Source organism: Melanotaenia boesemani, chromosome 5 (assembly GCF_017639745.1).
Source record: "Melanotaenia boesemani isolate fMelBoe1 chromosome 5, fMelBoe1.pri, whole genome shotgun sequence".
Taxonomy (NCBI): Eukaryota; Metazoa; Chordata; class Actinopteri; order Atheriniformes; family Melanotaeniidae; genus Melanotaenia; species Melanotaenia boesemani.
Genome location: NC_055686.1, coordinates 36194051 through 36398879, shown reverse-complemented (window position 1 = coordinate 36398879; position 204829 = coordinate 36194051). Strand labels below are relative to the sequence as shown.

The 204829-nt window shown below is 39.6% G+C and overlaps 1 protein-coding gene and 1 long non-coding RNA gene across 9 annotated transcripts; both read left to right on the top strand.

The window, feature by feature from the left end:
* Positions 1-595: 595 nt before the first annotated feature.
* col4a6 (collagen, type IV, alpha 6) lies at positions 596-202751 on the top strand. 8 transcript variants are annotated; one of them, XR_006010578.1, is made up of 51 exons: positions 596-715; positions 863-975; positions 1150-1198; positions 96930-97007; positions 139054-139188; positions 140967-141011; positions 142343-142462; positions 142993-143055; positions 145829-145855; positions 146040-146102; positions 147279-147314; positions 147514-147555; positions 151871-151960; positions 154886-154939; positions 155045-155107; positions 155217-155261; positions 155527-155580; positions 156975-157044; positions 158921-159031; positions 159160-159309; positions 159667-159720; positions 160619-160714; positions 164572-164729; positions 164876-165058; positions 165216-165399; positions 167678-167722; positions 173379-173450; positions 173913-174020; positions 174652-174870; positions 179228-179383; positions 179815-179823; positions 182598-182768; positions 182860-183003; positions 183133-183255; positions 186292-186473; positions 186563-186626; positions 186731-186805; positions 186998-187105; positions 187193-187303; positions 187410-187481; positions 192900-193019; positions 193113-193229; positions 194009-194170; positions 194275-194373; positions 194555-194707; positions 195036-195152; positions 197636-197827; positions 198094-198265; positions 198371-198485; positions 200423-200744; positions 200827-202751. XR_006010578.1 is itself a non-coding variant. In XM_041986704.1 (51 exons), exons 2-50 carry the CDS (start codon positions 965-967, stop codon positions 200681-200683), a joined length of 5148 nt encoding a protein of 1715 aa, XP_041842638.1. In that variant the 5' UTR covers positions 596-715; positions 863-964; the 3' UTR covers positions 200684-200724; positions 200827-202751. The 8 variants fall into 8 exon arrangements, 7 of the variants coding, with proteins under 7 accessions (XP_041842638.1, XP_041842636.1, XP_041842641.1 ...); XM_041986704.1 differs by having other exon boundaries at positions 200423-200724; XM_041986702.1 differs by having other exon boundaries at positions 200423-202751.
* Positions 31667-45779, top strand: LOC121640823. Its single transcript, XR_006010579.1, has 3 exons — positions 31667-31757; positions 44982-44987; positions 45768-45779. It is a non-coding gene; the product is annotated as an uncharacterized LOC121640823 (long non-coding RNA).
* Positions 202752-204829: the final 2078 nt, after the last annotated feature.

Below are 204829 nucleotides of genomic sequence, written 5' to 3'. Positions count from 1 at the left end.
GGAAGCAGACTACAAAACAAAGTACAATGTGGGTTCAGTGCATGCCATGCGGATAAATCCAACCAAAACCTACGCATGTGTGGGACGAAAGGCGGCTCTGGACGGGACAAATGGCTCATGGTCAAACATGGAAAAATTTGGGAAAAGGTTTGATAGAAATATGATCAACCAAGACCATTAAGATCTGATGCAGCTCCATGTTTCACTGTTATATACTAGAAAAACCCTTGTTAAGCTTTGTTATAGAAACTAGAAAGACATCATGGTAAAAAGATTTTTTAAAAAAAGTTTTGTGAAATGTGAAAAACTAAAACAACAAAGGCCTCAGGTATCTGCCCGGTGTGCAGCTTAAGGATTCTATCAGAGATGTTTTATAATTCATACTGAATCATGATGATTTATAAAAAGATTAATTAAAATACTTTAACACACACAAACAACACTGTGTTTTCTCATTCAAAGTTGAACAAAGACAAAAATATTCTTCTTTCTTTGTGACTTTTTCTACTATTTCTCGAATAAAACTTGGAGTGGAGTGTTAGACTTTTCTGGCCCAGACAGTTTGAGAAACTGCGGATAAAAAAAGCCCGGCGCAGCCACCAGGGTCTGGAGGTATGAATGACATGTGCTGGCTCCTCCTCCGCTGGCTGGGGAGCGCTGCTGGGTTGAGACGCAGAAACTCGAGCGCAGCAACGACGGCACCGCGGTGGCTTTGGTGAGTTGGATGAGTTCCCTTTTTTAATGAAAGGAAGCAGGAGTTATAAAAGGTTTCAGTGCTCGTTGTGTGTAAATGCCTAAAGCTGAAGGAAGTCTGTCTTGCATTTTAGCGGTGGAACTACTTTACGTGTCTTTCTCCGGGCAGATTGACAGGAGTTCGGTGAGCGTACCTTGCTGGTGCTGGTGAAGACGAGGGGATCTTCTAGAATCGACCTGCGGTTCGTCCCCCTCCACCAGTTGGATAAAAATGGAGTTCCCGTAAGTACTTTTGCTGTTTTTTTTAACCATCACTTTCCTATTTTAGTTTTCGGCGTTGCGGGTTGGCGCGGGTTGCGCAGCTCCAGCTCAGCTCTACCTGCTAAAAAGTTGTAGCTGAAAGCAAAAAACAAAACAAAAAAAACATACTAACTAAACTGTATGCTTATCTGGCAGGTTTGTAGCAGTTGCAGTCGCCCTTGCCTTGACCAGACTTACGCACGCAGTGAGTCATATTTGTTTACTATTCCTTTCCTGCAGGTGGTTCACCACTTGGTTTATTTATCACCGATGCAACACATGAAAGATAATATAAACATGTTTTTTTTTGTTTGTTTGTTTGTTTGTTTTTTGCTCGAGGCAACTAGTTTAAATGAGACGTTGCTCATGTATGAAAGAGTAGCTGAGTTATTTGTGGCCAAATGAGGATTCCATGTGTCCCAAACCTTTCTTAGAAGCAACAGTTCAATGTGGCTCTCAGGGTGTGTGAGCTGATGTACGAGTTCTCATTGTGGAAGGGTTGACTTAACAGCATCTTTTGCAAAACCTGAAATAAACACTAAAGTTAGCGGTATTTTGGACTGTTTTACGATAAATTGCATCTACATATGATCATGGTTGCAGATTCTCTACTACATGCGCGCTGGACTTAGTTTGTATTTAAAATAGCCTGAGGGGACGAGGAAGCGGGGGATATTTGACTGGGCCCGCTCACAGTTATTTGCAATTCAAACCCCGCCCTGCTGATGAATATTTAAGATGAGGAGATTATTAGACCGCGTCATGCCTTTCCAAGCCGCACTTTTTTTTTTTTTTAGCTGTTCAGGTTCACCTCTGCAGTCTGAGTGAAAGATTGTTTTTCTTCAGACCTCACTTCAAAGTGTCCAAAGAAAAACATAAATCTGAAAACTCCCCCTTTAGTGCAGTGAAAAGTAAGAATTTGCTGTTGTGTTTCAGAAATTATAAAGGCTCCAAAAACAAGACATAGACATGCCTCGTTTTTGCTTAGCAAATCTGAGGAAGTTCATGTTTTGAATAACCTAAAACTGGCTTAGGTGTACAAAAATGCTCACATCTAGGATTGTCATGCAAGAAAACCAGATTATTTAAAAAAAATTGATTATTTTTCCACTTTTTTGGTTGTTTAAGGTAAAAACACTTGCTAATGGAAACAGGTTTGCATCATGTTTCCTGAACGCTTCCTAATGCAAAACAACAGGCCAGTTGTGGTATACTGACCACATGGCACATGCTGGGTTAATGGACATGAGTAGGACAGAAAATCACAAAACTGCGCATGTGCCGAACTTATCCAACCACATCATACTGCGGGAAGCGGTTTGGTCATTAGGTGCATCCTGTACACTGTTTTACTGCCTGTGTTTTCTTTATTAACTGAGTGTGCAAAAAACTTGGCACAAAAAGTAAAAGAAATTTGTGTTTAGTTGATTATTTCTCTCTTTTTATAGTACCAGCTGGTGTTATATTATACAGTATATGAACGAAGTAAAAAACTTGTAAAGAATCTACTACTGTGAAATGAGCCAACATGCAGATTGATTGATTTTGATGTGTCTGCCTATTAATTAATTATTAATTAGGTGCCAGTTATGTCCCAGTCATACATCCATGACTGGTACACATCTGGCAGGACTTAAATCTCAGAACAAGAGTGAATACCAACAGGAAAATATTGCAGGGGATTTTGGCACATTTTTGGTTCATTACCACCATGTTTAGCGGTGTTGAACTTTCCACAAAGACACCGTCCTTACATGTTATACCTTGTTGTAAAGGTAAGTAACTAGGCTTTCCAATTATGTATAACACAGCACCAGTTGGTATCATTAAAGTGGAAAAATAGACCAAACACAAATTTGCTTACTTGTACTAAATTGATATGCAAAATAAAGTTAGCTTTTTTCCACTTATGGGTGAATGTATATACACAGGACTTTTCAGAATACTATTTTAAATAGTTTTACATTAAATATCTATATATTTTTCCTGTAATATTTCCACCCCTTAGACAAGACAGCAACTTAAGCGAAACCTTTCTGTGAGCAGAATGATATAGTATAATGTCTGATGAAGAAATTTGACATGTTTTCATTTATACAAACTTTAGATATATCTACTACTCCATGCCGCTGTACACACAACTTACCTTACAGGTATACTGTATAAATAGGATAAAATGACAGATGTTTTTATATTTTACTACTTTTATTATATTTTATTATATTTTATTAATTGAAATTGTTTTATGTTATTGTTGTTTTTATGCTTTTACTTTACTAATCCTGGTTGTTCAGCACTTTGTTCAGCTTTGGCTGGTGTTAAAGCGTTTTATAAATAAATGGATGATTATTTTCCGTGTGCTACCCTGACAGGGAGTGTCAAGTTGTCAGATAACCGATGCTTAGGGGCCACTGTCCTGCAGGTTTCAGATGTTTCTCATATTTAACACATCTGATTCAGATGGAATGGGTCATTACCAGACATGAGCAGAACTTCACAACAATCTGTTGGTGTGATCCGTTTAATTTGATTTAAGTTTGCTGGAGAAGGGACGCTGTTGCCTTCCAGGACTGGAATGGGCAATGAAAAACAAAAAGTTGAAGTTATAAAAAATTCTGCAACTATTTACTATGATTTCTATCATGTTTGCTTCTAAAACTGTCATAAAAAGATTTAAAAAAGAGCTTTAAGGTAAATGCATGCATCACATATTAGCAGTTTGTTGAAATGTGTTTATCCACCCGCCTCGTTGTTTAGGTGCTCTCTACATTAGTGTGAGACATCATCATTGCAGCATTTCATTATTTTTTCATTATCTCACAATTCATTTTTTTACCTTCTCATTTGCCTGCTCTATATTACACATAGGGACCTTCCTGTGTTTGAAGTATAGGAAGCAAATCATGATGAGAAGTAGGACTCACATCTTCTCTCTAACAGCGCATATAGCAGAAAATGAATAAAGCATTATTAAAAGCCATTTGGGGGGTTCATTTACCTCTATGATGACTTATTGATTAGCTTATAGAAATAACCTAAAATTATTCAGATTGATAGTATAACTGAATCTTATTGTACTGAATGAAGCTGCTGCATGCCGTTTACCGGAGGCTTCACAGACGCAAAGACGACCTAAAACATAGCAAAGTGGTCATTGAGCTGTATGTTCTATATTGAATCCATAGTCCATATGTTTGCTGATCTTGCTTTAAAGAAAAAGAAAAGAACATAGGGCCTTGACTTTAATCATTAACTTCTACATGAGAGCTGTTTTTCACACCCATGTTTTGGCATTGCTTATGCACTGTAACTTACAGGTGTGACTTGTGAAAACTACAGTTATTGGTCTTTAATTTGAGAGGGACATTGACTATTCACTCTTAAGCCATAATATCTAAGCATTGTGTAGGTAACTTAAGGCAAAAGTCTAAATTGAGGTAAGGTTATCAAAAGATTTATTTAGCTGATAAATCAATTCAGGCTTGATAGTTACACATCGTTTTGTGAAACATCCTTGCTTTCATTTGCTAGCCAATAAACAGGAAATACAAGTGAGGATGCCACTAATTAACATTAAAGCACCTCAGTGGCAGAAAGCTTCCTGTGTCTCAATAGAAACGAGCTGGTGGAGCTGCGCTGACTTTGAATTGACTCCTCCACCCACCTCCCTCCTCCCACCTCTGTTGTTTTGTGTTGCATGTGTGAGTGTGTGTGTGATCAGCGAACCGATTGGATGGATGGCTGTGTGAATCACTGACAAATGCATTCGATGGGTGGTCTTTGATAACAGCACTGTGGTCCAGAACAAAGTTCATATTTTTGGCATAAGTGAAAATGTAAGGCCTCATTCAGAGCTGCTGTGAGCTTTGGGTAGAGGAAACATCTTTATCAGTGTATCACAGTTAGGAGATAAGCACATACATACACTCGTGTTTATCTTGCACTGAGAATCCAAAATGTTCCAGATGACAGAGCAATCACCTTGTGACAAACATAAGATAAAGTGGTTAAGGTGCAGGTGTATCTTGAACCATAACCACACTGGTAGTTAGAAGTGCTCATTCATCTTGATACTGTATGTGCTCTTAAAATGTCTCTTTGAATGAATAAACCAAGTAATAATGAGTGGTCTATGCTTTCCCATATTTTCTGTCATTTATGGTTTAAGCCTCTGGGGTCAATGGACGCACTGTTGTGTCCAGCTTGCAAATCCGATTTAAGATGCAGCAACACTCCATTCCAGCCTTAGTCGACAGTGCAGACTTCAAACCGTGAGGCCATGTTCCTTTTCCTTTGCACATTACCGTGCATTTGGTGCAGGAAGAAGCTGTAAAAAAGTAGGTGATTCTAAGGAAAGTACTAACAAGCAAGAAAAAAAAGTAAATAAAAACTAGCAACCATGTTCTAATGGTGGAAAAAGCAACGGCTTCAACCAATCAAAAAAATATATGACAACATGACATATTTGGTTGGAAGAGGGGAAGTTGTGGGAGTGACCAAAGTCAGTTTGGAGTGCTGCCTCCTGCTGGACTGGAGGTTTAACACACCCTGGAAATGTCCAACCTGAAATGTTTTTCCTTGTCTTGTTTTTGTGGAGAAACTGTTTTTTTTTTTTAAGGGTAACAAAGAATGTATGCAGCATGTTATAGTTATGACTGTTTGTATATAGCTGTACAAAAACAGCCTTAGATGTTGCTGCATTTTGATGTAAATAGTTTTTAATTTTGTTGTTAGCTAATTTTTTTCTTCTTAGGTTTAATGTTTTGTCAAAATGGAAAAAAAAGAAGAAAAAAAAGTAAAAACAAAAGTAGTAAACAAAAAAGTCAATTCTACCCCAGAAGATTAAAAATGTTACATATTTCCATTAAACATGGCCAAGAACTTGATGAATAAAGTAAATCACAAACATGTTAAATATATTTATTTTTTTAAGTATTGTGAAAGTAAATAAAGCAAAAGAAATTACAGAAAGAAGATGAAAGAAAACCAAAAAGGTGTAGGCAAACGCTAGTAGCTTATGAAATGCCAACCCATTACCAAAACAATGTCACCAAATTACCATTACCAACAGAATTAACATTGGATAAAAGATTTACATCACCACAACTGATAGTAAGAGCAAGGTGTAAAAATATTACTTCATCATTTATGTACTTCATTTGAAATTATTTCAAAGTAAAACTCATTTTTAAGTCATCAGAACAACTGTTCCAGTTTGACACCAGTGAGAGATACACAATGAATCTTAATATTTGTCCGTACCTTGAGTTTGCTAAATATTTAATTTCCTCTAAGTTCATAACATTTCTCCCTCTTTTTAAACAGCCTCTGGATACAGAATGACAATTGATTATTAACTTTATACATAATTTGAATTGTGCCATAATCTTCTAGCTCTCTAAATTTCAGTGTGTGTAATAGTGGATTTGTTGGTTCACAATACATTTTCTTTACAAATTATACATGAGGCCTTCTTTTGCAGTAAGAAAACTGAAGTGTTTTTCCACATCCCTACACAATAGGTCATATATGGAACAATCAATGAGTTCTATCAAATAAAAAGTCATTTCTGACACAGATGGTCCATTACTTCGTACAGAGTTGCAATAGATTGACATAATTTATGCGCGATTTCCAGTTTAGATTAAGGTCTAGAATAATCCCTAAAAACCTCATTTCTGTAACTATGTCAATTTCATGATTATTTTAAATTATTTTAACTATTTGTTGTACGTTTTGCAAATAATTTTTTTTCCAGAAGCTGTTTTAAGACGTCTCCGCTACAAAACAATGTTGTATCATCAGCAAATAAAATGCACTTCCTACAGCAGCATCACCCAAACTAAACACATGTTGATAAAATAGATCATTGGCTGTTTTACAAAATTTTCTTCACTTTTTTACATTAGATGATCATTATGGTTCAATATTTAGTAAAATTCAGACCTTTAAAATATGTCTCATTTGGTACCAGAGATAGGAAGAATGGTCTTACGTCTGGGAAGAAAACGGTGGAGTTGGCAGATGAGCAGGAAACCTGGAGCCAGGCTGGGGAAGAGGATTAGTCCATGTAGGTGCATAGGTTAAGGTCTGACAGGGAAAGTGGGTGGTGTTGGAGAATATAAGGACGGGTGATGAGATTGGAGACAGTGAATGAGTCCGGAGAGTGACTGGCTGCAGCAGGTGTGGAGTATCAGCAATCTGAGGAGAAATTGCTATGGAGTAGGGTTGAACCTGGTGAGGGTATGACACCTGGTCAGTGCCCCTGCCTGGCCCCCCATCAAAACTTTTCTAGATCTGCCCCTGCATTGCTGAAATATACACCTACCACCTGACAACTATTCTGTTTGTAAAGTGGAACTGAAATGATACATAGTTTTAAATTTTAAGCAAATAAAAATCAGAAAAATATGGTGTGCATTTGCATTCAGCTCCCCTGCGTCACTACTTTGTGGAGCCACTTTTGCTGCAATTACAGCTGCAAGTCTTTTGGGGTATGTTTCCAGCAGCTTTGCACATCTTGATACTGCCCCTGCATTGCCCATTTTTTGCCCATTTTTCTTTGCAAAATAGCTCAAGCTCAGGCAGATTGGATGAAGAGCATCTGTGAACAGCAATTTTCAAGTCTTGCCACAGATGCTCAATGGGTTTTAGGTCTGGACTTTGACTTGGCCATCCTAACACATGGATATTCTTAGATCTAAACCATTCCGTCGTAGCTCGGGTTTTGTGTTTAGGGTCATTGTCTTGCTGGAAGACTAATCTCCTTCACAGTCTCAAGTCTTTTTGCAGCCTTCTACAGGTTGTCTTCTAGGATTGCCCTGTATTTAGCCACATCCATTTCCCATCAACTATGACCAGCTGCCCTTTCCCTGCTGAAGAAAAGAATCCCCACAGCATGATGCTGCCACCACCATGTTTCACAGTGGGGATGGTGTGTTTCCGCCACACATTGTACTTTGCGCTTAGGCCAGAAAGTTCAATTTTGGTCTCATCTGACCAAAGCACCTTCTTCCACATGTTTGGAGTGTCCCCTTCATGGCTTGTGGCAAACTGCAAACAAGAACTCGTATGCCTTTCTTTCAACAATGGTTTTCTTCTGGCCACTCTTCCATAAAGGCCAGATTTGTGGAGTGCACAACTTATAGTTGTCCTGTGGACATGTTCTCCCATCTAAGCTGTGGATTTCTGCAGCTCCTCCAGAGTGACCATGGGCATCTTAAATGGTAATGGTCTGTATTTACCAGAACAGTGCTCTCCTTGCTTGCTCTGTCAGTTTAGGTGGATGTCCATGTCTTGGTAGGTTTGCAGTTGTGCCATACGTTTTCTATTTTTGAATGATGGATCAATCTGTGCTTCTTGAGATGTTCAAAACTTGGGATATTTTTTTATAACCTAACCCTGCTTTAAACTTCTCCAAAAAACTGATCTGTCTGGTGAGTTCCTTCATCTTCACGATGCTGTTATTCTCTAACAAACCACCAAGGCCTTTACTGAACAGGTGTATTTATACTGTGGGTAAATTACACTCAGGTGGACTCAATTAACTAATTAGGTGACCTCTGAAGGCAGTTGATTTCACAGCCTTGTATTCAGGGATATTTGAATACAAGTGGTTGAATACAAATGCACATCACATTTTTCAGATTTATATTCGTTTAAATTTTTGAAAACTATACATCATTTTCATTCCACTTCACAATCCTGTGCTACTTTGTGTTGGTCTGTCACATAAAATCTCAACAAAATATATTCAAGTTTGTGATTGTGAGGTCACAAAATGTGAAAAAGTTCACGGGGCATGAATGCTTTTTCAAGGCACTGAAAATGAACAAACACAGTGTTTGCAGCATAATTGTTATAGCAAACCATAACATTTACTTACTTTTTGGCCAGTTTACTATATTCTGTTTTAGCCTAACTAGCTTGACTAGCAGTAAGATCTGTACGATAACCGGAAAGCCCTTTTTCTTAAGCAAAATGTTTAAGCGAACACAGACACATCATCTGTAAAGCATTCTGTTGGGGTTATAGGGCCTAACACAGCTGTTGGTGCAGGAAAAACATCACACACAGGTGAGGAAGAATGGTGAGGAGAGGAAGTCATCATGATGGGAAGGAGGAGGAAGCCAAATGTTGGCTAAATTCAATGATGCAAGGACAATCCAGAAATAATCCTCACTGAGCTCTTTACTTTGGATTTGATGCAGCTGGATGTATTCGTAGATGCTAATCTGGTAACAAATCGGAATTATTCCTGTGTATTGTATAGTCCTAATTCTGTGCCATTTATTACCTTAAAGCAGTGTTTTTCTATTTTTTTTTCCAACATTGTGGCCACTGTAGAATAATTTTTCAGCCCAGTACCCTCCAAACCAGCTGTTTTAATTCAGAAGCCATAAACGGCACCATTTGATCTCTATTGGGCCATAAAATAACTAAAATTGTAATTAATTAGGTACATTTTTTAAATTATGTATATATATATATATATATAAATAACAATTTTTGCCCCAAAAAACAACATTTTCTTTATTTGAATGGATTTTAGAGGACAACTGAATCAAATAATAGACATTATTATTATAAACTCAAGCTCTAGAAATCTCTGGGAAAATGTATTTAATTGCATTTCAATTCAAAATTGTAGAAAAAGAAATCAAAAATATCCCTGGCCCAAAACAAACGGACCTAAAGTTAAAGTGCCATTTTAAGTACTTTAACTAGCAGCTCCAGCTGTTCTCTGATTTAGAGTCTACAACATGTTACAGTACTTTTAACTTTTTAAATGTTTTCGTCCACACTCTTCACTAATAGGCATTAATATCTGACGGTAAGCCAGGGCGGAAGTTCTTAATTGTCCTGAATTCAAATGTATTGAAATCCATTTTTCCAGACATTGCTAGAGCTTGAGTTTACAATATTAATGCCTGTGTCTATTATTTGATTCAGTCATCCACTAAAATCCATTTAAATAAAAAAATGTTGCTTTTTGTTTTCTTTTTTTGTTTTAAATTAATTAGCAGATGCCCTAAAAACATATTTATGTCTAATCTTATATCTCAAGTTGTATTTGAATCCCCATGTACTAAACAACTAGAAAAATATTGTTTACATTTAAAGAAAAAAAAGTTTTTTATCTTAGCCAATATTCCCCAAACTTTCTGAAATTGAGCATTCATTGTAACAAAAGTAAATCCAAAATAAAAATGCCTGAAATTTAGTGCTAAGAAAATCATGCAAAGACGATGACTGATATATTCATGACCTACAACTACAGGGTGTGCAGAATTATTAGGCAAGTTGTATTTTTGAGGATTAATTTTATTATAGAACAACAACTATGTTCGCAATGAACACAAAAGACTCATAAATATCAAAGCTGAATATTTTTGGAAGTTGGAGTGGGGCTTTTTTTAGTTTTAGTATCTTAGGAGGATATCTGTGTGTGCAGGTGACTATTACTGTGCATAATTATTAGGCAACTTAACAAAAACCAAATATATACCCATTTCACTTATTTATTTTCACCAAGGAAACCAATATAACAACTCAAAATTTACAAATATACATTTCTGGCATTCAAAAACAAAACAAAAACAAATCAGTGACTAATATAACCACCTTTATTTGCGAGGACACTCAAAAGCCTGCCATCCATAGATTCTGTCAGTGTCTTGATCTGTTGACGATCAACATTGCGTGCAGCAGCAACCACAGCCTCCCAGACCCTGTTCAGAGAGGTGGACTGTTTTCCCTCCCTGTAGATCTCACATTTGATGAGGGACCACAGGTTCTCTATGGGGTTAAGATCAGGTGAACAAGGAGGCCATGTCATTATTTTTTCTTCTTTTAGGCCTTTTCTGGCCAGCCACGCAGTGGAGTACTTGGATGCGTGTGATGGAGCATTGTCCTGCATGAAAATCATGTTTTTCTTGAACGATGCTGACTTCTTCCTGTACCACTGCTTGAAGAAGGTGTCTTCCAGAAACTGGCAGTAGGACTGGGAGTTGAGCTTGACTCCATCCTCAACCCGAAAAGGTCCCACAAGCTCATCTTTGATGATACCAGCCCATACCAGTATCCCACCTCCACCTTGCTGGCGTCTGAGTCGGAGTGGAGCTCTCTGCCCTGTACTGATCCAGCCACGGGCCCATCCATCTGGCCCATCAAGACTCACTCGCATTTCATCAGTCCATAAAACCTTAGAAAAATCAGTCTTATGATATTTCTTGGCCCAGTCTTGACGTTTTATCTTGTGTGTCTTGTTCAGTGGTGGTCGTTTTTCAGCCTTCCTTACCTTGGCCATGTCCCTGAGTATTGCACACCTTGTGCTTCTTGGCACTCCAGTGATGTTGCAGCTCTGAAATATGGCAAAACTGGTGGCCAATGGCATCTTGGCAGCTTCACGCTTGATTTTCCTCAGTTCATGGGCAGTTATTTTGCGCCTTGTTTTTTTCAACACGCTTCTTGCGACCCTGTTGACTATTTTGAATGAAACACTTGATTGTTCGATGATCACGCCTCAAAAGCTTGGCAATTTTAAGAGTGCTGCATCCCTCTGCAAGACATCTCACTATTTTTTACTTTTCAGAGTCCGTCAAATCTCTCTTCTGACCCATTTTGCCAAAGGAATGGAAGTTGCCTAATAATTATGCACACCTGACATAGGGTGTTGATGTCATTAGACCACACCCCTTCTCATTACAGAGATGCACATCACCTGATATGCTTAATTGGTAGTAGGCTTTCAAGCCTGTACCGGTTGGAGTAGAACAACATGCATAAAGAGGATGGTGTGATCAAAATACTCATTTGCCTAATAATTCTGCACACACTGTATTTGACATTTTTGGTCCCCAAATGAAGACAAAAATTTGCCTGTAATCTGCTCATACATGCAGGACCCCAAAACCACCTTTACAGCCATTTAAGTTATGTGAAAAAATGTCTGTATATTGAGCATATTTAGTTATTTTCTTGAGTTGTTTCTTTCTTTGTTCAATATCTTTAAACAGATATCTATATGCATAAAAGTGTGTCACCATACATTTTATTGTGATTATGTACAATACCAGTTAGAAGGCATCCACCCGTGTCCTTTCGAAGCCCTGTGTCCACACCTTTGACTGGTGTATGTGACATTGCATGACTCTAGATTGCAGAGACATTGCCTTGTACAGAAACTGACACAGACAGCTTGATGTTTCACTGTTTTTACAGCTTTAATAAACAAATGATGCAAGTAAAGCTACTTTCCTCTCCCTCTGGATTCCTCCAGAGCTTGGCAGGACATGTCCCCTCCCAGCTTCCTGCAGGTGCTTGGCTAGAACATTCCACAGGGTGAGGCGACTGATCAGGGCTTGATTTGTAGTTGGTTGGTTGACCCTCTCCCACACAACCCCCCACCCCCTCCTCCTCTTCTGTCAGTATGAGATTAGTCATGTTTTTGACCAAGTTCTGACATTGTTTTGAAATGTAATAGAGAGCTGACTGGAACATGCTGACTGAGACAGAAAGAGAGAGAGTATGTTTGATGTAGCTGGGTCATGCTGCTCTGTTTTGGTTTGCTGTCTGGAGGAGTCTGCTTCTTCCATCTCATCCCTCCTTATTCCATCTTATATCTCCTCATTTCCTTTTATTCCCCGTAATGCCACTTTGTGCACTACAATTTCTTTTTATGCTTTCAAAGCTGGAATAATCCTTTTCTTTCTTGCCTTTAGTTTTACTGTAGTTTTCTTTCTGTAACTTCCTCAGAGGAAGGATAAAATACCTTGTCTGTAAGTGCATTAAGTAACCTATAAACCACATATAGCGGCTTTAAAAAAACCCCTGCTGTTCCTCTCCCACGGCCACAGTGAAGACTTTGCTACCTGAGTGGTGCTTGCAAGCTTTGGCGCTTCCCCATAAAATCCTATATGTCTGTATTTGTCAGTGCAGGTGGGATGAAAGACGTCTTGAGCTTGGTTTTCCATTTGGGAAATACCCTTACTATGAAGTTATTTAAGACTGCACACTTGCTTTTAAGCTTTTAATACAACAGAAGTGTATACAGACTTAGCTACTCTGAGGTGTGTGAAGCCAAAATAATCTATTAAATTAAATAATAACAATAATTTAATAAACTGTGGTCTTAGTTGTGGGCTTATTTATATGCATAATGCATGTTTTACAGTGCTCTACATGACCCTAAAAATTTTGCTTTATTTTGGATAAATGCTACTTTTTCACATAAAATTACCATCAGTATTTTAATTAAGTATATTAATATGTATAATCAAGAACCGAGTGTAAAAACATTAGAAATTAAATTAACAAAAAACACTTTAAAACAGTTATCTCACTCAGTATAGGTGGAATTAGAAAATTGAATGAAATGGAAACAATCTTTGTTAACAATCATGACATACATGAGAGCTTCGATTTTAAAGTCCATCAAACCACAGAGGACATGAAAAGGCCGTTTTTCTAAGGTTGATCTAAGGTTTGCCTTCCTCTTAAAGCACCATCTGCTCCTGTAGTGGTTAATAATGCCAAATTGGAATAGTTCAGAATATTTGAATGGAAAGTTGACTAGTAAGTATTATCCCACACATTAGAAAGAGTAGTATGAGGTGCCAGTTTGTCACCCCATTTTTTTAAAGATAAAACCTTTGAGATAAACCATATTTGAAAGAATATATCAGGAATTTAATGAATAAGATAGAATTTAGACAAAATAAAGTTGAAATACTAAAGTTCAACACATGGTTAGCACATAGTGGAACTGAAGTTAAATCAAAGTAGACTTTGTATGTACATGTTTTGTATTGGAGGCTCATCATGCAGCCCTTTAAAAAAAAAGGCGGATGGACATAAGCTTCACTGTGTCATAACAACATGAGGTGGAGACAATCATTATGATCTCTTGGACATTTGCTCCAGAATATTTTTTTCTAAACGGAACCTCTTTAAATTTTAGTTGAATACATCTGTCCTATAGGGTTACAGCCAATATGCAGATTCCCTTAATTTTTTTTACTTGAGTTGTCTGAAGATTTCAACTTTTTTCTTTAAATAATATTTAAACTTTTTCCTCAATATTTCAACGTTATTTTGTTACTTTCATTCTCAGCATGTTGACATTATCATTTTGTTTCTAGAATTTGAAATAACATCCTAAAAACAACTCCATGTGACTGCTGTGATGCCCTCCACTCCTCATCCATGTCTGACTTTGTAACTACTTGTATCATGCTGCCCTACCAAGGGGGAAAAAACCTCTTCACCACCCTTATGCATTCATTCATCATTCGTTTCATCCCTGGACATAAACATTTCATTGCTGTCTTTTCTCAACATCTTTACAGCCATATCTAAAAGGCATAAAGAGTCTTTAATGTAGTGCAGATGTACAACATCTTGTTTGAGACAACTCAAAGGATGAAGATGAAGATGATAATTAAGGATTTGTAAAATGATTGACTGGTCTGTGTTGTGTACAGTCCTATTACAAGCTGTAATTTATACTGTTGCTCCATGCTGAATATCGATTTATCAGCCAAATTTAAGGTCGGGACAGGAAATAGCTAGAAGACACTCCATCAAATCCCTAGGCTGAGGCTTTGCCAGCTACCTTTACATATCAGGCCTTCTCGTACAACTCTGCATTAGGCAGGAGGGGGAGAAGGAGGGGGGAGAGGGAGGTGTGCAGTCCGCCTGATACAACACATGCACAATAACCCATACAAACAGCTGTAATAACTTATACGTGCAATAGTGAACTGGGAATCTACCACCTCTACTGTGTGCAAAGCTTGTTTATACTGTTTTATTTAACTTATCTTATTGTTATTTATTGCATTCTATTTGTGCTTTTCTTGCACCTTGTTGCCTCTATTTTGCTTTGTACTTGTATATATTGTGTCTTGTGCTTGTCCTGCTTTACTGTTGGTGTTGTATTGGTGGTACCCAAATTTCCCTGAGGACTCTCCAAAGGGATTAATAAAGTATTTCTATTCTATTCTATTCTATTCTATTCTATTCTATTCTATTCTATTCTATTCTCCTCCTGTTTAGATGAAACACGCTGTCAGTTTTTCCGCTGATTGGTCACAGTGAACCCAAAGGTCAGAGATCATCTGAGCACAAAGTGGGGGGAGTTTTTCTTTTTATTGCACTTTGTCTAATGCTTTTATGTCTTTGATGAAAGGAAAGGGAGCCATAATGCAATAGGGCTAAGATAGAGGGGTTGTGAAGAGCAAAAGGAGAAGGGTGGGGGTTATTCTGTCTGCATTGAGAGAGGCAAGCTGACATGGGGAAACATTTGGCTGCCTGGATGCTCAGTGAGAGTGCTGTCTTAGCTTGTTCATTCCATCACCCTCCCTCAGGGCTGTTTGCACTGCAGAGGGATTACACTTCAAATCTGTTTTGTTTGTTTGGTTTTTTCTTATATCCGTCTTTCAGTCTTCCTTTACATCTTTGATTCTGTTAATCTTATCCTGTTCAAACTTTCCACTTCTTTCTTCTTACTTTGCTCCCCAGTACACTTCTGTTTACTCACAGCTGTTAGTGTTTGAGCGTTTATAACTTTTATCTGTAACATAATGTGAGACTCCTCCTGTCAGCTAACAGCTAATTATTTAATAAAAAAAAACAACTAACAGTTAATTACCATGGGGCGACAATAAAAGTAATTTCACCATCTAAAACAACTCAAACCTACAAAATTTCATTGTGGTTTGAGCAAAGAATACGTTTTTTCCACATCACTTTTAATTTTTACTTTACTATTTTCTCACGTGAAGAACATGTTGGTTCATGCCGACACATGTATGGTGCAGCGCAGTGAATCTCAAAAGTGTCTCAGAACTGTGTTAGTGTAAGCCTACCAACTATCAGACTGTAAAGATGGTAAATAACAAAAACACAAATCCTTGCAGGTTTTAAAATATGTAAAAAAACATTATGTAACATGGGGATTCAAATACAACTTGAGATATAAGATTAGATATAAATATGTTTTTAGGGAATCTGCTAATCAATTAAAAAAAAAAAAAACAAAAAGCAACATTTTTTTTAATTTAAATGGATTTTAGTGGATGACTAACTCAGACATTATTTATGATGGTTATGCAAAGCAGTGAACTATTGAAGTAGTCTGACAACTCCTGATTAACTCATCCACCTGTCAGCTAGCTACCCAGCATCACTGCATGCTGGTTAGCTAGAAGCAGCGACATGGTATAAAGTTCTTTTTATATAGCATTCCCTCAAACTGTTTCATCAGATTGGTTGAAGTTTGCTTGTTACTTCAAAAGAAAGCATTGTTCAAACTGCTATTAAATTAGTCAGGTTTGAGATATTTCATTTTGTGAAAATTTGCTCTTCTGGGATCCTGTTGTGATTATCTACTAGCTTAGCATCTTTAGCATCCTTACCTGAGTTCCTTTTTGATTCTCTCAGACAAAAAGTGCGTTGATTGTTGTCTTCTGTAGATATGACTCTCTCTGCTCACAAACAATCTATGCTATCCCAAGCACAAAATTCAACATTAAGCTGTAGTAACAGTAAAACTTGCGCTGTCTGCGTACGGTACGAAGCTCCAGAAATCTGGAAACATGTAATCACAAACTGACCAGTCACAAGGGAGCACTTCATGTAACTGCGCTGCAAGCAGAGGTGGATGTCAGGTCTGGTAGAGGTGCGTGTCAAGCGTCCGTGGACCTGCCTGGAGCATGCCGTTGACAGTGAATGTGTCTCAAACCGCGCACTTACATGAGTACACTGGAAGGTAGTGTGTAGTTTGCACTAAGCTCAACCTTCTGTAGTGACACTATCGTGGGTAAGTGCTGATCCAAATTGAGCACTAACGTTTTGAACTTACCGGTAGTGACGTACCAGCTTAGCAGCGCCGCTCCGTTAATATAATTTAATAATATAAAATCCAAAATCACTTTAACATACGTGTTTACATGTCATCATACTTTTATGCTATTAAACGCCATTTAAAAGGCCTCATTAGTGAAACAAAGAAACGTGGCCTCCACTGTATTAGTCTATCTTAGTAGATAACAATAGAAACCATCAGCACACGTTCATGTGTCTTTGCATGTCTCCCCCATACCTGTTAGTATAAAGTGCAATTTAAAACACTAATAAAACAGCTTTTAAATATGCAAAGATATCTTCACTGAATTAAAGTACGTTACATTATACATGTGTTTTCATTGGTGTTTCCACTGATACCTTCACGTCTGCAACAGGAAACCGATTCTACTAGAAACCATCATTTAAAATATGAAACGCAGTAATGAAGACGCTAAAACTTGGATGCAGAAAACATTTTATTTAAAATTTTTATTAAAACATTTCTGTCTTGCCGCCTCTTCTTCTCCACAGCAGCGTCCTAGCCTGCAGGTGGTAAATGCTTCAGTGCCACTGCTGGCTCGGGGGTTTGATTTCACAGTGACCTACGGTAAACACACAATGGCAGGTTATATTAAAGCAAACATTATTATATATATATATATATATATATATGGGTACTTTGCAGACGCTTATCTAAAGTGATGTACAATCAGCTACGGCTTAGTCAGCGGTACAATGGAAACGGGCCGGTTCTCTAACCAGCGGTGTTTCCAGATCAGTTTTCAGATCAAGGACCATTTCGTTTACGCCAGAGACCCCGCAGTGCTTCATCTGGAGGTTCAACAATCATGAATAAACATACGGAACCTATAGCATTAATCATTTTTAACACTTATAGCCCATCTACATCCACGAAATCGGCTATAAAACTGCTAACATTTACGTTGCTAACTCTACTGCAGCCTCCAACAAATGATCAGATCCATAACTGTCATCGGGGATAGAAGAGATAAGAAGCATGCTGCAGTTTATATTAGAATTACGATCAAATAACTTCATACTTACAACAGTAGAAAACAGCCTCCACCTGCATCAGTACCGCTGAGTCGGTGGCTGCCATTATTCAGCTCTGAAAAACTGGTTGAAAGTCCCTCCCCTTCCGTTACGTCAGCAAGATGGCGTCCGTTTAGTGCGTGTAGTGTCCATCGTTTCGTACTAGATTTTTGGCCGAGTTTACGGCAGCATCCGGGTACTTTCAGTGCACTGAGATTTTACTGAAATTTCTGTGTCAGCGCACTAAGCACTTAAATGTAGTGTTCGAAGTATAGAAGTGCGCGGTTTGAGACACACCCACTGTAACCAACCTTGCTCAGACGCCACGTGACTATAAGTAAAAATTTAAGATGTAAGACTATGAAGAATAAAACAGGAAATTAAACTGAAAAATTCTTTTGATTGATGACTAATCAGACGTTCGACTCTTTAAACAATATTATTGTGTGTATTACAAGCTTTGTTACCTCATTCATTTGTGATAAAATATCTGTAGCTGCAGCTGTTTTTGTTTTGTCAGCGAGACCTTATGCTAATTCAAAAAAGGCATCATGGAAACTTATCGTTCCACACTTGATGAAATCCAGCTTCTTTGTAAGAAAGGAAGCATGACAGGTTTATTTCCAGCTTTGATTTGATGCCTGCAGTCATTACAGTTGCATTAAACCATCAAACACCAACGTTATCAGTGTGAAACATTTTTTTTTCTTTTGCAGTTATCAAATGCAGGGCAATATATCTGGCTCATTTTCTTTTGGTTTGTTTTGTTTTTCTAATTGACACAATTATCACACACCCTAGTAAGAAATACTGTTTAGTTACAGGTTTAGATATGTTCCCATTTTGCAACAGCCCATAATGTTTCTGGCCAGAAGCTACTGCAAACCACACCAAAACAAATGTGTGCACAGCTCTTCTGTGCTGTTTAACTTTACCTTTAGCATGTCAGCGTTACTTAAACTCAGCTCATTTAAAGGGGAGAAGCTTAACTTTGGCTCTCATGGTCTGTTCTTACACAAATACTGAGATGTTTGTGGCCTTTTTTCTATTTTCTTCTTTTTCATTGCAGATTTAAGCTTTGACAGATGGCCAAGGATAAAAAGATCAGGATTTATATTAAGCTATACTAATACTTTTAATGTGGCTTCTTTGTATAATTACAAATAGACAGATATGATGTTTTTTATGTTTTTAAGGTGTTAAACCAGTTTTCCATGTCTTACATGCCTCCCTTCCTGAGACTTGCATCCATGGTTACTATATCTGTTGCAAGGAAAACCCAAGCATGCTGTGACGGAAACACTATCATTGGCACATCAGATGTGTCAGTTATTGTGTACTATTATCGCCTCAGCCTGTCCCTTTAATTAAAACACTTCCGCTCGGTTTTTCCACCACAGTGTCTAACACTTATCACGCCCCCCTTCCCTCTTTTCCAGTCAGGTAATCCAGGCAACCTCCTTATTCACTTCTTCTGCTGGCTTCTAGCCTTCCTGAACATGCCACAAATCTGGTCTAACCAGGCTTTCTTTATTAGACTTTTTCGCTATGATTCTTGGTCAAAAAATTGTTTCTCTTTCTCTCTTTTTATTATTATTATTATTATTTCATTTTCTTCTTGTCCTGGATTGCTAACTTTCTCTCTGCCAAATAAGGGACTTCAAAAAACCCTAATAAACACACCATTGAAAGGGTATAATCTTAGATTTTTAATCGAAATATGCAGCTTGCATGGACACATTGATACAGTATACTGGTGAGACAGTTTCAAATATTCAAAATCATGTCTGCATTTTAAAACGTAGAGGGTTAGTATTCCCTAAAATGTGTTTTTTGAGTTGTAAACAATATAGTTTTACTTAATTGTGATGAAAACCACCAATACTGTTGATAAAATTAGTAATTTTTAAATTTCTTTAAAAAGTAGGATGTTGTGGGTCTAAAAGTAAAAGTAACACCGGACGTTATTCTTTACCTGCTGATCCTCATCTGGAAACAGACAGCAGCTCAAACCGTAGCAGCAGCAACTACCTGCAGCTGTCACAACCTGCCACGAGTTTCCACAGCTTTCCAGAGCCCAGACGGATACAGTTCAGGACCACCTCGTTCTTATCAGAGGACTCTGGAGGGTCTCAAAGACCACTCTGTGGCAAAGGTTTTTTGTGAATCTCGTTTTCAATCTTACTAGTGGCCGCTGGGCTGCTGCCTGTCAATTATTTCTACCTGTGCATCCTGACCTGCCCATTCACCTGATCGCCTCACACTTCCCGCCCCAACCCTTGTAGCTTCTGGCATTTTTCAAAATTGGGCAGTGGGTGGAGTTATGAAAAAAGTAGAGGGTGTAGTTACACTTTAATTGTAGGTAGTAAGTTTTTTTTTTCTTCAACTTGTCCTTTCCAAACGGCAACCTCCGCCTGTAAAATGTGAAGCCTATGCGGAAGTGCAAAAAAAATGCAGTTCCCCCCTCGTCCACTAGGGGCTCCAAAACAGAGCAAATCCCCATAGACTCCCATGTTAAAAAGACCAACTTCACAGCAGAAATAAACCTGTTTAAAGCCTGGTACAAAAATACATTTTAGGATTAATAGGTCAAGTTTACCTTCATGACAACTGTGAGGGGGTGAATTTTTTTTTTAACTCATCCATTTGGATGTTATTTAATCTTGAAATTCGGCATAATTAGTGGCATGTCCTTTTGATTGACAGGTATCCAATATCCGCGGAAAGAAGGGAGAGTGCAGTGCAACCGCGGTTTTTAGCCGTTTTTAACAGTGCGCCTTAGCTTTAGCCCGCCTACCTCTGTTAGCTGGTTAGCTACAGTTTCTCAGGGTTAGCTTGGTTAGCGCTTAGCTACAGGCAGCTCGGAGTTTGATGGCTGTCAATCATCCACCCCCACCCTCACAGTCCCCCTCTCAGCTCGAGGGGACAGAAAAAAAAAGAGAAAAATGAAAGAGGTAGTATGTTGTTATGTACCCTTACACACATGTAGCTTCATATGTATGAATAAACGTCAAAATAAAATATCAAAGTTGGATATTTATAGCAGTTAACAGGCAGATTGCAAATGCAAAAGAGGCATTAGATACTACGACTCATCATGTCTACTTTTTCCATGGATACTTTTTGGATACACCTCCGTGGCTGATAGAGAATTCCCGTCAACATAAAGTGCAGAAAGTTTTAGTCGCACCATCGCTAACAGGCTGTACCTACGTCTTCTTTACACCCCACTGTTTATTATAGCTGCACAGAATTTCCTTTATCCATGTTCCCATTCCCAAAGCAATCACAAATTCACTCCACAAACCGATTTTACTCAAATTGTTGATGACTAGCTGATGTGATTGGATTGACACCTGTCAGTCACATGACACATAAAATCTGTAATCCGTGCAGTCTGACTGCCATCTAGTGGTAGAAGTATAACAGCAGCGTAACATCCTTACGCCAGAGGCCACACATGATAAACAGCACTCAAAACAGGGGACAAGATACATCCCGTATGGGAGAATCCAATTTAGATAAATAAATGGGATGTCCCAGCTAATACGGGACTGTTGGCAACCCTATCTTGTCCTATCCAGCATCATAGCAAACACAATGGCTGCTGTGCTGAAATACTTTGCTATGCCAAAGGGACCTTAGCAAATATGATGGAAATAAAGTGTTGTGCATTTCAAGCACAAAGCCAAAGGAAACAAAGGAAGGGGGAGAGTGAGTAAAGAAGAGGAGACAGTGCAGAGAAAAAAGGAGACAAAGATACACCAGGGCAAACAAAGCAACAATCTCACAACTGAAACAGAGAAGACAAACCAGTTGCTATACCTGTAAAAAAAAAATAAACAGAAAACATACTACAGCCCCAGTAAGAACACAAAGCAGACCAGGAGCACCAATAAAAAGACAAGCTGAGAAAAACATTAATCCCAACAACAGCCACAACACCAGCAACACATAAACAAAGACATAACTGTAGCTATTCCTCATTGACCCTTCGGTATTCCAGCGGGTCACAGTCGGGACGCAGGTGACGAAAAACGACTGCAGAGCACAAAATCCAGCCAGCCCATCACAGGGACAACCATGTACCTGCTTAGAAGACACCAGCAGAGACCCAGGCCCGAGCTGTTTTTGTAATAACTTCACTAAACTCACTACCAATTGTGAAGTCAGTTGTTTGATGAAAAAAAACTGTGCCTATTTGAAATGTGCCACAGCTGTTTTCTGTATAAACAGAAACCACTGGATATCATTTTGAGAGATCACTGATAGATTTTCCTTTGAATACACCTTATAAATACTAGATTTACTAGACATAGTTCAAGCTAGATTAAATATTTGTGCTTCATTAATATGGATTGCCCTGTGATATAGAGTTGAATTACACAACTAACTTCATAAAATTTCATTTATAATTTATCCAGTCCTGTCATGATGGTCACTGAAAACACAGGCTGTTTGTCATTGCTTAGCAACACTGAGTAACCTTTGCCAATCAGAGTTATTTTGAAACAGCCATAATCAGAGAGACCTCCCAGTATGTCTTGCAGGGGAAAATACCACATCAGTCATGTGTAGTTTACTGTGCTTTGTAGCCGCGTGTAAAGTTCATGCAGCTGAACCCCAACTAAAGATAATTTGTCTTGGTATGATAGGACTGACTGGCAGCGATCCATCTTTGCTTTTTAATTCTGCTATTTCATTAACTTCTCTACTGCTCAAGCAATCAAATCCTCAACCTGCTCCCCTCAACCAAGTGTGAAATAATCTCAAGACCCCGGCGAACCTTTGCATCCCCTCCAAAACTGTTCAGGTATTTTGTGAGCAGATCTCCTTGAGCATGAAGTATCTTGTTTACATGAGAGTAGTAGCTGCTGTTTAAAATCCCAGAAGGGGATATTTTCCGGGATTGGGTCACTCCGTCCTCTGGCACAGATCCATAAAACTGCCTCAGCTTACTAGCTGGACCTGCTGCTGCTAGCAGGACTCTGTCTTAACACGCTAACCCTGGCCCAGCTTTTCCCAGCTAACCATGCCTGGCTGTGTGGCTGTAAGCAAATGCAAGTCACCTTTTTGCAGTTGTAACAAAGGGCTCTTGCTATCTGATTGTGAATATCAGAAGAGAACAGAAATGCCAAAACAGAAATAAAATGGCCTCTTTAATATCTCTTAACATTAAATAAATTGTTTTGCAACATAAAAATCATCTGCTTAACTATGCACCAAGAGTTTTTCTCGTTGGTCAGCCCCCCTTACTGTAGTGCCTTGCAGCTTAGCACCACCTGGCACCGTTCCCTTCAACTTTGACCTCAACCTCGTGCTCTTAGTATTAACTCCATTCATTATGGAGTGAAGGGCCCCAGCCTGTCCTCTGGCTTTGTTCCCTGCTGCCCACCGAGGCCCCAAATAGCCACTAATGAGGGAGCACAGATAATAATTGTGCCAGGCTATAATGCAAAACACAGTAGCTTCTGGAGGTGATGTAATCTTGCATTTATCATCTTTATTTACATCAGAACACCTTCAAATCTCTTTTGTAACCAGGAGTGGAGTCTCAGTGTTGTGTGATGGTTCCAAGTGTCCAGTAACTGTGGCCAGTGTGTTTGTCAACACGGTGCAGTTGCCCCACATATTTATTCACTGAAGCTGACTCTTCATTTTCTATAAATAGCACACTTGCTGGCTGACCAGAGAGCGTTTAACTGTCTGACTGCATGTGCTTGACAGAGAAAAAACAAATGTGCCATGAATTAATACAATATTTCTGAATTGACTCGGATGTGGAGGAATCTTTAGGTGAATTTATGTAACTTTAGCTCATTTAATGTATCTGCCACCTTTGTCTGCATCAAGTTAGCAATAATGAGTATTTATTTAAAGATAAAAAAAATAAAAACAACTAAAACCGCCTGCTTGCCCCTGTTCAACTGAAATTTCATTAATTAATTTTTTTTTTTAAATTTTGATTTAACATCTCAACTAAAACAGCAGCATTTATTAAAACTGCTTATTTTGTCCAAGCTCTATTTCAAAAGCATAAGATACTTATAACTGTTCTTGTCTTAAATTATAAAACATAATATATGTCACTGTGCCATCAAACGAGTTTTAAGGTTGGAAAGTTACATCATGCGTCTTTAAAATCTAACAATAAATATGTGTTTTGATACTAACACTTTATAAACCTCTTATATGGGCTGAAAAAATATAACCTGTTACATAATGCTAATTACAGCTGGGGACCGTAATGTAAACTCATACCAAAGTATAGTTACATAACAGCTGCATATCCAAATAGCCACTTATCTTCTGAATGAATTTGATTTAATTTTGGTTGACAGTGATCTTTGTGACTAAAGGGAACTGTGTGAACATTCACACTGCGAACAATAAGAATATTAAATAACAATAAAGTAATAGAAAGCACATTTATTGTTGTTCAGTATGCACCCTGTTGGGCAACCCTGACATCAGCTCCTGCAGTACAGTAGGTGTGTGCAGATCCTGTCCATGTGACTGACAGCATGCCAAAAGGCTAACATTTCTCTTTGCTTTTTTTTTTAAATAGTTATGCTGACATTTACTACCTTGACATTTTCTTTACAAATCTGTGCAAGCTGACAGTATGCAAAATATACACCATGCAGTCTTTGTAAATCTTCTTTACTTCATCCATATTCTTAGTCATCATCTGATATATGACAGAAGCTCTCACCAAACTCAGCTATACTTTTGCAAATGTTTTGAACCCGTTGACTTGTTTGAAATTGCTGCAAGACTCATGACTCGGGGGCGCCTGCTTTTGAACATAAAATACTGGATGACACAGAGGACTGATTATTGAAACCTGCAGGTGCAAACAAACTGAAAGAGACTGCTATTAACTGTTACTGCAGGGAAGATGATAAAGTGATACTGAGACTGAGTGGCAGGTGTGTTTGAATCATTTTAGGTCAGCGAAGAATCAAGTGTAAGGAAGTCACATTCATCCAGCCCAGACTAAAGATTACCTTATCAACAGTAAAGTTCACTCCTTTTATAGACTGCAGGTGAAGGAGAGGTTTACATATTCCTGCATTTGCCCACCTCTTTGTCTTCGTATTTGTCTTTTTTTGTGATAGGAACTCTTTAAAAAGTGACATCAGTAACAGGCGATAACTATACTACAGTACATTTACACTTTCAGGAGGAAGAGGTATTTATAATATTTTGTATATATTGTAAGCTTATTAAGTGCATATTTCAAAACAACATTGACTCCTACGTACTGAAGGAAATCTCCTCAATGCCATGTCGTCCTTTTAACAGTGTCTGCAGATCTTTTTTCTTTTTTTTTTTTTAGTAGTTAAAGCAACATAATCACACACACATGAAAAAAATCTGTTTTAGCTTCTCAAACTGGATGTTTTAGGGGTTGTAAATGAAATGGTTTTAGGTTTTAGACACCTGTAGTTTCTGAAATTTGATTCACATATGATTCTTTATAGATTGAACAGAGAGAAGAATTATCAGCGTAACTAATTTCTGCAGCACAAGAGTTCAGGAGTTTGCCTTCAGCAACCGTTTATCCGATGTCACCTGCAGGTAAATGTTTAGGCCTTTCCTTCAGGAATGTTAATGCATTCCTGATCCCAGAGGATGACATTTAGGATGGTGGAATCTGTGTCAGACAGTGTAGGACAGGTCTGGGCTTACAACCTATTAGCCTGTTAGGGGTAATAGTTAATGAACCGTTGCCAGGGGCGACATGCACATTCCATGTCATTGCCATAGTTACTACCCACCCTTCCCTCCTCCCTCCCTCTTGACTGTAGCCTCTTACTCCAACTGCCCTATAGCTCCTGGAAGAGGTCACACACCTGTCTTCTATCCTTTCCTTCAGCCTTTCCTCATCTCTCGTTTCACTTCATATTGTTCTCATTTCAACTCTGACCCCATGCTGATTTGCTTCAAAAGACTAATCAGCATTTATTTAATCACTAATAATGGATAACCTTGTTTATTTGGCAAGCTGCAAAGAACCCTGTCTGTAATGCTAAATTGATAGATTTACTGAAGCACTGTGTACATCTGCAGTCACATTATAGTGATATAAAAAAGTTACGTGAAACAGGTACAAAACACAGCAAAATGACAATGGTTGGAAAGGAATTGACTTTGAAGATGTTTTGTTAAAAAAGAAGAAGAATTAAACCTGAGCTAATAAGTCACTTATTGGATCTAGTTGGCTGTCACCAGGGCATCGATGTTGTATTAATACTAACTGTGTCCCAATTCAGGGTCTGCACCATAGACGGTATATTAAAGATGGACGGAGCCTCCTTGACGTCACCTGTAGGTTTCTGAAGAGCAAAAGGGAGGCACGTTGGGTGGTTCCTACCATCGCCATGTTTTCAGCGTCACGCCTGCTGTTGCTCCCAGAATATACAAAAATGGGCAAAGTGGCGGAGCTGAGAGGGAGGCTGTGAGCGTGGGAATGGATGATTGATGTCTATCAAACTGTAGCTGAGCCAACTCGGATCTAATGTGAGCTAACTGGCTATTGAAGGTAGGCGGGCTAAAGCTAAGGCACACTGTTAGCCAGCTAAAAACTGCGTTTGTGCTACACTCTCCCTTCTTGCTGCGAATATTGGATACATGTCAATCAAAAAGACACGCCCCTAATTATGCCGAATTTCAAGATTATATAACATCCAAACGGATGAGTTAGAAAAAAAAATTCACTCCCATAACTTAACTTCATTGTCATGAAGTTAAACTTGACCTATTAATCCTAAAATGTTTTTTTGTACCAGGCTTTAACCCGTTAAGGCCCGAGCCATGAAAAAGTGGTAAGAAAAGTCCAACTTTTTAAATATGAGGTCTTTATTTGGCCCTTTAACAAAATGTAACAAAAAAAAAAAAAAGCAGGAAAGAGGGTTATTTTGTCTAAAAGTCCTGTATTTCATGTAAAAAGGTATGGATGTATCTACAAACCAATTCAGTTGTAAAGAAGACTGCAGATGACCCAGTTTCTGTGCCGTATGTTCTCTGAGATATGTAATTCTTGTTACATCATTTATACAAACCAAAGTACAAAAAGTCAGCAGGAGAACCTTCTGTTTGGATTTCCATCAAGAACCAACCTTCAGATGATCATAGCAAATGTTCAACATATGAGTCTGTGCAACAAAAGCAAATCCGTTAATGCCAGTTTTTGGTCAGAAAAAGGAAAGAAAATTAAGTAAATTTACAGATGACTCAAACGCGACGCTATCTCAGTAGGAAATCCTGGAATCTCTTTTTTGTATGTTTGTGCACTCCCTGTTCATCTCAACATACCTTAATTAGATCTGCTTCACACATGGAGGGAGTATTCCTAGAGGCTAGAGAAAGCACAATATTGAGGAAGATCTTTTTGGGATTAGTGATTTCTGTTTTCTGTCTATTGCCTCCAGGTGAGGCATTTAGGGACCATCAATAAATTGTAACTATAAATTAACAAAGGTCACCATGGATGACCTGAATGAGCGTTGAACTAGTAAATCTAATATTGTGCATCACAAGAGCCCCTGGTAGAGATTCCCTTTATTCCACCTCTGCATCTGTCTCAGACCAGATGGTCACAAGTTTTACAAGAAAATCCCCCAAAACATTTTTTTTAGATGCATTCAAAACCTGTGTGGACCTTATTTTCAGGGCCACTGAGTAAAGCTGTTTTGCAAGGTGTGTAATGGCCAATATAAACATACAGGACTACACACTTTACATGTTACCCTTAGTAATTTGTAAGTAAGGCAAGAGCGTCCAGAACAGACATACTATTTTGATTTGACGTTGTACACACACAGCATGTCATAAAAGTAAACAGCTTGCTGTGGCCCACTGTGACTGGAAAGTTTTATGTTTACAGACGCAGAAGTGTGTTTTGTTTTGAGTGTCGCTGATAAGAGCAGAGATGACTAATAGACATGCAGCTGCAAGATTCACCTCTGAGTTTATTAGAGAACAATTGAACATGGAGTCACTTTTGACCGCACAGATAAGACACAGCATGTCTTCAGTGACTGATGCTAAATGAGGAATTTCTATTATGTATTTACTGGATTCCATGTTGAGCTGAGAGTTGAATGTATTCTTGACAGAGTCAAACTTTCTTTCTGTTTTCAGAACTACTATTATTTGGTTTAAAGTTGTGATTTTTATGGAGCTACAACAGGAACACTGGCTTGGCATTTAGCCCAGCATAGCCAGACAAATGCACAAATACTTATTAGTCTGAAGCAGTTAGATGTGTTCACAACCAGGGAGAGCAATAAAACATGTGAAATGGTGCTGAGTGATATGTCTCAGCCGTACTCTTCTGTACAGTCTTATTGCATCAAACGCCTATAAATCAAATTATCAGTAGGTAGCGTCATTTCTACATTAGACAGTCATCAGAATGTTCAGGTTTTTTATGCAGGAAAGAATTTTGATTGTGAAGCCAAGCTAGTAGTTTTACACAACAGGAACGCCTTTTTTTCCATCTAAAATACCTAAAAAATTACATAATATAATGTTGGGTTTTGGTAGGAGCTCGTCTACTTATTAGCCATTGTTAAAAAGTTTCTATGGACAATTATTAATATTTAATACTTTTTAATGTAAACATTAACTACAGGGCTTCTCTGGAGAAATTCCAAAGCTAATAACTATACCTTAATATCAGTCTCAAGGATCTGTCTCTGTATGTGTCGATCTTAAACAGATATGGTATGCACAGAGCAGATAATGAAGGCTGTGAAGCACTAACCTTTGCAACCAGCTGCCATCACAATAACAGAAACACAACGGTCACTCAATAACTCCTCCCTTAAAAATATAACCATACATTATTACAGTAAAGAACTGGGAATAATAACATTTTATATTTTAGCTAATAAATACTAATGTTGAAACCTACCACACTAAAAACAAATGGGTGTGTGTGTGTGTGTGTGGGTGGGTGGGTGTAAATGCAAACTGAAGAAATAAACAATGGGGGCAGAATGGGGACTTCACCATGTGGCTGGTGAAGACACAAGATGGCCACTGTTGCTATGGAAACAATCCATCCGTCCATCCATCCATCCATCCATCCATCCATCCATCCAATCATCCATCCATCCATCCATCTGCTGCTGTCGTCATGGAGTGTTATGGAATTTTCTTTAAAACACTGATGAGAAGTGGACTAAAGGTAACATTCAGTAAAAGTTGCACTGCAGTGTTCGAAAGATAACAATGAGAAGTTGCATTTTATGTGGCATATTATTGTAATCGTAGCAGAAGACCTACCTGCCCTGTAGATCAGGTGTCTACACTGCAAATCAGGCCACTGAAACACCCGGACTGAGGAGCCAAACATTGTGTCCTTAAAGTCAAGATAACCTATCAAAAATCAAAAGTCCTCCACAGGAGACATTGTTCTTTATTTATAGGCAGCTTTGCTAGCATTTGTAAGTTACAACACGTGTGATACAGTAGAACAGTGGAATTATGCTTGAGGTTCCTTCTTCTGTCTAGATTACTTAAAGACAAATAAAAATGGCTGTGACTGTTGGAATTGCAAATGTGCCATGTTAGACGAAGGAGATGTTAGTTTAGCATGCAAGAGCAACTGTTTAACATAACATAAACTGTCTAAAATAAATCCATTTGTGTCTAGTAGGGTCTCAGTTACGTTGAGCTGGATTTTCCTTAGAAGGGGAGACTGGTCGCTTCTTTCTTAAGACTGTTACATACTTGAGAAGCGAGAACTTTTTTTCTTCCTTTCGAGGCCAGGAGAACAACATGACATAATTTTGCTCTCACGGACGTGAATGGCGACGGCTTGTGGCTTGTTCTCGACATCAGCTAAGCAGAACACCACTGCATAGTCTGTTCTACTTAAACTCAATCTGTGTAACAGTCTGATGTGATGTAGTGTAAAACTTTGCATATAGCACTGCATGACTTTTTGTTTGAGATGTTGTAGAAGATGGAAAGTTAATGTGGCTTTCTTCTGAGCAGCAATTAGCTTAGCCTTAGCTTTGCAGTGAGTTCAGTAGAAAACTCTGTCAGGTCTTTTACTGCAAGTAAGACAAAAGTAGTGTGACAAAAATGTAGTGTATAAATAGATTGTATTGCTAACTTAAACTGCAATGAATTATTTTAGGTTTGAGATATTGTAGAAGGTCAAAAATTTGCCCTTCTGCCTTAGTGGTTAGTTCAGTATCTTTCCAGTAATAAAAAGCTCTGATAGCTTTTTTTCACGGCCGGTAAGACACAGCATGGTGTCATGAAAGTGATGTGTCAAAATTCCCATTAGCTTGTAGTGCAAACTTGAACTGGTGTGATTTTTTTTTTTTTTTTTTTTTCGGTTTGAGATATTGTCATAGGTGTGTGCTTGTCTGATGGCCCTTTTCTTAGCAGTTAGCTCTGTTTTTCTAGCAGTAGAAAGCTCTGGCAGGTTTAACTACGTATGAAAAATGGTAAAAAAAGAATCTCACTTTGAAACAAACAACAAACAAAATCGCCTTTATGACAGGCCAGTTTCCGTAGGATCTAATTATCATAATGTAGAAAGACCTTTTTTGAGCTGCCTGATATCACAGCCTCAGTTAACTGCTCAAACTCAACTGCTCAGTTTTTAACACTGTATTCCTTTAATGTTTACTTTTAAAGCAGGTTACATTACCAAAGTGTTTGATTTATTCCTTTCTGTGTTTTTTTTTACTAGGAATTTAAACTTTGCTCTGATTTTACCTCAAGCTATAGATTAATAAGATTAACACCATCACAGATATGAAAACAAAGCTAGCTTAAGGTAATAAATGCCTCTGATGGTTAAAGTAACAATAGATGACCCCAATAAAGAGAGGTACAAGTGAAGCCAGGGCATGTCCCTACACAGAGGGACTGTTTAACGCCTAGAGGGAACCTGATGTCTCCTCCATCTTTTAGACATGGTGACCGACTGACCCTTAGATGGAGGTCCAGAGAATGCGTCAGTTCATGACTTCAGGATTAGTTAGGCCCTATGCTGAACCAGTGTCAAACAAAATATTCCTGTGAAGTCTGCACACCTGTGATGGTTTGAGGATGTCATTTTAGTATGTGGTCATTTCAGGTCTCTAATTCAGACATGTGCAAGGTGTGCTGAGGCCAAGATGAAGGCAGGAGAAGTTTGTACAACAGAAAGGGTCAATGCTCCAAAAGCTATCTCAGTCATTTATTACATCCCTAGAATGAAGACTAGAAGCAAGATAAAAGGGACGTGGGCCTCTTTCTTATAAAACAACCCTTTTTTTATAGCCAAACTCAACCATTTCTCTGTCTTCTTCCACCATGCCACCATCAACTTGTCAGTTGATTACAGCAAGCAAAGCCCTGTTATGCTGCACTTGAACTGTTTTACAGAAGTCATGATGAGCGGTACACTCATCCTTTTCTGGAGCAGCTAGACGTGCATCAGCGAGCCACAATTGGACATTTAGTTGCCCAGTTGACCATTGAACATTCCATTCCTTCCACTTATTTCAGCCTCTCCATGGATAAGGTCAAAGGCCAAGCAGAAGTAGAGGAGCAAAGGGGGTGGGGAGGTGTTGGTGGTTTATTAACCCTGTGTGTTGCAGCTTTTTTGATTTTCTTTTTTTCTTTTCCTCACTTTTCTTCGCTTCTTTACATTAGATCAGGGGTGTCAAACTGAAATACACAGTGGGCCAAAATGAAAAAAATTGGACTAAGTTGAGGGCCGGACTGCTTCAGTGTTTATTAAAACTTATTAAAATGATCTTATTGTTCATATTGAACCTGGAACTTAAGAACCTATTAATTATTGCCTGTAAAACAACATTAATCATTAAATAAATAAAAAAAGAGTAATTGCAATTTATATATATATATATATATATATATATATATATATATATATATATATATATATATATATATATATATATATATATATATATATATATATATATATATATATATATATATATATATATTTGTATTGGCTCCTTGTCCAACTTCCTGTCTACCACTCAGGACAGGACATTGACTCCTGTCTCTGTATTTCCATTACATCCTACTTACTCTTCAAACCAGCTGTTTGCATACAAACTATTAAACTGATTGTAAATCTCTGAAGGTACACACTGTCACATTCTACATCTGTGATTCTAGAAATGCTTTAAACTTAGAGGTTCCATAAACTCTGCTGCCCTGTATACATGCACATGCTTATTAAACAGCTGTAATGCATTACAGATGCATTTAAGACACTCTAAGATGTCTGTGGGGGGTCTGAGGGACCTGACTGTCTGATTCTGTCATACTTAACTTGCAGATAAGCTTATCTGCAAGTTAAATATGATAGAATCAGACAGTCCTGCATATGATTTATCTCACCATTTATCTGATGAAGACCGTGACTTTCTTTTATATAAACGGCTGTAGTCCAGGAGGAAGAGCAGCTGTTTGTCAATGTAAGGTTGGTAGTTTGATCCCCGGCTTCCACCAACCAATCATATCCTTCTGCACTGTTGTTTTTCCTTGCTGATATCACACCGCATCGCATTTTCTTTAAGTGTTCATAATGTAGCAAAAGATGTAAAGTTTAGTTCTAGTATGTCTTACCAGGAAAATGAAGAAAAGTGCAGAAATGTATCTTAAGTATAAACACAGATACAGTTTAAAAGGCTAATGTAGACTTTGTACAATTCTAGAGTTTGAAAGTCAACATTTGGTCTCAGCATCTCTATTCTTCAACACAGTCCGAACCCACTTAGAAAAGATAAGATAAGATAACTTTATTAATCCGGAGGGGGGAAACATTACCAAGTTTTCTTGTCATTTCTTCAAGTTGTCTTGGAATAGTTCTCCAGGCTTTTTGAAGGACTTATATGGTGATAATTATGGTGAGGTTTGTCCTCTGATTGTCAAGTTTCCTCAAATATCTTAGGACACACTGCTGAGAAATGACAAGATCTCCAGTGACAGCTGTTTTTAATCACCTTCTGATTCAATCCAAATACTATTTATGACTGTCAGACTATGTAGGATTGCAACTAAAAATGCCTAAAAATGCTATTTAAAGGCAGACATCTTAAAAAAGCAGGTAATGTACAGTTAAAAACTCTACCTATTTTGAAGTGATGACCTTTATCACAACATTCCTTTTAAGTGACATTGGAATTATTTCTAACATAGAATAAGTTAGTTTTAAAAGTTATAGATTGGGCTGATTAAAGTTTAACTATGGCTACAGCTGGACAACTACAGTGGTGAACCATTAATGATCAATAGACATGAGTCTCACAGCAGGTTTCTTATTCACCACTTCTGCCCTAATGGAAAGAATCAGCTTCCTCCTGCTCACAAGACACGTTTAAAATTGTCCACAATCTTGAGTTTTTTGTGCAAGTAAAAGTTCTAGGATGTTTCTGGGATTTTAGAAGCTTTTCAGGTAGTTTTCAGCAGCATGTTTTCACTGGTGATGAAGTTGCCACAACCAGAAGTGATAAACAGCTGTTGCACCAGGCCATGTCTCAGACATGCTAGCCTTGTTTCCTTTATGGCTTTATATCTTTAACATATCGAGTATAACTACTTCTTTTTTTGTTTCATGATATAGTGGCGTCTGATGCTCCAGCAGCTTCGAAGTATCATAAATTACACAGTGGTTTGTGTTAAATTCACTGAGACCAACAATAAATATCTTTATTGTTCCATGTAGGTGGATTAGATGGATCACAGCACAGGGCACCGCATTACTGTTCTGCTGTTCTGTGTGTGTGTGTGTGTGTGTGTGTGTGTGTGTGTGTGTGTGTGTGTGTGTGTGTGTGTGTGTGTGTGTGTGTGGCAGAAACTGATTCATTGTGTGAGTTTCTACCTTCTGCTGTTTTAATACCCCCCCCCCCCCCCCCCCCCTCCTGGAATACAGCCGACTTCACATACCTACCTGATAGTCTTGCCATTGTGTGTGTCAGTGTGTGAACATCTGAAATCTAAAAATGGACTATATATATCATGTGTGTTGGAAAAATTTTTAATAAAAAGGAATTTGTTTGTTGATTAAAGATAGAAAAAGTATTTTTTGAAAATTGCACAAATGTCTTCATCAGTCTCAGCTCTGATGAAGACAAATGCTTTGTCTTGGCACAAAGAGTGAGCAAAATGTCACAATGACTGAGTAAAGGCTGAGATCCTGTTGGCCAAACATCCTTGGCTCTATGTACATGGTTGCCATGCCAACCCCTGTGCATCACAACTTGAGCGAGCAGAGCTGACGTTTAAGATTCCCACTACTCGCCTGACATGCATGCACAGAAGCATGCCCTGCGGCATGCATACATTGAGTGTAACACACCTAGTGGCTCTGGCTCTCACACTCCGTCCATGTCTCTGTCACTCGGCTGTCCTCTTCCTTGACAAGTTGCTGTGACATTGCTGTGGCGTTTCATATCCAGCCTTCACACCCCCCAGCCAACTTCCACAGCACACTGCTCAGTCACTGTGTACGTGTGTGTATGTGTGCCACATAGTTAGATGGCTAAACATTTGTGTCCATTTGTGTAGCTCAGGCAGGGTGAAGAATAATGGGAATTCATCCATTGAGAATGCTATGAAAATAAATTGACTGTTGTCATCTAACAAACTGATGATGTATAATCCCTGGGTGATCACATCACATTATGCATACAGAACCCTGTTGCACTAGAGTTGTTCTGATACTGATACTAGTTTCGGAAATACTCGCCAATGCTGCCAAAAGTAAGGGGATCAGTATTGACAAATATTTCTGTCTAAACACCATCCAATACCACGGAAACTGAATCATAATTCTTTGTTTCCTCCCCAACACAACCACACACAGACACAGGACGTTACACAACCCTGCGTGACGAAGTTTTGAGTTGGTAGGTGGAGAATCAGCTGTACAGGAGTCATTGTTGTGCTAACAATAGCATTAGCAATATGTTAGCAAGTGTGCATCATTACCTGTTAGAAAATTCCATGAGCAAAACAGCAACATGCCTCATTTGCAGGGCTGAAGTTTCCTGAGGAGGCATGAATGCTGCCAAATTTAACACCAGCAACTTTAAAGCATTTGGGTTGTCATCACGTTAAAAAGTACGAGGAGTGTGTTGCCTTAAAGGAAAAGCACAACAAACCCCAACAAAGTCTTTTGTGTAAATTAAACTTTCAATCAAATGAAATTACAAATGCTGGCATTTGCAGAAGAAAGCCAGACAGCCAAAACTTGAATTATATAAATAAATATTAAGGGTGTCAAAAACGATGATAACTAGTTTATGTTTATATTTATTAATTGCATTCTGTTTTTAAACAGCCTCATCCCTCACACTTCCTGATGAGACGGTGCAACACTTGCTGTACTTTATTTAAAGAAAATAACTTTTCCCGCAGTTCTGTACTAAGATGTCTTCTCCTCCTCCGTTTCTATTCCTTCTCCCTCTCCTGTTGATCCGTGGCCGGCTGTCTGTAATCAGCTGATCAGCTTTTTGTTTGCTAGCACTGTCTTTCTTGTTGCTATTGTTTATCGTTCATCTGAGAAGGAGGAACCTAGCGGTTAATGTTTCATCTCATATTTACCTTAAAGTATTGTTATTGGATATACTAGCAATAGCAAACATCTATCAGTCCCAGGTCAGTCAGGACCATGTCACTGTTCCGTTGATACAATACAGTAAAAATGGGCATATTTCAGGCATAGTCACGAAAAGTGATTAATCATGATTAAATAATTTCTAAGCTGTGATTAATCTGACATATAAATTTCATGTTTGAAAGTTTAGCCTATGCTAGGCCAATGAATGACAGTAACAATATTGTACATTGAAGTCAATAATAAATAAAGTTTATTTAAATTATACAGTTATTAGATCTCTTAATAAAATAACGCAAGTATCAGATCGGTACTCCGCATTGGCAGATACCCGAGGTATTGAAATCGGTATCAGGCAGAAGAAAATGGTATCTGAACATCCGTAGTTTCCACTAAGGGCACTGACTCGGAACAGGATGAGACCGTGCACATTTTTTTTGCGTTCCCACAAGCAAAAACTGGGAAAGGTGCCAAAAATATCTGACTTGAGCCATCCTATTTTTTTGGGACCTAATCTTATCAAACCAACTGTAAAGGGTGGAGCTTGACATGCTGCTGTTAATTGGTTGAAAAAATTATAACTTCTTGTGCAACTCGACAACAATAAAGCAGAAACAGTGAAATGTTTAAATATACTGTGGATTTTTTTGTTTTTTAAAGTCACATGCCAAGAGGAAAGAACACAAGCTGCTGGGTGTCCACCATTCTCCTTAGTTTCTGTGTCACATCCTTCTTTGTTATATTTCAAAGAAGGTATTTCTCCCTAATGACGTCATAATGTCACGTAGCTGAGGCATGTATTGCAGTCCATTAGTTTGGCTGATGTTTTTAATTGGGAGTGGTGCTCACTGAATCTATTTATCAGTATAGATGAGTTTACTTATATTGTGATAATAGTAGCATTGTGACAAAAATGTGTTTTAGCCCAAAACCATAAGAGTTTTCTGACCCCAACCAAGTAATGTTATTGCCATAACCCAACCGGGAAATGACCAATGTTTTAGTAAAGTGTTGTGTAATTCCAGGGCAAGGGCCATCCCTAGTATCTGACTTTGTAAAAGTCATAATACCATATTAACCCTGAATATAAGATGACGCCCTCTTTCCAAGTCCAGAAAGGCTCTTCAGACAAAAAATTACTTATCCTCTTAAACCCCAGGGTTTGTGGAGGTGTGGTTCACCTGAACAGACCTACCCAAATTAAATTAACAATAACTCTTTAATTATCGGGTCAATATGCATAATTATGGTCTCAATGTATAGCTAAGACCCCACAGAATATAATCCCAGTGTCAGAAAAATTGTGAATATTCATATGTCTGAGCAAATTGTGATAAACCAACTTTGCCCAACTTTTGTTTAATTTACACAGTGGAAAACATCATGATAGAAATGATTCTATGAATAATGATGTCTATGCATGTATTCAGTAACATCTTGACTACTACTGTACCAAGTTAGATGAGAAAAGTACAAAGATCATTGATTTTATGAAGGGTTTAGGGTGGATAGTACCAGATAGACTCTGTATTTGGCCAATTTCATACCCAAACTGTGCCAAACCGGTATTTTACTTATTGGAAGAAAATCTGGCTACAAAATACCTTGTGCCACACATGTATTTCATGTCTTGGAAGGGAATCTGGCTACAAAATACTGTGTGGGTATACAATTCACAAACTGACCCTGGCATTTAGCCAACTATCATCATTTTTTACCACTGCATGTCTGTTGATTTTGCTTGTATTTGCTGATGTTGGTGGTCCCATATTTATGTTTCTGTGGAGCTTGTCCAGCTGCTAGGGATAGCTTGTTAAAGATCAGACAGATGCTATAAGTTTATCTGAAATTGGCAGTGTTTTGAAGCTTTATGTCTGAGGAGTGACATTAAATATGTAGTGATGGTTGGCTCTGTAAACAAAGCTATACAAACACAGTTGGACTGAAACCAGCTGGAGGGCAGAGGGAGGCTGTAGGATCATTTCTCTTCAACCAGGTGTTTTGCTGCAGTGTTGATTTCACACACAAAGCATTTGAAAGAATTTCCATGGTGTCAGTTTCTGAACACGTTCTTAAACAACACATGAAGAGATTTGATCCTTAAGAATGTAAATAAGTTCTGTAGAAACGGCTGTGTTTGCATTTCTGTCACATTTCATGTGAGATATCTGTCGGTTACATTGTTGTGTGTTTTTGAAGAACTTTCTAAAGAGTCCGATTAGTTAGATTAACTCAGGTGTTGAAAAAAAAAACCCAAAGAGCCATTATTGGGTTATTGCAGTCATTTTCTTAAAGAATTGAAGGCTATCAGATCCCTTACTATGTTAGAATGTTGGTTACGTATTGTAACCCCAGCTTCTATGAGTATCTGCGCAGCCCTTTAACCTTATGAACCCTAGGGTTTTTGGAGGTGTAGTTTGCCTGAACAGACCTACCCAAATTAAATCTACAATAATTGTAATTTTCAGGTCAATATACAAAACCTTGGTCTCAATGGATAGGTAAGACCCTATGGAATATAAATCCAATGTCAGAAACATTGTGAATGTTAATACTCCTGTGCAAATTGTGATAAACCATAGGTAAAAAAAAAAAAAAAGATCCTCACCTAATTGTTTTTTTTTTTTACACAGATGAAAACTTCATGATAGAAATCATTCTGTGCATACAGATACCACTGCATGCATTCAGCAACTCCTTGACTGCAACTGTGCAAAGTTTCATGAGAATAGAACAAAGCTCATAGCTTTTATGCAGGTTTTAGTGTGGATAGAACCAGGCGGACTCTCCATTTGGCCACTTGGATACGCAAACTGTGCCAAATTATGCTGTGTCTATATTTCCTCCAGAGCTTCTAACACAGTGTATTTGGTTTTTTGTATTTTCTTGGACATGTTTATGGCTTTTATCCTTCGTTCTAAATGGATAAAAAGTCCAAATAAAGCAAAGAAATGAATGCTGTTCGATATTCGCTCTTTCCGGTGCGCCCACTTGCGTAACTGCAGCAAAATGGCAATGATGCTTCTTTGTTTACGCACAAGCATTTATACCTGACAGATAAAGTGTCGTTCAAGTGTAAGATATTGTTGGAAAGCTTGTAAGATGTAGAATTTGACCAACCTTTATTTACACTGCCAAGGCCCACAACAAGACAACAAAATGGCTGTGAATGGGAGCATATGACATGTTAGTGCATGACACAGTTTCACCATTATGGATTACTACGCTGTGCGTTTTGGTGTGGACAGACTAAAAAAATGACCACAAAAAGGTAAGGAAATAAAAAATATCGCTGTTTGTGAGAATAGCTTTGGGATTTGGTGCTGTATTTGGCGATAAACATGCTATCTGATAAGGCTAGCTGTGATATGCAAAGCTTAGCTTTGTGTTTGTTTTGAGACTGACGTGAGGTGTTTGGTGAATATCTTTTTATGCTTGGTAGCATATGAAGGTTCAACTTTTCTAGTTTCATTTGATACCCAATATGTTGCACCCCAACATATATGAGTGAACGGATCACGCGTTGTGTTGCATTTTGTTTCGGGTGTTACACGTTATGGTGGCGCTGTTGTTTGTCCATCCATCCATCCATCCATCCATTATCTTGACCGCTTATTCCATTTCGGGTCGCGGGTGAGCTGGAGCCTATCCCAGCATTTTAACAGGTGAGAGTGTTTGTGGCATATGTATTTTAAAGTTGTTATTAAACAAATACTTTGTTGACTAAATGCACTTGGAGAGTTGATTTAGTGGTATTAGGTATTCTTCTTTAAGACACATTATAAATAAAATATCCTTACATCACTAAAGTAACTTTTTTTACACACATGAACTTGTGTTTACACCTGTTGGACCCACCGGTGGGTCCGTTGGGCTTAAGAGGTTAAGACTATGGCTATTGGGTCCATCCCTCACGCGCACGCGCAGCACTGAAAACTTTAGTCCACGCCCACCAGCTGGGTGGTCCCCTCCTCTGCCTTGAGTATAAATTAGGATGAGACAGGACAATCGGCTCCCAAAAAACAGTTTTTTCTTCAGCTGTTCTATGAGCCAGTGTCCAGCATCTAGGAGCCACCACCTCTGGGGAGAGCCTAAACCCTTCTAAGCGCCTAAGCCCAGAGACGCTGGCCTATTACCGGGTAAGTCCTGATTGCTCCCCGCGTCTGAGAAAGTGTGTCCGTACACCACGGAGCAATCAAGATGGCTGACAGCTGCTCCTCCTGGATCCGATCCAGTAGAGGAGATAACAGGAACAGAGGGCAAATGCGACACCGGGGATGTACACCACTCTGATGGAGAGCAGGTGTGTGTGAGCCCAGAGCAGCAGCTGTCTGGCCACGTTCAGCAGCTGTGTGGAGCACACTCCCCTCTGACGGTCGATATACACTGCTGTCACCTTGTCTGTGTGGATCAGAACATGCTGATCCCGCAGCAGCGGAGCAAAATGCTGGACCACCTTCTACACTGTGAGAAGTTCCAGCACGTTTATCAGGAGAGACATGTGAGCTGGCCACTGTCCTCCCAGCACCTGGGACAGACAGGTCCCCCCCCAGCCCGACAGACGCGTCTGTGAGCAATGAGATGCGTTGCTCTGCTCAGATAAAACACGAGGGTCTCTCCAGTGGGCCAAGTCAGCTGCCACGGAAGGAGGAACCACGATCAAGTTTATGGAGAAGCCAAAGCTCAACATATGCATCACAAGTCTCCATGTCTGCACCGCTGCTTCGTCTCTGGATCAGGCCAGAAGAAGCAGGTCGTCCAGATAAAACAGAACTCATCCCTGCAGAACGTAAAGGCTGTAGCACCGTCTCCACGCACTTGGAGAGCGGCGTGGGGTAACAGAGTAACTGAATGGCAGACGGTTGTGCTGGTACTGGGTCCCGAAAAGAGAAACACAGGAATTTCCTGTGTTTCTGGATGATCGGGAGATTAAAATATGCATCTCTCAGGTCGATGGAGGTGAACCAATCGCCCCTGAGAACACAGCCCAACAACTGCTGATCGTCAACATGTGAAACAATCTCGTGGTGATCGATTTGTTGAACAGTGACAGATCGAGGATGGGTCTCATCCCTCCCTTCTTCTTGGGAACCAGGAAGTAACTGGAGTAAAAGCCCAGATTTTCTTCTCCTTGAGGAACTCTGGAGATCGCATCCTTCACTTGATGTTCCTGCAGTTCTGTCCGGAGAGCAATACACTGTTCGTGGGATGACACTGTTTCCAGGATTCCGCTGAACCGCGGGGGTCGATGCAACTGCAGCGTGTACCCCCTGCTGATCAGTCTGTCCATCAATCTGTCAAGGGAACATAAGTGCCACCATTCTGAGTAACACTCTGACGTGCTTGTGTTGTTTATGCTGACATCACCATGGAGACGAGCTGGGGTGGAGCCCCTACAGTCGTTGCTGGAACCGGAGTGAGCTCCGGGATGATCAGTAGTCTCCCGAGAGCGCTCCACGCATGGACTCACAGCTGGACACTGCTGGAGAGACGATGCTTCAGAACGCCAGCTTGGACGCGAGGCCATTTAGGAGGCAGCGCGGGAAACTGACAGAACCAAGCGTCTAAACTCATGCTCACAGAAATGTGAGGAGAAGAGACGCTGCCTGTAAACTGAGGGCCGGTCCCGTTGTCATGTCATCAGTGGCACTCGTGGGGTTAAGATAACCAGGGGCGTCTCCAGCTTTTGAGGACACCCTGGGCTTAGCGCGGGAAGCTTGAGATATATATACATATATATATATATATATATATATATATATATGTGTGTATATGTATATGTCCAGGAGAATTACAAAAGTGCTTTAATAGCAGCAGTACTGTGTTTTTTTCTTAAAACCTGATTGCAAATTTAAAAGAAGCTCATTTGAATATACAAATTCTTTAAGTTGATCACACACAAGAGATTCAATAATTTCTGACAAAATGCCCAAATTTGATATTGACCTGCAGTTGGTTAAAACTTCCGGATCACCATTTTAAAGAGGAAAAACAAACGCTGACTTCCAAACTGATGGAATTTCTTTACTTTCAATCGAAAGATTAAAAAGTATCTTAAGAGGCTGTGCCACAAAATTAGCAGCCATTTTCAAAAAATAAGGCTCTATGAAGTCTGGTCCTGGAGTATTCTGTGAGTTAAACATTTGAGGGCCTTATGCCCTTGCTGCACAGTAAAAGGTACAAAATGAAAACAATCTCCAGAAAACATTTGAGGGTTTATACAGGGAGTCGTTGAGACAGCTCCTACAGAGTCAAACAAAGAACCAGATGCCACAAAATGCTTGTAAAGTTATCTTTCTTTGGCTGACCTAAATAACTATTTCCAATGTCCATGTCTGATTTAGATACTGGCTCCTCCTTTGTCTGTAGCTCATCTTTGCTACCCTCTACATGAGCGCGTGTAACATAATCTAGTGTCTTGTGTAGCGACCCCCGAAGGCGATCTGCTTGTGTCAAACAAAAACATACACATATTTGGGACAATACTGTATATCTTTCCCTTTACTTTTCTTCTAAAAAAGCTAAGGGGCAACCCTGTGTGTGTCACAGAGGGCGTGCATTTGTTTACAGGTGAGATCACAGTGCCTGACAAGTTAGCGGGCAGTTCAGTCAGTGTGGGTAGCGGATTTGGAACAGCTGCGTCGTCAAGGACGTGGCTCTCAAGGTGAAGAGGTTTCGTTTTATAGACAAACACAGAACATCCTCATCACAAACATCCCCCATTGTATTCTGGGCCTCCTCTGCGCCTCCTGAGGTGGATTGGTCCAGGAGCAGGCGAGCTGTCAAAAGGGTTGTTAAGTCGCTTTAATACAAAATCTCTGTCTCCTACCAGTTTGAAGAAATTTTTCAGAATCACCACATTCCCATTATCAGAATGCAACATTGTCAAAAATATAGGAATAGATTAAGGCCACAAAATAATAAGAACAAAAAGAAAAACATGGGCAGACAGCCTTCCCGAATCTGGTTCTGATGGACACGATTTCTTCCCATTAAAAGGGAGTTTTCCTTTCCACTGGTGCCTGCTACCCTCTGCTGAGGATTGAACTGAAGAGAAGATAATCTGATGGGTTTTTTTTTTGTTTGCTTTTTTTAGCTAGGCTAGCGAATGTTTAAGTGATCACTGATCATGATCACTCAAGATTTATTTTTGTCCATATTTCTTAGTCTAGGATGATAGTTCCCTGCTGTCCTTCCAGTTTATAATAATGCGTTGGACAGTTTGTATTCCAGTTTCAGTAGTTTCAGCAATCTCCTTAGAATGGAATCAGGAATCAGAAAGGGTTAAATAACTTGTTAATCAGAAAGGGTTAAATAACTTGTTTCCAGCTAAAACATACTCATCCATGCAGTAATTATCCTATGGGAGGCTTTTACCTATTTTCTTAGTTCAAGTGGACTTTTTTTTTTTTTTTTTTTTACAGGTAACATCCAATTACATAAACTGATCAGTTAATTTGGTGCATTCATCTGAAAAAAAAAGAAAGTCACTGAAGTTTGTTTCTCTTGATGAGACTATTCATTATAAAACGAGCACATTTGAGATCATAAAATGCACATTTAGTGGTTTATTCTAAAACTTTCCCTGACCTTTAGGGTTATTTGGAAAACTCATTGCAACTCCCAGTGTCAACCCTCCTTCATGTCCTCTCCTTGTTCTCTGTCATACCCTTCATCTCTTCGGTCACCGCAGTACAGAGGTGGATGTACATGCTGTGGTGATGGATAAGGATAAGGATTAGGGAGGGTTTCCATTCATGTCCTGACCTGGGGCTGCAAATTGACAACTGTCCTGACTTGTAATGGGAGGAATGTAAGAGTGACAAAAGTAGAGAGGGAAAAGATCAGGAAAGAGATTGGATGTTGGGAATTTAGGTGGAGAAATGAGGGGCCTCCTTGATTCTTGTCGCCACTCCATTTGCTGCCCCTCTCTTATCCATCCCAGCCTGTCATGTCAAACTGCAAAGTTGTGGATTGATGTGCCTCCTAGATGGCAAACACACTGCTTGCATTCCTTGGCTTTTCAAACACAGACATGCCTGTTCCTCCATGCCCTAACCTGGTGATTGTCCTGCGGCATAGCCATGCCTTTTTACCGTCAACAAAAGATGTTTAATGAATTTCGCCCCTTCTTTTTAGAGGTAAACATGCTGCTTTTACAGTTCCTTGTAACCACAGTCAAAAGCTGCCATTGACCCGGGACAGGAATTCCTAAAGGAGGGAAGCATGAGGGAGGAGGAGCTTTGGAAAAGGAGAAAAGAATATAATGAAGATGTTAAAATGTTTTAAAGAATTAAGCTTTATACTATCACTTTCAAGACTTTTTTTTTAGCTTTTTCTCTTCTGAGTCCTTGTTGCCTCCCCTTAGCACTGCTAATGTTATGAAAGGCTGTTGCCATAATATTAGTCTGAAGCTATGAAACAGTGTAATCTAGTTCTTCAGCAGCACTAGATCGGTTTTAAGATAACTGGGGAAAACATGTCGTATTTTGTTTTCAATTATTTTATTAAGGGACTACACATAAACTCAGTTAATCAAGATTTTCCCATTGGAGCTGGAAATAAACTATAATGAATGTTGAAAGAAAACCTCAGTATGAATGTTACCTAGCACTAGCTAGAGCTACATGAAGCTAATTTAAGAAGAAAGAAGTTGATATAAGACAATATAAGAATGAAGAAAACTGAGATCTTTCTAACTTTTTGTAGAGGAAGAACACAAATCAGGACGAGACAGACCACAGCTTCCATGTCAGCAGACCCAACATCTCCTAACACAATGACTTGTGTAGCTAGCCCCATTGCCTTTTGGCCGGGAAGCAGCGGCCGGAAAGCAGTGTTGGCTTCTGGGTAGTGTAGTTTTTTTTTTGTAGTTTTTTTTTACTTGGTTGCTGTGTAGGTTTATTGAGCAAAAACTACAAAATGGCAGCGCCTGTCTTTTTTTTTCATTTGGTTTCCGCTCCAGTCTGCTCCTGTTAACTTTTTATCCTGTACCGTCCTAATCACGTGATTAATAGTAACATTGACTCCCATCCCGTGGGAATCCCGCGGGAATCCCGTGACCCATGGGATTCCTGAAAGAATGTCAGCCTCAAACACCAACTGAGCTGCCTGTGAGGGGCCAGACAGTAGTGAGCACTTGTTGACCCTTAGCTGATTTTAGATTACATTATAGTCATTTAGCCGACGCTTTTATCCAGTTTTTTCTGTCAACTGAGCTAACCAGCCGGTGTTTGTGTGCAGCGAGATCTCCCCTCTGCACACAAACAGACCTCTGGAGCTGCAGCACCTACCACTAGCTGCTTCCTAACCATCCCTTAGGTAGAAATGCACAATTCTGGCGTGATTCAGAATAGTTATAGCACTCCATTTCTGCATTTTACATTCATTCAAACATATTTTTACAATCTTGTTAAAGCAGGATTTTGGAAGGAGTAGGCTCTTGTCTTTGCTGAGATTTTAGCTCGAAAAGAAAAAAGTGATCATTTGTTTTGACATCTCTGTGACTCGTCACAGAGAGGAATGCTACCAAATATATTCTTCAAAAGTATATTTTGAGCCCCTAATCCCACCTCCTCCATGCCCCTTTCCTCTGGATGGCTCAGATAGGCAGAGAATCCGACACTCCTCTCTCCCTGGAGCCAGCCATTCCCCCCATCTTGGTTATTTTAAACCCAGCAAAATGGGTCATCACCACCATTAAAATAGGGCATCCTTGAGTATATCTTTACCAGATTTATATAATTGGCACCCCTGAGTAAATCAGCGACTGTCACTTCATGTCCCCTCCTCCGACCCCCATGTGTGTGTCTGCCACTCAGGAGTAGATGTTTTAGAGTGCAGGAGCGAGGCTTCGGCAGCTTTGTTGTGGACAAGCAGAAACCTGCAGTGGCTTCTCAAATGGTCACTGAAGTTGGTGTGTCCTCAGGGAATCAAAATGTTAAAATGTACCAAAATTAAATAAGAAAGAAACATGTTTGCAGTTTTTTTCTCAAAACGTTCCGGAGGTTGATTTTTTTTTCTGTATAATTAGCTTGAACTGTATTCCCAGGAAAATGGAAAACAGATGCAACAAGTTATTTTCAAATATGTAAACATCGATGGAATAAGTGTATATTGACAGGGATAATTTTCTCTATGTTTCAGTTCCTTTAAATTGGCTTTTTGACAGTTACCCTGCATGGAGACCATTTCTGATGAGATTTCAGTGAACAGAATAGATCAGTTGAAGAAATGAGCATATTTAAGCAATCACAAGGTCTGTTTGAACACATTTGGAATCTTAGCAAATGGACGTGTGAGATTTGTTCAGGTGTGTAAATATCAGTGTATCTGTTACTGGTGAAGAATAAATGAACATAGCCTCATAGCATGAATGAAAAAAGTTTCAGGTTGGACAAAAAAAAATCCAAACACAAACAATATTGCAATTCATGTTATACTGAACAGTTTTTTTAACGTTTTTGATCTGAATTTTCTTACCACAAGTAGCTTTTTACCAAGATCGTCCATATAAAGTTTTATAAAGCATAATGTATTATTTATATATTCATTAAATGATGCAATCAGGATTCCTCTGAAATGCAGGAATATAAACTCAGTCCATGAATGCTGAAAATAGGATGTGCATACCAGGTCAAAGCTAGTAAGGTTGTCATTGCAAAATTTAATAAAAACAGACCAAGATGCACATACATGCAGGTGACATGTTCTCATGGAATGCAGCGGATGTCTAAAGCAGCCTCAAGACTATTAAAATACTATTAAAAAAATTACTATGCATCAGGTCGGTGGTGGAAAACAACTTTTTTATTGCCACCAACACCACCAGCTTATAGCGAGGAATCTCCATGGCGGCGCCAACCTGAGTGGCGGAGGAAGAGATGGTCACACGCTGGAGTCCTGGTCCAGCTGACGAGTCGGGGAATCGGCCTCCTCTACTGAGTATTATTCTGGCAAATGTTCAGTCATTGGACAACAAGCTGGATGAACTTCGGAGCAGGATGGCGTTTCAACGGGAGATCGACATCTGTAACGTTTTTGCTTTAACAGATACTTGGCTCGACCCCGGACTACGCCATTGTGCCCGAGGGACTCTCCGTTTATCAGCTGGACCGGACTCTACATTCAGGAAAGAGGAAGGGAGGTGGTGTCTGTTTCATGGTGAACAACAAGTGGTGCTCAGATGTGGGAATTATTTCTACGAGCTGTACTCCGGACCCGGAGCACCTCATGATCAGATGCAGGCCTTCTTATCTTCCGTGTGAGTTCACATCAGTTGTCATGACAGCAGTGTATGTTCCATCACACGCTGATACCGACGAGGCCATGGAAGAACTGTTTGAAGTTATCGACAGGGCAGAGACTTCATGGCCGGAGGCTGCGTTTATTGAAGCCGGGGATTTTAAAAAACGCCAACCTGAGGAAAGTCCTGCTGAGATACCACCAACACATCAGCTGTTCTATGCTGGCAAGAACACACTAGATCTTTACACCCCTTACGCAAACATGTATAAGGCCCTCCCTCAATCTCCTTTTTAGAAATCTGATCACGCCTCAGTTCGGCTCCTATAGACAGAAATTTAAGTGTTACGGACCAGTGACGCGGACCATTCAACAGTGGTCCGTCCAATCGAGTTGCAGCGTTCAAGCTCGTACCACCAGGCTCAGGGACAGCTTCATACCACAGGCCATAAGACTTCTAAATGCTGTCAGCAGCAACACCACCTTTAAATAACAGCATCTTCTTATTGCTTATTATATGTTTTACTGTATAACGTATTTGTAGTGTTCTTGCTTTTTGCGTTTGACTATTTTTATTGTAGTTTATATTCTTTTTAGCTTTGTTAGGAGAGCCTGGGATCTAAGAATTTCACTGCCAATGATTGCTGATGTAATTGTGCAATGACAATAAATTCATTCATTCATTCAATATTGAAACGATAATATGATATGATATTATATTATAATATATTATATGTCTTCCACTCTGTCCCATGGGCTCTGGCTGACACTTTGCTCTTTTGTGTCCTTTTTAGGACCTGAAAAGGACATTTAAATTAGGCAGAAGGATAAAGATGGAGAAGTATTCATTACTCCTCCATGGGGGTGCATATGAAGAATGACTTGCTAACATGCCAGTAATAACATTTAGAAAAGCACACACACACTTTGAGAATTCATATGCTTTATATAAGTAGGTGTATGACGGGATAATTTCCTACAACATACTGTATGTGGATCTCAATTGGTTTCGTACAGACACAGTAGTTTTTTCACTCAGTTCTCTAAAAAAGATAATAAGGATTAATGGAATGAAGGAATTACTTAAAGTCATAAACCTTTTTAGATGATTAAGGATGATTGTTGACAGGAGAAATGGATGTTCCAGCATGTGCACACCTCTGAACCGTGAAAAAGATGCCCACGGGTTATTATGAAACTTTTCCAAGCATAACGAGATCTCTGGCTTGAGAATAAAATGGCGTTTCTAAACATTTCAGCAGAATTTTTTACTTTTACTGAGCTGGAACGTAAAAACAGTTCTGCTTAGGCACAAGTTCTTCCATCCATCTTTTAGCCTCTGTTTATTTTTCTTTTGATTTTAAAATAACTCAATCACAAATACAGTTCTCATTACCTTACCATATATATATATATATATATATATATATATATATATATGTGTGATATTGCTGACACCACCTCATATGGGCCTGTCAGTACTGACAGTTAAAGGAAGTCATGGCAGTCAGTCGCTTTTTAGCATTAGCAGAGAATTTTTAAAATGGTTTTTCATGGTTGCAACTCTACTGGTTGTCCCACAAACACATTTTCTTTACAAATGTGGCTCCATTTAAAAGAGAAATAAACAGAATTTATTACCAAAAAGCATTGTTACAGCAGAGAAATAATCCACCAAACACAAATTACCTTACTGTGTGTAGCTTAGTCTATCATTAAGTTATACCTTTTGAAGCAATTGCTCTTCAAAATATTTTGGTAAAAATGACCATATAGTTTCTTACAATCTTTCAAGTAAAACCACTAATTACATGGAAAGAATCATCTTTTAACTACGGGGAGACAGACAGCTCAGTCATCACAGAACAATACAAGCAATACATTTATCATTTCTCCTTTTCTACTTCATCCTCTGCTTTGTGTCTCCCCACTCCCTCCTTCTTTCTTTCCTCTTTCCTCTTCTTACAACCTTCATTTACTCGATTTGCAATCATCAGCCCCCTATAGCTCTTTTCTGAGGAGGATTAGCCAGCAGGTAGAGAAAAGCCAGCCTTGACATGCATTTTTGCACATTCTGTATCTTCTATGTACGCTTTGACATGTGTAATACACACTCACACGTTACATGTGGGGTCAGTACATCTCTCTCACCACGGCACCCACACTGTCACCTGCAGGCTTACACATGTCCCACAAAGACGAGTAAAGAAAGTTTAAAATCACATAGCTTCAAGTTTCCCTTTCTTTCCTCTTTACATCTCCCCCCAACATTTTCTGCCATGTTCTTGTACATTATTAAGCTTGTTCCAAGCTGATAATGTTTCCTCAGATGTTTTATAGCTATTTTTAACTGCCAAGTATTTAATTTTCACTCAAGTTGACAATAGAGCGAGCAAAGCTTTGTTAGGTATGATCGGTGTGATTTAGGAACACATGACAGGATAAGTTGAGGTAGCATGCTGCAGCAGGCCTGAGGTCTCTTATGTTCTAATGCAGTTTATATTACATATGAATGGGTGTGTGAATTCCTGCCTGAAGAGTGCTGTCAAGTGCACAAGCAAACATTAATTTATGATGCACTTTCAGTACCAATTTTTACATTTTGTCATCATCTCATGGCTGAGTAGATTGGGCAGCTTAATTCGCTACTTGGCAGGCAATCTATTCTACATAATGTACAAATCTGTCACCGGCTAGATTGTGACATCTGTGCCTGATTTATAACTCTGCTAGGAGACGACATCGTTTCACTGCAGTATTAAGGAGAGTTTTTTGGCTTACCCCTCTTGTGTGGGTGGCAGTTCTCACACACTGTTGAGGAAACCTTTGGGAAAACAGCAATGTGTTGTTTTGGACTCACATTGCACCACGTTATATGTATTTATCTCCAAACAGTCACAAATATACATTTCCAAGCCTGACTTTTTGGGATCTAAAGTGTTAAGCCACTTGCTGATAGGACAGGTTAATGTTTCCTTACAACTACTACAGAACTGACATATCTTCTACTGTCCTGGATGTATTTATCTGGTGTTGGGAACCAACTTGGGACAGTAAAACAACACATCACTTTACATTTACCATACAGACTTATGATGCCATTTCCATCCACTAATGAGCAGTACAGAGTTTAAAGTTCACCTCAGAGTTTCAACAGCAAACATGGCATTGGTGACAATCATGATATTGAACAATGTAAGAACAGAAAAAGGCAATGCAGTAGACAACTGTGGTCTGTGCAGCCATTAAATACATTGTGGATTCTTCTTTGTTCCTATCACTAATCACATGGGAACTATGCAGTTCAACAATGCCCCCACGATTTCCAGTGGTACCACTTTGTTTGCTCCAATGAGCTACACATCCACCAGTTCTCTGAAAACGGACGAAAATACACATGAAGTGAATGCAGAGGGGTAGACCAAAGGCTCTGTTTGCACATTTAACACAGAACATAAATATTTTCTGATGGCCCATTTATGATGTGTTAAAGATGGATACAGAGCTCCATCTGTCTTTTGCGTCCTTTGTGTGTGTCATTTGTTGTGTTTTCAGGGTTCTTGTGGAATTGCCCACAATGCAGCAGAGTAGTAACACCAGAAACCACGGTGACCGAGTTGAACGCTATAGCTGACATGCAACCAACAAAAGGAACAAAGCAAAGGAAGAAGGAAGTTAAATCATCAAATACTCATGAATTCACACACCCTCACTGTCACCCTGCTTTGTAAATCATGTATATTATTGTATCAGTAAGTTGTCTGCATGTACATTGTGTTCTTTAGCTTCTCTAAACATCATATAAATCAACTGATAACAAAAAAAGTTATATCAGCAGCATGAGCAGTCATTTTAATTCATGTAAAGCTTGTTTTAATAAGTAAAGGTGCTAAATAGTTTGGCGCCTTTGGGTTTATATAGAAATGAGATCTGGTGACCTATTTAAGAGTCTGTTAAATCTTCTGAGTTTAGGGTTTCAGATTTATGAAACTGGCCTCACAAAGCTATTTGGGGGGAGTGTGGATTAAAAAAAATCCAACGATTAAGGCAACCTGACACCTAATGGGTCAGAGGTACCAGGTTTTAAGAGAAAAGAAGATCAGTTAACTTGTTTCTGTCTCATTAATTAAGGTCTACACAATTCCTCAAGTCTCCTTTATGTCCACAATACCACCATTTGCACAGACAGCGACATGAAGTTAAGCTGATGTGCACCTGATATCCAACCTGTCCCGCTAATGCTAAAGCCTGCTCGGCTAGCAATCTGCTAAGTTAATGCTAGAGCTAAAAGAAGGAAACCTAATAGTTGTTGGAAATTTGATCTCTTACAGTCTGACTACAGGGAATATTATTTAACAGAAAAGAGTAAAAACAAAAAGAAAATTGTAGCTCAAAATTAGATATACAGTTCATTACAAACCAGTGTGGTTCAGTTTAATTTCATGAAGACTGACAGTTTCTGTGTTCTTGTCAGACAGGTTTTACATAGATTAATTTTGAGGAACAATTGTTTTCAGCACCTACTCAAGGGTTTCTTAAAAAGAGCATTGCCTGCTTACAGAGGATGAAACAACAGTGGAAGTTTTCATTTCTTTCAGTCTGTTTAAAGTAGAATGGTTTCACTTCTTTCCACAAAGTTGTGTCTCTCTCTATGTTGGGTTTGGAATAAATACCAAATTACCTTGTTATGTTTAAGAGGAGTTTAGTTTAATACAGCCATTCACAACATTAACTTTATGTTAGAAACAAGCAATAACCTCCAATCAGGAAAAGGAAGCCAATCAGTACCAGGTCTTTGAATGAATATGGCCCCAAAAGCAAGACAGTCCAGATGCTTCACAGCAGATTTAAACATGTTAACTGATGAGTACAAAGAATGGCTTTTGTCCCTTAAGCAAATAAATCTTTTAACAACTGTACAGGAATATTTTTTTTTTTATTTTAATTCACCCTATTGAATCATTTTAATTATAATTTTGGATTATTATGTCTTAGTTTCAGTGGTTATGTTCAACCTTTATGTACAGTACAGTTTATGGATTCTGTTCTTAGTAGGCCTGGGATATACTTGCTGTTAGCGTCGTGTCCGCGTATGTTTCATGGCTGCCACACGTTCGTAGCTTTCGTAGCTTTCGTAGCTTTCGTTTCGCACTCAGGCCGCTCATGTTGGCGCGAGATAACATGACGTGTGCCTGAGTTGCATCATTAACTTGAACGCTAGTGGAGCTGATCCAAACTAAAGCATGAACACGACAGGGGCCAAGGCAAACACAATGGCGGACAGTTTTGAAGACTATTATAATCTCTGATATAAAAGTTCCTGTCCAATCTTGCACGTAACTACCTGCATCTGTATGATTTTTTCCTCCCTGCTTCTTAGTGATAAACACCCGTGCCTTAACAGTTGGTAACAAATTTAAAGCGTTTTGGGGGTTGATGACAAAGAAATACAATGTGACTGTTGGACTTTGAAATAGTGAAAAGGTGTGTACGCCGCCTTGCAGTGACCTCCAGTATTGAGCGTTTTTTCTGTGCTGTGCTTCCATCGTTTGTAGGAAGTATAAAAACAAACGTAGCGTAACGTTGACATGTATGCTTGCATTCACAGCAAGTATATCTCAGCCCGTGTGCTTGTACTCTGTCCTGTACAAATATTACCTTGCTGTTTTTCCTCCCTTTTCTCCTTTTTTTTAGTGTGTGTTCTTCTTCTCTGAGACTTAAAATTAGCTTTAGAGCCCAAGTGGCATGGCGACTTTGAAAACCATTGCAATATAAGGAAAACACTTCATGTGCATATTCCACCTGCTGGTGTTAAAGCTGACATCTGACACACCACCTTTAGCTTTGCTTAGACATCCTTTAAATCGTTTTCAGAGAACAATATTGTTGAGTAGGGCTGCAACTAATGGCTATTCTGATAGTTGATTAGTCATCGACTATTAAAATGACTAGTCAACTAATCGGATTATCTCATGATTATTAAATGGATCTTATTTCACTTCCAGCTTTTAAATCTTGCATGAGGTTGTTATGTGAGTCCGACCTGCCTCGTTGTTAAATGTTCGAGCATTGCAGACGTACTTCCATGGTACGCAAGGCCTGCTTTACAAATCTCACATGTATTTAATATATTTAGTCATTTTAATGTGAAGTGGTCCCTGACTTCTGTCGCCATTTTGGTCCCTGGCAGACTTTATTGTTCATGTGCAACTCTCAGCAGAAATAGGAAAGAAGACGATGTCTCACTCTGTAGGTTTGTTTTTGTTTTTTTTTTTTGTTGACAATAGTCAACGGTTAAATTCGTTGTCAACTATTTTTATTGTTGACTAATTGTCGCAGCACTATTGTTGAGCTTTACCTTGACATTTGCCGTCATGTGAATGGCAAAGAGCACATACAACTAGCAAACAGAAGACGGGAACATTTTAGTACAGTGATGCAAAAACAATTAAAACTTTACCTCAGGGTCTTACTGGGGTCTCAAACTTGTTTAAGACCCTTAAACACTTTTTGCATTTCATCCCTAAAATAATGAAAAATCATTGGGTTGACTATGTCTGCTCTCTTTCCTTGTTCTGCTCCTCCTCTTATCTTACAGCAGCATTGCTATCATTACTTTCTCAATGTGCTGTGAAGAAGCGTGAAGATGTATATCATGTTTTCTTGCCACTATCCAATCAAAAAATATTGATTTTGTCAGGAAGCCGTGGACGTGAGGACCCAAGTGCAGGCAGGCCGACGGAGTTGGAGGCAGACCGGTGCAGTTAAAGAGTTTTAAAAACAACACTAAATTTACAAAACTAAAAGGCTATGGTGGCAAAATGTGGCATATCATGGACTAAACTTCCAACTAAAAACCAACAGAAATCAAGAAAAAAGCAAGCACAGGTGAGGTGAATGAACTCATTACGCCAGGTGAACTAATGAGCAGAAACCAAAAACACAACACAGAACTGAACATGACCCCAAATACAAGAAACCAAGAACATAAACCATGAACATAACAAAAACCAAACACATGTAACAGGAACATAAACCATGAACACAACAAAAACCAAACACATGTAACAGGAACATAAACCGTGAACATAACAAAAACCAAACACATGTAACAGGAACATAAACCATGAACAGGAACATAAACCAAACTCATGTAACAGGAACATAAACCGTGAACATAACAAAAACCAAACACATGTAACAGGAACATAAACCATGAACACAACAAAAACCAAACACATGTAACAGGAACATAAACCATGAACATAACAAAAACCAAACACATGTAACAGGAACATAAACCATGAACATAACAAAAACCAAACACATGTAACAGGAACATAAACCGTGAACATAACAAAAACCAAACACATGTAACAGGAACATAAACCATGAACATAACAAAAACCAAACACATGTAACAGGAACATAAACTGTGAACATAACAAAAACCAAATACATGTAACAGGAACATAAACCATGAACATAACAAAAACCAAACACATGTAACAGGAACATAAACCATGAACATAACAAAAACCAAACACATGTAACAGGAACATAAACCATGAACATAACAAAAACCAAACACATGTAACAGGAACATAAACCATGAACATAACAAAAACCAAACACATGTAACAGGAACATAAACCATGAACATAACAAAAACCAAACACATGTAACAGGAACATAAACCATGAACGTAACAAAAACCAAACACATGTAACAGGAACATAAACCGTGAACATAACAAAAACCAAATACATGTAACAGGAACATAAACCATGAACATAACAAAAACCAAACACATGTAACAGGAACATAAACCATGAACATAACAAAAACCAAACACATGTAACAGGAACATAAACCATGAACACAACAAAAACCAAACACATGTAACAGGAACATAAACCATGAACATAACAAAAACCAAACACATGTAACAGGAACATAAACCATGAACATAACAAAAACCAAACACATGTAACAGGAACATAAACCATGAACATAACAAAAACCAAACACATGTAACAGGAAAATAAACCATGAACGTAACAAAAACCAAACACATGTAACAGGAACATAAACCATGAACATAACAAAAACCAAACACATGTAACAGGAACATAAACCATGAACATAACAAAAACCAAACACATGTAACAGGAACATAAACCATGAACATAACAAAAACCAAACACATGTAACAGGAACATAAACCATGAACACAACAAAAACCAAGCACATGTAACAGGAACATAAACCATGAACATAACAAAAACCAAGCACATGTAACAGGAAAATAAACCATGAACGTAACAAAAACCAAATACATGTAACAGGAACATAAACCATGAACACAACAAAAACCGAACACATGTAACAGGAACATAAACCGTGAACATAACAAAAACCAAACACATGTAACAGGAACATAAACCATGAACATAACAAAAACCAAACACATGTAACAGGAACATAAACTGTGAACATAACAAAAACCAAATACATGTAACAGGAACATAAACCATGAACATAACAAAAACCAAGCACATGTAACAGGAACATAAACCATGAACATAACAAAAACCAAGCACATGTAACAGGAAAATAAACCATGAACGTAACAAAAACCAAATACATGTAACAGGAACATAAACCATGAACACAACAAAAACCGAACACATGTAACAGGAACATAAACCATGAACATAACAAAAACCAAATACATGTAACAGGAACATAAACCATGAACATAACAAAAACCAAACACATGTAACAGGAACATAAACCATGAACATAACAAAAACCAAACACATGTAACAGGAACATAAACCGTGAATACTGACAGATTTTACTTACCTTTGCCTTACTATTTATACCATGCTTATACTTGTGCTTTGTTTTATAATGTTTACCTTTAAAAATAAATAAATAAATAAAAAAGAGGGATTTGTTCTTGCGCTAACTTTCAAGCCACCAGCAGCTCTCTGACCTACAAAGTCACCAGTTCTGAATTGATCCCCAGGGGCCCCTTAAGCCTCCCACATGAAGCCAAGTAATGTCTGGAGACTGGTCTGTTTTAAAACCTCAAAGGGTTCCACCGTCACAGTGTGTGTGTGTGTGTGTGTGTGTGTGTGTGTGTGTAAGTGTGTGTGTGTGGCCCCGCTATCCTGTAAAAATCTCTTAACAGGTTACGATCTATCTCACTTTGTTTGCGACAACATGCCGCCATTTCTTTAGCTGGAGACTAATCTGTCCTTTTTCTGATTGTGTGTGTGCGTGAGAGACCGCCTGTAGGGTGGACCATGGTGAAGAAGATGAGCAGTGCATTGTGATGTAGTGTTCTTACTATAGCTACAGAGAGAATAGCATTACCATTCGAAAGCACTGAAGTTGGAGGGGGTTTAAAAGGTTTTCCTGCTCCTCAAGAAAGTATCTGGTGCTGACTGAATGTCCTTTACACACAGGAGACCAAATTCATGCATTTCAGTCAGCTATGTGAAAATGACAATATATGACTTAACCCTTAAAACTCCGCTAGATTGCCAACACCCAAATGCTTTCGCTTATATTGTCAATTTCTCAGGAATGGTAGTATGTAACTCTTTGAGGTAAATAGTAATTGCAAGCTTACCCTTCAGATGATCCACAGTGGTTTTCCAGGTGTGTATATTCTTTCCAGTAGATTTACAATCAGCCACAAAGTGTAGTGTTTATTGTGAAACTCTATATGACCAATCCATGAGGGATAATAACATGGTTATTTATCACATTTTTGTAAAAAAAAATAAATAAATAAAAGATTGCTTTCACTACTATGATGCCAATAAACCTCTATTTTGAGGCAGAAAAGACACTTTCTGTGAGACTTCTGATCAATCAGATATCTTAAACTGATGTTAATGTCCAATCAGGAGCAGCCCAAGTTCAATAAGTGAACAGGTGTCTATGCCTGTCTGAAAAGAACAAAAATAATGCTCCTCTATTGCTGGAATAAAGAGAAGAAGACATTTTCTAAGCACAAGGGCACCAAAAACGAGCTGAGTTGGAGTGGTTTCATAGCATAAATAACTGTAAATAAAACTGTAAATAAAGCAAAAACACTTTGAGGGAAAAGTGAAAATTTGTAAATAGTTCCTGCTTTTTTTTCAGTGCCAGTATGTTGAATTATATGCCTCTCTTGTTTCAACTTTAATTTAACACTCTTGTAGTTCCTCTCGCTTGTGTTTTTCTTCCTTCTTATTTAACATTTATACTCCAAAGTCACTTGGTTAGGATTAGACATACCATAAAATGGGATTAGAGAACATACGACCACTTTGGGACTCTTACATCAGAATTTCCATATGATCCATGATTTCGTAAACATAGCATAGCTACTTACTTCTTGGGAATTTAGCTGAAAGAGAAGTACAGAGGTATTTGTGGGACTGTGTGTTGGGTAAAAAAGCTCCAAACCACAGCTGCCCTCTGAGGTCAAAGGTCACGTGCAGCTCTGGCAAGGCCTTCATGCAGTGACCAGGCTTTGTCCAGCCCTTTCACATTCATTGACACACTGAAATCTTCGAAAGTCATTACTCTACTCAGATTGATTGACAATTATGTCTTAACTAGAGATTAGACTGAGGTGATAGAAGTAGAGACATTGCAAGGAAAAAACTAAGAGAAACAAGAAGAAAATGATGAAGTCAAGCAAAGAAAGAAGAAGACTGAAACAAAAGCAGATTGAGGAATAAAAAGAGAGACAGGAGGACAGTTATTGTGGGTACGGAGACATGGGAAGATAAAAGGAGATGGTTGTATATCTGTCAGTGTCGACTCAAGGGCTGCTCAGTGTTTTGTCCTGCAAAGGTCATAGACTGTCTCTCTCTCTCTCTCTCTTTCTCTCTCTCTCTCACACTCGCACACATAAACACACACATGCACAGAAGTCTGTTGCTGTTGTGCAGCTGCTTTTCTTCTTAGTTTGCTGCAAATCAGAAGTTTTCTACTTTATGTTCCTATGAGTGTAGCTACGATTTACTGTATGTGTGTGTTTTCATGGCGAGCAGGTCAATAGCTGCACATCAACTCAATTTATTGACTCTTTTCATCACTATGAAAAGCCGTAAATTACGGGGCAATGCTTTCCTCTTTCCGTCCTACCTCCCAGCCCCCCTATATGTCTGCCTTTTTCTTTTCCTTTCTCCAGCTCTCTGTCTCTCCCTCCCTATTTCTTTTCTTGGTGTTTTTGTGGTCAGGCTCATTTGAAGGGCACTGGGGCAGAGGGCTTTGACAGGAGAATGAAAGGGGCGAAATTAAAGTGACAAACAAGCGATGGGAGGAAGGAGAGAAATGAGGCTGCAGAGGAATTTTTCATCAGAGAGAAAGTGATTGAAGAGAGCATATTTGGGCGAGTTATTAGTCTTTGTAAATAAATATTGATTCTGCTTTATTTGTTTGTTGGTAAGTCTGAACTAAACAACTTAAAATAGTCACCATGGCTTGTGTTGAAGTTATGATTGACGTTTTTCTTTTTTTGTGTGTGTGTGAGTGAAGCTTCTGCAATAAAAATAATTAATTAAAAAATCCAAATGAGAGAGGTTTCCTAATTTTTGGCTGATCATCTGGGGGTTATTTCGAGGAAATGCACATGAAACAGGAAGTTCCCACCACACAGGCCATTATTGACCAGTGGTCGCCATCAGTGTGGCGTTGGTAGTGTGTAGTGCATTACCCACGGATGTCCTTAACTTATGAAAAGAGGGCTAATGAAGATAATTAACTGATGCAAAAGTAAAGCGGTCTAAAGCACTTTTTAGTAGGGATGGCCATATCGAGTCGATACTATGGAGTCGATACTTTGATATCAGCCAGTCAAAACGATACTTTATTGAGTATTGAGATACCGCTCTGCTGATACAAAACATGCCATTTGTTTTCATTTCTGTGAGTTTTAGACAATAAAACTGCCTGCAAAGCCCAGCAATCGTATTTTCCTTCTGTGTCACATGACTGTTGTAGCCAGATGTCATGATGTTGTGATGATGCTGCTACTGCTAGTGATGATGAGGTTTTGTTTGATATTTTACTGGTTAAAACCGGATATTCTCCATTGTTTTTATTACATTTATCAAATTATTTTAACATGTTAAATTTTTCTATTTTCCATTTAAAAAATATGAATAATCTTATATATGTAGTTTAATTGTTTTGTTTTATAATTTTAAAAAGATTTATTCTATCTTATTTTGTTGAATGTACTCATTAGTATAATTATTATTGTATTTAAGTATTGTTGTTCTTCAGTTTTATTTATATTCTATTCTTGCCCTTGCAATAAAGATATTAATGTGCACTGTACAATCATCATTTTCCTTCAAGGGGCAAGAAGTATTGATATCAGTACTGATGAAAAAGTACCATTAACTAATGGTATCGTATTAACTGGAGAAATTTGCTATCGCCCATCCCTTTCTTAAGAGATCAGTTTTGTCCCAATGATTTTCTCTCTAAGCCTCTGTTGCCATTTCAGAAATTAACCAACAAGGCACCCTTTTCCCTTCTGTTCTTTCATATACGGCATTATTACGACGTCACACAATCAAAAGAAATGTGACGTGAAATTGTGGCATTGGTGTGCAGTGTGACATATAAAATATTCCCATATCCAACTTTAGCCATAAGTAGCATACATATTAAACACAATGTTATAGTTTATACATTACACTATGTTTAAGTCAGCACTGAATGTTTACACCTTTAAATCAAATAGCAAGCTAGACCGATACATTGTGTTATGATACTAAGTGAAAACATTGAAGTAAACACAAGATGAGTCAGTTCCAATTCTGTTACTACCTCCTATGTCTGCTCAGTGGTGGATTAGTTTTAGGTCTTTCTGCCCCTGTCCTTTCATAAATTACAGCAATCTGCAACAAAGGTGCATCATTCTCAATTTAAAAAGGTATGTGAAAGGAGTTTTGAGCTTCACAATCTAAAGTTCACTCATATTATTATGAGTTGATGAGGTTTATATTTGTTTTAATTAGCGAAACTTACCCTTTTAGCATCCCTGCTTTTGGTAGCTGTTAGCTTAGCTGTTAGCCCCCAGCCGGAATCCCTCCCCCATTCTCCAAACTGAGTGTACTGGCTTCTGTTTACTGCATATAAGACACAAGGTACTACTGAGTACTTTTCACAAACCAGCACGATTTGTGAAGTACTAATCAAATAATCAAATCTGATTTGATTTGACAAGTTTTATGTCTACTTGTTTTGTATTAGCGCGGCCAGTAAGATTTTTTTTTTTTATGTTATGTCAACTGCCAAAAAAAAGTGAATTGTAAACATTGAAGTTTCTGAATTTATTTTTCAAGTATTTATCACTAATACAGTGAAAATGAGAGGAAATGTGCAAGGCATTTTCAGTGTGTGCCCCTAAATTTTCTACTTGTGCTCCTAAAAATTTAAGTTAGACACCACTGTGCTCCTCATAAAAATGTTAGTCTGGAGCCCTGGTGTGTGTGTGTGTGTTCATGTCCACTCGCAGACCTGCACATCATCTATCACTTGTTAGGTGAATAAGATCATTACAACAGATGCCCCTGCCCTTTGGACAGAAAGTGTAATTATAGAGGGAAAGAGTGTGTGTGTTTGTGTGCACCGGAGGGAACGCCAGACTGTTGTCCAGGTTACAGTACTGTACATGCCCTAATACACTGCAGCATACAACCCTAGGTTAGCTTTAGGTGAAAATTGTTCTTACTTCTATAGTCTACTTTCTGTTTTTTGTTTGTATTTATTTATTTATTTATTTATAATTGATGTAGTTTACTATTCCCTTTTAAATCCCTTTTTTTTTCTTACAAAGTGAACACTGAGGTTAAAATGGCTCTTTTGCTTATGATTCCAGTTAGTTTTTTTTTTTACTTTCTATTAGTGTTTTCTAGAAAAACAAATAACTGCAGGAACTTGTGGATTTTAAAATGCTGCCAAAGCATGAAACTGATCATGATCACCCCTGTTTTACTCAGCCTCTGATGCACAAATGAACTGATAAGGCCTTTCATCAAGATCAAACTTAAAGACCCGTGAGATGTGGGTACATATGTTTTGCAATATTTAAATAAATAGATCATAGTCACGCTAACAGGTAAATAAGAACATACAGGAGAAGCTCAGGAGTCTGTGTGACTGATGATTGAACTGCTACAACTCATGGCTGGCATACATTACAGGATTCTTCAAACATTCACAAATTTAAGGCCCATTTATGCTCCCTTACCTGCGTAAATAATGACGTCCGTTTCAAACGTTGTCATTCGTCTTGTCCTCATACTTCCATGTGTCTGTGCACATACATGTTCAGAGAACCATGTCACATTCAGACAATAAGCTGACAAGAACGAGCTCATACATTTCCAGCACATCACACATTTTTGTGTGAAGCCCTCATTCTTGCACACACATGTGACATTAGTGAATTGCAGTGGTCCAGAACTGTAAATAGGGTGATGCATTCAAATCTGACAGCTACTTGGCATGACCTTGTGTAGCCGGTCCTGCCTCCCTGACCTGCCACCAGCCCTCTGCGTTGTGTGAATTATCCACGGAAACCAGGGAATTTCAGCCCAAACACTTGGCGTATTTATTCTGTACAGAATAACAGGATGCAGCATATGAGAAACCGTGTAAATGCAGCCGACCTGAGACTCCTTCCTCCACAGCAGCCGGAAGCAGACTGAGGGAGGAAGTGCTGCACCCACAATGACATCCCGAACGTAAATTAAAACAACGAAACCCCAAATTAGTTTTTTTTCTTTCCAAAAGAAAATAGAAAGGTAATGCTTCCAAACAGTAAACCAAATAAAAACAATAATAACAAAAATCTTAAAACGAATGAAGGATTTTCGGTGGAATGTTTTACATTTCTTTTTCCTTCACGTTACATTCACCCCTCCAAACTGACACCAAAATCCTGATTCTTAACCACACAGGGTAAACAACGCTGTAGGACGTCCATTTATGACAAGCATGGGTAATCACAAAGAAAATCATCTTTACATTCGGCTGAACAAGCCACCTGGACACCAGGTCTAGAAAAATAAGAGGGTGATCAAACCTCAATCTCTCATGGAACGGATGGTGCCTTTTACACCAAACCACCCAGCTTACTCACGCCCTCTGTCACACATGTAAATTCACATATACATCATATGGTGCCATATTCAACTAATCAAAATGGGCGATGTGTACTTCATTAAAACAGTGTGAGAAGAGACTGGGATTTCTTACTAAGTGAACCGGTAAACCCCCTGATGCTAAATGACTTCTGAGTCATGGCCTCTACTAAACGGTCCACCTTTTTGACAACCCTCCCAACGCGGGTCCGTACTACACCCGGCGCATCTGTTTGTGAGCAGTGCCGACTGACTTGCCCCTGATCTCCATCACCCAAAGGTACTGAAGCTGCGACAACCACTGAATCATGGTCTGCTTCAGCTGCAGGTGACACAACTAAACAGCTGGAGTCTGCCGAACCATCAGCCTCAGCACCTGGCGCATGTATGCTCATCAGTTCATTATTCATGTCGACTGATCCACTACTGTCGCTTTCAGTTTCATCCGCTGATGAACAGGTGAGATCTCCAATATGAGACTGATCCTCCAGACTGTCAGAGCCGCACAAAGTCTCATTCATGTCTTTGTTGCCAGATTCAACAGGTAGGAAACTGATATCCAAGATGAGGTTACGATGCACAACTTTTGTGTTTCCCCTGGCATCCTCCAACTTGTATATGTGTGTCTGAGGTTGTTTGTCAATCACTGTGTACATTGTCGACTCCCATCTGTCAGCAAGTTTCCTTTTGCCCCTTTCACCCTTGTTGGCAAGGAGAACCCTGTCTCCTTCGTTCAGCTCGAATCCTTTGACTTTCCTATTGTAGCACCTAGCGTGTTTGTTTTGCTCTTTCGTTGCATGTTCTTGAGCAATGCTTGCTGCCACTTTAAGGTGCGACACGAGTTCTTTGCTGTAGTTGCCATAATCAACCACCACTGGATCATGCAGCACCTGCTGAAACATGACATCAACAGGTAGTCTCGGGACACGGCCAAACATAAGGTGAAAAGGAGCATAGCCAGTTGTCTCATGCACTGTTGCATTATATGCAAATGTCAAAGTTTGTATTTGTTGAGGCCATTTGGCTTTTTCTCTGAGTGGCAGTGAACGGAGCATATTCCCCAGGGTCCTGTTAAATCTTTCAGTCCCCCCGTTCCCCATAGGATGGTACGCAGTGGTGTGCGATTTGGAGACTCCAGACAGTTTAAGCAGCTCAGATATCAGTTCACTCTCAAAGTTGGCTCCTTGATCCGTGTGAATGCGCTGTGGAAACCCATACACACAGAAGACATGATCCCACAACTTTCTGGCGACCTGCTTCGCGGTTTGGTTTGCACATGGGAAGGCGTGGGCCAGCTTTGTAAAGTGGTCCGTCAGGACAAGGACATCCACTGAACGCTGCCTGCGGTCTTCCGCACTCCAAAAATCCAGACACACCAGCTCCATGGGCGCAGATGTTTTAATGCTCTCAAGCGGGGCCCTGGCGGAAGGTTCTGGGGTCTTGGCCACTATACATCTTTGGCAACACTTAACATAACTTTTGATCTGTCATTCCATTTTTGGCCAAAAGAACCGTTGCCTTGCTAAGTGTGTTGTTCTTTCCTGCCCTTGATGCCCTGCTAGGTCATGCACACCCTGCAGAGCCTTCTCCACCAAACCACATGGCACAACAAGCTGATGCCTCTTTTGTTTGTTTAAAGTGTCTTTACTCAACCTGTAAAGGACCCCATCAAGGACCTTGAACCTTTCCCAGTGCTTTATGAGGGCAAGAGCCCCCAAATCCATCCCGTCCCTTTCTCTCCTGGAAGGTTTTCTTTTCCGAGCCAGAAAGGTCAGCACTTGAGAAATGCTCAGATCTTGTTCTTGGTGTCGTCTAAGTTCATCTAAGGGGATGATGGGCCCTGAGTCCAGTTTGGTTATCCCGATTTGTTGGACTATCTGGACTAACTGAGTTGCCCTCGACTCCACAGCTGTACTCCACTGATTGTGCACATCACAGAGAGCTTTTGTTACTGCATGGTCTGGGAGATTGGTCGGGCGAGTTTGAGTCAGCTCTTCCACACCATGACACTGAACTTTCAAACGGAACAGATCCTGGACTCCATTCTCACCAACCCCTTCAGACTCAGCTAGCAAACGTTCGTAACACTCCGTGATGAGTCTGTGCCCCACTGTTTTAGCAAAGGGGTCTCTGCTCAGGGTGTCTGCCACAATGTTCTTGCTACCTGCGATGTGCTTTAGGTCGAAAGTGTAAGGAGCAAGCTTGGCAACCCAACGTTGTTCACAGGCGTCAAGCTTGGGCTTGGTCATGATGTACGTTAGTGGATTGTTATCCGTCCATACTGTGAAGGGGTTGCCCTTCAACCAATGGCTGAACTTCTCGCACACGCTCCATTTTAGCGCCAAAAACTCGAGCCTGTGAGCGGGATATCTCTTCTGAGAGCCACTCAGGGTCTTACTTGCGAAGGCTATGGGTCGTGCTTTGCTCTCACCAGCTGGTATCTGTGATAACACAGCGCCAAGACCATCCAAAGAAGCGTCGATCGATAAAATGAGTGGGCGTGTGAAATCAGGGTGAGCAAGGACCACACAGTTCAGCAAGCCCTCTTTTAGCTTGTCCAAAGCAACACCACATTCCTCAGTCCAATCATCAGGCCTTAACTTCCTGTAAGTTCCTGCTTTAGTTTTCATTTTCCCTTTTCTTTTCTGTCCAGCAGTAAGAGCGAAGAGCGGCTTAGCGACGGACGAGCAATTTGGGAGGAAGTGTTGGTAATAAAAGACCATTCCCAAAAAAGATTTAATACGTCGCACTGAGGGTGTGCACCCGTCGTCCTCCATGAGGTCAGACTTTGACATTTTGGAGATGACTTCCACCTTCGACTGGTCAACAGCTACTCCATCACCGTTAATGACATGACCCAAGAACTTTACAGACACCTGCATGAGGTGGCACTTTTTGGGACTCAGCTTGAGGTTATGTTCCCGCAGCCGCTGGAAAACAACCCTCAACCTCTCCAAAGCTTCCTCTTCAGTAGGCGCAAAGACAAGTAGGTCATCCAAATAGCACAGGAGACTGCTGAAGTTGAGGTCTCCAAATATGCTCAACATCATGCGCATGAAAGAGGCTGGGCTGTTGCAGAGTCCTTGTGGCATCCTGTTGTATTCATGCAGCCCTAATGGTGTGGTAAAGGCTGTGTACTTTTTGTCCTCTTCAGCCATGGGGATGTTGTAGAAACCGGATGTTAGGTCCATTGTGCTGAAGTAGGTGTTCCCTCCCAGAGCAGCTAGACAGTCAGACTGGTGTGGAAGTGGGTGGGCGTCCTTGAGTGTTCTGGCATTCAACCACCGAAAATCGGTGCAAATCCTCAGACTGCCATCTCTCTTCCACACCATTACCAGCGGAGACGCGTACTCACTCACAGACTTGCGTATTATCCCCTGCTCCTCCATCTCTGTCAACACCTGCCGTAACTTATGGTAATGAGCAGGGGCTACTCTTCGATAAGGAAGACGGAAGGGGCGGTCGTCGGTAAGTCGAATACGGTGGACAAAGCCCTTCACCTCTCCGCAGTCCAGCGCATGCTTGGAGAAAATGTCATTGTACTGCTCAAGAAGCTGGACCAGTTTTTCCTTCCCTTCAGGCCCAGCACGGCAAGAGTGAATATCGAGGTCACAAAGACCGACATCCTGCAGTCTCTGTTCAAGATCCGACAGGCTGGAACGCTCAGTGTTTTCCTCTGCAGCCATTCCATCCGTCTTTGCGGTGCCCTGGAAGATCTCCACATCTTCCATGGCCACGCAGGGTGAAACATCAGCTAATTTGCAGTTCTTTTTCAATGTGATGGGTTTGTCAGACAGATTGGTAATCTTCATGGGCACCCACCTGTCACCCCACAGAGGTGTAACTACACGACCAACCAGGATGTTTCGTGGCATGGACTTAGATGAGGTAGGTTCAACAATAACCGCACTCCCAGGTGACATGGGGGAGTTACTGGGCAGCCTTCCCCAAACGAGGTGTTCTTGTCTGGCGAGAAGAGTGACTGCTTGTCTAAGCTTTACTGTCCCGATCTTGTTTGGCATTTCCTCACCCCTCCAACGCGATGTGTTTGCCATGAGATCCAAAAACTGCTCACACTCGGGGGATGCCACAGAGCTGCAAGAGGAGATGAGACGCCAGTAATCCTCGCTACCTTTTAGCTGATGCATGAGGAACTTTATCACATTCGTACCAATTATGAGGTCATCCCTCTGTCCTGCCACAACAAGCACTGGAACAATGCAGCTCTGTCCGTAAACCTTAAGCTCCACCTCATACATGCATTTGGGCTTTGTGAGTTTTCCACCACATCCCACAAGAACAATGTCCTGCTCTAAAGGCTTGGGCTTAGGTAATGCGTGTTCCTTGAGCATCTTTTTCTCCGCTTCCTCACTGAAAGTACATGCCATAGAGCCTGAGTCTAACATTCCACGCATTTGAAACTTTTGATTTACACAAACAGGGGCATAAAACAGGTCATCATAAGGCTCTAACCTTTGTGTATTCTGCAGGACTACCCTAGCGCCAGGTGGTGCTGCCCCACATGCACTTGCATAACATTGTTCAGGCTCGCTATCCATATTGAGGGTTTGCACATCACCCACACATCCCCTCCCCAAATGTGGGTTACTTAGTTTAAATGTTGCTGCTCTGCGGGACGGGATGTGGCTTGTGGGGTGTGTCTCGAATCCTTGCTATTGCAGTTTCTTTTGATGTGGCCAGGTTCGAAACAGGACAAGCACAAACGTTCCTGTCTACAGTGTGCGAGGGTCGAATGCTCTACAGACTGACAAACCTTACAAAGCTTTCTCTGGGGTTGGTTGGGAAAAGGTTTCCTGAATGTTGCTTGATTGTTCTGGGTGAGTGTACGGTCAAGCAAGTTAATGAGGGTTTTCATGCAGTTATCATCTGGCTGGGAGATGGAGTGAACACTGGCCTCAGCTTGGGCAGGAGGTTCGACCGGACAGTGGAGCGGGACAGATTCCTCTGAAGCGGGTATTTGGACATGAGATGTCATGCGCCTTACTAAATTGGGAGGATTTGGTTTGTTGGACTGGCGCTCCCTCATCTCGAGCTGGTAGCGATCGACATGCCTTTGTATTTCACCAGCCGTCCACTGATCCGGTGCCTTAAAGCGCAATACTGCGGCGAGGGCGGGATCCGGGCAGTGCTTAACAAACATCATCGTTACTTCCCTTCCAGGGTCGTCTATATGTCGCCCTTGTCTACTCAGACCCTCCTCAGCCGCATCGATTGCCTTGTTGAGACGAAACCAGTATTCCACAGGATTCTCCCCACCCAAAGGCACAGTGCCATAAAAGTCTGCGAGAGGCATAGTGGAGCAAGTTGTCTCACTGAAGTGTTGCTTTAGTATGTCTGTGATGACCTTTGGGTTCTCATGAGGCTTCAATGTTGGGTTGCTACGAAGCGTCACCTTCACAATATCTCTAGCTTTACCCATTAGTTTGGTTAACATTTCCTGGTGTTGCTCTCCAAGCAGTACACCTCTCTTCCTCAGATATGTGTCCATAAGCTCCTCCCACTCGTACACTGAGAGCTTGTCTGACCCATCTCCTCTAAAACTAGGAGGTTCTTTCACATCAGTTTGCATGACCAGTCGTATGCCAGTTAAGTTAGGTAAGCTATCAGTGAGTGGCTGGCCGGCACCCGAGTCCTGGATCTGTGCACCTTTACTCGCCTCTGATTTGCTCTCCTCTTTTAACTGAGCTGATATCACTTGGCCCACTTGTTGAGCTATGTGTGTGATAAGGTGATTTAAAGCTGGGTCACTAACATCTGGGATGGCTGATAATTTGTCAGCGGGGTTGTGAGAAAGGGATGTTTGGTTTGGTAACCGAGTTGAACTAAAGGCTGGTGAGCCCACATTCTCAGAACCCCTAACAGGTGTATCACAGAGCCTCTTCAAAAACCTACCCCTGCCTATACCAAGAACATAATCTGTAGGTGGGACACCATCATCATCATCAACTTTTGTTACATTATAAGTTGCCATTTTTCCTCTTTTATGCACAAATATCAGAAAATGAAAATCCACTTATAGAAAAAACAATAAATTATGACTGAATTATCTCTTCAACAGTCCATTAAAGTAAGCCACAGGAGAGAAAGAAAATAATTTTTTTTTTTTTATAGGCCAAAGTAGTCTTTGTTCTTTCTCTCTCTCTTTTTTTTTTGAAAAATCAAGTACAAAAAAAACAAATCACTGTCCTTTAAAACGTAACTTAAATACCACTTGTCAAAGTGAGCTTTGAGTTGTTGGGCAGCAATCCCCGGTGATCAAACAGGCGTTGATTCGCGATGGATCCGGGTCACGGCACCAATGTAGCCGGTCCTGCCTCCCTGACCTGCCACCAGCCCTCTGCGTTGTGTGAATTATCCACGGAAACCAGGGAATTTCAGCCCAAACACTTGGCGTATTTATTCTGTACAGAATAACAGGATGCAGCATATGAGAAACCGTGTAAATGCAGCCGACCTGAGACTCCTTCCTCCACAGCAGCCGGAAGCAGACTGAGGGAGGAAGTGCTGCACCCACAATGACATCCCGAACGTAAATTAAAACAACGAAACCCCAAATTAGTTTTTTTTCTTTCCAAAAGAAAATAGAAAGGTAATGCTTCCAAACAGTAAACCAAATAAAAACAATAATAACAAAAATCTTAAAACGAATGAAGGATTTTCGGTGGAATGTTTTACATTTCTTTTTCCTTCACGTTACACTTGCAACTCTCCATGTGAGATGTTTTGGGATGAACTACACTGAGGTCAAAAAGCTGAGGAGGATTTGCAAATATCACTTGTGTTCCTTTTAACCTGGCATGAAGTTTCAGGTATGATTACAGATAATGCTTCATTGTGAGACATCAATAACGCAAGAGTTCACCAAAGCAACTTCTAGGCATTCTTGGATTTAGAGGTACAGATAAAATGCACACACACACACACAAACGAGGTATTTACAGATGCTGTTTGACCCAGGTTAGGGAAGCTTGCGTGTAAGCTGTCACGACAAGATGCTTATGCACTCAATAATCTACAAGAAGACATACAGAACAAGACATATGAAAGGCTTTAGTAGACAGGAAATTTTAAACATAAATGTACTGAATTCCAACTTTATAAGACAAATTTTGAAGCACACAAACAGGAAATTTACTGTGGATGTCCTAAATTCCCATTTTTATAGGTGAAATGCTAAAACAAACACAAAGCACACCTGCATAGAGAAAAGTGCAGGTAAGCATCCAGACAAGATATGATCCTTCAGCGTTCTTGTCCTGGCTTCATATTGGTGTGCGACTGTTGGCATTTGCAAGAAAATCTAAAATAGTGACAAATGCTGAAAAACTTTCCCCACTAATAATAATATCCTTTTGTCTTTGTTTTCACTCACTTTGTGCCTTAAAGGCACAGGGAGCATCTACTTGAGTGAAAGTCAAAGGAAAACAAGCTGAGAGAAGACAAAACAACTAAGAGGTCATATGAGCAGGCGACTCAATATTGTTTGTGGTTAAAATTTAAAAAAAAAATGCAATGATTAGTATTTTCCATTATGAAAACAGAATGTGGTACAGAATAAATTAAATTAAATTAAATAATTAAAAAACATCCAAGAGGGAAATTGCAATGTTTTGATATAGGTTTTTTGAGTAACACCTGTTATTTAGCAATTTTGGAGCCTTTGCACACTTCTACCTGACTGTGATGTGATGTCTGAATGAGTCATTTGTCCTAATACAGCTGCTAAATATTTAAAAACCTACAGTGTTTACATCAGCAGTTACAAGTCTTATTCTTTGCAGCTTTTGTACATACAGTATAAGGCTTTGTACCTCGGAGATTCTCTGATACTGGTTTGCATGCCCACATTGCTCTTTAGAAATTACATTAGTGATGCTAATTTTATTTTTTTTTATGCCATGCCTACAATTATTTATTTTTGATGGCATAATATATTGTTTAAAAATCTTGTTTTCATGTGAAAAGATTCAAAGTAAATTTTTCTCATTATCTGGAGAAACCAGCCTTTTGTTTTCACGAGATAATCATATGTGACTATTGCTTTCTTTGAGATCATGAGATGATCAAGGTAACCTGAAAAAACAACGCACCGGCTAGATCATCGCTTGCTAGCCAGTTTTTCTGTTCATACCATTGCTGCGAAAATACTCGACTATAAGACTTCCCACATTTTATGAAAACTTGCTTGATGGTCAGATATGGTCGTGGTGGTCCTAATTGTTTTGTTGCCAATTCATTTTTGTTAGTCTGGCAACTCCAGGGATATTCTTTCAAAGACACGATGGAATTGCTCTGACAAAATTTGGTGCCTAAACCCAACCACACTAAGACTAACTCCTTTCTTTAAAGAAAGCCAGTTTTTGTATTCCTTCACTCAAACCTCTAAATGAGCACTTTGTTGGTTTTTAAACCTTCCAAAACCAGAAAGATGGCAATGTACCTCCCTATTCAACATGCCAATAAATAAGAAAAGATGGTTAAGGTTGGTTTGATGTTGTTTCAAACAGTTAAACAGCTCCACAAGTTGTAGGTGTTTTGTGGTCAAGACTGCACAATATGTCTGCACGATTTGACAGGCATTGACTGTCTCTATCACAAGCTCACACAGTAGGAATGAAAGTCCTGTGACCATTCAACTGCATGAATGAGATGGAGATGAAATTTAAAGCCCCAGTGTGTAAGAATTACTCCCATCTAGTGGTGCACTAATGTAGTGCAAGCAACCGAGTCGTGCTCTACTGGAACGTTTAAGAGTGTTATCACAAATACGGAAGCCGTGGAGAGTCAGAAGTTTGAGTGTCCCGTCAGGTGATGAGGTACAGAACGATACATAAGTCTGTTTTTTTTTTTTTTTTTTATGCCAGTAAGTTACAAGCATACCCTCCATGTATTTGGTACCAAGCTAATGCTAATAGCTTTATCTTGTGAAATTGTTTTTCGTGACTTGCAAACTCAGAGATCATCTGATGAAGGGAGAGGAAGAGGGAGTCAAAACAGGGGCAGTGGACCTGTCGGCACTTCAAGGAAGATCCCGTGCTGTAACATTACTCTGTGTTTAATGACGTGTTTCAGCTGATTTAACAAGGGAGGCGGGCAATGTATTAAATCGAAATAATCATTATCTGAGATATTTTTACATTAGAATGCTTGCGGTTCTAGTGATTAAATCACAACAAGAAACTAGTATTACTTTGATCTGTTTTGTCTGACTAGAAGAACAACTACCCTCACCCCCATTGACAAATCAGCTTAAATAGATTATGAAACATGAGGGAAAGCTCTCAGAAAATACGTCTGAAAGAAACGTGCGGTCTCCTACTGGTATGACTTCTGTGGCTAACTAACAAATTAGCCGTTTCTGTCATTTTATATCGCAAGTATCAGTAAATAATCCGACTTAAACGGGAGGATAAAGTAGTTGCTGGACCACCCTGCCCTGTTTCTAACAAAATGTCAAAATAAACTTCACTGTTAGACTGAATTAAATTAAGCAGAAAGCCTGCAACCTCCGTATCAGCTTTAAAGTCCCTCTCCTTCCTCAGTTGACTCCACCTGGTAAATGCTCCACCGATGTACACGCTCCTTTGCTCCGGGTTATTATTTCTTTTTCTTTTCTTGGCTAATTTTTCCTCCGTCTCGCGAGGCAAAGAGTATGGATGGTCCTCTATTTCAATGTAAACTGGCAAGCTGAGTAATCCACGGTCACCTTGGCTTGTTTACACCAACCCCGCCCCTCCCCCGTGAAACAGCGGGAGTCACAGGTAAAACACGTAAGGCTAACAAGTTTGTCCCCTTTTGGCTGCTGTATTCAACATGGCAGCCTCCGGTTGGGTGCACCGCCACTTATCATTTATAAACAACCCATTCTAAGATATGAGAACGCTTTCATTTGGATGCTATTGTGATAAGACTTTGGTAGCAAACGTATTTATGAAAGCGATACTGGATTTTTGCTAACAAAAAGGCAGATAACTTACACACTGTTCCTTTAAGAGTCAACTGGCACTCGTTTTTGGATGCATGCCATTAGTGAAAGTAGATAGGATATCATATCACAAAGCAGATGAAGAGATTCCTAAAATAAATATGGGTTTCATATCTTCTTAGAAGACATATAAACAACAACAAAAACAGTGTTTAAGCTAGACTGTTGTCAAGACTTTGCAGTTAATAAGACTTTTAAACAACTTTTGGAGAATTAATGCAATTAATGTGGAGGATTTATGTGACAATGCTCAAAGGTGAGGAACCGATCTATGTCATGAAAGACCTTAACTAGAGCATCTCAGTGCTGTGGTGAGGCCGAAAAACCTGAGCGGTAGACATCAGAACAGGTATTTAGTGTCAGGAAGTTGTAAAGCTGTTGAAAGACAGCTTTTTCTATAATCTTACTAAGAAAGGGGAGGTTTGACATCGCCCTGTAGCTGCTCATGAGTGACGAGTCTAGGTTTTTCTTTTTCAGTAGTGGCTTGATGACGGCTGTTTTTAGGGTCTGAGGGAAGACGCCTGAAAGCAGAGACGTGTTTACAACCTGGAAGATATCCAAGGCCATGCATCCTGAAACATCCTGAAAAGAACCTGGTTAGCAGGATGTCGAGACAGCAAGTGGTGGATTTCAGATGGCCAAAGGTCACGTCCAGGTTTTTAGGACTGTTTGGAGAAAAGTGTGTCATGGTGTTCATGTCTCTGAGTGGACACAGGGACGTATGTCCTGCTCCTGGCATGGAAACACCGACTGACTGATTTGCTGAATTTTGTCAGTAAAGAAAGAAGCAAAGTCATTACAGGCTCAGTTGGATAGAAGTTCTGGTGTTACTGACCCAGGAGGATTATTGAGCCTGTCATCAGTAACAAACATTATTGCTGTTCTTAGCAATGATGTCAGAAAAGAAAGATGGTCTTGCATTTCACAGCTCCAGATTATAAATCCTCAGTCTTAATGCATCTCAAAAATGATCAAAATAATATATTTGGAAAATAATATTAATAGATGTGGGGTTTTACTTTTTAGCTTGACACTTGACTATGAATCTTTGTATTTATAAAACTTTTTAATGTCATGCATACATTTTCTTTTATCATCAAACCATGAATTAATGCAACGATATTTTTTTCCATAAAGCGATATGCATTAAATATATCAATGCTTTCCTATAATAAAATACAATATATCTTGTAAACAAAAACAAAATATACTGATTTGCTAAATAATCAGGTTACTACACAGACAAATGCAACACCACAGGCATGTGATTAATAGATTTTTGACTAGTTTACATCAACCTGTTTATTAAAAATTGGATAATCTTTCATGTGAAAGACATCAAATAGAAAATGTGGCTTTGAATAAGTGGCAACATCCTAAAACTATACAGAGCTCATTTACAAGTATGGCGACTTTAGGTCTGGCATCTAACTCCATCTTAAATCCACACCATCTCAAAATTCGTTGCAAGTAGATGGAACAAAAATGTGTGATACCCAAAAGTAGTTGGGGTTATCCCAGAAGATGTGTCTCCATTTTAAAATTAGATTTACTAGTCAAGTTTACCCTGATGTCATGCTAGATGTATGTGTTGTTTGTCTGGTTGCCTCGGGGTAGCATGTGGCCAATCCCCTGTTGTATCATGAAGCGCCTCTTCTCTCATCTTATGTTCCAGATCTTTCTAGACCCAGTTAAATCAACCATGGCTTATTTGTGGAATATGATTGCAGGAGAAGTTATGTTAATGACGCACACAAGCACAGACATAAACACATGCAAACATGAGGATATTCTTAGTTCTTATGAGCACAAATGCAGTCCTGGCTAATAGAAAAGCAAAACACATCACCTGTATATAATTAATTGATGACAATGCTAATATTAAAAACTAAGAGCAAATAATATTACCCAGTGGTATTTTATCCCTAACGTCTAAAACTGGCACCCATCGTACTTCTAAGTTTGTAACTGAGTCTCGTTGCTATTATGCTGTTTTTAATACTGTAAGATATCAGATAAACAGGAATATTGTTGTTGGCTGAGATGAATTAACTTCTTCCTCTGATTTTGATTAGCCTTGTTTTATCATGGAGCAGGAAGAAAACAAAATTCCATCCTGCTGTTTAAGGAGGTTGAAAAAAACCATTGTTTTTTTTTTTTCTCTCAGAATGGTGTTGATGTTTCTTTTGGCAGGGCTTCTAACATGTGGTTCAGCTTGTGAAAGGGTCGGTTTTATTCCCAACCTGAGATCCAATCAGCTCCAGTAAAACAGCAATGCACAGGGGGAAACTGCCAATATTTCTGGGCTTTCAGTAAAGCTGGTGTTGCTCAGTGTTTTTTGCATTTTAAAGGAGCTAGAAGTTAGCTAGCTACCTAAAGTGAGATTTGTCAATGCTACTTAGACCGCAAGTAAACTAAAAATAAAAACCAGACTGAATCTTTTATCATAAATCTATTGCTTATATCTTTTTGGTTGATTTTTTTAAGAACTGCATTCCTTTTTCAACCAAGGTCCTCAGTCGTCTTTTGTCTTCTGGACTCATTAGACCTCTTTCAACAAGTTTTTTAACCATAACTTATTTAGCGAGCAACTTCTTGTTGCTTAAACAGCCATGTCAGAGGACATGTCCTGTGGTTGTGGAAGTGCTACTCAGTGTCAGACAGATCAAATTACTGGGCTGCAGAATGTATGAGTGAGAGAGGGGAAAGAATGAAAGGATGAGGTAAGATGAGTGAGGACGGGAAGGGTAGGCTGGGGTTGAACAAGCTCCCACCTCCACTGATCCACCGCCTCAAGGAAAGTAGGATGGCCAGTGCCTGGTGGGGTCTGCGCCTGCCAAGGCCTGTACCCTGTGACCCCGGGGGGGCTATGGGGCCTTCCTCTGCCACCCTCTGTGTGGGTCCTGGGTCGTGTTTGTGGTGGGGTGGCTTGGGTTCGTGCTCCGGGATTGCTGCTGGTCACCAAGGTCTCTGGGCCGCCCTAGTCTGCTTCTAGCCTCCGTAGATGTATGGTCGCATTTGCACGATCACGCTCTTCTCTGATCACTCCTTATTTCTCATATTCTGCACACAGTCACTGAGTTGTCCAGTGGGTTTATACAGTAAGAGTTGCTTTTGTTTAGGTTTTTTGTGTGTTTCTGATACTTTGGTTGTTGTTATGATACATGTTTGTGTATTTAAACAGCAAATTTGTTTGGCAAAACACAGCAGCCAGACCATCATTATGCTTACTACAATGCTGGACAGGACGAGTTAAAAAAAAAAAAAAAAAAAAAAAATTTTTTTTTACTGTTTTGAATGACAAATACAAGAAAAAAAAAAAAAAAAAAAAACTCTCACAGGCCTGAGCTTAAGAAGGTAAATTGTTCTTCTCGCGATTTATTTTTCTTTCATGCTATCTTTCATCTGAAATCAGAGTGAGACACCCATTGCCGCAATTATCATAATTACATTCTCAGATCTGTTAACAACATCTAATTACATCTGCAGGAAGCATGCGTGTTTTTGTAAAAGCCTTTGGTGGTTCTCTTGTGTGCATACTTCTCCACATGGCTTGATTCATGAAAGTGTTGCCACTTTAATCAACTTCATGCACCTCCATAATTGTTTGGTACCCTGGAGTAGCGCAATGTGCCCAGACTTTTTGTATCCCAGCTATCGGAGGACATGCCTGCATGCCCGCTTGCATAGATACTACAATCAGAGAGATGCGGTACATGGTAGGATGTTTGCTGCAATATATGGCCTTTGCTGGCTCTGTAACATGTGTAAAAGAAATGCTTAAATGTTGTCTTCATTTCAGTGCACCAAGATACAAAAAGAGGGGTGATGATAAATCCTGGTGGTATAAAAGAAGAGCAGACAGCTGAAAATAACCCCGCTGAAGCACTTTTATTTGTCACAGTCGGTGTACAGTAGTAACCTTTATTTATAGCCAGCTAAGTCAATTGAGAACCTGTTCTCATACGATGACCTGGCCAAAAGAAAGCTGAAAAAGGCAGGGTAGAAACAAGACAGTACAGGAGAGTACAGGAGAACACAAGCAAAACAAAACTGCATCACAAACAATACTAAAAGAAAATAGCAGGCATTGTTTTGTAGAATGTATAAAAAAAGAATAAACCTATTCAGGATTTGACCTCACTGCATTTACGTGAGTTTAAATGGAGAATTGTTGTCAAGCGAGATTCCCAAGATACTTATGGCATGGGACAAAATCAATTTCACAGCCATCCAGAGACAGAATTTTAGGGGTACAATCAACTTGTGGCAGATTTCTATTGAAAATCATGCTCTTAGTTTAATTAGTATTTAAAACTATGTGGAGACTAGAGAAAGCATGTTGAGTGTTGTTGAAGCTGGGCGTTACTGAATGCAGTGCAGCTGTCAAAGAGAAACTCGATGTGAAAATAATGGCGTCATCAGCGTATAGATGCATGTGAAAATCGCCAGCAGCAGTTTTAATGTTACTTATGTTGTAATGTGGGAACTGGCACGGTTTGCATTTATTCTTCTCCTATATGTCAGAAACTGTGCGTTCAGGAATCTGCTTTGGTGGTAGTGGATTATGCAACCCTCAGCATGGACTTGCAGGCTTAAAGAATCTTCATTTGTTGGAAGCATAAAAAATTCACAGAGCAAAGATTCCTATTCTTCAGTTCTTCTTCTTGAGTGGAAGCAGCCATTGTTTTCTTCTACTTTTTTGAGTAGATATAGACAGAAATATAGCCTGCTAATGTGAACCTTACTGCAGGTGAGATATCTACAGTGATTCTTTTTATTAATAATAAAAGTATGTCCACATATTCATACCTAAAAGGGAACTGGGACATTTCCATGCCGTGTCCTTCTTGCTTCTCTCAGAGAGACAACAGGTGCTGTAGCGTGTAAAATATGTAGGCAGATAGCTGTATGGATAACTTTGAAAACATTTAATGCTACAGTAAGTCGTCCTGGCGTCACAAATATGTGACATGAAGGCTCTTTTGTATGAAAAATTAAACATTTTTTGTTGTAAAGTATTTGCTGAAAACCTGGCATAGCTTACCATGTTGTGAAATTTATCCATTGAATATTTAATGAAACTTCGATGATGAGCAGATGAAAGTGATGTCTAGCAAAGAAGAGACACAGGACCTGAGAGATAGATCTAGACCTTCAGTTGATCCGTCTACTGTAAGCTTAATCTGAATTGATCTCCATGGAAGGGTAACCGTCAAGAAGTATTTCTTAAGGAAACAGGGAGAAAAGCCGGAGATATGCCAATTAAACTAAAACTCAGTGGCAACAGGTCTAATGAAGTGATGAATCCTCCCCAGTTAGGGCCTCTAATGAAAATTAATCTTTATAGAACAAAAGGCAGCCAACATTCAAAGAAGAGATTTGGAAATTCTTTGAAGCCTGGAGACAAAAACACCTACTGAGTCTAACTTAGAAGAGGGTTCAGACTGTGCTGAAGAACAAAGCTGCAAAGACCAAATACTGACTTTCAAGCTCTTTAAAATTGCATAAACTCCTTTTTTGCCTTTTATACCGCACTTTTATTTATGTTAACATATTTAACACATTTACTATTTTCTTGACTATATGAGTGTTGCTAAAGACCTTTGCTATAAGATTAGCCTAAAAGTTTTGTTTGTAACTTGCACATTCAGTATTGATTTTGATAAATCCAGCGAAAGTCCTCCAGTCAGAATGAAAGTTTTCTTATGAGATATATTTCAAAAGTACAGTGTGCTGAAGTCTCAGGAGCTCTCAGTATCACAAGTGACTGCATCAGAGGTATTTCAAATGCTCACAGTACTTCATTCATTCAGCTTTAAACCCAGTGGTGACAGATGTTTGTTTAAGGTGGTCTTTCTTTGTGTAATTTGATTAATCTTTAACTTCCTTTCCCATTCTCAGCATCTTTAAGTGTAATTCTGTGAGACACAGCAAAGATCTTTTTTAAACCACCTTAAACAACATCACCTACAGTGCTTTACTTTCATCGTCGTTAACCACAACTGCGACTTCCGCTAAGATTTACTTCATGAGCTGCCTCTTCTGGTGTATAAATAAATATACATGTTGCCTGAGGACCCCCAACATCCAAGAGTGGAATTTCAGGCTTTTTGTGTGTGTGGGTGGGTGTGCAGGGAGATTCTCAGGTGGGAGGTGACAGCTTGTGATTTAGTAAAGTGATTCAGTGGGATAGAAGAAAAGAAAACAGTTTCCATCCCTTGCTTTAAACCTCCTTTCCTTTTCACACTATCCATCATGTCAAATGATCACAAGGTGTTTTTATGAACTAATTTTGTTGTCTCACATATATGTTTCATAGTTATGTATTTCTGATTTTCATTTACTTATCATTTGTCTTTACTGGTTAAGTGTTAAATTTGGGACTCTGGGTGTAAAAATGTAGTTGTATTGACAATAATAATGATATTAAAAGGAATTAAATATGGGTATCTTGTTGATAACACATGTGTAATACTATTATTTAATTAATCACAGTTAATAAGATCAAAATGTTGTTGAATTTAGTGCAATGGTATTATTGCAATAATATATTGTTATGGTGATAAGACAATTTTTCAGTCTTGTGGTAGCCTACAAACCCACAAGACATAATGGACTCAAATCACACATGGTAAACATCTCATGACTTCATGATTTAAAATCAAGAAAGCCTCAAAACTCAATTAAAATTCTAAAATCAGGGACTTGAGCCTTTAACAGTTTACCACAAACCATATAATCTCCAGCAGTTTGATGTTTAATTCGCCACCATTTCAGATCTATGACAGAATCCTGTCAAGTTGTTACCTAATAGCACAAAAGGAATAAAAAGAGATAGAACATAGACGACAGAGACAAATTTCCCAAATCATATCGTATCAAATTGCATTGCATCGCATTTTACCACATCATATTGAATCTTATCATTTTGCATTGCATTGCATCATTTTGTCGCATTGCAAGTACTAACATATCATATTACATTGTATTGTGTTGCATCGTATCATATTACATCACCATGCAGTGCACAGCATTAGAACATACTGCTTTGTATCTTGTACTGAATTGTATCAAATTGCATTGTATTGAATTTTATCGTGTTGTCTTGCATCACATCGCATCACATATTCTAATGTATTGCATTTTATCACATCGTATTCTAACATAACACGTTGCATCGTGTTGTATTATATCGTATGGCATCATATCATATTGTTAAAAAAAAACAAATTAATAACAAATTTACAATATGAATGAAAAACAAATGACCACTGGTGGAAATTCTACAGTTATGAAGGCATACTTGTAAATATTATAATTTATATCTTTCCTTACGGAAATTTCACTCTAACTGTTAATACAGGCATTTTAAGTTAATTAAAGCCTCTATTGCTTTAAGAGTCTGCAAGCGCCACCACCCACTCGTCATGAAAAGTATCATCATCAGAAGTTCCCTTAGAGCAGTGGGTAAAAGGAAATTTAGCTGTGTTTTAGTTTGCAAATAATCATATTTAACTAATTTACTTGCCAGTGTTTTTCTTGGGTCTAAAACTGAAACTGTGGCTGGTAACATTTAAAAACATTTATAAGGTATAACCATCTTGAAATAATTGAGTTCCTTTCTGGTTTGTCCTTGAGCGTCAGTGACAGAAACATTCCTCTTGCCACTCCTTTTTGTCCGTCCCATTCACAGCTTCAGGGTGTATTTTACTGCTTCCCATCAAAAGTCTAATGGTCTGTAGGTACCTCTGTTGTTCTCGCGCCAGCCCTGGCCTCTCTTCTGTCCCCGTCTCTCTCAGACATGCAGTTTCACTCAAACACTTTCACATACACTTATATAAAAACACAGCCGGCTGTGTCTTTGGGAGGAAAAGAAAGAGGTGGATCACTTCACAAAAGAAGGAACGTCAGGGTGATATTTTAACCTTCCCATCCTGCTCTGAGAGCAGCTCAGGGTAGAGGAGGTGAAGGGGGGGAGTGTCCATGCCATACTAGGGATTTAATTTGGCCTACAGACAACTTCTATGTAGCCCTACAAAGACCTTCTTTACAGTTAGTATTTATGTGTATCTATCCCAACAGACTTTTCCCTGTTTTTCTAAGAGATTCCCACACGTTGTTGAACTGCCTCATCTTTTCTTCAGTGAATATTAATTAATTTACCTGATTATCAGAATAGACAACCATAAAAAAATAATTTTATTAAAATGAAAACATCATTGAAATTAATAATAATAATAAAAAAACAGTTACCAAAAACAAACCCAATACAAGGGCTCATTTTGGAGAACGCATTAATAACTGCAGCCAGTTTGCAGAAGAATAAGCAGCTTTGATCCACCAAAAAGAAATAACACCAACTCATCCAGTAAACATAGGTATACATAGGTAAATCCTGCTGTTTAGTTTGTGAAGAATGTCAAGGACTCTCTCCAGGTTCCTGAGAGTGCTAGCTGTCCAACTTGAAGGGTTGAATGGAAACAGTTTGTTTTACAGCTCATTTCAAGCCCGACCCTGAACCCGTTACCATGTAGGGGCATGTGAAAATGCCCGGCTGAGAAAAAGTCACCACTTTCTGTGGGAGTTGCTATTTTAACGTGTTTAATCTGTTTTATATAATTGTAAAGGAGTGATTTGTGCAAACTGGTTCAGAAAGTTCTGAAAGAATGAACAGACGTGTCCCAGTTGCTTCACATGTCTTTCCCATTTAAGGATATTCCACCTCGCTCCTGCTCTGTTAACTCTACAGCGCTCATCATGTCAGAGGATTCACTGGGGCCTTCACAGGAGAGTTTGTGGGACTGAATTGTTACTCTTAACAACTTAAATTTACTTTAAAACTTTAATAAATTCATAGATCCCAAAATGAGCCATATTGTGTCACATGTTGATGTATATACAGTATCTCACAGAAGTGAGTACACCCCTCACATTTTTGAAAATATTTTAGAATTTCTTTTCCTGGGACAAAACTCTGAAAATGAAACTTTGACATACAGAATGTCAAACTATAGAAACTAAACTTTGATATTCTGTATGTTAAGTTTAATTTCTATAGTGTTGTTCCATGAAAAGATATACTAAAATATTTGCAAAAATCTGTGAGATACTGTAGACCAGGGCTACTCAATCGGTCCTACGAGGGCTGCAATCCAGCAGGTTTTCCATGTATCCCTGCACCAACAGTCAAATTAGGTGGCTCTAACAGCCAATCAGGTTCTACACAATAACTCATTAATTTGACTCAGGTGTGTTGGTACAGGAATACATGGAAAACCTGCTGGATTGCGGCCCTCGTAGGACCGAATTGAGTAGCCCTGCTGTAGGCTAAACTTAAGCAACAATGCAAAATACAAAGTGTAACATTGTGTTTGTTTTTAATGTAACTTAAACAGTTATTATTTTACACATTTTAGTATAAACAGAAGGTTTTTAATAGTTTTGTTGTATCTTTATTTTCCAGTCAGGCAGTAAAACTGAACTGACTCAAGAACTGATGAGCAGTTCAGAAGAATCGGTGTGACACTGGAGGTTGTCCTCAGTCCAGCATCCCCAGTTAGCGAAGAGGATTTGGCTTAATGTTGCTCTCATGTGCAGTTTTCTTTGGCTCATGAAATTCTGATGGATGCTTTTCGTCTTGTTGAAAAGCGGTTTTTCCTTTTCATTGTTGCCTCGTGTCTCGTGCACAGGATGGGATTCTGAATCAAAGCGATTTGATGCAATCCCTTGGTTTTCTTAGCGAGGCAATTATTTTCCTATGAATTTGTTTATATGAACACAGTTAATGTTGGAGTAATGTGGATCACATATTTGTTTAAACTTGATTATAATTGGACTACAATGAATTGGATTCAACTGGACTGCACATTCAAAAGTGCCTTGACGTGATTCTGACGTGAATGGGTGCTGTAGAAATCAGCTGATTTGAACTGAATTGAGGGATGTCTTTGAGTGAGTGTGGGTGCCTGGACTTTGCTTCATGTCCACCAGTCATCCCCTAAATCTGTAACCAAATCTAGTCTAAAATGTTTGGGGTCATGCTGTAAATTGCCAAAAGTAGCCTACATTAGGGCCAAAGGTGTTTTCTATTTGTGATGGTATTGGGAAAGATTTGTATCTTATCTCCTGTGATTTGTTCAGACAGTATTGATGGTCAACTTACATGACACAATAATTAGTTTTAATAATTAACAATGTTTATTAAGTACAGTCAGATAATGTTGTATAGATCTCCTCATCTTTTGACACCTATTGAAATCTGTGAACTTAGTTGTGCTTTGCAAATCACATTTGTGAAACAGGCCAGAGCATTTGAGAGCCTTTCATTTAGATTCTTCCTCTGCATGTGTCTAAAGAAGAAACTGAATCCCAGCTAGCTCCAGAGCGCTACCCTGACGCTGACCCTGACCTCTTACTGTCGCCGGGCAGGGGTGACCGACAAAATAAGGGGACACGCTCCATGTTGAGGTCACATATCATTACCGTCATCAGTCAGATTTTTCTTCCATCGAAGTGGTTTGTGCTGTCACCACCTGTCTGGTCCATATGCATGTAAAAACAAACACAAGCTGTTAACAGACTTTTCCTCAAGCCAGTTACTAAGATCAGTGAGATTTAATAGAGTTAACTGCTGCAGTTACTCAAGGGGGTAAAAGTGAGTTTTTAATGGACTGAACAATTCCTGTGGTCTTCTTACACAGCTGCAGGCTCTCCCAGGTGTGTGTATGTGTTTGGGGTCAGGGAGTGGAATTTCCCTCAGTTTGTGATAAGATGATGAGGCGACATGGAGATGGCTGCCACCATCTCCATGTCGCCTCTGGTAGCCAAAATAGGAACTGACAGGTTGAGGTCAGCTGGCAAAGATTCAATATTTTACCCCAATGAAGCTCAGTTTAATCAGCGAAAGCCAGATGACACGAGGAGCAGACACAGCCGATGGGATGAGGAGGAATGACTCAGCAGGAGGGAAGTTTTCTCATTGTCGGATCAGTGTCTTGATTCACAGACTGAACAGGCTGAACGAGCACAGAGAACGTTTTTAATGATGGCTGGGGAAGATTTCAGCCAAAGATTAGGTTAATCAGACTTGTGTTTGGCTGTTTAGCGAACAGGACCTGACTCACTGAAGAATTTAAGAAGGTGAGTTCAGGGGAAATTGAGGGTTAACTGGAGGGGTGAAATTAAAATGATGGAGACCAAAAGCCTCAACATCTGACTCATTTAATAGCTTAAATTTTTAGTTTGACATTTTGCTTTGAACATCTTCGGCTAAATTATGGTTCTCCTTGCAGAAGATTAGTTAAATGATACTTCAGCTAAATTCAGTCACCATGCGTTAACATTTTTTCATTGACAATAATTCTCTCTCTTTGGTATCTGTCTTTTTCTTAGTTCATGGTCATTATATGTGGTCAGTTTAGATCTTTTTAACTTGTCCTGTCCAGCATGGTAGCAGCAGAATGATGATCTGGCTAAACAATTTTTTTCCCCAAGGGGATTTTTTTTTTTTTATCTTATTTATTTATTTAGATTTATGGAATTTTCATAATCTTGCTGGACGTGAACAGAGGGGACAGAAAAAGAGAATAGTGTACAGAAGTAAAAAGGAAAGTAGTAAAAAGAAAGAGGAGACAAAGATACAGTAGATAAAAGCAACAACCCTTCAGTTCAGCCGAACATCAGACAAGCAACTACAACACCTGAACAGAAACACGACAGAGAACCTGCTGCAGTTTTTACAGGAAAACTAAGCTGACAGTCATCAGCTGTACCTAAAAATATAACTAAAACAACAACAACAAAACAAACAAACAAAAAAACAAAAACACCACAACAACCAAAGTACCAGAAATGCTCACACACACACACACACACACACACACACACACACACACAAAACTAAACAGAAGTAGCTCTTAGTGTGTGTGTGTGTAAACCTACTGGACACGTTCTGATTTTTAATTTAAACTGCTTTTTAACAACTCAACTTAAACACTTGAAAGTTATATGTTTATTTCACAACACTTCACAAAGATTTATGCGGTAAAATACATATTTAAAAGAGACCTGTGGTGCTTATAGTGCGTCTTATTTTAGCAAATAGAGGTTTTGAATTAAAAGTTTTAAAAACAATTTAAAGCAAACAAACAAACGGCTCAGAGTGTCTAATCTGCCCCATGAGTAAAACTTGTTATGCATTTTCAAATAACTTCTAGCTCTTGAGAACTTACCATAATTTTAATGTAAAATACTATATGCTGCAGTCCCAGACACCTGTAATTAAATATTTAGTAATTTTGTAGATCCATTGTGATCTGTAATATTTAAGTAAACGAAGGCAAAATATTGTTGAGAGAGAGAAAAAAGACAAAACATGGAAATATGATTAATGACTTCAGCCAATAAAAGACACAGAGGACATGTGTCTGTGGCTGGTGCTACAGTTATGTTTGTTTTCAGCCTGCACATGTGGAATTCAACAGTATGCACAAATGGGAGGCTGCATGCACACACCCAAGCAACACACCGAGGTATGGATCAGCAGGAGTATAGATACCGGTTAGATATGTAAATTTACATACAAGCCTATCCATGGACATGTACCTGCTACCTGTCATGTTTTTGGATTGCACAAACACAGACTCCCACTCCAGTGAAATCTGTGCCTGGATTACAAGCAGCTCCCTGTTCACACCACCTTGACAAGAAGGGCAGAAGAGAGAAGTGGTGTAACTTCCGTTACTTAAAATAAACCGGGGGGTGAGGGGGTATGGTGAGGTAACCTGAGGTGCATCTTTGGAGAAGTTTTTCCCAACATGATGCAGTAAGACGGATGAGAAAAAATCAAGGTGGGAAATGACACATATCAATATTTTTTAACATGTTTCAGCCAATGACTTGGTACTGGATAAGGATTACACTATGTGTTTAAGAATCTTTATGTCTTGACTGGTGATGAGTTGTGATGACTGTATATAAGCATCCCTGTAAAATCGTACTGTACTATAAAAAAAAAGCTTGGGTGACTGACATGAGTTTGTAGAGCTTAAATGAACTTGATATATTTAGTTTGCTGTAAGTACGTGAAGTTGTGGTAGAAACGTAATATGTTAAATTCACACAATTGAGAAGAAAATACTTCATAAAATCTTGTTTTTGCTTTCAACACACATGATGATTTCATGCCACCTGACTTAAAGTAATTGATGAAGACAAAGTAGTTTTTGCTTTGCAGCAGGAACTTGATGTGGACGTGGCTTTTGCTAAAATTAATGTCGGTCCATCAGTGTCTCTGTCTGTAATAGTGCTAGCAGTTTATTTCTGAGGTTTCATGTTTGCCAAACGGAGAACTCATAACATGCAGAAAATTCCCAGCTTCCAGATTTTAGTCCAGTACCTGTTTTAGTTTGTTGTTGTGGGTATTAATGTTGTTCTAATACATTTTGTGTCCACTGAGTGTAAATAGTACTGGAACATGTTCTTACCAATAATTACGTTGGTACAATCCCTCCGGATGAGCTGGTGGCCGGGCAGAGGGAAGTCTGGGTTTACCGGCTCAGGTAGCTGCCCCCGCGACCCGACTCTGGATAAGCAGCTGAAAATGGATGGATGGACGGACAATGTAATTGTTTGTGAAATGTTCCTTCAGCATTATCGGCAAAATTGGCTGGTGTTCTTATGGTGCACATTTTTATAACTGGTTTGTGATTTTGGAGTTTTATATGGTGTAATTGTAGCTACTCACAAACTGGCTGCGTTGGAGGTGCAGCAGGAATCTCACTTGTGACAATAAAATTTCACACCAAAATGCCTTTTATCAGTTTGAAGGTCAGTTAAGCTGCCCGATGGACCTAAACTGATGCCATTACTATCTGACGATGAATTCAAGGATTATCCTAAATAGTTTTTAGCAGTCACTGCCAAAGCCTACATTGACATCCACTCTCACACACTTTCTTTTATGTTTGTCCTTTCACATTGACCCAAAGAGCACACTGATTAGTTTACACTTGTTGTTGGGAGGAAACTTTAAACTGCACTGGTGGAGCGCTTTGATATTTGCAGGGCTCTCCTGAGGCACATTAGGCGTATCTCAGATTTCTGTCCTCTAAGATAACAGTAATTGCAGCAGAGTTGGAATGTATACACACACACACACACACACAGACATTGTACATGTATATGTTTGCTTTCTCTCCTCATTCCTTTATGTGCATATTGCCCAAAGGTTCAAAACAAAGATGGCTCCAGTTAAAAATGGATCTTGTTTCAAGGCATTCCTTCCACCTTTCACTGAATTATTTTCTACAGAACGACCACTTTACCCACCGAGCCATGCCGCCCCATGTGAACGTAATGACTAAAGTTTATCCAACTATAATAAATCATTGTATAACACTTTTTTAAACATATTTTACAGCTTTAAAGTATGTAACTTTTTTAACCCTTAAAGCTCAAAGTAGAGGTAGGATGCAAGATGGATGCCGAATTAGTTGTTAGGGGGCACCTAAGTGAGAAAATCTAGCAAAGTTCTGTAGTGTAGCTTTAAATGAGAAAATAAGCAGATTATAGTTCTTTAAACTGCTTTACCTTGCCTGTTTCATGTAAATAATAAAAAGAAAGGGGAAAAAACATCCTGTTAATAATCAGCTGATTGTCGGTTTTATGACAGCCTGTCTGCTGTTGAACTTTTTGTACTCAGTATTAACATCCCACTATCCTCCATATACCAGTCTGGATGTATCTTGTAAATATCTTTAACATTGTGCGTCTTGTGTGCTTTATTTCCTGGTCTTGTTTTGATAACTTTTGACACTTTTTTGCCATCTTTTGGTCTTGATCTGAAGCTGTCATGTGGGGTAATGTTACATGTCTTTGACTAATCTGTCTGTAAACGTTATGCAGTCAGATGTTAATCCTCTAGCCTAAATACTTAAGAAAGTAGATGAGTATCAGAATAATAAATTCCCACAATGGAAGGAGTGTAGAGCTCAGATTCACCTGCTTTGAATCATTTCAGGTCCAGCAGTCGAATGTCAATGGCTGATCGGATGTGCTTCTAATAGTAAGACAAAGGAAAATTTCTTTTTTTAAAACAAGATACTTTATTCATCCCCACCAGGGGAAATTCAGGTGTCCAGCAGCATACACTGTTTGCCATAATCAAGCACTCAAAACCACACCATGAAAACAGTAAAAAAAAAATTGTTAAAAAGACTATCAATAGTAATAAAGTGCACATAATTTAGATTTATTGTGGAGTCTTATATCGGCTGGGATCTCCTGAATGATGGCCTCCCGAGCATTCGGTCCTGCAGCGTATGGAGAAGAGTCGTCACTGCAGCTTCTTCTTTGGTCAACCACAGTGTCATGTAGGGCGTGACTTCTGTTCCTGAGGATGGCGTGCATCCGTCATGCAGTTCCCCAGCACACGGCAACAACTGACTGATAGAAGAGGTTCAGCATTTCGTTCTTTCTCGGCTTCCTGAGCTGTCAGAGCAGACTCTTCTGCTGAAGATGTTTCTGGTCTATAGCCAGTGTTTTAAATCAAGAACTGCCAATCATATATTTATGTCCTATGTTTTTGTTTGGTGGTGAGACATTTATGACTGATTTACACCTAAACACACTGTTCATCTGCTCCACTGATCACACTGCGTTCTTTCTCCTCCTTGTCTGTGCTCCTGTCCAGACAGCAGTTGATTTTGGCTCCAGAGTTCATCAACTTTGTTTTTGTGTGCATTGCATGCAGGTTTTATGCAGCTCACAATGTCTGAAAGCTTGTTTTATTGCCATCAGATGACATAAAGGTGGTAAACAGCAGCAAGCGCGTGTGTGTTGGTGCCAGATTTGCCATCGGGCAGCCAACTCTTTTTTATTGAGACACAAAAATTATGGTTTGGGGTCTTTTGATTGACGTAGATATATCAACATGACTGGTTATAAAACTGATGATAAATGGGTTTTGCTGGCTAAGAACCATGGCAGTGAAACAATGGAAAAAGGCTTTGTAGACTGATGAAGTCCCGAGTTTCTGTTGTAAGCTGATGATGGAAAGCAGTCAGCAGGAGTGCTGCATGAGTAAAATTTCTAATTTTCAGTCAGTGTCAGGGGAGATGTGAGAAGGAGATCAGCTCCCATCATATTAGTTTATACAGTTTATACAGCCTGTGCTGTTTTACACTAAATGTTCAGTTAAACTGCATATTTAATACAGACCTCAGCTAACTTAGCATTAGCTTTATGTCCTTAGTTACAATGACAGCAAACTTTCCTTTTAATTCTCCTCCATCAGTGCTTTCACTTAATCTGTTTGGGTTTGTGTTCATGAACATTTTCTGAAGTCAATGTCTGCTTGAATATTTGCTTGGGTAACATTTTCAACAATATGTTTACAAAGAAGCTATCCTTCCAAATCTTTGCCTTTTCAAAGAGTTTTGGAATTTGGAAAGGTTTAATTTGGCCTTTTACATGAGTGTACTTAAAGACCGTCTTTAAGACGTGAACATTGTGTAAAATAAAACTTTCTTCTATGCATTTGAGGCACACCAGTTTACTTGCTGCCATCAGCCATGTCAGCTGGCTTTTAGTGTTGTTCTGTTTGGATCCAATTTAGCTACACAAACTTCCACTGTCTGGCCAAGCTATGGATGACCTGACTCCAGCTGGGTGGCCCAGTACAGAGGAACACACACAAAGCATGCATGTGGACTCGGATGAAACTGCATGCATAAATCTGAAATTGTCCTTGCAGGTATACATTCGTTCTCATTTGTCGCTTGTACACAGAAAGTAATCCAGTGCATATGGGCTTTTATATACAGTCTGTAGTGCTCTCAAGTAACACGGATACACAACTCATGACACGTACACACAGTGTAGAATAACAGACGAGAGACGCTGGGGCTCCAAACACAGCTGGTTACTCTCCTGTGGTGAATGTCAGGGTCACTGACGATGAAAGAAGTAGATGAAAAATATTGAGAGAGAGAGAGAGAGAGAGAGAGAGGGCAGGGTAGAGAGAGTTTGAGTGAAAGACAGACTAAATGCATTTTATTTGTTGCCCTTTGCCTTTGTAGTGTAAGAAATAACTTCCATGCAACTAACATGAGCTAGTTGATGCACAACTCAAGGGTCAGGGTCATCTCATAATATCTTTCTATCACTCAATTCATTTCATGCTGGTTTTGTTATGGAAAATAAGGACAGCTTCTCCTTTATGTATTCACTGAAATCACAACATGATTGACAAATGTGATCTTCCACTGCACTGTGCTGTGTGATGACATGCGGATTGACAGGGTGGATTAAACACATTCCTGCATTTCACTTAGATCAGTTGAAGGAAGAAAAACCTCACATTCTTCTAATTTCTCTTTCTAAAATCACCACATTGTTGACATTTTGCTTAGGTGACATTTTCCATCCAAAATGGCTCCTCTACCTGAATGCATTGGGAAAAGTCATTTATTTATAACACCCGCTTCATTGTCTTTGTGTTGCCTCACAGTCTGCAGCTCTGCCTTTCAACTTTTAAATGACTAACAAAAGCAAAACTGACTATTTGTGAGTCAAAACTTTCACCATCACATAACGGTGGTCCTGGTAGATGGCAGAGTTACAGATTGTGGCTCCAGGGACCAGAGAGTTTTTGTTTGTGACGTTGTTTAGGGAATAAAAACACTTTGATCATTGAAGAACATAGAGTTCAATCTTGAAAATAACTGAAGTGTGTACTGCAATGCCAGATTGTTTGCAAACAGATGTTCAAACAGACTATTTGCAGCTCCTTTGTGTTAATAATTTGCTGTTGTACAAACAAAAACAACATAAATACAAAACCAGAAACATGTTTTCTTCAGCTTGAAGTTAGCTGAAGTATCCATTCTGCTTCTGCTATGAGTTCAAACAAATGTTATTTTACATAATATTACCATTTTTTACATAATATTCACTGACAATTGTTGTCCTTCGGATAGAAAGTGACCCATTTCAGTGGGCCCACTCCCAGCAAAATGACCAAACCAGTGAACCAAACCATCTCTAGCAGCAGTTTCTTCTGCTGCTGCTGTTTAGTTTAAAACAGGAAGTGTGCAAAGTTATCGCTTCGTGTTTGGCAAGAGAACTAACATATCAAAAAGAGCGTTTTAAAACACATAAACTAAATCATTTACAGAGCACAGGAAGTTATGCAAACTGATGTACAGCAGTTTCTGGAAACCAGCTGAGGTTAAATCCTAGGTAAACAAACCAAATACAGAAAAACTGAGGAGTAAAAGGGAGAAAAATGTACGCATGCACAAATGGCAAAAATGCACAAACATTAATATTTTGCACACAAATATTTTTACCTTCAAACTCATAAATGTAATAATTTGACAACACCTTAAATACTCAAATACTTAAATTGCCTGGTAACAAAACTGATTCACACACTTTCAAAGTGAGAAAGACACGGTCAATAGATAACGCTGAGTATACAAATGTTCACAAGTCTGTATCAGCTTTGTTAAGACTTGCTAGGCTCCAGACAACTCCTTTACCTGTAAAATTATCTGTAATTACATGAAAATAATTGACTAATTAGACAAGCTTTGATCAGCTCAGATCATCTTAGAAGGAGGAAACTGTGTAGACGCTGAGTAATCTCAACATGTCTCAGCCAGGCAGTAGAAGTAGTTAATATATTTATATTCATTTATATTTTTATATTTTTAATATAAATAATTTTCTCCTCATTTGTCCTTGTTTTTTTTTCTTTTTTTTTTAAGGTTTTAGATTTTGGTATTTGGGAATAAGTAAAAAATGGCTGTGCGAATGTAAGACTTCTTTGTGTCCTCAAGCAGTGTTATGCCACATTTCTTCTCTATCCACATATTTCTATTTACTTTCAATCCCTCCTTACTTCATTCATGTGTTTATGTATTTCCTCTGTGCTAAACACCGACTTCCAGCAGGGTGAAATGTTTTCCCTTGGGCGCTGGTTGAGCATGCATTTCGACACTGGGCTGGCTATAATCCACCAGTTTTAACTCTGGGTGTGGACAGGAGTCGGTTCAGTGAGCATCCCTGCTTGAGCACATCTCCACCCTGTTTAGGTGAAAACTAGATTATATCAGAGAACAATGGATCTCGAGGGCTAAAGGAATCTGCTTCAGCTCACTGATTATTGATTTGATAATATGAGTACAGATTCATGCTTTAATTAAGATTCCTTTAACAAGTAATTAGAATGAGCTTTTCACTTTTCTTTATTCATCTGTTTGCTTGAATTTGTTAAGCTGCCAAATTGACCATTTTTTTTCATCTTTTCCCCTGTATCTGTTCCCTTAAAGACTTAATTTTACCCTTAATTTACCAAAATTACTTTTCTTCCATGTTTAGCTTATTGTCTTTTTCCCTAAAACATGTTTAATGTGGGCTTCCTGGTGCCACCCTTTTGGTCTCCCTCCCTTGCTATCACATTTGTTTTATTCCCACTCTTTCTCCTTGTCTTGTCCCCTTGTTTCTCTGCTCACTGTTGCCCTCCTTCTGTCACTGTGATCACTGATGTTAAGAAGATCAGTGGGAAGAAAGCTGGACCAACACCACTGACCTTTCCCCTCCTCTTGTCCTGATAATAGTTTTATTAGCAATAATTAGCCAACAATTGTCTTCATAGAAATTGTGTGAGATTGAGAAGGACAAAAAGTCAGCCAATGGAAAAGTTTGTCATGTATCCTGGGATGAAATTGAAACCTTTTTGTCTGCACAGTTATAATCACTACTCATTTATGATATGATTAAGGCAAATGTTCAAGTCTAACCTCACGTTTATGCGAAGTTTTTAACAAAGCTTCACATCCAGATTTAATAAATGAAAAGACAAAAACATTTTACAGTACCCCAGTCATCCAGCCTAGAAAAGTTTTTAGTAGCAAAGAAGAGGCTTGAGTCTTCATTTGTAAATAACCCGTCGCTAAGTTGTAAGTTGTAGTTTATTAGGTACACCTGTTTATTTGCTTGGTAAGACAAAGAGCTAATCATCCAGTCAAAGGGCAGCAACTCAACCCATTTAGTTATCTAGACATGGTCAAGACAATTTGCTGAAGTTTAAGCTCAGAATGAGGAGGAAAGGGGATTTCAGGGGATGTTTGGTTCATCCCGCAGAATTAACTCCTGTCTGTTCAAGGCAACATCCCAAAAGGTTCAACAAACCTTTTTCTGTGCATTTTTAATTTTAACTAGACAAAAATGTGTCATTATACAGACTTCATATGTAAACATGTAAAAAACAAGAAAATCTGTTTCAGTATTAGTGATTTTGAGGAAACTGTTTACTTTTAAAACCTCTAATTTTTGGAAGTCACTGTGTGAAATTTTGATACATCTAAATATTTCCAATAAGGTCAAAACAAACTTATAAATATAATATTCTAATATAATAGTCTAATCTTTAGAAACACAAAGGTTTATAGGTTAAATCCAGATTATTTTCTCAGACTTCACATGGAATGCCAGACTTTCCCATACCCTTATTATACTGTGTCAAGACCAAGGATAGACTAGGTGATGATTTTTAACAAGAGCTATGTGACCTCTGTTATCTTGTAAATGAACGCTCACACTATGGTCATTGTGAGAGATCGAGCTGTTGAAGCATGAGGAACACAATTGGCTTCAAAAAGAGGGTGTTTTATTCATAAGGTATGCTTATGTATTGGTCTGTTAGGTGGTGAGATTAAAAATTGAGGAACAGAATCTGTAAATTCACTAATGTGTAGAAAATGAATAAAAATACAAATATTTCTCCTCACCATGTGATCCTTCCACCTCTTACCCAGACATCCAGCATGTGAGTAGATGTATGTGTTTTTTTTTTTTTTTTTTAAGTTTTAAGAGCCTCATCTATGTGAGGTTATGCCACTCACATGCCAGCTTATGAAAACTCTTTCTATGCTACTTAAAAACAGAAACCTTTGCGTGATGTGTCAAAGATGTCTGAGGAATGCCACCCATTGAACTAAAGGTTGATCTGCTATCCAGTTGGAGTTTATAGACTACAAAGGGGTTTCTTTACTGTGCATAGGATGAGGTCAGGTGGCTTTTGATAAGGATCAGAGTGAAAGATATAGTGACATCTAGTGGAGTCACATCCTAGATATGAATCAATGAAATATTCTTATTAAACACTTTGTTCTTTACATAGTTGAATGTGCTGACAACAAAATCACACAAAAATTAATTAACCCATGGAGGTCTGGATTTGGACTCACACTCCATATTAAAGTGGAAAAACACACTACAGGCTGATCCAGCTTTGATGTAATGTCCTTAAAACAAGTCAATATGAGGCTCAGTAGTGTGTGTGGCCTCCACATGCCTGTATGACCTCCCTACAACTGGGCATGCTCCTGATAAGGTGGCGGATGGTCTCCTGAGGGATCTCCTCCCAGACCTGGACTAAAGCATCCGCCAACTCCTGGACAGTCTGTGGTGGATGGAGCGAGACATGATGTCCCAGATGTGCTCAGTTGGATTCAGGTCTGGGGAACGGGCGGCCAGTCCATAGCATCAATGCCTTCGTCTTGCAGGAACTGCTGACACACTCCAGCCACATGAGGTCTAGCATGGTCTTGTATTGGGAGACCCAGGGCCAACCACACCAGCATATGGTCTCACAAAGGGTCTGAGGATCTTATCTCGGTACCTAATGGCAGTCAGGCTACCTCTGGCGAGCACATGGAGGGCTGTGCGGCCCCCCAAAGAAATGCCACCCCCCACCATTACTAACCCACTGCCAAACCGGTCATGCTGGAGGATGTTGCAGGCAGCAGAACGTTATCCACGGCGTCTCCAGACTCTGGACACTACGCTGACAGACACAGCAAACCTTCTTGCCACAGCTCGCATTGATGTGCCATCCTGGATGAGCTGCACTACCTGAGCCACAGTGAAAGCACCGCCAGCATTCAAAAGTGACCAAAACGTAAGCCAGAAAGCAGGAACTGAGAAGTGGTCTGTGGTCACCACCTGCAGAACCCTTCTTTATTGGGGGTGTCTTTATAATTGCCTATAATTTCCACCTGTTGTCTGTTCCACTTACACAACAACATGTGGAACTGATTGTCAATCAGTGTTACTTCCTAAGTGGACAGTTTGATTTCACAGAAGTGTGACTGACTTGGAGTTACATTGTGTTGTTTAAGTGTACACTGGGCAGTGTCACTACAGGGCAGAGTTCACAGTTCTGACAGCCTGAGGGAAGAAGCTCCTTCTGAGTCCCTCTCTGTTCACCTTAATGAGCCTTAGGAGCCGGCCAGAGTGCTGCCACTTGAAAAGACTGTTGTTAGGGTGATGAGGGTCTCTCATGATCCTCTGGATGTTGTCCTTCTCATGAAGATGTCCTGGAGGGTGGGGAGTGTTGACCCATTGTATGCTCCGCTGACCTCTTTACCATTTGCAGGGCCCTCTGGTCATGACCTGTACCTGTACCACCTGGTGATGTTACCACTCAGAACACTCTCCTCTACTTCAGTGTGGAACATCCTCATGATTTTCAGAGACTCTGAACTTCTTCAGTTGTCTCACCTTCTTCACCTGGCTGTCTATGTGCAGAGTCCAGGATAGATCCTCGGTGTACACCCAGGTACTTGAAACTACATACCCTCTCCACCAGAGTCCCATCAATGCTCAGAGGGGTGTAGTTCCTCTGTTGTCTCTTCCCATAGTCAACAATCATCTCCTTAGTTTTGTCTGCATTTAGCAGGAGGTTGTTAGCATGGCACCACTCTGCCAGTTTCTCCTCCTCCCCTGTATATGCCCACTCATCATCGTTGTTGATGCAGCCACCACAGTGTCATCCTCGAATCTCACTATGGTTTTGGAGCTGTCCAAAGCTACACAGTCATGAGTGTACAGGAAGAAGAGCAGAGGGCTAAGGACACAGCCCTGTGGAGATCCAGTGTTGAGGGTTTGGGGGCTGGAGGTGTGCCAGCCCACCCGCACCATTTTAGGGTGGAGTCCAGCCCCAGGCTGAGCAGCTTGGAGTGGAGCATGGTGGGGACTATAGTGTTGAAAGCTGAACTAAAGTCAATAAACAGCATCCTTACACAGCCTGTGTGCTTTTCCAAATGAGTGAGGGTGGTGTGCAGTACCTGGGAGATGGTGTCGTCTGTGGATCTGTTGGGTTGGTAAGCGGACTGAAGTGGGTCCAGAGACTCAGGGAGGGAGGCACAGATGTGTCCCCTGACCAGTCTCTCGAAGCACTTCGAAGTTCATAGGTGAGGGCCACGGGGCGGTAGTCATTAAGGCTGGCTGGAGAGGCATTCTTTAGAACAAGGATGATGATGGCTTTTTTTAAAGCAGGCAGGGACCATAGACTGAACACCCTGGTGAAGACAGGACCTAGTAGGTCAGCACAAGACATAAGGACCAGCAATGCCATCTGGTCCTGTTGCCTTCCTACAGTCCACTCTCCTCAGTGTCTTCCTCGTGTCATGTTCTGTCAGGGTGAGTGCATGTAACACTCCGGCAGGAGTCATGATGGCTGCAGCAGTTAGCATGCTAATGCCAGCAGCACCAGCCTCAAACCGTGCATAATAACCATTCACAGTGGCGTGCACAGACATTTTGATGGGCAGGTGCTCAGTTTTTAAAAAAAAGGGGGAATTTTGCAGAGCGCGTGGAAGCGCCACCTATGTTTAATTATAGTGTGAAAAAGAAAACATTGCAGGTTTTTATGTAGTTGTAAATTCATTGAAATATGTTACTGTACATGAACCGGGTACTGATCTGACACTGCTCTCCCTATCTTCCATGCTGGTAGATGGTCTACTGTGGCACTTTAGAGAAAATAGAGTGATGCATCATTGAGTAAGACTGCTTAGTGACAAGAGTCAATGCATTACACCACTAAGACTAACACCAGTCTGCAACCGCCATAGTCTGACATCAATGCCTCATCACTAGCTGTGTTCTGCAGACAAATTCTAATTGGGTATTTATGATGGTCAACATTTCATTATTAGCGTACAACGGTAAATACAAGATAACTGTGAATTCTCTAAGGCCTAACACAGAAAGAACTTATAATTGTGGGCAGGGTCCGAAATTAACAGTCGCCAGGCGCCAAATGCAAGTAAATTTTTCATTTGGAGAGTAAATCTCAAAGTAGAGTTTTCTTCAGAAATATGAGCTAATAAAGGAGCAAAGTGAGCTAGCTTATATGAACAAAGTTTAGAAGAGACAACAAGTTTCCATCAGACGGACTAATTGACCACCTCACCTCTGAAAGAACTGGGTGACGTACTGTCCACCCCTCTGTTCTCTCTCCAGTCTCAGCTTTTTTTCTTTTCTTTTTAAACTTCCCGATTTTTGAGGCATCCTGCTGTCTTACCATCCACTCGCTGTCTGTCTGTTGCAGGTGGACTAAACCATTTAAGGGAAATATTGAGGGGGGTGGGTGTTCAGAAATGTTTCTAAAACAAAGAAACTTAGGAAAAGAAACTAACTAATTAAGAAACTTAATGCATTGTATTTGCATGATTGTAAGTTTATCATTGAGTAGCAGATAATTTTGTTAGTATTACAATTGCATTGGGGGCCCTTCTGGGCCCCTGTCAATCATGGGCCCTTTGAATCCTTCCTTGGATCCACTTTTGAAGTGTAAAAAAATTTTTTTTTTTTTTTTTGTCATCATAGACGATGAGACGTTTATCCTGTAATTTTATGATCTCGCCGTGGACTGCATTTGTGGGTGCTCCACATCTGACACGCTCCCGGTATAAAATTTCGCGCCACGCAGGTCGGAACAAAACCGTGGCGCAGCTGTAACTTGACGCACACGCGTCAAGTTAAGGTTTCCTGATGTGACTCATTGGGCTGTGAAGCTTACATAGTTTTCAAATTTCAAAGATTGTCAAATGCTTGCTCAAAATAAGATCAATTTGCTTTTTAACAACCCCCAAAATGCTCATGCATCTCATTTTCTGATGTCTCTTTTTTTTTTTTCTTGCAGGGAGATAAGAATGATGAGCCATGTGGAGGCCAAGACTGCAGCGCAGGGCGCAAGTGCATCCCAGAGAAAGGTGGCAGGGTAAGTCATGTTTGTGTCTGGATCATTTTCTTTAAAAAAAAGTCTAATTCTAGCTTCCAAACACCTAAAAAGCACAGAATTTAATCTTTTCCGTGTGCAGTTTTCTCTTTTCCACTTCTCAGTATCAGGAAAATTAATTTCTATCCAATTCCAGAAGATCAATATTTACATTATTGCCCACAAACATGAAAGTGCGGTTTGTATAGTGTGTGTGGTGCATGTTTCAGCAGTTGTTCTCCATCGACTAAATTTGACTTTTTCCTGGAAAAGAATCAGACAAACACAAAACGGTGCATAGCTGTAGGCGAGGAACTAATTACCTTGTCATTGCAATCATAAAACTAAGATCAACTATTAAAAATAATGTCCAAACAAACGCTGCCACAAAGAAAGGTAATCTTATTGATGAGTGATGGAGGGTTTTTTTTGGAACATACCCTACTGGATTTATAGATAACAAACGTACTTTACATCTATTTTGTTGGTGCTTTAGTTGCAACAAAGACAGCTTACTCATTAGATTTGTGGCTGTAGCTCACAGTGACAGTCAAAAGGAAATGTTTTTTGTATCAATATAAACCTGCTGTCTTCATATAAATTCTTACACGCTGACAAAAAACACAGTCTCAGCTTCGCCATCAGGTCAGAGAGTTGAAGGCTGTAAATCAAAACAGCTTCACATGCACATACAACAGTGGGGGAGCTTCGTTTTTATGTGTGAGAGACAGAAGTTCTTTGACAGTAAACAGATTTTAAAAGCTTTGTCTCAGAGTTTGAATTGTCCCACAAACCCCTCAGAGCTGCTTGCCATATTTAAAGTGAGCAGGTTCTGTTAATTCTAAAAGTTCAAGTAAATTTTGCAAGTACAAAAAATACAAGCAGATTGTACAAGTCAGGAAACAAGTAAGTTTTACAAATACGAATGTGGAACAAGTGTTTTGTACTTGTAAAACTGACTTGTATTTTCAGACTTACAGAATTAATCTGTACTTCTGTTAAAAAATCAAACAAAAATATTTGGACCATTTCTCTTTAAGAAACTTCAGTTCAGTCTCTAAACTGTTTCTTTTATCTAAGGTTTTGGAGAAATGTCTTTGCTGTACAGCTCTTTATGCTCTTTATATTTTAACAGTCTAGTTTTGGCGCAATAGTAGAAACAGCTCTAGTTAAAGTGACCAAAGACCTACTATTGAGTTCAGTTCAAAGAAACTGCTGGATTTTATTTATTTATTTATTTTCTTGTTACATCCTGCTGAAAAGATCCGAGGGTTCGAGTTAAGGATGACTTGACTGACTGTCAGAAGTTCATGTTTTATATGCAGTCTGTGAATACAGACAGTCAAAAATCCATTAATCTTGGTATTAAATAGTTGGCTTCTTGACCTGATTATACGTTCTAGAAATGATTGATAGAAACAGTTCTCGCTCAGGACATGGAGGGTTGTAAACATTTTATAGTGTACCATAATCCAACACAGTATAACAGTTTGTTGGCCCTGAGTTTTGCCCTTCTGGGTGGTTTTATTTGCCCAAAAGACAGTACTTAATACTTTCACTGTATATAGTGCCAATATCCTCCAATCAATTATCTTACAGCAATTGAAAATCCATTACAAGGAATTACAGTGTAGATAATAGTCTGAAAGATTACTGAAAGTTGGTCCTTGGTTACAGAAATTCCTCAGGATTGTCTCATTTGTATGAAACAGTAAATGCAGCTTTTAAAATTTGAGAAGAGACATTGTGAGACCATTAGAAATCTATAACCCAAGCTGAGACATCTGTGTGTTTACCTTACAAAAAAGCAGACCAACTGTTAGGTTGCTACTGTTGCTCACCCTCTTTCAGCCCATATCCAAACATCAATTACTGTCTGACACAGAAGCCTACACTTACAGCCTGCCTACTGTACAGCGCTTTAGCTAAATAACACAGTGACGAGCGCCCCATTACCCCTAGGTACCTGTAGTTAAATGATATGGCTCAGGTAATGTTACCTACCTCTGCAGAAGCCTCCTGTTGGGCCTAAATGACACAGCTGCAGCTATATTACCTTCTTTAACTGTAAGTGCTGGGAGTCCATTAAGTGGTAAGGTGCTTATTTGTCTCTTTTCAGTTTTACTTTTGTAGTTAGAGGTTGGCAACGAGAGGTGTTCTCAATCATAGCTGTTAAACACTGAAGTTCATTGTTGGAAAGTAATTCTAGTCTAACTGTTGAAAGAAGAAACAGGACTATATGTATATATGTATATATATGTATATATATATATATATATATATAAATACATATATATATATTAGGGCTGGGCACGTTAACGCTTTAATCGCGCGTTAACTCAACGATTAATTAATGGTGTTAATTTTTTTATTATACATATATATATATTAGTGCTGGGCAATGCTTAAAATTTTTAATCACGATTAATTGCATGACATGCTGCGATTAATCGTGATTAATTGCTTTGTTACACGTAAAATGTCTCTTTCCTTTAAAAAAAGGCCTACAGTTATATAAAGAAAATACAGTAAATTTTGGTTTACTAACACTACATCAGGGTTGTCTACCCTGCGACTCTGGAGCTGCAAGTGGCTCTCTGGAACTTCCACAATGTCTCTAAATATGTGGCTAAAATGTTTTTTTTAAATCTATCTTTCTTGTCATTAGGTTGGAAACCAGGGACTTTTTTTTTCTTTTACATCATCAATATCTACATCCCTTAGAAGAAAGTCTGTTTATCCACTTTTTATAAAGGTTTTATGATTTTCTTTAATTTAAAAACCTTAGAAGTGGAAATAAAAATGTGGTTCTCCAAAAATAACAAATACCCCGTGGTGGTTCTTCAATAAAATATATATTAACTTACCTTTTTGAAAAATGTGGTAACATTTGCATCTCTAAAGGAGTTTTATTTAGCTGTCTGAGGGAAAAATGGCTCTTTGGATTGAAAAGGTTGCAGACCCCTGCACTAAACACATAAACAGGTTTAGCAGCAGTTTTCTTTTTAAACAGCAACAGATAAAATATTTCTTCATATATATTTATGAAAACCACGTATTTATGAGAAAGAAGGATGAAATGTTCAGAATTTACTAACTAAAAGGTAAAAAGTCAGCAGGATGAATTAAAAGCTGTGAAGCTGCTTCCTTCTAAACACAGAAGGAACAATATGTGATTAATATCAGCATCAGATGAACAGACAAAGCAGGATTAGAATCTCACAGCTTCTAGATGGTGAGGAGAGAGAAATATTCACAATATGCACAATAACTTCCATCCATGCACCTTCAGTGCTTCATTATCCAGATTTCTGGCCTATAAATTCTCTAAACTATCATTTTTAGCTTGACTGCACCTGCAGCCTCCGCTACCAGGAGTTAAGGCGTTAACATCTCGTTTCCGGGTGTAACGTCAGGTCTGTAGATGTAAATATAAACATGTGTAGTATCAACAGAAAGTCCAGAACGTCAGCTACCAGATCAGCAAAACCATTTCTATCACCAACAAACACAGTTAAGACAACAAACAATTCAAAGACCAGGTACACAAAGTCAGAAAAAAATGTAAACACAGATGATGTCTCCCCATGAACACGAACAAACGACTCCTCTACTGAAAGCTTTCATCTCACAGATTCCAAAGCTGGAAGTTTCATCTCGCTATGACCAAGATTCACTGAACCAGAGGAAGGAGAAGGCCGATTTATGCTTCACACTTGTAAAAGTCAGAAAGCATGTCTTACCTTTGCTGTCTTGCATAAATTAAAACCGCATTTATTAAAAAATAAATAAATAAAAAGTTTCCCGTCCAAAAATCACGATGTTCTGTCCATCTGCATGGAATTTGACAAAGAGAAAGTCGGTTCTTCTTCTTCTTTCTTAAGTTTCAAACAGAAAACGTCTCTTCATTTTAATAAACCCACTCTCTCCTGATTACATCAGATGCACCGCTGCAGCAGGGAGGGGATATGTTTCTGTCATCAAAGCCAAAAAAAAAAAAAAACCTTAACGCGGAATTAAAAAAAAAATTAACAGCCTTAATTAAGCATGCATTAACGCGCGATTAACTAATATAAATATATTTAAATGGCGTGCCAGGAACACCCCACCTAGGAGGTGTCCAGGAGGCTTCCTGACCAGATGCCCGATCCACCTCTAAAGGAGAGCCCGGCCCCCCTGCAGAGAAAACTCGGCCACTTGTATTCCGATCTTGTTTTTTCGGTCACTACCCACAGCTCGTGACAATAGGTGAGGGTAGGAACTTAGATTGAGCGGTAAATCGAGAGCCTTGCCTTTTGGATCAGCTCCCTCTTCACCACGGCAGACCGATGCAGTGTCCGCATCACTGCAGACGCTGCACTGATCTGCCTGTCAATCTCCCGCTCCATCCTTACCTCACTCGTGAACAAGACCCCGAGATACATGAACTCCTCCTCTTGGGGCAGGACCTCATTCCCGACCCGTGGAAGGCGCTCCACCCTTTGTTGGCTGAGGACCATGGTCTCTGATTTGGAGGTGCTGATCCTCAGCCCAGCCGCTTCACACTCGGCTGCGAATAGCTCCAGTGAGAGCTGATGATCACAGTCCGATGAAGCCAACAGAACCACATCATCCGCAAAGAGCAGAGACCCAATCCTGAGGCCATCACACCGGATCCCATCAACAACTTGGCTGTGCCTAGAAATTCTGTCCGTGAAAGTTATGAACAGAATCGGTGACAAAGGGCAGCCTTGGCGGAGTCCAACCCCCACAGGAAACGGCTCTGATTTACTGCCAGCGATGCGGACCAAACTCTGACACCAATCGTACAGGGACCGGACAGCTCGTACAAGGGGGTCCGGCACTCCATACTCCCAGAGAGCCCCCCAAACGAGTCCCCAGGGGACATGGTCGAATGCCTTGTCCAAGTCCACAAAGCACATGTAGACTGAGTCAGCGAACTCCCATGCCCCCTCCAAGACCCTGAAGAGAGTGTAGAGCTGGTCCACTGTTCCACGACCGGGATGAAAACCACACTGCTCCTCCTCAATCCGAGGTTCGACTATCCGACGGACCCTCCTCTCCAGCACCCCTGAATAGACCTTACCAGGGAGGCTGAGGAGTGTGATCCCCCTGTAGTTGGAGCACACCCTCCGGTCCCCCTTTTGAAGAGGGGGACCACCACCCCAGTCTGCCAGCCCAGGGTAACTGTTGCGATGCTGCAGAGGCGTGTCAGCAAAGACAGCCGTACAGCATCCAGAGCCTTAAGGAACTCTGGGTGGACCTCAGCCATCGGGGGCCTGCCACCGAGGAGCTTTTTAACCACCTCAGCGACCTCAGCCCCAGAAATGGGAGAGCCAACACCAGGGTCCCCAGACTCTGCTTCCTCATCGAAAGACGTGTTGGTGGGATTGAGAAGGTCTTCGAAGTATTCCTTCCACTGCCTCACAACGTCCCTAGTCAAGGTCAGCAACTCCCATCCCCACTGTACACAGTTTTGATGGAGCACTGCTTTCCCCTCCTTAGACGCCGGATGGTGGACCAGAATCTCCTCAAAGCCATCCGGAAGTCATTCTCCATGGCCCCTCCAAACTCCTCCCATGCCCGAGTTTTTGCCTTAGCGACTGCCAAAGCTGCATTCTGCTTAGCCTTTGATAAGACTTCAAAGTCAATCATCAAACTGCGGCCTCATAGTGTCCTGGTGCCAAGTGCACATGTGGACACTCTTATGCCTGAACAAGGTGTTTGTTATGGACAATCCATGACGAGCAATCCATGATAAGCAGTCAGGACCCATCCCCCCACCTGAAGGCGGAGGGAGGCTAACCTTTCATCCACTGGGGTAAACCCCAATGCACAGGAGCCAAGTCGGGGGGCAATGAGCATGCCCACACCTGCTTGGCGTCTCTCACTGGAGCAATTCCAGAATGGAAGAGGGTCCAGCCCTTCTCAAGGATAGTGGTTCCAAAGCCCAAGCCATGTGTCGAGGTGAGTCTAACCATATCTAGCCAGAACCGCTCAACCTCGCGGACCAGCTCAGACTCCTGCCCCGCCCGAGAGGTGACATTCCACGTCCCTAGACCTAGCTTCTACAGCCGAGGATCAGACCTCCAGGGTCCTCGCCTCCGCCAGCCATTAAGCTCAAAATGCACCCGACCCCTATGGCCCGTCCTGCAGGTGGTGAGCCCACGGGAGGGGGGCGTATGTCACCCTTTTGGGCTGAGCCTGACCAAGCCCCATGGGCAAAGACCCGGCCACCAAGCGCTCGCCTCCCTGCCCCACCTCCAGGCCTGGCTACAGAGGGGGGGCACCGGTCACCCACGTCACGTCACCAGGGAAACCTGGGTCCATGATTTGGGAGGTCATGCGATTAATCGCGATTAAAAATTTTAATAGTTGCCCAGCTCTGATATATATATATTTATATATACTACCTTAACTGGACTTTCTCTAAACATTTGAATGCACATGTACATCTGTTCAGAGTGGAAGTATTAATTACACATCCTTTTCACCCTTTAACTTAGTGTATATAGTGCTTTTCAAGGCACCCAAAGCATTAACATTGTATCTATTATTCATTCACTCCTCATTCATACCTGGTGATGGTAAGCTACATGTGTAGCCACAGCTGCCCTGGGGCAGCCAATCCACGCCAACAGCCTCTCTGACCACAACCGAACATTCATCCACATTCAGACACCAGCGATGCCAACACTGGAGGCAAGAATGGTGAAATGTCTTGGTACGATTTTTACTGTCTCAGTATTTACTTAGGTAAATATTCTTGTGTATATCCCTTTAAACAGGTTCACTCCAGACCAGAGTTAACCTCCCCGATCTCATTCTTTGATCTGATCTTAACAGAAAGAACCATATTATCATTCAGATGAAATGCATGTGTTGCATTATGCTTAAACCCTGTCTGCAAGAAAATTGGGCACCTTAAAATAAACATAAGCATGAAATATATTTGGACTTGACAAGGGAACTGACAGAATATAAATGATGTCGCTCATGATTGTGAATGGACTGTTGATCCCTATTCTGTGTTTTTGCTTCAGACTGCCAACACAGACTGTCAGCAATGAACCAGAGGAAATGTACTTTATACAGTTTCTTTTTAAAAAAAATGTACATTTGGATCCTGTTAGAAAACAAAAGACTAGAGTTCTCAAGGTGGTGTTTGAAGAGAGGGCACGTCTAGTTAAGCAGCAATTTTTGCTTTGTTAATTCGTCTTTATACCCTGCTTAATATCAGACCCAGGCATGTTTGGTTATTCCACAATTAGTAATGGGTTTTACTAATTGAGAAAAGTGGAACATATGTCAGAGAGAAGGAATGCCAAAACAAAAAGCAGGAGGAGCAGAGTCAACACACTTGCGAAGCAGCCAGTATTGAAGCTAGCATTCTTGATCCAGCTTTGCAAGAAGTGGTTGCAAAGAATAACATCATAGTAGGCCTCCGTCAGTCTCGAGGGACTATGGAGCTGCGCTCTGGCTGGTGTCTCATCTGGTGGTACAACTTCGGGTGTGGCTGGTCAGCCTGATCCGGGAGTGGCAGTCCCTTCCGCATTTGGTGCAGAGGAAGACTGTAGAGGGTCTACTGGTCTGGTTTGCAGCCTTCCGTCTCTGCCTCTTGGTCACGGACTGTTCTGCAAGCGCGGCGTCGAAATTGGCGAGACCTGCTCTGACTGTTGCCCTCCAAGCCGACCGGTCTAAGGCGGTGGCTTCCCAGGTGTTGAGGTTTGCTCCCAGGACCTTCAGGTCTCGCCTGCAGACGCCTTTGTAGCGCAGATGGGGTCTGCCTGTTGGGCGGTGCCCTTGGGACAGTTCTCCATACAGGAGATCTTTTGGGATCCACCCATCTTCCATCCACACCACGTGACCAAGCCAGCGCAAGCGTCGCTGCTTCAGCAGGGTGAACATGCTGGGGATTCCCGCTCTCTCAAGGACAGCTGTGTTTGTCACCTTGTCTTGCCAGGTAATGCCCAGGATGCGTCAGAGGCAGCGCATGTGGAAGGCATTAAGTTTCTGCTCCTGACGAGTGTGCAGCGCCCAGGACTCGCTGCCGTACAGGAGTGTGGTCACGACGCAGGCGCTGTAGACCTGGATCTTGATGTGCTCCGTCAGTTGGTTGTTGGACCACACTCTCTTGGTCAGTCTGGACATGGTGGTGGATGCCTTGCCCATGCGCTTGTTCAGCTTGGAGTCGAGAGAGAGGGAGTCGGAGATGGTCGAGCCGAGGCAGACAAATTCCTGGATGACCTCCAGCTCATGGTCTGAGATCGTAATCTGTGGCGGGTGGTCCACGTTCTGTATCAGGACTTGCGTCTTCTTCAGACTGATGGTAAGTCCAAAGTCCTGGCATGCCTTGCTGAAGCAGTCCATGAGCCGCTGGAGATCTTCCGCAGAGTGGGTTGTGACGGCAGCGTCATCTGCGAAGAGGAAGTCGCGCAGGCACTTCAGCTGGACTTTGGTCCTGGCTCTTACTCTGGACAGGTTGAACAGCTTTCCATCCGGCCTGGTTCTGAGGTAGATGCCTTCTGTGGCATTTCTGAAAGCGTGCTTCAGCAGGATGACGAAGAAGATGCCAAACGAAGTCTGCACTAGCCCGCAGCCCTGCTTCACTCTGCTTCTGATGTTGAAGGCCTCTGACGTGGAGCCATTGAAGACCACAGTGCCCTTCATGTCTTTGTGGAAGGACCGGATCATGCTGAGGAGTCTAGGTGGGCATCCGATTCTGGGGAGGATCTTGAAAAGGCCGTCCCTGCTCACCAGGTCGAAGGCCTTCATGAGGTCGATGAAGGCGATGAACAGTGGCTGCGGGTGCTCACTGCATTTCTCCTACAGCTGCCTGAGAGAGAGGACGATGTCTATAGGGGACCTGTTGGCTCAGAATCCACACTGTGATCCTGGGTAGACTCGCTCAGCAAGAATTTGCAGTCTCTTCAGGGCGACTTGAGCGAAGAGCTAGCAGACGATGCTGAGAAGCGAGATGCCGCGGTAGTTGTTGCAGTTACTCCTATCACCCTTGTTCTTGTACAGATTGAAGATGTTGGCATCCAGCATGTCCTGTGGTACCTCGCCCTCTCTCCAGTACAGGCAGAGGATGTCGTGCAGTTCTGAGATGAGAATGTCCTTGCAGAACTTTACCACCTTGGAAGGAATGCCGTCCCTCCCTGGGGCTTTGCCAGTGGCGAGGGAATCCTGGGCCTGGCTGAGCTCCTGGATGGTTGGCTCTTCATTGAGTTCTTTGAGTACTGACAGGCACTCCATCGCATTCAGGGCATCTTCTGTGACCACGTTCTTTCTGGCGTAGAGCTCAGAGTAGTGCTCCACCCATCGCTCCATCTGCTGTGCCCGGTCTTGGATGACGTCACCGGTGGCCTGGAGGGTGTGTTCACTGGGGCAGGCCTTAAAGGCTGCTAGTGCGCACCTCTTCTCTTCGAGGACCGGTGTCAGCTCTGCAGAGTGGGCCTCGAACCAGTCTGCTGACTTGCTGGTCTTCTTGCCATAGATAGTCGTGGCAGCATTGTGGACAGCCTCTCTGAGGCATTTCCATCTTTCTTGGGTGCAGGTTGTGGATGGACCTGGGAGGGATTTTTCGATATCTCACAAATTCTTTTACCCTCTCCTGATCCTGTATTCTGCTGGTGTCGATTCTGGGTCTGCCCTCCTTCTTGCTGCGATGCATTTTCTTCGTTCGCAGTTTCACCCTGCAGCATACAAGGGAGTGGTCGATGTCGCAAACAGCACTCTGGTGGGTGCTTGTGAGCATGACGTTGGAGAGGGTGGAGCGCCTGGTAAGGACCAGGTTGAGCTGGTGCCAGTGCCTGGATCTGGGATGCCTCCAGGATACTCTGTGCTGGGGCTTGGTGTTGAAGAACGTGTTGCTGATGCACAGGCCATGGTGGCCGCACAGCTCAAGCAGGTGTTGCCCATTCTCATTCATCTTCCCTGTGCTGAACTGACCAAGGCAGGTTGGCCAGGAGTTGTGATCAGCACCCACCCTGGCGTTGAAGTCGCCAAGAATGAACAGCGATTCTTTTTCAGGGACTCTGCTGATGGCATTGCTGAGATCGTCGTAAAACTTGTCCTTGGCTTCCGCAGAGGAAGTCAGTGTAGGAGCATACACGCTGATCAGGGTGACCAGACCGCGTGATGGCCTCTAGCAGACTGTTTGTGACTGCGAATCCTACGCCGTGTGCTCTGACCTCCCCCGGTGCTTTCCCCCGCCAGAAGAAAGAAAAGTCTCTTTCTCTCACGGACCCAGATCCGGAGAGCCTGGTCTCTTGGAGGGTGACGATGTCTATCTGCAGCCTGCTCAGTTCTCTGTCGATGACTGCCGTCTTGCATGTGTCATCCACCTCCTGCAGGTCTTCGCTAAATCCGGGTGTCATTGTTCAGATGTTCCAAGTGCCCAATTTGAGGGCAGGTGTTTTCTTCAATTTGTTGCCTGGTGCGGAATTTGACGATCCACTTGTCAGTTTGACCCTAAACCTCACGCACCCAGTGAGGTTAGCAGACCATGGCGAGGCAGCACTTAACTATCTGGGGATTGCCCAGCTTGAGGTGGGCAGTAGCTGCCCAGTGAGACGCGAAGGCCTCTCTCACCAACAGAAGCAGCCCCTGGTGTCCAGCTCTACACCAATCGAGCGGGAGACTTTTAACTGGTAGACTGCTGCGTCCTGTGTTGTGTCGACACTGTGAAGTGAAGCTGGAGTGTCCTCTCCAGTGTGCAGAGCCTGGGTAGGAAGTATAGAGGACAGGCTGCTACCCAGGCAGCAAGTCTATCATAGATCCTTATAGATACAGTTACTCAATGGTAAAATTATATATTTAAGTTCTTCCACCAGAATCTGTACAAATCAGTGTTTTCCTGTATCTCCCCCATTTAGTCTCCTTTGCTTTTTACTGAGAGAAAAACATTTACCAAATAAAACCTAGCTGTATTAAGTGGAGTAAACACATGAATGATTCTTTAGTACGTGTATTAAATCTTACTATACCAAAAATAGTCTAATTGACTCACATTCCAGTATATCATTTTTTCTTATCATCATGTAATTGATTTGTCATGCAGATGTGTTGGCAGTTAATTATGCCAAAATCTCTCCAAGGCATTTATTTCACAGACTGAATCGTTGTTGAGGGCAGCCTCAGCATGCCAAGACATAAACTTCAAGTATTTCCTCTAGCCAAATTTTTTTATGAAATGTTTTGGAGGAACACACCTTTTCTAGCAAACTTTGTAAAAAAAAATAGCTTTTGATAGTCATATCAGATACACAAGTTCCTATTCAGAAAAAGATCCATTTCTTTTAATCCACCACTATTATGCACACATAAATGACTCACTTCTTCTTTGCATGATAGAGCTTTAACCATTATTTTTAGATTTCTCAGTGAAATGTGTTCCCAGACTGATTTCTGGAATCCTCCAGAGTTTATATAGGTATTGCACTACATAATTAAGCCTGTTTTTTAAATGGTGTGCTACCTGAAGGCCTTTTAAGTAATGACTCTCCAGGTATGACCTTTAGCCTTTTCCCATGCACACAGAGATTCCTTCTGCTTCTCCCTTTGATGATATTTTACACTGTAGATTGTGGGATTTTCAAAGTCTTAACAATTTTATGTTCAGAGACATTTTTCGGAAATGTCCCTCAAAGTTTAGGTGCAGTTTTTCACAGATTGGTGAACCTCTGAGAAACACTACCTCCTTTTATACCCAGTCACCTGTCACTGACCAACAGAGGGAAGGAAATAAGATAACCATGATGACATGTATACTTGCAGGACCAGAGCATGGGAAGACAAACAGTATAGCAGACATAGCAGACTAGTGGTGAACAACTGGAATGCAATGGGTTTATCACAGGGAAAGCAAAAGGTATACAAACCAAGACTAATACAGAGAAGGAGCAGAGAGTGAAAGCAATGACTGGTTATTTCAAGCCCTTAAAATCATCTTCTACCCATGTGTTTCCCCTTAACTCATTTTCAGGTAAAGGAAATCGTTTTATTCCTCACAAACAGTGGCTTTACTAAGTCTACATATTAATACGCTGACCTCAATTTTTAATTCACCCAAGTTGAGACACCTCTCATGAGAATGGGCAACAGAGAAAAGCAAGACACACTCGCATTCAACCAGACAACAAAAGAATAGCTGAAATTAAGGATGAATAGGCAGGAAAAAAGACTGCCTGCTCCTCTAAAATAAGTTCAAGGTAAAGTGATAGTGGATGTGTGTCTCAGTGGGCTGGAACATAAGAAACAAAGGATGAAAATCCCTCTTGGGGCCTCTCGATGAAAGACTACATCACTCTATCTCTGAATTCTATTACTTTAATCTCAAAACAGGTAGAGAGGAAAAAAGAAGAAAAAGAAGACGAAACAGTTGCATTGAGAGAAAAACAAAGGAGGGGACAGACTGACAGCACCGCCTTGTGTGTCAAACCAGATGAGATAAGGTGGTGTTGGGCAAAATGTTTATGTTTAATTCCAAACCAAAAATGCAGAAATACTGAGAAAAACAAAAATCAAAACAGCATAAAAAGTTACTTCTTTTGTGGTCCCACAGAGAAACGTGCGGCACAGGACAGTGATGTCAGTGGCCAGTCTTCTTCTTCTTCTTCTTCTTCTTCTACTTCCTCAGTCTGACCGAGCTACGCATCTAATATGGTAGAGGGCGGTGTGCATATCAGACACTGTAACATGAGAGAAGAGTAAAGCTTGAAAGTTGTGTTGGTACCACAGACTGTTAGAAACAGCGAGAAGAGGAAGAAGAAGAGCGGCCACTGACGTCACTGTCCTGCTACTCCTGCACTGTAAGAAAAGAAAAGTTGACTGAACTTAAAAAAGTAAGGCAACCAGCTGCAAAGCGTTTTTGAGTAAACTCAACTAAGGACTTTTGCATTGTGTGAACCTAAATTAAGAAGGTAAATCAATGCATAATATTAAGTTCAATAAACTTAAGATGGCAAGTCCAGTCTACTCATATCTTTGAGCTGAAACAACTCAAGTTGTTCAGTTGAAAATACACTTAAAAAAGTTGAGCCAACTTGTGTTCACAAGTTGGCTCAACTTCACATTGTGAATATGTTTGAAGAGAAGTTTTGAGTTTGCCCAACTTATTTTTCAACTTACATTTACCCTCTTGATGTAGGTTGATTCAACACACGCCTGTTTGTTGAGTTTACTCAAAAACGCTTTGCAGCTGGTTGCCTTACTTTTTTAAGTTGGCGGAACTTCTCATTCTTTAGCTGTGAAGTCTATAATTAAGAATCCAAATACCCCTTCAAAATAATAATTTATTTAGAGAAATTGAACAGAAGTTTACATGAAATGTCCCAAGTTAAAGTGGTAACATGAACATATGAAGATGAACAAATGCCACCTTTTAAAACAGAATAAAAACTAATCGAGTTGTCAAATAATTTGATTTCTTGTTACAAATAACAGCAATAATCAAACTAATGACAAACTAAATAAATTACAGAAAACAAACTTGTTTCAATGACTATAAATGAATAAAAAAAATAGTCAACTATTAAGTGAATGAAAGGTGCATTATGGGATTGTTAAACCCCTTACCCCACCCCCCAAAAAACTGTAATTTTTTTTCTACACTCAGTAGCATTTATCCTGTGGAGGACCAAGGGGGTCTTTGGAAAAACAATACAGCATTTTCATAAGGTGTAATATATTTGTGAAATAAAAATATAGACTGCTTAATATAATTTCAAATAATTCATACAATAAAAATATAAATTTGCAAAGTGACCTTCTCAAACTTTAGAGAAATTCATATTCTGTATGCTGGATAGATTCTTTAAAGTTTTGATTTGTCTGCAACAGTCTCCTGCATATCGACATCGGTACCGCCAATGTAGTTAGTGAGCTGTTAGCAAGCTGGTACTTCACCAAATCGGAGATGCAAGACAGAGGCACAAGTGTGGCGTCTAACCGTTAAGAGAGCTGGTTACAGCTGAGGAGCAGCTGTGGTTTAACTTGGTTTTCACTGCTCAAGGCCCCAAAGATAAATGAAGGGAAAACCATCAAGGAAATGCAACTGCAAAAAGGATTTGAAAATGCAGAGAATAGAAAACAGAAATGGAAAAAGCAATCACTAATGTTTTATTTACAAAACACTTTGCAAAAGAATGTTTTTATTGTATGATTTAATTATTGAATTTGAAATTAGATTCAGCAATTTATATTTCTATTAGGGCTGGGCGATTAATCGAATTTTAATCGCAATTACGATCTGGGTTTTCAACGATCATAAAAATGAAATGGTCCGATTATTTTTGTCCTTCACAGTTTCCTCCAGTGCTGTTTTCAGTTGCAAATCGAGCGCAGCAGGCATTGCAGCGCTGTGCTGCAGACTCCTCCCACAGCCCCGACTGCTTTAGTTTTATTCAGCGCGAGTTGCAAACACCTCGCCAGTTATAGGCTGGACACACGGGAGGCGATGTCGCTCCTTCTCCATCATTTTCTATCGAACTTGCGCGATGAGGCGGAAATCGCTGCCCTCCTCCAGCCAAGCGACAGTGAAATGTTGCGCTCGTGGACACGGAAACGACGACACAAGAAAATAGAACAATGTTCTATTTTTGTAAGTCGCGACTAAATAATCCACCAGCTCCCAGAGTCACAGAGAGACAAACGTTATAAACAAACAGAATGTTTTTCTCGTTTAACACAGCAAACAATCCGGGATTTAAGAAACTCATCAACACTTTGGACAAATGGCATCACTGCCATCTCCTGTATGATGAGTGTGGTGAGGGTGTTGTGAAAGAGTCCGATGTTTCGCCACCACTATGGAACTGCGGTCAAGCAGTATAGAAATGTCTCGCTACCTTTTATTGACGCGGATTTCAACGTGATAACGAAATGTCTTCAGACTATTTTTTCCCCAGATCACACCGGGCAGAACATAGTTGCTGGTCTGGGAGAAACAATAGCTACGGGGACCTAGTAGAAAGAAACTAGTCTGTATTACCACAGTAAACACTTAAAATGTCACAATGACCCCCCCCCCCCCCCAACTCTCTTTTTCTCTAATCATGTTAAGAATCAAAATAATCATGATTATCATTTTTCCCATAATCGAGCAGCCCTAATTTCTATTTCATCATTTATTGCTTCTTATGAAAATGCTGTACTGCTTTTCCAAAGACCCTCCTATTATCCCAGCTTGCACCTTTTATGAAATATAAATATAACCTTTTAAGAAAACAGCTGCCAACATCAACTTTGAATAAAGAAAAAGAGCATTTTTGTTATCCTTTCATCAGCATTCATCAATAACATTTTTTGATTATTGCATTTAGAACAAACAAGTGTCAAACAATAACTTCAATTATGCTATCTCAGCATTGTATAACAACTTAGTAAAGTTTTTAAAAGTAAGCTAGTGAACAATCTGGTCAGCACTTACCAGTGCAGCACATCACTGGTATCATCAAAATGGGCTACTTCAGCAAATTGTTCTTTAGGGCCTGAACCCTGGCTGAGCAGTGGGTACCCAAGTTCATGAACACCTTCTGAACTGCCTCAAAAGTGTACTTCAGCTCCTTAGGATAGTCCAAGTTCAGAGCATATGTAAGGCCAAAGAGAAGGGCAAATGCTGTAGGCAAGTGGCCGATGTCATCTACAACAATCTGCTCCTGGATAACCAAGGCAATGCTTCTTGTAGTTGGAGCAGAGTTGACGGTTCCAACATAATCTTCGACCACTTCAGTGAGTATATCTAGTTTCAAGCCTTTAACCGACAATTCCTCCAGGTCAGTGTCCTGCAGAGAAGAATAAGAATTTCAAAATATGCAAAATACAGTTTTATTAGACCAACACTTCCAAAAGCAAATAAATATGCACACTAACATACTGCTTACTTCATATTTAAAAAGGTTTAAATTTGTCAATGTGTGCTGTTTGGTATCATAGGTCCAGTTGTTCAAAAGATTTAATCTGGATCAAAATTATCCACATTTGGGAATCCCATTTTTTGCTATCCAGGATCTGGTAATCTGTCTTACTCTTATGCCGGATTTTTAAAGCAACATTGGACTGGATCACCCTGATCCAGATTTCTGGTTTCTCTGGTTTTTCATCTCTGCGACGATGCTAGTTATGCACCTGAGCCCCGTGTGGAGGAACTGGACCATCATCCAGCTTTCTGTCAGAATAAGGGACTGCCTGGACATGTTGACGGGTTCTTCTCTGATCATGCAGTGAATGGCAGGGAAATAGATTATTTTTTTGTGTTTGTTATTGAAATTTCTTTGTTAGGTTTATTTCATGGGGACAAGATCATGTTATGTTTAAATTTTTGCTTTACTGCGCTGAAGGCCTTAATAGGTCTACATTATCTACATTGTCACTGCAACAGGTGAACAAGTCAAGAGCAAAATAAAAGAATAAGAATATGCACAGAATAAAAAAAAAAGTATTATTTGACAAAATTTAATGTTTTACCACATTTTCTTCCTGAAATCCACCTTGAAATCCAACCCCCACTTGGGATCAGGATAATCCTGTTTTCTTAGATAAAAGTTATTTAAATCCGTCTAAAAGGTTTTGAACAACACAAACTGAAGCCTTTATCCAGATCATAACTAGGACTGAATTACATATTCCAATCCAATTTCAGAATCCTTCTTTCCCTTTTGAACAAACCATTTTTAAGATTTGATCCAATACAATAAACAACATCTGATCAGATTACATTTGAACAACTGGCCCATAGTGTGTTTTACACTCAACATGGAAGACAGAAAGAATGAGGTCACAGATCCTCCAGCAGGATAGTTACCTAAACCACAGCTGAAAACAGCCAAGAATGGATCAGAACTAAACATTGGGCTATTCTAAGGTGGCCTTCACTGAACCTGGACCCAAAATTTGCATGCAGTTTGGAGAAGAAGCCCTTCAAACTTGAGACAACTGGAGCAGTTTGAGTATGGGCCAAAGAATTTTTCTGTTGAAGCACAATTTCAAAGTAACGTCACCTTTTAATCAACAATTTTTCTTTTGAAGTTTTGTCAGTGACCATTTTGGGTTTTCTGTCATGAACAGAAGGGGTACAAGTGTTTTGTTGGCAAGTGTGGCATCTTTTCAGAGGCATATACAGAGAGGTTTAGAGGCCAAAACTGAGAAACCTGTTTCACTCGAAGGCCAGTTCCTAATATTCCAAAGCACTGAAATCACAGGCACAAAAAATGAAGAAATATAAGAAGTATTAAGGAGGCTACACAAAGCAGCTTCCATGAGAACAGTAGTAGGCTTCACAGAGGTATTCCCTCAGTACAGAATATTCATAATGTAAAGATCGGTGACTGTATTCTATGAAGGTAAAAATGTGCCAAAATGAACAAACTTGTAGATTTGATGTGAAAACTTGTAGAATAAAATGTGAGAAGTTGTGCATCAAAAATCTGAACTTGTATGTCAAAATGTTCTGCTGTAAAGAAAACTCACACACACGTGAACTGAATTTGAAGTTACAGAGAAAAAATAGTCCATCTGACAAATTATCTTCCATAGTTTACTTGTAATTAAATTTTTTTTCAAGTGTTCATTTTGCTTTACAACTTCAACCCAGCGATTACAACTTCCTGAATCTGCTGCTGCAAGTCACAAATGTGCTCTCGCGAGTCACAGCGTGATAAAACTGTGGCCTGACTTTTGGCTCATTCCTTGCGAGATATTTGTGCCAAAACTAACTTGTGTCTGAAGATGTGAGAGCAGGGGGGTCGGGGTTTAACCAATCAGAGTGAACGGTCGTGAGACCAACGTCTCCAGAGTTTCTCTTGTCGGACCTCTTGGCAGGTATCGCTATGGTGCACCAACCTGCGGTAAGTTACTTCATTAACCATCGTTTTGACTACCCCACTGTGTGTTTTAGGAGTAAACGAACATATGCTCTAACAAAATGTATAAAGAATTACATTAAGATCATGTGAATACGCTCTTTGGTGTGTATGAAAGGTGACTGCTGGCTAGCTGAACAAATCTGAACAGTTCTAACTTATAAATGACTGAAAACTAGCCCTGCATGGTACCCGTGTATAAAATCTACGTTCTGTACCATTTGCGTTTGCGTTTAGTCATAATTTGACTAGTATACCATGTAAATATTGTATTGCTGTAACACTTGAATTTGAACAAAAGATATCATTACATATGATTATTCTTATTGTTTTGGAGTGCCTGCTGTGGTCTTTTTCACCAGTATAAAGTAATCACAGCAGGCTGCAGTTGTTTTACTGTTCATATTTTCAAAAACTGTCTAAAAAAAAAGATCTACTTATGGATGCATTAATGTTCACTTGTGTTCCTCTAACAAGCTCACTTGCCACGACCACTTTAGCAGACGCACTGACATAAAAAACAGAAAAGCTGCGTAGCACCACCTCTGGGAACGGGTAAACATCATTTAAAAGGTTCATGTAAAAGTGGACTCGACCGGCTGAATGTTGTAACCTCCCTCCCGCCTTAACGGACCTGAGTGCCATTTCGAATGTGGTCTATTAAATCAGTTTGGGTACCATGCAGGGCTAGTTTTTGGTCATTTATAAGTTAGAACTGTTATTTGTTCAGCTAGCCAGCAGTCACCTTTCATACACACCAAAGAGCATATTCACTTGATCTTAATGTAATTCTTTATACATTTTGTTAGAGCATATGTTCGTTTTCTCCTAAAACACACAATGGGTTAGTCAAAACGATGGTTAATGAAGTAACTTACCGCAGGTTGGTGAGCCATAGCGATAGCTGCCAAGAGGTCCAACAAGAGAAACTCTGGATACGTTGTTCTCACGACCGTTCACTCTGATTGGCTCAACTATTGATGACCCACGTTGGGCTCACGACCATTCACTCTGATTGGTTAAGCCCTGAACCCCCCCCCTGCTCTCACATCTTCAGACACAAGTTAGTTTTGGCACAAATATCTCGCAAGGAATGAGCCAAGAGTCAGGCCACAGTTTTATCAAGCTGTGACTCGCGAGAGCACATTTGTGACTTGCAGCAGCAGATTCAGGAAGTTGTAATCGCTGAGTTGAGGTTGTAAAGCAAAATGAACACTTGAAAAAAAATGTATTAAAAGTAAACTTTGGAAGATAATTTGTCAGATGGACTATTTTTTCTCTGTAACTTCAAATTCAGTTCACGTGTGTGTGAGTTTTCTTTACAGCAGAACATTTTGACATACAAGTTCAGATTTTTGATGCACAACTTCTCACATTTTATTCTACAAGTTTTCACATTAAATCTACAAGTTTGTTCATTTTGGCACATTTTTACCTTCATAGTATTCCTTTGACAGTATTAAAAAAACAGTAACAACATGATCAGGTTCTGTAACCATTATGATACTCTATGAAACCATAGTCAGTTTGGTGGCAATAGCAATAGATCTTACCAGACATGTCTTCAGCCTTCAGCCTTCTCCTTTGGGTGAAAGTAGGTCTCCAAGAGCTGTGGCCTTCCTGTAGGCAAGTACATCAGTTGTCTAAAATAAATAGAAAAAAATATTCAAATCAAATAATATTTCATTTAAAAAGCGCTTTACGTGCCACAAAGCAATATGAAGTGCTTTACATAGTAAAAAAGCAGTTTATGCATATAAAAAAACAAGGCATTTAAAAATATTTTTGATTCTCTTTCAAACACTTTACACATGCCTACACACGCAAAAAGAAAGCAGAGGTCAGTAATTACTAAAAATAGTTGAGTCTAAATTACTCTTATTCAGAAGGGGCCTCAATGCTTCTGTTTTAAAGACAGATGGGGGAAACACCCATCTGAAGAGAGCAATTTACTATGTTTAAATGCTCATGCTCATAGAAACCATAAAATGTGGGAGTGGGCTCTAAAAGACAGGTTGTTTGGTTTTAATTGGGAGAAAACTTGACCAAGCATCTTTGCATCAACCAGGGCAAATTAGTTATGACACGGTAAAAAAAAAAAATCCCTATTTTCTCACACGATTTCTTGTTCAATGTTCTTAAAACTCAAAAAAAAATATATATATATAATTAAAAAAAATGCAAACACACAATGCAATTTTATCAATTCAATGCCCAACACACCAGACTGAATACAGTCATTCTGAAAAATGTGGTGTAAGTGCCCCCCATAGTCTCTGTTCCATTACAATAATACAAAATAAGGGTTAACCCTAACCCAATAAATTAAAACTTTTTTAACATCTCACTAACAGAACTTATCTGAATCATGTCCCAGAAGTCTTCAGCATGTGATTTACATGGAGCTGCTAATCAAGGCAGACGTATGGCCAAGACAACTCATTGAAATTGTACATTCATGTGTCTATTAACACTGATAGAAAAACTGATATGCTAGAAGCCACGCAATGGTGTGAAAAATTAAGATCTAGTTCCTTAGTGATACTTACTAATTATTTCAACGCGGTACTTTTCCTGCTACTGCTAAACACTGTAAGGAGGGGGGATTTTCGAACTCTGTAACCTAGTTTTAGGACATGTAAATTCATCTTAACTCTACAACATTTTATGTAAACTGTAAAATGAACATTAGAGGTTAGTGAGCGTGTATAAAAATATTAGTACGCTAATTCAAACACGTAAAATTAACCCTATGTAGCTTGGTCAACACCTGAAGTTCAAATGAAGCGAACGTTAAACATTTGGTGGGTTTTACAAAACTGACAACAAATTATTAATGTTTACAGAGGAATTTAAAAAGCAACCACTAAAACACACATATTTTTATATGTACAGACTTACCTGCAAACGGCTCTTCAGGCACAGACAGAGGAAACGTTGCTGTACGTTAGTGTTGCGTTTCTTCGCGCCTGTGAAGATCTGCACATGCGCGTCGTGTGCTAGGCGCTTGGTGGAAGTGACGTCAGTCCTTAGTTGAATGTTCGGATACATAACTCATTATCTGAAGTTTTCTCAACCTAAGAATTTGATTTCATTGCACGAACGATTTATAAACTTTGCATTTTGAGTCAGCTCAGCTCTTTTTAAAACAATTTGCTCTCCTAACTCAGAAAGACATGTTAAAGTAACAAATTAGTAGTTGGGGTTTTAACAGTGTGGGATTGCAAATTCAAATTGAATTTTGCAACATGTTTTGCGGGGCAGACATGAAAACGAAAAAGCAATGTGCTTTACTTTTTCTCTTTAGTTGTGTCATAAAAAGAGCAGTTTTGAAGTCTGGGCTCCAGACTGCGACCAAATGGTCGCATTTTGCGACTAAAATGTGAGACAGTGAGAGTGAATTTTTCATCTACTCTACAATGGCGACCAATATATTTGCCGGTCTTTTTCTTGTAGTAATTATAATTGAATTTATTTTGTCGCTAACAAACTTCTGCTCCCCTCTTCAGCCCAGTAGTTCACAGTAACGTGCAAATTAGCTGCTGGTTTGCAGACTTAAAATAACTTCAATACGAGAAAAGAAGACGAACACCAACGAAGAAGACAACAGCCAGTTGGAGCAGGAGGAGGTGGGGGGGACAAACAATCACTGTGATTGATTGGTTTATGTGTGAAAAGAGGCGGGTCTTGGGGGAATTTATTATTCCTCAGTGTTGCCAACTTAGCGACTTTGTCGCTATATTTAGCGAGTTTTCAGGCCCTCTAGCGGCTTTTTTTTTGTTTTGTTTTTTTGTTGTATTTTTAAAAGCAATCTAGCGACTTTTTCTGTTATTATTGGAGACTGACGTGAATGAAGGTAGTTTACTCTTCTCAGTGAGGAGCGGTGCTGTGCAGACCCTCTCATACGTGGCTTGGTCTTCTCTCAGCAGCTCCCAGCTGTACTCAGAACAGACGACATTCACCTCTGTTTCATGACCAGGCTGAAAATGAAAGGTACAAAGCTGCTGCTGGATGATCCTGCGCTGGCTTACCATCATTATAATAATCACTATTAATGAAGAGTGTGGACAAAAATATTTAAAGAGTTAAGTGTTGTGACATGCTCCAGACTCCTAATTAAAAATCAAAATACACTTAAAAGAAACAGTACTAAAAAATAAAGAAAATATTAACAGAATTATTATTTTATTATTTTATTCTTTATTATTTATTTATTTATTTATCTTTTTTTGCTGTTCTAAACATTTTTAGGTTGTCTTTTATAAAGTTTTGCCTTTCCCACAACATCCCTCTTTATGGCGACATCCATTACAACTATGTGTATCAGGCTGATTATGCTAATTAGCGACTTCTAGTGACTTTTAGGACAGCCAATAGCTACTTTTCTTACTGAGGAATTGGGAACAGTGACTGGAGAGGAGCAGAGCCATCGATATACTCAGACTTGCGACATCCGTTGACTTCGCTGTAAGTGGTAAGTGAGTGGTCACGTGGATCATGGGGCCTCCAATAGATCCAAACAAACCCCGCGCTGCTAGACTCTACTACGGAACAGACAGCAGCGATCGGATTACTGAGGGTGGAAACTAAATTAAAAATTTTTGCTGCACATACACATTTGTCACTGAATGCATTATTATGTTAATGTTGATTTAAGTGGTGATCAAGTCATGTTTGAGAATAGATTAAATAAGTGTAACCAGCACAATAATTTCAGACATTTTTGGAGGTAAATATTCATCTCAACCCACAAGCTAGCATTTATTCAAGACCAGAAATGATGGTCCTCATTAGCCTCTATATTTCTTACTGCTAACCATCCTTATAATTTACTTTGTAAGGTTAAATGATTAGGTTGTTAGGGCTTACTTTCATCTATTAAAGCCAGCTGTGTGGTAGCATTTACTATCCCAGAAGTATGGACAGTACTTAAAAACACAATGCAGACAACACCGAAGATCCCCTTCAGGGAGGACTGTGTCTCTCAGCTGCATTTCAATGTTTTTTATTTAAAAGTCCAAATCTGCACTGTCTCTCTAACTGATGGATGTCAGTTTTCCTGCCTGCTGCTCCTGAATAAAGAATTTTTTACATGACAGTAATGGCTAAATTAGGTACAGAACATAAATGTAGAACAGCTGTTACATGAGCTAATATCAATGAGTATTACCAAATAAGTGAACAAGTATATGTGAAAAAGTAATGCAAGAGTAAAGAGGGAAGATAAAAGAGTGATAGTGAGTAACAGGTCAACCACTCTATGATTTTCTATTATATGTTATATATATAACATTTTACAGACAAGAAAACAGTCAATCATGGTGAACTGTGCAGCATTTAGATGCTCCAACCAGTCTGAGAGGCTTCCCAGTGTATGGATTTCCAAGGGACCCATAACAGAGGAAGAGGTGGCTTGTAACGGTCAGCAGGAATTTTAATATAGCTGCACGAATAAGCAACAATAAGAAACTGTGTAAGGTATGTTATGTCTACAGAGGTGACAGAACAATACCTTTTTATTAAGTTTTAATACATTTCCACTAACCTAAGTCATATTGAACAACAAATTCTATGAATCTATGAATAACAATGCACTTGATCAGTACACTGAAATAAATATGTGACCACACTTATTCAAACTAAACAAAAAAGCTGGGAGGTAATGGGGTAAAAGATCATAACATACAAAGGCAAGTTCCCGTCTGGTTTTAGGTCTTCTCACAGCACTGAAACTGAAACCTTCTTTGGGTGCAATGATGTATTTTTAGCTGCTGATTCTGGAGCCTCTGCTGTTTTAATTCTCCTCGATCTCACTGCTGCTTTTGACACGGTGGATCATGACATTTTATTAATGCGTCTGCAACAGTCTGTAGGAATTGACAGCATGGTAATCAAATGGTTTGAGTCCTATTTAAGAAATAGGAGTTTTTCAGTCCACCTTGGTCATTTCTCTTCTTCTGAGGCCCTTAACTATGGGGGTACCTCAAGGCTCCATCCCGGGCCCTATTATGGTCTCATTATATTTATTTCCTCTGGGGTCCATCTTTAAAAATATAATGTGTCATTTCACTGTTATGCAGATGACATCCAAATCTATCTGTCTTCTAAATCAGCAGAAGATTTTTGGGAAATGTGACCTGCTGACAGGATGCAGCAGTGTTATTGGCTCCCTGGACTCATTTACTAGTCCTTTTATTAAAAATCTTGGAATTTTGTTTGATTTTAACCTCAAATTTGACAGGCAGGTCAGTGCAGTAGTCCAGTCTGGTTTTTATCACTTGAGGCTTATCAGTAGAATCAAGCCTTACCTTCCCCGTGATGCCCTAGAAAGGGTCATTCACACTTTTATTTTCTATAGACTGAACTACTGCAACTCTCTTTATTCTGGGATTGACCAGTCTCTCCTCCGCTGTCTGCAGCGGATTCAGAACTCAGCTGCCCACTGATTTTTTTTTTTTTTTAACTTGTCCTGTCCAGCATCATAGCAAGCAAAATGATAATCTGGTTGCTGTATCGTGCTGAACAAATTTGCTCTGCCAAGGGGAGGCCTATGGGTAAGGCTCCTCTTGATAATGTGATTCATTAATTTATTTATTTACTTTGAATCAAGGAATCTATGTAATCTTGCTGGACCTGACCGGAGGGGACAGAAAAAGAAAATAGCAAAAAGAGCAAAAGGGAAAGAAGAAAGGAGACAAAAAGATCACAGACAGAAGGAAACGACCCTTCAATCCACACCATCACCAGACAACAAACTGTTACACCTGTACATGAACACACCAGAAAATTTCCTACAGCTTTTACAAAAGCAGAAACACACACACAGAATAAAAAACAAACAAAAAAAAAAAAAAAAAAAAAAAGCTGCCCACTTATTAACGGGGACCGAACGGTGGGAGCACATTACACCAGTACTCCGATCTCTTTACTGGCTGCCTGTGGCTTTTAGAATTTCTGCTATATAAGTGCTATATAAATAAAGATTGATTGATTGATTGATTGATTGATTGAAAGGCAAAATACATTTAAACAAAAACTTATCACATGGAACAGACATAATTAATTTATTGCAGGACGTCCGACAGAATGTACATGCATTTTCGTGACTTATAAGACTGATATTGCATCGACTTACCTCTGAAAACGAATGGAATGCATTGGCGATGGCCGCAGTCTGATCCAGTGTTTGGAACTATTGAACGTCTACAGTAACATGGAAGTGCGGCGCCATTTTTTGTACACGGGAGTCGATGAGAGTGTTGCGACTCTGAGTATATTGAGGGCTCTGGAGAGGAGTATCAGTCCCTGAAGCTGTCATACCATGCCCTATGGGGGATGGTGGTGACAAAGATGCCCTTCCGCTTCGACTACAAAGTGAATGTCAAATCAAATCAGCAAATCTGATTTGATTTGACAAGTTCTATGTCTACTTGTTTTGTATTAGTGCGGCCAGTAAGATGGGTTTTTTTTTGTCAACTGCAAAAAAAGAAAGTGATTATCACTAATACAGTGAAAATGAGAGGAAATGTGAATATTTGCTATAATAAGGTGCTATAATAAGGTGATTTCAGTGTGCGCCCCTAAATTTTCTACTTGCGCTCCTAAAAATTTAAATTAGGGTTCACTGTGCTCCTGGTAAAAAAAAAAGTTAGTCTGGAGCCCTGGAAGTTGAAAATAAAACACAGTTTGGATACTCTATTTTTAATTTTATTTACAAGTCAAATTATGCACCTATGACCTTGAAATGAAAAAGCCTTTCTGCTAATGCATTTTAATATTCAAATTTGACAATTCAAATTGAATTTTGGTACCTGTTTGCTGGGGCATGGTTGGAAAATTTAATCTTAAATGTCCTTTTCTTAATGATTTTAATTCAGTTACAAAATGAGCAGTCTAGGAGAAGAAATGAAAATGCAGTTTGTATTATTTATTATTCATTTTATTTATGAGTCAAAAAATGCAGCTATATTCTGAAAAAGAAAAAGCATTTCTGTTAATCCATTTTAATTTTAATCGCTTCCATAACGAATTAAATTATGTTTTGAAGCTTTAGTTGCTTTTTTGTGATTTGACATTAAATAAATTGTCTTAAATCAGCTTAAATCTCATATCAATCGATGGCTTGTTAATGAAATCAAATAAATTTCTAAGCGGACTTTATGTCACCAAACATTGAATTGTTATAAACTTCACAATATGATATCGTATCATGATCACACTGATATAGTATTCAGCTTGTAAAACAGCCACGCTGTTTACATGGATAAACATCACTCAAAAAGCAGGAGAAAAATCAATTTCATCATTTATATGTTGTTGATCTCAGTTGTACAATCCAAAAAGATTGAAATAAGATGGAAATAATTTAAATCATTTTAAGCAAATGCGATCTGAACTAGAATGATGGGCACTACAAAATGATACGAAAACCAACCATGATGCTTGTTAAAATATTCAACACACATAAAATTGCTTTCCCATTTATGAAAGGCTGGTCGTGCCTGCCAGGGTCTAGTTTGCCTCCAACACTGGTCCAGTCCATTGCTCCAGTTTGGATTAAAGTGGTTCTAGTGCTGGTTCAGGGCTGGTGCGAGAGTCAGCTGTAAGTTGATTCAAACTAAGAACTGGTTCGGTTTTCCATGCACGGAATCACTTTAAACATCACTTCCAATTCATTTTTGACAACCCCCGCTCTAACCTGATTTTCTGAACAGATTATAGTGTCTCTCTTGTTAAAGAGATTCTGAATCTCAAAGGGACTTCCTGGTTAAATAAAGGTATAAATAAAGTGTTTGACTTATTTTCCCAACAAACTATTGTCTTAATGTCTCCAGTCCAATTTCAAAAAACTGTTTTAGACAATTGGAAAACCAGGACTTTGGAAGAAATAACGTGCTGAAGAGAATGTAAATTTAGATGATGCCCATTGATCTGTCTAACTCGGGTGGGTAGAAGTTCATAACTATCCTTATAAAGCTGTTAAATTCTCACACAGTTATTAGGATCAGAATAACAAGAGAATGCAGATGAGACACTTACACAAGCATCCAGATTTTTGGCTTTTTATGCATCAATTTTGTTCATAACAGCCTTTGAGTTTTAAGCATATCCATTCATAAAATGCTTTATTCTATCACTTACTGAATACTTTCAAGTGGTCACTTCATATATTGGCATACATATGTACATATGTCCAATATGTCTTTTTTTCTATGAAGAACAGTCTTTTAATGACCCTTTAATTTCATCACAAAACAGCAGAGTGAGCAGGAAGCTAATGAAGAATACACCATGATAAATTTTTTTAACATACACCCTTACACTCACACACACAGGTATAGATTTTCACAGATAGTGCAAGAAGTAAAATGACCCTCAGATAAGCATGAATGACGACTTTGATCCTTGTCTCTCTGTCTTCTGTGTCCTAATCTTTCAGTACATCTCCAGCCTATCGGTTCCTTTTCCTTTCATGTGATTGTGAAGCTTATCTGGGCTTCGTTGAGTGAGTTTCATGAATATTTTTGTGAATTCTGAATGTACATGTTTGGTAATATCTGCATGTGTATATCTGACCTGTATGGTAATGTACCTTACAGTCGCACTAATGGACAGGACAGTCTTATCAGCAGCAGCCTGTCACCCAAGCATTCCCCTTCCCAACACTCACATTCATAAAAACACAGCCTTGGGCCCCCGTGTGGTATTTTATCTATCTCACTCCTTTTGGTGCAGGAGTGCCCGTTTAAAAATGGTGTGCGGGGGGCTTTGTTTAGGCTTCATCTTTAGCTCACTTGCATGCATGTACTAGTGAAGTGGAGATAGAGCAGCCATGTTCCTTCCCATTGTCCACAACAACCTGACAAACAAAACCTCGCTCGTCTTGCTGTTTGTGTTGAAATGATAGCTTTGAACTTCGGCATCTCCATATTCACACACACCCAACGGTTATAGGTGTCCCCAGCCCCCATCACCAAACACAACGTTAAGTCTTGCACAGGTCAAAGGTTACAGCCTACACAAAGCCACCGTAGACCAGGAGGTTAATAGCATCACGACCATAGACTCAGATTGACAGACAGAAAGGATCATTGTGTGTGTGTGTGTGTGTGTGTATGTGTGTGTGTGTGTGTGTGTGTATGGAGGCATTGAAAAGGCTTTAAGTTACTTTCAGACACTCTCTTTATCCTTTTCCTGTCTCTTCTTTCTCATTCTCCATCAACCTGCTTGGTCCAGTGGTGGTTTTAATGTTTTTCTTTTACTTGTAAGTAAACCTCACAAGTTCAGAAATACAAGTTAACATCACAAGAGCATCATCTTTCAGATTATAATGCTCTGTGCTGCCCTGACATATCTCCCTCAGGAACTTCTTTTAACCACAGTTGGAGTTTGTGGTTATGTAGTGACTGTTTGTTTCAGCAAGTAATACTGGGCTACATGGGTCTAATTTTTATCTTAAATAAAATCAAATCTGATGTTGTTTTATGTATGTGGGGAAATAATCGCTGTTGCAGGTTGAAGCTCAAGTCACTATTTGCTATTGGAAACAGCTTTATTGTTTACTATTGTTTTCCTTCAACAGATAGAATTTCTTGTGTCACAGATATGTTAAAGATTTCAAGGGGGGAATGTGTAGTTTAATGCAAGATATTTTAGATGGATTATACAATAAAATTCAGTTCAGCTTTATTTGCGTAGCACCAGTTCACAACAGTCTCTGGGCACTTTACAGACATAATCAGTTCAAGCCAATTCATTGTGATCCAATTAAAGCAAGTGTTGCACACTTGAACAAAGTGACTCCCAAGTGTGCATGAGTGTGAAAAACATTGCTTCTCTTTTATTTCTTCAACACAGAAACACAAGCATATTAGCTGTACACTGCAGGCTATTGGGGCTAAGCTGCCTAAGGTGCCTGAGTGAGTTTACTCATTCTTTTACATATCCTCCCAAACAATTACAGTTATTGATGTGAGTGTAATTGTTGTATACTAAATCTGAATGAACAAATAATCAAATTAAACACACTTTCAAGATAAACAATTAAACAACTTAAACACATTTTTAGAAAGGAGAGAAGTGAATGCCAAATGTTTACAGTCCACAGTCCACCACCCATCTCAGTATGCCCAACATTCCTGTGGGTCCCCCACACATTTATAATCAATGTGCTCATAAAAGCCAATTCACAAAAATTATTTCCCTTAAAAAGGAAATTGGTGGCCTCCATTAATCCAGGTAGTGTGTGACAGTGGATAAGAAATAAGTCCCTTTTAACAGGAAGGAAAATACTTAAAGGAGTTGGGTTAAAGAGGACAGGAAAGATGAGTCAACAGGGACTACAACCTGCTGAGAGAGAAGAGAAATACAAGACAATGATTCCACTACTGTCATACATGGAAAATCAGAATCAGAAATACTTTATTCAAGTATTTCTGATAAATAAAGAGCAGCGAGATCAAAATGGCTAAACCACCCCAAATGTAAGACTTATCAAAAAGGAAGGTTTGAAGGCTGATCTTAAAGGTGGGGAGGGTGTCTGCCTCCTGAGATCAAACTGGAAGATCAAAAGCAAATGTGTCTGAACTCAAAGAGAATTTCTATTTAAAGCAGTTGCCCTAAACCCATCTGACTTTTCTTTATTTGTGGTAAGCAACTTGGTGTCTCTGTAAGAAATGGCCTCTGTGCAATCCTTGTAAGTATAATGACATGAGCTTATGTAGAGGGACCAAAGGGTTGCAGGGCCCAAACTTAATGTGTTACCTGATTCTTAACCATTTTCTTTATGGCAGTGATGCAGCTGACCAGCTTTTACCATCAACAGGGGTTTGTTAGCTTTAAGCCGGTCAGAGTATTTGTTCTTTTAGTGCATAATTTATGGTGGAAGCATGTTATCTGGCGTTAGATAACACTTCTAAAATTAATCTAATAAAATCAGGTTTATTTATTCAGCACTAATTCACAACAAGTAAAAATTAGTAATGGAGATAATTTCAAGGCAGTTATCCTTATCCTAAACATGTGTTGGGGTGTTAAGGAACCCTCAAAACAGGGACAACAGTCAGCAGTCTTGAAGGGTGAAGCATCTCACATGAATGACAAAATCTCCACAGTCACTTTTTAGAGCTCTGAATTTTTCAGTGGCTTTTTGTCTTTTTTTCTTACAAACTTCTCACCAATGGCAGGATGGTTCACAGCAGGCATCACCACAGTTGCTTTCAACATTATCAGTCACTCATCCAGCCTGCCTGCCTCGCCTCAGCGGCCCCCTCGTCCCTGTCATAACATCACACGTCACAAATAATGATCCTACTGAAAGCACGTGTCCCTCACTTTTCTAAAGACAAACAACTATTTACAGCGCTTAATCCCCTGAAATTATTTCCATACTACATACATTGTGACTAACTAAACTTAAATACATAACAGAAAAGTAATAGTAACATTCACAGAAAACAAATTTATCAAAACCCCCTTTCACTTCCATCCCTCTCTACTCTGACTTTTTGGTTCAGCCTAATCAGGTGATTATTGAATAATCCCTAGCAGCTTGGGTCCTTAGGCTGCCCTCATTTGTGCAGTCCATGAAGCCACACCCAGCAGGACCTCAGAGAGAGGTGTTAGTGATTTTCCCCAAAAGAAAATCAATACAACTTAAAAAAATAAACAGTGTCACAATATGTAGAGCACATTCACCTTAATGAAGGGGCTATCCTTCCACACAGTCATACCATGTATGTGGGTGACAGTGGGGGGAGAACCAGACTCAGAGGCCAGCCATCTGCCCTGACTGGTTGTACACTATTAGGTCAAGATATAAATTGATTTAAGAGCAGCAACTCACCATTGTTGAATATATATTTTCCATTGGACCAGAAGCTGCGTAGAGGAACCACTACATGCATCTTGACACAGATAAAACAGCAAATGCTGGTTTTAGATAGAAATTTACAGTCTTACAGAAAATTGCTTCCATAGTTTCAGGAATTAAAGTTCTATTCTTGTTCATCCAATCTTAATTCCAGCCTCATCTGCTCAGATAATGTACAGAATAAATCCTGAAGTTAAGGAATCCAGTTTATCCTAACTGCTGCTTTCAGAGTACAAATTAAACCTGGGCGATCGAATGCCAAGCACACAAATGAAATGTACAAAACTGATCATTAGTGAGCATATAGTCTCTTGTGATATGAAGTCACAGTTGTTTTATCACATTTCCACACACTGAGATATTCTTTTCAGCAGCAGCTCGCTGCCCTGCGTGTTACTGAAGCTCAACCTCACCAAGATGCTGTTAAATGCTTGTTGCCTTTAAATGTTGTGCAGGATGTGCAGTTACGTTTGAAAGTGTTGAATATCTTATTTTTCAACTTTAAACTGTAAGTTTTAACTTAAAAATGAATTTAATTTCTATTCTGTTGTGATATGAAGGTATGAGGTATGCAATCAAAGGCTTCTCAGTCACTGTATGGGTGGGTGTCAGATTCATGACGTCTACCATGGGAGCCTCCACTGTGTTCTCTATCTTATGAAGGAATAAATATTTATATTTATTTACCCCAACCACACACACACACACACACACACACACAAACAAATGCAAACATTAGCAGCTGGGTATTAACAAACTGCTTATGGAGAGGAACACCTCAGCACTGGTTAACGTGACTGCATGTCCTCTCTTATAAGCAAAGAAAGCTGAAAACAGGGTTTTATCTCTGCAGTAAAATATGAAATATTTATATGTTATTTAGTTTATTTTTGTCTGTCTTTGTTGCCACAGGTGTCAAATTTAAAAAAAAAGAAACCCAACTGATGTCAGCATCTACGTATATAAAGTGCTGTTAATTTTATTTGAAAATAAATTAATTGTTTCTGTAAGAGTAGTAGTATATTTGTAGATTTTGGGTAGCAAAATGAAAGTAATGAAATAATTACTTTTCAAATTGTTGTGGCTGACAGTTGGCAGACGGCCTCTTCTTTGTTTTTTCACCCAGCGCCAAGGTATTAATTGTGAGTTCATAGTTGGCATCAAATGCAGCCAGAGGTCATAAAACAGTTTACAACAGGGCTACTCAATTCGGTCCTACGAGGGCCGCAATCCAGCAGGTTTTCCATGTATCCCGGCACCAACACACCTGAGCCAAATTAATGAGTCATTGTGTAGAACCTGATTGGCTGTTAGAGCCACCTAATTCGACTCAGGTGTGTTGGTGCAGGGATACATGGAAAACCTGCTGGATTGCGGCCCTTGTAGGACCGAATTGAGTAGCCCTGGTTTACAACATCGATGGAGAATGCAAAATGCTGCAAACACTTGTTAGGTTAAAAATACCTGACAAGAGAACCCTCTTTACATGGCAGTACATTTTTCAGTGAGGTTAAAGGTTTTCTTTAAATACTTTTTTTGGGGGCTATTTTAAATATGTCAGTGTCCCCTCAGTCACCGCTACTTGTTGTACTGGGATATATTTTTCATCGTTCTTTATCTCTTAACCTTCCTGCTACCCTACATCTGTTTTGTTTTTTAACTGATTTAGAGACTCCATCTTTACTGTTCTTTCCCAAAACATTCTGTAGCATGAACCATGACAGTCAAAAGGGTGATAGTATATCAAGCAAATGGTGTTTTAAAAGCATGTTTTTCATTTGCTTTTGTGTAATCTACTAAATAACTTGTAACTAACTAGTAATTGATTTTTGAGCCATTACCAGACGTCATTAACTGTCTTACTTTGGCAGCCACATCTGTATGTTGGTTTTAAAGGTTTACAGGGGTCTTACATGGTAATTACATGTTCTGTTTGCTCTCAGCAGTTGTCATCACCTTAAGCTAATTTTCAGGGTGGACACACAGGAGTCTAACATATCAATTAAACAATTTAGTTTCAAGTTTTCAGGGGATAAGTTGCTGTGCAGAGTTTATAAAAGATATATGTGCAGGATTTAATAAAGCTCATCTCTATGGAAAACTATGCCTTTAACAAAGAAATAATTTGTTCACGCTTTCTCATGGAAGTGCTTCCAAATTGAAAGAAAACATCTGTAGAAGCACTATAATTCGATTTCAGCCCAAACTTAGCCTTCTCTTGCTGTTACAATCTTCCTGTCCAACAGCTGAGAAAACACAGCCCCTTTGTGACATCATCACCGTGGGACCTTGCGCCCGGCTGACCACTAATGGGATTTTTATTGGGGGGGAAAGCACCTGGATAAAAAGAAAGAACAGGTTGTTTGTTTAATGGCAGCCATCTCCTCAACCAAATGAGTCTGAGGTGCAAAGGAGGGGTGGGAATCTGTCTGAGGAAAAAAAACATCCAGTCTGTGGAAGAAAGAAAGGAACACTTCTGGTATGTTAGTAGGTGTTAGAAAATGTATTGATCAGCTTGGCTTCATAAATATCAATTTCACTGAAATCAAATTTTCATCTACTTGCATTGAATAAAGTTTGACAGTAACCATGTTCATGTGACATGGTGATGGCACTTTGCAACTAGAGGTCACTGCTAAGAAAAGGACTTTGATGTCTTCCTTCCAGGTGTTCCCATGCATTTGGGAGGCCTTGTGGCAGCATTAAATCTGCAACAGTTAACATAATTATAAAGGCATGATTCTGACTTATTAATTTTGAGGATGTACTTTTTTATATATAGAAAACTAGATATATTTGAAATGTCAGACAGGTCTTACTTGCATTGTTATTTTACCTGTGATGTTTTACTATTTTATGTAGGGGTGTCAAATTATTGCGTTAATTGCGATCAATTAATTACAGTCGTATTTGGTTATGTTTTTTAATCGCGTTAATCTATTTTTAATCTCTAATTTTACTGTTACTGTATGCGAGTTGTGTTTTTTTTTTTTGTTTTGTTAATATATATATATATATATATAACGGGGGTTAAAAAAACAAAAACAAAGGTCAGTTACACCCTAAAGTGGACATTGATTGGCTGTTATTGCGTTTAGGCTTGTCTAAAATGCTGATAGGTTTGCGTCATAGTTGGGAGGACAAGGTCAGGAGTCGTTAGTGGGAGACGTGAAAATGGAGGAGCATGTAAGAGTTGTTGGTCCGATGAATGGGAAATTTACTTTTCAAAAATGTTCTGACGGCACCATTGATAAAGGTAGAGTGATATGCCTTCTTTGTAAGAAGGATTTTGCTTACCAACGAAGCAGCCCAAGTTTAGCCTACCACATCAACACAAAGCACCCTGTCGCAGTGCAGCCACAGCTAACGTTAGCAGCGAAGACGTTAGCAAGTTAGTTAGCCATAGCAAAGCTTTTCGCCAAACTAAACAGGAGAACACCCCGCATATAAGCAAGTCTGCGACCGACAAGCTGACTAATGTGCTTGCTAGGTGGATAGCAATGAACTGCAGGCTGATAAACATAGTGGAAGACGAGGGGTTAACAGAGGAGTTGCAAACTGCATCCAATGACCCATCATACAAGCCACCTTGCAGGACTACAGTGATGACCAAAATCATCAAGATGTACAACGGTGAAAAGAAAAACAAACTTGAGACTCATTTTGAATTAAAGATCTTTAAAATTATGAACCTGAAAAGACCTAAAAATCCACTGATTCCCTGTGAATGGCTTAATTTGTGTCAGCACACACCGATGGGAGGCTGAGGTGCTTTTATTAAGATGCTTAAAACATCTTTTATTTTTCACCAATGAGGCCCAGCTGGTAAATGAAAGGGTTATAATTTAATTGGCTTCCAAGACTGAAATAGGATTGCCCTTATCTTTGACAAGAAATACCAAAGTGTTTTATTGCTTAATTTACTAACTTTCTGGTGATGGTGCAAATAATAAGAAAGAGTACAGCAGCAACAAAATCACATCATCAGCATATTTAGATTTTATATCTGAAGAAAGGAATTGCAAAGGAATTCCCTGAATATATCAAGTGTACATAATTTTTCCCTCATTGATTTCATAAAATTAACTGCGCATGAGATTTAAGAGAATGTGAGTAAAATCCATCATCTAGGACAGGGGTGGCAACATCAGTCCTCGAGAACCACAATCCTGCAGGTCTTCCAAATTTCCCTGCTCCAGCACACCTGACTCAAATTAAATGGATCCAACAGCCTATAAGGATCTGCACAATGACTCATTAGTTTAAATCAGGTGTGTTGGAGCAGGGAAACTTGGAAAACCTGCAGGATTGTGGCTCTTGAGGACCGACGTTGGCCACCCCTGACCTAGGACATGAAGCCAAAAATATTAATGTTTTAGTACATTATCCATATTCCCTGGAGTTTTCTTATATAAAAAAGTGTGGTTGAGTACTTTTTAAGATAAGGTTATAGGTAATAGGGATAGGGATCTGTCAGTTTTACATAAAATACAAACAAACTAGGACACTGTTTTGGCCCTGTCATCGGTTGCTGTATTATTACTGAGCAAGACAAACGTGTGAAGTACAGAAAGGTGTTTGGGTTGGTAGTCTGATAATAGGAGAAAACAAATAACACAGCCTAAACATTCCCATTTACAGAGGTGTCAGTTCACCATTTTCACATTTTTCATGCTTAACAGCATCAGAAGTGCTGTTTTTTTGTCAAGGGCATTTGAGATTCTGTCGATTCATGTGTTTGCTTTTGATCCAAGCTGTCACTGGGTTATTGCACTACCCTGCTGATTAAACTTGTGCCCAAAGACCCAACATTCACCAGCCCCTCCCGCCACATTTCGCCCATCATTGTCCACAAGTGAGCATGCGGTGTGACAGCTAAAATCTTCCCCTTAGTACCCTCTGGCCCTCAGAACAATACATCTCGATAAAACCATCAGAGGGCCTGAGGGTGTGTGTTCATATTTGTATGCGTGTGCATTCATGAACAACGCACACACACATTGGTTTTCACATGCATGGTAGCCAGAATCTGTCTGTCCAAGCACAGTCCTCTATCAGGAAGTGAGGTAGGCCCAATGGGAGCAGTAAGTCCAAAGAGCTTAGTAGCCCAGAATAGGCTCCATTGTGCCCTTTGTGCTGGAAGGGATTTGGGCCTAGAAACTGACCAGTCTGCTGGAAGGTGATGAGGATGGCTAGTCTGGAAGAGTTGGGTGGAGACCTGGCATTGAAACACACAGACATGAGAACTGGCAAGGAAATAAGACAGTGTCCGGACTTGGAGAGATACCGGCAAGAGAATAGACTGATAGCATTTGTCTATGTGTGATTCTCAATACTTTTGACTTACACTGGAACTTATGAGTCAGCAGTTCTGATGAACTGTATTTATTGGCATAATGTGAATATTTGTTTTTGTCTTATACTGAACACGCCATGGCCCAGAAATTATTGTACCATTTAACTGTGAATTTGGCAGATTTTATTACAACTTACAACTTACTTATTACATATATTATAATTAGAAAAAATACATAGCACATGTAATGCCTTAATGCACAGCTACAATTATGTTCAAAGAATATGTGACCTCTTGTGGCAGAGAAAGTGACTGCATTTAAAATATCAAAATGGAGTCCAGAAAAGTAACAAAGAATGCATTTTAGGCCCATTACATGATCATGCATATTTTGATAACCTTAGATTTTTCTGAGCATTTACACTTTTATACAGATTTAAATGCAGTATTGGGCACTGAAACCAAACTTTTTGAAACGTCACCCAGGGTGACCATTTAAAATGTTTATGGAGTTGAATGGATATGTGTTGATCCTCACTTTTTGGCAACTGTGGACCAAGCAAACACTGGTGCTTACTTTGGTAACAGGATTTATTACATGCTTGCTTGGAAGCAATGCCAGAATATCAAGTACATAAAACAAACAGAACCTAAAACCAACATTGTCAAAATTGCTATTGCGTTTAACTGAACAGCTTTGACCATATACTGAGGGGTGAAAATTATTAGTGATCACCTGTCAGTGATATCAAAAAAGTTGCATACAAACTGTCTGTGTGTTAATGAACACAAAACAGCTGTATTATTTCTTAGGATCGGTTATTTGTGACTCATATAAGTTGAATTTCCCTCCTGTTGCCTGTAGGGGCGGTAGTTTAAAGGAACAAATTATCTATATGGTCATTTTTATTGGAACATTTGTTTGGAAGCAACTACGGCCAACACTGAATGGTAATACCTAGTAAAATAGTTAAGCACTTTACCTTTAAAAAAAAAAAAAAAAAAGACGATAGGGGGAAAGAGGTTAAAAAATAAAAAGAAACATGGCTCATGATTTATGATAATGTTACATATTTCAATGGTAACATCTGGGAGTCAAAACAAAACATAAAAACATCCATCCATCCCTATTCCATCACTTGTCCAAAGTCAGGTCGTGGAAGCAACAGGTTCATGAAAGAGACCCGACGTCCCTCTCCTCAGTGACACTTTCCAGTTGCTCCTGGAGGATTCCAGGGTATTGCAAGGCCAGAAAGGATATATAGTCCCTCTGTTGGGTCCTGGGTCTGCCCTGGTGTCTATGACCAGTAGGATAAGCCCAAATAACCTCCAAGGGTAGGCGACCAGATGGCATCATAATCAGATCCCCAAACTACCTCAGCTAACTCCTTTTGATATGGCTCTACACCAAGCTCCCTCCAGATGTGTGAGTTCCTTACCTGATGTTTCAAGCTAAGCCCAGCTATCTTCTGGAAAAAGTTTATTGGGGTTTATTTAGTGGGTGTCACTTGAATCTATGATCTCATTCTTTTGGTTATACCCAAATCTTGTGACCATAGGTGAGGGTATGAACAAATAAGAGCAGTTAATTGAGAGCTTTGCCTTTTGGCTCAGCACTTTCTTCACCACAACGGACTAGAGCAGCACCGTCATTACTGCCGTTGAGCCCTAATCGGTCTGTGTCAGACACGTGACCAAATGTGCCGAAATAAAGTATATTCATTAACATTACTTACACAATAAAAACAACAGCAACAACAAAAACTCTCCTACTTGCCTTAATGAAAATGCCGAGAGCAAACACACATGAAGGGAGATGGTGGTTGAAGTGATGTCCTTCCCTCATCGCTGCGACCCAGGCCTTCCAACGCCTCAATTACATCCTCAACCTGCTGTCCAAAGCCTCTTTTAAAAGTGGGAAACCAAACAAATCTAACGTTGTGGCCTACTTTTCTACCTTTTTTTTTAATCATGTGACTTATTATAGCAGTCTTTCACACAACACAAGACTCCCGTTTTATTAAAGATTATAACGCAGCAAAGACGATGAACAGTCGTTTACGAGGATGCAACCAGCATGGCGACCGACTGTGGCTATCCCGAGTGGGACGTCAGCTGACACAGACCGATCCCACGGTCCATCTCACAATCAATCCTACTATCCCTTCTGAGCAAGATCCTGAGATATTTGAGAACATGTGGCAAGACAAGGATTCATTCGCTTCCTGATACCAAGCCAATGTGGAAGTATAACTTTAGTTCTTTAAATGGCCACTTGGTGCTTGTTCACAAAGTGAGTAAATCTCTTCAGACTCCAACCTTTGTCATGCAAATATGTAACTTACCTTCACCACTGCTGTTACCTTTAATTACTGAGATCCTACGTTGATGAAACCAGAGTTTGCAAGAAAAAGTTTATCAAAGCAGCTAAAATCAATCAGTTGATTTGGTAGAGAACTTATTTGATGTTGAGCTCTCTTTCATATCCTCCCTTGTATCTCTGCTCTCCTATTTTTTGATCTTCCATGCTTTGTTACAGAATAAAGATTCTAAGTTGGTTTAAATCCAGAAACTGAGGTCGCCTCCTCCCTCAAACAGTCAGGGACACTAACCAGCTGACCATCAAAGAGATCCTCTGAAGTTTCGATTTTAGAAGTCATGTCTCATGTTTATTAGCTTTACAGAAATGGGGGAAAGTCTGCTTTTACAAATATATCCAGAGTCAGCTGTTATCAGAACCTGGACACCAAAAGGATTGAAGAATTAAAATTGAAATCAAACTATCTTTTCACCTTACCTAACATTTCACCTCTTACCTTTTACTTAACACCAGGCAGACTGCTGAGTCCGTTGAAGTGACCCATGACCTGAAAAATAAATACTTGAAAGAACTCAAAGCTTTTTTTACAAGGCGACCCATGACCCGCTGAAATATGTCTTTATGTGGGACTTTTCGCATAAACATTGACTTTAAAAAGTGATTCACTGGAGCACAGTTAACATCTGACAGACTGGCTGACAGGTGGCTGGTGCTTTAACTGAAATGAAGAATGAAGACAGGTTTGAGGCTGGAAAAAGGAAGTGGTTGGCCGGTACATGGTAGAGGGATGTTGGCTAAAAGGAGAGATAAACCTGAGGATGAAAGGATCTCCTGCATTCAAAAGCAGAGGTGTACAGCGAGCGATGGGTAAGGTGAGGTGTGAGAGAAAGTGGCTCCTGTGTGGAAGTCCTGCATATTTTCTCTGGATGAAACCAGATGTGAGTGTGAACTGTGAAACAGATAGCTCCAGCAGACTACCTTTACCTGGCACAGCCCTGTCATTACGCTTACCTGCCTGCCCCGAGGCCACATAGGCTGGAAGCAGAGCTACAACCTCAACACCAAACAATTTGGCAATAGACAAAATCTGGGATGCTGACACTTTAAAGACTAGATTAATTACACAGATGGAAAGCTTGTACAAGCCCGTAAGCTACTTCACAACTTGTTTTTTTTTTTTTTGTTTGTTTTGTTTTTGTTTTTTTAGGAAATTGTGTGTTAGTTTTCAGGATTACAGAATGTGGAAGATGTGATTCATTGTTTGGGTTGCTAACCTTTGAAGTTGACGTTAAAAGCAGATGTCAAATTGAGACAAGAATTTGGAAATGAGGAGTTAGAAACTTTATTAGCTCAAAATGCTATAAATGTCTTGTCTGCAGCAGTTATTTAAATAACCAAGTATTTTACGACGCTGTGTCTTTATCAGTGGAATTTTTAGCACATTTTTCTTGTAACATTAATAAAAACAAAAGGCTTATTTTCAAGCTTTGGGAATTAGTTTTTTACAGGTCTTGCAATGGCATGTAGGTTTTAGTAGGAAGCCCTTTCAATTAGCAGGATAAGGAAAATTATAATAAAACAAAACCAAGTTTCAGACTGTGAAAGTAAGTTTTTGGCAATAAAATCAGATCATGTGACCTTTCTCTGACCCAAAAACTAACATCTGTTCATCTTATTTTTGTCAATCTCTCCTTTCTTTATCCTATTTTACTGCCTAAAATATGAACTAATTGCCAGCTGTCAGTAGCTCACGGTGTTTAATGAAGTGCATTATCCAGTCCAGCCTCCTAGAGGAGGTCTTCCTGCTAACCACTAATTCAGCACCTATTCACATTGGTTGTTTTTCTTTTTGCTGCCATCAAGTGGTTGATATTTAGCATTGCAGGCTGTCACCTGCAAGTTCATTCATTAGATGAAAGATTCACTTCTTATACCTTCAAAGCTCTGAATATTTTAACTTTTAAGCATTTATTTCATAATGCATATAAGAAAGACACATAATCACATAAGGTGTGTGTGTGTGTGTGTGTTTGGGTTGGAGGGGGGGGGGGGGGGGGGGGGGTGCACTGCTGAACGTGGGCAAATTATCTCACAGAGGCTCCGCCTAATGAGGACTAATTTGGTATCTATCTTGCAACCTGTCTCTTCTCTGAGCTCTCTCCAGCCAGTGAAGGTCAGTCTTATGTTGACTCTTGTCTTATCTCTCTCTCTCTCCTTCGATAGTGTTTTCTTGCGTTACTTTGCTGAATCAGCCACAAAATCCATTCAAGACAGACAGTGTGTTGATATCCATTTATGGCCATGTGATGCTGTGCAGTGAAATGCTGCTGTAAAGTGATACAAATTCAAAGGTTTGTTTCTCCTTCTCTGGACATTGTTGAGCAAAAACAGCTGCAGCAATGTCTATAATGAATGTCAATGTGCCATCAGAATGAGAAAAACGTACTTTTTAGGTTAAAAAGTTACACAATGCTACTTTATCTTGCTCCCCTGTCATCAATTAAACAACAACATGGTCTCCCTTGGAAATCCCTGGCAAACGCCATGGCTATATTTTGAGAAAAAAAACTTTTGAGAAAAAAGACATACCCAAAGTATGTATGCATTGACTCAATACACACAGATGGCATTGATCACTTTCAGCAACTAAATCATTTCTAAACATTGTTTGCAGTAAAATACATTTTCGGCCATATATTGTCAAATTTGTGGTCTAAACTTTGAGCATCAGGTGAAAATAAACACCACTGTCCTTTATTATTGTTTTTATAAGTATGTCATTTTTCAGCCCTTCTAAGGGCCAATTGTGCTCAAAGTTAAGGGTACAACTACTAACCATTGATTGTCAATTTAGACTTGGTAGGCAGCTGTAGTTCAGGCGGAAGAGCAGTCGTCTTCCAACCAGAAGGTTGGTGGATCGATTCCGGGCTTCCCTGCATTGTCTCCTGGTGTGTGTGTGTGTGTGTGTGTGTGTGTGTGTGTGCGTGCGTGTGTCTGTGAATGCGCTTTGTCAAACTGACTGGAAAAGCACTATATAAATACAAGTCTATTTACCCTTTTGTTTATAATACCAGCCAAAAATATGTTGTTGTTTTTTTTACTTTTGATGTGATTTGGGGTTTGTTTTACATGTGATGTTTTTTTTTATTCTTTTGTTTGTTTGGTTTTTTTTGTTGTTGTTTTTTTTATTTATTTTTTTTTATTTTTATTTTTTTTTGTTTTTTAGCTCAGCAAAAGTTCAAAGACAGTCTGCTTACAACCATATTATAATGTGTATTGTGTTTAATGAGCCACTAATTTGTTGTTGATAAATGCTAATAGCGGAAATTTTTACCACTTTTTTTAGCGCCAAGAAATAAAATTTGAAGACAAAGAAAACGAGCATAAGTATATCACAACTCCAGTTTAGATCTTTTTACTGTTTCTCCCTAGAATAATATTTCAGCACTTGCTCACTGGCTTTTTCAGACTTTTTTTTTTTTGTCATTCATTCACGATTTTGTTTTCTTTTTTTAATTTGAGGTTTGAAGGATCAGCAAATGTTTTGAAGGATTTACAATAAAATAAACTTCTTGACTCACCTTTTAAATGAATAACTTATATTGACAATTGTTGAATTGTTTCTACGGATGAAATGGAGCCCCAATGAGCAGCACACATGTTTGATTTACACTTGGATGCCTTCTTTTTTCTTTCAGGGTCGTCCAGGGCCTCTTGGTTCAATGGGTCCAAGCGGTCCAGAGGGATTAAAAGGGGCCCTAGGGCCTCAAGGGCCTAAAGGAGAGAAGGGCCACCTTGGAATTAAAGGACCACCTGGGCAGAAAGGCGACAAAGTGGGTGTCACAGATAAATTATTAATATTTATTGCTATTTGTATACTAAGTTATATTTAATAAAACTGTAATAGTTATATGAAATGTGCTGATCAGCAGGAACACAAAACCATTTCGTAACTGAGGAGCAAGTTAACATCAGTTTAAGTTGAGTTACGGTCTGATCAGAACAAATGTCAGCCTGCACCATTAGTGCCGTCTGAGTTGGAGCAAGCCACATTTCTTCACTTTACGTATTTTCCAGACTATAAGTCACTTTGGAGTCGCAACAGTCAAAAAATATGAAGATGAAAAATATATATAAGTTGCACTGGACTATACTGTAAGTCACATTTATTTAGAAATTTATTTAACAAAATCCAAGACCAAGGACAGACATTTAATCTGGAAAGGCAAGTTATTCAACTACACAATAGCACACGGAACAACAGACGACAAGTAAGAGTGTCTAATAATTATTATTATGTAATAATGTGTGTCTAATAATTACGAATTAATACTAATTTCCTGTACTGCTTAGTCCAATTAAGGGTTGCAGGGAAGCTGGTGCCTATCCCAACCATTAGCAGGTGAGAGGCAGGTACACCCTGGACAGGTCGCTGGTCCATCACAGGCCAACACAGAGAGACAAACAACCATTCACACACACTCTAAGGGAGAATTTATAACAAGCAGGGCTTTGCGTGTTTTAAAGAAGCAATCAGGATGCATAGTGTAACACTTTGTAAGCCAGAAGTTCATCATTTCTTGATCCATCCACCATTTTTCATTCACGGCCATGACAGCTGTCGGGGGGGATTTGTCTTTGGCACAGACTTTTGTTTGAAAATGACCATCGGTAGCAATTTCAGTCCATCTCCACAACATGCAAGCACCTGTGCAAAGTGTGATTTCTCGTGACCAGTTTTTACTATATGCTGAAAAAAGCTGACCGTGTTTTGGTTGCTGTCAGTTTCTGACACGTCGCTGTCCGTGCTCTAAAAGAGAGGCGGTTGTGATGCATGACGCGGCGCGCCTGCACAGTCATTTATATCATCTCCTTGGCCACTACCAGGGCATTGACAAGCCTCTCCCAGCAGCGCGCTGTTTAAGCACCTATCTGTGAACAGATCTTACCATCTTGCTTTCGGCCTGCTATTAGCTTTCTTTCATTCATTCATTATCTGTACCGTTTTATCCATTACGGGTCAACCATTCACACTCACTCCTAGGGAGAATGTGATGTTCTTTTTAGGGGTACTTTTGTTTGTGTTCAGTCTTTCTCGGCTGTCTTTAAGTTATAGTTTAAGTTAATTTTTTCAGTGGTACAGTAACAGTATAATGTAGGTATCACAAGCAAAGAGCACCCTCTTACGGCTGTAGATGGTAATATGTACTCTTTGGTTTATGTCCTTGAGTATGCATTAACATTTAAAAACATGTTAAATTATATATGTAGAAGTTGCACCTGACTACAAGTCGCAAGCCCAGCCAAACTATAACAAATGTGTGACTTACAGTCTGGAAAATACAATACTTTTCATGTATTTAGCTTTGTCTTTACCTTTATTTGTCAGAGGTGCTTTGTATCATGAAAGTGGTTTAATGCTGTACCATATTTTTACGTGTAAAATGTGGCTAATTACCAAATAGTGATCTCAGTTTTGACTGACTGGTTTCAGTAAATATAGACCTTTATCTAAACAATGTCCTTCAAAAGTCTTTCACATGTTTTAACCACTAGGTGGTGATTTCTAAACTAATTACAAATTAAACCAACTGATTATTCACTTGTGCAGGGACCCATGGGAGTGCCGGGATTTAAAGGAAGTGATGGAGTGCCTGTAAGTAAATCACTAACGCATCATGTTCTCATTTTACTGTCATCTTACTGACTTGATGGTTTAGGGATCTTTATTTTAACAGTAGATTTGATCAAGTATGACGTAAAAATGTCTTTTGTTTTATTTTCATGGAGACTGTTTTTCTAAAGTCATTTTTAAATCATTATACTGAATTGAATTTAGGAATTAATGATTCACTTTCATATAAAAAATAAATAGCTATAAACTATTTTAACATTTTGAGTGATCCTGATTTGGAATAAAATTTAATATATATATATAAAGATAACTAATTTTAGGGTCTAGAAAGTCCCAGGGAGATTTTTTTTGTTTTTGTTGTTTGTTTGTTTGTTTTCAGTTAACTAAACAAAAAAAACAACATTCAACAACATCTAGGACATTTCCCAAAAGTTCAGGCTCTTTATCCTGTTTTGTTAACGTTACGCAAACCTTGTTATTGCAATCAGTCTTTGAAACATGTTATTTTTTATTTATTTTATATTTTGAACATTAGGAGTTTTTATTTTGTCATCACAGTTGCAACTGTTTTGCAGGAGTTTAATAGTCTAAATAAAGTATTTTAAAGCTTTTGTCAAAAAGTCAATAAGCATATAAAGGAGTCAGTAATTCCAAAGAAGTGTTTTACTCCTGAACAAGGCTAAAGGCCCGTTTATGCTCCAGTGAAATACATATAGATTTATGGACGGAGCCTTTACAGAACATCCTCTAATAATTTTGTCTGTGGACGTATACCCAAATGTAGCAAACAGAGCAGTAATCCAGTGAGCCATGTTGAATTGTATGGCTCACGTGCGACCAGTGAAAGTAACACAGAAGAAGAAAACAACTGAAATGGTGCAACTTTTTGAAGAGAGGTTGCGCAGATGTGTACTAAAACACATCCATGACATTACTTTACCTGAACATAGGGAGAGAGAACTCCCAAAGAACAGTTGGGAGGAGACTGAATGTGAATTGGTTGTGAGTTTGAAGGCAGCTAAGGAAAAGTCTACACTGCCCTCTAGTGGATGTATTGCCGAACAACCATCCTAACATAACAGGTGAATGAAAGCAGTGACTTTAACATTTTACATGGAATGTCAAAATCTTAGAAAATTAGCACATAATTTCAGTTTCTAACCAGAATTCTAGTGGTTTGTGTATGTTGCATTGGGCCAAATAAAGGACAATCCCCTAGTTTGTTCATCATATTGAACATGTTGGTACGGAGAATTTAAAAATTAATTTCACACATTTTGGGAAGCAGCTAACTTGTGAGCTTTTTTGTTGCTTAATAGAGCAAGAGCCCTCTTTTCTTTCTGATCCTGTAGGGTCACCCTGGACAGCCAGGTAGCAGAGGACGTGCAGGATCAGATGGCTGTAATGGGACCAGAGGGGATCCTGGTCCTCCTGGCTTTGGGACAGGACAACCCGGATACCCTGGAAATCCAGTGAGTTCCTGGTTTTTTGTTTTTGTTTTTTGTTTCTGCTGTTTTTTTGTTTTGTTTTGTTTTTTCTCAACTTATTAGATCTGGGTTCCATCATCTTGTCCCGAGGGGCCTCTGCTCTGCAGATTTTATGTCTTTCCCTGCTTCAACTTCCCCAGCTCAAAATAAATTAATGAGCCATTAACAGACTTGTGCTGAACTTGCAGACAACAGGTTGTCTGCAAGTTCAGCAGTGTCAAATCTGCTGCTACATTGTAATTTCCCAGCTTGGGATTAATAAACTCTATCTATCTATCTATCTATCTATCTATCTATCTATCTATCTATCTATCTATCTATCTATCTATCTATCTATCTATCTATCTATCTATCTATCTATCTATCTATCTATCTATCTATCTATCTATCTATCTATCTATCTATCTATCTATCTATCTAGAAGCACGTGATTATAACAACTGATTAACTCTTTGGTGTAACCAATTACTTAGAGACCTGTGAATGGTTACTGATGGTGTCCTTACCTCCAACAGGGGCCGATTGGGCCAAAGGGTCAGAAAGGAGAACCTACATACATCCCAGATGATGGTAACATGGTAAGGTCTCACATGTCCATTCTTATTCTTGGTATCTGAGCTCACACTGGACAGCTGTTAAGCATGCAAATTCAAAGGTTGAAAATAACTAATACTTTTTATAGGACATTATCAAGCTTTTTACTATGCAGCTTTTGTGTTGTTAGTACTGTTTGGGGGGGGTGAAGACTACATAAATCAAATAGTTAAAATCCATTTTCTGGCCACTTAGAAAAAGAAAGAGGAAAAGTGATAGAGTCAATACTAGACTGACTTTTACTGCCTGAAAAGACCTCAGAGAAGAGACAGGGTGCGAGATGGATGGATGCTCAATTAGCCTTTGTTAGGGGGTGTTAAGTACAGTAGGAGGTTAAAAAAAGGAGGTTATGTTCTTTTTCCTGACACCATTTTTTAAGCTTGTTCAGCTTTTTTGTTTTGCAATGAAGTTGTTTTCAATCCTGTGATTTATCAGCTTGAATTCTTTGATAGTAGATGGTGTTATAGTGATTGTTCAGTAAAACCTCAATAGTAATCATAATGGATTAGATGCCCATTTCATGCCCATGAAATGCTCTGAGTTTGAACGTTTTTATGGTTCTTTGCTGGTTTTTACTTACTTTTTATTCATTTTTAAGGATTTATTTAAAATTGTTATTTTAATTGTCATTGTAACTCAGACAGGGTTTTATATAAACTGATTACTGAAATCAAACAAGGAAACAACATGAAGTGGCTTCCTAGGCACCGCCGGAGTCCCACCTGGAATTTACAAACTCTAACAAGACGATCACCAACCTCAAAGAAGATATCTATAAGTTCTGATGAACTGAAGTCCAATTACCGACTTGTATCCAACTTACTGTGTTAAAGTAAAATTATACAAAAAGTAGTTTTTATTCAGTTAAATGAGTTCTTAAATAGAAATAATATCTTGAAGGAATGTCAGTCTGGTTTTAGGACAAACCACAGTACCGAGACAGCCCTTTTAAAGACTGTTAATGATCTCAAATGTAATTTGAGAACTTAGAAAATCACATTTGAGTTCCTTAAACTTTCAGTCCTGGTTTTTCTGGATCTGAGCACTGCCTTTGATACAGTAGATCACCACTTTTTATTAAACAGAAGTCTGGTGGGCCTCTCAGGTACTGTTTTTAACTGATTTCACCCCTATCTCACAGATCAATGGTTTTATGTAAGTATGGATACATGCTTCTCAAAAATCCCTGAAATAAAATGCGGGGTTCCCCAAGGAACAATTTTAGACCCAATACATCTGTACATGTTGCTACTTGGGGATGTCATCAGGTGTTGATTGTCACAAATATGCTGATGAATCACAGCTCTACTTCTCTGTGAAATCAAGAATTTCCAACAACTAAATCAGGACAAAACTGAAGTTTTAGTTATTGGTCCTGAATACAAGAGAGAGATAATTTCATCCAAACTGCAGAATGTCAAACCCTCTCAGTTTGTAAGAAATCTGGGTGTCCTTTTTGACTATAAGATAGATTTTATTCCACACATTAAAAATGTAACAAAAACAGGATTTTATCATCTTAAAAACATCACCAGAGCTTTACATGTTACTTAGTTATTAAACTTTGTATGATATTTATTTACCTATTTATTTTAATTCTGCTTTTATTGGTCTTGTTAGTTGTTAGAGTTTTAGATTGATTTGAGTTTTGATTTGTTTTCCACATGGGGTCTTCTGCATTGGGAGCTATGCCTGCTCTGGCTGCGTGGTCATTGCCGTGGTGATTGTACTTGTCGGGGCCCTCAGGGACCTGCGCTGTACTAAGGTCTTATTGTTGTGGGGTGGGCCTGGTCTACCCTGATCTGGTTCATTCACATGGTGACGACCTTTGTGGTCGTAGGTTCGGGTGGCGCTTGGTGTGGATGGACCTCTAGGATATCGTTTCCTCACTTGGTGCCGAGACATATGCTTGTTTATACTGTTATTTTTAGTTAGAGACAGTTTATTTTAGAGTAGGGCCAAGGGGTGTGGGGCTGGGACTCAATGTCAGTTTAGCATGTGTGTGAGAGAATATGATTAAGTGTGTGTGCTTTGATTTGTTTTGTAATAAACTTTGGGTCTTCTTTTGTTTTTATTAAACAGTTGTTTTTATCATATCCTATGCATGAAAAGTGCTTTATAAATAAAGTTTGATTTGATTTGATGTAGCACTTTCCAAGGCACTCAAAGCACTTTACTTTGTATCCATTCAGTCCTCATTCATACCTGGTGATGGTAAGCTACATGTATAGCCACAGCAACCATTTTATATGATATTGTCAAAATCTAATCATTTAAAGCCGCTGTGTCCACAATGAGTTCACATGAGCATATTAAGTAATCTGTGTTCCAACTTAACCATAATATTTACTGTTTTATCTGAAAAAATTTCACATATGTTTGTTGTGATATATTAATTGTTTTAAGTTCTGCAGTTTAGGCAAGAGACAGGTCACTTTATTTTACGAGTATGATTTACTGACCATGAGCTACAAATGTTAGCTCCAGCCTGCACTAGCTAGTATTTTCAGGCTCTGTTAGCTCGGTTTGACTCTGTGTAGAGTACATACTCTTTGTGTAACATGTCTACATGTAATGTAGATATAGTGAATATAGAGATAGTTAATGAAGATGAGTTTTAGATGAAATTAGTTGAGAACAGTTACAAGATGGATGGATGGATGGATGGAGTGAACAAATTGATATTTCTGTGTAAATAAAATGTTTAGTCTCTGTGTTCTTGCTCAGTAATCTGTTTTTTCTTGTTTTATTATTTAGGGTTTACCAGGTATTCAAGGACCACCTGTAAGGCTTTTATTTGTTTTATTAAAGTTTGCATTAATACTGAATAACACAAAAACTGCTAAACTGCTTAACTTTATATGCCAAGATTCCTATTTTTCTATGTATATTAGTAAGACTTATGCCCATGTTAAATTTTAGAAATACTGACACCTGTGTGTGTGGGTGTGTGGGTGTGTCCTTGCAGGGTATCTCAGGTCCTGTTGGTCAGCCTGGATTGTCCGGTCCAGGAGGACCTGATGGATACCCCGTATGTAAACTGAGTATTCTTTTTTCTTTGTTGAAAGAATTACAGCTGCAGCATATCATCATACAGAGCAACTTCAAAATTTTTAAACCCAACTTTGAAGCTAAAAGCAAAAACTCAACAGTTTTTGCTTCATAATCTGCCAAGAAAGTGAGGAAATGTTTTCTCATAATTTAGTTGAATATATAACATAAGTACTTTTACATAACATGCCCAGAGCTGGTTAAAGTTCATGTGAATACCTACGTAATCTTCGTCTTTGGTGGTCTGTGAAATCAAAAACACTTTCATTGTATATAGTAATAAACTGTATGTTTAAAACAAATAAATTAATGTAACAATTAGATCTTAAAAACATTCAATATGACAAGGACATTTTTTATATAATTCCATACACTCTATGCTAGATTTTGTGAGCTTTTGAGTTTAATAATCATTTTAAGGAATTCAGATTTTTACCAAATCAAGTGTCTAAAATGTCCTAATTTCCGTTGTACTATAGCAAAAATCAAGTATGAAAATGTGTATCTGCGTAGCCTATTTCTCCCTACAGGCTGTGAGGTGCCATGTTTAAGATCCAATCAATAACAACAAACTTTACACATGCTTTATACACACTTCTTAAATTAGGGAAAAATCATGTAAAGTTAAGGAACAAGTAAGCTTATAGCCTACTTTAAAGGTTATTCAGATCATATACTGTATCTGTTTGCATTGAAATAATAAAATATAATAGATGATTGTTTTGAATTTTCCTCTCTTCAACTTCTGTCGGTCATTTTCAGTACCAGGCATCTTATGGCTTTAACATATCCAACAGGGTCACGTAGGAATTAGGTTCTGCTCTAACACCTTTAGTGAAATTTGACTTGTTGTCGTGGCCTTCATCCACTAGATGGCGCCCTAGGACACCTCCTACATTGTATACAGGAAACTGTACTGTACTTTTAAATGTACGATGTAGTGCAATGCAGATATTTAGCTTTTGTGTTGCATTTTGTGTTCAGAATAACAAAAAAGTGTAATTTGTTAATTTTACAAAGTTTGAATTATGTGGATGATTTACAAAAGTTTAGTAGACGAACTGTTTTTAAAATATTACTCCTTCTGTAGGACTTAGACTTGTGTTCTGCTGATTTTTGTATGTGAAGATGAGTCTGGTTTTTTGTCTCTTTTAAGGGCCCACCTGGTCCTCCTGGTCCTCCAGGGCCGATGGTAAGTTTAAGAATACAGAGTAAACTGTAAGAACAGATAATTATCTGTCATAAGATAGTAAAGCATTCTGGATGGTACAGCTGTACGGGTATGTAGCTTTTCTAATTGACTGCCCAGCCTCCCTCTTTTTTTTTTGTTTGTTTCTTTGTTTGTTTGTTTGTTTGTGCAAAAACATTTTGCTAACCCTTTTTGTTTTTAGGGAAGCCGTAGTGATGGATACCGTGGAGAGAAAGGAGACAAGGTATGCTTTGTTAGATGAGTAAGTCAGTTCACAGCTACATGTGCAGAATGATCTTGGTGGTGGCAGTGGGCTCTTCTTTTTTGTTTTTTTATTGTTTGTTTTTTGTTTTCTTTTTTTTTCTTGCAAACCTTTTTTTCTGTCTAATAAAACTCAGCAAAGATGTGTTGCTCAGCTTCCTGTATTGTATTTTATAAGACAGAAAACAATTAGCAGATTTAATCGCTATCAATGGCGGCTCAAATGTTAGCTCAAATGTCAGGAAGGATTTGTTTCAGCTGGCAGTTTTGCCGCCTCACGCTCTTTTTGCTGAGCTCTGTTTGGAGTTATAGTCATGTGGAAATAATGCTCACTTGAAATTAGTTCAATCCAGCCTCAAATAAACAACAACACATGAAATATTGATGTTTTTATTCATTTCACAAAAATGAAAAGTCCATCTTTACTGCTATTATAGGAAATAAGAGGTTAGAGTAGTTTGCTGGTCTACACAGTATCAGGGAGGAAAGACATCACCAATGATCTTAGAGAAGCTGTTAGTGCTGCCAATCAATCTGGATATGGTTATAAGTTCATTTCCAAGCTGTTATCGTCCATCATTCTGCATTAAAAGGTATGATCTATAAGTGGGAAAACATTTAAGAGCGTTTCTGATCTTCCCAGGAGTTGAAATCACAACAATGAGAAAGCATCTTTTTCCTAAAAAGAACATGGCAGCAAAGCTTAGATTATTTCAGCTGGACAAACCTCAAGACTTCTGGATTAATGTCTTTTGGATAGATGACACCAGGCTGGAGATGTTTGGCCATAACGCAAAGCAGCATGTTTGCTGAGAACGAAGTTCAGCATGTCAGCACTATCGCCTCATACCAACTGTCATGCACGATGGTGGCTGTTGGTTTGGGCTTGTTTTGTTTTAAATAACAAAGGTGTGTTATTTTGTGGTGTTGTTAATCTAAAGGGATGTTATACTTAATTTGAAGACCTGGTAAGGAACAGATTCTTATGGCATGGTTTGCTTCCGTGAATAGTCGGGTTTGTTTGGAAAGAGACAAGAGAGGAAGTGATGTATGTAAGTGTCATAGCAGAACATTCTGGAAAGTTTACTGCATCTCCTGCTGTTCGGGAAAAATGTTGTAAAAACTGCAGAACCCAAAGTTTGCAGACATTTGGTGTTGCCCCTTTGCTTACTAGCAGCAAATAAGCAATTTTCAGCCCTGGCCAATTGATGAACCAGGTTTTCTTCTCCGTTCTTTAAAGATGCCCCCCCCCCCCCCCCCCCCCCCCCCCCCCCCCCCCCCCCCCCCCCCCCCCCCCCCCCCCCAACAAGCAGTTGTTGTAACTGCACAAAGTTGTCTGTCTAATGCAGTGCACACACACCTGGTGAAAATTGGGGGTCAGCTTCCAGCTGCAGTCAAAGCAGGAGACGTTCACCTCTGCTCCATGACCAGACTAAAAATAAAACGTACAAAGCTGCTGCTGGCTGATCCTGCTCTGGCTTACCGTTAGATATTAATACCACTCAATAAAGAGTGTGGACGCAAACATTTAGAAAGTTAAAGGTGTCATCACCTTGTCTTTTTATGTATCCACTGTCCTCTAAGTGTCTTTAAATATTTTTTTAAACTTATTAAACAAAAAAAAATCTAACATAGAGCTTGTTCTGACCCTTTGCTCATACAACATCTTTGTCTAGTGAGAGTTCAAGCAAGCTTTTGTCTAATGTTAATGAGGTGCGTGCTGATTGGCCGCAGGGAGGCCAGAGTCGGAAGGGGGGCTAGTCCAGTGCATGCACTGTGCGTCCGACTCCAAAACATCAACGGTTTAGTGATGGTGAGCGAACCTGAACCGAGCAGCAGCTTATGGAGTTCAGCCATTTATGTTTGAACCAGACTCCGAGCCTGAGAATGAACAAACCGAGATGGTGGAAGAAGCACGTTCACAACAAAATGTTTACAGAAATTTACATGGCAGAGCACTTCACCTCACTTATAAAAAAGAAAACACGGGGCTCATTTGTGCATAGCAGGAGGTTAAACTTTTAGGCTGGTTCCTTAGCATTAGCATTAGCATCAGAGTTAGTTGCGTCACTAGTAAAGCATGACTGTGTGTATGATTGTGTGTGCCTGCTTGGGTGTGTTTGTATTTAAGAAAATGTGTTTATTTGAAATATGGTAACACTGTGCATGCTGATGTTTTGGTGGCTTCACAACCTGCACTTTATCCATCCAGCTTTTTCCCCTTTTAACCCCACACACCTCTTGCATCCCTCCATCCTCTGACTGACACATCATCTGAATGAATTGTTGCATCTGTTTCCTGTATGATAAAAAGATCACAGAAATCTCTACTTGATTCAGTCTGGTTTGTTCTTTCGAATGACCCATGCTGCCACCTAGACGAATGCAACCTCCACAAGAGAAGCAGAAAAGCTTTATTTCATGCCCTGACTTAATGTTTCATTTTGATTAAAGAAAGAAAAATTACATTTGAATTAATGTCAAAGGGCGGATTTCTTGCTTTCTTGTGTGAGTTGTGAGCTGTCCGGACGCTTCATACTTCATATTTTTCTATTTTTCTACTGCTGAATGACAGCTCAGAGATTTTACACTTTTTTTTTTTTTTTAATTGGGCAAAAAAATAAAAAAATAAAAATTCACCTGATCCCGACCAGAACTTTCACCATCTGGAAATTTCTGCTAAAATCAAAAATGAGCATATATTAGGAGTTTTTTTTATTTCTGAGCTGTCACTCTGGAGGAGAAGCTGTGGACCGTAACTGGGTGCTGGAATCACTCGCTCCTACTTCCTACATAACTTTATTGACCCAGCTTGGTCACATTTGTGCATCTGGTGGTGGACTCTGGGATTTCATTTGCCTGCTCCTTGTCTCCTCACACCCCACCAACCCACCCGGCTTATTTGAACACACGAGTACTAACCGTCATCTTCCTCACAGACTGCATGCATGTTCCGCTCAAGCAAATCTTCACACACTGAACTCAGACAGATTCAGTTTTTGAAGTGACTGTGGAAACACCTGCATCATCTCCAGCCTGTTGAATTATATTTTTTATAGGATCAAAGTAAAAAATTATGTAAAAGATAAATATAAAACTCTCTTCATTTACCCTGGGTTTGGAAATTCTATACACTTAATAAGAAACTAAGGATTAAATCTAAACTCTCATCTCTTCTGTTTTTTGCTCCCATCTTACACTATTCTGACCTATCTTCTCTTTGCATTTTCTCCTTTTCTTTATGTTTTCACCTTGTTTGGCCTTATTTCGTGGCACAACTGACAAAATCTTATCTTTGAGTTGTTAACAGTTTGCTCAGAGATTAAACTGATTTACGACTGAGTCAACTGAAGATGTCATATCTCTGTTATTTTACTGTGTCCTTCATTGTTTTAGGGATGGAAAGTTCTCTCTTCAGCCTTATATCAGATATAAAGTACAATCACAAGACAAGTATATATCCCTGCATAAATAAAAGCTATTATATGAGGTGTCCATGGCTTAAACTGCAAGAAACAGGAAAGTTATAAATCTCATTTAAATATATAATGTTGGCAGGTGTACTTTATCCAAAAATCCAAAAATTTCTTTTTCTATTAGTTTTCGCCACCATTTTCACGCCTGAACCGGCTTCGGTGCCATTTGGACATCGGGGCCGTCCCCACGACGCCGGATTGCAGCAGAATTGATGCTGTATCCTCTGAGCACTCAGTTATCAAAAGTGATGTTAAAAAAAGAACATCATATAACTGTAAACATGCTCCCTTCCCACTTTTTCTAACTAGTTGTTGGCATCAAATACAAAAAAATCAAATGTAAAAATTATTGCAGGTACTGAATGCTTCCCTTTTGCAACACCTGATTCAAATAAATTGGATCTCCAACAGTTTGTTGTCGAGAGTTTGCTAATTACCCATCGTTTGAATCAGGTGTGTTGCTGCAGAGACACATCCAAAACCTGCAGGAGACCGGTCCTCGAGGACTGGAGTTGGTGATCCCTGTCTTATAAGCTGTAAATAAGTGAAAAGTCATTGCATTCTTACTTTATTTTCATGTCACAGAGCCAAACAGTTTTTTGGGATACAGCTGTTGTGTTCAAGCTGTCAGGTTTTCACCATCTTTCTATGTTTTCTGCTTACTAATTTTTATCACCCCTCTTCATATCTGTGCCTTCCTTCGTTTTCTTACTCTTCTATCGATTCTTTGCTTTCTCACCTCCTCTCTTCCCGTTTCTCCCTCCTCCACTCCTCGACCCAACTGATTGGCTAACAGTGTGTTGTATGTATTTCGGACTTCAGGGCGACGTGGGTCTTCCCGGACCCGGTGGTTCTCCCGGTGACCAGTTGCTAGGAGCCGAAAAAACTCTCACTATCTACAAAGGAGATAAGGTAACACAGCGAGGGAAGGAGGGAAGGGAAGAGGTTGTAGAGCTTTCACAGCACACAGACGAATAAACACACACACACACATGTGGTGGAGAAAATGAAGGTCAACTGCGCAGCACAGCAGGTTATCAAGGCTGAAAGAGGAAGAGGAGCAGTGATTGCAGCAAACTTTACGGCCATGGAAGAAGGGAGGATGTGAGGAGCAGAATGAGGAGGAGGAGGAGGAGGCTTTGGGAAAGGTAAAGGAGGAACTGGTCCATCACAGAAGCAACTGTCCAGGATTTATTTTCTTCCTAGACTTTGCTAAGGATTTTTTTCACAAGCTTTGATGCTTATGAAATTTTTAATTAAATGTTCAATCAACTTTTCTCATCGATTCAGAACAAATCCAGATAATATTTAAATTTGAAAAATGACTCATTTACATTAAAACTTAAAGTCTTCGATATTGAAATATTTCTCTTTATGATTCGATTTTGGATCCAACTCTAATGCCTACATCCACTTCAGATGATCAGAGGGTTTGGGGGCAGGGCTTATGGGTCAGCGGGTGGGCGTGGCTTCTAAAGTAACTAACACATCGGATGAGGGCGAAGCTGGATGGTCCTCCTCAATCAGTTAGAAATAATTTAATCACCGTGTGGTAACAAAGACTTTATTAAAAACACAACAATAGAAAACTCATCTGATGTCATAGAGGCTTTGTCCGCCATGTGGGGGAATATCACTACTGTTCACATCAACACTTTCAGATTTGTCACAAGTTAAAAACTTGTGTAAAACACACTAGAGAGAAATGTCCTCACTAAGCTAACAAAAGAAGTGAGAATTCGTCATGATGCAAAAACCGTACTAATTAATAACTTGGATCTTTACAAGCAAGAAGAACAAGAAATGGACATAAGTTTAAACGTGTTGCAACCTGTTTCAGTCTCAGACATGAATTCCATGTGTTTGCTTCGTAGCTTTGTGGGTATTTGTGGGATAGTATTTTTCTCAATATTAACAACAGAAATCTAATGTAATTATTTTTCTTTGTCTTTTTTAACTGTTATTACTGACAATAGGTAGAAAGGGTGAATCACTGCCAGTGTTTCGCTCCAGTCCGCCACCAGACGTCATGGTTGGCGGTTTAATTAAAGCCCTGAAGCTTCAAATCTTTTCCTGCGTGATTAGCAGGAAAGCTGCAAAGCTGCATGGTGCTTCACCTGCATGTAACGCTGTATTTAATTACTAAAGAGGGTGTTTCCACATCAGCTGATTTACCCAGCACGCGCCTAACTTTTCAGAAATCACAAGCAAATAAAGAAAGTCATTTTTTTCCAATCAGCTCGTGTAGCTTTAGATGTTTACCTTATTAAATATTCAAAACAGACCAACTAAAAACATGTTTTCAGAAGAATATTACAATCTAGCATGAGTGCTCTGGATCCAGAAATGATGTTAACAGAGGTTGGTAAGCGAAAGGTTGTCAGTTATAAAAAAGGATTAAAAAAAAAATAAAAATGTGTGTATATGTACCAAGTCAAAACAATAAACTTTTAAATGGTAACTAATTTAATTGCAGATAGACCAGCTTCTCACCATCCCCTCAGACTCTGCTCTCTCCTCTCCTCCCTCTGCCCACACCCCAGTCTCTTCAGTGTCTTCATGTACGAAAACATGGAGCCCATCCTCCAGTCATCAGTATTCCCCCGTCTTTCTTTAAACACCCCAAAGCTCTTGATGCTTTCCAACACCTTCGCTCTTCTTTATGCCGCCGCCACCGTCTGATCGGAGCGCTAGCTATCCGCTGGAGTAAACAGCTCTCTCTTCCATGGTTATGGTATCCAGGGCGACGTGGGCTTGCCCGGTGACCCCGGTCAGCCAATGATCAATGGTGCTGTGGAGTTTTTGGGTTTTCCCAAAGGAGACAAAGGAATGCAGGTTTGTTGGAAAATGCTATGGAATTTTTTATACCAGTTAATCCCATAAGATGCCAAACACGGGATCAAAATAGTTTTCATGAAAGCGGAATCTTGAGAACAGTCGGCAGCTTCTGCCAAATTCCAAACCAAAATGTTGACAGAAAAATATAAATACTTCTCTGGTTTCTTTACTGTGTGTTTATGTTTTTTCTGTTGTGTTCTATTGTTTCCATTGATGGCAGGAACATTGTATCAGATATAAATTTTTACGTAATGAAAGATATTTACACCGTGTCCAGCAGGCGTGTCAGAAACTTCTTTCCAAAGTGAAAACTAGTAGAGAACAGTCTTTTAACAAGTCACAGCTGTGACTCTATCAAACATTATGCTGATTGAATAACGCCCAACAAAGAAGCATCCATCTGAGTTTCATCATACATGTACTTTTTCAGTGCAACACTGTTTAATTAATCAACACATAATTTTGTAGTGACTGTCACTAACCTCCGCTGATTGACTTCATGGGTCTCTATGACGTTTAAATTGTGTTTGCAGTGCTTACACACAGACTGCAGGGTGAGACAACAAACATATATCTAAGCATTTTAAAATTAACTTTCCAAATTATTTAGTCCAACATGATGTTGCAACGGATGGGGTAAGCTATTACAAAAAATATTTACCGTATTCAACTCAAGCAGGACTTTCAGATACATCCTCAGTGGGACGAACTGGTTTCAGGAGTTAGTTCAATTTTTAGTAAAACCAAAAGACAGCAATGGCAGGTTCTTAGCCAATCCTCCGATTAACAGGCATAAAAAGGTCAAACAGTCAAGGATTTGAAAGATAAATTCCTGCCCAGTGTTGTTGTTTTTGCTGTTAATGTTTATTGTTTGTGTGAAGTTCCAAAGGTAAGTTAATGAAGTGATAGTAAAAGATCAATAGAAGCTAATAATCCCAGATAGACTCTCTGTACTGCCCTTGTGAAGCTTACCTTGGTCTCTCTTTGTCTCTCTCAAAGGGAGAACCTGGTGCAAAGGGAGTCAGAGGATACCCTGGAAACGCTGGACAACCTGTGAGTCATTTTCTGTTATTTATGGACACAAAGTCAGAAACACTATCCATCAAATTTAACACATAACGCAAAAATATTTCACTTTATCGTATGATTAACTTCTAGGGACCTTTTGGATTCCGTGGTGGAAAAGGAGAGAAGGGCATTCCTGGATACCCTGGAGCAAGAGTACGGGGCCTGACATTACTTAAAATGCTCAGTTAAGCATTGCTGTCCTCTTGTCATTTAATTTTCTTCTTCTTCTGTGGTTGGTGGTGTTTGTGGTTCCATCAAACAGGGCCCTCCGGGTTTTAATGGGCCTTCTGGTACTCCAGGACTACAGGTAAGCTTTGTCTATATTATAAAAGGTTTGTAATCGTAATGTAATATACCCTGAAGAATATAAAGAAAAGCAAATGCTAGTGGGAAAAAAGCACAATAAACAGCTCCCCCATCATCGTAGCTTATTTTTTTAAATGACTGTCTCCTGTACACCTTAATGCTTATTAAACATTTTTTGAAATACCCTTACAGTGCTGTTCACTCGTGTCCTTCAGTATCTTTGGATTTGAACCCTAAATTAAAACTTAAATGTTTTCTTTTTACAGGGATATAGAGGCGATCCAGGTTTTCTTGGCCAACCAGGATACATAGGACCCAAGGTAAAAGCAGTGTGTTTTTGGGTGTGTTTGTGTGGGGTATCTGCCTGTTAGTAAAAGTAAGAGTTATTTTACATCTTACATTCTTTACCTTTCTGTGGTAGTACAAGTGTAAATCAAATGTTATGTTTAGTTTTTTCTTTCTTATCAGAGCCCAGTCAAACAGGTGTTAATACAACGTTAATAATTTTAAAACTTTTAGCAGACACATGTTAATATAGTGAATATAGCTACATTTGACCTTTTGTGTGGTTTAAATATTTTTTAAATAATAGTGTGACATTATTTTTTTTAATATGGTCCAAAAATATGTAAGTTAGTCTAGTCAATAATTTTGATTAGTGGTTTTAAAACCAATTATTCTTACCCTTTTGTTTTTGATTTGAACAAACAATAATGTTGTGTTATGTTTGTGCTATAGTAGCTAGGTGGTGCATTTTATTATTTTTTGTTAGAGCTATGATTAATTATTTGTTTCTATGTTTTCTGTGTTATGGCATTAATGGCATTAGTTTAATATCTAACTTATATTTGTATAAACTTTCTGTTTTATTTCTTGATTCCAAACTTTCTTTTTTATCAGAAATTATTTAGCTCATGGTTTTAGTAAACACACAACTCTAACATCAGGGGCAGTCAAAAGAATTAGCATGTGTTGAAGAAATGGCTGAAGAAACTTTTCATTTACAATGTGTGTAACATAGTACCACACACTTTTTCTTGCAATGCTCCATGTCTCACCAGCAGATGGCGCCATAGTTTTAAATATTAAATGGAGACGTTAATTAATACAACTAACTGTTTAATAATGTGTTGTTCTTCCTCTCAAATGTAAGTCGCTTTGGATAAAAGCGTCTGCTAAATGACTGTAGAATAGAATAGAATAATGTGTCAGATGTTGTTTAAACAGATGTTACAATAGCTTTTAGTCTATTTATGTTTGTGTTTGGTTTAGATATTTTTTTTTAAAGAACAGCTTCACATTGTTATTTAAATGCTAAAGGTGCCTAAATTTGTAGCTAAATCAAATTATTAGCTTAGATTAGGGATCAGATAATTACAGTGTCTTGTTAATCTGAAAAATAAATAAATAAATAAAATAATAATTTTAAGTGTCATGTTTTTTGACAGTTAGGATAGCCTGATTGTTTCCATGTTTCCTGTCATATGCTAAGCTAATACTATCTGGTGTTAGTTTAATATTTAACTTTTATCTGTATAAATCTTTGTGTTTAACTCATATTTATAAACTCTTGACAAGTCAAATCATGTTTTGTTAATAAGTTCAGCCTGGGTGTGTAAATGTTTGTAACAAACTATTTAGGGGACAGCTTAGCTTGGGATTGCTTCATCTGCTTGTATGGTAGTTTGTACTGACCTGTGTGAACATCCCACAGGGAGACCAAGGAGAACCCGGACCCCCAGGACCTCCATCTTATTTTAATAATAATGGCAGGACAGTTCAAGGTAGAGAACACATTTATTTTTATTTTTGATTTTTATATTCTTATTTATTAGTTTATTTTTTAATGTGATAGCTTGTGTAAAAATAAATTACATAGGACCTTATATAAACATGTGTGAGGAATAGCAAGGGGAAAAAAAAGACGGCAAAGAAAGTAAAACAAACATAGCAGGTAAATCTTTGGTTAGGAAATTAGGAGACATGTGGGTATATGCAATTTTTGCATTGGGCCAAGTAGAGAGGAAGAAGTAAGAGAAATGCTATACAGTACAAGGAGAAAAAACCTTTTAATAATATGACAAGCATTATTCCCACGCACCCTCAGGTGGGTACAATTCCTTAAATCTAATTTAATTACCTATTTTATCCTTCAAGGGATATGCTCGTTGATTTGGCCAATAAAGACAAACAACTTTTCTCAAAATATTTATTGATCACAATATAACTGGAAATGTATGAACAGAGCTCTGGGTTCCGGTCTAAGATAAACCCTTTCCTGGTTACAGAAAAACGAGTTCTGCTGTCTGCCTCCAGATCAGAACCCAGCTAACTTCCTGAACCCAGTTTATAAACTGCCTCTAAGCTGTACAGGGATTGGCTGCTACATCTAAAACAAGTGTTGCTTGGTAGAATTTCTCCGCCTTCTCCTGGCCCTACATGTGCTGGTTTCTGTATTCTGCAAAACAAAGTCATGCAATCGTACACACACACGCAGCGGAGTGGACCTCCCCCCTCAGCTGTCAGCAGCTCACACACTTTCTTCGGATACACGCTTACAGCCGAGCTAATAGCTTTGGTTAACCTTCAACCATCAGCTACACTCTTCTGTGGCAGAAAGCAGGAACACGTAGTTCCAGTCTCGGAGTCGCGCCGTCTTAATAAATGTTTTCATTTCCACGTTGCAGCACAACCACTTCGCACAATACGTTCTTATAACACACACAAGGTCAATGAAATGCACTTTAAATGAAATGATCCTCTTTCCATTATGCAGGGTGGCCTTTTACTGCACATATGAGGGCCTCAAATTCCTTGTTGCAATATTATAATACTATGATCAAGTTTCTATTAAGCATTAGCTGTTAACAAATATACTAAACTATTTTAAGTAAGTCATACATCTTTATGATAAAAGAGTAATTAATAAGTATTAAGTAAAAAGAGAAATTAATAAGCATTAACTAAAACAGGACTTCTAGAGTAATTAGTTAATAAGTGAATAAATGAGAATAAATTTATTTATAATATATATATGTATATATATATATATATATATATATATATATATATCGTCATCACAAATAGACCAGCTCCTCAATAATGATATAAAGTCATGCTTTACTGCTGACGCAACTAATGCTAACGGAGTCTGGTTCAAAAAAATACTAAAATACTCTCAAATGTAAGTCGCTTTGGCTAGAAGCGTCTGCTGTAGAATAGAATAGAATAGAACAGAATAGAATAGAATAGAATAGAATAGAATAGAATAGAACAGAATAGAATGCTCGGACGCTCTGGGCCACTTAGAGACACTTGGAGGACAGTGGATACATGAAAAGACAAGATGATGGCACCTTTAACACCTGGCTGCTATCTGGGTATCAAGCACTGCGACAGTTTTAACTTTTTCTTCTTTTTTTTTTTTTTTGCAGAGTTGGTGTGCATCCAAATAAAACTGGTGTATAAAAGTTATTATAATAATAACCATAATAACAGAGATAGTGAATCTGTGATTTGTACTGGTGTACAGTGCCATATGTTATGGATGTAATTATCAGGGGTGTTTTGAAGGCAGTTATGGCAGACATTTATTGTTTTACTTGATGACTTATTGTTTAATACCAGCTGCTCATGTTATCCATCCATTATTGGCTGTAGGACCTCCAGGTGACTCTGGCTTTAGTGGCTACCCAGGTCCTCGTGGTGACCAGGGATTTCAAGGAGCTCCAGGAGTTCCAGGCTCACCAGGAATTGGTGGTTTTGGTCCAGGTAGTATGCACAGATTATGTAGAATTAGGCATTGAACTTTCATCCATAGACTGCACAGTCTTACTCCAGTTGGAAGAAAATGTTTTTTTCTTTATACTACAAATGACCCACTTCTATCTAATGTACAGGTCGTCCAGGACCCCAAGGCTTTCCTGGGATCTCAGGCCCGAAGGGAGAGAAGGGTAATGCAGGAAGACCGGGCTATGGCCCCGAAGGATCCCCAGGTTCACCTGGTCTCGCTGGACCCTCTGGCCCACCTGGACCGCCGGGAATTTCTAGTATGTTTATACAGAAGTGAAGTGCAAAGCTCTCTTGCCCTTCCCTTAAAGGTGGTGATACACATTTCAACTCACTTTCAGGGTGAAATTTGATGTCCTAAGCTGACATAAAAATAAGTTTAATGTCTTGAGTGGTGACATTTGTTTAACTGATCTTTTCTCTCCTTAATTATCAAAAATATGAAACAAAGTATTTAAAATATAAGACAATTCATCAAACAGCATTATCTCTGTAGAGATACAAGATAATTCTGCACCAGAACTGCAAGTTTAAAAACTTGTCACTATTTTGTAGAATAAAAAACCATCTCATCTGTAAGAATAGACATAACGGATTTCTGACTGCTGTCCTCCAAGGCTTGTCCATTGATCCCTGCATCATCTATCCTGAAGGGTCTGTAAGGCCCAAAGGTCAGTTCTACAGGTTTCCTCTCAGCAGCCATACTGCTGCTGTTACCATGGCAATATTCAACCTCTCAAAGCAAAATCCAAGCCAACATCTTTCAGCTGGCAGTATCTAACTGTCAAAATGCTTTTTTGTTTGTTTGTTTTTTCTCATTTTGCTCTGTGCTTGTTCCAGGGAGTTGTGGTAAGCGGAGAGTGCAGGCTCTCACAAGCTTCAGACTTGGATAGGAGTGCCTCTCTATTCCAAGATGCTTTACTCACCTTTTTATATAAAATGTTTCCTGCACAATCCACTGATTTTACATGGATTTCAATGCTTGGCAGCTACTTTAACCTTAATATTGTTTTTGATTTAAATGTGTGAAACACACAAAGACATCATGAATGTGACAAAAATCAGAGAAATAACCTGAAAGTGAAATCTTAAGTTGGCATTTATAACAATGATCATGCAGCAGACATAAATATTATGCATTGATACTGGAATTCCTTTGTCCTCAGTCATTACAGTCTATGTAAAATCACTGAATTAGTTGTTGCTATTTTTTTTTAAATACCTTTATCTCATTTTGCAGCAGCAGCTTAAATCTGATATTAAACCTTATGAAAAACAGAGTGAACAAACTTTGATTTCACACTGTCACACTCAGTTGAACTTGCACTGAACTGGTTTGGTTTAAATAATTAATGCTTATGTAATAAAAATCCCAAAAATTGATGCCAGTGCATGTTTAAAAAACCAGTTGGTAGAAATCATCAATCAATCAGTGCAATTCAGCTCAAGTGTGAACAGTGTGAAGTATTTAAAAAGCAGAATTATTATTTTATTTGAGAACTAAAGTTAAACCTTTAATTTTTCTTACTGTGTTTGCGTGTGTGTGTGTGTGTGTGTGTATACTCACAGGTACTCCAGGAGGTGAGGAATTCAGTTTCCCTGGAGAACCTGGGCCACCTGGCTCCAGAGGAGCACCGGGTAGCATTGGAATCGAGGGCTTTAGAGGTAAACACACAAAGGAAAAAACTAGAACGATATTCTCTCCCAGTTCAAACCACAACTAAGGTGTGTTTCATTCTGCCAAAACTTTCCATCAACTCAAACAGGACAGTACTGATTAAAAAACTTACAGTCATAAAGAAATGCATATGGTTCTTAATGGGTCTTAAAAGGTAAATGTATTTGTAAATGTATGAAACCAAAGATAAACAACACATGGTGCATTTTACTGTCTGGGTTCTCATTACTGCTTACATTTCAGTTTTATGTATTCTATGTTTTTATATTTGTATATTTTATCTTCTAACTTTTCTGTAAAGCACGTTCTGGCAGATGTCTAGCAAAGGTACTATATAAATAAACTTTGCTTACGTTCTTACTTAATTGTTTTAAAAAGCTAAACAAAAATGCAAAAATAATTAAAGATGTTTTGTTTCTTAGACTTGTTTGGAAGGTTTCTAGGAAACAAAAGACCACTGATCTCTTCTGCATTTTAGTTTAGTTTTTATTCCAAAGAAGTTATACTTGGATTATTCTCATTGTATAATGAGGCATGCTAACTGAGGCCTGTAAAATCTGAGATGTACAGTGTGTCTTGGATTATTTTTCTGTTTCTTTGAACATTATATGCTATGATCTTAGGTGTAACTTATTGGGATTCTCCCTGCTGGCATACCTGGCAGCTGTCTTCAGTGTTTTCCATTTGTGTGAACAGTGGTTCCCAGCCGGGGGACCCTGACCCCTCAAGAGGATACTTAAAGACCACAGGGGCTCCACAAGGCTTTGACTGTGCAGAGCATCTGTGATTGTTAAAGTTAAGGCCATGTTCATGTGGAGACTAGTTGAGGTGTATCTGCTTAACTTTTTAATTTGATTTCACTCACATGGACCTGACGTCATGAGAGCCCGAAATCACTTACTTTTAAAACCAGGTACCAAAGTAAATAAATCGGGGTCAAACTCTGCTCTAAAATATATAATTCTTCAAAAGTAAAACAAGCTACTTATTAGGTCACACCAATGTTCATCCATGTACTGTGAGGTTAAATGAGGTCAGTGAGCTGGTGGAGCTACGGTTGTGGAGTAGTTCATGCTCCACCATCCTCTCCTGGTATCTTTAATTTTTCTCCTGCATGATTTCATTAATGAAACATGTCTGAGAAACACCACAGTGTAGATGGTTTCTTACCTTTGCTTCTATTTAATGAGAGGACAAGACTCATTCAGAATGCGTCATCTCTACAAGACGCTAGCTAATGAAAGCATAAAGCCAAGCATGGTTTCAGCATGGGGCGGGGCAGCGGTGGTCAACGTTTTTTTTGGCAGTTCCATGAAAGTGGTCTTCAAGGAAAATAGGTTGGGATCAAGCAGCAACCGACGCCGGTAAAATGTGAAGCCTATGCAGAAGTGCAAAAAATTGCAGTTCCCCCCTCATCCACTAGGGGCTGGCTCTAAAACAGAGCAAATGCCCACAGACTCCCATGTTAAAAAGACCAACTTCACAGCCGAAATTAAAATGTTTAAAGCCTGGTACAAAAACATTTTAGGATTAATAGGTCACGTTCACCTTCATGGCAACTGTGAGGGGGGTGAATTTTTTTCTAACTCATCCGTTTCGATGTTATTAAATCTTGAAATTCGGCATAATTAGATGCGTGTCCTTTTGATTGACAGGTATCAAACATCGGTGGCAAGAAGGGAGAGTGCAGCACAACTGCGGCTTTTAGCCGGCTAACAGCGCACCTTAGCTTTAGCCCGCTTACCTCTTTTAGCTGGTTAGCTACCGTTAGCTCCAGGTTAGCTTGGTTAGCTCTTAGCTACAGTCAGCTCGGAGTTTAATGGGTGTCAATCATCCACCCCACCTTCACAGTCCCCCTCTCAGCTCCGCCTCTTTGCCCATTTTTGGACTTTCCGGGAATGGCGACACGCGTGATGCTGCCAAGATGGAGACGGTGGGAACCACCCAATGAGCTTTAATTCAGCTCTTACGGGTGACGTCACAAAGGCTCCGTCCATCTTTTATTCACAGTCTATGGATGGGAAGGCCCAGTTGCTGGTGTCTTTCCTCGGTGGCACTGTGTTAACACACACTTTATTGCTGCAGAGGTGAACACACTGAAGATGATCAATTATTTAGGTGAATTAGATCAGCATCACAAAAATAATAAGGTATCATGTCATGCGTTAGTTTACCAAGGCTACTTTTACCTAATTATTGTAACCTGGTAAGGATCATATTATTTTTAATATTAATTTTTTAATTACAGGAGAAACTCAAACAATCACGCAAAACTTAACTTTTTTAGTAATTCAAATTTAAAAGCTATGTATTATAAAGACTCATTATGCAAAATGAGATATTTCAAGCATTTATTTGTTTAATTTTAATTTTGATTATTATGGCTAACAGCTCATGAAAACCGAAAAGTCTAAATCTCAGAAAATTAAAATAGTGTGAAAAGGTTAAATGTTGTAGCCTCTAAGTGCCACACTTTTATCAGCTGATTAATCCAAAACACCTGCAAAGGACTCCTGAGCATTTAAATGGTCTCTCAGTCTGTTTCAGTAGAATACACAATCATGGGGAAGGTTGCCGACCTCACAGTTGTGCAGAAAGCCATCATTGACTCCCTCCACAAGGAAGGAAAGCTTCAAAAGGTAATTGCAAAAGAAGGTGGATGCTCTCAAAGTGTTGTAAGAAAGCATCAATTAAAAGTGGAGTGGACTGGAAAAAGTGTGGAAGAAAAAGGTGGAACAACCAGCAGGGATGACCGCAGCCTGGAGAGGATTGTCAGGAAAAGGCCGTTCATAAATGTGAGGCGGCTTCACAAGGAGTGGACTGAGGCTGGAGTTTGTGCTTCCAGAGTCGCCACACACAGACTGATCCTGGGCTTCAAATGTTGTTTTCCTTTTGTCAAGCCGCTCTTGAACAAACACGTCAGAAGTGTCTTACCTGGACTAAAGAAAAGATCAACTGGTCTGCTGAGCAGTGGCCCAAAGGGCTCTTTTCTGATGAGCAAATTTTGCATCTCATTTGGAAATCAAGGTCTCAGAGTCTGGAGGAAGAATGAAGAGGCAACAATCCAAGACGCTTAAAGTGCAGCATGAAGTTTCCAGTCGGTGTTGATTTGGGAGCCATTTCCTCTGCCGGTGTGGGTCCACTGTGCTTTAAGTCCAGAGTCAACACAGCCGTCTACCACAAGATTTTAGAGCACTTCAAGCTTCCTTCAGCAGAAAAGCTTTTTGGAGATGCTGACTTTATTTTCCAGCGGGACCTGGCACCTGTTCACACTGCCAAAAGAACCAAAACCTGGTTCAATGACCAGGGGATTGACTGACCAGCAAACTCTCCTGCCCTGAACCCCATAGGAAGTCTATGGGACAAAAGAGAGATAAGACACATTAGACTGAACAATGCAGAAGAGTTGAAGGCTTCAATTCCACCCCAGCAGGGCCACAGGCTGATAGCATCCATGCCACGCCACTTGAGGCAGCAGTTCATGCAAAAGGGGCTCAAACCAGGTACTGAGTTCATATGCATGACTGTACACTTCAGATGGTCAACATTTCTAGATTCAAAACACTTTTTTTAAATTTTTTTATGTAATATTCTAATTTTCTGAGATTTTAGATTTTAGGGTTTTCATAAGCTGTAAGACAAATTATCAAAATTATAATGAATAAATGCTTGAAATCTCCCTTTGCATATGAGTCTATATTAGTTTCCCCTTTTTAAATTGAATTGCTGAAATGTAGTATTCTAATTTTTCTTTTGATTCTCTATTAGGATTTCTTTTCACTTTGGGCTTCTTTCATCATTTTTTTTTTTCCTTTGATCCATCCTCTGTTTCTTCATTCTGCAGGCGAACCTGGTGAATGTGCCTGCAAAGGAAGTGACCTCCCTCCATCCCCTGGGATACAGGGACCTCGTGGAGAAAACGGCAGTCCTGGCCTTGCTGGACGGAAGGGTGAGTCTGGTGATCCTGGTTCACCAGGCTTCGCTGGCACCCCGGGAAACAATGTGAGTACAGTTCTGTCTCCTTGTTATAAATTGAGCATTCTCCTGCTGTCCTCACACTTCTGGTCACTTAGTAAAAAGAAATAATTAAAAAGGAAACAATTTTCATGGATTTTTATAGATCACTGTCATCTCTGTCCTTTCTGCAGGGTCGTGCTGGTGAAAGGGGCTTCTTTGGTCGTAAGGGAGAAAAGGGACAACCATTCTATCCAAACTTAGCCTTGGGGGTGAAAGGAGCGCAAGGGGATCTTGGCCCTAGAGGACCTCAAGGGGAAACAGGAAAACCTGGAAGAGATGGGTCATCTGGCTTCCCTGGACTTCCAGGACCCCCAGTCAGTACAGTACTTGGACACAGAGTTGATACTTTTATACAACTTTTCATAAAAAGTTGAAATTAACAACACAATGTTTTCCCCTCTTTTATTCTCTGTCCCTATTGACATCTTCTTGCTGTCTTCTTGCTTTCCCTTTTTTAACTTTCCTCTCCAGGGTGACGCTGGCTTCGGTTCAATCGGAGAGAAAGGATTCCAAGGCTACCCAGGGTCCAAAGGGCGTCCTGGTGGCCCTGGAGAGCCTGGTATTGGTGTTGCCGGACTTCCTGGCTTACGTGGTGAGGACGGAGAGCCTGGTATACCCGGATTTCCCGGGCAACCAGGTTTACCTGGGCCAAAAGGTAAGTGATGAGAAACATCAGTTTGGTTGGTGTGTTAACCGAGTTAGTGACAGATTATGTGGATGCATGTGAATGTTGTGGAAAATATTCTTTCCATAGGAAAAAAAAAATCTTGACTACACATACTACACAGCCTACCTTTTTGTTCAGTGGTAGCCATAGCAACTTCATCCTTACATGCTTAATCTACAGAGAACATTTCTAAGGGACAAACAATTCTTGGTTTATCTTTGCTGAAAGAGTCAAATCTCCAGGACAAGAAGAGGCTCATGTTAGTCTTTTTTTCTCTCTACCAAAGCAGCTTCCCGCCTTCCGTGCCTCAGCTGCACACTGTTAACTACATGACTAATGGTCTCCATTAATGAGCTTATACTCTTTTCCAGCCAATAATCTATAATCCATGGAACGCTTGTTTTAGTTGACTGGTCGATGCACAATGATGATCTTGTTGTCACTGACATTCAACTGCTGTGCTTTTTTAGCCTTAGAAGAGGGGAGACTTAATTTGACAGCATTTGTTAAAACTACGACTGAAATAAAAGATAAATATATATCAGAAACAACTTGGAGAGAAAGTCACAAATTCTTATTGCTGAATCTTCCTGCAATTTGTAATCAATTATAACAACTGAAGACAAAATCCATGTTTAGTTACCTTAATTCAGGCTAGTAAAATGAAGTGATGTAACACAAACTGACACAAGGTGCTTATTTTCCCAGACATACACTCAACCAGGCACTTTATTAGATAAAACCTTACTAGGACCAGGTTGGACCTCTTTTCCTTCAGAACCACCTAAATTCTTGATCTGGGAAAACGGGAAACAGCGACACCAACGGTACAGAATCAAATTGAGGAAATGATGTTAAATGTGAGAAATTTGTGCACAATCCACTGTTACCTCAAACCACGTTAGATGTAAAAGCTGTTTTTTAGGGAAAAGGGAGATATCAATAAGAACCTCAACCACTAAAATATGTTCTGTCATTGTGAAACAAAACTTAACTTAGCTAAATAAGGTGACAGTCTGCTGCCAGCATGTCGGTGTGAAAGTCATCCAGCAGAGCGGGACGCAGGCTGGAGGCTGGAGGTCTAGAAGTGATGCAATGTTAAAGAAACGCACAAGAGGTGGATTTCCTTTTATTTATTCGTACACAATGCTTTTTTTTGCTTTATTTCTCCCAACTCCTTGTCCACCTGGTAAATAGCAGTGATTGTGTCCCTCTGCATCGCCCACTCGAGCACCCAGCAACTAGAAATAACTATTTCTTAACACTAAATAAACTGCTGCCATTCTCAGGCCATTGAAGTCCAGTGAACTCATCATCATGTTCTAGAAAGCAGGTGGAGATGATCTGAGCTTTGTGACATGGTGCATTATCCTGCTGGAAGTAGCATCAGAAGATGCTCCATTGTGGTCATAAAGGGATGGACATGGTCAGCAACAATACTCAGGTAGGCTGTGCTGGTTAAACCAGGCTCAGTTTTTAGTAAGGGGCCCAAAGTGTGTCAAGAAAATATCCCCCACATCATTACACCACCAGCAATGGTTGTGTGTGTGAAAATCCCAGAAGATCAACAGTTTCTGAAATATTCAGACTAACAACCATGCCATGTTCAAAGTCACTTAAATCTTCTTTATTCCTCACTGAGTTGCTGCCATGTGATTCGCATATTAAAAATTTAAGTTAACCAGCAGTTGAACAGGTGCACCTAATAAAGTGCTTGGTGAGTGTATGCCAATCTCGTGATGGGAAATTTAAGAAATTTGTAAAATTACTCCTCCAAATATGAACTTTGGAGTGCTGCTGTTCAGTTCTTCCTCTCTGAGACTAAAGGACACAAAGTAGCCCTCATCTTCCGTATGAATGTATGCTCTCATACCATGATGCTAATGCTAAACAACTGATTCATTTTGCTTTTAATATGAGGGTTATTGTCCCTGACAGGAGCTGAGAGGGAATGATTGTTACATGTCATTTACACTCCTTCTCTCTCCTCTCTTGTTGATGGTGATAACCTGTGTTTAAGCACTTTCGCTGAACCAAGCAACATGCTTCTGCATTAATTAATGGACTTGATCTGATTGCTGTTTTGCTGATAACTGTTTGATGTAAACAAAAATCAATTGCTTTACTTTATTGCGGCATGCAAATGACCCCTGATTGGCCTTATATGTTGCCATTTATCCCCCAACCCTCTTTCTCTCTGTCTCCCTGTATTTCTCTGACTCTCTCCATCCGTCTGTCTCACTCTTGTGCATGTGTATCTGTCCAGGTGAAAACATCTGTGGAAGGGTTAATGACGCCGGACAGGGAACGGGTGGGTAGCTAACTTTCTCAACCACCAGCCAGAGTAACAGCCTGGGACAGAGTATGTACTGTAGTGTATGTAGCCCAGCAACTGGTGGATTCATGTGTGTCCTTCAAGCAGAACTGATTGCTCGCTGAAGCAGTGAAGTAGTACATTTTGATTGATTATGGTGATACCTTGTATATGCATGCAGCCTCATCAATTTTGCATAAACTCGATTCAGTGTATCATGCATCAATACGATTTATAACAAATGCAAAATCCCTCACTCACCACTGCACTCTTTATGATCTGGTCGGTTGGACATCACTAACCACTCGCAGAAAACATCACTGGTATTTTTTCATCTATAAAGCAATACTGGGAAAACTTCCAGGATATCTTTGTGACCTACTCCGTGTCAGTTCTGGGAGTTACCGGCTCCGCTCTTCAAATCGCTTGCTTTTCAGTGTTCCCCGGTCGCTCACAGAGATGGGGAAAACAGCCTTTTCCTATTCTGCACCATGGACATGGGACGTCTTTCAAAGAAATCTTAAATTGGAATCATTTATTTCAGTGGATAAATTTAAGGCAATCATAAAGAGTGTGGTAAAGGAGAGGTGTTTGTTTTTCTTGAGAGGCTCACTGTGTTTTTAAATAGTTGTTCTAAATCTTGCTACCTTGGCCAGGTCTCTCTTGCAAAAGACATTCTGAATCTCAATGGGACTTCCTGGTTAAATAAAGGTTAAATAAAAAATAAAAGAACACTTTCCTCGTGTTCACATGCTAGCCAGAGCTAATCTGTCTAAATGACTATAATAGATGAAAAATAAACAAAAAGCATTTAGTTTAACCATGTGTTCACAATAGACTACTGGCTGTTTCCTCAGTTTATATGCAATTAGTGATGCAGTGTTTAGGACACATGGGAAGACATTGCAGGTAAATATGGTCCAAATTTAACTAGTTAGTTCATTTAAAAATATAAATAACTATTTTTTTTCACACATTCAGTGAAATTCTATAGTTAAATGTGCAAATTTAGCAGACAAGTTTAAGTTTAGTCCGATTATTTCATCATCCCCTTGGACTGAAAATACTGTCACCATACTGTTGAGCTTTGAGTTGTTTTAGACGGTGAAATTTAACTTTCTTTGTGACCTCACAGTAGCTGCTTATGGAGGACCTAAACTGCCAAAATTTAAAAAGTACAGAAATATAAAAATGACTCAAATTGATTTGCCAATTATAAAAAAAATAGTTTTTCTATTTAAAATGACACATTTATATTTCTTTTCTCATTTTCAACAGTTTTAATTTAACATTGTGTTAATATTCCTATTGATTTACTTTTCCATTTCATCTTCAGTTAAATTTATTTATTGGGTGATTATTTTTTTTTTTTTTTTTGTATTTTTTTCCCTCCTTTGTTTGTTAGTGCAGCGAAGCTGTGCTGATGCTTTCTACCTGGCCCTCTCGAGTTTGGCTTCAAGAGGGACATGAAGGTTTTAAGCTAGCAGAAATGGCTGACTTTCAACAGGAGATTGTACAGGATCTTCTCTTTTAGCTGAAAAGTCACTGATGCCTGTTTATTTTGGTGTGGATATAGTAGCTGAGAGGCCTTTCCAGCTCAGATGTGCACAACTAACAGGCTGAAGGTTCTGGTCAAGTTGGCTGTGATGCTTGGAGAACGTTGCCTGGATTGTTGAGATGAAAACTTTTTTAAATGTTTCATAAATGGTCACAACTAAAATTTTAAGAAAATTTCCCAAATCACTGTTTCCCTTCCTCCTGTACCTGTCCACCTCAGCCACTGCTCCTGGAGAAAAGCACATTTCTCTCAGATTGTAGAGGATATCTGAGCCTTTATTTAATTCTGTCATCATACATGTTTTCCTCCTTTGTTTTGAGCCAAGACCAGTTCCAGCTGCACTTCATACCTGCATCCAGTTGTTTGACCACTGCAGCATCTTTCTCTCTTAACACACTCATTCTGGAAATTCACTGTAGTTTTAGGTATTAGGGTTAACTTATAGCTTAACTGATATAACGGTGGTTGTTCACACTTAGTTCGGACATTGTTTTTATATGTATTTTATTTATTTATTTATTTACACACATATATATATATATATATATATATATATATATATATGAATTTAAAATGACACATTTATAGGAGAAGTTCAGAGAAATAAAGCACAGGCCTACCCTAAACTGTAAATTTTTTACCCATAACATCAGTCTTGCATATATAGTTGGATTTCATGTTAGAATGCAAATGTATTTGCAGTTACAATATAGTAGATGAATAAGTAACAAAGAAAAGTACTATAATAGTATGAATTTCCAGCATCCACACCAATCTTCCTATCTTCCACTGGCTAACATTACTTATTTGATATAATTAGCATTTCCTATTTACAAGACTTCAGTGCTTTTAAACAATAGAGGATTCTAGCCAAACCCATTGCTCTGAAATAGGCCATAGGCACTTATTTTAGGACATAGGACAGACAACTTGAAACTGACAATAGAGTGACTTGGGCACTTTTAGCAGTGGGCTCTTCATGTAGAAACAAAAAGAAGCCTGATATACTTTTCCTCCTCAGCACACTGTGGGGTTAAGTAGCAGCTATAACCTATTAGAGGTGTGTCCAGAGTCAAGGCGGATTTATGGTTGCGTCTGCGTAACCGCCATGATCCCACACTGATTGGTCAGTTTGGGATCACGTGTTGCCGGATATCTGGATCTTCTCGCTGAATTTGTGTGGTCACCACCGTTTTGAAAAACAATAACCAGTGGATCAAGTTGATGGGAGTCTCATTGAATTATTTCTTTGTTTTCTTCCACAAACTAATAGACATTGAACCACACTGAACACCATTGTTGATCTAAAACTGGATATACCTTACGAACTGAAGTGAACTATCAAAAGAACTCTGACCTGTTGAGTTTACCGGCCCATACCACCCCTGCTGCCACCTTCAGGTTAGGAGAAGAAACCTCAACACAACACTAAAACGACATGTACCCCCTACGCTCAAGTGCGAAAGCAAACTCACCAGCGTCAGCTGCGCCGTAAACGACCACACTCAGATGTCGCGCAAGCATAAATCCAGCTTCAGACATGCGCACACACAGGGTGCTAACCTCGCTTTGTCAGCCATATTGCAAGACAACACCATGCACAAGCAAATGTTGCTACAAAACCTACTCACCGGACCAGCAGCTGTTTACTCCCTCGGTTTTTAGACTACCATCTCTAGTTGTTTCGCTGCATGAGGGCACATTTGGGTACATCAGGGCAGTGAATGCATGTCTATGTGGATCATGTGACCTACCGGAGGGAGATGTAAATTAGTTTTAGTTTTGTTATTTTGGGCCACACTGACAGACTTTCACACAACACATGCAAAAAAAAAAAAAAAAAAGACATGGACAAAAGGGCACTTCTGGCATCAAGCAGCAGGTGCTCCAGCACCTTTTCAGCTAAAAGAGAAGATCCTGTACAGTCTCCTGTTGAAAGTCAGCCATTTCTGCCAGCTTACAACCTTCATTTCCCTCCCAACGCCACACTCAGCAGAGCCAAGCAATCATGCAGGAAGAATTAGCTGCCCAGCTAAATACGACTGGGAATGAAAAAAATTTTCAATAAATAAATTGTTAGATGAAAATAAAATACAGGAATAAATCATTATGGGCATAAGAAAATGTAAAAGGAAAATAACGCAGAAATAAATACAGGTATTAAAATAAAAGATGAAAAAATAAAATAAAATCACCAAATAAATAAATAAATTGAACTAAAAATTACATGGAAATGTAAATAAATAGGGATTTTAACACAAATTTTAATTAAAACTGAAAAGTTGTAATATGTTTTATAGGTTTCTTAATGGAAAACCTTTTTTTTGTATAATTTATTGGCACATCAAGTTGTTGATTGAGCCACTTTTGTATTTCTATATTTATTTTTAATTTAGGCAGTTTCTGTCCTCCATAGCTGTCCCCCATTGAAATACCTCCATGACTCTCCAAACTGAGAGTACTGACTGCTCTCTACTGTAGGTAAGACACCGAATAGTCCAAAGTACTTTAGACAACCTTTGATTAATAAATTAAAAAATAACCTTGTCACAAATAATTTAATAGTCAAATGAACACCAAAATGAGCATTTTTGACCTTTTTTAAGAAGCTATAAAAGTCTGAAAATGTGTGTATGTGTGTATATATATATATATATATATATATATATATCCTGAAGTGTCTCCTCTAAATAAAATAAATGAATGAATAAAGATGAAAGAGAGGGAGAAAAGAAAAGAATGAAAGGCAGATTCATGCAGGTAATTTCTTGTTACAGTATTCATGGGTTTCATGTGACATCACTGTGTTTTAATGGCACCATCTTTAGGACCGTCCTGAGACCAGAAGTACGTTGTAAAAATGCAGTTTTAGACAAATTCTTGTTGTGTAGGAGTAACATCCATAGAAATGACTTTGTGATCTCTTGTTTGTATGGTGAACACCAGTGCATACTTACTCAATACTGGCTGTCTAATAACCCACAGTTTCCCTTTCAGAGAAAAGAGCTTATAGCTTAATAGAGAAACTAAAGGTCATACATCACTTTTACGCTGTCAGGTTGTACATAATCAGATTTAAAATAAGTTGAATTTCAGAGGGATTTTCCACAATCTGGCAACCTAGAATATGTCTCACTAAATCCCTTATAATTAATTATTAATTAAATATTAATAAAAGATTAAGCTGTCTTCATTAAAGTTAATACTGATATGTTGTTAATGTTCAATAAGGGGGATTTTGTCTGGAAACTGTGCCTTTAAACCAGGGAATCCTGGAGAAACATACTCTTGTGCGTTTTGAAGACAACTGGCTCCCTGTGAATCATTTGTTCATGACGTGCTGATGGAAGCTTCTCGCTCCCTGCGTCTCAGAGACTCCATCCTGGCAGTATCAGTCGATGATATACGGGTTTCAGTTGTAACCGAACATGTTGCAGTGCGATGTGGTTGGTTCAACAGTCTCCGAACAGCCACATTTGTTTATACCCTCCTCTTCCTCCAATCAAAGCTGCTGAAACCTGTCACATGTTTGAAAGGCCTGCCTCTGCTAAGTGCTTTTAACCAACAAGGGTTTGGGCAGGAAGAGTTCGATGGAAATTAAAACAACTGAACCCCAGACGCTAAAAGCCCATACTGAGCCGTCAGCTTGTGATTTTTTTTTTTAACCTAGCCTTTAATAGTACGAATTTGCTACTAACATTCAAACTTCAACACAATAATTCTTACAGTTAAACTGTTTGCATGAATGAAAGTGACAGACAATCAATACTCACAAACATTTGCATGATTTCATGATCTGTCGGCAAACTGGCTGTGATTTGAGAAGTCTTTGTCATGTGTCCTGTGTGGGATCAGCAAATGTTTTTGTTTTATTTCTGTTGGTAAGACTTGTAAAAATGTATTAAATTAAAGACAAAAATCGATGGTCAAGACAAAAATCGATGGTTTGAAGATTTTATTTTTTAGCAGATCTGATGCTTCTGCATACTTGTGTTACAAATAGGTACGAAGTAAATGTGTTATTGTCATAGCTGTGTGTCTAAGTGTAAAGGTGTATTAAAGTGTGAGTACTAACCTGTGTGTGGGTACTACCAGGCCAACTGCTACCTTGTACAATACCTGGTGAAGCTGGAGACCCCGGATTCCCCGGTTCACCTGGACGGCCAGGTACAAGTTTGCATTTTGAGATTTTACAATATTTCTGTTTTTTAATATTCACTAATTAATGCACCAGTTGATTTATTTGGGTTGTTCTATTGTCTTTTCTTTCACTTGAAGTTTTAGGCTTCACTGAAGGCTTTTATGTTTTATTTCTAGCCACATCTATAAGTTTTACTATTCAAGTTTATTAACAGATCAAACATAAAAATCAAGTCTGTTTTATATTAGTTTCTTTTTCAGAACAATGCTATAGGTTTTTTTATTTAACTTTTATTGCTTACAACCCAATAAATAAAATTGAACATCCCCTCTGTAGAAACAACAAATGTGAACTAAATACTAAACACTACATTCAGATGAGTTAACTACATATAAAAATGATAATTCTGATTTAAGGTGTTACTTCACTGCAAACTTTTACTATAAATGATTTTACGAATTTGTGCTCAATCTTAATTGTTCTCTTAGGCCCTAAAGGTCTGCCAGGTTCCCCAGGAAACACTGGACGTCCAGGATTTGATGGTGCCAAAGGTGAGGCGGGAGAGCCCGGCTTTAGAGGCCAGCCTGGACCACAAGGTACTGTATGATAATTTTTTTTCCTGTACTCTCACCACACTAGCAACAAGGCTAATATCATTAGCAGTAGCTGGCTGATTGATCCTTTAAATGCAATTAATGAGAAAACCCAACTAATGAGACTTGTAACTTGAGTTGCGGCCTTATTCTAAAATGCATTGTTTAAAATCTGAAATATCCACTTCTCTCCAACTACACAATGTCACAATGTGCACAATGTCACAAATGTTAATGCCAGTCATCAGGAAAGACTTGGATTCATTGCCATGTGTTGCTCCATACACAGTTTAAAGGCAACAAGGGAAGTAAAGCAAATCTTTACAGCCTCTATAGATATTTAAATAAATCTACAACTTCAGAAGCCTCATTTAATGTCTTTTTTTATGCATTTAATGATTTTGTCAGCCAGCACAAACAGCCGAAGGTCACATTTTCATTGTCTACAACTGGAGTGTCAAACTCAAAAACAGATGTGAACAAAATTGTTGGTACCTTTCGGTTATTAAAGAAAAACTCACAGTGGTCACAGAAATAACTTTAATCTGATTGTCTATACATATATTTATATATATATATATATAAAAACAACATATCCACTGTTAAACATTTGCACATTGCCCCCTCCCTGCAGGTTTTATTGGACCCAGAGGAGAACCTGGAATTCCAGGTGCCCCAGGACAGACCTTTGATGGTACCAGAGGAAAGGATGGTGTTAATGGGTTTCCTGGACCCAAAGGCCAGCCTGGAGAGGTTCTTGGAGTCGGACCTGGAATTCCAGGAGCAGATGGTTTACTTGGAATACGTGGAGACAAGGGCCAGCCCGGAACTCCAGGGACACCTGGATCTCCTGGTGAGTCAAAGAGTGTGTGTGTCTGTGTTTTATCCTTATGTGTAAATCAATAGTAGCGGAAGAACATCTTATAAACAATAAGCATGCGGTGAAAAATGCTTTCAATCATTTCTTCATTGATTCTGTATCTAATATTGTATCTAACGTTTTTCATTCAATAGCAAAAATGTTTCTGCATTAAATACTGCAGAGCCAGTTTTCAGCATAAGAAGTGTCACAGAACAGGAAATTTCTCTCAAGCCATCCAGAACAAAGGATGTTTTTGTTATAGTTGTTTTAATACTGAAAGAACCTAGTCACAAAATCTCCCCAGTAACCAAAATTCTCAATCATTCAATCTCCCCTCCAACATTTCCTAATGTTTGAAAATCAGCAGTTTTCATTTTACTTCTTAAAGGTGGAGATCCCTTGTCAGTTGGTAATTACAGACCAATCAATATCCTTCCTACAGTGTCTAAAGTTGCAGAGAAACTAATTGCTCAACAAATAAACACACGTTTGAACACCATTTACTCTTCACCCAATGCAAGTTGCCTTCAGAGCTAAACACTACAGAGACTTCCAACTGCTTCTTTATAGTAAATGTGGAGGTGGGGCACGGAGGCGAATGCTTGGTGGCCGGGCCTTTGCCCATGGGGCTCCGTTAAGCCCAAAAGGGTGACATACCCCGCCCCCCCCCCCCCCTTCCGTGGGCTCACAACCTGCAGGTTCAGTGTGAGCTGGGCAGACATGGAATGTCACCTCTCTGGCGGGGAAGGAGCCTGAGCTGGTGCGCGAGGTTGAGCTGCTCCAGCTAGATATAGTTGGACTCACCTCAACACACGGCTTGGGCTCTGGAACCACTGTCCTTGAGAGGGGCTGGACACTCTTCCATTCTAGGGTTGCTCCGGGTGAGAGGCACCGAGCAGGTGTGGACATGCTCATTGCCCCCCGACTAGGCGATTGTGCGTTGGGTTTTACAAAGGGTAGCCTCCCTCCGCCTTCAGGTGGGGGACGGGTCCTGACTGTCGTTTGTGCTTATGCACCAAGCAGCAGTTCAGAGTACCCACCCTTTTTGGAGTTCTTGGAGGGGATATTGGAAAGCACTCCTTCCGGGGACTCCCTCATTCCGCTGGGGGACTTCAATGCCCACGTGGGCAATGACAACGAGACCTGCAGAGGGAGTGATTGTGAGCAATGACCCCCCTGATCTGAATCCGAGTGGTGTTTTGTTGTTGGACCTCTGTGCTCGTCATGGATTGTCCATAACAAACACCTTGATAAAAGTATCCACATGTGCACTTGGCACCAGGTCACTCTAGGCCGCAGTTCGAGGATTGACATTGTAGTCATATCATCGGACTCGCGGCCGTATATCTTGGACATTCGGGTGAAGAGAGGGGCGGAGCTGTCAACTGATCACTACCTGGTGGTGAGTTGGCTCAGCTGGTGGGGGAGGATGCCTGTCAGGCCTGGCAGACCCAAGCGTGTTGTGAGGGTCTCCTGGGAACGTCTGGCGGAGTCTCCCTGTCAGACAGAGTTTCAACTCCCATCTCCGACAGAGCTTCAACCATGTCCCGGGTGAGATGGGGGACATTGAGTTTGAGTGGACTGTGTTCCGTGTTTCTATTGTTGAGGCAACCAGCCGCCACAAGGTCGTCGGTGCCTGTGGTGGCAGTAACCCCCAAACTCGGTGGACACCAGCAGTGAGGGATGCCGTCAAGCTAAGGAGTCCTATCAGGCTTTTTTGGCCTGTGGACTCCAGAGGCAGCTGATGGGTATTGGCAGGCTAAGCAGAATGGAGCTTCGGCGGTCGCTAAGGCAAAAACACGGGCATGGAAGGAGTTTGGAGAGGCCATGGAGAATGACTTCCGGATGGCTTCGAGGAGATTCTGGTCCACCATCCAGTGGCTCAGGAGAAGAAAGCAGTGCTTCGTCAACACTGTGTACAGATGGGGGGCTGCTGACCTCGACTCTGGACATTGTGAGGCGGTGGAGGTAGTACTTCGAAGACCTTCTCAATCCCACCAACACGTCTTCTGATGAGGAAGCAGAGTCTGGGGAACCTGGTGTTGGCTTTCTCATTTCTGGGTCTAAGGTCGCTGAGGTGGTTAAAAAGCTCCTCAGTGGCAGGGCTCCGGGGATGGATGAGGTCCGCCCAGAGTTCTAAAAGGCTCTGGATGCTGTAGGGCTATCTTAGCTGACACGCCTCTGCAGCATTGCGTGGAAATCGGGGACAGTTCCCCTGGACTGGCAGACTGGGATGGTGGTCTCCCTCTTCAAAAGGGGGACCGGAGGGTGTGCTCCAACTACAGGGGGATCACACTCCTCAGCCTCCCTGGTAAGGTCTATTCAGGGGTGCTGGAGAGGGGGGTCCGTCGGATAGTCGAACCTCGGATTGAGGAGGAGCAGTGTGGTTTTCGTCCCAGTCGTGGAACAGTGGACCAGCTCTACACTCTCTTCAGGGTCTTGGGGCATGGGAGTTCACTGAACCAGTCTACATGTGCTTTGTGGACTTGGAGAAGGCGTTCGACCGTGTCCCCAGGGGACTCCTGTGGGGGGCTCTCCGGGAGTATGGAGTGCTGGACCCCCTTGTACGAGCTGTCCAGTCCCTATACGACCGGTGTCAGAGCTTGGTCCGCATTGCCGGCAGTAAATCTGTCATTTCCGGTGAGGGTAGGACTTTGCCCTTTGTCACCGATTTTGTTCATAACTATTATGGACAGAATTTCTAGGCACAGCCGAGGTGTTGAGGGGATCCGGTTTGGTGGCCTTAAGATCGGGTCTCTGCTCTTTGCGGATGATGTGGTTCTTTTGGCTTCAGCTCTCACTGGAGCGATTCGCAGCCGAGTGTGAAGCAGCTGGGATGAGAATCAGCACCTCCAAATCCGAGACCATGGTCCTCAGCCAAAAGAGGGTGGAGTGCCTTCCCCAGGTCGGCAATGAGGTCCTGCCCCAAGTGGAGGAGTTCACGTATCTCGGGGTCTTGTTCATGAGTGAGGGAAGGATGGAGCAGGAGATCGACAGCGGATCGGTGCAGCGTCTGCAGTGATGCGGACTCTGCATCGGTCTGTCGTGGTGAAGAAGGAGCTGATCCAAAAGGCAAAGTTTTCGATTTACTGGTCGATCTACGTTCCTACCCTCAGCTATGGTCACGAGCTGTGGGCAGTGACCGAAAGAACAAGAACACGAATACAAGCGGCCGAAATGAGTTTTCTCAGCAGGGTGGCCGCTCTCTCACTTAGAGATAGAGTGAGAAGCTCGGTGATCTGGGAGGGGCTCAGAGTAGAGCCACTGCTCTTCCACATCGAGAGGAGCCAGATGAGGTGGCTCGGGCATCTGGTTAGGATGCCTCCTGGACGCCTCCCTGGTGAGGTGTTCGGGCACGTCCCACCAGAAAGAGGCCCCGGGGAAGACCCCCGACACGCTGAATGGACTACATCTCACAGCTGGCCTGGGAACACCTCGGGATCCCCCCGGATGAGCTGATGAATGTGGCCGAGGAGAGGGCAGTCTGGGTTCCCCAGATAAGCGGCAGAAGATGGATGGATGGATGGCATTTATCTTCATTGTTGTTTGTAGTGTGGAATTTTATCTTGCTATTTGTTTTTTTTTTTTATGTTTGTTTGTTTGTTTGTTTGTTTTGTTTTGGGTTTCTTTTCTTGTCCAGGGACTCCAAATAACCTTTTGACTAACTGTGATATATTTACACTAAAGTTTATTAATGTACAATGTCCCTGTCAAATAAACCAAATAAATAAAAAAAATATATAAAATAAGTACACATAGCAGCAGTTTATTATTATTATTATTATTATTATTATTATCATTATTATTATTATTATTATTATTATTGTCTTTACTTATTGTTAATCCACAAACAAGTAGAACACTACTTAAGTATCAAGTAGAATAACTATATTCATAAAGCTCCTCTTGGTAAAGCAGTTTTGTTTGGCACAAAACAGCAGCCAGACCATAATTTTGCTGCCATGATGCTGAACAGTAAAAACAAAATAATTAAAAAAAAATGTTTTCCAGATGTCCATGATTTACATAAGCAGACACTTTAAAATACCCATAAAATGTAATGAGATTCAGGGTCAGTGTGCAGACACAGAGGTGAGACAAAGAAAAAAATCACAAATGGAATGGCAAAAGAAACTAATTAAAATAAATTATTAATTATTATTAATAATGATAATATTAATAATAATCATCTTTGTAAAAAGTTCACAGGTAGGACTTAAGAACAGATTTGTTCACAGATCAGTGGGTGAATGAGGCCCAAATTACTCTGTAATTGATCATTTTAGCACTGATTCAGTTTAAGAAGCAGCAGTAATTAACATAAACTATTTTTTAATTCCTCTGTCAGGTCTTGACGGACGCTTTGGTGTTCCTGGACGAAAGGGAGAGAGTGGAAATCCAGGATTTTCTGGCCCCCCCGGTCCTCCTGGTCCTGCAGCTGAGCAAATTTATATTCCTGGTCAACCTGGATTTCCTGGAAACAGAGGACTTAGCGGACCACCAGGTGAGAGAAAAAGTTCAACATACCATTTATCCATTAAGTCTTTTTTAGAATTTTATTCTTCATATTCTGTATTTCAGAAATGATACTTTATCATGTCTAAATAGATTTTTTTTGGGTAGTTTTTTGCTAAATGTTTGAATATAATCTTGTTTGATCTGGGCTGGTATTTTTTCACCTCTCATTCTCCTTTTTTTGTCAGTGCTGGTTCATCCTTCTCCTTTCTCATTTTACTCTCTTCACAATCCTCACCAGGTTGCCTGTTTTGTTTTTGTTGAGTTCTTCATCACCCAAAAAATGTTCTTTTCTGTTTTGTATTTCTCCTCCTGTTTTCTCCTCCTTTTATCTTCCTTCCTTTCCACAACCACCATCATCTCCATGCATCCTCTCATCCCTCCATCTTTTCCCTCTTGATGTTGGGTCGTTCGTTGTAGGCTGCCAAGGTAGGACACTCTCTTCCCCCAACCATCATCCATCTCTCCTATCTGCTCCAGCCTTTTGCTTCCATCCCTGCAGATTCCGGCTTAATGCATTTAACTGCTTCTTTCTTCAAAGCGTCAACCTGCGCTCTATTTCTAATCACACCGCAAACAAATGTCCATCAAAGCAGTTCAGGAAACTTGTTGTCTGTGTTGGAGTGTAACTGTGTTTTATTGAAGCAAATAAGAAAGTCTACATCAGGGCTACTCAATTCGGTCCTACGGGGGCCGCTATCCAGCAGGTTTTCCATGTATTCCTGTACCAACACACCTGAGTCAAATTAATCTGTTATTGTGTAGAACCTGATTGGCTGTTAGAGCCACCTAATTTGACTCAGGTGTGTTGGTGCAGGGATACATGGAAAACCTGCTGGATTGCGGCCCTCGTAGGACCGAATTGAGTAGCCCTGGTCTACAAGGTAGAACTCATTTAGTTCCACCCTTAAAATAATCCTGCTCTGCAGTAGAATATTTTCTATACCTGATGTGCAAAAACCTTAAATTATTGTTATGGCCTTTCAAAGGAGGAAACATTGTTACTTTTAGTGGAGCAATAGGAGTGTCTCAAAACAGAATAAATCGATAAAGAATTTGATCATTAATTAAAAACTATAAGCAGTAATGAAGAAATTGATACAAACTAGAAGCACGAAGAGAGCACAGACTTCCGCCAAGTCATAGGGTCACTGAGAAAACCCCCAGAAGATCCAACAACCCACTCAGGACCCCCTATATTTCTAACCTACTGGATCACTAGATCCAGAATACCAACATGGTCCAGGTCAAACAATGTGGGATTACAACTCCTACCATGATGTTATCTTGTATTATGTATATATATATATATATATATATATAATATGAATGAATGACATTGCTAGCAGACAGACATACAGTGCCGAAAACTTAACCTCTGCCTATGATTAATATGACAATAATCATAATAATAAAATAATTATTTTTATTATAATTAAAAATAAATTCAATTTCATTTATTTTTGTTCATATTTCTTTAAATATGTATTTGTTGCTTACTTATTTAATTAAAAATAATTACTTATTTATACAAATATTACATTATTTCTTCTTATTTTTATCCCTTGTGATTTTTCGTCTTCACCATTTCCGTTTCATCACTGATTTTTTTTTAGCGTTTGCTTTGAACCAATCAGGTTTAAGAACCAGTCACTGTCTTCCCCTGTCTTAGTCTGCTCCTTCTTTATGAAGATGAGAAAACTATGATGATGATGACTGTATGAAGAAAATACCACATCTTTCACTTATTTTATATCAATATTCCACCAGAATCTGCCTCTTAAGACTTTTTAGGCAATATATAAACCCAAAACTTACTTACTTATATTATTACTCATATTTAGTCTCCACATGAAGAAGAAGCAAACAGCTCGCACTCAAACCTGATCGGCTCAGAGCAAAAGATGATGCAGTAACGGTATCTGGACTGTATTTATGTGGGGAAATTCTTTATTATTATGTAATTATTATTAATAATAATAATTATTATTATTATTATTATTATTATTATTTAATTGCTTTATTTGGTTTTACAGATTTACTCTTTTTGAGGTTCTCCTAATACTTCATATTGTGAACAGAAAGTACTTTTCTGTAAATCACAATGTTCCCTCAAATGTTGTCATACAAGCATGAATCACAAAATCTATATACAAATGGGGTGCTAGAAGGAAATGAGTTCATTATGCCCAACTTTAAAATTTTATTGAGATTTATTTATTGAGATAGATTTTATATCTCAAATTCCTGCTGATTTTATAAATATATATGAAGAAATTTTTTATCTGTTGCTGTTTAAAGAGAAAACTGCTGCTAAACCTGTTTGTGTGTTTAGTGCAGGGGTCTGCAGCCTGCTGATGTTTGGTTTGGTTTTTCACAGCCAGAACTAACCCATGTTTTTAATTTGACATCTAATCGGCTCTAGATAATTTTACTAGATTAACTGCAATAGTTTTTATACAAACACTTTTTAACTTTGTCCATGTTGCACTGAATCTAAATGCTTTTTACACTCTTAAAAAAAGAAATGTTGATTTTCAGCACATCGCTGTCTGGCTCTATATTGATGTCAGACTTATTAAATATCCCAGTTTTTATCCTTCAAGCACAGATGTGTTGAAAATATGTTTTTTAAGAATGTAAACAGCAGCCTTAGTGCGCTATCCTGTAGAACAAACTGTAGGTGTTTGAGCTTCACTAATTCAGTCTGGAATTGCACTCATTTGCTAGAATTAAATTTGTTTTCCTAGAGCCAAATCACGCTTGCATCTGTTCAATAACATCCCCAGGCAATTTCAGCTGAATGGAAACAGTAAAACAATGTTAGGATGCATCTGTGATTACATTGTTTTCTGTTGTTTACCAGACTGTGGGGTTTTGTTTATAAAGAATAGAAATAAATGATTTCCTTACAAATATGACAAAAAAATATTGTTCTGAACGGAAGTTCCGTGTAGATGTATGTAAAAGGTAAGTTTTTTTAATTTTGTTTCTCAGGATTTGTTGTTTTTACTTTCTGCAAATATGGACAAACTACATTTAGATAATTTTTTCACATCATGAGTAGAAGTAGTATTTTTGGAAGCAGTATAAGTAGGAAAATTATTATTATTATTATTATTATTATTATTATTATTATTATTATTATTATTTGAAGTTCAGTTGTGATAAGTTTCTCATATAACCATGCACATGGCTATTAGGTTTCCCTGGTCGTAAAGGAGAAAGAGGAGACCCAGGTTTCCCAGGTCCTGCTGGAATGAAAGGAACCCCTGGATTACCTGGCACTCCAGGAATACCAGGGCCTAGGGGACCCCCTGGACTTCCTGGACCAGGCACTCGAGAAGGGATCCCAGGAATACCAGGCAGAAAGGGTAAGCAGGCAATTTGTTTTCCATCTGCTTTTTGATTCCATATCACCTTGCAGTAACTAACAGTATTATAATACTATGTTGATTCCCACAGGTGAAAGAGGCTTCCCAGGACTCATGGGTTTCCCTGGACTACCAGGTCGCTCTGGAACCCCAGGATTTCCTGGAGCGAAAGGACTACCTGGAGGGCCTGGGAGAGATGGATTTTTTGGCAGACCTGGATTACTCGGATTGAAAGGTAGTATTTAGCATTCAGCTTCTGAAACACAACGTCACAGACATGCAGACTGGAGGAAAACAATCATATACAATTATTGGCATTTTTAAAGTTACACATATAAATATCCACATGTCTGTATTTTTGCAGGTAACAGAGGTCCTCCTGGTCCTCCTGGATTGTCTGCTCCTCCATTTCCATCAGAGCTTGTGGAGAAAGGAGACCCAGGAGCTCCTGGCTCCGAGGGAATTACTGGCTTCACTGGACCCAGAGGTAACAACTATTTGTTTATTTATTTATTAACTAATTAATTATTTTCCTGTTTTACTGTACTTTTTATAATACATTCATGCTCTCACTGGAGAAAATCTTTCTTATCCTGTTTATATATTTTGTGGATTTACAGATTTGATACATTATCATATCCTAAATTCGGAAATATTTTTTTAAATCTATCTTTCCTGTAGATTTGAAACCAGGGACTTTTTTCTCTTTTTACTTTACATCATTTTCCACAAATTTGAAACCTAAAAATGGAAATAAAAATGTGGTTCTTCAAACATAACAAATATCCTATGGTGGCTCTTCATTAAAAATATGTATAAAGTTTCCTTTTTGAAAAGTCTCGTAACATCTGCGTCTCTAGAGTAGTTTTATTTAGCTGGCTGAGGGAAAAATGGCTCTTTGGATTGGAAAGGCTGCAGACCCCTGCACTAAACACATAAACAGGTTTAGCAGCAGTTTTCTCTTTAAACAGCAACAGTTTAAATATTTCTTCATATATATTTATAAAATCAAATATTTATGAGAAAGAAAGATGAAATGTTAAGGATTTACTAACTAAAAGGTAAAAAGTCAGCAGGATGAATTTAAAGCTGTGAAGCTGCTTCCTTCTAAACACAGAAGGAACAATATGTGATGAATATCAGCATCAGGTGAACAGACAGAAAGCAGGATGAGAATCTCACAGCTTCTAGATGGTGAGGAGAGAGAAATATTCACAATATGCACAATAACTTCCATCCATGCACCTTCAGTGTTTCATTATCCAGATTTCTGGTCTATAAATTCTCTAAACTTTAATTTTTAGCTTGACTGCTTAGCTTCACCTGCAGCCTCCGTTAACGGGAGTTAACGGGTTAACATCTCGTTTCCAGGTGTAGCGTCAGGTCTGTAGATGTAAATATAAACATGTGTGGTATCTACAGAAAGTCCAGAATCTCAGCTACCAGCTCAGTAAAACCATTTCTGTCACCAACAAACACAGTTAAGACAACAATAATTAAAAGACAAGTTATGGCTCTACCAGTCGAATGAACACGAACAAACGACTCCTCTACTGAAAGCTCACATCTCAATGATTCCACAGCTGGAAGTTTCATCTCGCTGTGACCAAGATTCACCAAACCAGAAGCAGAAGAAGGCTCGATTTATGCTTTATGTTTGTTAAAGTCAGAAAGCATGTCTTACCTTTGCTGTCTTGCATAAATTAAAACCACATTTATTTAACAAAATAATAAATAAATAAAAAGTTTCTCGTTGTCTTTTGGGAGCAGTTTCCCGTCAAAAAATCACAATGTTCTGCCATCTGCATGGGTTTAGACAAAGAGAAACATCAGTTCTTCTTCTTTTTTAAGTTACAGACAGAAAACGTTTCTTCATTTTAATAAACCCGCTCTCTCCTGATTACATCAGACGCACCGCTGCAGCAGGGAAGGGAGACATGGACGCCATGTTTCTGTCATCAAAGCCAGCGGCCAGAAAAAATAATAAAAAAAAACCTTAACACACGATTTAAAAAATTAACAGCTTTAATTAATCATTGCGGTTAACGCGTTAACATGCCCAGCCCTAGTATGAATGTTCGGTGATGGTCGGAGAGGCCGTAGGTGCGGTCTTCTCACTGAATTGTTGTTGTAACTGCCTTTTTTCAATACAGTAACCAGTGGATCAAGATGATGAGAGGCTGATCAATTTATTTCTTCATTTGCTTCCACAAGCTCATGAAGACTACCGGAACTGAAGTGAACCATCAAAAGAACTCTATTCTGTTGAGTTTACCAGCTGATATCACCCCTGCCACCTTCAGATTAGGAGGAGAAACTGCAACACAACATCAAAACGACACGCACCCCCTACACTTGAGTGCGAAAGCACGCTTACCAGCATCAGCTACACCGTAACCGAACACTGCGAGTATAAATCCAGCTTAGTACTATACAATCCAAGACAACATGATACAATATGGTACCATATAATACAGTTTGATGCAATGCAATATGCTATGACACCATGTAATGTGATACAATTCAAAACTAAATGGTATTATACAATATGATGCAATACCATGCAATGCATTATGGAATGGTAGAATACAATGGTTTTCAATGCAATACAATGCAACGTAATACGGTACAGTACCATATGATACCATATGATGCAGTGGGAGCAGATACGATATGATGCAAAACAGCATAACACATACAATGATATGATATAATGCAATATAGTTTACTTTCTTAAAGGGAAATTTTTTCTTGGACTCAGGCACCACATATAACTTCTCAGTTAAAGGAAAATATAATCGCCCTTAACAAAAAAAACAAAAAACAAAAAAAAAACACAATTTCCAGTGTCCACACACATCCGCACATCACTACTATTTATTCTTCTCAGATAGATGATATCGTAAGCCCATTCCTACTTATTTATTTCTTTAACCGGGACACCGGCCCAAGAGTAATGTTGCCCCCAGAGAATACTCCTGAACCTCCCCTAATAGCCAGCATTGCTCTTGATGTGTATTTCAGTGTGAAAAATTGGAGGTTTAGCGTGAGAGTGTGAAAAGTCACTCAAATGCGTGAGTCTCACAACCAATGCGTGATAGTTGGCAGCGGTGCAGCAACAACCCGTCTTCCTCTTACTTCATCCTCATTTTGTGTCTATAGAAGGTACACTTTATAATAAACCCGCCTCCCTCTCCTCCTTTCCGCGCTTTCGCTTCTGTTTAAAAACAACCACTTCGCCTACTACTACTACCACAGTTCGGCCAGTTCAACGCTAAAGACGGTGGATAGGGGGCGGGGCCACAGGGCATGTTACCATGGTTTCCACAATCGTTCCCCACCAATCAAATAATTCTGTTAAGGTTAAAAATTGTATAGATGTGTTTCTTATTGGTTATTGGCTATCATATCTAATACTTAAAGCCTTTTTTTTTTTCCCCTTAAAACTGGTCATGTGGGGCCCGTGTCCATAATGCCCATTGGATAATCCGACCTTGCCCCCAACTTTTTCTTTGGCATTTAGGTGACAAGGGTCAGCCAGGTCAACCTGGTCGCCAGGGTCTACCTGGACTTCCTGGTTTTGCTGAGCAGAGTAAAGGACAGCCCGGACAGCCAGGATTTCCTGGGCAGTCTGGACGTCCAGGCTTCTCTGGACCCAAGGGAGAGCCTGGAATCATGGGATTCCCTGGCATGACAGGGCAGAGGGTAAACACACATACACACACAAATTACAACTTCAAACATGACAAGTGCAAGTTGAAACAGTGGAATTGAAGTTATGATGGTGTTTTAAGGGTGATGATGGCACACCTGGTTTCCTGGGCAACCCAGGAGAATTCGGTCGACCTGGTACCAAAGGTGAGCATGACCATCCAATCTGCTTTAACTCTTTTGTTCTCTATCAACTGTTTGCATACAAGCTCATGTTAATAAATAACTTAAACTCATGCTTTGTTGCTCAGGTCAACCTGGAGATAGTTATGGTTATCCTGGAGGACAAGGAACTAAAGGACAGCCAGGAGATTCAGGCTTCCCAGGTAAGATTCTACACACTTTCTAAGATGTAAAACAAACAAAAAAATTTTTTCTCTGGAATAACAAATGCTAACTTCTTTTAATTGATTTTTATTTAATAAAACTTAAAATCATTGCCTTTATTTAAATCAGTGCGGGATTAGTAGGATATATTAAAGTACAGGTTACATAGCAGACTGATTCTCCATCTTCAGGTGGTCAAGGCAATGATGGTGCCCCAGGTGAGAACGGCTTCCCAGGAAGTGCAGGTTTTCCTGGAATAAAGGGTGGTATTGGTGAACCAGGAAGACCTGGAATAATGGGTGAGAGACTGCGCCAAAGCCAAACTAATGGTCATACTCATAAAGCACCTTAATCACGTATTGAAATTGGCTTGATCTCTTCTGTAGGCGCCCCTGGTTTTCCTGGGCCAAAGGGTCAGCCAGGATTTCTGGGGGGGAGAAGAGGATTAGATGGGTCTCCTGGCTTTCCTGGAGGTCCTGGAAGTCCTGGAGCAAAAGGTTAAAAAAATTATATATATATATATATATATATATATATATATAATATTAATACTTGAATGAGTAGATGGTATGTATACATACTCAGAATGTGATGTTTTCCCAGGTTTGGCTGGAGCTCCTGGTTTAGATGGACTGAATGGTCTTGCTGGACCAAAAGGCCTTCCTGGAACTCCGGGTAAGAATCATGTTGTGGTGCATTTTGATGGAAAAATGAATCCCCACAGGTACATCAACACCTTCGTAAATCCTGACCCCTAAAACTTGATGGTGAAATGATGATTTAACTAAACCCTGTTAAATTCTGTTTAGTTAAAAATTATTTAACTAAACAGAAAGTAAGATCTTTCCATTAGGAAAAACACAGCAGATTCATGTTTCAACTGTAAATGATGCAGTGAGCAGCTTATCATTCAATCATCATACAATGTAATCATAAATTATAGTTTTAGGACTTAACAGTTGTGTAGCCTTGATAAAAGCAACTTATCACTAAGGCTAATCAGAGTATAAAGATCAGGTTCTTGAGCAACAAAAAGTCATGTGGCCTGATGAATTCAGATATTTCTCCTCACTGTTGTTACAGGAAGATGACAATGCCAGAATTCATTGGGCTCAAAATGGGAAATGGTGTTAGAAAACATGAGACATCATTTTGATGTTTAGATGTTAAAAAATATTTTTGGAAAAACGTTTGATGACTAATAGTAGTGAGTCATTTACCATCCTTGCTTGAAACGAAAATGATTTTGATGGATGCTCCTTTTTTTACACAATCCTGACACCCTCAACTGTCACCAATAATTGCTGATTGTGGTCTTCCAGGACCTGTATTATTTAAGCTTTTCTGTCTTACTTTCTGAAGGTGGATTCTGAAAGGTTCTTAAAATAATTTGCAGTTTGAAGTTTAAGCATTTTAGAAAAGTTACAACTTTACTGGAAATGTGTTTGTATAAATGGTAAATGGTAAATACATACAAAAGTTGTCCCCTCGCCCTCCATGGGCGGTCTCTCATCCATCCAAGCTTGGGTCCTCCTACCAGAGGCCTGGGAGCTTGAGGGTTCTGCGCAGTATCTTTGCTGTTCCTAGCACAGCACTCTTCTGGACCGAGATGTCTGAGGTTTGTCCTGGGATCTGCTGTAGTCACTCTTCCAGTTTGGGGGGTTACTGCCCCAAGTGCTCCGATGACCATGGGCACCACTGTTGCCTTCACTGTCCAGGCCTTCTCAAGTTCTTCTTTCAGGCCTTGGTATTTCTCCAGTTTCTTATGTTCCTTTTTCCTGATGTTGCAATCGCTTGGTATTGCAATGTCAACCACAACGGCTTTTCTCTGCTATTTGTCCGAATGTCATTGCTGTAGATCCTGATTGTGTGGATCAGTAAGTCAATGTCTCGCTCGCTCTCGGCGTACAGCTTGATGTCATCCATGTAGAGGAGGTGACTGACGGTGGACCCATTCTCTGAGTCGGTATCCATAGCCAGTCTTGGTGATTATTTGCCTGAGGGGGTTCAGACCTATGCAGAACAGCACAGGGGACAGGGCATCTCCTTGGTATATGCCACATTTGATGGACACTTGTGCAATTGGCTTGCAGTTAGCCTCAAGGGTGGTCTTCCACTGCCACATTGAGTTTGCAATGAAGGCTCTTAGAGTCCGGTTGATGTTATACATCTCCAAGCATTCCATGATCCATGTGTGTGGCATTGAGTCATAACATTTCTTGTAATCAAGAATCAACCAGGCAGTGCACAGATTGGTATTCCTGGTTCTGCAGTCCTGAACAACTGTTCTATCTACCAGCAGCTGCTGTTTTGCTCCTCTGTTATTTTTACCAATGCCCTTCTGTGCTGTGCTCATGTATTGATCCATGTGCCCACTTATGTTAGCCGCTATGATGCCTGACATGAGCTTCCATGTGGTGGGTTGACAGGTTATTGGCCAATAGTTGGATGGAACTGTTCCCTTCAGGGGATCCTTCTGGTTTAGGATTGTCCGGCCTTCAGTTAGCCATTCAGGGTGGGTCCCATCCTTTAGCAGCTGGGTCATTTGTGCTGCCAGGTGCTCATGGAGTGCAGTTAGCTTCTTCAGCCAGTAGGTGTGAATCATGTCAGGCCCTGGTGCTGTCCAGTTCTTCATAGCTGAGACTCTTTGTTGAATGTCTGCCACTGTGATGGTTACTAGTTCTTGTTCAGGGAGGCGGTCTGCTCTTAGACCCATCAGCCACTGTGTACCGCTGTTGTGTGATGCCTCCTTCTCCCATATGCCTTTCCAATATTGTTTCCAATATTGTTCAGTCTCCAGCAAGGCAGGTCTGCCCTGTTGTTATCCTGCCACTGAGAGTACACTTTAGCTGGTTGAGTTGAGAACAGCCGGTTTATTCGCCTTGCTTCAATTTCTCTCATGTACCTCTTTAGGCAGGTGACCTAGGCTTGGGGTCGTTGTTTGTCAGTTTCTAGTGCTTCAGGTATGGGCATCTGGCTGTACCTCCTGGGTACCTGTTTTTTCATTGCACCTTTTTGGAGCTCTGATAGTTGGCTCACTTCTCTCCAAGCTGCCTTGATTTTAGCCTCTAACCTCCTCTTCCATGGTGGATATGTATCTTTATGGTTGCTCCTTGGTTGATAGCCAAGCACCTCAAGGATCACTGCTGCTGAGGTGTAGATCAGCTCATTTGTTTCAGTGATGATCGTTGTAGGAATCCTTCTCAAAGCTGCATTCACATCTTCCAGGAGACTTTCCGATGGTGCTTCACTCGGCCTCTATAATTGGCGTCGGGGTTGCCTGATGTTCATTTTTGCCATGATCTTATCTCTTAGGTCAGTCAATGCCTCGCGCAGCGTGATTGTGCTTATTGGGGCTTCGTACCCAATCTCGGGATGGGGAGTTGTTGTTAACTCCCCCCTGACCTGGCGTCCTGGCTCCCCCTTGCCGTAGCATTTGTGTTGTACCTCGTCAGTCTCAAGCTGTGATAGCAGTTGCCGTCTGTGGATGTTGGAACATTGAGCCACTAGTTGTTTGACAGTGAGTGTAAATTATGGGTTTCTAAGATTCCATATTTCCCACATTCTCTGCATGTAACCCCTCTGACTAGGGTTACTGGAGTAGTAGCATTCCAACAGAGCCTTGTTCTCTGCTCTCGTCCATTTCCGTCTTATTCCAGTAGTCCACTTCTCGCCAGGGTGCTCTGGTTCCCCAGCACCTGACGCAGACCTTGTTTGACCGGGCGACGTCTGAGCCCGTATGTCTCGTGTTCCCTTATCTCTCATCATATGAGGTAGGCAGTAGCGCAGAACCCGGGTCTCCTGCATGAAAGTCGGATGACTTATTCACTGAGCTACCCAGCTGCTATATATATATATATATATATATACACACACACACACACATACATATACATATATATATATATATATATATATATATATATATATATGTATATATATATATATATAATTTTATTTCTTGGTGCCTTTCTACACCCAAGGTCAGTGTACACGAAAGGAAAAAATAAATAAATAAATAAAAATTATATAAGAGTTAAAAACAGATTAAAAGACACTGAGATAAAAATTACATAAAACAGTCAGTTACAAGATTAATAGGGAGTAGGCCAGTTTAAACAGGTGGGTTTTGAGTGCAGATGTGAATGATGGAAGAGAATGGATGTTCCGAATCTTAGATGGGAGTGTGTTCCAGAGCCGGGGAGCAGAGTGACTGAAGGCTCTGCTCCTCCTGGTAGAGAGACGGGCTGGATGCGGGATGTGACAATATTGTGGATAAGGATTGCGGCGGCGTATGGAGTGAGTGATGAGTGCAGACGGTTGATATTACAAAGGTGGAAGTAAGCAGACCGAGTAATGCTTCTGATGTGGGCTTGAAAAGATAGGTTGCTGTCGAGAATGACGCCGAGACTCTTGACCTGAGGGGAGGGGGGAATGGTAGAACTGTCAATGTTAATGGATACCGTGAGACTTGGTTAGAGTGGAGGGCGTGCTGACAAGCAGAACCTCAGTTTTACTGCTGTTGAGTTTGAGAAAATTGGAGGAGAACCATGCTTTGATTTCCTGGAGACAGAGAGAGTGGAAGGTGGAAGAGAGTATGGTTTGGAGGACATGTAGAGCTGGGTGTCATCTACATAGGAATGGAAGTTGATATTATATTTAGGGAAAATGTAGCCAAGGGGGAGAAGATAAGTGACGAACAGAAGGGGCCCAGGACTGATCCCTGAGGTACACCGGCCCAGTTGGGGGGTGTCTCTGAAGTGTGGACCTTGAGTTGAATAAACTGTGTACGTGTGCTCCAACTGTGTTGGAGAGATACGAGGAAAACCAAGTGAGAGGAGTATGAGAAACACCAAGGGTTGCCAGTCTATTTAGGAGGATGTTGTATGAGATGGTGTCGAATGCTGCACTGAGATCTAAGAGGATGAGGATTGTGAGAAGACCGGAGTCAGCTGCCATCAGTAGGTCGTTTGTGATTTTTAACAGAGCAGATTCTGTACTGTGAAAAGGACGGAAGCCAGACTGGAATTGTTCGTAAAGGTTATTATTAGTGATTTGTTTGTGGAGCTGAGAGGCGACAATCTTTTCAAGAATTTTGGAGATGAAGGGAAGATTAGAAATGGGACGAAGGTTATTGAAGTCAGAAGGATCAGCACCAGGTTTTTTGATGAACGGAGTGACAGCAGCAGTCTTGAAGGCTAGTGGAACATATCCGGTGTTGAGGGAGGAATGAATGATGGCAGTGATGTGAGGAACCAGTGAAGGGAGACAAACTTTAACTAGGACTGTAGGGAGAGGGTCGAGCAGGCAGGTGGAAGGTTCAATCAGTTCAGAAATATCAGATGGGGATGGACGAGTGAAAATTGAGACGGGTGTGGGATAGAAAGAAAAGGAGGCAGAGGGTCTGCGATGGAGACAGCAGCTCTTCCAGTGGCAAGCTGTTGATGGATATTTGAGATTTTTGATGTAAAGGACAAAAGGGAATTGCAGAAGTCAGCTGAGTAAAGATGAGGAGGGATTGTGTCTGGAGGTTTTGTGATATTATTAAACAGTGAAAAGAGAGATAGAGAATTTCCTTCATTGGAACAGATTAAGCCTGAATAGTATGTGGATTTTGCTGAAGTAATACAGTCCTTGTATAGAAGAATGTGGCTATTGTACATGTCCTTATGAATGGTGAGTCCAGTTTTCTTGGCAAGGCGTTCAAGCCGGCGTCCTTTGGCTTTAAGCTGGCGCAGGGTGGGAGTGAACCATGGACCAAAGCGGGAGAAGGAAATGTATCTGTGTTTCAGTGGAGCACAGATGTTAAGAAGGTTGTTGAGGTTGTCATTGTAGTGAGAAACTAAATTATCAGACAGTGTGTCGAGATTGATATCCTTAATTTTCCTGAAGGAAATTATATATATGTGTGTGTATAATTTAAGACCCACTTAGCTGATTAGCACATCTTACGGAAGTTGAGTCAGTGCTTCTCAAAAACACAAACATTACACAACAGAAGACAATAATAAACTGAAATACAGTCAGCAGTGAAATGCACTTTGCAGTTGTGAAATATTAACTGTTGTTAAACTTTTTGTTGTTTGCATACAGGTGGGATTGTAGGAGGTTTCCCTGGTGCTCCTGGTGCTCCAGGATTTAAGGGAGAAAGAGGCATTTCCTACGCTGGAGGACCAGGCTACCCTGGACAAAAGGGACAGAAAGGAGAGCCAGGTGAGTTAAAAATCAGAGAAAATGAAAATTCTCATTAAAGGTAAGATAACTGTTGACTGTTGGATTGGTTTCTTGTTTTTTTTCCTTTACCAGGTAGCTCTGGACTTCCAGGAATCCCCGGTCCACCTGGACCTCCTGGTAGTATTCAGGATTCAAATATATTTGGACCTGTAGGAGACCCTGGGCTCCCTGGACTGGATGGAGAATACGGTAAAAACATCTCAGTAAAGCTTTCCTCCCCTCTCCCTCTTTCTTTCCTAAGGCCCTGTTTACACCAAAACGCTGAGATAGGAAAACGCAAAAGTTTTGTGTGATTAAAACTGCAAAGATTTGATAATGGCCTCCAGAGTGAAATTTTGTCACAACGCCAGGCAAGTCCCATCAGTGTAAACTAGAAGTGGAATCTTTTGCCGACGATGACGTATTTATGTCATCTTGCATTTGTGCACTCAGACCCTGCTTAACCAGCAAAAAGCACATTAACAATGGCAAACATGTCATGTTTGTGCTGCTACATCTTTTTAATTTGTTTGGTCTGTTGAAGGAAAACTGGTTGAGTATTTATGCCGTCAGCGAAGACACAGATGTTACATGCACCAGATAATTAGTGGTTCACATGTAACGCTTCTTTTGTTGTGTTTTGCAGTCTGGTGAGGATGCTCTACACCAGGGGTGTCCAAAGTCGGTCCTCGAGTGCTGCTGTCCTGCAGGTTTTCAATGTTTTCTGCTTCAACACACCTGACTCAAATTAAATAGATCCAACTGGAGCAGGGACACATCAAAAACCTGCAGGATTGTGGCCCTCGAGGACCCGAGCTGGACACCCCTGCTCTACACACCTGGGTGTGTTGTTGCAAAGTTTCACTGCCCTCTAGAGGCCTGGCATGTAACCTGCATTGTTTCCGGTCCTCTTTGCATTTTCTCCTGCACGGACACAGTTTTCATTCCGCTGTTGTAAACAAGGCGTAACACTGTCTTCCTTCTAACAGGTAAAGAAGGACCTCCAGGTCCTCCCGGGCCACCTGGTCCAGGCACAGCCCAGGGAGACCGTGGTGATCCTGGGTCCCCAGGTTTCACAGGATTCCCTGGTGCAAAAGGAGAACCAGGACTCCCTGCAGGCCCTGGACTTCCCGGTAGTCCTGGTTTCAAAGGTGAGGCGGAGCCCAAAGGCACAACATGAACCAAATTTAGAATTACTCTGTGTCTTTAATAAAAAATAAAACAGCATGTAAAGTATTGTGTTTCTGCTTTTAAGGAATTCGAGGTGATTCTGGTGTCATTGGCACTCCTGGTTACAAGGGGTTTCCTGGTGACCCCGGTTTCTTTGGAAACAAAGGACGTAAGGGAGGACGTGGTAGGTTATGTCTCCATGAGCAGAATTTCATATGTGAAATGTGATTGTACAGGATGTGAATGATTCTCTTGCATACTTCACCACCTTTAATTTTACTCTTAACTACACTATTTAATTCACTGTCATTTTGCCTCCATTGCTCATCTTTTCTTTATCTGTCTTGTCCTCCTCTCTTTACCAGGGCCTCCTGGGCGGAAGGGTCTCCCTGGAGTCGCACTGCCAATTCCTCCTGTAAACTTAGAGAACATTCCCGGAGAAATGGGTTTTATTGGTGAACAAGGAACCTCTGGTAATCCTGGAGTGCCCGGTCAGCCTGGCTTGCCCGGACTTCCAGGTGTGTAATAACAGCACTTACTTCAAATCCTGTACATTTTTTTTTCCTTTCTGGTATTTATTTCTGTTGTTGTATAGATTAAACAAATTAAATAAAGCTTTGAATTTGTGGATAGTGGTTGGCAGATTCAGTTTAATTCTGCAAGAGTCTGACAAAAGTTACACTTATCATCCAATTGAATGCCAAGGTGTATCTGAAAGTGTAAAGTTTTTAAGGATGAAATGTAGATCTTATATTATTAGTCCAGAGGGAATTAAAAATAGTAGAGTTAATATAAGTAGTTGAGTGCATCTTCAGTCACACAGTGAAAATAAATCTTCTGCATCAGGTTCAAAGGGTCGACCCGGACCTGTAGGTTCACTTGGCAGAACAGGATCACCAGGTTTTCCTGGGTCCATTGGTGATGCTGGGCCCCCTGGTTTCCCTGGACCCAATGGAGAGCAAGGTTAGTATTATGTCTGCTTGTAACCTAAACTTTTTTCTTTTTTTAACGCAATTTTGTTACAAATCATCGTGGCCAGTAGTCAGAAGTTAACTAGAAATTTCAGTCATTGTTGATGGAAAATTTTGAGTCGTTATATCCTCATATTGTTTAACACGTGCTATTAATAAATAATATACAAAGGCCAACATTTTAATTTTAAGTAAAATTGATAGCGACTGACCTTGTATATGACATGTTTCACCTCATATAAATGCTGTGGTAAATGTGTTTGTACTATTAAACTTAATACTCTTTCATTTGACAAATGGATGTAAATTGAAATTACACTGTATAAATGCTATGTTATTGACAGACAGAAACTTTTCTAAACTTTTTAAAATTGTTTTACAATTTGTTTTTATCTGAGTTTCAACATCTATTTTTCAAATTAAAATGATTTCTATTAAACGTTAACAAATTTGGTACAAATTGTATTTTGTAGGTTAAAACATACCCTAAGGGCTCATTTGTTTACTCATTTATTAATTTATAGACAGACCACTACTATCTACTGTGCTGCCTCTATGCCTCTTTCTGAGAATGTTCATTTTTATGACCTCCTCCATTGTCGCCATGTTTGCTAGTGTAACTCTGAAGTGAACTCTGAAACGTTTAAACCTACTTTTTTACATAAGAAAGTAGATTAAAGCAAAGAAAAGTGCCTGCCCCAATCCCACTTTTACACTCGGATACAATGATCATATTTTGTAATATCAAATTCAGTCTATCATATCTCTGGTTTTACATAGTCTGTCATTGTGAAACAACATTCTCCTAGTCAGTTTTTGTTATAGCACTTAAAGGTCTTGTGATTAAATCATGTTAGCTTAGTCATTGAAGGTTAAACGTGTAAGAAGATGTACCAAGAAATAGTTTTTTTTATACATCTATATTTGTACTGCAGTTAAACTGGTGTTTATTTTAGAGAGTTTTGTACCACAAAAAAGAAGAGAAATAAAAATGAACATAGCATGAAAAAGATGTGTTTGAACATGTTATTACACAAAAGCATGACAGATCACAATATTCCTAAAATCAGGAAGCTGATAGTAACCAATAAGACCAAGAAGAAGAATTGGGAGAAATATGGTACATCAGGGAGAAATTACTCAATTCAGTTCCTTTATTGTCCCTGGAGGGAAATTGGTTTTGCAGCCAGAACACAGACATACAGGACATACATCACAATAATCAAAAACAAAATCAGAACCAATGGCATGTGTCAAAAAAGAGATTCACACAACCCAATAACAATAAATAAAATAAAATAGGATAAATAAAACAAGCACTGGAAAACGTCTAATTCATGGTGCTGAGTTAGCAACGTTAGCTAACGATTGCTAATGTTGTGCTCTGTAAAGTTTATCACATATAAGACTTTAACAAACCAGAGTATTAAGCAGTATACAAAGCAGGCGCTATTAAAGGATCAGCTGGTGGGACATTAGTCATGACACATACTGTAGTTTTATGATGCTTGACTCAGTCATTGAAGTGCAAAAGAGAAACACCCAAACAACTTAGGCTTCCTACACCGGTGTCCTGGTCTGATGCATGAAGGGTCCTTTACCATTTTAAATTCTGTCAATTGCAAAAGGACTCTGTTGTCGTGGGGATTACCAGAGGTGCAGAAACATTCAACACTTTTGTCCAGGTCCTTGACTGCTGTGCAGATAACTGCTGTGAATTGGTACTTAGAGATAAACTGAATCCCCTCATCTAGAACACAAACAAAAGATATATTTGTGACCTTTAGGAAAACAGGAGTAATCAAATCACTGATTCCGTATTGGGAGACGAGGTGGGGGATTGCAAAGATCTAGGAGGTGAGCTGGACAACATACAAGATATGAAATGCATCAATGAGGCCACCAAAGAGACGGAGCTGACTCATTTTCTCTTTCCATGTATGCCAGCCAACACACTCCAGAGGTCCATGAACTAATAATTAATAACAATTAAAAAAAAAAAACTACTAAAAGATTATAGTTTCTTTTTTAATTTTATTTAGTTCATTTTTATCAGTGAAATATCTTTTCACCTGCACTTGCAAGTGCATTGTGACATGGAATGCTAACTTAGTTTTGCTCCTTCAGTTCAGAAAACTTCAGATTCTGTGTCTTCAGATGCTGGAAATTGCGCAACTTGCACATACAAAGTTCAGTTATAAAAAGTACAAAGAAAATTAAAAAGAACTACCCAGTCCATACAGTACAGAGAGTTGGAGCAGAGATGAACAGGATACAAACAGTTTTAAAGAATCAGCCGATGCCTGATTCTTCCCCTTGTTAACTAAAACAAGTTTATGGGTAAAAAACAAAACGCTTAACAATAAAAAGCAGATTCATCCAATCTCTCCATGACAACAATGCTATTTTAGATGTTTACAATAAAAACATAACCCTGCTGCCTCCACTAACATTCTCTTTTTATGTTTTACTCAGGTTTCCCAGGTGCAGTCGGCCGTCCTGGCAATCCTGGCGGCGTTGGCCGCAGCTTCAGCATTGGTTACACACTTGTGAAGCACAGCCAGAACTACCAGGTTCCCATGTGTCCTCAGGGCATGGCCAAACTGTGGGATGGATACAGCCTCCTGTATGTAGAGGGACAGGAGAAGGCGCACAACCAAGACCTTGGTATGGAACCAGTCATTTTCTCCTCACTAATGTGTCTGAAAATATTACTCTAGTTTTCCTCATTCCACATTCTTAAATTAAAAAGATTAAACTTTTTAACTCTTAAATTGAAAAAGTCCAAGAAATCATCTCCATCTGTTGTTTTCATTAAATTATGTGCCACAAAACTATGTGCAAAGTTCTAGATTACAGTGATTATTTATACCACCCATTTGATTTTTTTAAAATTCAACTTAAAGATATGTGACCTGTCCACATCCCTCCAGGTCAGCCAGGCTCATGCCTCCCCAGGTTCAGCACCATGCCTTTCCTCTACTGTTCACCCAGTGATATCTGCTATTACGCTAGCCGCAATGACAAATCCTACTGGCTCTCCACAACTGAACCCATACCCATGATGCCTGTGGCCGAGGGCCAGATAGAACCTTATATCAGCAGGTATTGTTTTTGTGTGATTACATCAAATTGATTCTTTCATAAAAAAATACCATATATGTGCATATATGTAGTCAGCTCTCACCTTAATGTATGAACAATGTGCAGGTGTTCAGTGTGTGAGGCTCCATCTCAGGCAGTGGCGGTCCACAGTCAGGACATGACCATCCCCAAATGCCCCCCTGGCTGGAGAAGCCTCTGGATAGGATATTCTTTCCTAATGGTAAGTTATAAACTACTTCTTCCCTTTTACAGTCATTTATTAAGATGCAATAGAATTGTTATAGTCTTTTTGTTTTTATTCATTCACTTTATTTATTTATTTATTTATTTATTTCACTAAAATATGTAATTGATCAGTTAAAAGGATACCTATAAATATTTCCAGAGCTAAACAAGCTACTTTAGAATTTTCTGTGTGTTAGATTAACAACCCAAAACCAAGATGCAAAGATGTCATCGTTCCAGAAATGTGATACATAGCACATTAATGTTGTTAAAACAATGTATATGTTAAATTCAAGTACAAAGGGAAAGACAGCACACCCTGTGTCAGTTCTTAAGTTGTATATATCAGAACACAAAAGGAAAAAAAATGGAATTAAATTAAAGCAAGGGTTCTATCAGGTCTTCTAGTAAGTAAATACATTTCAAAATAAACAGCACATGACATATTACACATTTCAATACTTATTCGCCCAAAAAATTAAAGAAAATGTAAAAACAGTGTATGAAAGTTGCTGACTGCTTGGATTCCAATTAAGATATGAAATAGCAATCAGGTGCTGTCAAATACAAACAATTAACTGATCATAGATCAGTGCAGTCACCTCTGTAAACGTAGAGGTTTAGGTAGTTCGCTTGTCTGCAGCGTTCAGGTTTGTGTTTAATCAATGTCACGGAGGAAAGACGTCAGCAATGATCTAAGGCAGGGGTAGCCAACGTTGGTCCTCGAGGGCACCAATCCGGCAGGTTTTCCAGATTTCCGTGCCCCAACACACCTGACTTAAACTAGCGAGTCATTGTGGAGATCCTTACAGGCTGTTGGATCCATTTAATTTGAGTCAGGTGTGCTGGAGCAGGGAAATCTGGAAAACCTGCCGGATTGGTGCCCTCGAGGACCAACGTTGGCTACCCCTGATCTAAGGGCACATTCACACTGGCCCTATTTGGTCCGCTTTAATCTGACCCTGGTCTGCTCCCACGGATAATCCGGTCCATTTGGAGCAGCGGGAAACCACATTATAATACATTATTTATGGAGATAATCTCACTTTTGAAAGCCTAAAACCAAGCATGGTTTCAGCACAGGGTGGAGCAGGGGGTCCATGGCATTTTAGTATATGTATGAAGGGGGGCCCGAGGAAAAAATTTGGGAACCACTGACTTAAATCACGATTAATATGTCAGATGCTATAATGTTGCCCACTTTTTTGGCGCAAGGCTAGGGACTTAAGTTTTATAACTTTTATACAAGTTTTGTAAATTGTTTTTTTTATTATTTATAAGTATAACAAATGGTACAAGTCAAATCTAGAAGTATGGATTAATTACAAGTACAAAACATTTGTCCCACATTTTACACACCTACTCAAGTTCCAATGACATTAATGTAATCTAACCAATCAAGGAGAAAGCTGACCAAAGCCAGCTCAACCATTACAACTCTCTAAAGGTGAGTCGGTTTATGGATGAATAAAACATTTAAGAACCCTGAGTGGAATTAGCTAAAAGTAGAAACTTGTCTTTCCAGAAAAACATGTCTCTGCTATTAGTTAAGTAGAGAAAAGTAGTGCAGGCAGCTATAACAGTGGCACTGGCATTGGACAGTAGTGTAGTGGTTTAATTTTGTTTTGGAGACAAAGAATCTTAGACCCTCTCTCTCCTTGCTTGGTTTGGGATTAGAGAAATCTGGTTCTTGAGTAGCCGTGTAAAATGGTTGACATGTTGTGTATTTCTAAAACTGGCTTGTATTTTCTGACTTTCCTTTGCCAAACTTGCAGAATTACTTCATATTTGTAGATTTGATTTGTAGCTGTACTTGTTATAGTTTTAAATATAGAGATACAAGTTATAAAACTTGTGTACAAGTTAAAGTAAAAAAAGAAAGCAGGAGGGAGATGGTGAGAAAGTGTCCTTTGTTTTTATTTTCTACCACAGCACACAGCAGCCGGCGCTGAAGGTGGCGGTCAGTCGTTGGTGTCTCCTGGCTCCTGCTTGGAAGATTTCCGTGCGACTCCATTCATCGAGTGCAACGGGGCCAAGGGAACCTGCCACTACTTTGCTAATAAGTACAGCTTTTGGCTGACTATTGTCGATCCCAACCGTCAGTTTGTTTTTCCACCGAACCCGGAGACCCTAAAGGGAGGCCAGGAGCGCTCCAGAGTCAGCCGCTGCCAGGTCTGCAGCAAGCTCTTGTAGGTGGAGGTGAAGCGTGGAAGGGTGGAGAGAAACATCAGGAGGTGATACACTTTACTTTAAGGTAAAAGAAAAGGTGCTGACGTTGGAAAACAAGAACATGTGACTGAAATTGAGCCCCTTTCCTGCTTTAATAATGGTTTCAGGATTGAGTTGAGCAGAATCAGCCCCAGTTTTATCCCATGCCGGAACCACTGGCTCAACTAAAGGAAGAAGCTGGAGAAAGGAAATATACGGAGAAGGATTCTGGTGTTATTGCCCTTCTCTAGATTTTCACTGACAATGGTGCTAATGTTTGTGTTGTTCTGTTCTCTTTTTATGGTTTTTGGCAAGAATTATTCTCTGCTACCTCGGAGAGTACCGCCCCATTGGAAAGCATTTTTCATCTCTGAAATGGTTTAGCCGATATAGATGCTAGCCTAACTGATACCGGTTTTCATTATTATCTGAAATGGCCCATTTTGGGGTTTTATGTTGCAGTTTGTTATATTCATAGCCATCACCATGGAGTAGCCTTTGTAAATATAGGACAAGGGGCTGAAGGAAATGCTATTGAAACTGGAGATTTTGCAAGAAAAATAATAAAATCACTAATCTAGTGTAAAACACTAAATAAAAGGAGATTAAATGAGTGGTATAATAGAACAATAAATTATACAGGTAAAATTAAAGTAGAGCAAACACAAAAAGAAACTGATGAAGCACACGGTAATTTACAGAGAAGTAAGCCGTATACCAGGAAGTAATCCTAAAACTTAATATAATAAAAACATAGGTTACTATATTCAATTCAAAGCCAGACCAAACAAGTATCTGTACACATCTCTTTCAGTGGACTTACAAAAATAAGGCAACTAAATTTATTGGTTTTCATTTTCAATTCTTTACTGCTTTTTCATAGCTATGCCAGGCTTAAGATCAACTTCCCAGCATTTTCTAGAACAAACCCCATCTGCTAGTGTGGGGTTTGCTTGTCAGCAACATTATCTATCCATGAACATGCACAAATACTAGTTTACACAGTATTTTTAATGTTTTAAATACCTGTGACTCTTTGGTGCTACACTTCCCTGGCAGTTGACTTTAAGTGGAGCATTTGAGATCAGTTCTTGCAAAGAAAAAGAAAAAGTTATCACTTTTCCCACAAATATCTCAAACAGAATCTCTGCTACAGTTGTAGATAAGAACAAATGTCTGATACTGCACTGATGTGAACTCTAATGACTTAGAGCAACAATAAAATCAAGCAAAGGGGCATATTTCTCTATCTCTGCTCTCAACTCTCACATGTTTTCATTGTATTGTGACCAAACTAGTATTTTTAATTCATTTTTTAAAATCTTGATTTTAGGAAAACAGAAAACCAAACACACTAAAAGAGCATTAATTATTCCTGTACATAGAACTTAACTGCATTTCTCAGCAAATCATGTTAGAGCCAAGATTTATCATGTTGTTAGTTCCTTGTGTTCACTCAAAAAAGAGAGAAAATGGCTTATTTTCTGCTATTAAATGTAGAGTTTTCAGCCACAATGAACAAGCATTTGCAAACACATCTAAAAGGAAAGTATCAAACTTGGTCAGTTTTTACATTAAGTATGATTTACAAATTGGACATGACTTCTATTATGACCATTATGTTTAGCAGGTTTCTGCTTGTAGCCTTGACATTTCACTTTTTCTGATAGGTTTTAATTTCTTTTCTCATTTTGGTCTGTATTTGTTGTTTTTGTAATCTAGACTGATGATGATACTATATTTTGGTTTTATTTACTGAGATGGGAAAATAATGTGTACATTAAATATAAAGAGAAAAAATTTGCCTTCAGGATGTTTTTAAATGGAAAGCATATTCACCATTTATGACTTAACGGATATTAAAGTTTCCATCGTCTGTTTGAACCTAAATACCCGATCAGAGCCAAATATAATCAGCAACCTGTTGTAAGCGAATGACAGAAAAGAAATGCAGTTTTCTTCAGAAGATCCATAACTACAGCAAAAAATTGTAATAAAATGTGTAACTGCAATGTGTATTTTTGTCCGCACACAAATTGTAATAAAGTTTTAAAACTAAGAAATGCTGGGGTTCTTATTTGTTGTTACAACAGGACCACGACATGCTCTTTACTGTGGATATGAAAACAAAATTATCAAGAGAGCCATATATCCATAAAGCTCCTCTTGGCAAAGCAAATTTGTTCAGCACAACACGCCAGGCCATCTTTCGGCTTGCTACAATGCTGGACAGAACAAGGTTTAAAAGAAAAAAAAAAGCTAATGACCTGAACATTTTCTTTACAAAGTTTGAAAAATATATATTTTTTTTTACGATGAGTATTTAAATGAGATAGAAATCATATCCACTGACCTATCAGGATAGAAAGCATTCACTAGGTTTCACTCTTTCCACATTTTGTTGTTATAACCTTGTTCCAAATTTTTTTTTTCCTTGAAGTCTAACACACAATACCCCATGCTGACAAAGTAAAAAAGTTTTAATTTCTTTTGCAAATTCATCAACAATAAAACATACAGAAAAACATGATTTGAAAAGGCACATATTTGTCAGAACATAAAGTCCATGGAATTGTCTGTAGAAAGGGAGGATTGTGTTGAGGCTCAGATCTAGGAGGGGTACAGAATGATTTCTGCAGCATTAAAAGGCCTTGTTGAGCTCAGGGTTTGTTTTTTGATCCGCATCCTCACTACCTTCAGCGCAACCTTCACTTTCCCTTTCCTTTCTTCAGTTACATCTGCTTTCTCTCTCTGCTACAAAGAGGACAGAACCCATGAAGACAAAATAGATGCTAGATTATTTTAACCTGCTTATAGCATAATGTACAATAGAATACTACTTGGTATAGGTATTACTAAAATTCGACTTAGAATCAGCTACAGATGGTTGACTGTAAACTGAATAACTTCACTACTTACAGGAACTCAGCTTGTCTCACATACTCAGTGATCATCTGGACATGATGAACCTGAGGCTGTCTGATACCTGATGACCATGTGGTTCATGATGTTAAGCTTGGATAATACTAATTATAATAATTAATAAATAATAACAATGCTACTCTGAAAGGTTTAGTATGTCTGCTTTGCAATAATCCATTTCCTAGGCTACACCAACAAACCCGTGAGTCATGTTTAGTGTTAAACGTCATGTCTTCTTTTTATAACATGCAGATTTTTTTTCTTTCTTTATATATATATATATATATATATATATATATATATGATAAAAATATTTGTCCTCTCGCCCTCCGTGGGCAGTCTCTCATCCATCCAAGCTTGGGTTACTGCCCCAAGTGCTCCGATGACCACGAGCACCACTGTTGCCTTCAATTTCCAGGCCTTCTCAAGTTCTTCTTTCAGGCCTTGATATTTCTCCAGATTCTCATGTTCCTTTTTCCTGATGTTTCAATCGCTTGGTATTGCGATGTCAACCACAACGGCTTTCCTCTGCTATTTCTCCGAATGTCATTGCTGTAGATCCTGGTTGTGTGGATCAGTGAGTCAATGTCTCGCTTGCTCTTGGCGTACAGCTGGATGTCATCCATGTAGAGGAGGTGACTGACGGTGGACCCATTCCTGAGTCTGTATCCATAGCCAGTCTTGGTGATTATTTGGCTGAGGAGGTTCAGACCTATGCAGAACAGCACCAGGGACAAGGCATCTACTTGGTATATGCCACATTTGATGGACACTTGTGCAGTTGGCTTACAGTTGGCCTCAAGGGTGGTCTTCCACTGCCACATTGAGTTTGCAATGAAGGCTCTTAGAGTCCGGTAGATGTTATACATCTCCAAGCATTCCATGATCCATGTGTGTGGCATTGAGTCATAGCCTTTCTTGTAATCAATCCAGGCAGTGCACAGATTGGTATTCCTGATTCTGCAGTCCCGAACAACTGTTCTATCTACCAGCAGCTGCTGTTTTGCTCCTCTGGTATTTTTACCAATGACCTTCTGTGCTGTGCTCATGTATTGATCCATGTGCCCACTTATCTTAGCCGCTATGATGCCTGGCATGAGCTTCCATGTGGTAGGGAGACAGGTTATTGGCCGATAGTTGGATGAAACTGTTCTCTTCAGGGGATCCTTCTGGATCAGGATTGTCCGGCCTTCAGTTAGCCATTCAGGG

Excerpts from the sequence above, each read along its gene's own strand:
- col4a6 (XM_041986704.1), top strand. Across the intron at positions 183,004-183,132 it reads TGGATTACTCGGATTGAAAG|GTAACAGAGGTCCTCCTGGT; the intron begins GTAGTATTTAGC and ends GTATTTTTGCAG. Across the intron at positions 193,020-193,112 it reads GGGACAGAAAGGAGAGCCAG|GTAGCTCTGGACTTCCAGGA; the intron begins GTGAGTTAAAAA and ends TTCCTTTACCAG.